This window comes from Triturus cristatus, chromosome 9, assembly GCF_964204655.1.
Source record: "Triturus cristatus chromosome 9, aTriCri1.1, whole genome shotgun sequence".
Taxonomy (NCBI): domain Eukaryota; kingdom Metazoa; phylum Chordata; class Amphibia; order Caudata; family Salamandridae; genus Triturus; species Triturus cristatus.
Genome location: NC_140592.1, coordinates 1095902710 through 1096191067, shown reverse-complemented (window position 1 = coordinate 1096191067; position 288358 = coordinate 1095902710). Strand labels below are relative to the sequence as shown.

The 288358-nt window shown below is 44.3% G+C and overlaps 1 protein-coding gene and 1 long non-coding RNA gene across 4 annotated transcripts; one reads left to right on the top strand and one right to left on the bottom strand.

Moving 5' to 3' along the window:
* Positions 1 to 36562: 36562 nt before the first annotated feature.
* LOC146799420 (uncharacterized) lies at positions 36563 to 37507 on the bottom strand. The gene is made up of 2 exons (XR_014969272.1): positions 37470 to 37507; positions 36563 to 36732 (listed from the first exon to the last, which is right to left on the bottom strand). It is a non-coding gene; the product is annotated as an uncharacterized LOC146799420 (long non-coding RNA).
* Positions 37508 to 50086: 12579 nt separating this feature from the next.
* On the top strand, positions 50087 to 261125 carry ATL1 (atlastin GTPase 1). 3 transcript variants are annotated; one of them, XM_085626990.1, is made up of 14 exons: positions 50088 to 50565; positions 121812 to 122059; positions 124122 to 124256; positions 130402 to 130506; positions 136424 to 136474; positions 168411 to 168467; positions 169630 to 169722; positions 179366 to 179504; positions 210898 to 211025; positions 211924 to 211980; positions 215692 to 215763; positions 226052 to 226483; positions 232952 to 232966; positions 256031 to 261125. In XM_085626990.1, the coding sequence occupies exons 1-14, from the start codon at positions 50289 to 50291 to the stop codon at positions 256139 to 256141; spliced, it is 1920 nt and encodes a 639-aa protein (XP_085483116.1). In that variant the 5' UTR covers positions 50088 to 50288; the 3' UTR covers positions 256142 to 261125. The 3 variants fall into 3 exon arrangements, with proteins under 3 accessions (XP_085483117.1, XP_085483116.1, XP_085483115.1); XM_085626991.1 differs by lacking the exon at positions 232952 to 232966 and having other exon boundaries at positions 50087 to 50565; positions 226052 to 226499; XM_085626989.1 differs by lacking the exon at positions 232952 to 232966 and having other exon boundaries at positions 50177 to 50565.
* Positions 261126 to 288358: the final 27233 nt, after the last annotated feature.

Genomic DNA, 288358 nt, shown 5'->3' with positions numbered 1-288358 from the left:
CAATGATTTCTAGGAAAACTTATTCTTCCCTTACTATATATGTATCCTCCATGGTTTAATAATTTTTTTCCTTTCCTCGATTTAATGTATTTAGCTGCTTCAAGACTAGACATTATCTGAAAAGAGAAGAGAAGAAAAACAAATTAGGATGTAAAAGTAAATACTATACCTCTAATGTTACCCCTACAACATCTAACACTTTCCCTACTGCTGCACCTTCCTGGAGTTAGAATAGTAAATTGTACCCCTACACCATCCAACACTTTCCCTACTGCTGCACCTACCAAGAGTTACAATAGTAAATTGCACCCCTACAACATCCAACACTTTCCCTACTGCTGCACCTTCCTGGAGTTAGAATAGTAAATTTCACCCCTACAACATCCAACACTTTCCCTACTGCTGCACCTTCCAGGAGTTAGAATAGTAAATTTCACCCCTACACCATCCAACACTTTCCCTACTGCTGCACCTTCCTGGAGTTAGAATAGTAAATTAAACCCCTACACCATCCAAAACTTTCCCAAATGCTGCACCTACCTGGAGTTAGAATAGTAAATTGCACCCCTACAACATCCAACACTTTCCCTACTGCTGCACCTTCCTAGAGTTAGAATAGTAAATTGCACCCTTACACCATCCAACACTTTCCCTACTGCTGCACCTACCTGGAGTTAGAATAGTAAATTGTACCCCTACACCATCCAACACTTTCCCTACTGCTGCACCTTCCTGGAGTTAGAATAGTAAATTGTACCCCTATACCATCCAACACTTTCCCTACTGCTGCACCTTCCTGGAGTTAGAATAGTAAATTGTACCCCTACACCATCCAACACTTTCCCTACTGCTGCACCTTCCTGGAGTTAGATAAATAAGTTCTTCCAACTACAACCCTTATTTTATGCATTTTGAAATATTAATACAATTAATAAGTAAATGGTTTGGCTAACATATTGATGGTTTTAAAACAATGTTGTTTAAAAATACCTTGTTTTTTTGGGATTCCTTTCCTTGGTGAGGCTTCTGCTGTGGTATTGGCCTGCTGGCTGGAGTTTTCAGTTATGTGTTGGACTGAATTTGACAACAAAGTTGAAAACAATTGTCTGGAAAAATGAAAAACAAAAAAAAATAAACTGAACGTTGGTGACAAATGCAAATTTTGAATACATTTTTGAAATTATGACATTGTATTTAACTATTACTACATAACACTTTCCCTACTGCTGCACCTTCCTGGAGTTAGAATAGTAAATTGTACCCCTACACCATCCAACACTTTCCCTACTGCTGCACCTTCCTAGAGTTAGAATAGTAAATTGCACCCTTACACCATCCAACACTTTACCTACTGCTGCACCTACCTGGAGTTAGAATAGTAAATTGTACCCCTACACCATCCAACACTTTCCCTACTGCTGCACCTTCCTGGAGTTAGAATAGTAAATTGTACCCCTATACCATCCAACACTTTCCCTACTGCTGCACCTACCTGGAGTTAGAATAGTAAATTGTACCCCTACACCATCCAAAACTTTCCCTACTGCTGCACCTTCCTGGAGTTAGATAAATAATTTCTTCCAACTACAACCCTTATTTTATGCATTTTGAAATATTAATAAAATTAATAAGTAAATGGTTTGGCTAACATATTGATGGTTTTAAAACAATGTTGTTTAAAAATACCTTGTTTTTTTGGGATTCCTTTCCTTGGTGAGGCTTCTGCTGTGGTATTGGCCTGCTGGCTGGAGTTTTCAGTTATGTGTTGGACTGAATTTGACTACAAAGTTGAAAACAATTGTCTGGAAAAATGAAAAAAAAAAAAAAAAACTGAACGTTGGTGACAAATGCAAATTTTGAATAAATTTTTGAAATTATGACATTGTATTTAACTATTACTACATAACACTTTCCCTACTGCTGCACCTTCCTGGAGTTAGAATAGTAAATTGTACCTCTACACCATCCAACACTTTCCCTACTGCTGCACCTTCCTGGAGTTAGAATAGTAAATTGTACCCCTATACCATCCAACACTTTCCCTACTGCTGCACCTTCCCGGAGTTAGAATAGTAAATTATACCCCTACACCATCCAACACTTTCTCTACTGCTACACCTTCCTGGAGTTAGAATAGTAAATTGTACCCCTACACCATCCAACACTTTCCCTACTGCTGGCTGCACCTTCCTGGAGTTAGAATAGTAAATTAAACCCCTACACCATCCAACACTTTCCCTACTGCTGCACCTTCATGGAGTTAGAATAGTAAATTGTACCCCTATACCATCCAACACTTTCCCTACTGCTGCACCTTCCTGGAGTTAGAATAGTAAATTATACCCCTATACCATCCAACACTTTCCCTACTGCTGCACCTTCCTGGAGTAACAATAGTAATAGGTATGACTATTATATTGTGGAATTTTTAAGAGTGTAAATTTAAAATACCTTTTTCTTTAGCTGATTGTTTTCTTAGTTTGGCTGCTGCTGTGGAATTGTACTGCAGGCTGCAGGTTTAAGTTATTTGTTTTAGTGATTTAATCCACAAAGTTGCAACAGATTGTCTGTGAAAATGAAAAAAAAAAATTAATAGATAAAGCAACTTTGACAACGTTGGTTAAAAAAAATAATGAGACCAATTGATTGTAAATCTGATATTTTATTTCACTGTAACTACATCACATATCATATTTTCCATGGTGCTGCATCTCACTTGAGTATAAATAATAATTGGTACAGCAAAACATACTACACTTTCAATACATTATGAACTTAGAGTAGTAATGGATACCCCTACACCATCACTCAATTTCCCTACTGCTGCACATTCTGGGACTTAGAATAGTAATAGTTACCCCAGTACCATGAAACGCTTTTTCAAATGCTGTACCTAAGTGCAGTCATATTAGTAATTATTACCCCTGCACCATCGCATAATTTCGTTTATGATGCAGCGTGAATGTTCAAAAAAAATAATATTAACCCCTATACCATACAACACTTTTGCTAATGCTAAAAATATATTTTTAAATTAAAAGAATTACAAACAAAGAAAAAAAATCATTTACCTTCACAATAGCAAAGGTGAGTCGATTACGTTGAGGTGAAGGAAAATTAGGGAAACGATATCTTGCTTTTGATAGAAAAACTACTTTCTGTTTTAGGAAAAACAAGTAGATGTTTTAAGTTGCTATATATTAAAGTTTCTTTAGTGATAACAAATTAGAAACAGTACATTTTATAAATTAATATAAATATTTTTAAAACATATTTTGTATGGAAATAAAACATGATTTAGGACAAAACAAGGTGTAAAAATATATTAGTGACTTACTAGTAGTTGGAAAGTAACAATGCTTCTCCAAAGGATTGCAGTGTTCTCTCAGTCGAGGTCACAGTCTAGGTGTCAGAGGGTCAGGTTTTTACGTCTGGTATCTCTGGTAGTTGATAATCAACTGATTGAAAAATGGTGTCTTCCTGGTATTTATAAGTTTTAGTCAGTGTCACTATTAATTTTTTTAAAAACAGCGTTCGTTGTGTTTTTTAGTATATTTCATTTTGCTGTGGAAAATGATAATTTAAAAAAGCATTAAAAGATGTATTGTTTTCATTTATTTGCTCCGTTTTGGCATCCATTTTGGAACATGTCTTTTGCTATTGTTTTCATAGAAAGTGTTGTAGGACAAGTTTTAGAAGTGAGATGGATAAAATGGCGACTATGTGTATGTGTCTTCTGTTTTACTCTGTTTACTTATTTTCAGATATATTCATGATTTAAATGTGTATGAACTGTTGTTAAATTTTTCGTTATTTGTGTAAAACTTTGAAATGTGTGAAAACGGTTTTTTTGGGGAAATGGGAGTATTAATTTTAATACTCGAGTATTAATTTTGTAATGCATTTCAGTTAATTTACGTACAGTTTTTCTCCACATTTTAATACACTTCCCCACCCTAAAACCCCTAATTTCCCTGCATCCCGTGCCAGATTTTAATGAACTTTTTATTAAAAAAAAAATATTTTCGCGTTGTAATGGTATGCGTTGTAATGGTTTTCGTTGTAACAGCACTTTTAAGTGTTTTAATAAGTTTGGCGTTGTAAAAGTATTCGTTGTAAAGTATAGCGTTGTAGTAGTGTTTGCGTTGTAAAAAATGCGTTGTAAAGGTAGGCGTTGTAATAGCATGCGTTGTAACGTCATACATCCATTTGGGAGGCATCCTTTGAATTTGGAATATTATCCGCTATATCCAGAATATTCCCGAAGCTTGTACTGTCCAAATTCCCAAATACACCAAGGGGACTGGAACCTGTTCTGAACTTAGTAAACAGTTACAATTGAAGCCTTGAGAAAGTCGTCTATATGACGAAACACGTGGCGGCTGTCTGCGTCTACGCTCTACCTACGTGTCAACTAATCAAGAATTCACCTCTTTACATGTGGACTATATTATTCTGTCCACTTTGCTTTCCTTGGTGTGTTATTGAAATTAGAATTAAACTGACAACAGAGTCAGTTTCAAACTACCTTGGTGCTGTGCTCTGAATTGTATTTTTTGATTATGTATATGTTCTTTATTTTCTCTTTCAGCATCTGGTGAACTATAGTCACTTCTGCTGCACTTTCCAGAACCACCATCGCCCAAGTCCTGTTCTTGAGAAGTATCCATAGTTTGCAGGGCATATTTTTTAGTCAGCCCAGATACTTTTTTTCTTTTTAAAGTGAGTCTGAAAGGTTCTCTTCTTTCCTTACACTAACTTCAGCTCCACACACTGATTCACTTTGCTGCTTGATTTGTATTTCCTGAGGTATTCAGTCCATCCAATCCGTTCTGCCATTATACTATTGGAGTCCTGAAAAGAACAAGAAGAATGGCTGTCAGGATGCTGATACCATTCCAGCTTTTTATATTTTATCACGGTCCCTCAAATTATCTCCACCCCGGCCAGACTCCTGCATTGAGGAAGACCCAGTTTTTGTCTTCTGCTTTACTTTCTGCTTCTTTTTAGGATCTGAGCAGCTTTTTCCTTGCCAGAATCCTCAGTCTCACCTATTGTTTGAGATGTGGCTTAATGGCTCATGCACCCGGGGCCGGCTCTAGGGCGGTGTGATCGTAGCCACCGCACCCGGAGCTGACTTGGGGTGGGGGCCTCATTTTTCCAATTATATCATTATTTTTAAAGCACCTGCTGCCGCGTTCCTGGCCTCCAGCAATTTTCAGGCATCAATTAAAATGGCAAGATAACCCCGATGATTAATCATCTCCCTGGAAAGAGATTTGTCTAGTGGAGGTTTTGACTTATCCTAAGGTAGCACAGCGGGTTAAAATGCCTGCTGCTAAGAACATGTACCATGCAGATAACAAAGTGGATATAATGTAAATAGGTCAGTGGGTTACTACTTTTGTAAGAGAGCTCTTTTTGTTAAGTCAAAATCCTAACTATAGAACATTGAGCTATTAACTGTCATCAAAGAGCTGCATGCAAACTGCAAGGTATATGTTAGAGCTATATGTTTTTTTTGCCCAGTCTTTCATTTTCCTAATCTTGCCAAAAGGGTTCATTTGGGTAGAAAACCATTCATATTATTAAAGAGAAACCCTAACAATGGTGTTATATTTTAAATACTGAATTTGTGCTTTTCCAGAATAAGGACTCATAGACTATATTGCCTTTGAGTATCGATGACATGTCACCCCTACGGGGAACATCCTTTACCCCGCATGCGTTACTACGCATGCCATTACCCTGTATTTTTTACTCCTCAAAATCTTTTACAACGCAGGGCTTATCACCGCAAACTATTATAACGCATTCCCCAAAGTAACGCCACCGTTGAGTTAGAATAGTAAATTGTGTTGTAATGGGGAATGCGTTGGAATGGATTGCGTTGTAAAGCCCTGCGTTGTAAAAGATTTTGCGGTGTAAAAACTGTGGGTTAATGGTATGCGGAGTGAAAGTGTGCGGGGTACAGTGTCCTATTCCACTCCTACACTACACTGTGTAGTCCTGTCTGATGTAACATTTCCTATACGCTGATTTACACACATATGATTGGCTCTGTGCAATGTGTGTTTGATGTAAAGTGCTCTGACTCCTTACACTAGTATGAGTGGTGCTACAAAACTAACTGAGTCTGAGAGACGGTGGTTATGGAGACTTGAGGGGCACTGTTAAAGGGTGCTTGTGAGGGAATCCGTGTCAGAGGTGGTCATGGGGGAGGGCGCCAACAGACATTGTCGCACAGTGCGCCACCAGTGTTAAAGCCGGCCCTGCATGCACCTATTGTATCATGGCTCACAGATGTGTAAACTTATGTAATACTTTTCGGCAGTTCCTGTTTACGATCCTGAGCAGGAAAGGTTGCCATTCTCTGGTGGTGTCGCCACAGCTGAATGTTACCTACAAATTATCGAGGGAACTGTTTAAAAATGTCCTATTCATTTCATACCTAAATCGAGACCAGGCTCATTTTGGAAGTGTCTTAAGACATCTGGTAGCTCCGCTAATGAGGGCGTGCCATGCATAGTGGTGTAGATACTCTCAAATACACTTCCCCAGGTGTTGCACTCCTCTATGGGTGTCCATAATAGCATTTATAGTCTGTGAACTAATTGACTGTATGGCAACATGGGGTTGTTGGGCAGGTCCAACAGGAACTGCTCTTGTAACATTTGTTTGTAATACATATTGTCTAAGTCACGTATAGACACTTACAATTTGATGTAATAGTTGTCCTACTTCTGTCATTGAAAGGTTTCCTGTGTCAGGGTATATCATGTGTACCCATCAATACTTAGGGAACCCATTCTAACATTCCGATGTACTTGGGGTAGCCATGCCTTGTGTAACTGGTAAGTCAAAGGGGCTTCCAGATCCCTGTTGGGTTGCTCATTTTCTGGCACGGGTCTGTATGTATGGAAGATAGTAAAACCGCAGCACGAGTGAGGATCAGGAATGTTAACAGATGGTAAAGACCTCACATGTTAAGAGGCCAACAATAGCCTCCATTTACATTTCTGCCAATCTGCTAGGAATATAAATCCTCACACCCATGCATGTCTGTCTTTGGGTCTACAATTGTAAGTGCACTCTTTGTTGAGTCAATGTTCACAGTTCATGGACAGGGTGATAACCGGACTGCCAATTGAAGGCTTTCACATAATATTGCAGCATGCAATCAATGGCAAATGTTAATCTGCATAACATAGTTAAATATTATGTATGAAAACAATGCAAAATCATCATAAGCCAAGAACAGCTTTACTTTCACATTGTGATTTTTTAGCACATACCCATTTCATGTTAATTCACCAGGGATGACTAGTCATGGGTAGGCAATGGAAACAATTCATGACACTCCCCCACTTGTCAGTGCACATGTGCCCCTGGCCTGGGGCTTCTTTAGATGGTTCTCTCTCAGTAGCTGTGTGTCAGTGTGCATGTGCTGCTCAGTGTGTGAGAGCAAATGTGCTCTTGTGCAAGGGCTGTTTCAGTGGCTCCATGTAGGTGACTGCACATCAGTAAATCTGTGCTCTTGGGTGTACAGATGCATGTCTGCTCCTGTTCTAGGGCTGTGTGTTAGTAGTAGAGGGCTTCTAAGCATATCAGTACACATTTGCTGCTGTGCAGGGGCTTGATTCAATGGTTCTTAGCAACTGTTTGAATGTGTCTGTGCTTCTGGGTGCCTCAGTGCACATGTGCTAATGTGCCATGGTGTATCTCTGAGATTCTGTGCATATAAGTGTGTCAGTGCACATGCGTGAATGCACACAGAGAGAGTTTGATAGGTTACCAATCCACGCCATGGTAGGTAAGTACCACCTGGTGGACTCTAGCGCTAGCCAGAAGTTCTGGATAAATAGTTCTTGATAAGAGTAGGAATCCAGATGTTTTTCCTAAACATCTCAGGGTATACTTATGAGCTTTTCAGTTTTATTAACTAGGACCCCTGAATATGGTTAGAAACAAGCTGTGTAGATTTTGGAAGAAGGCAAATCACCAATCCATCCAAACTAGCCTTCTGTATCGCCCAAAGGGTTGGGCACCTTCATCAGGACCGCTCTTATCCTTGCCTAATATATTGCATGTAATACAACCAATTGGCTCTGTTGGATGATTTTGCAATTAATCCTATGTAGAATTTACATAGAGAAAACATGGAGGTCAGACAACAAAATTATTGTAAATGATATATTTTTGATGAATATTGCAATATCATTTACATAAATTAAGCAATAAGGTGCACATAGGGGATAGGTGAGGTGAGGTGAAGTGCTCCTGCAGTGCATCAATAAGAAAAATGGTGCTCAAAATATAAATAAAGACAGTTAATAACTTCAATGAGCCTGTCCAAGCTGATCAAATCTATAATTGATCAATCGTGGGCCAGATCCGCAAGATCGCTTTCAGCGGCGGCTGTACTTTGGAACAAAGTCATACACATTTGCAATAAATCGACACTCAATCCTACCGGATTGGAGGTTCTCTTGTGCATATGCTGGATGAGCACTCAGTGCCGTCTGTGATGATAGCTTGAGGAATTACCCCTCATCGACATGGGGAATCTTTATTGAAAACAAGGTCAAACATAGCCCTTCTCCAACTCCAGGTCATTCCATGAATAGCCCTAATGAAGACGCCTATGATGTATAGAAAGCACACACTTCCCAGAAGGGTCAAAATGTAAACGGTTTTTACATTCAACCTGTGGCAAACTATTCCAGGTCTTTGGTAACTCATGAAGTGATAGATGTATCTGGCCCACGATTGAGAGATTATTGATTTGAGCAGCTTGTACAGCTCAGTGAAGTTATTAACTGTCTTTGGATATTTGTTTAAGCACCATTTTTATGCACTGCACGAGCACTTTACCTCACCTATCACCTATGGACCATCTTATGGCTTAATTTATGTCATTGATATTGCAATACTTATCAAAAATATATCATTTACGCACTAGCGTAGCTAGAACTTTGGCTGACCGCGGCGGCATGTAAGAGTGGGGGGTGGGGTGCTGACGGGATTCCCGCACAGCTACCTCCCCACGATGGCCACAGCTACGAGCGGAGAGGTGGTGGGGGTAGGGGTGGGTCGCTGCCCCCCAATCTTGTGTCACCCGCCCCCCCCCTTGCTACGCCACTGCATTTGCGTGATTTTGTTGTCTGACCTCCATATTTCCCTATGTAAATACTGCATGTGATTAATTGCAAAATTATATGACAAAACCAATTGTTTGTCTGTCTGTTATACAATACCCAGCTTCTGAGGAATAGCCGGCCTCTACTTTGATCTAGGCTTTTAAGAAACATTTCCTCAAGTGATTGGGCACTGGTGGGCTTTACGACAGTAGTACGTGCAGCGTTAATGTGTGCGCAGTTTGCTTCTGAGGCCGTGAAGGGCTTAGTTGAAGCCTTTGCGACTGTTTTAGTAGCCAATGGCATCAGTGTATATGAGAGAGTGCTAACCAGCAGCAAGGGGAAGGAGGTTGTTCACGGAAATTCCATTCTTAGCTGAACATAGTGGGTTAAAGTGTAATAAGGTAATTTCAACTAGACCCTTGGGTGTAGGACAAAGAGCAGGGGCCAGCAGGAGTTGTTGGAAACGGGGTGGCTTGTGAGAAACAATTGTGACTATTGTGATTTAAAATTACAAAGTCCATTTAGTGAGAATCGAGACTTATCCCACTACCTAGATGTGACAAAACATCCCCGTAAGGTTTGGAGGAATGAGGGCTCCAGCTGCCAGCGGTATGGTCCTTGGAAAGTGAAGAGTCCCTTTCCCAAAGTTATGCAGGGCTGTTACACTTCATCTTTGTAGGAGGCTGGCTTAGTATATGGGTCACACTAATCCAGGCAACCCTTATGCTGATTTTAGTGGTCTTTGATAACCATAGCAAACTCTCAAGGTGGTAACTGTGGAGAGCAGCCTTCAGGCTTATCTTGAAGGAGTGTAAAGCAGCTTGTTTAACCACATTTATTTTACAGTGTATAGTAGATGAAAAAGAACCACACAGTGTTTTATAAAAATAAGTCTATGTATTACACAACATAATCACTAACCCATTGGTTTATCTCCTACACAAAGATAACAACAATACACAGAAGAATACTTCAAAATAATTAGGTAATAGCACAAACATACACTGGTCTCCAGGGGGACACCAAACCATCTACTAAGAAAGTGGAATGCAAACTGCAAAGAAGAATGGGACTTGGACCAGAAGACCCAGAGGAGCTGGGGAAACAAGGAACCACACGGAGGCTGTGTACAGAGTGAAAACACCGCTGCGTGCCCAATGGAAGTCAATGGAGAAGTTGCAGTAGCAGTTTCAAAGAAGAAGGACCCTCCCCAGAGGGTCCTGATGAAACCCTTTGGTAGACAGAAGATTAGAGACCCAACCCACCTGTAGATGCCCCAGGAACGAGGTTACCTGCACCAGAGAAGCCAGGTGCATAGGGGTGAAGTGATGTCTGGCCACCCTGTCTTGGACCAATGCCCACTCCTAAGCAACAAATTTAAAGTCTCGGCATATGGCTTGACAGCTCCCTCTGTTTTAATCATCAGACTATGAGGCTTTCGGCCACATGTTTTGGACTGTTATGAATGCTCAGGAAAATCCTCCCCCTACTCCCTTTCCAAGCCAGGAGAATCATCGTCCAAGCCTTGATTCTGTCTCGTCTGGATTACGGGAATGCACTTTACCTGGGCGCTCCTCAGTCCACCTTAAATAGGCTGCAGGTGATCCAAAACTGCGCTGCGCGTCACCTGGCACAGATTCCCCGAAGACAGTCAGCTAAGCCTGCCTTAATAAACCTACACTGGCTGCCCATCCGTGCCAGGATCCAGTTCAAAGCAATGTGCTTAGCGCACAAAGCCATCTGGAAATACGGCTCCCATATTATTCAATCCTTGGTTGTGCCCTATCAACCTACCAGGACGCTTCGTTCCAGTGCCACTTTCCTTGCCACGCCTCCGAAAGTCCAAAGAGCTAGGTGGGGCGGACGCTCCTTCAATCTGAATGCCTCCAACCTCTGGAACACCCTCCCACTCACGCTCCGTAGTGAACCCAACATCTCACTCTTCCGTAAACACCTCAAGACCCACCTTTTTCTATCAGCATTTCAGTGATACTCCTTCTTTTTGCGCTCTCCGTGTCCACAAGCGCGAGGAGGCCTCTGGGTAGCTACGCGCTATACAAATACAATTTCATTCATTCATTCATGTCAGAACCTGCCGTAGATGACAATGGGGGACTTCGAAGAAGAGGATGCCTCTGGAGGAGACGGTGAAGGAGTCCGGTGGAATCCAAGAGTGGATTCTTGAAGTGAAGCACCTGCAAGCAGAGGGGACAGAGTATATGCCACTCAAAGATGAGGAGGAGGCATGGAAGCACAATACCCACCGATGTCAAGAGGTTCAGAAAAGAGGATGGTGACATTGTCATTGCAGCTGTGAGAACCATCAAATTCTGAGGAAGGCCAGGAGTTGTGCACAAGCTGTCCCATGTCAGATGTTGGTGTCTAGGTGGTCGGTGTCTGGCGGGAGCACCAACAACCCTTGGTAGCCGCAACTAGTGTGGAAAGCTAAAAGATGCTGACGTTGGGACCAGCAAGGTCAAAGGGACTCACCAAGTGTAGGAGAGTCAGAGCAGGCCCCAAGCAAGCAGGGGAGCCCACTAAAGCAAAGGAAGGCCCTTGAGAGAACCCATGGGCTGAAGGCAGAGGAGTCGCAAGAGGACCTCAGGCAACTCACCCATGATGGAGGCCCACGGTGTAGAGGATGCAGTGAGAATGCTGATCTTCAAGCGATGAGGTGCTAGAGGCCAGAGCTTCTTGTAGCCCAAAGATCTCTGGAGTGCAGTTCCAACACGCCTTGGCAACTGCAAGTCAAAGGAGTTTGGTTCCTGCATCTCTGACGAGGGATACTGTCCTCAAAATGGCTGGGAAGGCAGGTCAGGCCTCAAGGGAGCTGCAGAACCACAACCTGTGTTGCTGGGCCTAGGGAAGTCCATAGGATGACAGGCGTTACAACAAACAAATGATGGACGGAATGCTGACAATGCAGACATTCTCCCCCAGTCAAGAGATCTGGGTTAAATCCATCGTTCTTTTGCCCACTACGCCACCCCAGTTCAGACATGGCCATATGCAAATCAGTCTTGACCCTGTGCCTCATGGGAACAGTCCAGACCGAACTGCCAAGCCATGTCTTCCCTGGACCGGAATCAAGCATCCTAGGACCGGTTTCTGGCTATCAGCCGTCATCAGCCAGGATAGCTTGACTCCAGTGATGTAGTTAGCACGGGTCCCACGTCTGGGAATACCCATCCCACTTAGGGCGAAAAGCGTTACAACAAACAAATGATGGACGGAATGCTGACAATGCAGACATTCTCCCCCAGTCAAGAGATCTGGGTTAAATCCATCGTTCTTTTGCCCACTACGCCACCCCAGTTCAGACATGGCCATATGCAAATCAGTCTTGACACTGTGCCTCATGGGAACAGTCCAGCCCGAACAGCCAAGCCATGTCTTCCCTGGACCGGAATCAAGCATCCTAGGACCGGTTTCTGGCTATCAGCCGTCATCAGCCAGGATAGCTTGACTCCAGTGGCGTAGTGAGCACGGGTCCCACGTCTGGGAATACCCATCCCACTTAGGGCGAAAAGCGTTACAACAAACAAATGATGGACGGAATGCTGACAATGCAGACATTCTCCCCCAGTCAAGAGATCTGGGTTAAATCCATCGTTCTTTTGCCCACTACGCCACCCCAGTTCAGACATGGCCATATGCAAATCAGTCTTGACCCTGTGCCTCATGGGAACAGTCCAGCCCGAACAGCCAAGCCATGTCTTCCCTGGACCGGAATCAAGCATCCTAGGACCGGTTTCTGGCTATCAGCCGTCATCAGCCAGGATAGCTTGACTCCAGTGACGTAGTGAGCACGGGTCCCACGTCTGGGAATACCCATCCCACTTAGGGCGAAAAGCGTTACAACAAACAAATGATGGACGGAATGCTGACAATGCAGACATTCTCCCCCAGTCAAGAGATCTGGGTTAAATCCATCGTTCTTTTGCCCACTACGCCACCCCAGTTCAGACATGGCCATATGCAAATCAGTCTTGACCCTGTGCCTCATGGGAACAGTCCAGCCCGAACAGCCAAGCCATGTCTTCCCTGGACCGGAATCAAGCATCCTAGGACCGATTTCTGGCTATCAGCCGTCATCAGCCAGGATAGCTTGACTCCAGTGACGTAGTGAGCACGGGTCCCACGTCTGGGAATACCCATCCCACTTAGGGCGAAAAGCGTTACAACAAACAAATGATGGACGGAATGCTGACAATGCAGATATTCTCCCCCAGTCAAGAGATCTGGGTTAAATCCATTGTTCTTTTGCCCACTACGCCACCCCAGTTCAGACATGGCCATATGCAAATCAGTCTTGACCCTGTGCCTCATGGGAACAGTCCAGACCGAACTGCCAAGCCATGTCTTCCCTGGACCGGAATCAAGCATCCTAGGACCGGTTTCTGGCTATCAGCCGTCATCAGCCAGGATAGCTTGACTCCAGTGGCGTAGTGAGCACGGGTCCCACGTCTGGGAATACCCATCCCACTTAGGGCAAAAAGCGTTACAACAAACAAATGATGGACGTAATGCTGACAATGCAGACATTCTCCCCCAGTCAAGAGATCTGGGTTAAATCCATTGTTCTTTTGCCCACTACGCCACACCAGTTCAGACATGGCCATATGCAAATCAGTCTTGACCCTGTGCCTCATGGGAACAGTCCAGCCCGAACTGCCAAGCCATGTCTTCCCTGGACCGGAATCAAGCATCCTAGGACCGGTTTCTGGCTATCAGCCGTCATCAGCCAGGATAGCTTGACTCCAGTGGCGTAGTGAGCACGGGTCCCACGTCTGGGAATACCCATCCCACTTAGGGCGAAAAGCGTTACAACAAACAAATGATGGACGGAATGCTGACAATGCAGACATTCTCCCCCAGTCAAGAGATCTGGGTTAAATCCATCGTTCTTTTGCCCACTACGCCACCCCAGTTCAGACATGGCCATATGCAAATCAGTCTTGACCCTGTGCCTCATGGGAACAGTCCAGCCCGAACAGCCAAGCCATGTCTTCCCTGGACCGGAAACAAGCATCCTAGGACCGGTTTCTGGCTATCAGCCGTCATCAGCCAGGATAGCTTGACTCCAGTGATGTAGTGAGCACGGGTCCCACGTCTGGGAATACCCATCCCACTTAGGGCGAAAAACGTTACAACAAACAAATGATGGACGGAATGCTGACAATGCAGACATTCTCCCCCAGTCAAGAGATCTGGGTTAAATCCATCGTTCTTTTGCCCACTACGCCACCCCAGTTCAGACATGGCCATATGCAAATCAGTCTTGACCCTCTGCCTCATGGGAACAGTCCAGCCCGAACTGCCACGCCATGTCTTCCCTGGACCGGAATCAAGCATCCTAGGACCGGTTTCTGGCTATCAGCCGCCATCAGCCAGGATAGCTTGACTCCAGTGGCGTAGTGAGACTGATTTGCATATGGCCATGTCTGAACTGGGGTGGCGTAGTGGGCAAAAGAACGATGGATTTAACCCAGATCTCTTGACTGGGGGAGAATGTCTGCATTGTCAGCATTCCGTCCATCATTTGTTTGTTGTAACGCTTTTCGCCCTAAGTGGGATGGGTATTCCCAGACGTGGGACCCGTGCTCACTACGTCACTGGAGTCAAGCTATCCTGGCTGATGACGGCTGATAGCCAGAAACCGGTCCTAGGATGCTTGATTCCGGTCCAGGGACGACATGGCTTGGCTGTTCGGGCTGGACCCCAATTCGCTCACACTATTCTGCTCATCACATGTGGATTTAGTATATCCCATAAATAGATATTCAAAACATCCCTGAGCTCCTCCCTCTCAGAGAGGGGGTTGTAGCCCTCAAAGGAACTAGGTGCTTCCTTTGAGAGGAGAATCCCATATGATGAAGCCTGTCACCTCTGGTGAGTGAGAGATTTCGTCCTGAAAAGGGAATATTCCACAGCTAGGTCTGTGTGTTATAGTTTGTGGCTTACTTAGCTCGTATTTATCAATATTCTGCATAAAATAGACCCAAGGATTTAGTACGTGGTTCTTCTCCACTTTTTTAATGGAGCCACAGGATTGTAGTCTCGTCTATCGTAACGAGCACCACAGACCCTAGCTTTTACAAGTTTGACTCTCGTATTTGAGAGGGGAAACAACCTTTACAACGCAACTTTTACAACGTAATGCTATTACAACGCATTTTTTACAACGCAAAAACTTGTACAACGCATGCATTTACAACGCATGCTGTTATATGGTAAGTACTTTTATAACGCATATACCATTACAACGCATTTTTAAAAAATTTTATTTATGATGTTTGTAAAATAATTAATTAATATTTTATTATTTATATTAAATACTATAGTAGATACATATTAAAGATTAATTATTGAGTATTAATTATTTAATATTTAAGAAACATTTAAAAATATGAGTAGTACTTTAAAAGATTAATACTTGAGAACTTTAAAAAAAAAAGAGTATTTTAAAAAAGAATTTAAAAATGAGTAGTATTATGAATTTTTAATACTGGAGTATTTTTAAACAACAAAATTAAAATTAAAGTAATGAAAAAAAAAAAAAAAAAAACTTATGGAGTATTACAATAAGAAAACTGAGTAGTATTATAAAGAATTAATACTTGAGTATTTTTACACAAAAAAATTTACATTAAATATATGAAAAAAAGTATTTAAAAAAAGAAAAATTACTTTTGGAGTATTAAAATATGAAATATAAAAAAAGATAACAAAAAAAAAAAACTAAAATAATCAAAGAGTTATTAAAAATGATTTTAAAATAATATTATTACAAAAAGAATATAGAAATAAGGATATAGAACTTACTTTAAAAAAATTCCCACGCTTTTGCATTGAAGTCTCTGTGCTTATTTGTCCTTCATTTATTTTGGCAGCTTAAGAATATACAACCCGCGGAACAAGAAAAGAAGGAGCAGAAAGAGAAGAAAAAGCAAGTTTGAAAGGAAAAAGAAAATAGAGTCGAGGTAAGGAACACATTTAATAAATTTACAAAAAAAAATTAACATTTTACATGTTTAAATAACAATTTAAAAAATAATTACAGTAAACAAATAAGGTTTATTAAATATTTCTTTATTAGAACAAACATAGAAAAAACTTTTACGTTTTATTGGTTTTTTTTACATAATGTACATTTATTAGAAAACATATACATAATTTATTTACATTTATAAACATTTATTTACAGAAAAATTAAATAAAATAGTCCTTTTTAACATTGATGCGCGCGATGACGTCATGACGTGAACGTAGACGTAAGGCGCCATTTTGAAGAGCATCGGAGGAGGAAGCAGCAGGAAGCTGATCTGCGTCCAGGTAGGAAACAATTTCACTTTTATTTATAGATAAAATCTTTAATAAAGATACATAAATAGTAAGAAAAGAATAAGGAGAGGTTGCGGAATAACTAATTGATGTTGAAAATGTTTTAAAACATGTCCACATTTATGTCATTAATGTATGCCTATGTCGGGTCGCGAAAATGTATTGGTTCATTAAAAAATGTAAGTAACTGTAAAATTAATTTAAGTTACTGCTAACAAAGTTTATTTCATAACTTCGGAACCAATACTAATGATTTATATCTTCATTAAAAAAAAAAAAAAAAAGCGTATTCGTCATTTTTGAAAAAAAAGATTGTTATTAATATGGTGTTTATGCAGCAATGTGCATTTTGGTAAATGGATTGACTTCTGAAATTTTGAGTAGTTGGATTTTTTGTGGATTTAAAGGGTGTTAGTTACTTATGAAGTTATCTGATAAATATTTACTGGCGTTTGGTTTTTGAGAAATTGGTCGAATATTATGGGAAAGTACATTTGGTAACATTGGTTGTTTAGCAAAAAATGAACATTGGAAAAAAAAAAAAAATAGGAGACCCGACTTTTAAATTTGAAAAAAAAAATTGAAAAAAATTGTATGCCAATTGTAATTAAAGGATATTTAAATTGGTAGCAAAGCAAGAAAGTAAGTACAAAACTAGTTTTAGAAAGAAAGAATGTTAGAAAGATTTTCCAGGTAGTCTATAGCCACACACAACGTAAATTGTTGTAATATAGCCAATAGTCTCTCAGACATTTCCTTAGTTTTGACAGTTACTCGTGGGTTTAGACTACCTGCAAGTGTTTGGGCTAGTCTCATTTCTTGAAAACTTTGCTCCTTCTTCAAAGTTTCCAAGAAAGAGTAGAAGTTTGGATGAGGTTTGCCAATTGTATGGTTGAAGGAGTTATGCCATCCCTCAATGGCATTGTTTGTTTTTGCTTCTCCCTCTAAACAGCTCGTGTAGCAGTTCCACCACTCCACATGGAATCGTGGCTTCCTCCTGCGACCCGATCTGCTTAGGTGCCCAATCCATGTGTCCTCGAAATAATTTAGGATGGGTGCCAATTTCTCTTCATTACTTGTATAATAAACAGATTCTATAATAGCAGTGTAGTACTCGTCCACACTATCGGGAGGAACAAAACAAAGTGCTGTTAATTTTTTAAGTTCAAACTGTAGTTTGCTATCACGACAATATTCTGCAACTAGGGATGTTTTTTGTAATTTACGCCAAAAAGCCTGGGAAAAATGGAAAAAACATCCCTGAATTTGGGTATCTGTGTACGTTTTATTGATCACATTGATCATGCTCAATTCAAAATCAATTATTATTTTCCTAGGACTTTGAGATGTTTTACTTTTAATAACTGATAAAAGTTCAGAGTATGTTGCAGAAGTCTTATCAGGTAGCAAACTATATACTAAGGGAATTACATTATTGTTAATTTTTGCATGTATAGTGTAAATTTGAGTGAAAGGATGGGGTGTACTTTTAAACGTCCCATCCATCATCCAAATTTCACTATTTTCTAACTTTGCAAGGTTACGTGGGGTACTAAAAATGAGAATTCGTTTCTGAGGGTTTTGGTTGTCATGCAAAAGGAAAGGTTCATCAGAAAAAGAAATAGAAAGATCATGTGGAATTCTAATGTCAGAAAAAGAATGTGGTGTAGATAATTGGATGTTACTTGCCTGCTTTTGTCTTTGAATAATTTGTCTCAAATTAGGAATTATAGGCATGTTACTAGCAACATGACTGGGGACATGCTGTGCAACCTCTCTTAAAATGGATCCTGTAGAATCATTGGAGGTGCTTGCAATTGCTTTCATTTCATTAACAGTTTCTCTTATTTCTACCTCCATTGCCGAGGCAGAGTGGTTATGTTCTGTTGTTTTCACAACTAAATTATCAAGTGTAACCGCTCTGCCACTGCAATGGGTAGTGTAGTATTGCACACACCTCCAATGATTTCTAGGAAAACTTATTCTTTCCTTACTATATATGTATCCTCCATGGTTTAATAAATTTTTTCCTTTCCTCGATTTAATGTATTTAGCTGCTTCAAGACTAGACATTATCTGAAAAGAGAAGAGAAGAAAAACAAATTAGGATGTAAAAGTAAATACTATACCTCTAATGTTACCCCTACAACATCTAACACTTTCCCTACTGCTGCACCTTCCTGGAGTTAGAATAGTAAATTGTACCCCTACACCATCCAACACTTTCCCTACTGCTGCACCTACCAGGAGTTACAATAGTAAATTGCACCCCTACAACATCCAACACTTTCCCTACTGCTGCACCTTCCTGGAGTTAGAATAGTAAATTTCACCCCTACAACATCCAACACTTTCCCTACTGCTGCACCTTCCAGGAGTTAGAATAGTAAATTTCACCCCTACACCATCCAACACTTTCCCTACTGCTGCACCTTCCTGGAGTTAGAATAGTAAATTAAACCCCTACACCATCCAAACCTTTCCCAAATGCTGCACCTACCTGGAGTTAGAATAGTAAATTGCACCCCTACAACATCCAACACTTTCCCTACTGCTGCACCTTCCTAGAGTTAGAATAGTAAATTGCACCCTTACACCATCCAGCACTTTCCCTACTGCTGCACCTACCTGGAGTTAGAATAGTAAATTGTACCCCTACACCATCCAACACTTTCCCTACTGCTGCACCTTCCTGGAGTTAGAATAGTAAATTGTACCCCTATACCATCCAACACTTTCCCTACTGCTGCACCTTCCTAGAGTTAGAATAGTAAATTGTACCCCTACACCATCCAACACTTTCCCTACTGCTGCACCTTCCTGGAGTTAGATAAATAAGTTCTTCCAACTACAACCCTTATTTTATGCATTTTGAAATATTAATAAAATTAATAAGTAAATGGTTTGGCTAACATATTGATGGTTTTAAAACAATGTTGTTTAAAAATACCTTGTTTTTTTGGGATTCCTTTCCTTGGTGAGGCTTCTGCTGTGGTATTGGCCTGCTGGCTGGAGTTTTCAGGTATGTGTTGGACTGAATTTGACAACAAAGTTGAAAACAATTGTCTGGAAAAATGAAAAACAAAAAAAAAAAAACTGAACGTTGGTGACAAATGCAAATTTTGAATAAATTTTTGAAATTATGACATTGTATTTAACTATTACTACATAACACTTTCCCTACTGCTGCACCTTCCTGGAGTTAGAATAGTAAATTGTACCTCTACACCATCCAACACTTTCCCTACTGCTGCACCTTCCTGGAGTTAGAATAGTAAATTGTACCCCTATACCATCCAACACTTTCCCTACTGCTGCACCTTCCTGGAGTTAGAATAGTAAATTATACCCCTACACCATCCAACACTTTCTCTACTGCTACACCTTCCTGGAGTTAGAATAGTAAATTGTACCCCTACACCATCCAACACTTTCCCTACTGCTGGCTGCACCTTCCTGGAGTTAGAATAGTAAATTAAACCCCTACACCATCCAACACTTTCCCTACTGCTGCACCTTCATGGAGTTAGAATAGTAAATTGTACCCCTATACCATCCAACACTTTCCCTACTGCTGCACCTTCCTGGAGTTAGAATAGTAAATTATACCCCTATACCATCCAACACTTTCCCTACTGCTGCACCTTCCTGGAGTAACAATAGTAATAGGTATGACTATTATATTGTGGAATTTTTAAGAGTGTAAATTTAAAATACCTTTTTCTTTAGCTGATTGTTTTCTTGGTTTGGCTGCTGCTGTGGAATTGTACTGCAGGCTGCAGGTTTAAGTTATTTGTTTTAGTGATTTAATCCACAAAGTTGCAACAGATTGTCTGTGAAAATGAAAAAAAAATTTAATAGTTAAAGCAACTTTGACAACGTTGGTTAAAAAAAATAATGAGACCAATTGATTGTAAATCTGATATTTTATTTCACTGTAACTACATCACATATCATATTTTCCATGGTGCTGCATCTCACTTGAGTATAAATAATAATTGGTACAGCAAAACATACTACACTTTCAATACATTATGAACTTAGAGTAGTAATGGATACCCCTACACCATCACTCAATTTCCCTACTGCTGCACATTCTGGGACTTAGAATAGTAAGTTACCCCAGTACCATGAAACGCTTTTTCAAATGCTGTACCTAAGTGCAGTCATATTAGTAATTATTACCCCTGCACCATCGCATAATTTCGTTTATGATGCAGCGTGAATGTTCAAAAAAAATAATATTAACCCCTATACCATACAACACTTTTGCTAATGCTAAAAATATATTTTTAAATTAAAAGAATTACAAACAAAGAAAAAAAATCATTTACCTTCACAATAGCAAAGGTGAGTCGATTACGTTGAGGTGAAGGAAAATTAGGGAAACGATATCTTGCTTTTGATAGAAAAACTACTTTCTGTTTTAGGAAAAACAAGTAGATGTTTTAAGTTGCTATATATTAAAGTTTCTTTAGTGATAAAAAATTAGAAACAGTACATTTTATAAATTAATATAAATATTTTTAAAACATATTTTGTATGGAAATAAAACATGATTTAGGACAAAACAAGGTGTAAAAATATATTAGTGACTTACTAGTAGTTGGAAAGTAACAATGCTTCTCCAAATGATTGCAGTGTTCTCTCAGTCGAGGTCACAGTCTAGGTGTCAGAGGGTCAGGTTTTTACGTCTGGTATCTCTGGTAGTTGATAATCAACTGATTGCAAAATGGTGTCTTCCTGGTATTTATAAGTTTTAGTCAGTGTCACTATTAATTTTTTTAAAAACAGCGTTCGTTGTGTTTTTTAGTATATTTCATTTTGCTGTGGAAAATGATAATTTAAAAAAGCATTAAAAGATGTATTGTTTTCATTTATTTGCTCCGTTTTGGCATCCATTTTGGAACATGTCTTTTGCTATTGTTTTCATAGAAAGTGTTGTAGGACAAGTTTTAGAAGTGAGATGGATAAAATGGCGACTATGTGTATGTGTCTTCTGTTTTACTCTGTTTACTTATTTTCAGATATATTCATGATTTAAATGTGTATGAACTGTTGTTAAATTTTTCGTTATTTGTGTAAAACTTTGAAATGTGTGAAAACGTTTTTTTGGGGGAAATGGGAGTATTAATTTTAATACTCGGGTATTAATTTTAATACTCGAGTATTACTTTTGTAATGCATTTCAGTTAATTTACGTACAGTTTTTCTCCACATTTTAATACACTTCCCCACCCTAAAACCCCTAATTTCCCTCCATCCCGTGCCAGATTTTAATGAACTTTTTATTAAAAAAAAAATATTTTCGCGTTGTAATGGTATGCGTTGTAATGGTTTTCGTTGTAACAGCACTTTTAAGTGTTTTAATAAGTTTGGCGTTGTAAAAGTATTCGTTGTAAAGTATAGCGTTGTAGTAGTGTTTGCGTTGTAAAAAATGCGTTGTAAAGGTAGGCGTTGTAATAGCATGCGTTGTAACGTCATACATCCATTTGGGAGGCATCCTTTGAATTTGGAATATTATCCGCTATATCCAGAATATTCCCGAAGCTTGTACTGTCCAAATTCCCAAATACACCAAGGGGACTGGAACCTGTTCTGAACTTAGTAAACAGTTACAATTGAAGCCTTGAGAAAGTCGTCTATATGACGAAACACGTGGCGGCTGTCTGCGTCTACGCTCTACCTACGTGTCAACTAATCAAGAATTCACCTCTTTACATGTGGACTATATTATTCTGTCCACTTTGCTTTCCTTGGTGTGTTATTGAAATTAGAATTAAACTGACAACAGAGTCAGTTTCAAACTACCTTGGTGCTGTGCTCTGAATTGTATTTTTTGATTATGTATATGTTCTATATTTTCTCTTTCAGCATCTGGTGAACTATAGTCACTTCTGCTGCACTTTCCAGAACCACCATCGCCCAAGTCCTGTTCTTGAGAAGTATCCATAGTTTGCAGGGCATATTTTTTAGTCAGCCCAGATACTTTTTTTCTTTTTAAAGTGAGTCTGAAAGGTTCTCTTCTTTCCTTACACTAACTTCAGCTCCACACACTGATTCACTTTGCTGCTTGATTTGTATTTCCTGAGGTATTCAGTCCATCCAATCCATTCTGCCATTATACTATTGGAGTCCTGAAAAGAACAAGAAGAATGGCTGTCAGGATGCTGATACCATTCCAGCTTTTTATATTTTATCACGGTCCCTCAAATTATCTCCACCCCGGCCAGACTCCTGCATTGAGGAAGACCCAGTTTTTGTCTTCTGCTTTACTTTCTGCTTCTTTTTAGGATCTGAGCAGCTTTTTCCTTGCCAGAATCCTCAGTCTCACCTATTGTTTGAGATGTGGCTTAATGGCTCATGCACCCGGGGCCGGCTCTAGGGCGGTGTGATCGTAGCCACCGCACCCGGAGCTGACTTGGGGTGGGGGCCTCATTTTTCCAATTATATCATTATTTTTAAAGCACCTGCTGCCGCGTTCCTGGCCTCCAGCAATTTTCAGGCATCAATTAAAATGGCAAGATAACCCCGATGATTAATCATCTCCCTGGAAAGAGATTTGTCTAGTGGAGGTTTTGACTTATCCTAAGGTAGCACAGCGGGTTAAAATGCCTGCTGCTAAGAACATGTACCATGCAGATAACAAAGTGGATATAATGTAAATAGGTCAGTGGGTTACTACTTCTGTAAGAGAGCTCTTTTTGTTAAGTCAAAATCCTAACTATAGAACATTGAGCTATTAACTGTCATCAAAGAGCTGCATGCAAACTGCAAGGTATATGTTAGAGCTATATGTTTTTTTTGCCCAGTCTTTCATTTTCCTAATCTTGCCAAAAGGGTTCATTTGGGTAGAAAACCATTCATATTATTAAAGAGAAACCCTAACAATGGTGTTATATTTTAAATACTGAATTTGTGCTTTTCCAGAATAAGGACTCATAGACTATATTGCCTTTGAGTATCGATGACATGTCACCCCTACGGGGAACATCCTTTACCCCGCATGCGTTACTACGCATGCCATTACCCTGTATTTTTTACTCCTCAAAATCTTTTACAACGCAGGGCTTATCACCGCAAACTATTACAACGCATTCCCCAAAGTAACGCCACCGTTGAGTTAGAATAGTAAATTGTGTTGTAATGGGGAATGCGTTGGAATGGATTGCGTTGTAAAGCCCTGCGTTGTAAAAGATTTTGTGGTGTAAAAACTGTGGGTTAATGGTATGCGGAGTGAAAGTGTGCGGGGTACAGTGTCCTATTCCACTCCTACACTACACTGTGTAGTCCTGTCTGATGTAACATTTCCTATACGCTGATTTACACACATATGATTGGCTCTGTGCAATGTGTGTTTGATGTAAAGTGCTCTGACTCCTTACACTAGTATGAGTGGTGCTACAAAACTAACTGAGTCTGAGAGACGGTGGTTATGGAGACTTGAGGGGCACTGTTAAAGGGTGCTTGTGAGGGAATCCGTGTCAGAGGTGGTCATGGGGGAGGGCGCCAACAGACATTGTCGCACAGTGCGCCACCAGTGTTAAAGCCGGCCCTGCATGCACCTATTGTATCATGGCTCACAGATGTGTAAACTTATGTAATACTTTTCGGCAGTTCCTGTTTACGATCCTGAGCAGGAAAGGTTGCCATTCTCTGGTGGTGTCGCCACAGCTGAATGTTACCTACAAATTATCGAGGGAACTGTTTAAAAATGTCCTATTCATTTCATACCTAAATCGAGACCAGGCTCATTTTGGATGTGTCTTAAGACATCTGGTAGCTCCGCTAATGAGGGCGTGCCATGCATTGTGGTGTAGATACTCTCAAATACACTTCCCCAGGTGTTGCACTCCTCTATGGGTGTCCATAATAGCATTTATAGTCTGTGAACTAATTGACTGTATGGCAACTTGGGGTTGTTGGGCAGGTCCAACAGGAACTGCTCTTGTAACATTTGTTTGTAATACATATTGTCTAAGTCACGTATAGACACTTACAATTTGATGTAATAGTTGTCCTACTTCTGTCATTGAAAGGTTTCCTGTGTCAGGGTATATCATGTGTACCCATCAATACTTAGGGAACCCATTCTAACATTCCGATGTACTTGGGGTAGCCATGCCTTGTGTAACTGGTAAGTCAAAGGGGCTTCCAGATCCCTGTTGGGTTGCTCATTTTCTGGCACGGGTCTGTATGTATGGAAGATAGTAAAACCGCAGCACGAGTGAGGATCAGGAATGTTAACAGATGGTAAAGACCTCACATGTTAAGAGGCCAACAATAGCCTCCATTTACATTTCTGCCAATCTGCTAGGAATATAAATCCTCACACCCATGCATGTCTGTCTTTGGGTCTACAATTGTAAGTGCACTCTTTGTTGAGTCAATGTTCACAGTTCATGGACAGGGTGATAACCGGACTGCCAATTGAAGGCTTTCACATAATATTGCAGCATGCAATCAATGGCAAATGTTAATCTGCATAACATAGTTAAATATTATGTATGAAAACAATGCAAAATCATCATAAGCCAAGAACAGCTTTACTTTCACATTGTGATTTTTTAGCACATACCCATTTCATGTTAATTCACCAGGGATGACTAGTCATGGGTAGGCAATGGAAACAATTCATGACACTCCCCCACTTGTCAGTGCACATGTGCCCCTGGCCTGGGGCTTCTTTAGATGGTTCTCTCTCAGTAGCTGTGTGTCAGTGTGCATGTGCTGCTCAGTGTGTGAGAGCAAATGTGCTCTTGTGCAAGGGCTGTTTCAGTGGCTCCATGTAGGTGACTGCACATCAGTAAATCTGTGCTCTTGGGTGTACAGATGCATGTCTGCTCCTGTTCTAGGGCTGTGTGTTAGTAGTAGAGGGCTTCTAAGCATATCAGTACACATTTGCTGCTGTGCAGGGGCTTGATTCAATGGTTCTTAGCAACTGTTTGAATGTGTCTGTGCTTCTGGGTGCCTCAGTGCACATGTGCTAATGTGCCATGGTGTATCTCTGAGATTCTGTGCATATAAGTGTGTCAGTGCACATGCGTGAATGCACACAGAGAGAGTTTGATAGGTTACCAATCCATGCCATGGTAGGTAAGTACCACCTGGTGGACTCTAGCGCTAGCCAGAAGTTCTGGATAAATAGTTCTTGATAAGAGTAGGAATCCAGATGTTTTTCCTAAACATCTCAGGGTATACTTATGAGCTTTTCAGTTTTATTAACTAGGACCCCTGAATATGGTTAGAAACAAGCTGTGTAGATTTTGGAAGAAGGCAAATCACCAATCCATCCAAACTAGCCTTCTGTATCGCCCAAAGGGTTGGGCACCTTCATCAGGACCGCTCTTATCCTTGCCTAATATATTGCATGTAATACAACCAATTGGCTCTGTTGGATAATTTTGCAATTAATCCTATGTAGAATTTACATAGAGAAAACATGGAGGTCAGACAACAAAATTATTGTAAATGATATATTTTTGATGAATATTGCAATATCATTTACATAAATTAAGCAATAAGGTGCACATAGGGGATAGGTGAGGTGAGGTGAAGTGCTCCTGCAGTGCATCAATAAGAAAAATGGTGCTCAAAATATAAATAAAGACAGTTAATAACTTCAATGAGCCTGTCCAAGCTGATCAAATCTATAATTGATCAATCGTGGGCCAGATCCGCAAGATCGCTTTCAGCGGCGGCTGTACTTTGGAACAAAGTCATACACATTTGCAATAAATCGACACTCAATCCTACCGGATTGGAGGTTCTCTTGTGCATATGCTGGATGAGCACTCAGTGCCGTCTGTGATGATAGCTTGAGGAATTACCCCTCATCGACATGGGGAATCTTTACTGAAAACAAGGTCAAACATAGCCCTTCTCCAACTCCAGGTCATTCCATGAATAGCCCTAATGAAGACGCCTATGATGTATAGAAAGCACACACTTCCCAGAAGGGTCAAAATGTAAACGGTTTTTACATTCAACCTGTGGCAAACTATTCCAGGTCTTTGGTAACTCATGAAGTGATAGATGTATCTGGCCCACGATTGAGAGATTATTGATTTGAGCAGCTTGTACAGCTCAGTGAAGTTATTAACTGTCTTTGGATATTTGTTTAAGCACCATTTTTATGCACTGCACGAGCACTTTACCTCACCTATCACCTATGGACCATCTTATGGCTTAATTTATGTCATTGATATTGCAATACTTATCAAAAATATATCATTTACGCACTAGCGTAGCTAGAACTTTGGCTGACCGCGGCGGCATGTAAGAGTGGGGGGTGGGGTGCTGACGGGATTCCCGCACAGCTACCTCCCCACGATGGCCACAGCTACGAGCGGAGAGGTGGTGGGGGTAGGGGCGGGTCGCTGCCCCCCAATCTTGTGTCACCCGCCCCCCCCCCTTGCTACGCCACTGCATTTGCGTGATTTTGTTGTCTGACCTCCATATTTCCCTATGTAAATACTGCATGTGATTAATTGCAAAATTATATGACAAAACCAATTGTTTGTCTGTCTGTTATACAATACCCAGCTTCTGAGGAATAGCCGGCCTCTACATTGATCTAGGCTTTTAAGAAACATTTCCTCAAGTGATTGGGCACTGGTGGGCTTTACGACAGTAGTAGGTGCAGCGTTAATGTGTGTGCAGTTTGCTTCTGAGGCCGTGAAGGGCTTAGTTGAAGCCTTTGCGACTGTTTTAGTAGCCAATGGCATCAGTGTATATGAGAGAGTGCTAACCAGCAGCAAGGGGAAGGAGGTTGTTCACGGAAATTCCATTCTTAGCTGAACATAGTGGGTTAAAGTGTAATAAGGTAATTTCAACTAGACCCTTGGGTGTAGGACAAAGAGCAGGGGCCAGCAGGAGTTGTTGGAAACGGGGTGGCTTGTGAGAAACAATTGTGACTATTGTGATTTAAAATTACAAAGTCCATTTAGTGAGAATCGAGACTTATCCCACTACCTAGATGTGACAAAACATCCCCGTAAGGTTTGGAGGAATGAGGGCTCCAGCTGCCAGCGGTATGGTCCTTGGAAAGTGAAGAGTCCCTTTCCCAAAGTTATGCAGGGCTGTTACACTTCATCTTTGTAGGAGGCTGGCTTAGTATATGGGTCACACTAATCCAGGCAACCCTTATGCTGATTTTAGTGGTCTTTGATAACCATAGCAAACTCTCAAGGTGGTAACTGTGGAGAGCAGCCTTCAGGCTTATCTTGAAGGAGTGTAAAGCAGCTTGTTTAACCACATTTATTTTACAGTGTATAGTAGATGAAAAAGAACCACACAGTGTTTTATAAAAATAAGTCTATGTATTACACAACATAATCACTAGCCCATTGGTTTATCTCCTACACAAAGATAACAACAATACACAGAAGAATACTTCAAAATAATTAGGTAATAGCACAAACATACACTGGTCTCCAGGGGGACACCAAACCATCTACTAAGAAAGTGGAATGCAAACTGCAAAGAAGAATGGGACTTGGACCAGAAGACCCAGAGGAGCTGGGGAAACAAGGAACCACACGGAGGCTGTGTACAGAGTGAAAACACCGCTGCGTGCCCAATGGAAGTCAATGGAGAAGTTGCAGTAGCAGTTTCAAAGAAGAAGGACCCTCCCCAGAGGGTCCTGATGAAACCCTTTGGTAGACAGAAGATTAGAGACCCAACCCACCTGTAGATGCCCCAGGAACGAGGTTACCTGCACCAGAGAAGCCAGGTGCATAGGGGTGAAGTGATGTCTGGCCACCCTGTCTTGGACCAATGCCCACTCCTAAGCAACAAATTTAAAGTCTCGGCATATGGCTTGACAGCTCCCTCTGTTTTAATCATCAGACTATGAAGCTTTCGGCCACATGTTTTGGACTGTTACGAATGCTCAGGAAAATCCTCCCCCTACTCCCTTTCCAAGCCAGGAGAATCATCGTCCAAGCCTTGATTCTGTCTCGTCTGGATTACGGGAATGCACTTTACCTGGGCGCTCCTCAGTCCACCTTAAATAGGCTGCAGGTGATCCAAAACTGCGCTGCGCGTCACCTGGCACAGATTCCCCGAAGACAGTCAGCTAAGCCTGCCTTAATAAACCTACACTGGCTGCCCATCCGTGCCAGGATCCAGTTCAAAGCAATGTGCTTAGCGCACAAAGCCATCTGGAAATACGGCTCCCATATTATTCAATCCTTGGTTGTGCCCTATCAACCTACCAGGACGCTTCGTTCCAGTGCCACTTTCCTTGCCACGCCTCCGAAAGTCCAAAGAGCTAGGTGGGGCGGACGCTCCTTCAATCTGAATGCCTCCAACCTCTGGAACACCCTCCCACTCACGCTCCGTAGTGAACCCAACATCTCACTCTTCCGTAAACACCTCAAGACCCACCTTTTTCTATCAGCATTTCAGTGATACTCCTTCTTTTTGCGCTCTCCGTGTCCACAAGCGCGAGGAGGCCTCTGGGTAGCTACGCGCTATACAAATACAATTTCATTCATTCATTCATGTCAGAACCTGCCGTAGATGACAATGGGGGACTTCGAAGAAGAGGATGCCTCTGGAGGAGACGGTGAAGGAGTCCGGTGGAATCCAAGAGTGGATTCTTGAAGTGAAGCACCTGCAAGCAGAGGGGACAGAGTATATGCCACTCAAAGATGAGGAGGAGGCATGGAAGCACAATACCCACCGATGTCAAGAGGTTCAGAAAAGAGGATGGTGACATTGTCATTGCAGCTGTGAGAACCAGGAAATTCTGAGGAAGGCCAGGAGTTGTGCACAAGCTGTCCCATGTCAGATGTTGGTGTCTAGGTGGTCGGTGTCTGGCGGGAGCACCAACAACCCTTGGTAGCCGCAACTAGTGTGGAAAGCTAAAAGATGCTGACGTTGGGACCAGCAAGGTCAAAGGGACTCACCAAGTGTAGGAGAGTCAGAGCAGGCCCCAAGCAAGCAGGGGAGCCCACTAAAGCAAAGGAAGGCCCTTGAGAGAACCCATGGGCTGAAGGCAGAGGAGTCGCTAGAGGACCTCAGGCAACTCACACATGATGGAGGCCCACGGTGTAGAGGATGCAGTGAGAATGCTGATCTTCAAGCGATGAGGTGCTAGAGGCCAGAGCTTCTTGTAGCCCAAAGATCTGTGGAGTGCAGTTCCAACACGCCTTGGCAACTGCAAGTCAAAGGAGTTTGGTTCCTGCATCTCTGACGAGGGATACTGTCCTCAAAATGGCTGGGAAGGCAGGTCAGGCCTCAAGGGAGCTGCAGAACCACAACCTGTGTTGCTGGGCCTAGGGAAGTCCATAGGATGACAGGCGTTACAACAAACAAATGATGGACGGAATGCTGACAATGCAGACATTCTCCCCCAGTCAAGAGATCTGGGTTAAATCCATCGTTCTTTTGCCCACTACGCCACCCCAGTTCAGACATGGCCATATGCAAATCAGTCTTGACCCTGTGCCTCATGGGAACAGTCCAGACCGAACTGCCAAGCCATGTCTTCCCTGGACCGGAATCAAGCATCCTAGGACCGGTTTCTGGCTATCAGCCGTCATCAGCCAGGATAGCTTGACTCCAGTGGCGTAGTGAGCACGGGTCCCACGTCTGGGAATACCCATCCCACTTAGGGCGAAAAGCGTTACAACAAACAAATGATGGACGGAATGCTGACAATGCAGACATTCTCCCCCAGTCAAGAGATCTGGGTTAAATCCATTGTTCTTTTGCCCACTACGCCACACCAGTTCAGACATGGCCATATGCAAATCAGTCTTGACCCTGTGCCTCATGGGAACAGTCCAGCCCGAACTGCCAAGCCATGTCTTCCCTGGACCGGAATCAAGCATCCTAGGACCGGTTTCTGGCTATCAGCCGTCATCAGCCAGGATAGCTTGACTCCAGTGGCGTAGTGAGCACGGGTCCCATGTCTGGGAATACCCATCCCACTTAGGGCGAAAAGCGTTACAACAAACAAATGATGGACGGAATGCTGACAATGCAGACATTCTCCCCCAGTCAAGAGATCTGGGTTAAATCCATCGTTCTTTTGCCCACTACGCCACCCCAGTTCAGACTGGCTGATGACCACTCGATCACGATTAAACAGGCAGACAAAGGTGGTGCTACAGTCATCCAGTCCACCTCTGACTACGAGACAGAATGTCGACGGCAACTATGTGATCGGAAGTATTATACACCAATCACAATAGATCCTACGCCAAGATTGAAGAATGCCATCACTAGTCTAACTCTTGAGGCAGAGACTAATGGTTGGATCACCAAGAAAGAAGCAGATTACCTTAATGTTCGTGATCCTGTAACACCATATTTCTACACGTTGCCCAAGGTCCACAAAGGAACCTCACCGATCCCGGGCAGACCTATTGTGTCCGGGATAGGCTCTGTCCTTGAGCCTTTGTCCAGATTTGTAGACCACTTCCTACAACCCCTGGTCCAAAAAATACCGTCATACATCAAAGACACCAGTGACATCCTCAGAACTATTGAAGGGTTTGAACCGAATGGGGAGATTAGCCTCCTGGTTACTTTAGATGTGGAGGCGTTGTACACTAATATCCCACAACAGGCAACCCTCGCAGTGATTGAAGCAGCACTACGCAATGAGGAATGGACATCACCCACACCTGTGTCATTCATCATGGACTTAGCGTCCCTGGCATTGACGGAGAACTTTTTCGAATTCCGGAATGAGCTGTTCCACCAATGCCAGGGTACTTCAATGGGTAGTACATTTGCCCCTAGTCTGGCCTGCCTTTACATGGCCGCATTCGAAGAGGAGATCATCCAGAGCCCCACTAATCCGTTTGGTGATAACTTGATCATGTGGAGACGCTTTATAGATGATATCCTCATCTTGTGGAAAGGACCGTGTACACTATGTGAGGATTTCTGTCAATGGATTAATGTGCAGAACCCTTATTTGAAATTTACCAATCACATCTCCACTACCCACATAGCATTTCTGGACCTAGACATCAGATTGGCTTCTGGGGTTCTGTCAACCAGCCTTTACAAAAAAACAACCGACAGGAATAGCCTCTTGCTCTACAGCAGTCACCATCCCAAGGCATTGAGGGATAACTTACCTTTCGGTCAGTTTCTCCGTTTGAGGAGAAACTGTAGCTCAGTAGTGGACTACAAAAAAGAGGCGGATATCCTAGCAAACAATTTAAAAGAAAGAGGTTATCCAAGTAACACTATTACAAGAGCTATGAAACGCGCTAGGAATAATCCCAGAGAAGCACTGCTTGAGACCAGGACTAGGGAACAAACTGACGTCCTGACCTGCGTTACCTCATTTACCCCTTCTTCAAATAAAATGAAAAAGGTGATCAAAAAACATTGGGGTATCCTAGCTTCTGGTGAACTTTCTTTACCTCAACCCAGATTCGCCTTTAAGAGGACACAGAATCTGAAAGACATATTGATCCATACCAGACCTGCCAGAAAAGAAACACAGAACCCCCAGGGCACTCTATGGGGGCTTCCACCAGTTGTTGGACACTTCCCCTGTGGTAATTGTACGTCCTGTAAACAGACGATCACTACCAAGGAGGTTACCTTGTCCGACACCCTAACTTGGTCACTGACACGCCACACTAATTGTAACTCCACCAACTGCATTTACCTATTGCAATGCCCCTGTACACTGATCTACATAGGGATGACGACACGAGCTATTAAAACACGCATCACCGAGCATAAAAGTAATATAAGATGCTTGAAGGAGACCACAAAACTGTATACACACTGTAAGAGTCTACACCATACACCAGACTCCCTTAGATGGGTCGTTTTGGAGTCACATCCGAGAATCACAGCACAAGCACTGTTTAGACTCGAACAAAGATGGGTGTACAGACTTTCATCTGATACGAGAGGTTTGAATGACGATATACCGTGGGGTACACTTACACACTGATATATCAACACTCTTCCACAGTATTGTCAATAACCCTACAGCCCTGCACCGCCCCTGATAGACAATGGGTGGACTGAATTATTTACTGCCACGGTAGTGACCCTCGAATGTCCCGCACCAATATTTGGACTCGCCTGGCGCGTGAACAATATAACAGTAACTCCGGAGTTACCTTGGTTCAACTCGCATCACATGGTCCTTTCCACGATGCATACAACCCATATTACCTACTCTGTCGAGTTGACATTTACCCTATAAATTATATAATACAGGACCATAGTGAAGTGAGTATCATTACCCCTTCTGGGGTCCTTTTTAGCCCCTGAGAGTTACCAATTACGACCTGATACTGAAGTAGCACACCGTTCCAAGATGGCGCCCATAGTTACAATGCTTGGGTGGGTCTTCCGACACTAGTCATTTGACACTAGACGCCCAATCAGTGTACGCCTACACTTGACCGAACCAGTTCTTCTTGGAGCATTGGATAGTGAACACCACTTCCCGGTTTCGGCGGAGCGGGGTAGGTTTACAAACCACCCTTGGGCAACAGAACCGTAAGTAAACTACTACCTGGATCACGTAACAATGATCGAACGGTCTGGGATTCCCTAGACGCTGGTGGACGGGTGACCGCTGTTTTTGTGACTGACCGACCCTAACGCTGACATGGGCTGCCGACCTTTGTGGGCGGCACATTAGGCTCAGGGGTGATTCGTTCCTCTAGCGGTGGTTCCCGGTTACCGGGGATCCGGGGGATCGTGCCTACCTGTTCCCTTGACAGCACCTAGCACCCAGCAGGTGTATTGTATTTATACACCTACCTAGTTGAGTCTCTTGTTTTGATGCACATTACAGCAGGCTACTACGCCATCCCAAGAGGCCCGCCACGCACCGACTGGAGCGGCACTAGCTTAATCCTTAGGTGAGCGCTTTAGACCTCGTTACTATAATTCAGGGTGCCCTGGTTTGAAGTCTTTTAGATCACTTGACACGTTGTTTGACACTGCATCCACTTATGCATGATCACTCTATTCGAGCACAATTGCTTCATGTATAGGACATGCATACGAGGAGTCTCTGGCTCCATATTACCATGTATATAAACGACAAAGTGTATTTTAATGTTTCGTGTTGGCCTGTTATGCTTCTTTTCTCCCTTTCCTTTAGGCCACTCCTATGCGGAAGTGTTAGATTTTTCCACACTTTCATAGGGTAGATTTGTCCAGGCACAAACACAATAATTTGATATCCTGTTATACACCCTCACGTTTTGTAGATAGTTTACACCACATTGGTCCTGATGAATTGCCGTTGGATCCTCCTGACCATTAGGCGAGAAACATGTTGACCATCTGAGTTGAGCGGAGCGAGTCTTTGACCCACTGTGTCCAGACTACCGCCACTCATATCGTTTTTAATAGGGTGGTTTACTGACCCAATAAACTCATTATTCAGACTAACCAACCCTGTTTTAAAATACACTCACCAACGTCTACACTTACCTGGCCCTCACTTGCACTCAACTTTCGGCGAGGAACAAAAGATCTCCGTTAAAGAGCCCCATTTTTGGGTGCCCGTTGGGAATTGCAGCGCCGACCCGACGAGGAGCAAAACCCAGATGATGAAGCATGACACCTAGCTTGCTGGGTGTGTGAGGGTTTTAGTTCCACCAGTGTGGGTCCCCCCACCCACTACGTGCTTCATGTCCTCAGGCTGTCTAGACATTATCTTTCACTTTTTCTTCACTTTGGGGTAGAGTATACATTTCATACAACCTCCCCTGACCAGGAGGAACGGCATACTCTTTCTTTCTTAATAGATGTATCTGGCCCACGATTGAGAGATTATTGATTTGAGCAGCTTGTACAGCTCAGTGAAGTTATTAACTGTCTTTGGATATTTGTTTAAGCACCATTTTTATGCACTGCACGAGCACTTTACCTCACCTATCACCTATGGACCATCTTATGGCTTAATTTATGTCATTGATATTGCAATACTTATCAAAAATATATCATTTACGCACTAGCGTAGCTAGAACTTTGGCTGACCGCGGCGGCATGTAAGAGTGGGGGGTGGGGTGCTGACGGGATTCCCGCACAGCTACCTCCCCACGATGGCCACAGCTACGAGCGGAGAGGTGGTGGGGGTAGGGGCGGGTCGCTGCCCCCCAATCTTGTGTCACCCGCCCCCCCCCCTTGCTACGCCACTGCATTTGCGTGATTTTGTTGTCTGACCTCCATATTTCCCTATGTAAATACTGCATGTGATTAATTGCAAAATTATATGACAAAACCAATTGTTTGTCTGTCTGTTATACAATACCCAGCTTCTGAGGAATAGCCGGCCTCTACATTGATCTAGGCTTTTAAGAAACATTTCCTCAAGTGATTGGGCACTGGTGGGCTTTACGACAGTAGTAGGTGCAGCGTTAACGTGTGCGCAGTTTGCTTCTGAGGCCGTGAAGGGCTTAGTTGAAGCCTTTGCGACTGTTTTAGTAGCCAATGGCATCAGTGTATATGAGAGAGTGCTAACCAGCAGCAAGGGGAAGGAGGTTGTTCACGGAAATTCCATTCTTAGCTGAACATAGTGGGTTAAAGTGTAATAAGGTAATTTCAACTAGACCCTTGGGTGTAGGACAAAGAGCAGGGGCCAGCAGGAGTTGTTGGAAACGGGGTGGCTTGTGAGAAACAATTGTGACTATTGTGATTTAAAATTACAAAGTCCATTTAGTGAGAATCGAGACTTATCCCACTACCTAGATGTGACAAAACATCCCCGTAAGGTTTGGAGGAATGAGGGCTCCAGCTGCCAGCGGTATGGTCCTTGGAAAGTGAAGAGTCCCTTTCCCAAAGTTATGCAGGGCTGTTACACTTCATCTTTGTAGGAGGCTGGCTTAGTATATGGGTCACACTAATCCAGGCAACCCTTATGCTGATTTTAGTGGTCTTTGATAACCATAGCAAACTCTCAAGGTGGTAACTGTGGAGAGCAGCCTTCAGGCTTATCTTGAAGGAGTGTAAAGCAGCTTGTTTAACCACATTTATTTTACAGTGTATAGTAGATGAAAAAGAACCACACAGTGTTTTATAAAAATAAGTCTATGTATTACACAACATAATCACTAACCCATTGGTTTATCTCCTACACAAAGATAACAACAATACACAGAAGAATACTTCAAAATAATTAGGTAATAGCACAAACATACACTGGTCTCCAGGGGGACACCAAACCATCTACTAAGAAAGTGGAATGCAAACTGCAAAGAAGAATGGGACTTGGACCAGAAGACCCAGAGGAGCTGGGGAAACAAGGAACCACACGGAGGCTGTGTACAGAGTGAAAACACCGCTGCGTGCCCAATGGAAGTCAATGGAGAAGTTGCAGTAGCAGTTTCAAAGAAGAAGGACCCTCCCCAGAGGGTCCTGATGAAACCCTTTGGTAGACAGAATATTAGAGACCCAACCCACCTGTAGATGCCCCAGGAACGAGGTTACCTGCACCAGAGAAGCCAGGTGCATAGGGGTGAAGTGATGTCTGGCCACCCTGTCTTGGACCAATGCCCACTCCTAAGCAACAAATTTAAAGTCTCGGCATATGGCATGACAGCTCCCTCTGTTTTAATCATCAGACTATGAAGCTTTCGGCCACATGTTTTGGACTGTTACGAATGCTCAGGAAAATCCTCCCCCTACTCCCTTTCCAAGCCAGGAGAATCATCGTCCAAGCCTTGATTCTGTCTCGTCTGGATTACGGGAATGCACTTTACCTGGGCGCTCCTCAGTCCACCTTAAATAGGCTGCAGGTGATCCAAAACTGCGCTGCGCGTCACCTGGCACAGATTCCCCGAATATTCAAATGGGGGTTGTGGGGCGCACACCTCTTCTTCTCATTTTTATAGAAATTTCAATTGTGTATATAGTGGTCCTGGTTGGCGTGCTCATCGGTAAAATGCCTAACCCAACAGGCATCTGAATTTGAACAACATGTATAAGGAGGGGCACTGTCATGCCCCCATCCGACCGCACAACTGGATTGCGCCTCTTTGGCTAACAGTTCATGTTTTTTCATCCGTTTTTAATCCAATATTTAAACATGTAAACCATGCTTTATGTATTTTTCCTTTCATTTCACATTTTTAATCCACACGCGGGACGTTGTGCTATTTTCAAAACTTCTGATGTAAAAGCTGTGCCCATCCGGACCTCTTGCTCAAACACGACAAGTGCAGGAATTCATTCAAAGCAGCGTTTATTTTAAAAGACCAATGCATTTCGGGCCCCAAGTGCCCTTCATCAGGGTGCGCTAGAAATAACAATAAAACAAACATTCATTACCATCATCACAATGCTTAACATCTAACATCATTGCCATGAGTTAATGCACTTAACATTAATTGCGTATCTCTCATTTTTTGCTTTCATTTAACCCCTTGCAGGAAACGATTTAGATGTTACCCCTGTCTACATAAAAAGCTAATTTTCCTCCCTACTGAATTCCCAACAATCCCTTCCCTTCTGTACAAAAATTATTCACCCCTCTTCTGGATATGATGTGCATTAAAATGAACCATTTTACTCATTTCCTGCTTGGTGTACTTAAACTGTTCAACAAATATGTTCATCAAACCCTCACCCCCAACATGACCCCTGCTCTCTCCTCTAATAACCTTACGATCCTCATACTAATCACCCAACTAACTAACGAATACATTCTTCAAGCCCTCACCACCAACATAACCCCTGCTTTCTCCACGTGCATCCTTACACTCCTCATGCTAATCACCCAACCGCTCACAAATGCACTCACATACTAGCAGTCATACTTCCAGATTTGTTACGATGCCGTCTCTCCCCATTCTCTTGTAATTACCACACACAAACACTCCCTTTCATAAAGTGAACTCAACTCTAATTTACAACTCTCGTATTCACCCATGAACGCTAACAATCAACTTCCCCACATTCATTCGTCAGTTTAACTAAACGAAACTTTCTTCTCACAACCATCAACCCGGTTATCAAGCCGATAGATTCACATACCTGCTTCAAACACTCGCGCTAATGCGTCTCCATCTTGATTACAATAAGTGTTGATTCAACCTTTAGTCCAACCCTTATTTAAGCCCCAGCCTCTCACGACCACACCTCCTAATTAAGGCGTTAATTATCTTTTTCCCGCCGTGAAAACATTCGCAATAATGTCTACAGGTCAAATCGGACTGCATTACCCATAGTGCCTTATTCCCAAAAACGAAACATGGTTGCTATTGTTTTGAATTCATCGTTGTCACTATTAGTTATGTATTAAATCACATTGTGTCATCCTAAATATCAACACATGAGTGTCAGTTTTCAGTCCTTTGCTCCACGTAAAAACTCCGCTTCTTGCTTGAACGAACCCAGTTGTTACTCCGTTCGTGTGGATGATCGTAAACGTATCTATTTTCTCCGTTCCACTTAGTTGCTTGACGGGTGCTGCCCCATTTTGGGTTAAATCTTGTGAATATTCAAATGGGGGTTGTGGGGCGCACACCTCTTCTTCTCATTTTTATAGAAATTTCAATTGTGTATATAGTGGTCCTGGTTGGCGTGCTCATCGGTAAAATGCCTAACCCAACAGGCATCTGAATTTGAACAACATGTATAAGGAGGGGCACTGTCATGCCCCCATCCGACCGCACAACTGGATTGCGCCTCTTTGGCTAACAGTTCATGTTTTTTCATCCGTTTTTAATCCAATATTTAAACATGTAAACCATGCTTTATGTATTTTTCCTTTCATTTCACATTTTTAATCCACACGCGGGACGTTGTGCTATTTTCAAAACTTCTGATGTAAAAGCTGTGCCCATCCGGACCTCTTGCTCAAACACGACAAGTGCAGGAATTCATTCAAAGCAGCGTTTATTTTAAAAGACCAATGCATTTCGGGCCCCAAGTGCCCTTCATCAGGGTGCGCTAGAAATAACAATAAAACAAACATTCATTACCATCATCACAATGCTTAACATCTAACATCATTGCCATGAGTTAATGCACTTAACATTAATTGCGTATCTCTCATTTTTTGCTTTCATTTAACCCCTTGCAGGAAACGATTTAGATGTTACCCCTGTCTGAACTGGGGTGGCGTAGTGGGCAAAAGAACGATGGATTTAACCCAGATCTCTTGACTGGGGGAGAATGTCTGCATTGTCAGCATTCCGTCCATCATTTGTTTGTTGTAACGCTTTTCGCCCTAAGTGGGATGGGTATTCCCAGACGTGGGACCCATGCTCACTACGTCACTGGAGTCAAGCTATCCTGGCTGATGACGGCTGATAGCCAGAAATCGGTCCTAGGATGCTTGATTCCGGTCCAGGGAAGACATGGCTTGGCTGTTCGGGCTGGACTGTTCCCATGAGGCACAGGGTCAAGACTGATTTGCATATGGCCATGTCTGAACTGGGGTGGCGTAGTGGGCAAAAGAACGATGGATTTAACCCAGATCTCTTGACTGGGGGAGAATGTCTGCATTGTCAGCATTCCATCCATCATTTGTTTGTTGTAACGCTTTTCACCCTAAGTGGGATGGGTATTCCCAGACGTGGGACCCGTGCTCACTACGTCACTGGAGTCAAGCTATCCTGGCTGATGACGGCTGATAGCCAGAAACCGGTCCTAGGATGCTTGATTCCGGTCCAGGGAAGACATGGCTTGGCTGTTCGGGCTGGACTGTTCCCATGAGGCACAGTGTCAAGACTGATTTGCATATGGCCATGTCTGAACTGGGGTGGCGTAGTGGGCAAAAGAATGATGGATTTAACCCAGATCTCTTGACTGGGGGAGAATGTCTGCATTGTCAGCATTCCGTCCATCATTTGTTTGTTGTAACGCTTTTCGCCCTAAGTGGGATGGGTATTCCCAGACGTGGGACCCGTGCTCACTACATCACTGGAGTCAAGCTATCCTGGCTGATGACGGCTGATAGCCAGAAACCGGTCCTAGGATGCTTGATTCCGGTCCAGGGAAGACATGGCTTGGCTGTTCGGGCTGGACTGTTCCCATGAGGCACAGGGTCAAGACTGATTTGCATATGGCCATGTCTGAACTGGGGTGGCGTAGTGGGCAAAAGAACGATGGATTTAACCCAGATCTCTTGACTGGGGGAGAATGTCTGCATTGTCAGCATTCCGTCCATCATTTGTTTGTTGTAACGCTTTTCGCCCTAAGTGGGATGGGTATTCCCAGACGTGGGACCCGTGCTCACTACGTCACTGGAGTCAAGCTATCCTGGCTGATGACGGCTGATAGCCAGAAACCGGTCCTAGGATGCTTGATTCCGGTCCAGGGAAGACATGGCTTGGCTGTTCGGGCTGGACTGTTCACATGAGGCACAGGGTCAAGACTGATTTGCATATGGCCATGTCTGAACTGGGGTGGCGTAGTGGGCAAAAGAACGATGGATTTAACCCAGATCTCTTGACTGGGGGAGAATGTCTGCATTGTCAGCATTCCGTCCATCATTTGTTTGTTGTAACGCATAGGATGACAGGAGCAGCGGACCGGTCAGCTTCATTGCTGTGCCTGCTGATGCAGGTGAGTGACTCCTTCACTCCAAGGGAGATTACTTCAGATGTTCTTGATGTCCACAGGCCTTCTGGAGAACCTGGATGAAGGACAGACATGCAAAAGATTTGAAGAACAGCAAGACCAGGAGCAGCAGTTGTCGTCATTAATGCAGAATCGGTTCCATTGGAAGTGCAATGAAGTCCCAGTGTCCAGACGGTCAAAGAGTGTCTTGTTTTCAAAGGTGATTTTTGTTCCATGACAAATCTAAGGACCAACCCACAGGGGAGCCCTTAAGTACACTAGTGAAAGCGTTGGAACGACTCGGGGTCCCTCCCAGAGTAGGGGCTGGACAGTGGGAGGATACTCCTCTGCTCTTTGTCCAGTTGCACACCAGAGCGGGAACCAAGGGTTCTTGAACTGCTTCAAACTGCAGAATGCAAGGAGGGCACCAAATGTGCCCTTCAAAGCAGTCTAGTGGTGCTGGAAAGCACCCCACCCAAGCCCAATACACTAAGTCCTGGCTGGGAGGAGGCTACACCTCCCTGTGACAGAAAACGTATTGTTCTGCCTTCCCCTGCTCAAGCACAGCTCAGCAGCAGGAGGGCAAAATCGCGTCTGTGGTTGGCAGCCACACTAGCTTGCTGGCAGATCCTGAAAGGCTGTTACCGGGAGTAAAGGGGGTCCCCAGTACATTGGATCATACTTCCAGCACCGGAATCGGTGTTGCCGTATGATTCCAACATGTTTAATACCAAATATGACCAGGTTCGGTGCAGCCATTATATAGTTTTTCATCTTGTAGTGACTGATGTCCACTATATACCTTAAAACGGCTGGCCGCACTTTTTTAAAGCCTGTAGAATCGACTCTGGAGTTTGTAGGGGGTGTCCTGCTCATGCAGGGGCACCCTGAGGCACCCTCCTACTTGTAACCAAGCACCCTGCCCTCCGGACTGAAGAGCCTACCATAGGGTTGACATAGGTTTTAAGTGCAGTGACTTCACATATGAGGAAATGTATATCTGTCATGAGAGGTGCAAGCACCAACTCACACAGGCTGCAATGGCAGGCCTGTAGTTGCAGTTTAAGTGGACTCCCATGGGTGGCACAATATATGTTACCGCCCATGGGAGATCCCTGGTTTACTTATGCCCTTCGTACCACAGTACCATGTACTAGGGACTTATAAGGGTACACCAGTAGCCAATGTGGAGGTACCAAAGTACTTACCAGAGCCAATTTAGGGGAGGGGAGCACAGATGCTGGGGTCCTTATTAGCAGGAACCAAAGATACTGGCTCAAATTCCCCTCATTTCTACATGCGTCCTGAATTCCACTTCAGACCAGGCTGAAGTTTCCAAATCATTACCCAGCAGACAGTCCACAGGTAGGTTTGGAGATACCCCAACTCTCTTTGGGACAGTTACCCTTTCTCAGCTGAGATTATCAACTGCCATAGAATGATCTGTCCTGACATTGCTAGCACTGGTCACTTGGTAAAATCTGACCAAGTAGGATTTGCTCAGGAGACACAACTATAGTGACACTGGCATCTGTGTTCCTGTAAGCTACAGCTTCCTGGCCATTGATGAGATGCTGTTGTCTGCATGTGCCCAAGTTAGTGCCACTTACAAAGAGGGTGTCAAGCTCCATGCCACCATCATAGTCTAAAACGGCCTGAGTGGGTTGACTAGGCCAGAACCCACTACAGTACCCAAGGTTAATCCAACTAAACTCTTGGAGGCACTACTACTCCCAGTGCTATCTATTGCTAGGGGCATTAGGAGTTTTAGGGGTAGTAGTAGCAGTAGCAGCATTGATGCTAGACTTAGGGCAATTGGCAGCCTTTGCCCTATGGCCTTGTTCCTTACACAAATAACACCAAGGTTTCTTGTTAGAGGAATAGGATTGGAACCCACCCCCTGAGGAAGATATTTGGGGACCTTCAGTAGACTCTTTCATGAATTTAGCTTTCCCCCACTTTGCTCTTGGGCCTTAATCTTGCTTCTTCTGGTCACCACCCCCATGAGACTTCTATTTCACACTGGTTCGAACCCATTTGTCTACCTTCTTTCCCAATTCTTGGGGAGAGGTCAGATTCTAGTCCACCAGGTACTGACTAGCACAGTTGCTGATTTTGAAAGTTATTACGGATTTGCTCCCTAACTAGTAAATTGTAAAGTCCTTCATAATTATGCACATTACTTCCATGAAGCCAGCCTTCCAGAGCCTTAATAGCACTGTCTACAAAATCTAACAAGTCTTGGGTGTGTGCCTTCCGTGTGCCCCTAAAGTTAACCCTGCATTGCTCAGTGGTAACCCAAACCCATTTATGAGCACACTCCTAAAGACTTTGTAATTGCCTGCATCTTCTTCCTTTACAGTCAAGAGTTTGTCTCTACCTTTGTGCAAAGGAAAGCCACAGGATAGTTGTCCACTGCCCCTGAGGAGCCTTCTGAACTTGACACGCCCTCTCTAAAGCAGCAGTCCACTTATGATGTCATCACCCTCGTGATACATAGGGACTATTCTGCTCAAGTTCCTAGTATCAAAGGAGTGTTCCCTAACTCTAGGTTCACTAGTGCTGCCACCATGGGATTCTAATCCCAAATTCTTTCTAGCCCTCTGAACTTCTAGCGTTTCCATATGTAGGGCCAACTGTTCCTTCTTTTTTTCATTAAGGAAGAAAACAGACTAGTAACAATTGATAATAAAATAATACAGTGCATGTTGAATTTACAATCTTTTTGTTTTTGCTCCTTCTTGATTCTGAGTTTGGCTCTCTCCAGTTTCTGCAGATGGTATTTCCTTTCTAAGGAGTCCTCTCTCCTGCAAGAGATGGAGGTCCCTATTGATGTAGAAGAGGAGATTAAATTAACTGAGGAGGACTCTTTGAATCCTCCAAGGAGGAATAAAGGGGGACCTACCTCTAAGGCCTTCCTCTGTACCTTCAAGACTATTTCCGGGGGGAATAGAGATCACCAGTGAGGGATCTTCAGACTCCTCCTGGTCATGCACAGAAGTGGGGTCACTGGGGTGAGACACCCCTGACTCTTCTTGTGGAGCAACACCACCCATATCCAAATTATCCAGCCCCCATGAACTATCAGGATTTTGCAGGTTATCCTGCAGGAGCATCTCTAGGAGATGATCTTTGTTAGGGTTGCTACCTATCTTACGTTTCCTACATGCACACAGGGTCTTGAGTTCCTAGAACCTAAGACCACTGTATCTAGAGGGCTGAGACCCACTGGACTCAACAACCTGAGACATGGTACTAGGTGTAGTGTGGTGTAATTCACCTACCTACACTAGTAAACTAAACATCCAAAGAGTGAAGAAAGGGTTGTGCTAAGACCCTTGACAGCCAATCCAAAAAGTTCAGTAGAACCTACTTGATAGAAGTATTTTATATGTGTCTAGCTAGTGATGGTTCTTCATGTACCCTTCATTTAGATTAAGTGGTAAAACAGTGCAGGCTTTAATCCCAACAATGGCACACTATTGTAGGAGGCTGGCTTAGTATATGGTGCAAACTTATTTAAGTGATGAACCTTGCACTAATCCAGGCAACCCTTATGGTGATTTTAGTGGTCCTTGATAACCATAGAAAACTGTCAAAGTGGTAGCTGTGGAGAGCAGGCTTATTTTAAAGGAGTGTAAAGCAGCTTGTTTTACGACATTTATTCGAGAGTGTAGATTAGATGAAAAAGGACCACAGTGTTTTATAAAAATAGGTCTATTTATTACACAATACAATCACTAACACATTGGTATATCTCCTACATGAAGATATCAACAATACACACAAGAATACTTCAAAGTAATCAGGTAAGTAGCACATATATGCACTGGTCTCCAGGGGGGAGACCGAACCATATACTAAGAAAGTGGAATGTGAACTGCTAAGGAGGATGGGACTTGGACCAGAAGACCCAGAGGAGCTGGGGAAACAAGGAACCACCCAAGGTAAGCACCCAGGAACCCCACGGAGGCTGTGTGCTGAGTGGAAACACAGCTGCATGCCTAATGGAAGTCACAAGGAGAAGTCACGGTTGCAGTTTTGAAGAAGAGGAACCCTTGCCAGAGGATCTCGAAGAAACCCTTTGGAAGACAGAAGGTTGGAGAGCCATCTCACCTATGGATGCCCCACGAACGAGGTTTCCTGAATGAGGGAAGCCGGGTGCATAGGGGTGAAGTGACATCCTAACCTGCCTTAGACAACAATGGGGGACTTCGAAGAAGATGTCTTCTCCTTCAGTCAGAGAAAACTGTGAAGGAGTCCAGTGGAATCCAAGAGTGGATTCTTGAAGTGAAAAACCTGCGAGCGGGGGGTAGGGGGCAGTGGCCATGCCACTTGGAGGTGACAAGGAGGCATGGAAGCACAATGCCCACCAATGTCGAGAGGTTCAGAAGTGAAGATGGTGACCTTGTTGCTGCAGCTGTGAGGACCAGGCGATGCGGAGAAAGACCAGGACCTGTGCACGAGCTGTCCCACATCAGATGGCGGTGTCTAGGTGGTTGGTGACCGCGATAGCACCAACAAGCCTTGGTAGCTGCAACTGGTGTGGAATGTGCAAAGATGCTGATCTTGGGACCAGCAAGGTCCAAGGAACTCACCAAGTGCAGGAGAGTCAGAGCACACCCCGGGCTGAGAAGATAGGTCAGGCCTTTGGGGAGTTGCAGAACCCTCACCTGTGTTGCTGGGCCTCGGGAAGTCCGTAGGACGATATGAGCAGCAGACCATTCAGCTTCAATGGGGGGCCTGCAGATGCAGGGAAGTGACTCCTTCACTCCAAGGGAGGTTACTTCAGATGTCCTTGATGCCCACAGGCCTTCTGGAGAACCTGGATGAAGCAGAGACACAGGTGACGCAGAAGAATTGAAGAACAGTGAGACCAGGAGCAGCAGGAGTCTTCCTTGATGCAGTCTTTCAGTTCCAGTTGAAGTCCAACAAAGTCCCAGTGTCCAGATTGGTTGAAGAGTGTCTTGGTTTCAGAGGTGAGTCTTGTTCCACGGCACATCTAAGGACCAACCCACAAGATAGCCCTTAAGTACCCTAGGGAAATGGTTGGAACGACCAGGGGGTCCCTGCGGGACCCCCTGTTGGGCGCAGTAAAAGCTGGCAGAAACATGTTGGTATTGGCAGTGGGGATATAAGGGTCGTTACCTCCCCTGAATACCCCAGATTCTGTGTTTTAATCCTACCAGGGGTTAATAAAAATAAAAAATTGAGTGTTGACCACTAGGTAATTTTAATTATATGTATCTGCACTATTTTGGTCCCGTCTCTAAGGGGAATATATGTTTTTCCTTTCAGTTGTGTCACGCTTTTGCGTTTTGTTTTGTGTTTCTTCACATTTACTCTACCCTCACCACTATTCTTCATTTAAAAAATGTGCACTCCATCCAGTGTGTTGGTCTGCACCTGGAAGTATGCTGCGGCCCTATGATGAAGCATGACACTGCAAAGTGTGTGAGGGCAGTATTAAGACATTAATTGTCTTCCCTTTATTTGTTTTTGGTAGGGTTGGATATGAGATTTACCATCCCGATGTGGGTAGGTGTATGATTTGTAGTATCTCCCTGTCCCTCAGTCTGGAGAACAGAGTACCCTTTTTAGCTCTTCTCTGTTGAGTGAGATTTAGATTTTGGTAAGGGAGTCAGAGAAGGCTCAGTCCCTTGCCTCTTCCTATTTGTGATATATAAAGTGGGGGTAACCATGAAAGCAGATCCTACTTTTCTACAATCTTGGAATAATAGAGGAACTGAGGAGATTGACTTGTAGGAGGATGAGCATCTACTGCCAGGACGTGTCTTGGTTTCAAACATACATAGGTTTAAATCTTTTATGAAAGTGGAAAACTGTAGAGAGATCTTGAGTAATTATCCTGTAATGTTCCTCCAGGAAACTTGGCTCATAGAGTGCCCAGTAGTTGAGAGTTGTGTTCCCATTGTGCAAAATGCCAAAGCCTTGACCAGAGGAAGAGCTGTAGGTGGATTATTAATTTTGGTATCGGTATGCTGCGGGAGGAAAATATTGAAATTGATAATCGCTTGCGCATGGGTTCTTGCCTGCTAAATTGACCTGTTTAACAATGTTGCGGAATTGAAAAAAAATGGTTTGTCTAAACATAAATGTCCCGTTAACCTCCCCCATACCTGAGAGTAGGTTGTTGAATCTGGCGAATGGTGTGCAAAAAAATATTATTGGATTATCCTGATGCTCTCTTTGTTGTAGGGGAGTGGGGTTTTAATGAACAATTTGCGTTTGAAGTGTTTGACGATTTTTTGAAGGATTGGCTCTTGGCACAAAATATTCTCGACTGTACTTTTACGGAAAGTGCTATTGAAGGGGAAATGAAGGTTCTGTCCTGCTTAGTTCAGCAGAAGGTGATCAATGTCAGTGGTCGATTTAATGATGATATACCTGCCACCAGAACCTATAAATATGGTAACAGTTGTATGCCCATTGACTGTTTGTGCCACTACATCAGTTTCACTGGGTAAAACTTTTAGAGTTCTTGTTTTAGGGCCCAGTGATCACAATGCACTTAGTCTAGGGCTCAAAGATCCCTTTGGTCACAAGTAAATGCAACATTGTCCCCGGAGGTACTTTACCACGAAAGAATTCGAGCCTTGATCACAGAATACCCACTTCAGGCTCTATCATTAATTGATTTTGAGCATCTAGATATGGACGTAGGAGATGATGGGATTGGCTGGTATGGCAGAATAATGAAGCAACTATCATCTCATTTTAAATTGGCAAAGGTTAGACCAAAGTCAGTTTGTGTCTGTAGAGAATAGGGGAATGACGGGTCCGAAGGCGACTGTTGGAAGGGAAGGAAGGAGAACTGTGAATAAGTGTAGCTGACACTTTAATATAAATAAAAATAAGCAAGTATAAGAAAATTGATGGAGGCTTCGTAAATAGTATACCGTAACCTATGTGCCTACAAGAAAAGGTAATTTTATAAATCAAATTGTGAACTAACGTTAGCAACTATTATAGGGTAGAATAGTACGCATTTTTGGAGGCTGATGAATTTGGTTACTTTTATTTCACCATCTGCCCTTTTGGCACAGATGACCGAGGATGATTGGCATACTTTTATCAATTCCCTTTATAGTGGCAGAAAGTCAGAAAATGTTTCGGTGACCTTGGATGCGTCTCAATCGGATATAGAGGTTATCGCAAACTCCCACACAGCAGTGGTGTTATCTCAGATTATCTAATGTGAAATCATCCCAGACTGGTGGCCAGAAGGTCTTCCGTCTGTAATTTTTAAGATGGATCCCAGGAAGTGGGGCCCAATCCTGAGTGGGTTTTTCAAGTGGGTAACGTCTACAGGTATCCTTCCAGATTCGTGGACAGGAGCTATAGTGAAGCCTATGCTTAAAAAATGCAAAACTGATCAACCAGCTAATTATCGTCTGATCTCTTTATTGGATCTTACCTCCAAGCTTTTTGACCAGACTTTATTAAAAGCAATTGGCGGCCTGGGATTTTGATACTGGAGTGATCCCTGTGGAGCAGGGAGGATTTAGGCCAAAATGTTTTACATCGGACCACTATTTCATCTCTGTTGGGGGTCGCAAGGAAGTCAATACACTTGATAGGTGGTCTCTGCTGCTGCTTCATTGACTTTACGGCGGCATTCGACAGGGTGGACTGAGGCATGCTATGGAGCAAGCTCCATCAGTGGAATATATCTGAGACTCTGTTGAACCTCCTTTAAAACAACATAGTAATAACTATGTGCAGGTGGATCTCGAAGGGGCAGGAAGCCTGTTGAGGAAAATTCCAGTAGAGAATGGCCTCTGCCAGGGATAAGTCTTAGTTCCTTTCCGGTTTAGTTTATTAATGGCGTACCTCCCTCAGGTACTAAGTGATACCCATAGTTTCTCTCCTGTGATTGGGGGTAGACACACGAGTGAGGGGAACAACCTTTACAACGCAACTTTTACAACACACTACCATTACAACGCATTTTTTACAACGCATAATCCATTACAACGCATGATATTACAACGCATGACACTACAACGCATTTTTAAAAACTACCTTTACAACGCATTCCATTACAACGCATACTACCATTACAATGCATACCATTACAACGCATAATATTACACTATACTATCCAACACTTACCCTACTGATGCACCCCCTGGAGTTAGAATAGTAATTTTTACCCCTACACTATCCAGCACTTACCCTACTGATGCACCCCCTGGAGTTAGAATAGTAATTTTTACCCCTATACTATCCAACACTTACCCTACTGATGCACCCCCTGGAGTTAGAATAGTAATTTTTACCCCTATACTATCCAACACTTACCCTACTGATGCACCCCCTGGAGTTAGAATAGTAATTTTTACCCCTATACTATCCAACACTTACCCTACTGATGCACCCCCTGGAGTTAGAATAGTAATTTTTACCCCTATACTATCCAACACTTACCCTACTGATGCACCCCCTGGAGTTAGAATAGTAATTTTTACCCCTATACTATCCAACACTTACCCTACTGATGCACCCCCTGGAGTTAGAATAGTAATTTTTACCCCTATACTATCCAACACTTACCCTACTGATGCACCCCCTGGAGTTAGAATAGTAATTTTTACCCCTATACTATCCAACACTTACCCTACTGTTGCACCCCCTGGAGTTAGAATAGTAATTTTTACCCCTATACTATCCAACACTTTCCCTACTGTTGCACCCCCTGGAGTTAGAATAGTAATTTTTACCCCTACACTATCCAACACTTACCCTACTGTTGCACCCCCTGGAGTTAGAATAGTAATTTTTACCCCTACACTATCCAACACTTACCCTACTGTTGCACCCCCTGGAGTTAGAATAGTAATTTTTACCCCTATACTATCTAATACTTACCTTAAATGTAATTTAATATTATGCGTTGTAATGGTATGCGTTGTAAAGGTAGTATGCGTTGTAATGGTAGTGCGTTGTAAAGGTATTTTTTAAAAATGCGTTGTAGTGTCATGCGTTGAAACGTCATGCGTTGTAATGGATTATGCGTTGTAAAAAATGCGTTGTAAGTGCATGCGTTGTAATAGTGTGCGTTGTAACGTCATACATCCACGAGTGATCTTATGTATGCAGCCTACCTGGTGGTGTTTGACCTTACGTCCATTGGGATCCAATGCAAATTAAATGTATTAAGCGAATAATGAATCACTGTGGCAAGGTTATTGTCTGCGCAACCTAAAGTATTCCCAAATTAGTCTAAAAAATATATGGTGCTCCAAGGGGAAAAGGGTGACCAACAGCACCCCTAGCTTGAATGAGGAAAATCCTCAATTCAAATGAATTAATGTGACCCCTGAGCACCCCAATGTCCAGAGTAACAATACATGAGTACAGTAGCGTTTCTTTGTTCTTCGTCCTTTTATTTTTCTTCTGTTTTAGATGCAGATTAAAAGAGCAAGTTGCCCGGATGGAAATTGACCCTTAAGCTGGATAAATATGGCTCTTTATTATGGCCGGATAGTTTTAAGGCTTTTTCTATTCCTCCATGCACAACAGGACCAGGGTGGTGTTATGTTCTGACTGTATTGATGTGATTTAGTTTTATTCACTGGAGATTTTATGATATTTATAAATGTATTTGTATAATAAATTGGAAAATGACGCTGCATTTCTGTAAGAATGTACTTCTTTGAAATGAAGAATGTGATTATTCACACATGACTTGTTTTTATTCATATGTAGGGTAACCAGTTATTAAAACATGGAACACTTCTCTTGTCCAGAACTATTTATCAGGAGCTCACACGTAATGGTAGAGGTCTCCACCGTGATACGTCATGCTTAGGTCACCTCTGATGAAGCATGCCACAGACTGTGGACGGGGTAACTACTTCTCCAAATCTTGGCGGAGTCCTACATTTATATGAGGGCAAAAGAAACATTACTCCCAGCAGTAGAGACCTACGCACGTGTGTGTTATCAGTGCACATGTGCACTTGTGCAAGGGCCGAGAGCCCGTGGATCTGCGTCTATGCCTGCGAGTCAGCGGGTCTGTGCTAGGAGATGTGCTCCTGTGCAGGGCCTGTGAGTCAGGGCTGTGCCAGCAGCAGTGTGTCACTGTCTCTTGCTCCAGCACGCGCCAGTGCACATGTGCTAACGCGCCGAGGTCCTTCTCCGTGGCTCTGTGCTGCTGGGTGTATCAGTGCACATGTGCTCGTGTGCAAAGGCTGCGTGCCGGTGGCTCCGTGTCAGTACCCGCGCGTCAGTGGCTCGGTGCTCCTGGCTGTGTCAGTGCACATGTGCTCCTGTGCCGGGGATGTGTGTCAGTGGCTCTGTGTGACTGGCTGTGACGCCAAGGTTCGTTCTCGGGGTCGCGGTGCTGATGCTGTAGCTGATGCTGTGGGCGCTGAGCTGCAGCTAGCGGCTCCCTCCACCCTCGCAGCATCCCGGCCAGATCCCGCGCCCGAGGAGAAGGATCCGCGCAGGCCCGAGCCCGCCCGCCCCGTCCCCAGCAGAGACGAGCAGAGCGGGGCGGCAGACATGGCCCGAAGCCGCAAGGAGCGGAACAGCTGGGGTAGGTGCCGCGCCGCTGGTGCTCCAAGCGCATCCTTCCGGTACAGGATCGGCATCCCTTTCTCCCCGCCACAGCGGTACCTCCCTCCCGCCCTCCATCACAGGCAGGCGGCGGCCAGGGGTGGGAAGCGCAGGCAGCCACCCCTTCGGCTCAGGGCTGCCCTGGCCTAGACTGCGCCTCTGCTGACCTGGGGGTGCTTTGTGATGTGTGCGTTTGTGTGATGCCTACGTCTGTTTTACGATGTGTCTTTCACTGAGGCAGACAGACCCCAGTGCAAATGCCCCACTGTTGAAGGAGTCAATCCCTGGCTTTGCGACGTACCCTGGCCCAGCCCTTGCGGCCTGTGTGAGACTTTCACCTGAAACCTGCACATTTCCCCGCAGGAGCAAACACTTAGCGCGCTCTGGGTGTTTCCCGGCAGTGTGTGCAGCATGAACCCTCGCTAGAAGATGTCTTGGGGAGCTGGCGAGGCACGGGCCTCAGCAGGCGGACAGCTGCACCCTCCCGGACTCCTTGCCCCCCCCCCCCCTCTCCCCACCTGACCCTAGGGACGCCACAGCCCCTGCCCAGAGGGGCTCTGCCGCTCTAGGGGGACCCGAAGGGGAGCTCCAGTCTGCAGGTGCTATTGATAGACAGAGAGGAGGGACTTTGGCAGGGAGAGAGGGCGCGGTGGCGCTGTGCACCGGGCTGCTCCGGAGGGGTTATACTCTTCTGCATCATGTTGGACAAGGAGAGGGTGTGTGTGTCTGGGGGTGGCAGGGCGTGTGTAGGGTGGAGCGGAGGAAGGTGGTAAACACCTGAATGGGTACTCGCTGGGTTCAGCACCTTGATGGGGAGTGGGGCCTCTTTGCCTCTGGTGTGAAGGAGTCAGGTGAAGTTGGAGGGGTTAAGGGCGGGGTGGTTTCACCATTATGACAAGAGCAAGAAAAAGGCGCAGTCATTGAATATTCCTGCCATGACTGAGGGTGGAAGACGGGCAGTGGAGTATCAAAGGCACCATGGGTCATACATAATGCAAGCCAGGAAAACAGGCCACCGATCCCTGGTTTAGATAAAAACAGCTATATTTGGGGTTGCGATGGGCCCCTCCCACCCCTGGACCCCGGAGCCCTTGCACCTGCTGCACTATTGAGAGCTGCGCCCCTGATGAGGGCCAGGGATCGGGAACTGCTTGCTGCTGGGGTGGGGAGGTGTTTGGGTGGGATATTGTACAATCTTGGGACGGAGGGGATAGCACAGGGGGCGTGACGGTCTTAGGCCGTCAGGGTTTTGCGCCATGTGAAGGTTATATTCTGGCTGAAGCAGGAGTGAAGGTTACGTTTGTGGTTGGAGCAGAGGGTATATTTCCGGCTGGAGAAGACACCCTTTGGTGGCACATGTGATGCTTCTGTCTAGGGCAGGAGTTGTGTTATGCTATTTAATTGGCACTGTAGCGCGCATTCTACCGAAATTGTATGGCCTCGTAGCTAAGTCCGGGGTGGTATATTCCTTTGATGGTGGAGGGATGGGCAGGTGGCATTGTATATTCTTGAGGGGAAAGTGGGTGGAGCATTAGGCGTTGTCTACAGGTCGAAGACCTATTGTTTGAAATACAATACATGGAGTGGGGTTTGGTGAGCCACTTGTTCATGATTGGATGGCTTGCCTGTCTATCTCAGTTCCCTGCTCCTCATTCAATGGCTTTTCTCCGTATTCTGCGTTTCACCTGCCACTGGGACATTTCACCTTTTCATTGTCTGATTGGATGAGTTGTATCCTTCCGCTGCTGGTATGAGGAGATTATGTTTACCTGACTTTCACTGACTCCAGGAGAGCTCGTTACTTTCCTCACTCGTTTTCCATCGCTGCCTCTCTGCCCCCAGTTTTATGTTTTCACTCTCTCCCCAGCTGTCACCTACAGACAGCTTTTAGCTGTTTGTTGTCGAAGACCTATTGTGTACATACCATTTTAAAGTGTGGGCTTCGATTCAGCCCATTGCTCATAGTTGGTTGACTTTCCTGTTAATCTCACTTCCTTGCTTCTTATTCTGTGGCTGGCCTTCCTTTGCCACTGGTTGTCCCTCTCCTGGAGCATATGTTCCTTACCATCTTTTTGATTGAATGACTTGCATCTTTTATTGATTGGCAGGGAACTACTTGTTTTTGTTTCTTTAAGCACGCCATGGGAGTGCATGCGTTTTCTCCCCCACATGCCGCTTCTCCCATCACATCTATGACCCCCACATTCTTCATGTTGCTCCAATCGTCCCTTGCTGTACCAGCCCCTCCCTGTCCCGTTCTTTTTTTCCTAACACTCCTCATTACCTCCTCGTCAGCCCTCCCCGTCCCAGGCCTAACTACATGAGCATAGCTCTTCCCACCAGAAACTCCCAAGCCACTCAAAACCCATCCCTTCCCTCCTGGCCACACCTACACTCCGAGGGGCATATAGCCATGTGACCCACCTGCCCACAGCCTGTTTGTTTTTAGGTCTCGCCTGACCCAGCGCATGCGCTGGTCTGTCAAGACTCATTGAGAGGGCTCCAAAAAGTGCTACCAGGCCAGCCTAGAGCTACAGTGCATGTGCGCGGGCGCGTGCTTTACCGCGATTACTTTCACTTTTGCGGCCTCACGGCCGCTTTGATATTTGATCGTGATCACGATCGCCATCACTTTCACTTTCGCGGCCGCAGGGCCGCTTTGCATAGACCATAGGTCTCGCTTTTGGGACCTTATAAGTATTTAGTTATGCAACTGTTGCATGGCTAAACACTTATAAGGTCCCAAAGGCGAGACCTTTGGCTATGCCAATGCTTGTTTCTACTGGAAAGCTGTTTCCGTGCTTGTCTCCTCATGGGGGAGCCTTCCGCCTCCCGTAGGTAAGTGTGTGGCGGTCTGCCTGAGCAGCCATCGTTCTGCCCTACGTGCCTGCCTGGGTGCGTTTCTAAGTCCCTGCTGTAGCGGGACTCGGGTGTTGGGGACCGGGCTGCCTGTGGCGTGGTTTCGGTCCTGCTGCGGCTTCCCCTCTTCCGGTTGGTTCCCTGCTCTAGCGGGAACACCCAGGAGGTAGGGGAGGTGTGTGGGCGCGGCTGTGCCTTTCTCTGCACGCTGAAGGCGTGGGGGTAGGTCTCCTCCTTGGAGGTCTTCTGCTTGTGGGGCTCTCGTTTGCAAAACGGAGTTGCCCACTGTTTGGTCTGATTTACTAAGCATCGGGGGTTTTGAAAGGTCCGGCGGGGCGCTGTGGGCTTTTAGGTGCCGTGGCCTCTGGTTTGAAGTCCGGGGAGCGGCGGGTGCTGTGTTTTGCGCCTGTTTAACGCCCGCAGGGCAATTACCAGTGGTTCCCGGCAGTCTATGCACTTGGGTCCTCCAGAGTGGCTGAGTTTATTCATTAGGTGCGCTGGGTTCTGCGCCTGGTGTTTCGTTCTGTCCTACTTGGTTGGGGCTGTGTTCGTGTCTGGGGGGCCTTACCTGGAGTGTTCTCTCTCGGGGAGGCTTCTGAGGGCACCGTCCGCTTGTTTTATTTACGGCAGGGGCCTGCATGATTAGTAGTTTTATACTTTGCTCCGTTGTCTCTGATTGGCCTCCGGTACAGTTGGGGATTGGCTATAAGTGGTGGTGTTTCACTGATTGGACCTTGAGGCCTTGGTTGATTGGTCAGGGTATTTATGGTTGTGTGGTTTCTCTGATTTACTGTGTCCATCATGGAAGGTTGAGGTTCTGTTGTGCTCGACGGTGAGGAGGAGGTGGTGGTTGTTGGGCATTCCACTGCTCCTTCCCTGGCTGAGGTGCAGAAGATGATTGAGGCTGCAGTGGCTGCGGCTTTTCAGGCTTGTGGTCCCCCAGGGCCTAAAAAGCAAAGGTTGGATGCGTCGGCGGAGGTCGATCCGGACATTGATTCTGAAGATGAGGTGAAGGGTCGTTTTGTTCAGGGCGCAGACCTTCGCTGTGTTCTGCAGCATGTTCGGGACAATTTAGGGTTCCCTAGTCCCTTGGAGGGTGGAGAGTCTGAAGACTTTTTCGCCAATTACCTGAAGAAGGAGCCGGAGAGCCTCCCCATTCATAAATCTGTGAGGAATGTGCTGGTGGGGGAGTGGAATGATGTTGACAAACATACCTTTCCCCGGTTTCTGGCGAAGAGGTATCCTTTACAGGGGTTCGCAGAGGAATTCCCAGCTGTGGTGAAGGTGGATTCCCGGCTGGCTGGTATGGCATCTCAGAGCATGGTGGTGTTGGAGGATGCTGTTCCTTCGGATCCTGGGGACAAGCGGGTTGAGGGGGCCTTGAAGCGGTCCTTTGCTGCCTCTAATCTTGCTGTCTGGTCTGCTGCTTACACCAGCTATCTGGTTCAATCGCTTCTAAAAGACTGTCAGGGTATTTCTGAGCAGTTCTTGCAGGATGAGGATCCCTCAGAATCTTTTTCCTTGTTGGAACAACAGTTGCGTTTCCAGGCGGATTTGTCCTTCGATTCCCTGAGTGCAGCGGCGGCGGTGGCTGGGGCCTCTGTGGCTGCTCGGCGGCAGTTGTGGCTTAAGTCTTGGAAGGCGGAAGCTGCTCAGGAGGCTGCCGTGATGAAACTTCCCTTCACGGGCGCTAAACTGTTTGGGGAACCCCTGGAGGCGCTGATTAAAAAGACAGCTGAGGATAAGAAGTTGTTGTCTCCGGTTCGCTCTTCTCAGAAGGGGAAGTTTGCGAGTTATAAGCACGCTTTTGGGCAGGCTTTTCAATCTAAGATGGCGGCCCAGCCCTTTCGTGGTAGGGGACGTGGCCGGGGTGTCCCTTCCTTCCACAAATCCCGGGGTCAACAGGGGGCTTCCACTTCTGCAGGTTCCACCAAGTCGTGACTGTGGAGATTTCGGGGGGGCGGCCTGTTGGGGGTCGCCTCAAGTCTTTTTTTCCTGTTTGGGAGGAGTTTGTTCGAGATCAGTGGGTTCCGCAGGTGGTCCGGCTGGGCTACAGGATCGAATTTGGAGTTCCTACAGTGGATGGGCCCGATTCACAGAACTAACTTAAGACAAAATCCTAAATTTACTACCATTTTGGTATTCACAGAAGGCATTTACTCATTTTGGTATTCACAGAAGGCACTTACTCATTTCGGTATTCACAGAAGTTAGGAGTCCTAACTTTAGGCAGTTTTGTAGTAGTATAGTTAGGACTTCTAACTTTAGGACTCCTAAATGCCTTCTGTGAATACCGAAAGTCTTAAAATTAGGATTTTTCCCAATTTAGTAGTAGTAAAGTTAGGACTCCTAACTTTAGGACTCCTAAATGCCTTCTGTGAATACCGAAAGCCTTAAAATTAGGATTTTTCTCAGTTTAGTAGTAGTATAGTTAGGACTCCTAACTTTAGGACTCCTAAATGCCTTCTGTGAATACCGAAAGTCTTAAAATTAGGATTTTTCTCAATTTAGTAGTAGTAAAGTTAGGACTCCTATCTTTAGGACTCCTAAATGCCTTCTGTGAATACCGAAAGACTTAAAATTAGGATTTTTCTCAGTTTAGTAGTAGTAAAGTTAGGAGTCCTAACTTTAGGACTCCTAAACTGAGAAAAATCCTAATTTTCAGACTTTCGGTATTCAAAGAAGGCATTTAGGAGTCCTAAAGTTAGGACTCCTAACTTCTGTGAATACCGAAGTGAGAAAGTGTCTTCTGTGAATACCAAAATGAGTAAGTGCCTTCTGTGAATACGAAAAAGGTAGTAAGTTTAGGATTTTGTCTTAAATTAGTTCTGTGAATCGGGCCCGATGTGTTCAGGACTACCCATGTTCCCAGATCTCGCTTGAAGTGTCGTGCTCTGATGGACGGAGTCCGGGACTTGGTTGCCAAAGGGGCTGTGGTGAGGGTGCCTGTGAGTCAGCAAGGTCGGGGGTTTACTCGATCTTGTTTCTGATCCAGAAGCCGAATGGGGACTACCATCCTGTGCTAGATCTGAAGGCTGAGAATTTGTGTATCCCTCATCGGTCCTTCAAAATGGTGACTCTGCAGATGATTCTACCCTTCCTATCGGTGGGGGATTTCCTGGCTTCTCTGAATCTCCAGGACGCCTACTTTCATGTGCCGGTGCACGAGGCCTCACAACGGTTCCTTCGTTTCGGTTTGGGGGTGGATCATTACCAATTCCAGGTATTGCCGTTTGGCCTGTCTGCCTCGCATAGGGTGTTTACTAAGGTGTTGGCACCCTTGGTGGGTTTGTTGCATGCCCAGGGGATCCAGGTGTTCCCCTACTTGGGCGATTGGTTGATTTCTTCCTCTTCTTTTCTGCAGGCTCAGGCACATTCCCTGGAGGGTTGCAGGCTCCTTCAATGGTTCGGTGGATTCTGAACTTACGTGTTCAAGGGCTGATGTCCGCTACTGTGATGATTGTTCGCTGGGCCGGTTTGCACTTGTACTCCCTGGTGAATCATGTTCTGAGGCATTGGGATCCGGCCTCTCTGGATTACGAGCTGTTGATTCTGGGGGGTGTGACCATCACCCGGGAGTTGTCCTGGTGGCTGGTGGAACGGAATCTCTTACAGGGCTCGCCCTTTATGTCGCAGGAGAGGTTGGTCCTGACGACAGATGCCAGCGAACTCAGTTGGGGGCGGTTTTGGCTCAGGAGTCAGTGCAGGGGCTGTGGTCTGTGCTGGAGGCAGGCATGTCCTCGAATTGGAGGGAGTTGAAGGCGGTTCAGTTGGCGTTGGCTCATTTTTTCTCTTGGGTTCTCCAGAGGGATGTCTTGGTGCGGACAGACAACACTGTGGTAGTGTGTTATATCAACCGCCAGGGAAGTGCGAGAGTGGCCTCCCTCAACCTGTTGGCTCACCACATCTGCATGTGGGTGGAGTCACACTTGTTGTCTCTGAGGGCTTTGCATCTGCCGGGGGTTTTGAACTTGGAGGCGGATCCCTCCCTGTCCGACATGTGCCTGATGCAGGAGGTGTTTGGTTGCCTGATGACTCGGTTCGGGGTTCTGGTGGTGGACCTGTTTGCCGTTCTGGGGAACGCCTTGAGGGAGAGGTTTTGCTCTCTGGTTCGCTCGGAAGAGGTCCTTCCGGTGGGAGGGGGGCTTGCTGTATGCTTTTCCCCCGATTGCTCTTCTTCCACGGGTCCTGCTGAAGACCAAGCTGGATCGGGCCTCGGTGGTCCTGGTGGCTCCGGAGTGGTCCAGGAGGCCTTGGTTGCCTCTGTTGTTGAGGTTGTAAATGGGGCCTTGTTGGAGATTGCCAGTGGTCCCTTGTCCCCTGTTGTTTCCCCCTCTGTCTCTGGAGTGTCTGGTCCGCCTGCGTCTGGCGGTTTGGCTGTTGAGAGGATGAACCTGGTGGCTTTGGGGTGTTCTCCTTCTGTGGCTGAGTTTATTCAACGGTCCAGGCGCCCTTCCACTCTTCGGTCCTATGCCAGGCATTGGGGTCGTTTCAGTCTCGGTGTTCGGCTCGGGGGTGGTCTGCGCTGGAGGTGGATCCGGTGCGTGTCTTGGATTTTCTGAAGGATGGATTCGACCTGGGTCTGGCTGTGTCCTTGCTGCGGGCTCAGTGGGCGGCTGTTCAGGCCTTTCGGGGTTCGGACTGTGAGCCGGTGGTTCTCCTGGTGTCCAGGTTGTTGCGGAGTTGTTTCCTGCAGAAGCCTGTCTTTAAGTCCTTTGCGCCTAGTTGGGATCTGCCTCTGGTTTTGGGGGCTTTGCAGGGGGCGCCCTCTGAGCCTCTGCTTGAGGTATCTTTGTGGTTTTTGACAATCAAGGTGCTTTTCCTTGTCGCTATTACCTCGGCCCGGAGGATTGGTGAGTTGGGCTCCTTGCTTTGTTCTGCGCCCTTTTTGCGTTTTTTTCCTGATTGGGTGGTTCTGCGGCCTGATCCTTCCTTTGTTCCAAAAGTTCCTTCCTCGTTTCACTGCTCGGAGGATCTGGTGTTGCCTGTCTTCTGTCCGGATCCTCTTTCAGAAGTTGACGTGCGGCTGCACTGTTTGGACGTTCGGCGGGCTCTGGAGGTGTACTTGCTGCATACTAGGCCTTTTCGTAAGGTGGATTCCCTTTTTGTGACCTTTGGGCCGGCTGGTCAGGGTCTGAAGCCTTCTGGGGCTACTCTCAGTCGTTGGCTGCGCTGGACTGTGGGTGCTGCGTATGAAGGTTGTGGTGTGTTGGCGCCTGGCTCGGTTCAGTGGCGGTCAACTAGGGGGGTGGCTGCTTCCTGGGCCTGCTTTCAGGGGACTTCCATGGCAGAGATCTGCAGGGCTGCTACCTGGAGTTCTCCTCACACTTTTATGTCCCATTATCGTTTGATGGTGGGTGGGACTGAGTCTGCTGGGTTTGGGAACGCTGTGTTGCGTTCTGCTCCGGTGGTGTGACTTTTATCTGTGCTTTAATAATGTCTGTTTTTGCCACTGAGTGAAGCCGATTCGTGCTTTGGTATCTGCTCATGTAGTTAGGACTGGGACGGGGAGGGCTGACGAGGAGGTAATGTCCGGTTACTTACCGGTAATATTCATTACTCCGAGTCGTAGCCCTCCCCGTCCCAGTCCAGGTTCCCATCCCTCCCTCCCTGTTCCGCTTCTTGTGCTTGGTGGTACAGGATGTGGGTAGGTGGGTCACATGGCTATATGCCTCGGAGTGTGGGTGTGGCCAGGAGGGAAGGGATGGGTTTTGAGTGGCTTGGTAGTTTCTGGTGGGAGGAGCTATGCTCATGTAGTTAGGACTGGGACGGGGAGGGCTACGACTCGCAGTAATGAATATTACCGGTAAGTAATCCAGACATTGACAGCCCAGTGGTATTGACTTGTTTCCTCCCATAATTCTCCATCATTCTTCATCCCATTTTATTTACATCTTTTTTTCTTCATTTTTTTGAGGGTTCGGCAACTCTAATTTGCTAGATGGCTGCTCCTTTTGTGCATTTTTAAAACAAGCATTTGCAATGCAATAGGTCTCGCATTTACAAGGGTTTAAGCTATTGTCATTTACAATGGCAATAGCTCCAACTCTAGAATAGGCAAGACCTATCTCACTTCAAAGAAGTGGCCGTCATTGACCGGGGCTGCTTGAAAGTGAAAGCGAGCATGGCGCACTGAATGTAAGGAAAGCACGTCGTGCCTGCAGTGGGAGAAACTCATAAAAGAAAATAGTGCTTATAGACTACATAAGGCATACCATGTTGCAACAGAAGTAAAAGAGCCAGTCCTCACGGGCGGTTACAAATGCAGACAAGGCGGTACCAAGGAGGGACTAACAGGCCTAATAACAACTCGGAAGCCAACGTTTACACACGACAATGACACAAGCCAATAAAAAATATGGGCGGAGAGTGGGCAGGGCCTCAAAGCCATACTCCAGTACTGCATGCCTCGCAGCAGCGCATGCGCTGCCCAGACTCGACCTTAAAATGTTACCTCTTATAAATGGGCACCTGTAATCTTGTAACAATAAATTAAAATCAAATAGAAATGGCTGTCAAACGTAATTTTACCCTCATGAGTATGCATGGTAATGCATGCATGCATATATGTCATCATACTATTTTTTATTTCAGCTGATGTTGTTCAGCATTAACAATAAATAAATAAATAAAATGGACTTTGCTGTGTCAAGATGCACATGTATGTGTACATGTGTTGACACATGCTCACTTATACAGCTAGGGCCAGCTATTTTAACTTTTGTTTTGCCTATGCTGTTCAAAATCAGCAATAAACACTTATTTTTAATTTTGCTGATGCTGTTTAGCATTGGCAAAAAGGATCCGGGCTAGTCAAAAGTTTGGCTAATGCCTTTCAAAGGCGAGACCTATTTTTTTTGACAATGCTTGTGCTTATTGTTTTTGTGTGGGCCCAGCAGCCCTTACTAGGCTGCTCACTTATGGCTATTTGTGCTGCATCCTGCACATACTTTCTTTCTTTTCATTACTAATTAGCTGTCTGAAAAAGGCAAAAAAATAAATGCAAGATGGCTGCCATGCATGAGCACGCATTTGCACATACCAGTGGCCATCTTACAATGGTTTTGGTTATAGCTTGACAAAAATCATTCCAAGAAGGCTGCCTGTGCTGATTGAACTGAGATTGGTACGCCACCCCAGCAAAGTTTCTGGCAGTTTGGCATATCAATATGTATTTTTCATTTTAATTGAATTTGTCTGGATTTAGTTATCGCAATATTTTTTGACAAAGTCTCATGAGTGGCACTATGGGCAAAGTGGCCCATTGAGTAATCCCCACAAACCTCTTAAGAGCTATACAATTACTCTATATGGCTACTTGGATGCATGTCAAGCTTGGAGAGGGCCAGACAATTTCAGAAAAGAATACCCTGTGAATGGACTGAAGCAGAGATGCATCTTGGCGCCACATATATTCAACCTTTAGATTGCAGACTTACTGACATGACTGAATAACCCAAACATCCTCCCCTCCAAAGATGAGGGGGAAGCAACTATTTAGTCTATTAAACGCTGATGATGTAGTCTTGCTCAGTAAAACATTAATTGGTTAACAAAGGGTCCTTACTACTTTTTCACATTATACAACGATAAATACAATGGAAATGCACCTGAATAAAACAAAGGTAATATTAGGAAACAATTGAAAAAATCAAGCCCCTTGACTATGAACAAGAAACAGATTGCCACAGACGCAGAATACAAATACCTAGGCATAGTATTTGATAACAATTTCATTGTGTATTGCATGCCTATAAGAACTAGTCAAGTCAAACAACTTTATTCGGTGCAAAATGTACCACCATAAAAGCATTCTAAAAGAAGAGAACAACCATCACAATTTAGAGATATATAAAAAAAAAAAAAGGATATACAGATAAATTTAAAACAGCAAAAGATCATACTCAATTCGATAGATCAAGGTACACTACAAAATTGCATGGTATGAAGTGCAAATAAGCAAAATAGCATATAGTTTTTGTACACAAAAAGTGCTAATGCATATCCCAATATAGGGTACAGTACAAGCTAGTCAGAAAGTCCTGCATCATATAGGTACAGAAAGTGCATAGTGCTGATATATGTACCTGAAGACAGTACATGAGATGACTACATGGTCAATAACAGATAGATCAAGGCAATAAGAAATGATGTTGAATGCCCCGATGCGGGACATAATAAACAAGAGAACCTAAATCATGCAGAGGCATAAAGTGCATTGTACCATCATGAATCCTAATGAGCAAATCATGAAATAACTACATACACTCTTCTAACTCATGGGATGACAGTGCTTCTAGGTAGGAGTAGATCAATCTTCTTCTTATTGCAATTGCTAAAGGATTTGAAATTAAAAGATTTTAAAAATTAGATTTAATTAATCAATAAATAAGATTTCAGAGAGGAGTCATTCTAGAACTTTAAACACGAAACACAGCAATTGTAAAAGTTTAAAATTATTGGTTAAATTGCTCGATCTAGGAGCATTAATTGGATATTTTGATTTTCCTTTAATATTTTTTGGCGCTTGTTCCATGCACAACCTAAAAACTTGGCACACCGCAAACCAGTGATGGAGTGCCATCTGTTTTTAGAATTCGGAGCGCGGCTAAGTGCTTAGTTATCCCAAGGTTTCTGCAAACTGGTTTTAACCATCTTGCCCTTGCCGATTTATATGCAGGGCAGTCAAAAAGGAAATGGGCAATGGTTTCCTCCGGGGCAGGGCAGCATGGGCAAGATTGTAGGGGCGGTTTTGATGAATTCCATTTAGCTGTGAATGAATTTAGAGGTAAAGAACCTAATCTAAATTGGATGTACAGGGTTCTGTCTCTTGGGACTTGAATAAAGTCCATGTATGGTTCAAGACAGCTATGTTGTTTATGGGAAAAATATTCCTCAGTTAGTTTCCCCAAATGGGGCATTCTCATTTCCCGTTCTGCTACCCAGTTCCAATAGATCGATTTAAGATCTTCTTTTGAGGGAGGAATCTGGCTTGCCCATGCCTCAGACAGCCCTAAATCAATGAGCAGTTTCTTAAGATTCCCCAACCATTTGACTTTGTTACCCATATCCAGTGACATTACCTCTGAAAGTGCAGCTGCATACCTAGAGAGCTCCTGTGTCCGCCGGAGGCGTGCCCAAAAAAACAGGGGACGGGACCTGGTGATATCGCTAAAGGAGCGCCTACCCATGTCATGTAAAATTGGTCTCAAGGGAGTACTAGTAGGAAGTGAAACTAACTCTCTGTAAAATTTGTGTTCGGACTTAGAGATATCATCTGTGTTATCAAAGCCCCAGAGCTCCGCACCATATAGGGCCGAGCTCACTGCTTTGCTCTCATAGACTACCAAGGCAGGAGCGACCGGAGAACTTCATGGGGATTACATTTATAACCCTTTTATGAATCCAATAGGGTCGATCATTAGAGCCTATTCCCAGAGTCATAAGCGCCAAACTCCTTCCTACTATTACATATGGGGGCAAATCACCATTGTGAAGGAAAGCAGATCTGCTTGATCAAATCATCTGCAACGCGTAGAGACACCTCTTTTGCCTCCCAAAGAACGCATCACCTAATCAAATAAAATTGGAATTTGGGCCAGTAAAATGAAGTACAACACAACAAGAAATATATATAAAACATGACATAAACTCAGGTGATCACACAGACAAATAGTTGGTCATCTGGTTTGGATGGAAATAAAGAACTTGAGAGAAACAAATACCTCTGGAACCTACCTCGAAAAAGCGTTGCCCAACTTACACATCCAAGAGCTCTGGGCACCGCCTGTAAGTTTCGGCATATTGGAAAAAAATCATTGAACAAAAATTTTAAATCCATATCACGTTTTGAAAATAATACTTATGTTACTAATTACTTGGTAAGCCTACCTTTGTAAAACATTTTCAAAATACTTGAACCACAAATTAATGTCCTAAAGGTTTGGGAGGTTTCCAACAGGTGACTCAAATCCGCCCTGGATTAAACCACTGGATAACAATAACTGCAGGCTGCACAATTATAAATCAGAAACAATCCTGCACATCATGTGTGTCTGCCCTGCCTTAGCAGAAGAACACAGAAACTTCCTTCGCATCATTTTGCGTCATGTTCAACCAAATGGAAATCCGTACCTGCTGACAGGCACTAATTCTATGTTTAAACATCAGATTTACAAAATTCATCACACAAGCAGAAAAGACGTTTGGGCAAATAGGAGAGCAGCACAAACCACAAACTCGCTTCTTGGGTGTGAGAAAGGCTGCTTTATTGAAGACAGGGCACATCACAACAGAAAACCTAGGCCTTTGCCTTACAAAATCAGACCTCCCTATGCAACAAATCACCTACGGTCACTACTCCCCACCCCTAATAATCCTGCTCCCCCTTTGCATCTTTATTTTACAACTTAATAACTTCTAACTTGCTGTTGAATTGATGAACTTTATTCCCTCAACACTTTAGCCTACATCTATTAACATCTAAGGATCCTAAATCATAACTTTTAATTTCATGCTTCATCCAAGTGTAAGTTAATTGCCATCCCCCATTGTCCTGATTCACCTAAATCTTAATCTAGAACCATGGCATGCTTTCGTTCTTGGATCTTACTTTTTAAAATCGGATTTAAATAAAGGAAGAAGTTTTCTCAAAAAAATTGACTTGAAAAGTGGCGGATCTGTCTCTCTGTGGATGCACCGTTCAATTTTTTCTTTCCTAGAACCATGGCAACTTAAACTGCCAACTGCCTTGCACTTGCCCCAAGCGACAACCAAATACAACAAAATTTCCCATTGCGCACCTGTGATCAACAACAACAGCCTTTGATAACTGAAAACGATTAAAGATGAACCTCTAATTCTTGTGGAGGGAGAGTGGGAAAATTATTTGCTACGCACCGGCCACCATGTCACTTTACAAAAATGGTGGCCGGGGACGTGAAAATGGGCAGTTTTATTCTGGGCAACCAGCCTCAAAACCTGCCCAAAGATAGCCTTCATGAGGCCTGGGCGGTCTCATTTGCCAATTTCCCATGGGGGGTGGTGGGGCGACCCTCCCAAGGGTGGCTGCCCGCCAAGCCAATGGGCAAATAGCGGAGCAGCACAGACCACATACTCACTTCTTGGGAGACGAAGAAATGTATACGCACCAAATGGAGTCACGAATGTTGTTAAATCTTGTGAGTCTTTAGATAACGACACCTGGTGGTATGCTGACCTCAAATCAATCAATGAGAACCACTTGGCTCCCCCAAGGTTTGCCAGCAGTTCTTGGATTCTGGGCAGTGGGTGGCAAGGATAAGAACTGTTTGCTACTGCTGCCTTTAATTTCTTGCTATTTTTAAATTGTTGGAGTATCTGCTCCTTTTAAAAAATTGTACTTGCTTCGCCTCAATAATTTTGCTGTCACTGTCACTTTGTAATTCACGTTCCCCCGGAACTCCGCATTGCCTGCACTTTAATAAGAGTTAAGCACAACTCACCATTCGGGTGATTTCCACGCCGCCTCACGCCCGACCACCATCTTAGGTGTGGGCTAGAGACGCTGACAAGACGTCTCGGGGGTTAGCGCTATACTCTTTGTGAGTGCCTTTAGGCAAAGACTATATAGGTGACCAGTTGGCGAGAGCGCTGGTTAGGATAAGAACTGTTTGCTGCTGCTGCCTTTAATTTCTTGCTGCTATTTTTAAATTGTTGGAGTATCTGCTCCCTTTAAAAAATTGTACTTGCTTCGCCTCAATAATTTAAAAAAAATCTTTGCTGTCACTGTCACTTTGTAATTCACGTTCCCCCGGAACTCCGCATTGCCTGCACTTTAATAAGAGTTAAGCACAACTCACCATTCGGGTGATTTCCACGCCGCCTCACGCCCGACCACCATCTTAGGTGTGGGCTAGAGACGCTGACAAGACGTCTCCGGGGTTAGCGCTATAGTCTTTGCGAGTACCCTTAGCCACACACTACTAATAAGTCCAGCATGCAAGCGCGCAGCGGCGCGCCGGAGGAGCGCCAGAGGAAAGCCCGTTTGTGCCCGTCCGAGCCAGGACGGGCCCAGGGGCCACCCCCCCTGGCCGACCACGTATATACTCGCCCGATACTCTCAGGTCTCTCAACACAGGGAATACTGTGTTAGATGGGATAACCCTAGCCAAACTACGGTCAGAGGCTTTGTTGCAGGGAGAGGATGTACTCACCCATACCAGGACCCAAGGCCTTATAATTGCAACGTTAAATACACGCTCTCTGCAAAAGCATCACTTAGAGGTATTCTCGCTTCTGGCGGAGGGCGATTTAGACATCCTTGCTCTCTCAGAGACATGGCTGGGCACGTCATCGACATCTGACATGCTAGCAGCCCTGCCTCCTGATTTTGACGCGCTTTGGTACAATCGATCTAATGACAGCAGAGGGGGAGGTGTTGCCATCTTGTTTAAAAAGAGTCTTAAGGTGACACAGATTGTAGCAGAAAATTGTGCTTGCGCAGAGCTGCTAGGGATAAAAATCTCACTTAAATCCTCATGCATCCTGCCGCTGCTAGTATATCGCCCACCTCAGAGTTCACCTGAATTTAATGACACCTTTTTTGAACTGCTGACAGACTTGACCTCTAGATATAAGTCTCTTATAGTGGTAGGTGACTTCAACTACCATTGGGATAAGGTTCCCAGAGAGCCCATTGAGACAGAGTTTGAAACTATTCTCTCTGCTCTTAACTTACAACAACTAGTAATGGGTCCTACCCACGTGAAGGGCCACACACTTGACCTTGTTTGGTCCTCCCTGTCCCTTATGGAAATAACTGAAGTTAGCCCTTGCATTTGGTCAGATCATTTTCTGATCAAGTGCTGGGTTCCGGGAGATCCCTTGCCGGCTGCATCAAAGCAAATGCGGAGGAAAGTTCGGTCTTGGAAGAAGATTGAGGCCGACTCCTTAATCTCGACCCTGCTCTCTTCTCCCCCCCCCAAGACGACACAGACGAACCTGGACTCTGACACTACTGCCCTGATGACCTGGATCCGGGCCGCTTTAGATAAGCTTGCCCCGGAGCGAATGGAGAGGACCAGAACAAAAGGAAAGGGAGCCCCATGGTTTGACGCCTCACTCAAGGAAAAGAAGCAAGCCCTCCGCAAGGCGGAGAGAAGGTGGAGACTCAACTACTGTCCAGCAGAGTCACTAACCTTTAAATCACTTCTTGCTAGTTATAAGATGGACATCCTGGCGAGGAAATCCGCCTTTTATGAGAACAGAATTAGGGAGGCGACAAACAAACAAAAGGAGACCTTTTTGATTTTAAGGGAACTTACGCAGCTGGGCGAGAAAAGTCTTGCGGGTGATCAACCCGATTGCGATACCTTTCAAGGCTTCTTTCTTCAGAAGGTACAGGACATCTTGATGGATATTACTACGATCCCAGCTGGACTGCCTTTGCCATCCTGCTCAGATAGTCAGCTGCAAACTGGGACCATGAACAGCTTCCCATATATCGATGAAAAGCGACTGGCGGAGCTGGTTGGCCATGTCAAATCAGGCTCTAGCACAGATCCCTGCCCCCCGAAATTTTTTAAATTGGCCTTGCCTGGTATTCAGCCTCAGTTGCTGAGCTTACTGAATGCCTCACTAGAAGCGGGCTACCTTCCAGCCCAGCTGAAGGAAGCTAGAGTCTCCCCACTCCTCAAGAAAGCGGGAGCCGATGTTAAGGTACTGAAAAACTGTAGGCCTATCTCCCAGCTGCCACTCCTGAGTGAGATCTTAGAAAAACACGTCCTGAACACCTTAGCCAGCTATCTGGTGGAACACCATCTACTCCATGCCAGGCAGGCTGGTTTCCGGCCACAGCATAGTACAGAACTAGTTATGGTCACAGTCACCGATGAGCTGAGAGTCAGGGCAGACAAGAAACAGCCATGCGCCCTGATTCTATTAGACCTGTCGGCGGCATTTGATACGGTCAGCCATACCATCTTGCTGGACCGTATCGCTAAGCTGGGGATAACAGGACAGGCGCTCAAGTGGCTAGAATCCTTCCTGTCAGGACGCACTCAGAGGGTTCAGATGGGGGACCAGCTGTCAGGGATTAGTGAGGTGATATGGGGTGTGCCCCAGGGGTCCGCACTCTCCCCCTTACTTTTTAACATCTACCTACAACCACTGATGGAGGAGCTCATGCGTAGGAATTGTGAAATCTTTAATTACGCAGATGACACTCAGCTGCTGGTGCAGCTGGAAGAAACAAGGGAGGCTCAGGAATCAGTGAGGAACTTGCTCAGATTCACGGTCAATTGGATGACCACCAACCTCTTGAAGGTGAATGCTGAGAAAACGGATGTACTGGTACTCACCAACCAGGCTAATCCTTGGGGTGATCTGTACTGGCCCCCAGAATTAGGAAAAACTCCTACTCCTGGTACGGTGGTAAAAAGTCTAGGTCTAAAGATCGATGCAGATCTTACCATGGCCCCTCAAGTCTCGGCTGTGGTAGGCTCCTGCGCGGGTGTGTTGAGGCAATTACGCAAGCTGACTTCTATTCTTTCAGCCTCCACCCTACAAACCATCGTCTCTGCTACAGTCATCTCGAGGCTAGATTATGGCAACGCGCTGTATCTTGGTTTGCCACAGAAGTTGCTGAGGAAGCTGCAGGTCGTGCAGAACGACGCAGCTAGACTGATTTTTTCTCTACCGAGAAACTCACATGCAACCCCACTCCTTTGGAAGCTGCACTGGCTGCCTGTGAAGTTCAGGGTTCAGTTCAAATGTCTCTGTGTAGCCCATAAGGCACTCTTTGGTAAAGCCCCAGAGTACATTAAGCAGCGCCTGAGAAGGTATGTTCCCGGCAGAACTTTGCGCTCCGGTCAGGCCTCCAATCTGACTCAACCCAGATTTAAACTAAAAACTAAAGGAGGCAGAGCCTTTTCGGTGATTCTTCCGCAACTTTGGAAGGAGCTACCGGCCAGTCTGAAGGAAGATTCACAGCTACTTTCCTTCAGGAAGAAACTGAAGACGTATCTATTCAAAAAGGCAATACTTCCGGCCTAATCAGAGATGGCAGAGGGTTACGGGGTGACAGTATGTTATGTTCTCTCTGTTTAAGCGCTTAGAGACCGGCGGTGATAGGTGCTATACAAAAACTTTATAACATAACATAATAATCCACGATTATGTTCTTGTTGAGTGCATGCAAGTCGGCACACAGCCTGATCTCGCCGGATTTTTTTCGTGCAACCACAATGGGGGCCACCCACTGCGAAGAATCTGTGAGCATTATAATCCCTTGTCACATACATTTTGTACATTGAGTTTAAGATCCTCCCGGACGCTCATGGGGACTGAGCGCACTTTATGTGATACTGGTTGTGCTCCAGGCATCAACTTAATATGATGCTCCACACCTTTTACTTTTCCTACCTTTTTACTAAAAACAGGTTTAAATTCATCAATGATGTCATTCAAATAATCCATGTCCCCCCCTGTTTCTGGAAAATCAATGTTGCATACAGGTAATTCCCCCAACTTAATTGGGTTTTCATCTCCAGGGACTAAATACAAACCCATGCGTGCCAAATCCTTCCACCCAATTATATCTTTTCCTTTTTCAGCGACATACATTTTTGTCCTAGTTTCCCTCCTAAGACTTTGTACAACTCCTGAAAAATAGCCTAACATATCGATGTCTTTCTTGCCAAAAGCTTTGGGATATACATCAGATTTAAGTAATTCTTTACCCTTCCACCATTCAAAAAATGTTGTGTCTCTCAAAATGGTTATCGGCGATCCGGAATCCGCCAGGACCTGTAAAGTAATGTTATCAATTGAAGCTGAACATCAAGGACCCTTAATACAATAGTTTCCACAATCTAATGTTACAATCACATTGTTCAATGAATTTGAACATGTATCGACCTCTGTATCTATGCTTTGGACATTGACGGTTTTCCTAGAATTCCTGCAAACTCCTTGGAAATGACCTACTTTTTTGCATACAACACATCGTTTATTAATGGCTGGACATCCCGGAAAATTACCAATGTGATTCCTCGATCCACACCATTGACAGCTGCTAATGAACATTCATTTTCTGAATCGTTAGAAGTAATTGAATTGATCCCAGTCTTGGTATCGTCTTGCATAACTCTACTAGTAATAGTTGTTCGCTCAATACTCAGGGCCAACTCAATTACTTCTGACAACGGGGGATTTTTATAACTCAAAATTCTTTCTTTGATTTTACGGGATGCACAATTAAACACAAATTGATCCCTAATGTAGTTATCAGCTAGTGGACCAAAACCACAAGTGGTAGCTAAAACCCTGAGAACAGAAACGTACTCCTCCACTCTTTCATCCTCTTTTTGTTTGCGTTTGTAGAAGTTGTGATGTTCTAGCATAATGTTTGGTTCTTCTGCAAATTGTTTTTCTAGACGGGCGACAGCTTCCAGATAAACGTTCCATTGATTATCTCCTGAATGAGATGGTGGAGGTGGAATAGGAACTATGCTGTCGAAGATTCTTTGAGCCGCTTGAGCAAGACAACCAAACAGTAAAGCAAATTTTTGTGCCGGGGAATAATTAATAGTGTCTATAGCTACTAGATAGTTCACAAAAAGTCTGAACCATTCGATCCAGTTAATTGGTGGACTGCCCGGTTTACTAAGAAAAGCTGGCGGTTGAGTGATTTTTTGAGTATTTGCAGCCATGGTGGAATCTGTAATACTGGTGATCACGTAGAAAGAAAAAAAAAAGGAATAAATAAATGTGTGTTATTATAATCTTTACCAGTGTGATCACGTGCTTGTCACCGTGAATAAATGTATATAAAAATAATGACGCGTGTATCGTCGTGATATAATCCTGTGACACGCTGAAAATTGGCCAATAGCTTAATCTACTTTACTCTGTAAATAAATTATGCACAGAAATGATGTGTGTGTCATCGCAAGTAATCAGCAACACGCAGGTAAAATAATGGGCAATGATGAGCTTTGTTTCATGGATAAATTATGCCCAGGAATGACGTGCGTGTCGTCACGGGTAATCGGGTGACACGCGTAGTAATTAAAACATAGTCAGCCGCATTAGACGCGAGCTGAAATGCTCCAGTTGAGTTGCAGGCAAGAATGTCCCAATTCAAAATGGCATCACGTATGGTAGCATCGTGACGTCAGCAGGGACTGAACAGTTCAATCTGATTACGTGTGCTCCTTAACTCGAGGAGGCTCTCGAGAGGAATGCGCAAGTAGAGCAACGCTTCAAAGCAATTTCTCTGTAACGTACCTTTACTGATCTTCCGGGCTTATTACTGGACCTTACTCCACATCATCTGAAGTCCGACCATCGTTGAGAACAAATTTCGGTTACTTTTGCAGAGGTAAGAGGATGTGTCCGTCAGTCCCTTAGATGCAGCCTTCAGAGAAAAGTTGAAGAAACGTGGGGGCTGATGAGTGGAGCTGTTCCCAGTCGTCGCCAAATTAAATAAGTCAATTATTCTTCTTGAATGAAAGATCGAAGTTTATTTAATGAGTAAATTCATCCACCCATCACACGGAGCGTACACTTGTCAGATGATCGAACGGCAACTGACTAAAGCCATTCGAACACTCTCACAACAGTGCTCCATGCGAGAGCCACAATTCAAATGAACATAGCAACATAAACAATACATTAGGCATCACACGCCTAACATTCTTGCATGGCGCGTGATACCAACTAAAATAATAGAACTAGAACTAAGTAACCCATTACAGCCCTCCCGCTACGAATCCTGGGTTGACTCCGCCAGAGACCCTACCACCAATTCAAGCATCCTTTCTCACCTATGGTCCATATTCATGCCAGCATCAATGTCTTGAACTTGTCTGTTTCCGTGGCCAGCCCATGGAACGTCTCCCATTGTGAACAAATCAGAGAATCCGCAATGTCATTATCCACCACTGGCACATGCCGAGCCTTGAATACCACATCATGTCTCAAACACCCCATCACAAAGACTCTCAGCAGTTTGAGCACCTGCTCATCCATGTAGTCTACTGACTACATGCAGCACAGCCATGTTGTCAATTTGGAACAGTACCTTCATGTGCGCTAATTCTCGCCCCCAGAGGGTGACTGCTACCATCAATGGGAAAAATTCCAGGAAGTCGAGGTTCCTGCCCCCTCTCTTCCAGTCCACAAGCCACTTCTCCACACACCACCTTCCCTGCCAGTGTCGTACTTTAATATTCGGGACCGCGTAGGGGACAGGGCCCTACCCCTGTCTATCTTGGTATTAGCGAACCGCAAATGGTAAATGCGGCACGTACGAGTGCTTTATATATCGTTCTAGCTATGAATGCACTGTGTACACGTTATTCTGCTTCACTACGCGGGTTCCATTTTGGAAGCAGTGGCCATCTTGTCATTGCCCTCACATAGGCTATAATGGAGTAAATACGGGCCTCACAGTACATGGGCTTTCCCTCTGACTTCTCTGTGACCTGGGCAGCTGGCTCTGCTGCCGCGGGTCAAACCGGTCTCACGAGCTCCCCTTCCTCCGTCCACCTGTGATTAGCATCAGGGTTTGACCCGTCATAAAACCCTTTCATCCTACACAATCCTCCGGCTAATCTCTTCCACACCTGCTTGTTCCTGCTTTATGACTTGTTTCCCAAAACAGGAGATGCTCATGTTTATTGGGGGGTCTATTGACATACGATGTGGGATCTGAACCTTACTGTGTAAATCATTGTGGGCTGGCCGAACTGGAATGTGGGATGGTCATCATGACTCTGCTTTTTCGTTTGTAATGTATACCTTTAAATGGCCATATCGTAAACCAAGGAATGTGTGCCTGGAGCATGATATTTTGTACTTAAGGAGAAGTCCGTTCCTATGATTTTCAGCAGTCTCCTGAGAACATACACGCTGTTGTACTTCTAGGATACCTGTAATTGGTCTGCAGCCAATAAACGATTCTTTGACTTCACCCAGAAGACTCTGTGTTTCTGTAGGTCCGGAACAGGGTGAACCCAGAAGTCATAGGGTGTGTGCCCCTGCACCGCTGGGTCTAAAATACCCAGTACTTCACCAGTACACCCAGAAGCACTCTCCTCCTGTGGCATCGGAATATATCTGTGCTTCTCAGTCATATTCCTTTGGGGCCACCATCGGGACGCCATTGATATTCTCCAAGAATTTGCCCACATCCGCAAATCCGCCTCTGCTCTTGCCAACAATCTCATGTGGTGATGTAGCAGTGACAGCCCTGCCAAGGACAGGCTGAGTTGTCTGCAACACGTTCTCCCTGTCCTCACAACCCTAAAAGCGAAGTTGAGGTGGCCTTGCAATACCTGTACTTCCTTGATAGTCACTTTCTGTTTTTGTACTATAACATTAAGCAGCAGCTAAATGCATACTTTTTTGTCCACCAGGAGGTGCACTTTCATAGATACTGAATCCAGTTCAAAGCCCAGACAGGAGAGCACTGTGCTCGGTCCCACAGTTTTTTTCCGGGGGTCATCGACACCCCTAGGTCACCCATGATTTCTTGAAAACTTGCCAGCTGTTGTTGACAGTCCGCAGAACAGGGTTGTCCCACAAAAAAAGAAATCTTCCAGATAAAGCTTCACTGTAGCATTACCCATGTGCCACGTGAAAACCCTTTGTAAGAATGAACTGAATCACAGCTTTGAAGAAAGATGTAGATTGTGGTGCTATGGGTTGGAACAGGTGATATATCAGAGTCGGAGTTGCCCACGTAAAGGTGAAAATATATGGGGTGCTTGGGCTAAGTATAGAGGCCATTGGTAGACACCATAGGAATGTTTCACACTTGCTTGGGCGAGGTGATGGTATTGTATACTCCAAGAGAATGAGGTTGTCTAATAGCCTGTAACTGCGATGAGTTGCTCACCATGTACTGCAAAACCTGTGACACATGTCTCTCCTGCTATGTCAATTTGAAAATGATGTTGAGCTGAAGCCTGTATTATGTTCAATAAAAGGATGTTTTAAAAAAAAAAAAGAATGAACTTAATCGCTCAAACAGTGCACAAGAGATGGAGAAACCCATGTGAAATGCTTTGTCCACATACCAGGACCCTTCAAACTGTATCTCCAGCAACTGGAAATCCTCTGGGTGCACCGGTAGCAGCTGAAAAGCTGACTTGAGATCACATTTTGCCACTAGGGCCCCAGGGCCCAGTTGTTCCACCAACGTTAGTGCTACCTCTACTGACGAGTATGAGAGCTCCTCCCATGTGAAATCATTGACAGAACTACCCTCTGGATGGGACAAGTGCTGCATGAGCCTATATTGACCCTTTTATTTTTTAGGCACCACACCAATTGCTGAAACAATCAAGTCCAACGTCAGCCATCCATTCAATGGCCCCTCCATCCTGCCCTCTTGAAACTCCTTCCTGAGTTTGGCCCTCACCAGCTGTTTGTTTGACTGCTCTGACTTCACGTTCTCCACCCATCGTATCCCAGCCTAAACCCTCACAAAAGCATGTACTCAACAATTCTGCGTCTTTTCTGTTATGATAGTGATCTATCCAGTAGTCCAATTGCCCTACCTTAATTGGCGTATGAGCCTTGTGCCATATTCCCCTGCGCCCACACCCTCCTCTGTTCCCTGTGACCTGATTGCCCTGTGCACCAGCCACTGTATCATTTTCCCATAATAGTGGCAGAGGCAGCGAAAATGGCCAGTTTTATTCTGTGTTACCAGTCTAAAACCCAACCCAAATGTAACCCACATCAGGCCGGGGCTGTCCCATTTGCCAAGTTCCCTGGGGGGCAAAACTCTTAAGGTCGGTTTCCCCCCCACAGCCCATGATAGAGAAGTGATTCTTACAGAAATAGCAATTTACGCAAACTATGCTTTTGTAGCGTCCCCTGTTTTACATCATGGCTGACTCCCAAAAAAGTTGCCAAATATACCTCATGCTCACAAGTTTAGTATTAAAAGACGTGAAGAGGCACAAAATAAATCTAGAACCTGCCAGCAGTATATATCATTGAATAAACACATAGTGGTTCTACTCATAGAGGTACCCTATGAGTACATTGACTGGTGATATAAAGCCCACATTACTGTACCAATCCTTCCACCCAAGCACTCCCATTGGATCTGACAAAAAGTCAGCAATAAAGCTTTATTTTTTGTAAGCATCTCTAGAGATTCCATTTCCTAATCAAGGTTAAGTTAATTAATATGCACAACACTCAACCTTACATTGGATAGGAGAGAGGCGTTATATGAATGATATAATTCTTAGAAAGTGGCCAAGGTAGCTTTAGTTAAAGTATGAAGGGCCTGTCATAGTTCATCCATACCCAGGGTTAGGCATTAGACATAATATTAGTAAAGCAAAGGATTGAACAAACATTAGCCCAGATTTTTCTTGTAGCTGATTTCTAATTTATATTTCCATTCAACAAAGCTTTGCTCATTAAATCACAGGTGCTAGTGACACTCTCTATACTTCCCAGGTGCAGAAGGGTTCAGCCCTTGTTTTTTGAGAAGGCATTTTATATTAAAAAAATGTATTTCGATCATATGGAAAATCACTTTTCAAGAGATTTATTGAATATAGTTCTGATACCAGCTGCAGGGGACATTGATAGAAAGATGAAGATCTCGACAGGAAATAGACAAGTGGTGACCATGAGTTGGGCTGATACAACAAGCTTAAAGTGTACAACACAGAGATATGAGTAAATGGAGAAAAGGATGAATTCAGGATAACCCTGAATGTCTTTGGAGAGTTGGACAGTGCTTTGGATTTGAGGGCCATATGTGCAAAATTATTTTGCGGTCGCAAATGGGCCGATTCATAGAATCACTTTGTTTGGGACTGCAAAAAAAGCATTTTAGTATGTACAAATGTCTTACAGCATTTCAGTAACTTTTTAACGTATAGCAATCTGGTTTAGCGATTCAGTATTTGGAAGGGGCCGTGAATAGGGCATCCCTTTCAACTACCGAATCGCAGTCGTATGTACAAATGTTTTGTGATCACAAAACATAAATTTTTTACCGCCTACTATGAGATAGTGGTAACATTCGTAAGTGAGAAGGGGTCTCCAAGGGGGCCCTCCCTTTTGAGAATGGAAACACAAATATTTTTTAAGAGCAGGCAGTGGTACCACAGGCCACTGCCCACTTTAAAAAAAATGAAGCTTTAAAGTTAAATTTTTTATTTTTTAAACATATCCCGTTTTTCTTTAAGGAATATTGGCTGCGTTTAAAAAAAAGATTGCTTTATTAAAATCCATCATAGACATGGTGGTCTGCTGGCTCCAGCATGCTATCATCCCTGTAATGACCATCATTCCTGAAGAGTCTATTGACCTCTTGGGTGAGTGTACTGAAGGGATATGGCGCTCTAAAGACTTTACACATTTATTTATATATCTCATAGTATAATGCGGTGCTATGAGGTAGGGAGATCACCCCAATCAGTGACCGAGGTCAACAATACAAATGATTTTTACCCTCCAGCACACGCTAATATAATTATACAGTTAGTACAGAAATGTATCAGATTTCCACAGATTTTTTTGTTCTTGTGTTCTTTAATTATTTCTTAAGTCTTTAGCCAACACGTGTTTCGTCGCCACAGGGAATCAGTCCTGCGACTTCATCAGGGCTGAAATACGTAGAGAATATACACTGATGTAATATGTCCTGTTATTATTTTTTATATTCGTACTGCAACCTTAGTGCCATTTGTGTTTTGATATAACATTTTTCAGTTTCTCAGAGTGACTTTATGGTGGTAACCCATGCACAATTTTAAGAAATAAGTTCGAGCATTCAAATTACGTAAAATTGCGACTCTAATCTTACTCTTTTTATAGTTATTGTAAATGCTGCCATCAATGAGTGACCTTACAGTGACTTGTATATAAGTATACCTTATGTAGTATATATATATATATATATATATATATATTTCTCTTTAAAGTCCATTTAAATATTTAAGTTTAGGTGCCGTCATACATTGCCATTGCAAATTGTGCCACAAACCTATAGTGACCCTAGAAATTACAATATCATGTAGACAATACCCTCTCCGTGTATAAGTTCTGTGCATTTTGTCATGATGTTTTTAAACTAGAAGACCATGTACCTGTTAACTTGTTAGATACTGTGTGCCTGAAACATATTGGGGAAAAAAGGGATGGGACATTCTAAAAATCTATATAAAGACTTCCATTTCGGTTTGTTCTTTTTTGTTTATCTTAAACGATCAGTATCATAACCTCCCACCTTTCTGCCAGTTATACTTCCATCCCAGCCTGCATATCTACGAACGTTGGGTAAAATTCCCTGCTCTCCAAAATCAAACGTGTTACTGCTTCAATAGGTTTTCTTCCCTGTGTGCTTTAATTCTTGAAACAAAATCACATGTAGAATGTGAAATAACTTTTATCTTACACCGCATCCTTGGACTACCATCTATACAAATCTATACGATACGTGGAGATGGTATAATTCCTCTAGCTTACCAGTCCGAATCCGCGACTATGCTCAGGTCTTAGCATATGAACGGTCTGTGTAAATCTCATTATATTGAAACACTAAAGTAAAATGAGGAATTCTGTTTCTCTTGCGCTTGATCTGCCTGAGATGTGGGCGCCATCTTGAGATTTCCTGATATAATTGACAAATTGAATGGTAAACAGGGGTCACATCAGGTAAGATATGATAACCTCATGATGAAAGAACAGGAGGCTCTAAGACTATTGATAGTGGATGAGAACATTACCATCAGAGAGGCTGACAAAGGGGGAGATATAGTTATAATGAATAGTAGTGACTATGAACATAACATCTTATCACAACTCAATGACCCATTATGTTATGAAAGTTTGACTAACAACCCAATCTGGGGGTTGACCAATAGAATCAATCAATCTTTCAAACAATAGTATGAGGTATGCCTCTTGGTTAATAATGAATACACATATTTGAGAGTAGATTGCCCTAGATATTCATGCATACACACCCTTACAAAAACACACAACGATCTTCCCTTTCCAGCTGGGAGGCCAATGATATCAAATATTGGTGGCCCCACTAAAAGATTGTCAGAATATGTATACATCTTTCTACAACCTTTTGTATCCAATCTCCCTTCCTATATAAGGGATACAAAACAAGTCCTGAATTTACTAACGGTCGGATATCACATGGGAACCAAATATGACACTAGTAACACTAGTATAGCCCTATATACCAGTATCAAACATGGCCTGGGGATCCTGGCACTAGAGCACGCATTGGGCACAAGATCAGCATGCTTATGGGAGCATGCGACGATGCTGGTGGACATGACGAAACTTATCTTGGAGAATAATATTTTCCAATTTAAAAAAACTGGTACAGACAGATACGGGGTGTGGCCATAGGCTCCAGATTCTCTCCTTAGTATGCCAACCTGTTCATCCGTCGCTGGAGGAGGAGTGGATATGGTGCTCAAGAGGTACACCATGGAATAAATCTATCCTATATTGGGTCGATACTTTGACGATTCCTTTATGATTTGGACGGGCTCGACAGAATAATTACACAAGTTTTGCGATCATTTGAACCATAATGAGAGTAACATCAGATTTACCTATCAATACAGTAAAGAGAACGTGGTATTTTTAGATGTGGAACTATATATACACAATGACTTTATTCACAGTAGGTTATGCCGCAAACCTACAGCCTGCAATGCAGTTTTACATGCCACAAGTGCACATCCTAGGCACCAAATCAGGGCCATTCCTTATGGGGAACTAGTGCATGCCAGGCGAAATTGCAGTCATGACTTGGAGTTTCAAGAGTGCGTGAATGACTTGAACAGAAGATTTATCACGAGAGGATATGACACAGTTTTGCTGAAAGAGGATTAATAAAATGAAGAGGTTGGATACTCTAAAACAGACATAAAAAATACAAGATACATTGGAGAAAATGTGTTTGATCACAAACTACTCTATTAGTTCTAATATACTGGTAAAAAGCATGAAAAAACACTGGCATTTATAATATGCAGACAAGACTAGTGAGGAATACACCTCCCTTAAGCCTGACATCACATTTCGTAAATGAACATGCCTTATGAATATAATTAGCCCCAGTTACCCAGTATCAAGTTCTCAGAGACACTAGATGAAGGAATACACATGAGGGGCATATTGACAAGGTCTGGTGCATCTCTGCAAATCAGCAGGGATGCGCCAGAAACTTGCGGCAGGCAAAACCACCTGTGCGCTACCACTGATGCGCCGCATTTACAATGCGGCGCGCCATGGCGCACGGATGGGAAGATGTGTGTCGCATCCCCCGTCGTAAAGGCGGCACATTGCTGGAGTCACGTCGCAAGCGCGACGCGGCTCCAGCAAGGCTTGGGGCGCCCTATGCCTAACATGCTGCGTCACTCCTTGCGCCTGCTTCAAGCAGGCGCAGGGATTTGACGCAGCCTGGCCGTAAAAGTGACTCAGTGAAATCTTGTAGATTTCACTGCGTCACGTTTAGGTCTGGTGCATCTCTGCAAATCAGCAGGGATGCGCCAGAACACTTGCGGCAGGCAAAACCACCTGTGCGCTACCACTGATGCGCCGCATTTACAATGCGGCGCGCCATGGCGCACGGATGGGAAGATGTGTGTCGCATCCCCCGTCGTAAAGGCGGCACATTGCTGGAGTCACGTCGCAAGCGCGACGCGGCTCCAGCAAGGCTTGGGGCGCCCTATGCCTAACATGCTGCGTCACTCCTTGCGCCTGCTTCAAGCAGGCGCAGGGATTTGACGCAGCCTGGCCGTAAAAGTGACTCAGTGAAATCTTGTAGATTTCTCTGCGTCACGTTTACGAGGCGTGCCTGCGAGGGAATGCCCACCCTGCGCCGTAAAGCCCACATGAAACCTGTCACAGGTTTCATGTGGTGCAGGGCTTTAGAACGTGACGCATCTCCCGAGATGCGTCACATTGTAAATAGGGCGCAACGTGGCGCAAGGTTTACGCTGCCGCTGCGTCACAGAAGTGAGGCACAAGGGGCTTGTAAATCTGCCCCGAGGTTTCTACAAATGTGGCCATTGTGGGGTTTATAAATGGGCTCATGACAAGAAAAAAGAGTTTGAGGGTGATCACAATCAGATATTTGAAATCAGATCTAATATAAATTGCAAAACTAAATTTGTGATATATGCTATAGAATGCAAGTGAAAACGTAGATATTTGGGGAGTACTCACCATCAGAGCTCTCAAAGAGAGGTTTAGTGAACACTTGAGGGCAGTGAAACACAATGACTTGAGATATACAATTGCCACACACATGTGAGATGCAAGACAGGCACAGATCATTTGAATTTTATGGTATGGAGCAGGTGTCTAGGGACCCCATTGGGAGAAATAGAGAACTTACCCTCAGGAGAAAGAAGGCGATGTGGATTTTACACTTGATATGTGTTGAAAAGGGTCCCTATACAGATCACGAGTTTCAATACTTCCTAGGAGATTGCAAAATGTATATATCTACAGTATTATTCTCTCTTAATACAAATGTTTAATGGGACTTACTGATGTATTTCAAAAATATGATATTGACAGGTTTCTTTAAAACATGACAATGCCGTTCTGAGTAAAAATATTATGGGAATGTTACAATATCTTTAAGAACACCAAGTAGGCTCGCACTACTATGCTAGCTGTGCTTTGTTACTCTCACACCATGTCAGAAGTGTACACTAACCTAATATGAATTGGATATTCGAATTATAAGTAACTGAAAATATTTCAGGAGAGTAATTTCCAACTATGTATTCTTCCACTAATATGTATAACTTAAAGTAATGCCAAACAATAATTTACTGCATGAAAGACAGATTATATATAACGAGGCAGTATGTTCAATGTGCATACTTTACACATAGACATCAAAATGTTGATGGAATGATAGTTGAGACATACAGCCATGCAATCTTCCTATTAAGAGATGTAAACATTGATTCTAGAGACCTATGGGAAAAAGGGATTAATTATGATAAACTAATGAAGCTTAAGATTTCAATTGTATGAGGACATCTCAGGATGGCGCCCACATCAAGCACGAGAGAAACTGAAGTCCTCTTTTTACTTTAGTATTTCAACATAACGAGATTTACACCGACCGTTCATATGCTAAGACCTTAGCATAGTCGCGGATTCGTACTGATAAGCAAGAGGAATTATACCATCTCCACGTATCTAATAGAGTTGTATAGACGGTAGTACAAGCATGCGGTGTAATGCAATAGTTCACATCCTACATGTGATTTTGTTTCAAGAATTAGGGCACGCAGCGAAGAAAAACAATCAAAGCAGTAACACACTTGATTTTGGAGAGCGGGTAATTTTTACCCAACATTCGTAGATATGCAGGCCAGGATGGAAGTATAACCGGCAGAAAGGTAGGAGGTTTTGATACTGATAGTTTAAGATAAACAAATAATAACAAACGAAAATGGAAGTCTTTATATAGACTTATGGAATGTCCCATTCCTTTTTTCCCTGATATCTTTCAGACACACAGTACCTAACAAGTTAACAGGTACATGTTCTTTTAATTTTACATCATGACAACATGCACAGTACTTATACACGGAGAGGGTATTGTCTACACGATATTGTAATGTCTAAGGTCACCATACGTTTGTGGCACAATTTGGAATGGCAGTGTATAACAGCACCTAACCTTAAATATTTAAATGGATCGTAAAGAGAAAAATTAAAAAAATATAATATACTATACATGGTATACTTATATACAAGTCACTGTAAGGTCACTCATCAATGAGACTATATTGCATATGGCAGTGTTAACAATATCTAACAAAATAATAAGAGCAGAGTCGTAATATTACCTAATTTGAATGCTCAAACTTATTTCTTACAATTGTGAATGGGTTGCCAACATAAAGTCACTCTGACAAACAGTAAAATGTTATATCAAAAAACAAATGTCACTAAGGTTGGAGTACACATATAAAAAATAATAACAGGACATATTACATCAGTGTATATTCTCTATGTATTTTAGCCCTGATGAAGTCGCGGGATTGATTCCCTGAGGCGACGAAACACGTGTTGGCTAAAGAATTAAGAAACAATTAAAGAACACATTTAACAATAGAATATTTGGAAATGTGATACATTACTGTACTTACTGTATAATGATATTAGCATGTGCTCAAGGGTAAAAATAATTTCTGATGAGTCACAAACGGTGAACGACCTCAATATTATTCATGAGGTAGTTCGATTTGCGACCCACTGGGATTGACATCCTGAGTGCCACCCAGAAATGTGAAGTCCCACTGCGACCATCAGTGCCCATGTTCCTTATATCTTGCATAAAGCCCCTCCAGGCCACTGTGACAGTGGATGTGTCAGAATGACCAAAGTGGCGAGGACACCCAACAGTGGTCTAAGGACGGTGTTTGGCAATGCGCTGATAGAGAACATATGAACACCCTTTTTCCCTTCTGAACCCAGGCGGCTTCAGATGAGCTTGCGGTACTGTCCCCTGCACCCATGCCGCCATGAATGCGACATTATTCTGCCATCCTGCAGCTCCGGGTTTATCATTGTGCTGTTGAAAGAAACAGCAAACTAGTACAGGGGCATGAACAGGAGAAGCATCATCCCAAGTGTACTCAATTGGAGGGTAATCCTGGAATCACAAATTTCTTGAACGTTTTATGCAGGTTGTCCTTGTAGAATCGCTGGTACAGGTTCAGATGGAAGCTGATAAGAAGGATCAGGAATATATGGGTTTAGTTGAGATAAATAAAAACAGAACAAATCTTTCAAATAGAAGGTAAATTCAATTAGAAAGCCACAGGACTGATCTGGCAAGTTATCACAAGTGAACCAAAAATCATGGTACACTTTTTTGCCAGATTATGAACTTGGAGAAAAAGAGAAGCCAGCCAGACATTCTTTGCAAGTAAAACAGAAACCAAATTCATCTTGATTGATCAGCATATTTCTTCATCTTGATTTTAAAATAATGTAGAATTTCTGACACAAGTTGTCTATGCAGTTGCAACTGACTCAAGTACTCCTTAGCTACAGGTACCAAAGGATCAATGCGAGGAGAAGATGGAAATACTCACTGATAAACAAATTGAATTAAAAGAAAGGTGAAACTATGGTAGCACTATGAGTAGTGTTATCACAAGAGAATTCTGCCACTGGCAAATAATAAGTCTAATTGTATTGAGTTGCATTACAAGAGCATCACAAAATTGCTCAAGATATTGAGTACCTCTATCAGAGATAATAGTAAGAGGCACTCCATGAATGTGAACAATATCAGTAAGAAAATATTGGGCTATTTGTCTGGCCATTGGTAATGTTAACAGGGAAGGAGAGCTGTGCTGACACCCGGTGAGAGGTGTCTGGGGGGACTGCGGAGGGCCAGCCTGAGGTGATATGATGGCGTCCTCTCCCTGCTGGGATGCGATAGACACGACCAGTGCTCCGTGGAGCAGGAGGAGCCCACTAAAAGGAACAAGACCTACAGAACAGTGATGAGTGACAGAGGTAAAGAAGTCGGGGAGCTCTGAGACGCCTGGAGTGCCTTTGTGACGACGCCCTCCTGGTGGGCCTATATCCTAGCAGGTGACCATTGAGGGGAGCACACTTTCATACGTTGTCCCCCCAAGCAAAATATAAATAAATAAATAAATTCAGCACTGCAAAACTGGGACTTAAGGAGGGGAACTCGGCAGTGCACAAAGTCATAAATAGGCAACGGTGGGCTTCTGTATCCCGGGAGCGCTGGGCTGCCCTCCCCTGGCAACCTACCTTTGTGCCTTCCCGGAGCTTGAGGTATCTGGCTCCTCCACATGCCCCTTAGACAATTAGAGGGCAGAACTCAGCTGCAACAGAAGCTGGGTGGTGATGCCTGCTGCACATTGTCCTAATAAGGATCGCCTGCATCTGTGTTCTGGAGGCTGCACGCCCCACTCTGGGTACCACGTACAGCGTTGAATACCCCAACATTTGTAGCTCTGATGGGGAAGGTGTGGCTCAAGTCGGCGGGGGTTCCGCCTGACACCGGCACTTAACCACAAGACGTAGCAACTGACAAAGAAGAAGGGGCCCAGACGGATGACCCTATACGTCACTAACTTGACAGGATCTTGGCGGCTATCAAATACACCAGAGCCACCCTACAACAAGACATTGGTACAGTTTCTGTAGAGTTAGGCCTACTTCATACAGAGCACCACAAGTTGACAGATCCTGTTAAGGAGGTAGAGGCCACCCTTTCTGAATCTAAACCTGAATGCAATGCACTGGCTAACCAGATGAATGACCTCAAGGAAAGTATACAAGTCCTTTAGCCGAGAGGGTAGGATGCAGAAGGTCAAAAGAGGTGAACAACATTAGTGTGGTGAGCCTCCCAGAGAGAACTTAAAAAAAGGTGATATGCTCAGCTACCTGGAGACATGGCTATGCACAGAGGTGACCGCTGGGTTACTCACCCCCTTCTTCACCCTTGATAGAGCACATCGAGCACCATGGAGACCTCTAGCCCCCGGCCGACCCCCCTAAACCAGTTGTGGCCCGATTACTGCATTACTGAGATAGGGCCATTATATTGCAGAAGGCGCGCTCAGAAGGCCTTTATGTGATTGAGAACGGAAAGGTCTCTGTGTTCCCTGATTTTACGGCGGCAGTGCAAATTCCATCCTCTGAGAGGACAGTACTGATGTTTGTAGTGTGATTTCTCTACATTGTGACAGAAGACCATCAGTGTGTCTGTATGCTGTTTATTGTCCTAGGACACAGCACATTTCTTTTCTATACGGATTCAGGACTCAGAGAAACCACATTTTGTTAGTCTGTTTACCACCACTGTAATACCAGAATGCACATTGCTCACCTAGGTACTGCATCGCTAGCATAACTGAAATTACAATTCTTGGCTTATAAATTATCATTCTACTGAAAGATTTTTTATTGGCCTGATTTGTCCAGCACAATGAGCAACTATGCCAGGATCAACATTAAACTTGTAAACACAGATCCATTGTCCTGCCAGTATCAAATGTCATCCCTCCTGTTTCCTCCACTTCTCACCTGCCCTACTTTTAAGGGCCTGGGCTGCAATGTGTACCAGGAACTGGTATACTAGGGTTGTTCACACTTGATATTGCAGGGTCTGTTCAATAAGACCGGTCCGAGTGTCAGCTGCTTAGTACACTACTGGGGAGAGAGATGGAAGCCCTCCCTTTCTTTTTCCTGGAATACTTCAGTTTTCATTCCTTTGGGAATGTGCTGTGTTTTCACCTTCCTTCCACTCCTACTTCAGTCACCCTTACCTCTCTCAGTATCCTAGATTTCAAAACAGAAATTGTGTGCAGTGAGTGCCCATTGGTGGTTAAGTCCATTGAGCCCTGATCCAAAAATATTGTGCGCCACATTTAGAGTTTGGTGGAGTGGGAGTCCCACCGTATATTCGGCCAAACGTGTGGTTCATCCATCTCATTTAGAGGTTTGTGATGTGCAAGGGTTCTAGCAGTGGGACCTCAGTAACTTGTGAACTGAAGGCCCATCTAGAGGTGAGACGAGCTCTCATTGAGGAGCGAGCTTTGAACTCTTCAAGCAGCAATCTTTTAAAATTGGTTTTAGCCTCATTTTCTTTTAACATATTTACCGAGTTTGCGCTTCTGATTATTTTAAATATAACCAGCAACTTTGCATATTTTTGCCTTTAAATATTTTAAAGATAACCAACAACTTTGCACATTACTTTACTTTTACCTGTGTCTTTGACTATCGTGTAGTCTCCGCTTCCCAGGTCCGACGCGGCATTCACCGATTGATCGGAGGGAAGCGGACACACCCTCCTGCCTGGCCTGCCTGACTTCTGGTTGGGAACTCCGACCACAGCATTTTCCCAAGCCCGACCAGCTATTTAATACTATGCTGGGCCCGACGCGCAGCGGACGCGCGCAGCCAAAGGCGCGCCAAAGGCAAGCCCGTCTGAGCCAAGACTGCGACAAGGGCAGGAATCGCTGCCCAAAATGGTCCAGAAATTGTATATTCATCTACAGCACTTAACATTTTTAACACTGGGGGAGATCAGGCAAATGCCTGATAGCGCCTTAGAAACTAAAGGGGGCATGTTCATGACACCACTGCAAATCAGAAATTCCAAACACAATTAATAACCACAAATTTGCTGCACCTACTAACACTGCCCAACTAAAAGGGGGACCAATCAATACCCGCTCTCTGTGCAGACACTGCCAAGATATCAGAGATTTAATAACGGAGCAACAGTTAGACTTCCTATTTATCACAGAGACCTGGCAGAAAGATTGGTGCAAGCCGGATATCGCGGTAGCACTGTCACCATGGTATACGATCTGTAGGAATGACAGAGAAGACACCAGAGGAGGGGGTTTGGCCATTATCCTCAGGGATACACTCCACTGTACCAAGTATCCAGCGTAAGAGTCGGGGGAAATAGAAGGAGCACAACTATGCTCCCTGCGTCGCAGACCCGCCGTCAGACTCACTCATTCACACACGCATTCATTGGTGGGGCCCATAACACCAACACTCACACGTTCTCTTTCACAGGTCTGCACGCAGGAGGAGAAACGATGCGCTGGACATGTGGGTGGGGGACCTTATAACCTATAGGGAAAGAAAAGTTATTTTACAAAATATACATTAACATTCGCCACCTATAGATTCCTAATCGTAAACATCAAGGCACTCAGCCCACTTGGTCGATCGAACCAATTATTTGGATTGGTTGATGGTGATTTAGAACCAGCTAAAACACATTTAAGACTCAGAATCCTTTATTCTCTTTAACGAAGAACCACAAACTCATAATTTTTGTTAATCAATATTTGTTTATCTAAAATTTCATTGTAATTAATATTAGCATTAGTCTCTTCAAAAGTTTAGAATTTCTAGATCAAAATTATTTGAATCGCAGAACATCATATTTACCTATTCTGGCTATCTGGGTTTTCTCTAATTCATTGGCTCTGCATAACTGAATTTTGTCATTAAATTGTCCAAATAAGCAGGCCGGAGCTCGGAGTCCGAAAGTCCTTTGCTCAGCACGTTACAGTCCCAAAGATCGTCAAAGGACCAGAAGTCGTGCCAGCATCCGTCATCGCCTGTGGGGTCAAAGAGGGTGTGCAGTCATAGTAACCGCCGAATGTCATAGAGTAGCTGCTGCTCCCCCTCCCTATTCTACTGCTCTTTTTTATAATAAATTTCGGGATAACATGAAACATTTTTGGGCGGAGAAAGATTTCTATTGGTTGGGGCAAACGTCCGATTTTTGGTCAGTCCACGTTCACATGGATTTTGCTGATACTTTTCCGGTGATGAACCAATACTGATTGTTGCAAAGTTTCGACTTCTAGTTGTAAGAGTCCATTGTTCATTTATACCGGTTTCTGGAGCTTGGGGTCTTGGCAGTCCACCAATAACCTATCCTTGACAGGGACAGGGTGTATAGAGGTCGTTAGGAATTTCACGGAGCCAGCCGAGTCTGCACAGTAGACTTCGCGCTTCACAAGGCGGTGGCCACTTCTGAACTCGGTTTCTTCCGCCATGTTTAGATAGGCCCAAATGTCAACTTAAGCGAAACACACACAAAAGGATAATTAATACAAAGAAATGATGCTTCTAATGTTATACCCTTACTAATCCCTTTATGTATTAGTATTTTCCTAGCATATAGCGACATTTAAAGCAATATATTCACCTTTACGGTCCTCCACGAAGATGCAAACGTCACAAAAGCAACATAAATCATGCGATATCTAATTACCACATATTCTACTATTAATATGCGTAAATATTTTAGTTATTAGAGTTATTTGGCCATGCAAATAGCAAGTTCCCAAGTGTAATTTGTGTATGCAAAACGTTAGTTATAATAAATCACAGCACATCAATAATAAATTATTATTAGTAGGTTATTCAATTAATACTTTCATGCAAAATAGAGGAGGTATACAAAAGTTTGCACTACCTGCTCCATCAGGAGCAGAAAAGTATTGGATTCTGCTTCTCACTAAATGCCTCTGTGTCCTTTTCAGGAGGCCTGATCTATCGGCCACCTGGTCACAGTGCCACGCTCATTGACTCACTAGGGGACACCTTAAGTTATTTCCTACTGAGATATGCCAACTTAACCCTATTAGGTGATTTTAACCTGCATCTAGAAGACAAAAAAGAGCCAGGAGTAGACAATTTCCTCCAAATAACAGAAATGTTAGGGCTGATCCAGATGATGGATGCCCCCACACACCGAGCTGGCCACACACTGGATGGGGTCTGCTCTAACTTCACCCTCCTCTCTGCGGACCCACCTATCCCACAAATATGGTCAGACCATAACTTCGTCCCCCTCACACTGAAGATCCCATTGACGAGTCGCCTTGACAAACAATCAGCTAGCCTGCAGTCCAGGCGTAATTGGACACAACTAGCGCGCAATCCCAAGTTGGCTATTTCCGCCCAGGCTCAGGTGCCTACCGTGATAGGGAACACTGCAGCAGACTCATGTCTCTTCCATAGTTGGATAACCACAGTCAGCAATGAACTCATCCCGAAAGACAAACCCAACTAAAATGAAAAGAAAACAACCCAGAAAGCCCCTTGGTTCACGCCCACTCTTAAACAAGCACATATGCAATGCAAACAACAAGAGCGTAAATGGAGAAGATGCTATGATGCAGCAGAGAAACTAGCATATAAAATAAGCAAAAAACACTATCACCCACAGATCAAACTAGCCAAAAAAGAATACTACTCGAACAAAATACAGGAAGCTTAACTAGACCACGAAATCATTTTCTCGGTCGTAAAGTCCTTTACCAATCCCAAAGTACTACAAAAAGAATTACCCCCTTTCCAGAGGCTATGCGATCAAATATCAACCTTCTTTGAAGAAAAGATTATGAATATTCAAAAGGACTTCCTTACGGACCCTGTCCCTACTAAATATGCCGCCTCAGAGCTTGAACATGAGGCCACAAAATACTCCATTTGCTCATTTGAACCATTGTCACTGGATCAAACTCGCGAAGCAATTGTAGCATGCAAATCAAGCTCTCCCCTGGATGCCTGTCCTCCCACAATTCTCCACCAAATCGTTGACACAGTTAACCCAATTATAAACCAGATTGTCAACTCCTCCTTAAGCTCAGGGACAGTGCCAGATGACTGGAATTTAGCGATAGTGAAACCCTTAAAAAAGAAGCCAAATATTGATCAATCTGTCCTCTCTAACCTTTGCCCCATATCACTGCTTCCCTTATTAGGAAAAATCACAGAAAATGTGTTCATAAAGAACTAACCAAATTTATCGAGGCCGCAAACATCCTCCACCTCCAACAATCCGGTTTCCTCCCCAAGCATTCCACTGAGTCTGCACTCCTGGAAATTACGGACAGAGGCAGGAAGGCTGTGTTGATCCTACTCGACCTATCGGCCGCGTTTGATACTTTATCACACAGTATTCTCATATCAAGACTCAAAACCAGGGGTATCTTAAACACCGCTTTGGAATGGCTAAAATCCTTCCTTTCCCAACGCAGACAAGCCGTGTCCCTTGGAACTTTCCTATCTGTTGAACGCACCATCACAACCAGAGTGCCTCAAGGTTCCACGCTAAGCCCATTGTTATTTAACATTTACATGACTCCACTCATCTCGCTGATTACATCGTTTGGGATCGAAGTTACTTCTTACGCAGACGATACCCAAATGATCCTATACCTAGATCAAAACTCCAAGTACACAGAACTCAACTTCAAAAGATGTCTAACTAAGGTCCTTCAGTGGAAGAAGGATAACCACCTTAGGTGCAACACCGATAAAACAGAGATCCTACCAATAGGGAAAGAGATCTCATTCTTGCCTGGCGATTGGTGGCCGGAGGGTACATCACCCCCGCCTGATACGGTGAAGGTCGCAAGAAACCTAGGAGTGCAGTTTGATTCCGCCCTCACCTTCCAACCACAGGCAGTGACAGTAGCAGGGACGTGCTTCAGCCTCATAAAGTAATTGAGATTTTTTTTCGATCTACTTCCACTCGCTGCAAGGAAATCAGTAGCAGTCACCCTAATCCATTTGCAACTCGACTACTGCAACAGTCTCCTGGCAGGAGCCAGCAAACAAACATTAAAAAGACTCCAAGTAGTCCAACATGCAGCGGCGCGGCTGGTTTTAAAACTACCACGAAGGTCCTCTGCATCCGCAGCCCTTAAAACCCTTCATTGGCTCCCACTACATAAGAGAATACTTTTTAAGATCCTCCTAATCTCCTTTAGAGACTCACTCAAAATAGGGCCAAAATACCTCTCATCAAGATTCATCCCCTACATTACAACCAGAACCCTCAGGTCCGCATCAGCCAACCTGCTCAAACCTCCCAGTTTTAGATGCAAAACAAAGGGAGGTAAAACAATGGCTGTATTAGGTACCAGAGCCTGGAACCTACTGCCTTTGCAACTGAGAATGTTAAAATCTGAAACACAATACAGGAAGGCACTAAAAACTTGGATCATCGGATCTTCAGATGAACTCTGCCTCTCTCTCATTTAAGAACTTCAGAGCTTCCTCATACCCGTACCAGCGCCAGGATGCTTCTTTCGGAGTGGCAGTCAGCGCTTTATAAATACTGCTTTTCATTTCATTTCATCCACCAAAGAGCTTTAATGTCACTCCTCCCTATCCAGAGTGGGGCAACAGCCATTAGATTCCCATGCCGATGACTGCCATGCAAGACTTGATCGTGCCAGGCAGGGAAATCCATAAAAAGTCCTACAAACAGTGAGGAAACTCCCTGTGTGTCAGTCTTCTTTTGTTTTTAAGGGTAAATCCTGCTTTCGGAGTTTGTTTTTTAAAAACAAAAAAAGTAGTTCAAGCAGGCAAAAAAAAAACATGGCACCCTGTTGGCAAACTCTTCAGCCTTCAGAGCAACCACCCCAGCAGTGGTTGCTTCGAAGGTTTAGATATCTTGGCTGCACAAGCGCAGATCTTTAAGTGCAGCCTCTGCTGACCTGACAAGCTGCTAGTTACGGTTTAAATTACTCTCCTAGTGTTTTGCTCCAAGGCATTTCCGTACAATCATGTGACAAATAAGTTATCATTGATATTCACAGTTTGCAATATAATGTGTCTCTGCATAAGAGAGACCTATTCTCTCCTCACCATAAAAACCAGACTCTCGCTAGCTACATCTCTATGCACGGAGCCACAGCCATTCCCCACAATGCTAATGACACTTGTTTTTTAGTCGGTAGAAGGTGGGAGATTGTTTTCCCAAGAACAGAGAACAAAGGGTATATGGAGTGGAAGTGTCCCAGCAAGATCACCCCTGTCACACTGCTAGATTAGATCCTGTAGCCTATCGTATATTAGCCAGGGCGTTACCCCAGAAGTCTAATACTGGACATGCCCAGAATACATGTGTAATGGATGCTTTTTCGTTACATCCTTTCCAAAATGTGTCATGCCAAGATCTATCTGCGCATACGTACATACCTCAAACTCCAAATTGGTCCTAACCACATTTATCAGTGCAATTTGCAGATGGGAGCTCCTGATGAGCTGAATACACACTCCTGCACACCAATATAGAACAAGTCAAAGACTTTTTTATACCGCCAAAAAGCTGAATATTGGCGACAGTGGAACTGCTAGGATAGAGACATTTAATGATTTCATTGATGCACTAGAAGAAACAGATAACAAGCAGATTATCAAATACCATAAGAATCTAGCTGGTGAAAGTGTAAAAGAAGTCATAAGAAAATGCCTCGAGTTGACGAAATTACATACCGTCAAATCAAATCAAAGAAGCCTCGAATCTCAAGTTCAATCCATTGCAGAATGTAGATTACGAAAAGTACATTTTCATTCAAGAACGACAGAAAGATGGTAAACCATGGACAAATTTGTTGAGAGACTAGATACGCACATCAAACACTGTAAGTTCAGTGAATTCAATGATGAGGAGGCTATATGCCTCAGAGTTATGGACGGATTCAGATTCATTCAGATGATGAATGCTGAAAGAAACTCTTAGACTGGAGCCAGTTCTCATGGCTGCCAGAGCAGAAGAGCATGTTGATTGACAAGCTGCTAACATGGAGGCCGGAGATGCTCAGAGTGAGTCAGTCATGAACGTAAAAAGTAAGCAAAAGCACAAAGCAAGCTTTGTCAACTGCCAGTCCCCTACAACATGTTTCCATGTTACGTTCATTCCTTGAACTACTCTAGATATATACAAGTCTTGAGATACTTGACGAAAAAGAATGTTACATTTCATTGGTCACAACAAGCTATTGACAATGCTACTGAAAGGGCATGCTTTAACCCCTTGTGTGCCACGCCCTTTCCCCGCCCTGTGCCGGCCATTACATTAGCGGGCGGGGTTCATGACGAGCTGGACTCGTCATGGGCACAGCGCAACCGCGGCCCATGACGAGTCCAGCTCGTCATGGGCACATAAGGGGTTAATCTAAAACTTCATACAGAGGTTGTTGACACTAGGTTAGGCGCAATCCTTGTACAGCGCAGCGGACACCCATATGCTCGAAGGCATATTGTGGCATATGTAGATAGAAGTTTGTCTCAAACTGAACGTGCTTATTCACAATCTGAGAAAGAAAGTTTAGCAGTGGTGTAAGCTTGTGAACATTTTATATGGAAAGCTTTTCATGCTTTTGACGGATCATCAAGGGCTGTTGACCATCTTTGAAAATATAAAGGCAAAGATGCCTCCTTGCATTGAACGTTAGGGTCTACGATTACAAGAATACAACTACACAATTGTGCACCATCTAGGGTAAGATCGAAACCCTGCCGACTACCTCTCACAGTACCTCTACTGTGCCATGGTAACCATCTAAGACAGCTGAAGTCTACAAAAATCTCATTGTGAAATCCAGCACACCAGCTGTCATTTAGTTGGAACAAATTGTCACAGCCACGAGTCAAGATAGTGACATGTTAACACTGACAACCATTATTGCACATCAGTCTTGGAAGCAGCACACTCAACCTCTTAACAGTGACAGTGAATACCATAAGTTTAAACATGTAAAAGATGAACTGTCGGTTTCTCAAGAAGCCCTTATTCTGAGAAATTCGAGGAGTGTTATTCCAGAGAGTGTGGAATTGCTGCTACAAAATGAGCTATCCGAGACCGAGTCTGGTTTCCCTATCTCGATGTGAGAGATGAAAGAGAATTGAAGGCCTGTCATCTATGCAGTTGTCTTTCATTGAAAACCACTCAACACACTTTGAACATGTCAGAGTTTCCAAAGCATGAATGGGAAAGAATTGCCGTTGATTTTGTTGGTCCTATTGACAATGAACATCACCTGATGGTGATTGCCGATGAATATTCCTGTTTTCCATTGATAGAAGATCTTGCATCTGTCACTCCAGAAAGTGTTATCGAGAGATTAGACGGCTTCATTGCGACATGGGGTGTTCCTGGATCCTAAAATCTGACAACGGCACAACTTTCAACAGTCGATAATTCAAAGACTTTCTCAGTCATCTTAATGTGAAGCATCAGAAGAGCACACCTCTTTGGCTACAGGCCAATGGCTTTGTTGAACTTTTCATGAGTACTGTCAAGAAAGCTGTTTAGCGTGCTGTATTAAAAAAGCTCAACCTTAAAACGGTCTTGAATGCTACTCTTTGAGCTTACCATTTGACCCCTCACTCGACCACAGGGGAAAGCCCTGCCACCTTGATGTTCGTGAGAGCCATGACGACCAAGTTATCTCAATAAACCAACAGAAGATCAAATCCTGAGAAAGAAACCCATAAAAGAGACTTGGATCGTAACAGAAATATGAAGGCCTCTGCAGATAAGTGCTGACATGCAAAGTCATTACATTCACTATAGGAGATTGAGTTCTTGTCCATTATCCTAGAAAACAGAAATCTGATGCTCCATGCGATGCAGAGCCATTTCATGTTGTGGCCAGCAAATAACACAGTGACTGCCCAACATCCTGGGAAATCTATCACACGAGCTTCCTCGCATTTCCGACATGTGGCTCATTGCTAGTCAGGCGCAGATGTCAATGTAGAAACTGTGTCTGAAAGCACAATCAGAGACTCCCTGACTGCTGTTGTTCCTACATCACCAATGTAGTTCATGGACACTTTGCCTGCCTGTCCCGTTTTTTAAGACATGGTCGAGACGTGTGATCAGAGCACCATGAAGACTAATTGAGGAGTTATGATTGCATATATTTGTACAGAATTTTAATTATTTTCCAGAGGGGGAGATGTTGTATTGTGTGAGTTAGCAATGACAAAACCTTTTTGCTCCTGATGGACTCTAGAACTGTGATGTAAGCGTTAAGTAGTGAAGTGAATGCAGGTTTAGAATATTGAGAAGAATAAAGACGTATTTTACTAAGTTCTGTGTGTGGCATAGTCATTACTGAGTACCCACCCTTAGGAAGATGCTACACCACCTTAAACCTTGTTTAGCAGCCATTTAGTCACCACTATGCCATAAACATCCAGCAAAAAGAAGAAGTATGAAGGCGTTTTCTAATTTCTTATATGCTGGTCTAGAATGTTTAAATGCTCTAAGTTTCCTTCAATGCAAGTTTTTGCTGCTTTGACTAGTAATTAAAGTAGTTGCATGCATTATGGTGGTCTCCTTGCCTTCCTATAAAATGGCAAGTAGCTGACTATACTCCAATGATGGAAGGGGCTTGGACAGCATTCATTGCAAAGTTTTGTGGTAGAAAGCAATGAGCATGATTGGTTGTGTTTTTCATCTTGGTGTAGAGCTGGGCAGGGAAGCGGTGACTGTTACTTAGTGACTGGAGAACACAGTTGCCGAAGGGAATTGGAGAGGGTTATTGTATATTCATGAAACAGCAAAGATTGCAAATATATATTTATGCAGACAAGGATTAGTATAGGAAATATAGTTACAAGATGGCTGCGATGTTGGTTCAACACACAACTTGGTGGCTATCTTGGAAGAACAAAAATAACGCCCAAAGATGGAGGAGTGTTATTTCTATATCTCTAAGATGACACCACATAACACCTATCTAGGAAGTATAGAAAATGCACTGCCAAGATGGCAAGCCAATTTACTTTGCAAGTATCGACACAATTTCACAACAATTGATAAAAACACAATTGAGGTGAGCAGAGAGCAGCCGGAGAGCGGTAGGGGAGTGGACAAAGACATGAAGCAGCAGAAGTGCCCTGTGTCAGTAGAAGGGAGAAGTAAGAAATACAAGGCTCGGGGAGGAGGAGGTGAGGGGCAACAGAGGAGAGTTTGGGAGAGAGACATGGGAGAAGAGCCATTAATGTGGAGTGTCAGAGGAACAAGTGAGGAGCATAAGAAAGAAAGAGCAAGAGAGAAGAGAGGGGAAAGAGTAGCAGGGCATGCACTCTCATGGAGTGCTGGATCACAAATGGCTCTTCAAAAAAGGAAAGCTAATTCCCTGACATCAGAAGTGGGTGGATACAAATCATCCAATTAATAACCATGGTAAAGTTGAAATGTTCTGCAGAACAAAAACAAGAATAGGGAGGAAGGCTATCAAATCAGGAGAAGGGATTGGAATGGAGAAGCTAGCCATGCATTCATGGGGTAGGGGGTGACCCAAAGCCCACTCTATACTAGTATTGTATATAGAGCTGTCTGTGACAGCTGTCTGAAGATAGATCACAAAGAGGTTTTTCCAGCTTCAGGTGCCTTTGAGGGAGCGTGGAGGGCTATGGAGTCCATTGAATGCACCTGGTTTACATAGTCTACCTGCTAGAACCGTCCCAAAGACAACATCCCCTCCCCAGTGTGATTGCAAACCTGTCGTTCTTCTCTTTATGATCTGCAGGAGATTGTTCGATCCCACACAAAGAGCGTGACGCCCCTACCACACGGTACCAAATGGCAGATAAAGGATGTGACCCTTTTACCACATTCTATCAAATGGTGGACAAAGGATATGACCCTTGACCACACTCTACCAAATGGCGGATCCCCTTTTTCTCCCCTGCATACCAAAATAACAACTGCAATTCCTGTTTTCTGCAGGAAAGGCTAGAACAGTGACTGCCGTAGTACACATATTCTCTGTTTCAACTTTTGCTATACTATCCTAGTGGCAGCAATACCTTCTACAATAGTAACTCTCATTGCAGGCTAAGTGTGCAATTGTGGCATCAGAAAAGGAAAACAAACAGCCCTTTCTTCTGCAGGTACAGGCACAAATCAAAAACGTGGAAAACTCAAAATACAATACAGTAAAATGTAAATGCTTGTCTTGTAGATCATAAAACAAACGCAACTGCTGTCGCATCTAGCTGTAATATGCCTGTTACGGATGAGATGGGCAGATCTGGTCCCTCCACTATAAATGGATTAATCCACTTTATGCTCAGAGATGGCAAGGGGGCGGAGCAGCTGCATGTTAAACAAGCATTTGCAATCCAATAGGTCTCGTATTTATGAGAGTTTGAGCTATTGCCATTGTAAATGACAATGCCTTTTTTATGTGTTGTTTTTAAAACAGATAAATAAAAGGCATTGTCATTTACAATGCCAATAGCTTAAACTCTTGCGAATGCGAGACCTATTGCATTGCAAATGCATTTGTGCTATAAAATTTTAAAAAAGAGTTAGGAGAGAGCATGTCCTGCCTGCAACAGTAGGCAGGACAAAGCTATGTGAGAAAATAGTGCTCGGAAGCTGTAATTAAAGCCTACCGAGTAACAACACGCTAACAGGGGGTGTAGCCATGGGAGGTTACAAAATGAGACAAGGCAGTACTAAGGAGGGACTACTAAGCCTATTGACAAATAAACAGCCACAGTATACAGTGGACAATGACACAAGCCAATGAAAAATATGGGCGGAGCTTTAAGTCCCTACCTGAACGCAGCATGCCTTGCAGAGCAGCGCCTGCGCTACCCAGGCTGGACCTAAAAACATGAGCAGAAAGGCCTGCTCAATAGCCTTCATTCTACTAATTACCCAACCAAGTCTGCTCCTGGGCAACTGAGCATGGCGCATCTCAAAAAGAAGCAGTGGCTTCACAGAACAAGGATCCTACATTTGGAACATGTTGCCTTTCACCATCCGCAGTGACAGCACTGCATTTCAGAAAACGCTTTCAAGTTTTTGCTGAATTACATGTACTTTACTTCTCAGACCAGTAATTAGAAGTTGAAGTGATTAATTTCAAAGAGTTATGCAAAACGCATAATTGAATTATTTCATTGATTCATTTATTACTTCATTCATTCATGTGTTTGTCTGTTCATTTGAAATGAAACCAATAAGCAAAACACATCTCAGTATTGTGCCTGGCGGCCATATGAGCTGCAACTTTGTCAAGCACTACTTCCTGGATTCTTCTTTCGTCTTCCTGGATGCTGCTTCTTCCAGTCAGGAGGATGTAGAAAGCATATTTGCTTGATTTCATCTCATAGATAGGCCTCTTGCTAGCGTGTTCATATTGTGGGAAGGACTTAGGGGGTGGAAAAATTCCAAATTTGTTTCATGGTGCTTAGGGTTCTCTGAGCTTTAGAGTTCCGTTTCGGCCTCACCTATTCGGATTGCATGTCAAAATACAGAGGCCTTAAATATCAAGAACCCAAAATATTCTGAAGGTAAGAACATATTTATTACGCTTAACTCCATATCTATGTACTTTGACGATAATAGACAGTTACGTACAGTAAACTTATACTTACCTATATATATTTACTTTGGCCATATTTTGGTCCTCAATATGTTGGCCACAACACTTTGCCCCCGCAATATTCTTGAATATTCTGGTGGAAAACCTCTAATAGTCTCAGCATGAATGCAACTTTTCATCATCTCCAAAGATAGAAGGCTGCAGGCTGGGTCTCAGAGCAGCGTATACTTTTTGAGGCGCATGCCAAATGGCTGATTGCATTGAAGCCTGGTACATGTGTGACTATGTGAACCTGAGGTGGGGGAGGGTGGGACTGGGCAATTGTATAATCTTGCGATTGAGTGGGGTGGGTTGGGGTTGTTTTTAGGTCGCGGCCTATCTGTGTCTATCTATATGTTTTTAGTGCTGCGGTCTGATTTGCTAAAGACATCCTGGGGACTTTCAGAAAGTTGACCCAAGAATAGCCACCCGTTGATTACCATTGGCTTTGTGGTTCGTAACTCACATTTTCTGGCTTTCAATTTGCTGGCTTTATTTGCTTTAGGCTCTCCAGGTTCCGTTCGTCCCTCCCGTTATCTAAATCGTTTTGACTGTATTCTTCCACAAACTCCCTTTCTGTAAACAGACCTTTGAATCTTGTTCTTATCTTGTCACATTTTCTGGGCATTCAAAGACCGAGGTCAAATGTCAGGCGCTGTCTTCCAAGGGCGCTTGTTTACTTTTCTTTCTCTGACTTCAAAATGAGAGGATTTCTGTGACAATCTTGCTGGATGCTGGGAGTAGGAAGGAGCTTTTTCTAGCACGCAACAACATTTAAAGGAGTTGTGTAAGTATTTTAGAATATATCAGAATTAGGAACACAAATGAAGCACATTTTTTATTATTTCTGAAGTGTGTTGGAAACAAATACTTTAATGTGATCAAACAAATCATTAGACTAGGTGATGCAATTTCCACACATTTTCATTTGTGCACTGTATAGATTTAATAGTAAAACTGTATGTCTGTGCAAATGTAATGGTCATTTCAATTGAAAACATGTTGTCTGTAATGGCAGTGCGCTACCGTACCATGCATACTCCGCTCTATGCCACTCCACTCTACTCTGCACCACCCCACTCCACTGTACTCCTCTCTACACCACTCCACTTTACACCACTCCATGCCACTGCACTCTGTACCACCCCATTCTATGCCACTGCACTTTATGCCACTTCAAGCTATGCCTCTCTACTCTATCTGGTACCACGCTACTCTATTCCAATGCACTCTTTGTCACTCTACTCTACACCACTGCACTCTTTGTTACTGCACTCTCCCCTACTCCAGTCTCGGCCACACCAATCAGCTTTGCACAACTCCACTCTACACCACTGCACTCTATGCCACTGCCCTCCATGCCAACACACTCTACAACAATGCACTTTACACTTTAGCATTCAACTCTATGCCCTTGCACTCCAATCCACTGTATGGCACTGTAATCTACTCTGCACTGCTGCACTCTATGCCACTGTACGCTACAACACTTTTCTCTACACCTTTAGACTCTATGCCACTCTACACAACTGCAATCTACCCTGCACCTCTCCACTCAATGACACTTCACTCTACATTGAAACAATCTACTCTTAACCACTGCACTCTATGCCAGTGCAATTTAAACAACTGCACTCTATGTCACTGCACGCTATGCCACTGTACTCTACTCTGCATCACTGTACTCTACGCCACTGCTCTCTGTGCCACTCTACATCACTGCAATCTGACACACTACTCTGCAACACTACACTCTCTGCCACAGCACTCTCTGCCACTCTCTGCCACTCTACTCTACACTACTCCACTCCACTCTGCCCCACTCTACACCACTGCACTGTATTGCACTCAACTCTACTCTACACTCTACAGTACTTCTTTTTATGCCACTTGACTCAATTCTTTGCCACTGCTCTCTGCATCACTGCTCGCTGCATCAGTGGACTCTACACCACTCCCCTCTACGCCACTTTACTCTACGCCACTCTACTCTGTGCCACTCTACTCTGCGCCACTCTACTCTGCGCCACTCTACTCTGAGCCACTCTACTCTGAGCCACTCTACTCTGAGCCACTCCCCTCGCGCCACTCCACTCTGCACTACTCCACTCTACTATGCACCTGCGCGACTGCATTCTATGATGCTGCATTGAAAGCCACTGCACTCAATGACACTGTACTCTATACCAACTGCACTCTGCAACACTATACGCCAATGCACTCTACACCAGTCCACTTTACACCACTCCAGTGTATGCCACTCTACGCAACTCCACTATGCCACTCTAATACACAACACTCTTTGCCATCCTACTATACGACACTCCACGCTACTCTCCTCTACACTACTAACCTTTAGCCATGCTGAACAGCAGCCATACAGGTATACAACAAGTGGAAACACACATGGGAAAAGCAAATAGCTTTTGCATAGGCGAGACCTATTGGCATGCTTGTTTAATGTTGTGGTGGTGTAGAGAGCAACAGACCTGATTGTGTATCGTTGGGGTTTTAGGTACGTGTGGCACGGTTAATAGAAGTCCATGGATAAAAAGGTGTTGGGTGGAGAAGTTACACCTTCCTTTAAGACTGGACTGCGGGGCAGGGAATAAAGATGTAATACTGCGTTTGAGTGGTCCTGTGCAGTAGACCGGGCGTGCTCAGGGTGGTGATGTCATGAAGGTTTAGAGTGATTAAGTGGCCTTGTGGTTGTGTGATGGTAACCAAGCTATTGTTGCATGTAGACAGTGTTCCAAACATTTCCACAGGGTCCTGACAATTTGTCAGCGGACACGATAGGGATGTTTTGTACACTGCTGAATCAGCGGGTGCTGGTTGAGGCCGAGTTCGTATTCCTGGTGAGGATAAGGTTTGGGTGAATACTCTTCCCTGCAGAAGGCCTCTCTGGTAGATGTCTTTTGGGCTGGATATAAGAGATTGTTTTCACATCAGAGTAGGGATCAGAACCATAGAGTTCACACCTATGGTACAGGAGACTTGGGAGCTGGCAGTACAGTGCATTCACTGGGCGAGGAGAGCTTTTCACGGGTAGATTAGGTAGGGACGCTAACATCTTCAATGAATGATGGTTGCTACAATGGAATATGCCCCTTTTCACAGCTCCAGAGGTTAGAATGACGCATACTATGGTACACATTATGCTTCTGTGATGTAGTCTCCACAATAGGCTGGCTCCTGCCCCTCTCTATTCATCAAACACACGGCAGTCGACCTAGCTCCTCGCGGGAAGAGGATGAAAGGTCTGGCTGGGTTTGAGGAACCCTTTGTACCAATACATCTTCCCTTCTGTTTGGAATAATGGTGTGCATCCGGAAAGACGGGCTATGAATTATACAGTGAATGGAGCTGCCCACATCCTCTTCTTCCCATGGCCATGCGCTGCATCCAATCCATCGAATAAAAAACACATCACAGCGGGTGATTCCACCACGCCTCAGCACACCTGCCCCTGCCCCTCAAGCCTGTGTCTAGAGCGGGCGAGGAAAGATGGGATGATTGTGCAGCAGAACACAGCAGCAGTTGGGGAATTCTATTTTTAACGGGATGAAAGTTTAATGACTATCTTCAAAGCCAGCTGACGCTGAGCACCATCTCTGTTGGGGAATGTGTACAGCTGGCTCCCCTGCTTTCAGTGCAATGAGGTCTGCCATCCCCCCCACGGCAGCCTCCCTGTCAGGATCAGCGGCGCAGCCCATTCAGGGAGGGGTGGGCGGCATCGTGTGCGGAAGATGCGTGAGGAGAGTCAGCCATTCTCCGTGTTGTTTCCAGTTATGGACATCTCTACAGTATTATATTTCTGTGCCTGCAGGTTTTCTCATGGCCGTGCCTCACAGCAGGCACGCGGGGTCTTCCTATTAAGGGGCTGATGGGGCGTGACATTAAAATCACTCCTTTGTGGCCGTGTTCTGATATTATTAATGTATGAACAGCAGTGCTTTGCAGTTCAGACGAATCCGTTTCGATGCTCGCGTGCGTGACGCTGCCGCCCGCTGCAGACGGGGAGGCGGAAATGGTGGACAGGGGCGTAGCTTCAGGGGGGTGTTTGGGGTATTACAACTACCTAATACATGTATTTTCAGGTAAATAGTTGGGTACGGTGCTATCAGTCAGTATGGTGAGGTGTTTGTCGGATTTCACCAGGGATTTACAAACACTCAGACAAACACACACACGCACTTACTTCCCTCCTCACGGTTTTCAAAGTCTTAAAAAATGTTTGTTATTTTACAAAATTGATGTTTTCTCTCACTTAGCAGCACCCATATCAATCCGCATTTCTTTCACTTTCCACTTCCCCTTAAGCCCCTCCCATGCGTTCTGCTTGTTGTATAATGTATTTTAACATTTTATGATGCATTATTGTTGGAAAATCTGACGCACCCCTTCCCCTCTCCACCCCAAATTTTTCTGACCAAGCTACGCCCCTGAATTGTTAGAGGCAGGACAGACCTAGAAAGGGAAGATTAGGGAGGTCAGGGAATACTAGGCCAACAAGCTTTGACAAAGTCATTATGTCATAAATACAAATCATTTACATCTCTACATACATAGAGTCAGCCCTTTCGATCCCTTGCTCTAGTCAACTTCCATTCACATTTTGGTTCTGTCCACCACAGCATGTAGGGTAAAGTAGTGAGTGAGTCCACTTCTATCATTGCATGCCTTAGAATTTGATTTACACATTTCTCCTGACACAATGTACACATCCTCCTATGAAAAAGTGCACTTCAGTGCCAAGGCGGGTGGGTCAATGCTTGAATTCACCAATGCTTTCTTCTTTCCCATTCTTTACCTTGTTTTAGGTCATCCTTCTGCTTGTAACTCATTCTTTGACTTACGATTAGACATAGTAACGTTGCTTTGAGCCACTAAAAATCATACTGTGATGTACATTAAGCTAAAAAGTGGTTTCTTTACCTTTCCTAAGTACAGCTGCCTGGCAAGAAACTCTTGGGTTTTTCTATTAAAATGATATAAAATGTATTTTTAAATGTGACATTTTTGTTGGCTGTATACCGCCGTCATGTTTGAGTGACAGAGTGTGTGCATGTCCGTGTGTGTGCGCGCACACAGAGGCCTGAGAGAGGAGTCAGGGCCTTTAAGTCTCAGATTGTCATTGTTAGAACAAGACTGACACTTTCTTTGAATCTGCAGTGACATTATTCAGAGCTCACCAGCTACATCTCCCACAAGCTATTGAGGAAGTTGGAGTGGTTACAGATATGGGCTGATATCTCCTCCCTCCTCATTACCAAGGTGCCATCATTTCTAGGAAGACAGAGGTGCCAGGTTTGTGATGACTGCTGAACGTCATTCCTTGCCACTTATCTAGCCTGTGGTGGTCTAGATAGCTCACAGGCCAGGGAAGCGCAGCCCTACTGCTGAGGAGCCCAACCCCTTACTGAGGGGTGGAACCTGGGAGCTGGAAAGAGCGAAGCCCGAGAGAATGCAGGGCTCCGATTAGTCAGCATGGTTCAAAGTGACCAATCGGCTGGGCCCCCCTGGAAATCCACCCAGGGTCGGTCGCCGCCTACTTAAAGTGGTAGGGCGGCAGCGGGTGGAAAGGGCTGCGGGTTAGTAAGGGGGGGGAGAAATAAAATCTAAGTAAAAAACATAAAGGTGACTTACGCTTCACCTGCCTCGCGGATCCTTTCGTCAGCCGGAAGGGGATGAGCCATCAGGGCACAGGCTCCAGAGCCAATCCAGACGCTGCTCTAAGAGCAGCAGCACCGGGATTGGTGTGAGCGGCCTCGTTTGCTGCTCAGAGGGTGAATTGAAGCCTGTGGCTTTTCTCCAACCTGATTGTGTAACACAGCCAGGTTGGAGAAACATAAGTGTGCATATGTGTTTGGCTGGCCTAGGACGGACAGCCAAACTCACATGCATACTTATTGTATTGTGGGGCTCAGACAGCATAAATAAAATGATAATACCATTGTGTTATTAGCATTTTATTTATCATCTGCTGGCATGGGTTGTGGGGCGATGCTCCTTTGCCATTACGGAGCAGCCGCCCCTGAGTCACCACCGGGTTATAAGTGCGAGGGGCCCCGGAGAAAGCATGTGCCTTTGCCATTGGCCCACCCACCTGTAGAGAGCCACTCGGTCTCTACGACACAATGTATACACATACACATGCATCCCCCACCCCTCGAGGCGGGCTCGCCTCGAGGGTATAAATAAAGTAGCGGCAGTAGCGGAAGACCGCTCGTGGTCTTTCCGGTTAACCATCACCAGACTCACCGTCTCTGTGTTGTGTCACCTCGCTGTCCGTGGAACACGTGGCCTGCACAGGGTCACCACATTGGCGATGAGGCCGGAGGTCCCGTTGCGTGCTGCCGGCAAGTACTGCTGCCCCGCGGCGTCATCGGTGCCCACCCGAGACGCTCCATCGCTGCCGGCGCTCTCTGCCGGTCGCGCTCCTGCTCGGAGAACCCCCAGCTATCCCGGCCATCTGCGCGGCCTGGAGAGGCGCTGCCTCGACGCGCGCTGAACGCTGCTTCCTCACCCGGGGTTCGGCCTTCTCCCACGAGGCCCTCAGAGTGCTCCGCCCCCGCTGACATCGGAGCAGAGGCTCCGCATCGCTGCAGGCTGTGACTCCCCAGGTTTCCAGGCAACTGGGCCAGGCCACGTGGTGGGTGATTCCAGTAACCCATCAAGCATTGGCGAGCACACCGACCTGCCAGCAACAAGCACTGGCGCCTGCAAGTGGATTTTCAACAAGCACTGGCAGCAACAAGGCCCATTTCTGATACCAGAAGGTCCCTGCAGATGCGGAACGTCGCTGCCAGGTTGACAGGAGCCACAAGGGGAAACTGCGAAACGTCCAGGGACTGAGTGAGTACGCCTGCCACGCGCCCCGCGTCTCCTCTGCCGCTATCCTGCCAGCCAGCTGTTTCACGTGTGCGACGCCGGGAGTGGTGTGACTGCTGATCGCCATGAGCTCCCCGCCAGTTGCCGGGGGTAGCGCCACGCCGGCCCAGCCAGCGGCACCGGTTGGAGGGGGAGGACAGGCGATTGATCCGCGCTGTCACCACGCAACGACTAACCCGCTCCCGCCTTTCAGTGAGATGGCGGACCCGGCCACGGCTGCACCCCGATGGAGGGCATGGGTCGGTCAGCTTAACAACTATTTCACGGGGACCCGTGAGACGGATGGAACTGTGAAGCGCTCCCTGCAGATCTTCTATGGGGGATCCGAAATCTATGATCTCTTCGAAACGCTGCCGAACACCGGCAATGCGGACAACTACGACGCCGCAGTGACGGCCCTCAACCGCCACTTCGATCCACAGCTAAATCTAGACTTTGAAAAATTCAAATTCCGACGGTCACTCCAATTAGAAGATGAGTCCATTGATATTTTCCACGCGCGTCTGAGGAAATTGGCAGCCACTTGCGAGTTTGCCGATCAAAGAGAAGAGATAAGGAGCCAGATCATACTTGGATGTAAGTCGAAACTGCTCCGGAAACTGATACTGCGCCAGCCGGGCATCACGCTGGATCAGATCCTGGTGCTAGCCCGGTCACACGAACTCTCGGATGTCAGGGCAGAGGAGATGGCTGCGGCCCTACACAAACCTGCCCCGGTGCAGACCGCCGCCAAGGCTCCCCAGATCAAGGAGGAGCGCGTAGATGTAATCCGGAGGCAGCCAACGCCCGCGCCTGGGAGAGCAGGACCGCCGCCTGGTGGGCCATGCGGGAACTGCGGGGAAGAGCATCTCCCCACGGCCACGTGCGGAGCAAAAGGGCGCGAATGCTCCCGCTGCGGGAGATTGAACCACTACGCAAAGGTCTGCCGCAGTGGCCAGCCACGACCTGCCCCGAGGAGACCGAGAGGCTTCACGCAAAGGGTCAGACAACTGTCGATTGCGGAGCCCGAGGGGACAGAAAAGGAAGTGTCGCACCAACACAACCTTGACCTGGAAGAAGAGGATGACGAGGTCTACTACGTGTCGTTTGTGGGCCAGTCAGGGAGCCGACGGAGGCCGCCGCCCATGTGCTCGGTCAGAATACTGGACACCAATCTTCAGGCGCTCATTGACACTGGGGCAACAGTGAATGTCATGGACTCCCAGCAATTCGAGGCCCTGGAACACAGACCTTCTCTATTACCGACCAAGGCAAGAATATATGCGTACGGAGGAGCTGACCCCCTTCCCCTGAGGGGCACTTTTGAGGCAACAGTCGCCAGCGGCTCCCTCACCACCGTAGCCCGGTTTCACGTGACAGAGGGGAAAAAGGGCACCCTCCTAAGCTGCCACATGGCCGAAGACCTGGGTCTCGTGTTCTTCGCGAACGAAGTGCACGAAGCACACGCAGAGGACATGTTGAGAGAGTTTCCTGAACTGTTCAAGGGTCTGGGGAAGCTAAAGGGAAAGCAATTCAGGCTTCTCATAGACCCCACAGTCAAACCAGTGGCCCTGCGACACCGAAGAGTACCCTACAACCTGAGGCCCCAGGTTGAAGCAGAGCTGGCAAAGCTTGAAGCATTAGACGTCATCGAGAAAGTCACAGGTCCCACACCCTGGATATCCCCACTGGTAGTCACCCCAAAGCCGAAACAGCCCGGAGCAATCAGACTGTGTGTTGACATGAGGTTACCCAACGTAGCGGTCAAGAGAGAACGTCATGTCACACCTACCATGGATGATATTGTTGCGGATCTTAATAGCGCCAAATGGTTTTCGAAACTAGACCTTAACGCGGGATACCACCAGTTGGAGCTGGAACCGAGCAGCAGGTACATCACGATGTTTGCGACGCATGTGGGCCTGAGAAGGTATAAACGCCTCCGTTTCGGGGTATCTTCGGCCGCAGAGGTATTTCAGAATGCCATCAGGGAAACCCTGTCTGGCCTGACAGGAGTGATTAATCTAAGCGACGATATCCTCGTGTTCTCATGCACCCTAGAGGACCACCATGCCCAGTTGAGAGCCACACTCCAACGGCTCAGAGACCATGGCCTCACACTGCACAAAGAGAAGTGTGTGTTTTATCAGGAATCCATCGACTTCTTTGGCTACACATTCACACGGGACGGCCTAAAGGTGGACCCAAAGAAGGCAATCGCCCTGCGGTCGGCGAGCATACCCAAATCACCTACCGAGGTGAGGAGCTTCCTCGGGATGGCGACATATTGTGGCAGATTCATCCCAAACCTATCTGCGTTGTCGGAATCCCTCTGTGTCCTCACGAGAAGCGACCAGCCCTGGCGATGGACAGTAGAGGCTAATGCAGCGTTCATGAAGATCAAGGCGGCCCTGCAAGACAAGACGGTCATGGCATACTTCCGCCCGGGGAGGCCGACAGAACTTGTCGTGGACGCCAGTCCGGTGGGTCTCGGAGCGGTGTTGCTCCAGGAGCACGAGAAAGGCACGTGGAAACCAGTTGCATACGCCAGTCGGGCGCTGTCAGATACAGAAACGCGGTATGCACAGATCGAAAGAGAGGCTCTTGCGATCAAGTGGGCCTGCCAGCACTTTCATCTGTATTTGTTCGGACAGGATTTTAACGTAGTCACGGACCACAAACCGCTGGTCCGCTATTTGGGGGCACCACACGGCTAGCTCCGCACCGGATTGAATGGTGGGCGGTGCAACTGCAGCAATACCGGCTCACGGTAGTCTTCCGCCCAGGAGCACACAACCCTGCCGACTACCTGTCCCGGCACTCTGAAGATCTTCCCCCAGCATGCGTCCCTGCAGATGTCCAATACTCGGAAGCCTACGTGAAGATGGTCGGCAGAGATGCGTGCCCAGATGCAATGTCCCTGGAGGAAGTTGGCCAGGCAACAGACCAGGACGAAACGCTGACCAAAGTCAAAGAGGCCCTGGCGTCCCACAACTGGAAGAGGTTCCTGGAAGGTAATCAGGTGCTCACGGAGGAAGAGAAGCACGCCCAGCAGCAGATGTGGCAAGTCCGCCACGAGCTGAGCATTGGAGAATGCGGCACGGTGCTACGAGGCCATCTGCTGGTCGTCCCAAGAGTACTTCAGGAGCGGTGTTTACGCTTGGCACACGAGGGCCATCAGGGGATGGCAAAGACCAAAGCCCCCCTCAGGAACAAGGTTTGGTTCCCAACCATGGATGCAAAGGTTGAGGAACTGGTACGGAGGTGCCGAGCATGCACAATCACAGGAGGGGATCCACCGTCTACGCCGGTCATCACGGAGGAGCCGTGTCATCGCCCGTGGTGCAACGTGAGCGTAGACTTCGGCAGCTTCCCAGATGGAAGACAGATGCTGGTCTTGGTGGACGCATACACGAAGTTCCCGGTGGTAGAAGTGGTGGAGTCCACGTCGTTTCAACACATCCGGATGGCTCTGGAGAAAACCTTCGCCATGTTGGGGAACCTGAAGGTGATTCGATCGGACAATGGGCCACCCTTCCAAGGCAAGGAATTCAGAGAATACATGGCACAACGGGCGATCCGGCACAGGCGGATAACCCCTCTGTGGCCGCAGGCAAATGGAGATGTCGAGAGACTGATGCGCACGCTGAACAGAGCCCTTCGCGTTGCCATCGAGCAGGGACAGGATGCGGAAGCGGCACTGACCAAATTCCTTGACGCGTATCGACACACTCCGCACTGCACTACGAAGTGCGCCCCAGCCCATCTCCTGTTTAAGGAAGCCCCGCGAGATGGAATACCGACGGATCCGTCCTGGAGCCCACCGGCACGGGATGATGACACGGTGCAGGAGAGAAGGGAGCGAACAAACAACAAAGCCAGTGAGCACCGAAGGGCCCGCGAACATCGCATAGTGGTCGGAGACAAGGTCATAGTAAAAGACCGACACACGGGAGGGAAGTTCCGGACACCTTTTGAACCAGAAGTGTGGACGGTGTTATCAACAAAAGGAACGATGATAACGGCCAGAAGAGGCGATGTGAGGGTGACAAGAAACGCATCGTACTTCAAGAGAGTCGAAGGAGAACTGGCTGCAGAACAATCGAGTGAAGAAGCAGGGGAGGAACTGGATGGCTTCCCAGAGCGAGCGGACACCCCGGAGAGAGCGAGAGCGTCCCCAAGGCGGAGTGGAGACATTCCACCAGGAGTCTCAGGACAAACCACGACTAACCGTCAGGAGAGTCAAGCTCGAGGGGAAGAGCCTGGTCCCCGGGGCCGGGACGAGAGAGGTGTGTCCAGCAGGGGTGTGGGCTCCAGGTTACGAAGTAACCCAGCTCCCAGCCAGAGACTCAGAGACTGTGTATGCCCCTCGCCTTGAGGGAGACTCTCAAATGAATGGCACTGTCTAAAATGTTGGAGGGATGTAGAGAGCCACTCGGCCTCTACGACACAATGTATACACATACACATGCATCCCCCACCCCTCGAGGCGGGCTCGTCTCGAGGGTATAAATAAAGTAGCGGAAGACTGCTCATGGTCTTTCCGGTTAACCATCACCAGACTCACCGTCTCTGTGTTGTCACCTCGCTGTCCGTGGAACACGTGGCCTGCACAGGGTCACCACACCACCAACACCAGTAACATGGGCATCGCAGACGCGGATTTCTAAGTGGTCTCAGGCAGAGGGCGGAGACAGCGGGGCAGCAACAGCATAAAGATCTGTTGGGTGGGGCACGAGAGTAGGATCTGTGAGGTCATCTGAGAGCGCTGGTTCCGAGAAATTATGTAGGTGTTCTAGGATTCTTTACATAAGCTATCCTTATGCACCTAACCCAACATTTAAGGAAGAGGTGTGGCTCCGCAGCCAGGGCGACTGACTCCGGAATCTGCAGATCACGGTTCGATTCCCGGCACCGGCGGCAGATTAGCCCAGCACCATGTGACTCTGGGCAATAATCTTCCCGACGGCCCCCAGCGCCTAGAGACCCTTTACGGGTGATTGTTCGCGCTTTACAAATGTGGATTATTATTATGCACAGTATCTTCAGAACATAGAATTGCTGCTTATTAACAGGGGCAGGAGGTGAAAGCTGTGTACTTGTGAGAGGAACACTGACTGTAGTGCATGCAGCAGTGCAATAAGTGGGTGACTATTCAGTACCTGTGGAGGGCAGTGTGCCATCAATCGATATGACAGTAGCGCCTCTAATCAGGAGTAGCAGTCCAATGAGCTAGATGTGAGTAAGCCAGTGAGTGACGGGTGAAGTCGGTAGGAAGGGTCATTCAATTATTCACTTGCTGGAAAGTGCGCTCATCTGCAGGCCACAAGTTTGAGTCATGGCCGGGTGACTCACCTTTTCATCCATTTGATGTCAGTGAACTGAGTACCATTAAATTGGCTGATAGTGACAAGTGTTATTTACAGCACCTAGAGACTTCGGGAGTGTGGTGCATGAAAGGCCACATAAAAAAAATCACATAATGGCTGGCGAAAGCGGCGCTGTCAAGTCAGACCTAGCAGGGTATTATTTAGTAACTCGTGTCATTTGTTGTAGCTTATTTATGGACAATTACAGGACAATTATGCACGAGTATGTGGAATTATGCGAGGAGCATAACCCAACATTTAGTGCAATTTTCTTAGCGCAAAATTCACCCCACGTCCAAAATAGACCCGAGGATGCATTTTGTGCTAACAAAATAGAGCAAAATGCAACAGACCATGAGCAGTAGCAGCCAGCAGCAGCTGGCGCCTGCTAAATTAATTGTTAATGTGCTCTTGCGATAGGATTTTTATGCTAAATTTCTCATAATTATGAGCACAAGCGCGATTGCATACATTTTTGGTAATTTCACATCAAAAGAATAAGGCACCATTCCTCTGATTACTCCAGCATTATTTAAATTCTGCTCAAGCCTAGTATTATTGAGTGAAAGTATGAGCCCCCAATATATGCCGGAGAGCTGTGAATCAAGGAACAGTATGGCAGCAGCACCTGTAGGAGGAAGCAAAGATTGAGGCCCCGATTCACAAAGGTAAACTGAGAGGAAAGTCGAAATTTACGACTTTCGGTATTCAAAACGGGTATTTGCTACTCGTAAATGACCTTTGTGAATACCGAAAGTCAAACTTTACGACTTTTGGTATTCACAAAGGGCATTTATGAGTAGTAAATGCCCTTTGTGAATACCGAAAGTCAGAAAGTTCGACTTTCCCCTCAGTTTACCTTTGTGAATTAGGGCCTAGGTTTTTAAAGAGGGATCAAGTGAGTAAGCAAAGGAGTGAAACAAAGAGCAATTGTATTGCAGATGCATTTCTACAGAGGTTCATAGCTCTGAAAAAGCACAGAATCACAGTGGGATACAAGCAGCATGCTACCTTATAGGGTGACTTGGATTGTGCCCTGTGTGGGAAGTATTTTTCTTCCATGTGATGAATGTCCCATACCATAGCATCAGTAGCTGCACTTAACCCTGGACTGGAGAGAAGAAGATTGAAGGAAAGAATGCATGAACTTTATATTTATTTGTATTTCTGGTTGGAAGGGTATGGGGTATGAGTGTGGCCTGTCTGGAACGAGTTTTGGTCATGAGCGATGAGTAGTGGATTGCACTTCCAGGGTCACTGTGATTGCTTATGCCTCTGGTGGCATGAAGCAGAGAGACAGTGCTAATACGGTGATTCCTACACTCCAAGTGGGCAAATAGGTTCTAGTTCTTGGGTGGGCATGGTCCTGAGCCATCTGAGGACTTCCATGTATTGATCTTTGAATCTGTTTACTGATCAGCAGATCTTAAAGCATCTGCTTGGGAAGAGCCATGTATTTACATCCAGAATTCCAGATTTTCTTGGATGTTTCTGGTCTTGAAATGACAGAATTCCATACTTTTGTTGCTTCTATGGAGAAGCAGTTGCCTTTTATGCAGTTCTTCATCTGGGGAGATTGGTCTTTCTCTAAAAGGGGGCATAGAGAAGAATTTTAAAGAAAAGAAAATTACCCATGTGCTGCACCCAGTCTAAACAATTGCAGAGCAGGTGCAGGTTTGCTCCCCTACCTATGCTTCTTTTCATCCTGATAGCTCAGTGACATTGAATTTGGGTGCAAATTTACAGGCCTCAGATCATAGAATATTTAAAGAGCAGCTTCTCCTCTAAATAGAACTTTTGTGTATATCTGAGCTGTGCATTTCACTACACTTAACATGGCATCTGCGGACACAAACGTCGACTTCATTCCTGGAGGCAATGCTGCAGCTATTGTGGTAGACAAGACTTGACAATGAAAGAAAGAAGATATATCCTGAGCATATTCCACATCAATCAATTAGAGTCCTTATTGAATCAACAACAAAGGTTCTTCTTAGTCTTCTTTTATTTCTTTATTCTCCAAGAGCAGTCCTAGCCGCCAACACGTGTTTCGTCTTTTTGTGGTATAAACCACAGACTTCCTCAGGGTTATCAGAGTCCCGATCCATGAGACAAAATTGTAGTCTCGCCAGTTTCCCTTGTGCTCCAGAACTCGCTACTGACCACGCTGCTCTTTACGGGTCCCTGATGGTTTCTTGATACACAAGGGAAACTGGAGAGACTATCAATCAATCAATCAATCAAGCATTTATATAGCGCACTACTCACCCAGAGGGTCTCAAGGCGCTGGGGGAGGGGGGTCCGCTACTGCTCGAACAGCCAGGTCTTGAGTTGCTTCCTGAAGGCGAGGTGGTCGTGGGTCAGGCAGAGGTGGGTCGGGAGGGAGTTCCACGTCCTGGCGGTGAGGAAGGAGAAGGACCGTCCCCCTGTGGTGGCTCTTCGGATGCGGGGGACGGTGGCGAGGGCGTGGCCGGTCGATCGAAGCTGGCGTTTGGGTGCGTAGAAGTTGAGGCGGCTGTTGAGGTATCCTGGGCCTTGGTTGTGTAGGGCTTTGTGTGCGTGGGTGAGGAGACGGAAGGTGATTCTCTTGGTGACCGGGAGCCAGTGCAGGTCTCTCAGGTGTCCGGAGATGTGGCTGCGACGGGGGATGTCCAGGATGAGTCGTGCTGAGGCGTTCTGGATCCGCTGAAGTCTTTTCTGGAGTTTGGCGGTGGTTCCGGCGTAGAGGGAGTTGCCGTAGTCCAGACGGCTGGTGACGAGGGCCTGGGTGACCGTCTTCCTGGTCTCGGTGGGGATCCACCGGAAGATCTTTCGTAGCATGCGCAGGATGTTGAAGCACGACGAGGAGACGGCGTTGACTTGTCTGGTCATGGAGAGGGTGGAGTCCAGGATGAAGCCCAGGTTGCGTGCGTGGTCTGTTGGTTTGGGTGCGCTGCCTAGGGCGGGGGGCCACCAGGAGTCGTCCCAGGCGGAGGGTGAGGATCCCAGGATGAGGACTTCCGTCTTGTCCGAGTTCAGTTTCAGGCGGCTGTTCTTCATCCATTCGGCTACCTCTTTCATCCCTTCGTGGAGGTTGGCTCTGGCGGTGGCGGGGTCGTTGGTGAGGGAGAGAATCAGCTGGGTGTCGTCGGCGTAGGAGATGATGTTGAGGTTGTGCTGGCGTGCGATGTCTGCGAGGGGGCTCATGTACACGTTGAAGAGGGTTGGACTGAGCGAGGAGCCGTGAGGAACGCCGCAGATGACTTCGGTGGCTTCAGACCTGAACGGGGGGAGGCGGACTCTCTGTGTCCTTCCGGCGAGGAAGGAGATGATCCACTCCAGTGCCTTCTCCTGGATTCCGACGTTGCTGAGTCGCTGCACTAGTGTACGGTGGCAGACAGTGTCGAAGGCCGCAGAGAGGTCTAGGAGGATGAGGGCCGCTGTTTCTCCGTTGTCAAGCAGAGCTCGGATGTCATCGGTGGCTGCGATCAGGGCGGTCTCGGTGCTGTGGTTGGCCCGGAAGCGAGACTGCGAGAGGTCGAGGGATCCGTTCGTCTCGAGGAAGGCGGCCAGCTGCTTGTTGACGGTCTTCTTGATGACTTTTGCAGGAAACGGGAGCAGCGAGATGGGGCGGTAGTTCTTGAGGTCGGTGGGGTCGGCTGATGGCTTCTTTAGTAGAGCGCTGAGTTCGGCGTGCTTCCAGCTCTCCGGGAAGGTAGCGGTGTCGAAGGAGGTGTTGATGATGTCCCGCAGGTGGGGTGCGAGGACAGCGTCGGCCTTGTTGAAGACGTGGTGAGGGAAGGGGTCGGTAGGAGATCCGGAGTGGATGGAGTTCATCTGCGGATGGTGTCTTCGGTGCTGATCGGGGTCCAGGCGCGGAGGGTGGTGGTGGGGGGCGGTGGTTTGGTCGTGGCGTGCGTCGGTTGAGTGCTGAAGCTGTTGTGTATGTCCGCGATCTTGTTGTGGAAGTAGGAGGCGAGGGAGTTGCAGAGGTCTTGCGAAGGGGTGATGTCGTTGTTCCCGGCGTTGGGGTTGGAGAGCTCTTTGACGATGTTGAAGAGTTCCTTGCTGTTGTGTGCGTTGTTGTCCAGTCGTTCCTTGAATGCGGTTTTCTTGGTGGCGTGGATGAGTTGGTGGTGTTTTCGGGTGGCGAGCTTGAGGGCAGTCATGTTGTCCGGTGTTGGGTCTCTGCGCCAGGTTCTCTCGAGGGCTCGGCAGTTCTTCTTGGAGCTCTTGAGTTCGTCGGTGAACCATGGGGCTTTCTTGCTAGCGGGTCTGCTAGGCGGGATCTTCAGAGGGGCGAGGTCGTCTGCGCAGTCGCTGATCCACTTCGTGAGGCTGGTGGCCGCTTGGCTTGGGTTCGTTGCGCTGGTGGGTGGGTTCTTGCTCAGGGCGGTCGCGAGCTGGTCGGCTGTGATCTTGTTCCAGCTTCTGCGTGCAACCTGTTGCTGGTGGTGGTGGATCGTGGTCCTTCTGAAGCTGAAGTGGACGCAGCTGTGGTCCGTCCAGTGGAGTCCGGTGGCGTGGCTGAAGGCGATGTCCTTGCTGGATGAGAAGACGGGGTCGAGTGTGTGTCCGGCGTAGTGGGTGGGGGTGGTGACCAGCTGCTTGAGTCCGAGGTTGGCGAGGTTGTCCAGCAGGGTGGTGGTGTTGCGGTCGTTGTTGTTCTCCAGGTGGAAGTTGAGGTCCCCGAGGAGGATGTAGTCAGCGGAGGGGAGGGCGTGCGGGCTGATGAAGTCGGCGATGTCTTCGCTGAATTGTGTGCGTGGTCCCGGGGGTCTGTAGATGAGGGTGCCTCTGAGGGTGGTCTTGGGGTTGATGTGGACCTGGAAGTGCAGGTGCTCGGCGGGTGCGAGGGTGTCGTCGGTGTTGGTCGTGATGCGGATGGTGTTCCTGTGGATGATGGCGATGCCTCCTCCGGTGTGGTTGGTGCGGTCCCTTCGGATGATCTTGTAGCCGTCTGGGATGGCGATGGCAATGTCGGGCGTTGAGGAGGCGTTCATCCAGGTTTCCGTGAGGAAGGCGACGTCTGGGGCTGTGGTGTCGAGCAGGTTCCAGAGCTCGACGGCGTGTCTGTGGACGGAGCGGGTGTTGAGCAGGATGCATTTCAGGTGGCTGCTGCTGTTGCTCGTCTTGGTCTTGGTTGGTGCTGGAGTAGTGCAGGTCCGGATGCAGGTGAACTTGCAGGAGTTGCAGCAGAAGGGTCCGTGGGTGCGTCTCGGGGTGGCTTGATAGCATCCTGGGATTCGGCCGGCGTTGAGTGCGTTGAGGGTGGTGGCGTTGTACGTCCGGCGGGTGGGCTGGGGTCTGCGGGGGCCAGGGGTCCTGGCGCGGGGCGCGGTCCAGGCGCGGACGGGCGCAGACGGGCTTACCTTTGGCGCACCTTCGGCGCTCAATCGGTGCTCCCGCTGCGCGCGTCCGCTGCGCGGTCGCTCTGGGGGCGTCATAAGAAGGGGGACGGGAGGGCGGGTCAGCTGGGCTGGGCGAGCGGGGCGGCCAATGGGCCGCTGGTGGGCGGGGCCGCAGGGGGCCCGCGGCGGGAAAAAGTGGCTAGCGGACGGCTCAGCAGTGGCTGGGCCGCTCGGGGGGCTGGGGTGGCGACGGTGGCGGCGGCAAGGAGGCTGGCAAGGAGGCTGGCTGGCGTATGCAGGAGGCGGAGGGAGCAAGGGGGTGACCCGGCCTTGTGAGAGGCACAGCGGTCACTCCCGAGTGCACCTGGCTGTCCCCTTAAGAAGGGGGACGGGAGGGCGGGTCAGCTGGGCTGGGCGAGCGGGGCGACCAATGGGCCGCTGGTGGGCGGGGCCGCAGGGGGCCCGCGGCGGGAAAAAGTGGCTACCGGGCGGCTCAGCAGTGGCTGGGCTGCTCGGGGGGCTGGGGTGGCAACGGTGGCGGCGGCAAGGAGGCTGGCAAGGAGGCTGGCTGGCGTATGCAGGAGCAGGAGGCGGTGGGAGCAAGGGGGTGACCCGGCCTTGTGAGAGGCACAGCGGTCACTTTTGTCTCATGGATCGGGACTCTGATAACCCTGAGGAAGTCTGTGGTTTATACCACAAAAAGACGAAACACGTGTTGGCGGCTAGGACTGCTCTTGGAGAATAAAGAAATAAAAGAAGACTAAGAAGAACCTTTGTTGTTGATTCATTAAGGACTCTAATTGATTAATGTGGAATATGCTCAGGATATATCTTCTTTCTTTTGTTTGAAGGGTGTAGAGCTTGTCTAGACCCTCTGGTATATGGTGGGTGGCCGTTACCATATCCTTGGAGCTATCATACTTTCGAATTCTGATTGTATTACAACTCTTCGCAATTGATACCCAGCCACCTTCCTTTTAGTATTAAGACTTGACAATGGCTACCTACTAGACAGTTTTTCTTTGACCTCAAGCATTCACTGAGCCTTAAAGACACATATATATTTACTCTAATCAGACACATGCCTTGTTTGTTAACTTCCAAGGGGCATATCAGCAAGGCGAGGCGATAGAATTATCGCCGCTTTTGCGGCCGTTTTCGGCCGAAAAGCGGCGATAATTTTATCGCCTAATTAGCAAGCTCACGTGTGAAAACTTGCGTTAGCGTAGGAATTCCTAATGCCCAGCTTTGCATCTCTAATGAGATGCAAAGTGGGCGTTCCTGACCTGACATGACAGGAGAAATGTCGCTAAGCGACATTTCTCCTTTCATCAAGCCCCACGCTATGAAGCATAGCGGCAAGAAAAGTATCGATAACCCCTGTTATCGCTACTTTCCTTACGCCTGCTTCAGGACTGACTTAGCTATGATATCCTATGGAAGGTGGATATCATGGCTAAGTTTGTGGGGTCCTATCAACAAGCTCACGCCACATTGCGTGAGATTATCCCTGGGTTTCCAGCGATAATCTCACGTTAGGCAGTTAGCGCGAGGATTTTTATCGCTTTTGAGATAAACGTTGCTAATAGCACGCTATCTCAGCGATAAAAATCCACTCTAGCCGGCGATAATTATCCTAGCGCTAAGTGCGCTTAGCGATAATTATCGCTGGTTGTTGCCGATATGCCCCCAAATGTGTTATAATCCCATAGTTTTAGCATTTAGCCACTTTAAGAATTAACTTTTCATTGCAGTAATTTCTTTTCTGATTCATTTCTTTGCGGCAGAAGGTATAACGCTGCCCAAGGTACTATACAAAAACAGTGGCACATAATTCATACCTTCTATGAGTAAAGTTCTCAAATGTTCTTAGATTTGGCCGGAGCCTATGTCATGTCTCAGAAGCATTGTTTCCGAATCCCAATTTAAAAATGGCGATCTTACTGTTATCACGCAAGTAAAACCCTACAGGCCTTGCCTTCTGATGGTCTAGGACCACAAATGGTGCCCACCTTCCTCCATGGTCAGAGTGAGCTCATTGGCTAGAATATCACTAATGGAATGTGTTGTATCTTGAGGGTTATTACTGCATAGGTTCATCTAAGGTCTGACAATGGGGGGTGTTGCTCCTAATGCTATACTGCTGCTGATGTTAATGTGAGTCTAGCCGAGCTGGGTGGTGCAGATCACCCTGGAATAACCCACTTTTTTCAACCCTGTTTGTGACTAATGATGAATATCCCTCCACCCCTGGTTGGACCACCTTACACGGATACCCTTCATCTCCACTGTGTCCAGTCTTACCTTTCCAAACCTTTGCAGCGAGAAAGGGAATTCAATGGATGCACCTCCAATTACTATAGTCATTGTATCCTTCTGAGTCCCATGTCTAGCCTCTGTTATGTAATATATATATATGACATCCGCATGATATGGGGACTGTATTTATCATTCCAGCCCAGCTCGATTTATGGGCAAAGGTATGTGTATCAAGCGCTCGTGGGGGCTTTACCAAGGAGTAAGAGTACCTACAGAGGGCTCGCAGATGAATGGGAGTCCCCACTCTGAATGGTATCAAGAATGACCCTGGGTTACTGACTTCTCAACTCATGTCTTCCCCACCTCTTCCCCACCAAGAGACTTCCCCGTCATTAGTTGGCTCTGAAGTTAGTTCTGAAGTGAAGGCCAGCTACAAAACCTTTCTTTGGTCTGAAGATCTGATCATGAACCTCAAAACTTTTCCAAGTATTGAGAAAACCTTTTCTTTATACAATAATTTTTATGGTGCAGACCTCGCTAGTGGCAGTGCAGCTCTTGCAATGTCTAAAGTTAGAATAACATCAGAAACAACACTGTGGCTAAGCAAAGTGGTTGACGAGGGAAGAGACCAATCTTCCTGAAATTAGGCGAGTTCCTTTAGAGGCTATTTTCTACACCAATATGTTATTGGATGCCTACATAAATTGAGTTGTGCCTTCATTATGCTTCACAAAGTTGTGTACATTCTCCCATTTGTCGATAAAGGCTGTTTTAATCTCCCACCTTGTTTGTAAGTACACCTGTATTGGCTTACTTTCCATGTTAATTGTTCCAACGGTATGTTCCGTCCTCTCTGTATTGTTGGGACAACGGTTCACTTTTCGAACCCCAGGGAATGTGCGTTAGAATGTTGGGTGAGAGGCTGAGGGAAGTTGGGTGTGGCGGTTCGGAACTCTCTGAATGAATAAAACCCATGTTGGAACTTCGTGAGTCTTCTCAGGTTTTATTTTCTTCAAAGGCCATACGACCTTTGTTCATCACATCAGAAGTGGAGTAAATTTCAATTGTGGCAATTCTTTCCTGATCAGTGGCATAAAACATATTCAAAAACTGCATGTCATTCAAAATGCTGCAGCAAGAGCAGTAGTGAATGTCCCCGGAGAACATTCTTCCCTTCAGTTTTTAGGAGACTTCACTGACTTCTGATCCAGGCCAGAATCTCCATGAAACTTCTCAATGTGATCCATAAAGCTATTTATTGAGCTTCTATGATCTATTTATAGAAATCCTTTCACCTGTCCCCACAGTTTGGAGGTCAAGAGCTTATTGATAATTCCCCAGTTTGAAATATCACCCATGGAGGTTGCCCTTTTACTCTGTGTGCTCCTCCTTACAGAACTTCCTCCCTCATATCAGCTCTACAATTTCTTCCTAAGTCAAGGCAAATTATGAAACTTCTCAGTTTCATCTCCTTTATGTTCCAGGCTTTTGTTTAGTACTAAGATGCTTCTTTGAGGGATTTGTGTACTATGCAGAAACCCTGATTTGAGTATCACAGAGAAGCCAAAGAAGTGACATTAGAAGATGAGTGATGTGGTGAAACATCTTGGATCCTGTGACAAATTGAGGGGCAGAGTGTACAATTGTTCTTAATGCTGCTAAAAATGCCTTAGGTTGGGCAACAGCAGAGTTGTGTCTTTACTGCCCACCCGAGCTCCCCTGAAATTAGAGGTTTAAACTTCTCTAAAAGATGACATTGATATGAGACCTCCTTGTTTAAGTTGACATGTGGATTTGCAGTATATGATGAGACTCTAGCATAATTTGGCAATTACAGGAGTGAGTGAGATGCTCAAAGGGGGGAGTTGCTCTGACCATCATTGTACAGGTAGCAATCACCTGGCAGGGCAAAGTAGAAGAAATTCAGCTTTATACTGATTTAGCTTGAGTGCCAAGGAAACTTCCAGTTTATTGGTCACTCAAATTATTATAGCCAAAGATTGTGCGAATATAGTTCATTTGGGTATCTAATCAATCCAGTTACTTCTGGGACTTCCCAATGTTGCTTCAAGATTGATAAGGTTTAGTTGTCTGTCTGGGTTAGTTGTGGTTGAAATCTAAACAGGTAAAACATCTCAGTCAATATTTACTTCCACTGATTCAACTAAGACAACATGAAGCAGCTAATTCAAGTTACATGTATTGACCTGAAGTCTTAGTCATCTTATTGTTTATGCACTTATTTTAAGTGTAAGCATCTCCATTTATTCTTGGGAGCTACATTTGTACGTCATTTGTAGGTCCCAAATGATTATCGTCCTTTGCTGGAAGGACAAAAACCATTTGCAGCTGAGCAAGAGATTATTTATTTCTAGACATTGGTTTGGCTTGAGGCTTGGTGGTGATAGCATCAAGATATTTCATTTGAAAGGACTATGGCAATAATGCAATACTGTAGGGGTGAGAGCAAGGAGCCACTATTCCCTCGTCTCTAGGAGGCCCCACTGTCTCTGTGGTGGATACGGGAGGATTTAAAGTGACATCTCTTGTCTACACATTGGGAGATGCCACTATTTAGAAACCCATCTCTTTACCTTAGATGTTCGTATGCCACCTGGAGAAACACATCTTTTCAGATCTGCTGTTATTGCTACTGTACCACTCTTTATTCACTTGAAAATACTTGGTGGAACAGAAGAAAATAACCTGTCATGTGAAAATGAAATCTAGGTGGAAAGATCAAAATGTATGATTATAAAAGCCAGTACTTTGAATTCAATAGCAAGAAACTTGTAGTTCAAAATTATAATTGCGAGGTACAATTTTGGTATAATCTGTGTAAAACAAATTACAATAAGTAGCGAGGTCAGGAAGGGGTACTTGGCTAATTGCGAGCATACAACTTTTCAGCAGAAACTGTTATTTTGGCAATCATGCCAATTAGAAGGAAAGTGTATGGCTTGAAGGCTTAGAGACAAGGGCATGGTGATGTCTAGAATTAACAGATTTTTAAAAATATTATTTAAAAATATATTTTACTCAGGATATCACTTTCACTTCTGTAGATCTGGATTATTTATTTTCCAGGGCATGTTTCTGTAAACTACACTTAACAGAGTCGTGTGCGTGAGGGTTAACTAAACTGAATAGGACATAGAGGATGCAGTATAAGGATGAAGAAGGGAAATCACCAGGTTTGGATGATTGCGGTATGACTTTTTTCCTACAGTTCCCCCATTTATATACACCTCAATAGCACAAGTACATTGAAGAGTGTTAGATAGATGAGAGAATGCTTGGCTTCCTTCGACTAGCATTAATAAATTACCATCCTCAAAGGGAAATAACCAATGAGCAGTGCCTTCTAAAATATAAGGTTACTCCAAATGTCTTAAGAGGAGGATACCCACTCTTGCCTATGTCATGAGCTGCGTTGCTTGGGCATGGGTATGTAGCAGTCCTGTATGCAACTGATTAGAGATAACAAATCCAGTTACAAAAGCACCCCATGACATAACTGATACATTTTGGACAATTTACTGTAAATAAGTTTAACCCCATGATGTTGAACTTATCCAAAACAAGATTAATCAGGCATTGCTCTAGATGTGTGAGTAAGCTGTTTCCCATCAGCTTCAGATAGCTTACCCTTCCATTCCATAGATAATTTAACAAATTAGTGTAGTCAAACATTGCTGCTCTCATTTATAATGTCAGTTTAGGTCTGGAGAGATGACGTTTTCAAATGTAGTTTTATGGGATAACTACAGTTGTTAAAATAATCTTATTGCAATACAATATATTTAGAAAGAGATCGCCCTCTTTATGATACATAGATATATGGAGGAAACATTGATATCTAACTGCAAATCCCTCTCTGAACGGCAAAGCATAAAACGACTTAAGTCAAAAACAAAGTAGCTTCTAATGTTCTCACAACATGAATATTGCATAGCAAGTGGACAGATAGAAAAAGGAGAATGAAACAGAAGCTTTATTATATGTTGTGTTTGTATTGGGTCCTATGAAAAATGTGTTCTGCACTCAGTACATACCTGAATACTAACAAAGCAAGGGTCACCAAACCTTTCTTGCTGGCTTGTAAGCCTTTCTTGTGCATATATGGGCAGTCATTTTTTCATCAATATATATACATCAGTAGCTCAGTCTAAGGCAACCCAAATATTAAAATACATTAAAAAAATGGCCATTGGTTATTAATTAAATGTTTCTATCTACTGATTATTTGTCTATTTTCAAAAAGATCAATTTCTTCGCAATCCCTCCATTCTAGCCAATTCATATTAGAACATATTTTATTCCATGTTTGTTGTACTGGAATTTTGGTTGACTTCAATGCTGTCTTGTTCACTGTCTCCTAACATACAATGAATGCATGGCAGCACTCAGAAGGTGCACACAGTATAACACTTATCACCATCATTTGTTAACACCTGGGACAAACTCAGCATTGCTATTGACACAATATCTGTTATCTCACTTAGTGCTGGCTCAGTCGCTAGTCGATAATTCAGTGTAAATAGTAGATGTCACAAGTTGCTCCAAGCTCTTACTGTGGTCTTGCAAAAGAGCATTCGGTGTGGCATTTTGATAGCTTCCAAAGGAGACATAGAATAGATATGGCACGGACCACTTATATATTTTACTAATGTGCAACGTGGTTTAGGAAATGCTGTCTTTCTGGAAGCCCTATAGGCTGGAGTACATCAATTAATAAAATGGTATTATCACACATCCAGGGGACTAATTATAGTTCTTTGCTGTTTTTAGGTGGATTTTCAGACAGGAATTATGACTGGAGCTCAGAAGAGGAGGAAACTGAGCGACACGCTAGACCGGTCCAAGTTCTGGTTGTTAACGATGACCACTCCTTTGAATTGGATGAGTCGGCATTAAATCGGATTCTTCTGTCAGAGCCTGTTAGAGATAATGAAGTGGTGGCAGTGTCGGTGGCCGGGGCATTTCGGAAAGGGAAATCATTCCTGATGGACTTCATGCTGAGATACATGTACAAAACGGTAAGTCTCCAAGTGCACTGCTCCCTACTTGTGCTATTACTGGTTGTGCTTGATCCAGTCATGTCCCTCATTGCTAAACAACGACAGAATTTACAGGTCATGTGCGACTGGTGTACTTCGTTTGAGCACCCACCCTGAGATGCAGTTCTTGGTCAAATAATTCACCCAATTCGCAGTTGGGTCATAAAATCAAACTTCCTAGAACATCCATCTCAAGTTTGTGTACTGCTGGCTGTTATTGTTAAATTTAGAAATATTGGGTGCCAGATTACTTCTACTGAGTGCTCTACACACTGATACAAACCTTTAACCTTCCTCCTTGTACGGTGAATCACTCAATCAAGGAAACAGGAAGTCTACCTTGTTTGGATCTAGAAAAGGGGCAATTAACCTCTTAGTGGCCAACTTAGGCACTGAGGAGTGAGTTCAAGCCATTACCTCCTTCTCACTGACCAGTTCATATGGTGTTTACTTCTGCACAATTAGATCTATCAACAGTACAGAAAGTACCATCGTTGGCAGTCTCAGAGGGGGGGGGGGCAGGATTAGTCCCTATCGAGTGAGCTCTGCCTCTGCATGCACTCTACCTGTTTTGTGGGTATGTGAATTAATTCAGTTGAGTTGCCTCGCCAGGCTCCCTGACATAGTGAGACAAAATACTTGACATGGACCTGTGACTGCAGCCCAGTGCATTAGCTGGACTGTTAGTGTTTACAGCTGGTAGGCCTATGGTACTTGCAGAGGAATATTTACAAGGGAGGAATGATTGTTTTCCTCTCCAAGAACCCTATTCATAAAGATATTATGAGTATGTGTCATGTCCTTCAGAACCACTCCTGAATTTCTTGGAGTAAGTCATACCTACTCATGGAAGAAAACTTTGTAAGACGTGTGAATGTGTGAAAGGGTTTTTATACAAAACCAGCATGCATCAGCTGCCCATTTAAACATGTGGCTCCCATATTTTGTTTAAAGTGGTAGGATTTGAAACAAGTTCAAAAGTAGGGTAGGGTCATGTTTTCCTTTCTCAGAAAGATGGAGGAATGCATATTTCAAGACACCCCTCGTTCAGGTTTTCTGCGATAACCAGGTTAAATTAAGTGGCATTGGTAAATGGATGAGAGATACTCTCATTGACGGATGTTGAAAGTAAGAATTGCACAATTTTAAATTCAAAGCGTACAAATTTCAAGTTGCAATGCCACTTTGGTTTATTGTTTCAAACTTAATGTATTAAAAAAAACTGTTAACATGGAGCTGAAAAATGTGGCTAAAAGACTTTATTTTGAAATCTGGATTGTAAAGTTGGATTGAGGACTCTTTCAAGGAAAGCTTGTTTACAAAGTAGCATGAATGCTGTGTATTTCCAAAAACAATCTGGCACTATACTCTTCATCACCCACTAAGGGCTGATTTCATTTCAGCTTTTTTAGAATAGGTTCTATGTGGATTGATTTTAGATACAACATCACATTACTCCTAAACTTTTTTCTTTTTATTTATTCCTGTTGCTCCTTCAAGGATGCTTAAAAATGGTTACGGAATATATTCATTTTAGCCCCTGTCAATTTTTTCTTGCACAGCTCTCTTACTTACTGGCTTTGTGCCACCATACATCTTGCTTGACAAGGTTGATTTCAATTATGTCAGCCTAGATCCAGTTAAAATGATTCCCACCCTCATACCTGCTGCTTCTCTATTCTTTGTAAAACTTTCATTCATTCGTCTTCACTTACACTAGAGGTTCCCTGGGCCATAACGCTAGCATTAGAAGCAACAGCCACTGCATGGCCTTTGCTTTGCTTAAGGAAATCCTTTATCCTTGTATAAAACACTTGAATAATCAAGCTACATCCAGGGACAGAAAGTAACTCACATCAATATTAGGAGGTAGATTTGCTGTGACAAAGGGCAATTTGAGGAGAATGATTTTGTTTTGGAAGGCCTGGTTAGTCAATGTCCTAGTAAAAATGGTCATTAAAGTTGGCAGCTTACCTATTGTGGCAGATTATTGAATACATTTGAGAGATAAAGTAATGCTGAGCTGTGTTTACATTTTTAGGAACCAGTCGATTGGCTGGGCGACTACAACGAGCCACTGACTGGCTTCTCGTGGAGGGGAGGCTCAGAAAGAGAGACCACGGGCATTCAGATCTGGAGTGAAGTCTTCTTAGTGGACAAACCTGACGGCAAAAAGGTATTTTAACAAACAAATTTCCATTATATTGACCTACTTATATTGCTCTTTTGAACTGGCTGTGATTTATATAGCTGCTTATTTCCTTCAATAAAAATGAGGAACAAAAGACAATGATAAAAAGAACACTGTGTGGTGGGATTGTAGAGGGTAGGACTGGGATCTTTCTCATTGGGCAAGCAGGTAGGGTAAGAGGTGGGTAGAAAACCAACAATTAACGCTCCAAGATCATAATTTTACGAAGACAGATGACAAGCAACAAAGTCAGGTATGAAGTATTTATACACTGTTTCGGCAGAATGGGTGTACAGCACATTGCATCTAATGAGAACGAATCTGTCGTAAAATTAATTAAAATAAATAAATAAACAAAAACTAAAAACAATGTGCAGTCAGATCTGATAACCTAAGATTCATGAGATGTCCAAGTAAATGCCTTTTGCTCTAGATGAATGGACATACCTCACAGCATTTGCTATCTGTGTTTGTAGTTATTGTATAGGTATTTTTTCTTCTCTGGGGATGGCACATGAAGTTTCATCCTACTCCTCTCTACACCTCTGCTGTTGATGACCAAGTTCAAGAAATGGGGTCTTACCTGGATGGATCCTTAGCAACTGACCCACATTGCTTGTATCTTTATGACCTTGGACTCTAGGTTCTACTTTAGAAATCCTGACAAGCAGCTCAATATCTTTGGGTTTTCTACACTGCAGAAACTACAAGAATTCATGCGCAGGTGTGAATGAGGCTCCAGAGGTCTGAGGTGAGTTTTTCTTCTTTATTACAGACCCCTAATAGGAAATCTCTGCAAACACTTTCCCCCCACCCATCAGGAAATAAGAAAAGGGAGCAACAAATATTCAGGTACTGCTTAAAATGAGGAAACAATGAGGTTCTAATGCAAGAATGGCCCTAGCTGCAGCAAGCATTAGATCTTAGATGGCCCTAATGTACAGCAAGCTCCTCTTGAGAATTTTATATTAACATCTGCTCCTGGAACATACATGGATTTGGCCCCTGGATGAAGATACAATGGACTAACTACATAAATGTGAGAATATTTCATTTCAGAAGACCTGGAGTCTTCAACCTACTCCAATATTTAGGTATACGGAACATCATATTCCTGGGGTGAGGGCCTTACGCTATAGTTGCCCAAGAGGGGACCTCTCCACCTTTATTTCAATAAAATATAAATGATCACAGTAAAATATTGACCTGTGGTTGAGTGGCTGCAGGCCACAAAGCTAGAGGTCAAAGGTCAGCAAAGACAGACTAAGTCCCCCACTCTCTTAAATGTATAAATTCATCCACGCAAATAAGACCAGGATGAGAGGATCTCAACCGTGTTGACTTTATTCAAGACTCTCCAAAATTTATATCAAAACTCACACCTGATAGTTTCAGGTGATTTCAATATCAGACTTTTCTGAAATTCCATTAATCCAAGCCTCTCCAGCTCGTAGCAAGGTAAAAGACCAAACAGTAATGGCCAATCATCAAATTTCATGACAAATCACAAGATGAGTCAAAAGTTCGAAAATCAAGGTTTAAAAATACTGAACCGTAACTTCAAAGAAGATAAGCCAGGAGCAATAACTTTTCTCAGCAGTCGGTCTCGCTCAATTACTGATTTCACCCTAATGGACATCGAATGATTTCCCCTGGTCAGGTCATTTCAATTTGACCTCGACCTAAAAGCGACCATTTCCCTCAAGCTCTTCAAATAGAATTTACATCCCGTCAACTGATGGCAGCGACTGCGACTACGAAAAGTTATGGAGAGTCATTTTAATAAGCAACTCTCAGAACATCTAGAGGCTCACAACATTCTCCACCTTACCGAGACTGGGTTTAGACAGAAACACGATAAAGAGACTGCACTCCTGGCAGCTGTCAATGAGGCTCAAATGCTGCTGGATGAAGGAGGATCAGTTGCCATCGTCCTCCTCGATCTTAGTGCAGCATTTGATACTGTAAGTCATGATGATCTTATCGAGAAAATTCGTAACATGAGAGTTATGGGCAGTGCCCTCAACTGGCTTCAATCCTTTTTAGTAACAGGACCTTTCAGGTCTTTGAAGGATGTTGTATCACAGATATCTTCTCCTTTAACAGTGGAGTTTCCCAGGGTCCATTTATTAAGTCCTATGCTGTTCAATGTCTATGTGCATCCTTTGACTGACATCATTCTGCCATTTGGGATTTCTATAAACTCATATGCAGACGATACACAACTGCTTTTTGCCCTCCCTCATAAACAGGATCCCTGCTCCCCGGCTTTAGGCCCCTGTTTAGAGGCTGATATTTTGTTTCCAAATTAGTAGCATTCTTCATCCATGAGAGATGCCTTTTTGCATGATAAGAATTATGATACGTGTTAAAGCCATGGCATCTACTTTACGCTTTACCCAATAAATTATTAAACAATACAATGGTCTATACGATTGCTTTCTGGCCTGAAATATTGACCATGGAATCTTTTAGGTGTTTGGTTGTACTTGGAAAGCTTGACAATATTTGCAAATGCTTTAGGACATATCTAGATTGTGAAGAAGTAGAGGGCATAAATGTGATGGAAGGGGTTCAGAAGGTTTTAAAGGGTATGACGGGGTAGAAGGAAGGAGAGCATATCTGAGTTGTGTAAATGATAAGCCGTTGGGGCTGTGGTATACAGAAAGGTGCTAGGTTAACAGTAAGGAAGAAGGAAAGAAGCTGCAAGCCACAGGGAAAATTACTTGCGTTGAGCATTCTTTGGATTTTTAAAAGGATGGCCTGTGTGAACTATGGAGGTTTTGAACAATCCACCTTGACTGGAGAACACTGTCAATATGTGTACATTTGGATTTATACTTAGGGGCCGATTACGATGCTTACAATGCAGCTCGTAAAAGCTCTGACCTACGATTGGAGCCTTTACGCCCGCATCGTAATGGGCCGCTCAGTTTCTTTTCCAATCACCTCATTACGATGGAAGCGGTCGGAAACAAAACCAAGCGGTCATTACGGCTAGCTTCCGCCGGGCTCAGGGAGCCCGTCCTCCAGTCGGAAGCCGGGTAGTAATCTCAAGGGCTGGCCTTTCCGCCCTTGAGATTACGATGACGGTTTCTGTCATGGTTTCCATGCCGGTCTGTCCAAGATGAAAACCTTGTCAGAAATCGTGTTTGGGGGCCCCCAGCAGGGCCCCCTTGAGTGCAATGCCTCAGTTTGGAGGCCGAGGCGGCACCTATGGTGCTCCTCTGTTGATCCCTGCACCTTGTGGCAGGCCCATTGAGGTGCGTGCCACGGGTGCCGGGCTGAACCGCACCCCCCATTTCACTATGGGAGCATGCATTGTGGCCATAATGCATGCTCTCACAGTGAAATATAGGAATGCGACCGAACAGTGTTCGGTCTCATCCTAATGGGGCGGTCAGGACCGCCAACCGGATGTCGGTCAGTCCCATGATCGAGTCGATGTCAGGTGGAAGTGATTTTGCCTGACATCGTAATGACCCACTTAATGTTCATTCTTTGTTCAACATCCCCAATAATAGGAGTATGGCTTCCTATTACATGTCCTCTTTACGTACCTAGGATCTCTATCTGAAAGGAAATTAAATTCCCAAAGTTTTCTGAAAATATAAAACTTCTAACTGTATCTCAGTACTTCACAACAGGGTCTGTAAATAAGATTCACACTGCCCCACACAGTGTAACACATTGTAATCTTGTGACTGTCAACGTAGAAGGACAATTAATTTCCCAGGAAAGAATCTGCTGCTTCAAGTAGCCTTCAGCATTACACGACAAACATCCCATAATTCCTTTACTATTAGTCTTTTTTTTTTGTGGAGTCAGATTGGGGCTTTTTTTACCTATTTTTTGCTGTTGCTGTTTTTGTGTTTGTGTCTCTGAGAGGAATTACCATTGACCACTGTTGGTCCCGTCGTCTGCATCCGCTCTCATATGTGGTTTTAGCCTTTAGCACAGGTCTAAGAATTTCAGGAATTGAGGGAGAAAAATGAGGCAGGCGTAGGCAGGGCTAAAGGAGCAAGACTACATATGGAAAAGCATTAAAAGAGATATACAACGCGCTTTTTGTATATTTTGGAGAATACCCCGTTTCGAGTGCCACTGAGCTATTTTAAAACAATCGCTTCGGAAGTTTCCGGTCTGATTTGGGGAAATAAACTGGCGCGCATTGGGCAGGATAAGTTGGCCAGGAGTTGGTACGACGGTGGTATAGCCCTCCCTAATATACAATTATACTACTGGGCGGCCCAATTGAAAGTGATTAATAGTTGGTTGCACACTCCCCATGACAACCCAGCGTTTCAGGCGGATAGGCAGGGCCTAGGAGAAGATGGAATCCTGTCGGTACTGTATAATAGAGCTAAATCCAGACTACTGATTGGGCCAACAGCACACACTGTTCACGTATGGTACGAGGCGCATGCCAGGCTGGGATGGAGAGGGGTTATCACACAAATGACACCACTCTGGACGTCTCAACGGCTTGGACGATTAAAGAACAGTAAAGGCTTTGACAAATGGGATGCTACAGGCATATCAACGGTGGGTGATCTCTGGAGAAAGGGCACGGTAGTCTTGTTTGAACACCTGCAGGCCCAATATGAACTTGCCCCGTCGGAAATTTACAGATATATGCAGGTGAAGCATGCACTACAGGCAGCTCTACCTGCAGGTACCATCTTGGCAGAGGCTACTCCCTTAGAGGATAGATTGCTGACTGAATATATGCATAAAAGGGCCACTTCCTTCATCTATCGTAAGTTGATAAATAACTTGCCTGACCCCATGTTGGCACTTAGACAGAAATGGGCTGTAGACTTGGGAGAATTGGATGACGAAGAGTGGCAGGAGGCACTGTCGTCTCCTCGGGAGGTTGCCTTACCGGCGCGCTTGCGGTTGATACAACTGAAAGTACTTCATCGTACGTACTACACCAGAGTGACCCTCTTCAAAATAGGGATGGCTACACACCAATTTTGTCTGCGGGATTGGGGGGAAGAGGGTACTTTCCACCATACGATATGGGAATGTCCGAAGATTAGGGCATATTTGGTCAAGATAATGAGGACCATGTCTCAAACTGTGGGAGAATCGTTGCTTCCAGAACCGAAACGATGTTTATTAAATATGTGGGAACCTACTGATCTAACCCACCCAGCGCAGGACTGGGTAACACTGGGAACCATGGTTGCTAAAAGGAATATTGCAAGGAGGTGAGGGTCGGGCGAGTCTCCTACGCTGCAGGAATGGTGTAGGGACATGGATGAAGCTATGGTAGCGGAAAGGGCGGTATATGTGCATCGGGGATGTCCCCAAAAATGGGCAAGAGTATGGGGAGACTGGAACAAATTCAGGGGGTATATCTGTGAACCACCAAGATCGGAAGCAGTCCAAATGTCAGATTAAGGGTGATGGATGGAATGTAAAGGGACTGATATGTTATAATGGTATTGTGAGGATTCCTGAAGTCATGTATCAGTTTTAATGTAACAAGTTTAAAAAGTACTGGTGCTACTAGAGACTAACTTTTGTATAGATCGTGTGAATTGGTGATGCCCAATGTTATTAATAAAAATATTTTTAATACAAATACAAGTGGCCACAGAAATACTGACAAAAGGCAGGGCAGAGACGGCATTGAGATTTATAATGGAAAAAAGGCTTTGGCTTTTAAATAGTCACCATTAACTTCGCTGCAGCTTGCTGTTCGAAAGTTGGAAATCCAGGAAGGCTTAGTTTGTCTTCCATCTTTTTGAGGTTGGTAAATTGGGTGTCAAAGATATTTTTTTGTGTGTTTATGAAGGCTTTTTCAACTCTTTTTATAGGATGTATATATGGTCTCGGTGGTTCACAGTGAAAATATTTCATGCGTATTTAGGACTATGTTGCTGTCACAACCTCTTACCTACAAGGAAATCTCCTATAACACACTGCATACATCTGGTCTTCACTTTTGGGCAGTTCAAAGAAAATGTGAATTGCTATATTTTGTATTGTATGATACTTTTCAATTTCAGACACATTCGTCAATTAAATGTATCACATATCCAGGTTGATGTCCATTGTACACCTCAGCGATGATCCCATTGAATGGCGTACATGCTTATAGATTGCTTCTCTTCTGCAGGTGGCAGTGTTGCTGATGGATACCCAAGGGACATTTGACAGCCAGTCAACATTGAGAGATTCCGCCACAGTGTTTGCGCTTAGCACCATGATTAGTTCAATACAGGTAACAACTCATAACATAATTTATAACTTGTGCACCGGCCTCCGAAATTATCATAGAACCACAGAAATTAAACCATGGTGTTTTGAAAATCAAATCACGTTCTCCGGTACAACATTGATCAAAGAAAATATCCCTAATTTATTACATACAAAATAAACAAGTGTGCTTCCACCAATTAACGCCCATCAAACCTGGCACTTACTGGCACATACTTAGATGTTTCCCTGATGTAACAACCAGTTTCAAAGAACGCTATGTAAAGTGGGTTGTGGGATACTTATATAGTATGCCACCTGGCATGAACCAAACAAAGCATTCTGCATAAGTATAAACAGGTAATGTAGAACATAATAAATTGTATTTAAAATGTTATAAGGATGGGGTAATTAAGCCTTGTCCTAAAACATGTCAATTTTCATAACTTTACCATTAGTGCAAACCAGTAGACATAAAACAAAGGGAGTTGAGAGTACCATACTAAGGTGCAATTACAACTAAAGGAAAGACAGAGAGTAAATATAGTTCTTATAGGACTTCCCTACTCTTGTACAATTGTAATCAAGAGTGCAGTTCCTTTTCAATGTCAGTGTACCCTAACTCAGAGTCCAAGACAGATGTGGTTAAATTGAGTGCTCACTCTCTTTTAGGAGTAAAAGCCCTCACCCACCCAAGGAAGGCATGCTTCAACATCGGGCTTAGCTCCTCGTTGGACATGCACTGCAATATCCAATGGGCTAGAGATATTGTTCGATTCTTCCCTGCACAAGTTCTTGTGAACTGAAAATCATTCTATCGATGTATGGGGAGGGTATTAAACTGAGAAGGGTAGACTGGTAAATCAGAAGTTTAAAATGAACTTAATATTAACTAGAGGTCTACTAACTAAATGATTTATTAGAGGGTCCCTGATAAAGGCTAAAATCATAAGGGAATATCTAAGGATGTAATATTCCTGATATTCTAGTAATAGGTCAACACGTTTCTTCAGAGCCATGGAACTCACTGCCATTATTTAGAACCACATCCACGCAGAGAGGAACAAGCAGCAATTTTGTATTCAGACCTGAAAGGAAGGCCTCATCTGCAGTCACCATTCTCAGGTTCAATTGCATATGATGGCATCTAGTGTGATTGCTCCTAGGAATTCCTCATTGCTGAGCTCTGTGGGTACAAGTAGTTAGATAAGTTGGTTTGTACAATGTCTTGCAATTTTCTGTAAAGCATGTCGAAGATTGCCTGGTGCAATTAAGAGACTCTGAGATTCAAAACTAATTTTTGTAAATAATTTGCGCCTTTCTCTTTTCATGATTTAGACATTTTCCAGAGGCTTGATGCTCCTGGGTGTAAATGAGGGGTCTTGCAGCCTGATGATGTGTCATGGTCCATAGTTAGGGAGAATGTAACACTTTCATAGAACCTTTCTGTTGGATCTAGACACTGCCGGTTAAAAGGTTGTTGATCTGTGCTATACTCTATATCACCCGCAAGCCAAATCCATATTTACCAGGGAAAATGGGCCCTAATCAGACAAGTGGATTGATGTGAATGCACTGCATTCACAAACGGAATTCCAAACTAATTTACAAGTTTATGATGTCCATATGATCTGGACATAAGGCATCAGCAAAGAAACTAATCTAGAAGGGTTGGAGAGAATGTGGGGCAAGGAGGAGATGACCAGATCAGCATGGACCGTAATTGGCTGCACCACCATTTTGACCCACAAATAAGACCACAGGCCCCCTTCTAACTCATCAAAGGTACTGAGAAACTTGGTACAAATGGACGTATTTTTCTGCTTGGGATTGTTGCTCACTGTGGAGGTGTTACAAGCATCAGCATGGCTAATTCACATCACTCAGAAGTACCATTGCTTCTAATCAATAACCTTGCATGGGGATATGAACACAACTATGAATGAAAGAAACATGAAAAAGAAACCAAATGAGAATTTAGATGACAAGGACATACAGTAGCCTTGCATGTTTCTAAACTCTGTGCGGGAAATACACCAAACAGGCCAAATAGAATGGATAGGTTGGAGGCTACTAAAGCCAGTAGAGAGAATGGAGCTTTATTTTCTTCAGGGTTAAGTTAAGAGAGGTTGTGTACAAGTGAATGAGCTCAAGTATAAGAGCATTTTCTCAGTAGGAACCAGATCAGAGTTAAGGAGAAAGTGTAGTTGCCTATTTCATCCTCAAAGTATAAATTACTGTGTGGAGTAAGGGGAATTTGGTGGCAATGGGCTTGTAGTGGATGTGTACCAGTTATCGATCTAATAAAATATGGTACCTCTGTTTGTGAGCCAGCTGTAGATGGCTCGATGATCAGTATTTCTGGCACTCTTGTCAGCCCCAGATCTAATATTTGTCTATTGGGTGTCTTGCTTGTTGCTATTGCATATAAGACATACAACATAGGTTCTGTGTGATGAAAGATTTAACAAATTTAACCAGAGAGTAAGTAAATCAATAAATGGAAAATTTTCAAATGCAGTTAAAATACTTCAATTAATGAAAAAAGAGACATGTGTCCAGCAAGTATCCAACATTTTACTGCTGTATAAAAATTGCTCAGTGCTCGTTAGTGTTCACACAGTGATGAATGACAAACAAATGATATGTGTACAAGAAGTAAATCAAGCCAGAGGAATAGATAATGTATATGTATGTATGTATAGGTAATCTGGCATGGACTAATTACATTGTACAATGTTGAACTGTACAGTATATATTGATCAAAGTGCCTCCAGTTGTACATTATAAGTAATTTATGAGTTTCCATGATGGTATAACAGCACATGGCCAAAGGTCCTTTGATAAGGGTATGGAACTCCGAGGTCACTTACAATATCCTTACAATGTACCCATTTTGGGGTATGGTATCCCCTATCATCAGTGGCACTCTTCTGAGGGCATTTGGGAGTCAGCTAGGCTATAAGGCCTTTCCTCTGCTGCTCTCTGAGAGACTGTGGCAGGCGTCTTGACTACTGCTCCCATGCACGTACTCTCCACTTTCACAGGCTGTGACCTACATGTCCACATCCTGCTCTCCCCGGAAAGGCTGCAGTAGGCATCTGACCCAACACCACTGAGCGCAGCCAATCTGCACATTTTCTTATTCTGCAACTGAAACCACAGAGGAAGGAGGAGGGGCCTGTCAGACCAGCAGTGGCACACACACAAAGACATCATTACTCACTTGTAATACGTTGGTGAAGTAAAGAGTGGCACCATTTTCTTATTAGCAGCGTGTTCTGATATCAGAATATGCCCATTGTGAAAGTAGTAATGAACACAAGGTTACAGGGTGATTAATGTCTAACACTAATTATAGTCTTACTATGTTTATCCTGAATCATATTGTTACTGGATTAAAACCATTCTGATAAGGAATCATAAATGCCTGATAATTAATTTAGATCAAAATTACAATTGTGAACTAGGAAGTATTTTTCTTCAAAATTATTCATATTAATTGTTTACTACATTTAATGAGTGCAATGATAGTAAATGAATGAGTTGAGAAATTCCATTTAACTAGATAATGGCCTGAGATGTACAAGATTCTAATAATACGATCAATAGCTCCATAAATTTATAAGGCATTAGTTATCTCAGTCCACCATTTACCTTGTTACTCCAAACAATTTACAAAAGCAGCTAGGCAAAGGAATACACCCAAGTCGGTCCCCACCATATATATTGGTGCAACCCTTAACAGTGCCAGCTGCCGCAAGATACTACTGCTTAAATCGAAAGAGTCAAAAATGATCACTCAGGGAGCACTCAGTTAAAGAGTTCAACATATATTGAATTCATTGACTTGAATTGATGAAAGGAGAGACATCTGATTATTAGATAACAATCTTCTTTATTGAGTTCCAACCATAAAAATGCAATACAGCCAACGCGTTTTGGTCAAGAGAACTTTTTCAAGGCTTTAGTCTTGTGACTGAGTCTTACTTTGGTTGAATCCAATAAAGTATTTATTTGCAAATATACAATCCTCCCATTTCATACACAGTAGTCAGAGCACAGTAATCCAAGCAAATGCCAACGTCCGTGTCGGCATGCTGCATGTCGGTATCAACATCTTAAAAAAACAATTTACTTTGTTATTCCTGAACTCGCAAGTTCTTATACTTAAAGTTATTTTCAAAGCAGTAGTAGTAGTAGCATAGTTTATCCTTCATTCTTACCAACTGATGACGTTTTACCATGAGAGACATGTACAACAATAACAACCCATGACATCCCTTTCTGTGCTAAGAGAAGACTCTCATGACAATTGTGAATTGTAACACTGTTTTTTCTTTCATAACAATTAGAATTTTAATTTTAATTGCATTTAAATAGGGCTTACCTGCCCTGATGAGGCGTCAAATCGCTTTTTTTCGGCTAGTAGCACGCTACTCTGGAACCCATAAAGGATTAGTGGTGAATTAGTGTTGTGAAATATGAAAGTAATTTCAGTGGTGTATGTTAGTCAGTTATTTGGATTGAGACGGAGAGTGTAGGGATAGAAGAAGGAAAAAAGTTTGCATTTATATAGCGCTTGCTACCCCTGATGGGGTGTTGAGGCACTTTTTCGGCGAGTAGCACGCTACTCTGGAACCCATAAATGCTTAGTGGTGAATTAGTATAGTGAAATATGAAAGTTATTTGAGTGGTGGGTATGTTAGTCAGTTATTTGTATTGAGAAGGATAGTGGAGGGATAGAAGAGGGAACAAAGGTTTCCATTTATATAGCGCTTGCTATCCCTGTGATTTAGTCTCCAGATAACTTACCACTGAGCTCTGGTCAGTGGTCCTCTCAAGTTAGGCGTACTGATAAGATACTGCATGGTTTACCTCTGAGCCTTTCAATCCCAAGTGAGGGCAAAAAAGAGGGTGATTCAAGACTTTGAAGCGGAGCTAGCCACAGAGGAGGCAGCAACATAGGATCCAGGTGGGAGCGCAATAATGCTAAAGTGTACCGTCCGAACAGGCTCTCTACTGGCAAGTTGGTAGTCACAGAGAGAAGTGGCAGGCATGGAGAATATAGGAAATGTGATGGCACTGGAACCATTGGGAGGGCAAAGCAGTAAAAAAAGATTAGGCTAGGGTACATAACCAGGGGATCAGAATGGCTGGCGATGGGAGAAGAGATTAGCCTAGGGGTGATGGAAAAGGATTAATCAGTATAGAGCTTATGTTCTGAGGGATCACAGCTGGGACTCGCTGATGGCTCTGTAGCTGTATGTTTTCACCAAGTGCACTAGGGAGAAGGTTGTTTAATGGGGGTAAACTCAACATGTGCATCTGAAGGTCCACTGTACTTTTGCACATGTGCCCGGTATGGCGTCCTGCCTCTGAGCATCTGCGAGCGATGATTCGCTGATTACTTGTGTGAGTGCCCAAGGAAAAATTGACCTCAATCGTCTGTTGTGCCCACCAGAGTCCAGGTGGTAGGTTGTCTCCATCTGCTCCCTGTGTATGCTCCACACAGACCACCACTGGAAGCCCGCGCAGGCTGTGTCAATGTCCAGCGGGCCAGTCTGCCCACCGAAGGCCCTGTTGATGCCTCCTGCAGACATCAAGGTGAGCGGCCATCTGCCCCTCATGCCTCTGACTCTTGACCCCCTTACAGGTCCTCACACTGAGGAGTTACTTCCTTATTATCATCCAAGTGACCTTGCAGTTCATCTTCTTCCCTTCATGATAAAATGTTGCCATGGATAGTTTTTTTTAGTTATTGATCCATTAAAATCAATCGATCCAATCCATATTGTAGCTCAGCTGGCCATTGATACATGTAAGGTAAATTCAGTTCGAAAAAAGAACAATGAAGACTTAGCTGAAAGAGTCTATAAGAGAGCAAAAGATAAATGAAAATAATTTTATCTAACACTGGACTCTATTTTTTCCCAATTAAGGTGTATAATTTATCACAGAATGTTCAAGAAGACGATCTCCAGCACTTGCAGGTAATTCTCTTTGCGTTTCCTGATGTTTGCTCACTGGTACATAAAAGGTGCTTTGAATTCCCAATGTAGAGTGTGATTGTTCCCATTCAGTCATTTTATTTTAACATCTGCAAAATAATTGCCTCTTTGGAATTCATAATATAAAATCTACGGCCAAAAATACTATTGTATTTCTGTTAGTGATATTTAGAACACTGCAATATTTTGTATAAAGTATTTGCCATACAGGGCGACCGAGAACAGCCCCATCAGTAAGTCAGAGACTTAACTACCTCACCTATCACATGCCCATCTCTGGATTATTAACTAACTAGGACCATTCCATCCGTCAGTGAATTTCAAAAGTATCTGTAAGTGTTTCAACTCAGCATTAGTTCAGTAATTTTAATTGTAAATGTATTTATGTAGCGCTTACTACCCCTGATGAGGCGTTGAAGTGCTTTACGGCGAGTAGCACGTAACTCCTGAACCCAAGGTTAGCAGTTAATCTAGTGGTTATTGCGATTAGTCACATGTTCTCAAGAAAAGGATTGAGAGTGTTTAATCAGGTTACTTAGTTATAGATTATATTTATACAAGTTAGGTGTGATCATTAGGGGGGCTGAGTGGTTTCAGTGAAGGGTTGGTGAGATAGATAGACTGGTGGAGATTAGGTAATATTAGGATACAGGGAAAGGCACTGGCGTGACGAAACTTGAGGAGGCCCCCTGCAAAGCCCATAGAGGGGCCCTCCCTCTGTACTCTGGAGCTCTCAAGCCAGGGTCCTGTGCTGAGAGGGGCCCCATGAAGCTCAGACCCCTAGCGCTGTGGAAGTTGCGGGGGTCTTTGATCGCACTGGGGATAGAGTTTTGAGGAGGAGAGATTGCGATAGATGACATGCGGTAAGGGCCAATTGCAGAATTACAATAGGAAGGATTAAGGCAGACAGGCATGAGACTGAGATGAGGCTATACTCAGAAATAGAAGGCATTCAGAGGATAGAAGGTAAGAAGAGGGTCACTATGGAAAAAGAAAGGAAGGAAATCAAGCGGAAGTAGGTCAAGAGCGATTTTTCAGGCATGGTACAAAGTGTACACATCATTCAATCTTTAAGAGCCCAAACCTGCTGTGTGCCGAGCCTAGTGCAACCCTTTTAAACATAGTCTGAAGTATCCCAAACTTGAAACAGGGTCTCTATGCTGTACAAGGGTAGTTGGCACAAAAAAAGAGGAGTTTTCATTTAAAGGACATTTGGCAGCGGAATGATATACTGTAGGGGAGTGGTGTGGGGTGGAATTCTATATTTAATAAAAAAAAAGAGAGAACTCGTAATTCCCCAAAGGAATGTTGCCCTTGAGCTTTTTTATTCCTGGTGGTAGGGGGAAGAAAACCTATTTTTTAAAGGACCCTCACCCTCCATACACATTGGTGGCATGCTTTATCCTTGGTCCCTAATGTACCAGGATGGGTTGTAATACTTCTTATCAGAAGAGATCTTTGATTGTGGGGGTTCTACTTTAAAATTGCATGAAGTTACCTGAGTTCTTTATGTCTTTTTGTTCCTTACGGGAACCTGTGACAAGATTAAAAATGCAGTAAGGCATTATTGGGGGTATGTAATGTGTTTCAACACCAATGGGTCTACATGTATCAGCCAATAGAAAATGCCAACACTTAGGAGTCCATTGGCTTTCTTCAGCACCATAACTATAGATCCTAACCAACTATATATAATTCTAATTTGTTCAAACACTCTTTGTGCAGTAATTGTCAATATTAGTATACATAATACATACTTTCATTTGTTTTCATGCCTTTCAAACCGCAATTTGGACCCTGCCTCATTGGGTAACTAATTTACAGAAGTTATAGTGCCCCATAAGGCCTTAGAAGTGGGTGGACCCTGTAGTCACGCTTTCATAAAGGGCATGCGCCCTCCAACGACCTAGTTGTGTTCTTTAAACCCTGCATTTTGAGTTCTAAGCAATTGCCCTGATGAACTACAGCTAAAATCATATGCCAGTGTGTGGCTGTCTAACTGTGAAATTATAAAATGTTTAAAGGTTTTACCACATGCATAATTACAAAAATGTTATTTCAAAGGTTAATGTACCATACTGATGCAATAGGTGGTGAGCAAAACCATTGTTATTGCTTATTTACTAATTGGCTTTGGAATACAAAAATAGTGGATTGATTCAATTTACATATATGATCAAACAGGCAATGTCATTTGTTAGCAAATATTCCCAGACTGGTATTTACAATTTTTTTTTTGCTTGGTTGATAAGATTATTTGACCATTTAATTATAGTACACAGTTTTCACCAATAGATATGCTAACTTCATAGTCAAAATGTTATACTTTGGGAAAACAAAATAATATGCTGAGAGGCCTTGAACGGGAGGTCCTTTGGATGTTTGGACTTGAGCACAAATGTAGGGTTAGGTCTTGAGCCAAATTTAGTTGCTAACTCGAAGATGAAGCTTATGGCACTCCGTGTTGAAATGCACTAATGTCCAATATTGCATAGTCCGTGGCTAGGTATTTCAAGTTAGTAGAAGGATGACATCAGAGCAAGAAAAATGCTTAGAAATTTAGGCTTGGTCATCTTGGGCTTATAATGTAAAAGAGGACAGCGGATGGAGAATTAGAAACCAAGGTTTGAAGACAACAGACCCTGTTATGCTTCACTGTATAAGGTGAGCTTGATTACTGAGGGGTTGATCTGGCAGAAACATTAGACCCAGAAGCCAAGGTCACAGCGGCATATGCACTGTATAGTTTAGGGTTGGGCGTTCACCTGTGAGTTTTCCTGCCAGGATCCGCCAAGCAGGAAAATAGAAAAAATGTCCTGACATGGAAGGAAAATATTCCCTGCATGGAAGGGAGAATGATTTTTGTCCATTTGAGAAATAAATCCCACTGTGGGGACTTGGTTCTGGAAAAAGAAAAAGAATGGTGAGCTGGCCGCAATGACATGGCAGCCTGCTGAGCTTTCAGGTTTGTGCATAGTATCCTACTCCATATTCATACTCGACTCCTCTCTCGCCATTACCCGCCATCGCCTCCCCCTGCTTCAACACCCTCCGCATCCGTCGCAAGACCTTCAAATGGATGCCCCAAAATCAAGAAAAACCGTCACCCATGCACTCATAACCAGCAGATTGGACTACGGAAATGCCCTCCATGCCGGAATCAACAAGCTCCAGACCATACAGAACACCGCAGCCAGACTTGTCCTCGGCATCCCCTGAAACGAACACATCACCCAACACCTGCGAGACCTCCACTGGCTCACCGTCGAGAAGAGAGTAACCTTCAAGATACTCACCCACGCCTACAAATGCCTCCACAACACAGGACCCCAATATCTCAACGACACACTCTCCTTCGACATACGAAAGGGAAACCTCTGTTCCACCAACTTCGCCGAAACCCCGTGCATCCACAGAGCCAGAAAGGGTAGAAGAGCATCTCCTAGATCGCGGCAAAGACCTGGAACGAGCTTCCAGTCAACATCAGATGCCCCCCAACTCTGCACACCTTCAGGAAGAGCCTCAAAACGTGGCTCTTCGGCTGACTCGGAGCTGCACCCCCCACCACCTCCCAGCATCGTTAGACCCTTACGATTGATTGATAGATTGGCTGTAGGAAGCTGGCTCCTTATATAGTGGCCGTTAGTCAAAAAGAGAAAGATCTCCCTTGGATCTATATATGCCAACAATCATTCAAACACACACTGTTTAAACGCATAGCAGGGTATGAATCGGTATCAACAAAGCAGATAAGCTCCAAATTGGTGAATTTATTAAAATTAGTCACAATGGTATCACAAAAAGCGAGCGGTTGTACATATTGATTAAAAAACAGATAAAGACAATTTATCAAACATGTAAGCAAATAAAATCATACGAATTTACATATGAATAACAAATAATATAAAAAAGAACACATCAACAATAATGGTCAGTATCAATACACAATTACAAAATTCATAAAAACAACCAAATTGGGAAAAAGGGAACAAAGAGGGAAGAATTTCCTACTCCAGAAAGAAAGTCGCTAAATCAAAGACAAATCGGTTGTGATCCCAATGGAAATTCAATCACATTACATATACAGTACAACCCATATTATCCTAGACTTTGTCCGACTTCCTTTTTGTTAGAGCATCGACGCGTTTCGGTAGGCCACAGATTAAGGCCAACACCTTCCTCAGGATATTTTGTTGATCCCAATTTAATTATGTTTAAAATCTGAAAAACATGTACAACAAACTAGCATGAGTGACTACCCATATTACACATCTAGGACAATGTTAAATATGCTTCAGTGACTACGACTCAACCCATGCTATAAACTATTAGGATAAACATACATACAATCTTTCACACAGCACTCCGAAAGTATAATGTATTTGTTAGCCAAAAATGACATATATACGGTCAAGAGAATTCTTGTACTTCCAAAGAATATATTCATTCAGCTACTCATAAATTTAATCTGGACGAGTTAGCTTATAGGAGGATATATTCTCTCTCTAATTACGCCTCTCATTTGAGACAAGAAATGACTTTCCAAGATTTAATTCTGCCATTCCGTAATCACTGTAAGGCAATTTATTTTCATCCAATCATATGGAAACGCTCAACACAAAAGGTGCTTAAGCTCCCTATGTATACATATTCAAGTCAGGTGGTAGTTATATGTCATTTCTTTGAATAGACAAAGTTCCTAGAGGTTACCTTATTGGTTTCTTTCTTTATTCATTTCATTAGGCTAGTATCATCGGATAAGTGATCCAGCGGTAGATACATGAACAATATCTTCTAGACAGTGTGTTACCTATTGGGAATACCAATGACAGACAGATGTTTTAAATATTACCCACCCACAGACTAGGCACCATATCTAATTAGTCTAATTACGATTGCTATAGTCACTAAATTCTATATTTACCGATTATATCCTTAGAAACAGCCAGGTTGTATATATACACTTCCTTGACTGAGGTATTTTAGTTTAGAAGGAATCATAGGTCGTTATTCCGTGAATTATCTGAAACAGAAAAAGGTACAGAGAACCAAAACTTTCATGTTTTATATTGCTAAGCCTCTGTTTTGATATACTGAAAGTTATCATTTCTTTTTGAAATTTTTATTAAGTAGATAAAGCTATACTTTCGTAACAATAGGTACCATAGGCAACCACATAAATACTCTTCCATATGTGATTGTTTAAAAAACCCTGAATACTATTTTGCTGCTCTTTTTTAGAGACTATAATGCCGCAATGCGGACATATCAGGCATGCACACTGATGTTCTAACTATAAAAGTTAACCCGATATCCTGCCTCTATACACTAGACAATGTCTTCCGTACCTATAGGTACCTGTGCCAATTCGAACACCCTTCCAGTAAGGTGGGGATAGATCATCTGATACAGTCCGTCCCTAAAGACAAAATATACACGGGGTATAGAGACTGTTATACACAAAGCATTCCTCTCTATGTTATTAGCTATCAGCCATGTTAATGAGTACCTTTGATTGTTGGAGGACCTTTGCGGCGTGGTAAGAATATAAAAACTACGATCCAATTAACCCTGCAAAGGGGAGACACAGAGCAGGAAAGCCGTTAAAGACCCCGTTATGCGCGTGAATACGAAAAGTTATCTAAATCTCTCTATTCACGTACCTCAATAGGGATCAGTGTTGTCCGTACAGGTACCTTTAATTATTCGAAAGCCTTTGCGGCGGGGTAAAAATATAAAAAAAAACTACGATCCAATTAGACCCTGCAGAGGGGAGACACAGATCAGGGCAAACGTTAGAAAACCCCGTTCTACGCGTGAATCCAAAAAGTTGTCTAACCCTCTCTATTCACATACCTCAATAGGGCTCAGTGCTGTCCGCACGGTGGATTCCTTCAAGTATGTCGAACACGGAACCCATTATCCCTCCGGTTTAAGTATCATCTAAGAGATGCCGGCACCGGAACTAGAAAAATCTACTTCCGGGGCAGATAGATGAAAATAAAAATAGAAATAAAAAATGCCTGCTCGTGTGTAAGACGACCATGGCCGCCATCTTAGCACTGTATCAATACCAGTGCAATCCTATAATAAAGCCTATTTTTTCTCGTATACTGGAGATAATGCTGTCTCAATTCATCCTCTAACAAAGATAAGTATCGGTCTTCTACTTTATACTCAGAGGAGTCGGTTAAGTATCCCGGCAACTCACGCGTGAATATATATTTATTGCGACCCAAAAGCGAGGGGTGGCTAAATTAAAGATCACCATAAAAATTATGACGAATCACTAGTTTAATTATTAGGTATCTCATTGTGACCCTTGAATATTTAGTTTTTCATATAGTCTTATAAGTTTTGATACCATAAATTCGGGGAGTAAGGACCCGACAGATAGTAAACACAGCAAAAAATGTCTCCATCTATTAAAGTTTTGATGTATCACAGATGTGACAAAACTGAAAAAGGGATTGACTGTCAATAAAGAGTACTCTGTTTATAATTATTGGCATCACTCAAGACATCCTAACAAATCATTTCATAAAAAACAAAGTAAGAATAAAATAAATACTAAGTGAGCCTAAGACACAGGAAATCAATGAGAGATCAGTATCACAGAACGCAGGGAGGTATCCTAATACGCAAATAATTGCCAGGCTGGAATTTATGACATCACCTTGTTAGTAGAGAATCCCATTCTTCTCGTGAATTGAGGCCTTTCCGTATGGTGTTAAAGTGAGAAATAAACCATTGTTCACGAGCCTTACGTTTGCAAGCAATGTTGCCACCTCTTCTGTCAAGCTTAACTTTCTCTAGGATAAACCAGGAGAAATCATTCTCTCCATGTCCTGCTTCAAGAAAATGAGGTACAAGAGGAGCTGTCACTTTTTTCATTTTTATAGCTGATCTATGTTCTTGCATTCTGACTCGGATCTCCCTACCCGTTTCGCCTACGTATCCAAGGTTGCAGGGGCAGCGTAGGAAATAGATCACGTTTTTACTCCTACAATTGTTGAGCGTTGTGGATCGAACATTAAAGCCGTTATGGGAAATTTCTTTTGCTTGTATGCACAATGGGCACACATTACATGTGCCACATCTCACATTCCCAACTGCTGGAGTATTAGTAATCGTCCTTTGTGTACAATCCTTTTCCTCCCGATAGGTATGAACCAGCATGTCTCTTAGATTGCTATTTCTCTTAAATGCAAATAGCGGTTTATCTAATTTAGTTTCTTCATCGTGATTGATAATGTGCCAATGTTTGTTGACTACGTTTTTAATCTGATTGCTCAGATGGGAAAATTTGCTGACAAAGACAACTTTGTTAGGGGGTTCTTTTATAGTTGCAGGTTTATTGACCAATGCTTCGCGGTCATAGAACCTGGCACGTTTGAGGGAGTGAGACAAAAGTTTATTCGGATAACCTCTATCCTTGAACTTACGCTTTAAGTCACCCGCGTGTTTGTAAAAGTCCTGTAGATCAGAACAATTCCTTCGAAGACGAAGGAATTGGCTGAACGGAATGCTTTCTCTTTGGGATTTGGGATGGAAACTAGAAAAATGAAGGAGAGTGTTCTTTGCCATGGGTTTAGTAAACAAATCAACATCAAGACTACCTTTTGATTCTTTGATTGTTATGTCTAGAAAGTCCACCCTACTGTTACTGTGATGTGATGTAAACCTCAAATTAGGGTCCCCTAAATTCGGCCAGTCAAGAAATTCATTTAGTGTCTCAGTGTCACCCTCCCAAATGAAAAAAATGTCGTCAATGTAGCGGTACCAGCCCGCTACATTTTCGAAAAAGGGTGCTGCCTCGTTGTAAATATGTTTGGCCTCAAACTGGCCAACGTACAGACAGGCCAAGCTGGGAGCACAGGTAGCCCCCATGCTGGTCTCTTTAAGCTGTTTAAAGTAACAGTCCTTAAACAGAAAGATATTATTTTTCAAAATTATATTGACACAGCTGACAATAAAGTCAGCGTTAGCTCCGCCTAAGTCTTGATCTCTCAGGATATCACGAATGACTTTAACCGTGTCATCTTGTGGAATGTTTGTGTAGAGAGACTCAATGTCCAGAGTGACCAGACACTGAGTCTCTCTACAGAAAGGAAGTCCCTCAACAAGCGAGATGATATGGGCAGAATCTCTCACATATGATCTTAAATTACAAACAAAGGGGCGTAAAAAGTGATCGACATACTTGCTAATAGGTTCTAAAAGAGAGTTGATACTACTCACAATAGGTCTCATTGGAGGATCAGTGGCATTCTTATGTATTTTGGGTAGGCCATATATGGCAGGAATCTTAGGTTCCATATTATTTAAGAACTTGAATTCATCCTCACAGATCCAAGATTTGTCTCTAGCCTCTTTCAGAAGCTCCAGGCATTCTCTCGTCACCACATCTAAATTCTGTACATTTGTACGCTTATAATGTTCTTCAACATTTAACAATTTCAGCATACGATGTTCATAGTCTGTGGTGTTGAAGACAACGACACCCCCACCCTTATCTGCGGGTTTGATGGTAATGTATCTGTCTGCTTTTAAGGAATTGAGGGCCTGTCTTTCATTCCTGTTCAAATTCTGTTCATGACCTATCTTATTCTGTCTGCCAAGGATATTAGTAATGCCGCTCTCAACTGCTTTTTCAAATGCTTCAATATTTTTCCCTACCATGGCTAGAGTTGGAGTAAATGATGACTTTGGTTTAAGGCCCGAAACATTTACACGTTCTTGGTTTTCCCGATTCTCAAAAAATCTCCTCAGTCGTATTTTACGAAAGAAAGACCGCAGATCTTTCTCTAACTGGAATTTGTCAATGGTAGTGGATGGGACAAAGCTAAAGCCCTTACTGAGGATCTCAATTTCCATATTATTAAGTAATTTATCAGATAGGTTAATTACTGGTGCTCGGTCTGTCGCCAGTAACGTTGACTCCTTGTCCGCATATATTCCTGCTGTTGTGGAGGGCCCCTGTTCATTTGACCCCTCCCCGAGTTCCCATTGTAGCGCTGCCCTCTCCTCGGGCGCGAATCTAAAAAAGGAACATACTCTCTCATATTACCTCTATTTGTAGGATCATCTCTCATTTCGTTTTCCTCTTCACTACTAGATCCAGAGGTATCTGAAAAGGTGACTTGTTTCCTGCCCCCTCTGTTATATATTTGTTTCTGTAGTGGTCTTTCCCAGTTGCTCTCATTTTTTTGTTGAAAGTAATTCTCCCTCAGATAGGGATAGATTTTTTCTTGGGAAAAACGATCCATGTCTTTTCTCAGTTTATTGGTTTTTTTATTTAGCAAGTAATCCCTATAACCATCTACATCTCTGTTAATGTCATCTAATTTCTTTTTAGCATCCTCTAGTGCAGGACAATTTTTCAGTTCTATCTCTAGTTTGTCAATTGCCTCTTTTTCTATAATAATGAGCTCTTGGGCAGTCTCGATGATGAGGAGCATCCAATCACGGCTACATCTATTCGAAATCATAGCCCATGTTTCAAGAAATTTCTTATTTTCTATAAATAAGCCTGGTTCATTGCAGACTTGAAGTCCAATGGGAATTGTACCCGATTTAACATATTCTATTAGAAACTCAGCATGAGCCTCTGTGCGTATAAGCTTCTTTTTAAGATTAAGTAATTTACCCCAATTTTCTCCTTTATTTTAGAGTACCGTAATCTTATTTCCATTTTTAGTATTAATTATCCTATTTAGTTGGTCTTCACTGAAGCCAAAAGTTCTAAATTGGTCCATGAACAAACCAAAAGATCTTGTTCAAACTATGTGGGATAATTGAGTAAGCTCTCCAGCCACAAGGGCTGTTCTCAAAGTTTCAAACAGAGAGAGAGGGACCCCTAAACCAAGGGAGAGGGGTACCAAGCAAGACCGTTAGTCAAAAAGAGAAAGATCTCCCTTGGATCTATATATGCCAACAATCATTCAAACACACACTGTTTAAACGCATAGCAGGGTATGAATCGGTATCAACAAAGCAGATAAGCTCCAAATTGGTGAATTTATTAAAATTAGTCACAATGGTATCACAAAAAGCGAGCGGTTGTACATATTGATTAAAAAACAGATAAAGACAATTTATCAAACATGTAAGCAAATAAAATCATACGAATTTACATATGAATAACAAATAATATAAAAAAGAACACATCAACAATAATGGTCAGTATCAATACACAATTACAAAATTCATAAAAACAACCAAATTGGGAAAAAGGGAACAAACAGGGAAGAATTTCCTACTCCAGAAAGAAAGTCGCTAAATCAAAGACAAATCGGTTGTGATCCCAATGGAAATTCAATCACATTACATATACAGTACAACCCATATTATCCTAGACTTTGTCCGACTTCCTTTTTGTTAGAGCATCGACGCGTTTCGGTAGGCCACAGATTAAGGCCAACACCTTCCTCAGGATATTTTGTTGATCCCAATTTAATTATGTTTAAAATCTGAAAAACATGTACAACAAACTAGCATGAGTGACTACCCATATTACATATCTAGGACAATTTTAAATATGCTTCAGTGACTACGACTCAACTCATGCTATAAACTATTAGGATAAACATACATACAATCTTTCACACAGCACTCCGAAAGTATAATGTATTTGTTAGCCAAAAATGACATATATACGGTCAAGAGAATTCTTGTACTTCCAAAGAATATATTCATTCAGCTACTCATAAATTTAATCTGGACGAGTTAGCTTATAGGAGGATATATTCTCTCTCTAATTACGCCTCTCATTTGAGACAAGAAATGACTTTCCAAGATTTAATTCTGCCATTCCGTAATCACTGTAAGGCAATTTATTTTCATACAATCATATGGAAACGCTCAACACAAAAGGTGCTTAAGCTCCCTATGTATACATATTCAAGTCAGGTGGTAGTTATATGTCATTTCTTTGAATAGACAAAGTTCCTAGAGGTTACCTTATTGGTTTATTTCATTAGGCTAGTATCATCGGATAAGTGATCCAGCGGTAGATACATGAACAATATCTTCTAGACAGTGTGTTACCTATTGGGAATACCAATGACAGACAGATGTTTTAAATATTACCCACCCACAGACTAGGCACCATATCTAATTAGTCTAATTACGATTGCTATAGTCACTAAATTCTATATTTACCGATTATATCCTTAGAAACAGCCAGGTTGTATATATACACTTCCTTGACTGAGGTATTTTAGTTTAGAAGGAATCATAGGTCGTTATTCCGTGAATTATCTGAAACAGAAAAAGGTACAGAGAACCAAAACTTTCATGTTTTATATTGCTAAGCCTCTGTTTTGATATACTGAAAGTTATCATTTCTTTTTGAAATTTGTATTAAGTAGATAAAGCTATACTTTCGTAACAATAGGTACCATAGGCAACCACATAAATACTCTTCCATATGTGATTGTTTAAAAAACCCTGAATACTATTTTGCTGCTCTTTTTTAGAGACTATAATGCCGCAATGCGGACATATCAGGCATGCACACTGATGTTCTAACTATAAAAGTTAACCCGATATCCTGCCTCTATACACTAGACAATGTCTTCCGTACCTATAGGTACCTGTGCCAATTCGAACACCCTTCCAGTAAGGTGGGGATAGATCATCTGATACAGTCCGTCCCTAAAGACAAAATATACACGGGGTATAGAGACTGTTATACACAAAGCATTCCTCTCTATGTTATTAGCTATCAGCCATGTTAATGAGTACCTTTGATTGTTGGAGGACCTTTGCGGCGTGGTAAGAATATAAAAACTACGATCCAATTAACCCTGCAAAGGGGAGACACAGAGCAGGAAAGCCGTTAAAGACCCCGTTATGCGCGTGAATACGAAAAGTTATCTAAATCTCTCTATTCACGTACCTCAATAGGGATCAGTGTTGTCCGTACAGGTACCTTTAATTATTCGAAAGCCTTTGCGGCGGGGTAAAAATATAAAAAAAAACTACGATCCAATTAGACCCTGCAGAGGGGAGACACAGATCAGGGCAAACGTTAGAAAACCCCGTTCTACGCGTGAATCCAAAAAGTTGTCTAACCCTCTCTATTCACATACCTCAATAGGGCTCAGTGCTGTCCGCACGGTGGATTCCTTCAAGTATGTCGAACACGGAACCCATTATCCCTCCGGTTTAAGTATCATCTAAGAGATGCCGGCACCGGAACTAGAAAAATCTACTTCCGGGGCAGATAGATGAAAATAAAAATAGAAATAAAAAATGCCTGCTCGTGTGTAAGACGACCATGGCCGCCATCTTAGCACTGTATCAATACCAGTGCAATCCTATAATAAAGCCTATTTTTTCTCGTATACTGGAGATAATGCTGTCTCAATTCATCCTCTAACAAAGATAAGTATCGGTCTTCTACTTTATACTCAGAGGAGTCGGTTAAGTATCCCGGCAACTCACGCGTGAATATATATTTATTGCGACCCAAAAGCGAGGGGTGGCTAAATTAAAGATCACCATAAAAATTATGACGAATCACTAGTTTAATTATTAGGTATCTCATTGTGACCCTTGAATATTTCGTTTTTCATATAGTCTTATAAGTTTTGATACCATAAATTCGGGGAGTAAGGACCCGACAGATAGTAAACACAGCAAAAAATGTCTCCATCTATTAAAGTTTTGATGTATCACAGATGTGACAAAACTAAAAAAGGGATTGACTGTCAATAAAGAGTACTCTGTTTATAATTATTGGCATCACTCAAGACATCCTAACAAATCATTTCATAAAAAACAAAGTAAGAATAAAATAAATACTAAGTGAGCCTAAGACACAGGAAATCAATGAGAGATCAGTATCACAGAACGCAGGGAGGTATCCTAATACGCAAATAATTGCCAGGCTGGAATTTATGACATCACCTTGTTAGTAGAGAATCCCATTCTTCTCGTGAATTGAGGCCTTTCCGTATGGTGTTAAAGTGAGAAATACTCTTCAACACCCTCCTCATCCGTCGCAAGACCTTCAAATGGATGCCCCAAAATCAAGAAAAACCGTCACCCATGCACTCATAACCAGCAGATTGGACTACGGAAACGCCCTCCATGCCGGAATCAACAAGCTCCAGACCATACAGAACACCGCAGCCAGACTTGTCCTCGGCATCCCCTGAAACGAACACATCACCCAACACCTGCGAGACCTCCACTGGCTCACCGTCGAGAAGAGAGTAACCTTCAAGATACTCACACACGCCTACAAATGCCTCCACAACACAGGACCCCAATATCTCAACGACACACTCTCCTTCGACATACGAAAGGGAAACCTCTGTTCCACCAACTTCGCCGAAACCCCGTGCATCCACAGAGCCAGAAAGGGTAGAAGAGCATCTCCTAGATCGCGGCAAAGACCTGGAACGAGCTTCCAGTCAACATCAGATGCCCCCCAACTCTGCACATCTTCAGGAAGAGCCTCAAAACGTGGCTCTTCGGCTGACTCGGAGCTGCACCCCCCACCACCTCCCAGCATCGTTAGACCCTTACGATTGATTGATAGATTGGCTGTAGGAAGCTGGCTCCTTATATAGTGGACCAAAAAGAGGTACACTGTGTAAGGAGTCCAGGCAAACCTCAAAGGAATTAGAGAGGCAGAAATTACACCCCGATTGCTCTCTTTTGTGGTAGTGTGGGCGAGCAGTTAGGCATATCAAAAGGTAGTGCTAAGCATTTATTGCACACACAAAGGCTATGAGCAAGACATTTATTTATTTATTTATTTAGTTAAGAGTTTTATATAGCGCTGGCCAGACCCGAAGGTATTGGATCGCATTACAACATTAGTAGCGAGGAAATCACACAATATAACAGTAGTATACATATTGACTTGTGATGAATCGGAGGTCTCAGAGCGCTGTACAACATTAATTGCAAGGAAATCACATAATACAGCAGTAATATACACAATGACTCCTGACGAGACCTGTTTAGGGAGGGGGGAACAAAAGAACGAGTCGGGAGGTAGAAGTCTTAATGTCAAAGTGGCTGTGTGCTGCAATGGGCAAGATTCTGCGATTGGTCGGCAGCTATCCATTCGGAAGAGATCTGTCAAGGAAGAGGTCTTTGAGCTGCCTTTTGAATTTTAAAAAGGAGGGAGTAGTCCTGATATGAACTGGGATGGAGATCCAGATTTTGGGCGCATTTCCTGAGAAGGATCGAGATAAGGTTTTTTGTTTGCGAGTTTTCGGAGGGATGAGAAGTAGAGTGTTGGTACTCCTGAGGCTCCTTGTCCGACTGGCCTTCTTGAGTTTGGAGGCCAGGTAGGTGGGGTTCCCAGTGTGCAGAGCTTTGTGCGTGAGACAGGCAGTTCTGAAGTTGGCACGCATTTCGATTGGGAGCCATTTTAGCTCTGTGCGTGCGGGAGAGATGTGTTCATATTTCTGTACACCGGTGACCATTCTGGCTGCTGCATTAAGGGTTGATCTGAGGGGGGCTAAGTGAGACTTTGCTGTTCCTGTGAGGGTTGCATTCCCGTAGTCCAGTCTGGACAATACCAGGGATTGAGTAGCTTGTTTGAGGTCATTGGGAGGGATGAAGGGTTTTATTTTGTTGAGTAGTTTTAGGTTGAGGAAGGCGCTCTTTGCGGTGTTCATGATGTGTTTGGCCATGTCTAGTTTTGGATCCAGAGTGATTCCCAGCGATTTTACAGAATCGGCCAGGGTGAGATTGCAGTTGAGAGCATCAATAGCTTTTAGCCATTCTGTGATTTGGGAACTCTGCTCCTTGTTGGAAATTAGGAGGATTTTTGTCTTGTCTTGGTTGAATTTCAGGTGGTTGAGTGATAGCCAGTGTTGGAATTCTTTTAGAGTGTCGTTTAGTCTCTGAATGTCATCAGTGGAGGAGGTTTCGAGATAGGTCTGGGTATCATCCGCATAAAAGTGGAAGGGGATGTTGTTGTGTTTTTTAGTATGGTGGTGAGGGGTTCCATGTAGATGTTGAAAAGTTGCAGGGAGAGAACTGATCCTTGGGGGACACCCCTGCTGATGGGGAGTAGGTCAGACGTGAAGTTTTTGATTTTTATTCTTTGGGTGCGGTTCTGTAGAAAGGAGGTGAACCACTGTAAGGCCACCTCTTCTGCTCCTACCCTTTCTTAAGTACCTTAATGAGTAGTTTGTGGAAGGCTGCCGATAGGCCCAGGAGTATGAGTAGACAGCATTGATCCGTATCGAGTGATTTCTGGATGTCATCTTTGACATTCGGGATTGCTGTCTCTCGGCTGCAACCTTCTCTGAAACCCAATTGGTGAGGGTCTAGAAGGTTAATGCTGTCCATGTGTTGAGTAAGTTGGAGGAGAGCCCATCTGTCCAGGAATTTAGCTAGGAGAGGGAGATTGGAGACGGGTCTGAAGTTATTAAGATTGTTTGTGTCAGAGCCCGTTTTTTTAGAAATGGCATGACTTGGCCGATTTTGAGACAATCAGGCATGACTCTGGTTCTCAGGGAGCTATTTATAATCTTGGTCCAGAGCGGGCTAGGTTGAGTTTGAGCTTTTTGGCCAGTTGGTCAGGAATGGGGTCCGAGACGTGTGATGAGTGTTTGGAGCTGGAACTCATTTTTTTTATTTTTTTTTTTTAAACCGTTTATTACAGAATCCAAAAAATATACAAAGATGGGCCTACAACCTTCAGGCCGGCCGCTAGCAAACAGAAGGAGCATGTAATACAGACAATAGAACGCACGCTGCGGCAAAAGGGAATTCACAGGAGTTGAAAGAGGCGTTGGCAGCCACACCTTCCGGACCCCACATGACGGTTTCATTTTTATATAAATAACAACAAAAAAAGGAAGTCCACAAGGCAACCCACAGTCGGAAACAACAGCATGTGCTCCCCTGGGGGGGGACCCCACTGATTCATAGGAATATCGAGGGGGGGAATAGGTCAGGACGGGGACTAAGTAAACTCATTGCCCAGAACCGGGAAGACAAACAGGCTAAGGAGACGGGGCCGGTGACGGATCAGGCAGTAGCGGCGGGGTACAGATTCCCCCACGGTAAGCGTTCCGCTGGAACTCATTTTGACGGTCTCTACTTCGGAAATAGGGTTGAAGGAATTCCAGATGTTTGGGGGGTGCTTGGGTGTGATATCTTCAGTCCCTGGGGGCGCGCTTCTGTAGGGGGGACTGCGGTGATCATCCAGGGAGAGCTCAATGTTGGTGATTTTATCATTAAAGAAATTGGCAAAGTTATCACACAGGTCTTTGGAGGCCTGAAATGAGGATGAAGGGGGTTTGGAAGTTTGTTGCCTAATGAGATTGAAGAGTTCTTTGGGCCTGTTTTTTGTTTTGTCTAGAGCATTACAAAAGAAGGACGTTTTTTCATTCTTGATGTGTTTTTTATATTTCCTGCATACTGGTTTGAGTCGATCAGGGAGGATTGTGGATAGGTTGTTTCGCTAGAGTCTTTCTGCAGCTCTTAGTTGTCTTCTTTCGGAGTTTATGTCTGTGTTGAACCAAGAGCTAGAAGGAATGTTCCTGACTCTTTTGTGTTTCAAGGGGGCTATTTGGAAGTCATAGTTGTATTGTTGTGTGAGGTGAGTCCTGTTGTGGAGAGGTCACCTGTGGTGATGGGGAGGAGTGAGCTTACCCTTTCCTCCAGGTCCACAAGTGGAATCTGGCTTAGATTTCTCGCCCAGTGGGGGCGGGGGGTCCTGCTTACGCGGCAGGCATTGGATCGTTTAGTTGATGTGGAATAGAATGACATGGTGGTCGGACCAGTGAACCGGCAAGATGTGGTCAATGGTGACTGTATCAACTTGAGCAATAATGGCATCCAGGATTGAGCCTCTTTTATGGGTTTGCTCTTTGCAGTGTTGGGTAAGGTTGTTGTTGTGTAGAAGTTTGTTCAAGGTTTGGATCAGTGAGTTGTTTTCCTCATTGCAGTGTAGTTTGAGGTCGCCTAGAATTATGTTGTTGGAGTCCCGGAGTGAGCAGTGAGCTATCAAGTCGGAAAGGTGTTCTCCGAATGAGGTGGTGTTGCCCGGTGGATGGTAAAGGAGATGGCATAATAATGTTTTGTTGTCACTCGTCTTAATCGTGGCAGTTAAACATTCGAATGTGTTGTATTTGAAGGAGTCAGTTTCCATTATGGAGATGTTGTTCTTGTGTATGATTGCAATACCCCCTCCTCGCTGTTTTTTTCTGTCTTTATTGATGATTGAGAAGCCCGGGGGCATGAGCATGTCAAAGGTTGGGGAAGAGAACTCATTTAGCCAAGTTTCGGTGATGAACTTGATGTCTATGTCGTGGGTAAGGATGGTTTCTGCCAGTTCAGTTGCATGTTTGGTGGCCGATCTGCAGTTTATGAGCATGCAGTTGGTAGAGGTCCCCTCGTTTTTGAGTTTCTTCTTTAGGGGGGCCCTGGGAATATTAGTGAGGAAGGCTGGAGGTCTTGATAACCTGGATCTTGGAGCTTGGGGTGATAGGAGAGGATGTGTCATACGAGGTGGCAAGATCCATCGCGTCTCTCTTGGACATTGCGGCTCTTGTTCTTTTGGGTCTCTGTGTCTGGTTCAAGAGGGAGGTTGTGTTCCAGCTGTGCCATTGAGCCTTGGGAGGCCTTGAGTGTATAGTGTTGGTAATTGTGGGTGTAGGGTGAGGGTGTTGGCTAGACTCCCGGGGTGTGGTGAGGTTCAGTAAGATTTCATTGAGGCCCAGTATTTCAGTTTGAAGCTGGCTTTCCAGCAGAGCAAGTCTCTGAGTCGTCTCCAAAGAGGAGGGGGAGGTGGGGCTCGGTTCTGGCTGTCCTGGGCGAGGTCGTCCAGGGAAGGAGAGAGTTTGTCATTGAGAGATTGGCTTTTTTTGTTAATGTTTCCTATGTTGTCCCTATGGGTAGCCATGGACACGGGCTGTGGACAATCACGTCGTGATTCAAGTGGCCACCTCTTGTGTGCCGGTAGAGGGAGAGAGTTAGGAGTCATTGACTGAGGATTAGGTTTGCTAGTTGTTTGTTGGGAATAGTAGTTTGGGGCGGGAGGGGGTAGGTGTCGGTTGCCAAGGGGTTGGAGAGTCTCAACTGAGACGTATCTCCGATTTGTTATGGAAGGGAGGTAATGTATTGTGTGCGTCAGGGGAGGGGTAGTAGGAGGAAAGGTTGGTGACCGGGGCGGAAAGGTTGGCGTTGTTGGCATAGGTCTTGTGATTATTTTGTGAGATCTCCAGGAGGGTCAGTCTGGCGGGGATCGGGAGTTGCTCAGGTGTGAGTGGTGTGGGTGAGTAAGGGTGTTGCGCAGCTAGGGGAAGAGGGAGTCAAATGCATCTAGGTTGTCATTGGCTTGGATCATGACTGTGCCGTTGATGTAGATGGTCACAGAGGTGTTGCCACTACGCGTAGGGTGGTTTGGGATTGAGAGCGTCAGTTTGCAGCTGTAGGGAGTGCTAATTGTTTTGGTTATGTGAAGATGTGTTCTGAGAATGGTGTTCCACTTCGCAGGGCTTTCGGTGTGGAAAATGAGATCCACTTTCAACTGGCCTTTACATACACTCAATAAAAAATCTCGCACCAATTTATAAAAATAACGCAAGCTTTCAGATGAATTTAGATGTCAAGATCATCAGAATCAGATGAGTACTTTTCGAGTTATGAATTTTTACAGTTTTCAAAATTGACACTGCAATTTTTGGGAACGGTAATGTTATCCTATGGGAGAAAAACATGTGCTGCATTCAGGCACTTGACAGTGATTTACAAGACTGTTCTTCTGAACTTAAGGTGAGTACGGGGCAAGTTCCAAGGCCAGAACAACAGGTTTCCTTAGGAGGCTCTGGGGCATGTGGGTGCAGAGGTGTGTTATGGTGTTGGTGTCTCATTCACTTCAACAGGAGAACGGTCCGGTCAGAAAGAGGCTGCAAGCTGGGACTGGGGGTCCAGTCTGGGGGATCCCACAGGAGGACTTGACCCTTGAGATACTCAAGCATGTAGGGACACCGTTGGTCCGCTTCTCCTCGGGCTGTGTCCTCCGGGTGCATTGGTGTCTTTTGGCATTGGGTACTGTGCTGGAAGGGGCCTACAGAAAGAAGCTGTAGACTGCGACTGGAAGTCCAGTCTTGGCAAACCCAAGGGAGGGCTTAGCCTTTGAGGGTCTCAGGACCCTGTTGGCACTGTCACCTCCCTCAGACTCGGGTTTTGGGGTGGGTGCAGGAGCACTTTGAGGTGTTGGGTGGTGGCAGTCAGAGGCTCTCTCTTAGTCTTGGTTTCTGCTGCAGAGGGGCAAACATGACAGCTGGGCAACTCACAATGTGGATCTCCTGTCCCTGAAGACCCTTGATGTGCGAGTCGGTTTTCCTTGGCATTGGTGTCCGGTCTGGACACAACAAGCCTTGGTTGCTGTAGGGTGTACCTTGAACCATTACTAAAAACTATGTAAAGCTCAGCACACCGCTCTGTGGATTTTGTGTGAGCTGGGGATGAAATGTCCATAAAGACCAGCGTGCTGTGCCCATGGTGAGCTGTGCATGATTCATGGCTCCTGCCCTGCAGCCCTTCCCTCCCCTCTCCTCGTCTCCTAGCGACATGGCACTGTCTGTAGGAGTAAGGCAGAGCCAGTCCATGTCACTCTGCCTGCAGTTTCTTGTAGAGACGGCAGCCAGGCCCAGGCTGTGTGGTGCTGTGGAGTCACATGGCCTGTTCGGTGGTGAAACCATGCAGCAGACCAATGAGACGGAGCAGGAGAAATTGTGACCGGGATTTGACCAGTACCGGACGGTGCTGTTGCAGTTCTTCTGCCAGCATCTGCTGCGACAAGAACCCCAGCATCCGCTGCTCTGCCTGGGGCAGGACACAGTACCAGTGGTCACCGCCCTCTGGCAAGCCTGCAGCTGCCTCCAGCCCCTTGTATTTTGGGACAAACAGCAGGTCCAGTTGCCCCCCGCCCCCACCAGCAGGCCCTGCTCCTGCATCCGCCTCACGAGTAGGGCTCGGTGGCTTGTGGCAATAAGAATGGGCGAGGTCATCCGGCACATTTTAAACGCTGGATGATGTAAGATGGTATGGAGGGAGGGGATGGGCTAACCACATAACAAAGTCTAATTATTATTGTATCCATGATGTTAAATTAAATCTGCATTGGGTAGTGAAATTATAAAAAAAATTGACAGGTGGACCATCTCACAAGTGATTTTATTTTCAGTCAGAATTCAAGTGGTTTCATATCCAGTAGGAATAAGTAACTGAGAACAATGTTTGCTCTGTGATATTTGGTATTTTATGTTTTGATTTGAATAACAAAGATAAAACTACATACACCAGCCTGTAACGAAACACCAACTCTGCTCACACCCCACATGGAACACATAGAGAGTTGCCCTGCTCCTCGTCTTCTTTGATACTATCCACTTAAGAGAGGTAATGCCTGTCCATTCCCCAGTACAAGTACATTTATTCCTGACTCTGAGCTTCAAGGAGCAGTAATGAAATTAACTTTTTACCTTTCCTAGTATCGGTTCTCAAACCCAGGCCCATGGTAGCACAGACACCTTGCTTCCCTCGGTAACTGAGCAGGAATGTGGTCAGGTCAGGGCATGGCTCACCGGTCGCTTGGGGATGTGGAGCACCTCAGGAGCACTTCATCCGGTGCCCGCTCACAAGAGGCACTCCGAGGAAGCAGCAGCACTTCAAGCATGCGATGTCTCGCGGGATATTCAGAGCTGTGCACTCCTTACCTGTGGTCAGCAGCGACTGTATGTCCGGTGTCTGCATCAAAATACTGTGGAGCCTGGGCGCCCTGTGTGTCCGCAAGGGCTGGGAGGCCGCCCTGCACAGGATTAGAAAACTGCTAGGCTGTGTGGATCAAGCAAGGAGGATGGTGCCGCTTCTGGGCAGCTTTTTTTCAAATTTCCTGTATGTAAGGGGAAAAAACAGAAAAGGAAACATCAACTAGCAATGCCAGCTTTGCTGCAATCAATAATTAGGGGTGGGCACGTGCCGGCAAACTCTTCTGTGCCGGCGGTTGGCAGACTTTACTGAAATCCCCGCTCTGAGTGTCAAAACTCTGCCGGCGGAGCAAAGTTCCCAGCCCACCCCTAGAGGTGTCCAGTACCCCAGGTACTGGTGTTGTGTGGCTCCGATCAGTCCTGGCATCCTCACACTTGGAGGGAAGATGGATTTGACCTGTAGGAACACAACTACCTCTTCCTGGGTGGCTGTTGCGTTGGTAGTTCCCATAGGCGGCAGGTCGGTGTACCGGGTGTTGCTTCTTTGGTGCCTGAGGCTGCAGGGAAAAAGTAGCTCCTCTACATAAAGGGAGTTTCTTTGGCGATTGGCGAAGCACTGGCAGCCCTCTGGGTTACTTGGAATCAGCACTGCGACAGGACGAGTCTGAGGGTCGGGTGCAACAGACAGGCTGAAAGGGTTGGCGCCAAGTCTGTCATGCTTCTCGGGTCAACAATCTACTTTTTCCACTCCTTCTTTTATGTTCATAGAAATCTGAAGTCCTGGTATCAGGGGGTCTCCTAATTACTGAATTTAGGGGCATTAAGGGGGTTGAGGGGTAGTAGCCAATTGGCTACTTACCCCTGTAGTCACTATACCCCCTAGATGGCCACTTCCTTTGGGGAGTGGGCATCACCCTGTCCCAGAGTTCCTAATTCCACCACACACAATATGTTGGAATTTCTAAATTTGTGTTCACTTCAGGCTTGTTCACTCTAAAGGTGTGTCCAGCCTGGCAGTGCAACATGTTGGAATTTCTAAATTTGTGTTCACAACTGGCTTGTTCACTCTAGAGGTGTGTCCAGCATGGCAGTACAACACGCCTACTGCATAGCTAATTTTACTGCCTGTCCTGTTGCCTGATGGGCCCAGGGTAGAGAGTGGCATCTCCCATGTCTGAGGAAGCCTTGGGTCACATAGCAAAGGTGGCAGAGGCCTTTGAAGTCTCCTGCCTTGATATGCTGATTTACCAGCCTTCCTGGGGAGGATGTGATAACACTTCTCCAGAGAACAGGTATTTTTTTCTGTCCTTTGAAAGCAGAGCTCTCACATCCTACAGGATCAGAAACTCATCTGTGGTGGCAGGCTGGACTGGACCAGTCAGCCAGCGCATTAGAGGGCTAGTGGGGTTCAGGGGGTACCTCTAAGGTACCCTCTGAGGGCTTGTACTAATAGCTCCATCACTGTCTTAGGGCTGCAAGGGCTGCTGTAGGGGTGACTCGCAAATATTATATGAAATGTTAGAGGACATGGCACACAAATGTGTGCCGTGTCGTGTTTTCACTTTTTAGAGCACCTTGTCACACAGCCTGCAGTGGAAGTGTATGTGAGTTTGGTGCTGGGTCCCTTAGAGTGGCACAAGATATGCTGCAGCTCTTAGGGACCCTTTTAGTACCTATGCCCTAGGTAACAGATGTCCCACTTACCAGGGGCTTACAGAGGTGCTAAAGGCCTGGTCGCTTGGGGATCAAGTGACTAGTTGTCTTGTTTTGGAGAAAGAACACTGGCACTGGGGGACCTGGTTAGCAGGAACCCAGTGCACTTCAGTCAAAGTTGCATAAAATACCAGGCAGAAAATGGGGGGACAACTGCTCATGGTTTGTGAATCAGCAAATTTTGCTCCTGTTTTTGAATACTAAGCACTTTACTTAAGATACAAAGAAACGTATAATGAAACTTGTTGTTTCTTAGATTTGACACTACTAAATTTTCAGGAAAATGACACTTAAGTAAGAAAAAAAGCTGCAACCAATAATTTTACTACCTGAGCACCTTTACAGTCTGGATACAAATGTATTGATACCATTGGTATTAGCAGTCATGACAACCTTATTGTGTTCACTTCTGTACATGCCTTAAAGTGGTCAGGCACCACAAACCCTCAAGGGCCTCATTTATGAGGAACTGGGGTAGTGCAGGATGCAAATCTTCTGCTGCGCTGCCTTACGCTAATGTGAAGGAGCACGAATGCACCTTATTTATGAAATACGGTGCATTCCTGTCCTTCCCGTCTGTGCTGGTTCACAATTTGCTGCCTAGCGCCAACGTAGGCACCCTTGCACCATGCTATCTCTGTTGCAGTCAGGATTGTTTTTGTGCACAAAAACAAGCATGAGAGGCGTTTTTCTCTTTCTTCAGAATGCAGCACACATGGAAAGAGTTACAAACGAGGAGAAATAAAAAGATTTCTCCACATTACGCCTGCTCTGGGGAGGCATAAGGTTTTGGCGCTGCCCCAGGTTTACCTGATAAAGTAAATCTGAGGCAGTTTCAAAATCCATGGGTGCTGCGTGGGAAAACCCACTGCAAAACTCATAGAACGCCTCCTTGACGCAGAGTATGGCACGGCAGGGACTTGTGCTGCCTTGCCATACTCCATTACTATGAGGCCATGCAAAGCCACACAGGGTGGCTTTGCGTTGCCTCATAGATATGATTGATAGGTCTACACCACTGTAGTGTCAAAAAAAGTGACGCTACGGCAGCGCAAGCCTCTCATAAATAAACCCCCAAGATTTTTACTTAATCCAAACGATTTTTAAATAATGTTTACATCCCTAAGGATCTTATCAAATCTAAGAATAAATTAATTGTCCCAACATCAAGTCACAAGATTATTACAGGTAGACTTTATAAAAGTAAATGTTTCATATTCTGTGCTGATCTTGTATTACACTGGAACTAAAAATAATCTCTCCATTGCACCAGACGTCTGCATGCAATATAGACTGTAAGTCTCCGGCACACAGATGACACACTATGTAGCCAGCGGAGAGGTTACGCCGGTGCAATTTAAATAATATATACACATTCTAACTTATGTGTGTAGCTCTAGTACTCTTGTGAATGGCATGGAGTTAGCGTAGCGCACTCTATGATTGTTTGGCAGACACAGATCTATTTGCTCGCATAAAAAGACTGCAAATTTGGCTCTTGGTGCCTCGAAATGAGACTGGGAAAGTGCAGACCAGACAAGACCACCACGCACCAAAGAGCACATGGTGGATCTGAAAGTAGCTACCAAGAGGCCTTTGTTGTCCTGTCCTATCCTGACCACAAACAGTAGATGAGGCAGATGTTGTCTGTGATGGATAAGGCTCCGTGTTACAAAGCTGGAAGTGAGTTGTTGAAAAGTCTCACTGTGGTCCACAGGCCCCTACAGCATCTCTTTCAGTCCACAGGGTGCAAGCCCTTTATTGGAAGGGGGCGCAGTCTGTTTACGAGGCCCGTTGCTGTGCTTTCCATCTCCTAGAGCCTTATTTTTCTCAATATCTAAAGGTGCCAAATGATCTTACATTCAGAGCAAAGAGACAGACAATCATTTTCACAACCAATCAGGGCAAGTGTGGTACAAGGAAACTTGGAAATGTGTTTACACATTACTAGTTAGAAGAAGGAAACAGCAGTGTCTCGAGATGTGAGGTCAAGTGTTCTACAGTCAGTCCTGAATGATCCTCAGAACAGTGGGCGCTTGAAAGAAACTGCCTATTGCTCTCGGTCATGCCAGTCTGAGAGGTAGATATCATTTCTCCCTGCAAAAAAAGAGTAGCAAGAGCCCAGGCACATGAACTCAGAAAACCTCGTGATATCAAGGCCACGGCTTGCTGCACTGCACTGGGTCTCTGGGTCACACATGCGCTGAGCCATGCAGGCAGGGCAAAGGAGACTGGCTTCAAGCAGAGAGCTGTTGGTGGGCTGAAGTCAGACTTTTTCTCACCTTGAGTTGTGGCAAAATAGCTGCTTTTGGAAGTGGGTCTGTGTGCTCAACGTTACTCACAGAGGCTCAACGATTGAGAGGCGGAGCCATGGACATGTGGGTTGAGGGGACTTCTGTCAGAGCTCAGGGAAGCCCTTGTATCAAGCGGAGTAATAACACATTTTCTGGTTTTGGCAGCGGGCCCTTTACTCATCGGTGCCTCAAACACACACTTTATATTTGCAAATGTGTGCAAAACTGAAGGTGTCCCAGACAAACCTGCACAGGGTGCATATGTAATGCTTTGCCAAGCTCCTACTACCAGGCTCAGCAGTAGAGCACACTAGGGCAGTCTTTTGGCACTCTACCCTTCTCCCCATCCTTTGCAGTTAAGAGCTCCATTGCCTCAGTGCTGCACACTTTTGTGAATCTTGGTGGATCACCTGATATACAAATTACAACAGAGTCCCCTCATCCTCAACTCTGCTAACGATTAAGAGAGGTTTGTTCACTGAAGCGCACATAGGTGTAAGGAACCAGAGGCCTCTCTCACAACAAGTCTCAGGAGGCCCTGGATAGCTCAGGCTTACAAGTCTGAAGGAAGGTTTCTATCAGCTGTATGTATTGTACTGTGGCATTCTGGCCTCTGCCCCTCCCTGCTTCTCAACCTGAACTCCTCCCTCATGAAGCTGCTACTCTTAACTTCCAACAGCTGGACCTTATCATCAATATTCTGTTGATATCACAGGAACCCAGCGCTGGGACGCCTAGAATCATCTGGATCGCGGCACTCATATAGGGTACTTGTCATACCAACAACATGCAACAGAAAAACAGGAAAAAAACTGATGTATAACTTTGATTTGGGAAACAATCCAGTGATACTAAAAATTGTGAACAAACTGAAAAACAATGACACACTCTGTGGCCCAGCATTACCCCTGCTATGCCAGTTACCTTCTTGTGCGCTCTAAAACTGTTACCCTTGCATGGGTTACTTTTGTATTTTAGAGCTATTTTTGAGGGTGTCTATTGCTGATGTTATTTCCTTGGATTCAGAGGGTCCCATAGCTACTGCTGTGATTTCATGGCTCATGTGGAGATTGTCCATCTTGATAGCGTGTTTTCACATCATCAAAACCGCTGTCTGGGACACGAGGCAGTTATATTTGGCGATACCTGAGGGATCTATCCACTCTTTGAGCCTGTAAGGTCTCTGTAACCTGAGCAGTAGCACTGCTGTCTGACGGAGAGGGTTTTGTCTGACCTCAGGTACAGCATGAGACTGTGAAGCCTGTGTAATGTTTTGTTTTCCCAACCTAGTGCTTTCAAGTAAATACTTAGGCACCTTGGAGCATATTTACACTAGAATGGAGAAGCGTGGTGTTAAGCAAACATTGCTAACGCCACGCTTCTTCCTTCCGAAAACGCAGGGATGCGCCATATTCACAAGAAAGCTGCTCACCCCTGCGTTTCCCCCAGCACTGGCGCTGAGTTTAGCTGCCTACCGCCAATGCAGGCACCCTTGCACCATAGGGTAAGGGTGTCTGCGTTGGAAGAAATGATTGTTTATGTGCAGGTAGGACTCCCTTCCTGCACATAAACAATAACTCATGACGTTTTGAAATTTCTATGTGTGCTGCTTAATGCAGCACACATAGAAGTTATTGTTTATGTGCAGAAAGGGTCACCTTCCTGTACATACACAATCAATGGCAATTTGCTGTCTCTATGTGTGCTGCACAAGGCAGCACACATGGAAACAGCAAAAACGAGGCGAAATAACACATTTGTTCGTCGTTGCACCGGGGTAAGACCAGGCTTTCCCTGGTCTTAATTTTGACGCTGCCTCCTATTTACGCCACCCTTGTAAATAGGGGGCAGCGTTAAATGGGTGTTGCGGTGGAACGCCCACCGCAACGCCCATTGTCTCCCCCTTTTCACTCTGAGTACAGCATGAAAGGGTGTCTTATTTACAAGGCAGCTTTAAACCACGTTAAGTGACTTAACTCTGCCTAATAAATAAGGTGAAGTGAAAGTGATTTTGTGGTGGCGATAGGGGCTTGTAAATATGCCCTTATGAATTTGTGCCAGCTGCCTCTCATTCATGTCTGAGACCAGCTACGACACAAAAGTATAAAGAATGATAATGTCCTTGGATGAGGTAAGATGGAAATGTAAAAGAAAGTATAAGGAAAGAAGACAATATATATTTTGGCAATTATAGACAATGCCAAACTTTGTACATGAATATTTGTGCTGCCTATAAAACCACTGCCAGTTTTGGTAATATTTTAGAGAAATTCCTGTAATATGCATTTGTTTTCAACTGCTTGCTCGGTACCCCCTGAAAATGTTTGAATGTTTCATGTTCTCTTCAGAACAGCCTTTGAAATACATGACTATAGGGTTCAGGTGTTCCTGTTTCATTGACTCGCTGACTGCAATTCATGGAGGTGATTTGTGGCCCATCGCTTTAATCCCTTGCAGCTAGATGTCCTTACCTGGCAACTTTGTCGTTTTTTCATAAGTTGGTAAATGTTCAATCAAAACCTAAACACAGGCTTCAGTTCAGACGAGTGTAATAATCAACCACGGCCGGCTTCAGGGCGGTCCGACTGGTGCGACCACACTGGGCGCTGACCTGGAAGGGGGCACTGACTTCAGGGGGGTGCTGTGTTTAGCAATAACTTAGGATTTAAAAGCACCTGCTGCAGAGTTCCTTGTGCGTCCAGCTTTCAGGCAGCAGCGATAATGCCTGATAGCTCTTGTCATCCATGTTCCTGCTAGAAAGAAAGATCAGAGTTTTATCATGTGGCAGTTTTGGCTACCAGAAAGTAGCGCAGAGGGTTAATATGCCTGCTGCAAAGAGTAGTAGTAGTAGTATTAGCTTTATTCGATATATAAAAACATCATAAAAGCTGTATAAATTCCAGAAAAGAAGAAAAAAAAAATTCAAATTTATAAAATACGATTAAGTCATGATCTACTACAGTTAGTACAGTACAAATTTTCTGCTGCAAAGAACAGATCTGTATTTTATCTGGTTAGCTGAGTGGCATAGTAAAACCAGCCTTTACCGGCGCTTTAAAACAAATGAAATGTATTTCGGAGAGGAGCTATGGAGATATGAGGGACACTTTTGCCCAGGTGGTATTGAGGGAACCTGAGGATGAGGTCGTGTGGGGGGGGGGGGGGTGAGATGGTCGCACCGGTGCCACCAGTGCTAAAGCCGGAAGTGTAATCAACACTTCACACAGCCCCGATTGTTGAGTCCTGTTTTGGCAAATGCAAGCATTCAGAACCTCATTCCACAGTTGCTCGCAAAGGATCATGGTCTGGTTTTCTGTGCTATCATCAACTTCTTATTTACATTACTGTAGCTCTCAGTGTGTGGGCTCTGCTCCCCTTCATTGAAATGGTAGCCTAGCCACAGTCTTTCCTCCCACTCACTTGGCTCTGGCCAGGAATCCCCCATATGAGATGTAAATGTCTGATTCTCCTCAAAAGAGCCATACATACATAGTAACTTGAGGTACTTCATGGGGTGCTGGGAATTCACTTGGTGGAAAAGCCGGAAGAGTCTTGACAGTGATACAATAAAGTGCATTAAAACAGACTTGGGCGGCCAAGGAAGTGATGTATTGACTACAAGTAGGAATGTTTCCAACTCTGCTAGGAAGCTTGAGATTGAGAGCTGGTATTGCCTTGGAGCTGAGCTGCACATAAAGGTGCACGACTCTTGAATACACAGGAAGCCAGAACTCATTAGACACTGATGGTACCCCCCTCATGTCAGATGAGAGTGAGAAAAGAAAACATTGAATGCAAACTGTGGGGTAAACTTCTTCAAGGCACTTGTTCTTGGCGATGCATTGCATGGACCGAAACTCAGCTAAAAGACCAGTGGTACTGTGGGCCTGTAATGGACTATGATGCGTTACAGGCAGGGCACAAGTCCTAAAAAAAAGAAATGGGGGGACTAACCTAGTTAATCAGAATGCAAGTGGCATCACGGCACGTGACATCACGGCGTGTAACACTGCGGCACGTGACATCACGGCCCGTGACATCACAGCACGTGACATCACAGGAAGTGGCATCATAAGTAGTGACATCAGATCTTAATCCCTTACATATATGTTTAACATGTCTATCATGAGTACATTGGAGCATATTTCGAGTATATAGGGAAACCATCCTGATTTAGGCAGAAGATTCACACTTTTGTAAGCTACTCAAAAAACAATGTTGCCTTTTGTCTGCGTAATCGTCCTCTACCCATAGTGCTTTAAAAGAAAAAATAGTGGTACTTACATTATTTCAACGCCTCCGCAGGTGTAGTAAGCTCTGTATAAATGCTATTTATTTTGTGTAAATACAGGGAAAGACCAATGCATCTGACATTCTTACAGTGAATGGATATCGTATAAACAGGGACTGAAGAAAGTGAAAAGCTGCCTCTGAAGTATGTGTGAAGTGCTAACAAGGTGTGAGCCTTTGTTTTCCCTTTCCTGCATTTGCGTCTAGGTGTGAGGCTCCTGACTGCTACCAGCCAGGAGACTCGAACACATGGAGGCCTGAAGACCCCTCGGATTCGGCCTTTGTCATGGGCCCAGCAGGAGTCTGAACTAAGAAAACCCCCTGCCCTCCTGCACGTTGTTGCCGATCGAAAGCAGACAACAACGTGCAGGCGCTACTGAAAGGGCCCCGGTGTTTGCAAATTACACCGGGACGAATTCAGCATATTTTTTAGTGGGGGCCCAACTTCTTGACAGGGTGGACGGTGTGTGAAAATAGTGGGTGGACGCCGTCCACCCGCGTGTACCCCCGACTCGTGCCCTGGTTACAGGGGAGTGACTGGTAGGGACCAATGGGCCTCTTACTTGTGTGTCTACACCCACTATTATGCTACCCTCCTGTGGGAGGGGGCATAGCCCTAGCCCTGTTTGAATAAATTCCACCATTTTCAAGATGGTGGGCACTGAGAAATGTGCTTCACTTCGCCTTCAGCACTTGAGGGGTGGAGTTGGCGAAGGGGGTGCACCTTTTATTCTTCTGTAGAGAAGGGCGCTGTCTTCACCTCTGGTCCGACCCTCCTTTACATCCACTCCACAAGAACCATGCTGTGCAGAGGCTGCATTGGTTCCTTCACGTTTGTTAATACACTGATTGATTAGGGCTTTTACTGAATTGGTGTAATACATCTGATTGCTCCTAATTCATGGTGTTATGTTCAGCTCTATCCAGGAAAGCACAGAAAATGCTGATTGGCTGTGACTTCAGCTAACGCTCTGGTGTTCCTCTAGCGTTTTCTCAAGTGTTGTGTCTTATTCAAAATGAGGGACTAGGGAAGTAACCACACTTTTTTCTATGTTAGCTTGTATACCAGATTTAAGAAAGACATTTATTAAAATGGCGGTAATATAATGTAAGTAAGAAGCCAAAGGATTATTCAGGTCTCATTTCATGGTGTTGTGCTGGGTCACAGAATCAACTGGGTCATATCAATCACCTGTCATTGTTTCAATAACAGCCAGATAAAGTGGGTGGTGTAGTCTGCACCGCTTATACCTAATCCCTGCTTTTTCACTCACTGCCCCCGCCTACTAGCGGATCTCTCTTCCCTTTTGAAAGTGCAGGCGGGTTGCTGATTGCATAGTGAAACACAGAGCGCCTGCTTCAAAGCCTCTCAGTTTTTCACTTGAATGTGCTGCCCCCAGGGCAGCATGATTTTGCGGCTGTCCAGGGGGCAGTGCATTGGATGTAATAGGGCGTACTTTCCATGTTTCCAGCACACCTGTTATAACAGGAAAAGTGTGCCCTTATGTGTAATAGGGCCCCAGGGGATGTATTATGGAAAGTACCCCGGGTGCACAACGGGCAGGCTCACCTCCTTTGCGGGCCCCGGGTCACTTTGGTATAACAGAAAGAGCCGCAGATGCTTTTGCGGACCTTTCTGTAATACAGATAGCGCTAGTGCACATATAGCGCCAGCGCTATCACCAGAGGGTGTCACCTCATTTGAATGGGAGCATGGCCCCATGCAAATGAGGGAATCCCTTTGTCTCTACGCCCTAAGTGCGCCATATGTGCCGTATTATAGATGCGGATGCAGAGGCAAAGAAGCTGTCAGGAGGCTCACTGACAGAGCGCCACCTAATGGTGGCAGTCTGTCGGTGCGTCCCCTGATGGCAGCCCTCTGGAGGGTGTGAAGGGGGTCCAATGGACCCTCCAGACATCCCATTTCAGGCCGGTGCAGTCACTCACTGCACCCGCCTGCCAGGTGATCTCTCTCCCCTCTTAAAAGTGCAGGCGGATTGTCGCCTGCACAGTGAAACATGAAACGGCTGCTTCAAAGCTGCTCCGTTTTTCACTTGAATGCGCTGCCCCGAGGGCAGCACGACTTCATGGCTACCCTGGGAACAGCGCATTCAATGTAGTAGGGTGCACTTTCCATGATTGCGCCCGGCACACCTGTTTTAATGTGCGCCATGGCGCAAACAGAGAAAGTGCACCCTATACATAATAGGGCCCCAGAAGAGCAAAATGCCCGACAATTCATGAGCTTTATGAAAATATAGGTAAACAGCCACACCAGCACTAGCAGAGAAGCAGAGAGGTTCATGAATTTTGGACAGGATGGGAAAAGTGAGAAATACATATATGAAAGGAAAGGGTGGATTCTGAACTGTGGAGTTGTGATAATGGTTGGGTTAGACTACAGATATTTTGGCAACATAGTTTTGTATGCTCTGGACAGGTGTAGAAGCTTCAGAAACAAGTTAAATTACTTGTTCTTGCTATTCAATATCTGCCTCTTCAGAATGAACATGGCCTAAGTTTGGGTGGGGCTGGGGGAACAAAGATGCTTTTCCTATGATTGATCACTCTCCACAGTGGCACATACAACCTAAAAATGATGGAATTGAATGCAATAATTACTAATGGTAATACTGAGTCGAGTATTTTCATCACACCTTTTTGCTCTCTAGATACACAATATTTGTAAATGGTACTGCTCTGACACTTCACGAACGTGTGATTGTGAACATTTATTGACAAAAACACTTTCTGCGGCCCCGCTTTTCGACTCAGTAACATTGAGAATAGTACTATCTCGATAATATGTTGCTTTATAAAACATGAAACCTCTTCCTTATTGAATATGAAAACAATAACACGTCCTGCTTTCAAAAACTGCAGTACCTGTGTGTTGCTTTCTTCCCCTCTATCACTCTTTAGCTCTTCACAGAGTATGGAAGATTGGCCATGGAGGAAACCTTCCTGAAACCCTTCCAGGTAAGGAAAACACCCATTGATTCGTTTATACCATATCTTGCCTTCAGATGTTGAATTCTCAGCCGTGGACGATGCAGCAGAACATGACTGGTCCTCTTTAGTTAATGGAGTCACCTGTCTTTAAAACCAAGCTGACAATGTGTTTGTAAAATATTTGGGTTTTTATGGGGCGGTTTTATTTGTTTCCTGAACGTGTCCGCTACATTACTTAACAATATTCAAGCAGAATGGAAAACATCTGGGGGCTTATTTACAAGACTCTTGCGCCGCCCGTACGTCACTTTTTCCCATATTAAAAGTGACACACCGGTGCCACAAGGGGCTTGTAAATAAACCACTAGGTTTTTGAAAGTCTCCAGCATGTGTCAGAAGAAACACAAGTTGCTAAATGTAAAATTATAAATAGAAGGATGTGATCTTTTTGCAAGCCATTGGAGTGTTTTGTGAAAACTAGATTTTCAGGTATGCAAATTTTGCAACATTACCTCTGGCATAGTTTAAAGTTTGGCGGATGGAGTATTCCATCACAAACGTGACAGATAACCTGTCTGCCTTATTACAAGGACATTATATCCTACAACACTTGTCATATGACGGAGGGAATGTCCTACACTTTTGTGAGGGAGTCTCATCCACCAAACTCTAACTCAGGCCCATGGTTGAGTCGGAAATGATTGCATTGACCACGTATGTTTCTGAAAATCAGGTGCCAGGAAGCAGCATATCAAAGGTCTGTGTTGGTAAGGTCTGAGTGACTGAGGATGCTTGCCCTATGATACACTCAGGGAGAGGAAGGAGGGAGCGTGTGCCTTGCCACTGTATGTGTGAAGGAGTGAGCAGGAGAGTAGGTATGTGCTGCACTCCCACCCAAGCGTGGAAGCTTGCCTGTGCAGGTATTATTGTCCAGGGGTGTTTCTATGGTTCTACAATCTGAGTGATAAGGAGTCCTGGCACAGCGTTACCATCTGAATGAGCGGGGATGCTCGCATGGCGTGATCATATGAGTGAGAAGAGGTGGTTGTACCATGCAGACAAGTGGGGATGCTTACCCAGTGCCATTGACATAGAGGATGAGGGTGCTTGTAGGATGCTGCCATCTGAGAGGACAGAAAGGACATTTGTGAGAATTAATTACATTTGTGTCTTTATTTTTCATTTCTAGTCACTGATATTTCTTGTTCGTGATTGGAGTTTTCCATACGAATTTCCCTATGGATCTGACGGAGGCACTGAATTTTTGGAAAAACGTCTGAAGGTTGGTCAAAACATTCTTCACAGTTTGATAGCTTTCGCCACTAGTACTCTGCATTCATCAAGCCACTGGTCCCTGTGCATGTTTTATTCAGCTATATTTACTTATGGGAGAACTTTGGGCCCCTGTTTTACGCAGACATCCTGCTTCTGAATGAGAGGCTCCTGTCTGACTTGCAACCAAGCCTAAAGTTTCATGAAGGTTAGGCTGACATATAAGTTTAGAGTTTACTTGGAGAAAACAAAGGACCTTTGCTTTTGGCACACACCAGTTATCAGTAGCCGGTACTCAGACCCCAGGGTGTTAGAGCTTCTTACTGCCTGTAAATATCTTCACCTGAGGCTAAACCAGAGCATTAACTGGAACCGGTGTTTGATGCTCAGAGACGATCAGTGATTGCCATTCCTGGGGGTCCTCAAACTTTAATCAGAAGCGTAGAGATAATTCGGTTTTAGCTTAGTAGATGGCACAGTTTCTGTGATACAGGTTTTCATGCACTTGAAGCTCCAGTGTGGAGACCTGGGCTTGGTCCACATCAGGTTGTTTACTATAGGGAAACAGGCTGGAATCTAGGGGCGGCTCCTTCGTAATGGCTGAGAAGCGTCACCCCACTAGTCAGTCAGTCAGCAGTCTAGAAAATGATCGCTGACTGACTGAGCCGATGCCTGCAGTGTAGGGCGGGGCCTGGCCAATGGTCAGGAACTTAGGGCCTCATTTATGAAAAGTGACGCATCGCTGCGAGAAAACAGCGATACGTCACTTTTCATGGCGCCCTCCTTGCGACATCAATGACGCAGTATGACGCATCATGTCGCAGGGAGTTGCAGATACGTCAGTATTTCTGACGTATCTGTAGGCGCAAAAATGATGCATTGCTGGAGTGTGTCACAAAAGTGACGCAACTCCAGCAATGTGTCCTTTCACATGGGGCAAGCCTTGATCCTTTCTTGCGTCGGAACGCCCACCCTGCATATATTATACCTGGTGCAGGTATAATGTGGCACATGGGTTTACAAAGTGACACATCTAGGTAGATGCGTCACTTTGTAAATATGGTGCAACAAGGATCATTTTTTACGCCGCTGGTGTGTCACAAAAAGTCACGCAGGGGCTCATAAATAGGCCCCGATATTCTTAGAACCCAATGAAAGCCTTGTAAGGCTTACTTGCCTGACCTCTGAATCTTGGAGGCTCAGATCAAGCCAATTTGAACTGTTGTTGCTCCTCAACTAAGAAAGGCAGCAGAGCTCTGACTAGAGTGGTAGGCAAGGCTATCCATTAGAGGAAAACCTGGAGAGAAGAGTTCATATACCTAGACAGTGACAAACAGAGGTCCACAGCAACCAGATTGATCAGCTTGTCAACTGGAAAGAGGCTAGTAAGCCAAGATTTGAACTTATTTTGTCACTTGAAGGTCAAGTATTTGCTGGATTTCTGTACTCAACTTGGTGGTAATCTGTGGGCGGCCATTGCTTGAAATGAGTTCTAGCCAGTGCAGACTCTTCAGAACTTGATGCCTTTCTTGTCACTGTAAATCTACAAAGAAACAGATGAAGATGGATTTTGTACAATGACATCCTGGCCTACAATGAACAATACTGAAAACTCTGTTTGTGTTACTGTACACAGATTTTACAAGCAAATACCTTCAAGCAAGAATTCAATGTTTCAAACTAAAGCTAACAAGTGCATTAATTGCTCAAGGATTTGATTCACATTATTTGCCTGCTCTTGTGATAGGGGTAAAAGGTTGTGTCCACAACCACTTGCAAGCCCAAAGGTTTCCTCACAGAAACTTCAACCAGTCTATTCTCCTTAAATTGTATATTTTCCTCTGGAATTAAAATGATTTTAATTTACTACCCAACTCATAATCAGACCCATTGGCTTCATACTCTGAAGGCCCCTTTTATCACAAACAACTTTTTGTTGGATATGGTGTAATTGACCTCTTTGGGGTCACATTTTCTTAAGACTAACAAACTGACTTGTGGATTAGATTACCCACCCACCGGTGTGGAGGAGAAAACATCTCTGATACAGTGACAAAGAACAACGCACTGCATTTAGAGATCCCTGCCATTGTGGCAGCATGGCAGGAGACTCCTCTGGGGAAAAATATGTAGCACCATATTTTCACCATCATACGGTGGAACTGTTGTCACAAATATGAGTAATGGAAATGCACCTAAAATCTGGCAGTATGTTTCCAGTACTTCCATTACAAGATCCATGACCTGCTGGTTGTTGTCTGTCTGCACATTCGGAACATTTAGATGGATTAAAGAGTGAGCGTAGCACGGAGAAAGAAAGAGAGCAAACACCACTCCTTCAGACCCTCAGTTGTAGAATGTCAGCAGTTGCAGGCACCAGCAAGATGGAATATGCTTTTCCAACACCGAGGAATAATCTTGAAATAACAAAACACACATTTCAATAACGGACCAATAAGAATCAACAACCATAAGCTCTACATAAGGCAGCAGATTGACCCTAGGCTCCAGGTTATGGGACTTGACTAACCTCAACCAGGACACCCTCTCTGAGTCGGGAAGCCAGGATTCAGCAGAGTGACATACTGTTGGTCAATGCACGATGGAACACATGTCAAACAGAGGAATATCTTCAGAGAGGAAATGTGAAGGGAAGAGCAAACAAAACAAAGGTGCGTCAACGCTAACGGTGCATAAACCAAGCAAAATGGGAACCTTGCAACAAAGCATGGAAGACATCTGGCAAATCGTGCTGCCACTACTGAGAGTCACTTGGAAGCAACTATGCCAACCTGTGCATCTTCTGCTCTGTCAGTCTTTCCTTCTCAGGCCCAGCCGCCACAGGCCCATCTTCCATCTTCTCTACACTAGCCCTATTCTGTGTTGCTTCGATTTTGAATCACTTTGTGCACCAGTTCTTGATTCTGACTCCTTGATTCCTGACAGTACCCTTGCTGGCAAAAATCCCCCACAACTAGCAGGGGCTGGTTTCTGAAGGAAAGTGGTATGCAACTAACTCTTTGGCAAGACAAGGGCCATGCACAAATGAGACTGGTTCCCAAGATCTTTCCGGTGCATTATAACCCTTCCAAGCTATCAAATATTCCAGTGTTCCTCACTTGTACGTAGACTGAAATGCAGCTTCTACCTTTTACACTAGATGTCCTTCTTGTATCATGGGGTGAGGTTGTGACTTCTTTCTGCTGCCGTATAACACTCAAGACATGAACAATTGGATGTATCTTCCATTAAGCAGGCAACTCTAATTGGCCTGCTGCCTGACCTCTTTGCGCTACCTGATAAGGGCCTACAAAACGTGGTGTGAACTTCAAATGTGTACCAGGAATCACAAACTGCATGGTTGACAGCCAAACATTTCCCCCCTCTTCATAATCTGGTGCTGGAGATCTATGTCTATTTGCACTGTTCTTATAATCTTTTGCTTTCTGATGTGTCTAATGGCTGATGAATGGACGTGAGATAATCTACTTCGCAGGCTCTTTATTGAAAGTAACGCCACTGTTCCAAATGAATCTTGGTAATGGGTAGATGACTTGAAATAGATGGTGAACCTCTGTCTGATATGCTAACTTCTGGCAACCCATGTAACCTGGCTATCTCAAGAAATAGCTGGCTAATTAGAGTGCTGTTGGTAACTTGGAAAGTGGAATGATGTGTGCTACCATCAGTGGCATAACACAGGCCCCCGCAGCCCCCATGGCGCGGGGCCCCCAAGCTCCAGGGGGCCCTCAGCAGAATACTCTGGCTGGAAAGCTCCTGTTTGAGTCCGGAGGGGCCCCTCTACGAAACTTGCAGGTGGTCCCCTCAAGTTTCGTTACGCCAGTGGCTACCATCCATAGCATGGTCCAGTCCTGTGATTTAGGTAGCTTTACAATACAAGCCATAGATATTTGTGGCCAAGGTGCTTTAGATGTATGCAATGATGTAACAGCTCTACCCGCATATGGTGATCATTCTTAGCCTGAGAGCAGGTAATGCATATTTTAATATTATCCTTGACAGACTGATTCATGTCTTCCCACTGAAACAGTCTCTTAATCAGAACTTACGTGTTATTGGTTCCTGGGTACCCAGCTAATGGTGCGTCATGAAACTAATACAAGATCTTCCTTGAAATAGATGATAAACTTGATTCAATTGCATGTGAGGTTTTGCTTCAATTCAAATCATGGCTATGAATCTTCCCCTGGTCTTCCTTTATTCTTTACAAAACCTGACTAACCGCATCTTTTAGAACAGTTTGCAGGGCCAAAATAAGTTGAGGAGACTCCTTTTCAAACTCAATTTCATCACCTTGTCGAAACATTCAGTCAGCCTCCATGGAGATTACGTGAGGTCGCATGAAAATTGGAAGCAAAACAAAGACTGAAGGCTTGTCTGGCATTCATGTACTTCATTCATTTTAGAAATGTAGATTCTTGTGATCTGTCCACACAGTAATCTTGTGTTCAGATTGCTCCAAGTAATGTCTTCAGTGCATGAATGCCCTTAAGTTACAAACAATACCCTGGCATTACTAGTGTAGTTCTTCTTAGTTGCTGGAAGTGTTTGAGAGAACAATGCCACAAGGTGTAATTCATCAGTTTCTGAGATAATATAGCCCCAATGGAGGATGTAGATGCATCTGTCTCTGCTACAAAACATGGAGTATCATCAGGACATTGAAACACAGGAGCTGTAGGGAAGATGTCAAATGTTCTTCCATGCTCTGCTCCCCACCATAAGGGTACTGCTTTCATGGTGAGCTCTGTAATTGGTAGCACAGTCTAAGGAAAATCCTTGGCAAAATGCCTGTACATATTGGCGAATCCCAAGAACTTGTGGATATCTTTCACACTCTTAAGTTGTGGCCAAACATGCACCAATCTAACCATTTCTAGATCTATTTGCACACTCTTATCTGAGATAATGAATTCTAAGACATACAGGCAAGATGTTTCAAAGACACGCTTTGGGGGCCTGGTTCACGAAGGCAAACTGCCACTTTTGTGTTTAATATTTATTTTGTTATTCACAAACTATGAGTTTCATTTTACTAATAGTAATTTCACAACCATGGAGACTTCACATTCTATCTGTGACAGGCCTATGGTATGTGCAGAGTCCATGCATGGAGGCCATGCAGTCTTAAATATTTATAAACACCTCACCTCCAAATCTTCTAAGGTAAATACATAAACTAAGATAACATGGAAAAACGTATCTTCACAAAAACTGAGGTGGTTATTTACTAAGATGCTGTGTATGGCGCAAAGCAGCAAAAACGGATGCAAAGCACTGTGCTGATTTACTATTTCCTGGGACAGGAATTTCCAGTGCATGTTGTATTTTCATGTCCACCTGTTTTGAGTGCCCGACTGCGTGTATCTGGTATCCTGGTTTTTGGTTTTGGCCTGAGTCCCATACCAACCTATGATCTGTCTGCGCGCGCAGGCTAAGGCATGTCCCTTGATATGAGTGTAATCTTGGACCCGTCCTAGTACTTGGAGGGGCACAGCAAGCATGCCTTCATTGAACTGACAGTGGACTACTGTTCCTCACATGGGTTTAGCACACAAGGCAGAAGTGGCAGCTAGTTTTGTGAATCCATAGTTGTGACGAGACCTTTTTATGTGTCACTACAGTGGAGGCCTACTGACACACTAATGTAAAGTTCTGCTCACCCAGATCTTAGCGCTAACATCCTAAGTTATGTGGGCTGTATGGTACATGCGTAGTGCCTGTAAGTGAGCCAGCGTAATGGAAGCTTGTTGTGTCCATTTTGACTGCCCCAAGCCTGACTTTCTGCAAAAGATAGAGGTGAAGTTGTTTTCCCAGACAGTGAAAGTGTATTGCTGAAATTCATGAAGCTGGAGGGAGAAGCCGTAGACACAGAGGTGAAGGAAGAGGAGACAAGGCTTCTCCTTCACATCTTCTTTCTGCTTTTACTGTATAAAAGTGAGGCTCACTGACCCATTTGTTCTACTTCCAAGTTCTCTATGACTAAGGAAGGGGGTGCTCCACAGAGTACTCATAGGACTGTTGTGCAACCAGAGCTGGTATCTGCCTGACAGCAAGCTTCCAAGAGGTGAAGGGACATCATCTGAGTCTAACCCTTGCTGTTCTCCTATCCAAAAGCAAGTATCCCTGCAGAGACAGGGTAGGAGCCTGCTCACCCACCCTGCAGGAGGAATGACTGTCCAGGAGGAGTGAGGTGTACTGTAACCTAGCGTGGTGGTGATCTACCAGGAAGAGAAAGACTGCAGAGAGCGATTTGATTGCCAAGGTATCAGCTGCAAGCAGTACTCTCCTGCAGGTGCTGGTGGAAGTTGCAACTTTTGAGCCATATGTGGGCTACTCTATACGAATTAGCAAGTGAGTAGCCTTGGAGTAAGTGTGACTACAGGTGTCCCTTCCCCCCCGTTTGGACTCATGATGCCAGATTTAGGCATCTTACATATCATCAAGATATAACACCAAAACGGTGCTGTATGTATATTTTCCTTCTTAAGCATGCAGTTGCTTTGCAATTAGAGTGTTGACAGGAGTGGTATCAGGGAGTAGTGATCCTTGGTCCTGATAAAAAGCCTTGGGGTAGGGCTTGAAACATGTAGAACTCTGAAACTCAGGAACATATTCTATTGAGTTTTATTTCCTTTCCCATTTTTTAACCATACCGACTAGAGGTGAAAATAAAATTATTTTCCTAATAGACAGGTTTTTTAATTTCCACAGAAACAACCCCCAACTCCTATTCATTACATCTTTATTCATCTATTATAAAACACCCAAAAGTGCTCCCACATAATTCCCAGGTCGCAGCACGCCCCGTTCTACAGCGGAACAGGAAGGACCCAATGATGAAGCATGCCACTAAGGGGAAACCCTGATGGGTGAGTCTTATCTAAAGAAAACATTCTGTTTTCCAAACCAAAAGTGGATGTCAAGTCCATGAATGACGGAAACCCTTTCTTTGTTTTTTTATAAGATTTGTAGGAGGACGAGTCCCTTTGTCTTTCTCCTCTACCTTCCCCCTCTTTGTTCATATTCATGTGCATGCACAGACTGTCATCTTTGAATGCTTTTTGTTATACTTTACAAGAAACCACTGAAAAAAGCAGTGACAACGACACTAGCTCAGCAGCCAAAGCTAGAACTATTGACTTGCCAATGAGTCTTTTATAAGCAGGCAATAGTAAAGCCTCTCTCATTGTCTTGGAAAGTTCATTGCGTTACATTGCAAACTGAAAAAAATGAATATTTTAAAGCACCTGAAGGGATCAGATTTACAGATATTAGTAGTCCAACCATCTAAACCAACCGTCACAGACATTTTGCGTTTTAGCTGTTTACACATTTCCATTGATAGTAATCTCAGGTCTTGGTTCCACATGGATGTGGTCAACAGTGTTTAAAGTGCTGAACTGAGTTAGAACTTAGAAAATAAGTGTACAAACCTTAAATAAGTTGAAAAAAGAATGCAGTGTGGATTCTTCCTGGAACAAACTGTTTTTGATTAATGCTGCCCATAGTAGGCAAAGCTTTTGGCACATCATCTAGAAAGCTCAATAATCAGTGAGATTTGGGATGGTATGCCTCCAAATGTGCATAGTAATTGCAAAAGTAATTGGAAGACATTTGTTATAGCTGTCCCTGTCCATCAAAGGGACAGGCTCGCCGTTAAAAAATGATTCATGCTAGAAAGACCACAGGGGTGCATGCAGTCATCTTCTGAGTCACTGCATGCTCCCCTGAGGGCACCAAATATGATTTCCAAAGGGAAAGTTATTCTACAGGGACAAAAGGGAATCAGATACAACTTTATCTCGGGTGTGGGTATCTGACCAATGGTCTGCGACTACAATTGCATTCGGAATATACTGAACCATGTCATTGCAAATCGCAAATCTCAATCCGGAATGAATTTTCAAAGACATGTTACAAGTTTCAACCTCGCAATATGCCTTTGTTGGTTTTTGTGGTTGGAAAACCTGGGATTTTGTGATTTGCAGGCTTTGGGACTGCAAAATGCAATGGTACCTCAGGCCTTTTGTTCGCCCTCTTACATTTCCATACTTCGCTAAGTACATCAAGCTGTCGATGTACATAACACTCGATCCTAGGAAGATGGCGGGGCAGAGGATCCTGTACACCCCTCATTGTGCATGAACACTTAGGGCGTCATTTATGAAAAGTGGCACATCGCTGGGCAAAAACAGCGATGCATCACTTTTCATAATGCCATCCTTGCAACACCATGGATGCGCCATATTTACAATACCGCGCTCCATGGCGCAAGGATTTACAGATACGTTAGGAATCCTGACGTATCTGGTGGCGCAAAAATGACGCATTGCTGGAGTGTGTCGGATAACTGACGCGACTGCAGCAATGTGTCATTACACATGGGTGAGTCCCATGTGAAAAGCCCTGCGTCACTAATTAGGCCTGCTTGAAGCAGGCGTAAGGATTGTAACGATGTCAAGTTATATAACTCAGAGATTTCACTGCGCCACTTCTACAAGGCTTTTTCACGGGGGAACGCCCACCCTGCATACATTATACCTGACACCGATATATTGCAGCTACAAGCAAACGAACCAAACCCAACTGTCTGAAAACTATTTATTTAATAAAGTGTAAAGTCGCAATTTAGAACGAAGGGAAATAGGTCCCCTCAAACAAACAGGGCTACAACAGTGTGCAGTAAAGGACGTTTATGTATACCATGGTGAATATTAACTTTCATATTGTCAAGATGTATAGCCTTAGTTTATTGTACATATCTATAATACACAGTTATATCACTATTCATAAATTAGTCATAAATAATCAATAAAATTTATACCAAAGTCAAATATTTATGTAAAATTACAGAAACCCCTACAGACCAAAAACATGTATCATAAATGTTGTACAAAATAGGCCCCACATTATCATGAATTATTTCAGCACGCTCATTTACTCATTCAAACACATAGACAAAACAAAGACAGGACTGATCAGCAGTTACAATTGTTATGTATTTTTAATTATTTTATACATTTTTTAACATTTTTCTTAAAAGCAAAAACATGTGTTAGCATCCAGTCTTGTTGAAAATTTTCCAACAAGACTGGATGCTAACACATGTTTTTGCTTTTAAGAATTTTTTTAAAAAATGTATAAAATAATTCAAAATAAATAGTTTTCAGGCAGTTGGGTTTGGTTCGTTTGCTTGTAGTTTTATTCCCCTGTGCCCCTGCCTAGGTCTCAGTCCAGGGGCCCCCTTCTGTGTGACTCTTTACAGGTATATTGTAGCACAGGCCTTTATATAGAGACGCATATGCCTAGATGCGTCACTTTTTAAATGAGGGGCATTTTTTATGCCGCCGCAGCGTCACAAAAAAGTCATGCAACAGCGTCGCAAGCGCTTCGATAAATAAAGACCTTAGTTTATTTTTCACAATCCTGCAAAAGACAATGGATACAGATGCAAGCTGTATGGGCTGAAATCCTTCTTCAGCATGACAGCTATTTGTGTACTACTAATAATAAAGCAGCAGAAAGAAGCACATTTGCCTTTCCGTAGATGCTTGTAACTGCTAATGGAATGCTGCTGATACTTCATTCCTTTCCTGTGCATTCACAAGAGCCTCGGTTGATGTCTTTAGGTCTCTGAAAACCAGCACGAGGAGCTGCAGAATGTCCGGAAGCACATCCATTCCTGTTTCACGAACATTTCCTGTTTCCTGCTGCCTCACCCTGGACTCAAAGTAGCGACGAATCCAAATTTCGATGGGAAATTAAGAGGTTTGTAATTCTGATCTCTCAGTCGTCGACCAGCAAGCGAATGTTTGAAGTGAAGTAAAAAAAGATCTGTGCACTCTAATCTGCGTTTAAGTTTTCAGACCTGTAAATGTTGAGGTGAATTTAGAATTGTTTAGGAATCTACCCTCGTCTTTAGCAAGGAGCTTGATGCGAAGCCTCATCAGCCCTCTTGTATTCGGCCTGTTTTTGTTTTTTGTTGAATTCAGCCTATACATTTGCATCTCATGAATTAATCAGCGTTCTAAGAAGAGGGGTAAATTATTGCACACTGTCTTAATGCTACCGAAAATAGTAGGAACAACATATGTATTTATGCAAATGTGCACATTTATGCTTGCAATACTTAGGGACGGACGGAGTTTAAACGCCACTTGTGCAATGAGAAACCTTCGCCCTTAGCAAAAGTGAGCAAAGTTTTCTGAATTTGCCTCACTTCGTCTGTGAGGAAGATTTACACAGCTGCGGCCCGTGGAGGGAGTTCCGTGGGGCGAAAGGCGAATTTCGTTGCGCGCCCAGCATCGCTGCAGCTCGCGCTACGAAATTTGTTTTATTTATTTAATTGTTTACTTACCTCCAATTATCCATATTCCGGTTTTTAGTACCCCCCACCCTGCCCCTCCCCCGCCCCGCCTTTCCACCCCACGGAACTCCCTCCACGGGCCGCAGCTGGATTTACAAACGTTTGACGCTGGGGCTGTGTAACAAAAAAAATGCAAAACGGTGCAAAATGTTTATTTTGAATTTACGTTTTAGCACAAAACATATTTTGCACTGGAAAGTTGCCTGAAAGTAACACAAAGTTTGCATTACTTTGCGTCAAGAGAGGGTTCCATGGGTGGTACGTGTGCGTTCTCACCACACATCGTTTTTGATGCAAAACCCTATTTACTAAAATAGTAGACAGGGTTTTGCAAAAAAGTGAAAAAAAATGCCTCTTTGAGGCAGGTGTAAAAAGGAGAACTGCTTTTATTTCTCCGGCTGTGCACGGTGCAGCACACTTCCAAAGTGGAAAAATGTAAAAGTTAGCTTAAGGATAGCAGGACAGTGCAACATCTTAGTAGATTTTTTGCTTTTGTGCTCTCTGCCTCTCATGCAACGCAGCGCAACGCAGCGCAACGCAGCGCAGCAACTCTTGTTTCTGTGTTGCATTCCGTAACATCTTTGTGATTCTGGCTGAAAGTTTAGAGTCCGATGGGCTCGCAGACATTGATGATTCTGCCGCTGATTTGACATCCAAGTAAGTTATTTTTTGCTGAGACTGGATATCCGTCCCAGATAAGTGATCCCTGATCTCCAAGCAGAAGCAAGAGCCCTGCTGTTCTTCATGCCAGCAGGAATGCTTACCTGCCATGCTAAAGAACTACTGCAAATTCCACACGTATGTCCTTTTTTCACAAACTGCGCACATTCTAAATTTTGCAAAATTTAAAAATAAGTCAGTCTACTTCTCAGCTACTGCTATGGCTAAGGATGTTACTGAGGTGTTTTTAAAACTAAATTCTCACACAAAGCAGCGCAGCAGCCAAAAATTCTGTGCTGCGTTGCTTGAGAAGGAGAGAACAAGACAGTGCTATATCTACAGAGATATGGTCCTCTCCTCTCTCTCTAGCACTGGCGCACAATCAGGCTGCTGAGTGCCACGCACACACCTGTGCACCATAGTGTTTATGTGAGTCTAGTACAGGTTTTTTACTGAAAGGGTAGCCTTCCGGTACAAAATGCTATGCTTAGTCATTTTAAAACGTGTCTTACCTTGTATGTGTGATGTACAATGCAGCACACATGCGAAGTCAGAAAAGAAAGGGGAAATAAAAGCATTTCTTCTTGATATCGCCTATTTCAAAAGGGTGTTATATTTTGATGCTCTTTTTTGTAAACAGAGTTTTGCATCAAATAACCAAGGATGGTTTAAAGTGGAACACCCATGCACCACCCATGTAACAACCCCTTGCTGCTAAGTAATGTAAAGCTGCACTAAACGCTGCTTTGTGCTACTTTCAAGTGAATTTCCAACCAAAACAAGTTATCACTGGAAAGTAAATTGGAAAAAAAGATTTTGCGTTGATTTATAAACCCGGCACAAAATCTTAGCAAATAAATCACTCAGTCTTTAACATATATAGGGTTCCCAGTGGAGGTGCCATTAAAAGGGGAAAACTGCAGTTGCAAAATAGGAGTTGCAAGGTAGTGTCAAAGGAGTGGCCAAGGAAGGCAATGCAAAAGACTTCCAATTGCTATCCACCTACACAAATATTGACTCTTGTTTCTTACACCTATACAGCACATGTCAAAGTCCCAGATCTACAATAGCCCAGACTGGGGGAATGGCAACAAAGGCAAACCAAACAGCAATAAACCACAACATATTCTGTCCTCAACAATGACAATGGTGCATGCTAAAAGATCATTCTGCATTGTAATTAACTAAAGCCTTAGAAGGAACATTTGATGGGAAAATAGAGATGTCATCAAGTAAACATTAATCCTGAGTCACTCGGTATGCAGTGTGTCATAAAAATTCAGCCCAGGTTAAAAAATAAGACAAGAAGAAACACAATATCCAGGAGAAGAGTCAAAATGTCTTGAATGGTAGAAAACTATGGCTTTTTGTAAATGGTTAAGGATTGGGTGGACGAGCTACATCAGCAACATCCCACTCATGCAATATCTGCCAAGGTGAGCATACTAGCTGCACTGCTCATGCTGGCCACCCATTCATTTTATAGGATGATTGACATCATAGCAGGAACCTCTCAGTCTGAATCAGTGGCTGCTTTGTTTCATCAACCACATGCTGCAGTGTGTTCTCTTACTGCAGTCAGTGCAGGACAGTCACCGGATGGCACACCAGTTTTAAGTTGCGGAACAGTTCCCATATGTGTTGATTGCACAAGACTCAACACATTTAAATAAAGGCACCAAAATCTATTTAAAATTTGTTTGCAAGGACCACCTTGTAGCGCGGCGGGGCCACGAGGAGGCAGGCCACAGCAGCGCTAGAATTAAGGCAAACCACACTGTTAGCTATATGTTGGCTGGAAGACCCCGAGCGGTCTCCGGCCGTTTATTTATCCCCTCTGGTCGAGCCCACCCCGTGGGGTGTATGGATGCATGGGCAAAATGCAACAAAGTAAAGGAGAGCCCGGATGGCTCTCTACACACCTTTATCACTTCTTTAAAGTGCAAGGCATCTGTGACTCAAGGGGACACAACGTGCGTGTCTGTGCCAATTTCCGTGGTCCAACAGGACATTGACCTGATCGACTCCTGAGGCGGAAGCCGGGAGGTTTTTAACAACTTTAACTTTATTTGAGTACTTGTATTGTATATTCCTTTCATTTTTGCACCCACCTGGGCTCACCTCACGCAGCACACGCTGCTCTTCCTGCTAGTCGGAACCCGCATCGCTCGTTACCGCGGTGTTGGGAGACGGAGGCAGACGCTTACTTTGGCAGCCATATTGGGTGGGGGACTGGACAGCGTTCTAGACGCCCAGAGGCCGGGGGGATAAATAGAAGCTGTCATTGCGCTGTGCGCAGAGACCTGATCAACTCCTGAGGCGGAAGCCAGGAGGTTTTTAACAACTTTAACTTTATTTGAGTACTTGTATTGTATATATCTTTCATTTTTGCACCCACCTGGGCTCACCTCACGCAGCACACGCTGCTCTTCCTGCTAGTCGGAACCCGCATCGCTCGTTACCGCGGTGTTGGAAGACGGAGGCAGACGCTTACTTTGGCAGCCATATTGGGTGGGGGACTGGACAGCGTTCTAGACGCCCAGAGGCCGGGGGGATAAATAGAAGCTGTCATTGCGCTGTGCGCAGAGACCTGATCGGCTCCTGAGGCGGAAGCCGGGAGGTTTTTAACAACTTTAACTTTATTTGAGTACTTGTATTGTATATTCCTTTCATTTTTGCACCCACCTGGGCTCACCTCACGCAGCACACGCTGCTCTTCCTGCTAGTCGGAACCCGCATCGCTCGTTACCGCGGTGTTGGGAGAGGGAGGCAGACGCTTACTTTGGCAGCCATATTGGGTGGGGGACTGGACAGCGTTCTAGACACCCAGAGGCCGGGGGGATAAATAGAAACTGTCATTGCGCTGTGCGCAGAGACCTGATCGACTCCTGAGGCGGAAGCCAGGAGGTTTTTAACAACTTTAACTTTATTTGAGTACTTGTATTGTATATTCCTTTCATTTTTGCACCCACCTGGGCTCACCTCATGCAGCACACGCTGCTCTTCCTGCTAGTCGGAACCCGCATCGCTCGTTACCACGGTGTTGGGAGACGGAGGCAGACGCTTACTTTGGCAGCCATATTGGGTGGGGGACTGGACAGCGTTCTAGACGCCCAGAGGCCGGGGGGATAAATAGCAGATGTCATCACGTGCGCGCAGTGGGCGCGCCGACAGCGCGCTAAAGGCAAGCCCGTCTGCGCCCGTCCGCGCCACTCCGGGACCAGGGGCCAGCCAGTATGGTCAGATTATTACCTATTCATCCAAGTCACTGAAGGCGATGCACAACATTTATGGCCAACTTCCTAGTAAGGCCTCATGTATTCTAAATGCTAATAATATACTCATTGCACGTAACAGTTTCCCGGAGCTTCAGCCTATCATGGCCTATAATCAGTACCCTCTTATTCAGACTATGCATAGAGCAGCCCCCCTGTCAATTTACTATCTTAATACTCGATCCTTGGTTAAACATCAGTTGGAGATTTTTTTACTTTTGACTACTGACAAACCTGATGTTTTGTTAATGACCGAGACCTGGCTTACTGATGACTCTTCTCCTGATATACTCGCAGCACTTCCCCTTGACTATTACATCATATCGGCTAACAGAGGTTCGGGCAAGTCAGGTGGTGGTGTGGCTGCTATCATTCATACTGACCTCAATTTCTGTTCTCTCACATGCCTTTCTCTTACTGCCACGGATAACATCATGATTAAACTGGAGTCAGCTAATGACTCTTTGGTCTGTGTCTTATTATACAGACCACCCAAGTCGATGCCTTTCTTCCCACTGGCTCTTAGTGAACAGGTAGCCACGTTAGTGATGGAACACGCTAGGGTTCTTCTGGTAGGAGACTTCAATTACTGGTATGACGACCCTAATGAAGGGCCTCAATCTGCAGAAATGTCTGATTTACTCAGAAACCTAAATCTATCTCAGCTTGTCCCTTCCTCAACCCACGCTAAGGGTCGGATCCTGGACCAAATCTGGGTTACCGATCTGAATACTACTATTCCTACCGTGTCACCTTGTATCTGGTCCGATCACCACTTACTGAAATTTCAAATTACGAGATCTGTCCCTCCGAAAATTAAAGCACAGGAAGGAGGCCTGGCCAAGAAATGGAATCTTATCAACAAAGAAGACTTTTTTAACACATTAGCTGTCACCACTCCAGCATTACATCATGATGTTAACATCCTGGAAAATAAAGTTTCCAGGTGGCTTCTCGAGGCCAGTGATAAACACGCTCCTTCAAAAAGAGCAAAATTACTGCGTCGAACTGAGACGAACAGATGGTTTTCAGATGATCTTAAGGCACAGAAATTGATTGTACGTCAACTGGAGAGACAATGGCGTCAACAATACTCTCCAGAAAAAAGATCTTTGTACATCACTGCGCACAAAGGTTATAAGAAAAACATTTTGTCAGCTAAAACAGCTTTTTTCTCTGATCGTATCCTGAATTCCAATCACAGTTCCAAAGTAATATTTTCGGTAATAGATGAACTTTCCAACCCTGAGCGCACCCTACGTAAGGCCGTTCCTTCCCAGGAATTATGTGACTCCCTGAACGACTATTTAATTGATAAGATCTCTCTTATAAAAACCAGTATACCGTCCCATCCCTCTCAGCAGGTTTCTCCGGCCCATCACTGTAACAACAGTACCCTTAGCAGTTTCCCTCCTATTAGTGAAGAGACCTTTCAGTCTCTTTTAGTGGAAATTAAATCAGGTGCACCCTCGGATTGTTGCCCCCCCCCATATTCTTAAAGAGTGCCTTGCTATACATCCTGGCCCGGCCCTTGCCCTATTGAACAAATCTATTATATCTGGCATAGTCCCTCTAGCTTTTAAAAAAGCCACAGTGGTCCCCCTCCTGAAGAAGTTGGGAGCAGATCCGGCACTTCTCGCCAATTACCGTCCCATATCCCTGTTGCCTTTCCTGGCCAAAGTTTTGGAGAGCTATGTAGCTAAATGCCTTTCCAACTTCTTGGAGTTGTACAAACATCTGGACTCCCACCAGGCCGGTTTTCGCCCTGCACATTCCACTGAAGCCGTAATTCTGTCAGCAATGGACAGCTTACGTGATTTCGCTGATATAGGTTGTCCCCGAGTTCTGGTTTTGCTGGATATGTCTGCGGCCTTCGACACGGTCGACCATAGCATCTTGGTCGACCGTGTTAGGGGGGCCGGAGTCTTAGGAACTGCGGCATGCTGGATTTCCTCTTTTTTGGAGGACCGTTCTCAAACGGTGCGCCTTGGCCAATTTACATCTATCCCTCACACTACCACCTGTGGGGTGCCTCAGGGCTCGGCCCTTTCCCCGCACCTATTTAACATCTATATGGCCCCCCTGATTAAATCACTCAAAAAGAGAAATGTATTGGTCCTTAACTATGCTGACGATCTGCAGCTTCTTCTCAGGGTTGACAGTTCCAATAACTCCATCATGGAATTCCAGGATACTATGCTATTTATCCAAACTTGGATGGATCTTAACCACCTCAAACTAAATCCTGGGAAAACGGAAATAGTCCTTACTGGGGACAGCCACAAGCATTGGGGCCCCCTGCACTCGGTCCACCTCCCACTCCCTCTAGCTCTGCTAAGACTCTGGGGGTCCTTCTGGATAGTGGGCTATCCTTAAAAACCCAGGTTGGAGCCGTGGTGTCCAAATGCTTTTACCAACTGCGAAAAATTAGGAAAATTCACCATTTTCTTACTCACGAAGCGCTGGTCCAGGCCATGATTTCTACAGTATTATCTCATCTAGACTACTCCAACTCGGTCTACTTGGGAATGCCCCATTATCTGTTTAAACGACTTCAGCTGGTTCAAAACCAGGCAGCCCGACTTATTTACCATCAACCTAAATGGCAACCTGCCTCTACTTTGCTGAGGAAACTACACTGGCTCCCGGTGTCACAACATTGTGTTTTCAAGACCGGATGCCTTATTTATAAGGCTTTACACGGTACCAGCCCGGAATTCATCAATAACCTCATACTTAGGTATTCCCCCACTCGCGACCTAAGATCCGCCCACCTTTCTCTTCTAACTATTCTGAACTTCAAGAGAGTTCGTCTTGGAGGTCGCAGGTTTGCCACTCTTGCTCCCAAGCTGTGAAACTCCTTCCCTCTTGAGATCCGAACTTGCACCGACCTCCTTCCATTCAGGAAATTACTGAAAACCTGGTTGTTCACTCGGGATTAGGTTTCCGCTTCCATGTCAATCTGTTCTCAAGCGCCATGAAGCCAACTCGGCGTACGTGCGCTCTATAAATCCCCATTAACATTAACATTAACATTTACATCTCCTAGGAGTCAGTAATAAATCATACCCTTTCCAGTAAGGTGGCAGTACCTTCCATCTCTATCCTACTTCCAGACATACTTTCAGCAGACCGCTACTCTATAGCAACAGAGGAATAACATGACTCAGGTAAATATCGAGGCCATCACCGAACAGACATTTGGGCTCTTAAAGGCAAGTTTCCTGTAGGTGGATCCCTCTGGTGGAGTGGCCCTGTACTCCAGGCTGTACTGGGTAACATCATTTAGGATTGTGATGTGCTGCACAGTATTGCATTGTGTTGGGCCATACACATTGACCTCAGTCTGGGATGCGTACATTTTCATGGGCTGAACATGTGTAACATCTATGTGTCTGCGTGCCTTATTCTGATTGCATGTGGGCCCAGAGTCCACGACATTGCAAGTTACATGATTATTCTCATAAACATCCCCAACTGAGAGGTTTGACTACAACAACTGGCAGTTGTGAGAAGATACTAACATATGACTTATGTTACTTGGTCCGCCAAGGCATTCATAGACATCACAACACTTTCAAGTGCCCTTCTCAATGCCTTGCGTGTTCCAGGTGTGGCAAGACAAGAATGTGCCACAGTGTTTAACCCCTTCTGTGCCTATGACGAGCTGGACTCGTCATGGAGCACAGTCGCGCTGTGCCCATGACGAGTCCAGCTCGTCATGAGGCATTCCCTAGGGAATCCCTCTGGTGCGGGCACCAGAGGGATTCCCTTTCAACCAAAATAGCCTCGGGAGCTGGGGAAGAGCTTCCCCAGCTCCCGAGGCCCCACCCCCCCGCTTTCACTGTAATGACGATCAGCGCGTACGTCGCGCCGACGTCATTACAGTGAAAGTGAAACTGAAATGAGCCAAGAGGCTCATTTCAGGTTCACTCTCTACGTGCTCAGGGGGCTATCTCAGCCCCCTGAGCACGTACAAAGACGTGAGAGGTATCGTTGGAAAGGAGAGATTCTCCCCTTGCCAATGGTACCCCTCCCCAGTGGATCCCTGCTTGGGGATCGCCACAGGAGGGCGATCCCCAAGCAGGGATCCACCCACTAGACACCAGGGAGGGGGGAGCGGCCCCTTGGGCAAGGGCCTTTACTCCCCCCATGTAAGTTTGGCCAAATTTAGTCTTTTTGCCCCCCCCTGGGGAGCAGATGGGGGCATTAGCCCCCAATCTGCCCCCCCGGCGGGGCAAAAAGCCCACTAGACCCCAGGGAAGTTTTTATAGCAATGAAAATAGGGGTGGGGGCTCCCCAAAACGGGCAGGCCCATGCCCCACCCCACCCCCCCAATTACTACAGTCTTTCTGCCCCCCCGGGGGGCAGATGGGGCATTGGCCCCTAATCTGCCCCTTCGGGGGGCAGAAAGCCCACTAACAACCAGGGATTTATTTCTACTTTTTTTTTTAGGGTGGGGGCTGCCCGCAAGGGGCACGCCAATGCCCCCACCCACCCGCCACCATTACAGCCGATAAAAACGGTGCCTCACTCGTGTGGGAGGCCCAAGTACCCGCGACAGGCAAGGGCCCAAAACGTAGTGATGACGAGGTGATGTTTTCAGCTAAATTTGAGGTTTGCAGGGCATTCTGGGTAAGGAAACGTGGGGGGATCCACGCAAGCCATAGCTCCCTGGAATCCCCCGGGTGTCTAGTTTTCAGAAATGTGTGGGTTTGGTACGTTTCCCTAGGTGGCCGCTGAGCACCGGGCCAAAAACCCAGGTGACCCCCTTTGCAAAACCAGGTCGTTTTGAGGTAGGCAATTTTCATGTCGCCTCAATACGTTTTGGGGCCTTGCCTGTCGCGGGTACTTGGGCCTCCCACACGAGTGAGGCACCGTTTTTATCGGGAGACCCGGGGGAACGCTGGGTGGTAGGAAATTTGTGTCAGCCCAGTGATGCCTCAACTTTCCCACACAAAAATGTGTGAAAAATGTGATTTTTTTCAGCTAAAATTGAGGTTTGCAGGGGATTCTGGGTAAGGAAACGTTGGGGGATCCACGCAAGCCATGCCTCCCTGGAAGCACACGGGTGTCTCGTTTTCGAAAATGTATAGGTGTGCTAGGTTTCCCAAGGTGCCCGCAGAGCTAGGGTTCAAAAACTACAGCTAGACATTTTGCCAAAAAAGGGTCATTTTTCACTGCGAAATTGAGGTGTGACTACGTTGCGTTTTGCACCGTTTCCTGTCGCGGGCACTAGGCCGACCCACACAAGTGAGGTACCGTTTTTCTCGTAAGACTTTGGGGAACGCGGGGTGGGTGGAAATTTGTGGATCCACGCAGATTCCGGAACTTTCCACCACAGAAATGTGTGGAAAATGTGTTTTTTTTGTCAATTTTTTAGGTTTGCAAGGGATTCTGGGTAACAGACCCTGGTGGGAGGCAGTCAAGTCACCCCATCCTGGATTCCCATGGGTGTCTAGTTTTCAAAAATGTATAGGTTTGCTAGGTTTCCCAAGGTGCCCGCAGAGCTAGGGTTCAAAAACTACAGCTAGACATTTTGCCAAAAAAGGGTCATTTTTCACTGCGAAATTGAGGTGTGACCACATTGCGTTTTGCGTCGTTTCCTGTCGCGGGCACTAGGCCGACCCACACAAGTGAGGTAACGTTTTTCTCGTAAGACTTTGGGGAACGCGGGGTGGGTGGAAATTTGTGGATCCGTGCAGATTCCGGAACTTTCCACCACAGAAATGTGGGGAAAATGTGTTTTTTTTGACAATTTTTTAGGTTTGCAAGGGATTCTGGGTAACAGACCCTGGTGGGGGGCAGTCAAGTCACCCCATCTTGGATTCCCCTGGGTGTCTAGTTTTAAAAAATGTATAGGTTTGCTAGGTTTCCCAAGGTGCCCGCAGAGCTAGGGTTCAAAAACTACAGCTAGACATTTTGCCAAAAAAGGGTCATTTTTCACTGCGAAATTGAGGTGTGACCACGTTGCGTTTTACGCCGTTTCCTGTCGTGGGCACTAGGCCGACCCACACTAGTGAGGTACCGTTTTTCTCGTAAGACTTTGGGGAACGCGGGGTGGGTGGAAATTTGTGGATCCACGCAGATTCCGGAACTTTCCACCACTGAAATGTGGGGAAAATGTGTTTTTTTTTACAATGTTTTAGGTTTGCAAGAGATTCTGGGTAACAGACCCTGGTGGGAGGCAGTCAAGTCACCCCATCCTGGATTCCCCTGGGTGTCTAGTTTTCAAATATGTATAGGTTTGCTAAGTTTCCCAAGGTGCCCGCAGAGCTAGGGTTCAAAAACTAGAGCTAGGCACTTTGCCAAAAAAGGGTAAATTTTCACTGCGATATTGAGTTGTGACCACGTTGCGTTTTGCGCCGTTTCCTGTCGCGGGCACTATGCCTACCCACACAAGTGAGGTACCATTTTTATCGGGAGACTTAGGGTAATTCAGATTTGTAAAGGAACTGTTATTATCTATTGACTTTCGATGCATTTCTGCCTTCCAAATGAAAGATATGGTGTAAAAAATAAGTCATTCTAAAAAATGACTGATAATTCTCATGCTAGTATTAGTATTCCCAATTTCAGAAATGTGCAAATATCTACTGTTTCTAAACTTTATATTTTGTTCCCATTTCAGAAATACATAGGTGTCTTTCATACCGATTTTTCCATGTACACATTTTTACAGAATAATTACTATATACCCGGTATATAATAAAAAACCATTGCAAGTTGCTGCTCAGTTTTTGGCTCTGGGTTCGTCGGGTTCTTGGTGAACCTACAAGTCCTATATATCCCCACAACCAGTAATGTCCAGCGGATGTAATGGTATATTGCTTTCAAAGAGCTGTCATAATTAGACGAAGTTACAGGTGAAAACGTTGACACAAAATGCTGTTTTTTTCAACTAATTTTCAATTTATCCTATATTTAACTGTTAGTTTCTATAAGAAAACCTTGTTGGATCTACACAAATGACCCCTTGCTGAATTCAGAATTTTATCTTCGTTTTGGAAATGTATAGCTCTCCAGGATCCATTATTGCTTTTGTACCCATTTCAGCCATTAACTGGAAGGAGGTCAAAAGCACAAAAAATAGCAAAAATAGGCTATGTCCCAGAAAAATGCCAAAACTGTGTAAAAAATGTTGGGTTTCTGACAAAAGTCTGGTATCCCCGAAAAGCTGGGAAAATGGTGATTTCAACCCCACAAACCCTTTTTTGATAACATTTGCAGGGAAAAACCCAGATGCTTTCATTTGCAGCCCGTTTTTCCCATTTTTCCGAAAACCCCCCAAATTTTGCTGTATTTTGGCTCATTTCTGTAACCCCTCTAGGAGAATCCACAAACCCTGAGTACCTTTAGAATCCCCATGATGTTGGAAGAAAAGGACGCAAATTTGGCGTGGATACCTTATGTGGTCAAAAAGTTACAGGGGCCTCAGCGCGCACTACCCCAAATAGCCAAAAAAGGGCGTGGCACAGGAGGGGAAAAGGCCTGGCAGCGAAAGGGTTAACAAGCACCTTGCATAATCGCTGTGCTGTGAGCATCGCTGCCATCTACTCATTCACATATCATTAATTTCCAAAAGAACACTTGTCCAAGGAGTTCAGCAAAGTCAGTGCTGTCTTTGTAAAGAGTCTGCAGTGTAAATGTATAAATGAATACACAACTTTGTAATGTACGTGCTTACTGAGCTGCCTGTGCTGGGTGCCCTCACACATCAGCTCATCACACTCTAGAAAGACACGATGCAGGTCACGCTCATTTGCATAATGTACAGTTTTCATTACTTCATGATCCACTGTGCCTTTGTTATGGAAGAAATGCAGCTGGAGTGTAATTCTAGCTTCATACTCGAGTTAAACCCTGTGATACATAATTACATGTTTATGTAGTAGTTGCATGGCTAGACGTATTGCTTTCATTTAGGGTACTTCTACTTCTGTTATGTAACAGAAGTGCAACGTCCCACAACTTACAGGGCTCACATTGAGAGCTCTCTCTTTTTCATAATGTTCCATCTTGCTGTCAGATACTGGTCTTTATTAGCAAAGTATGTCCAGGAGAGGAGTGGGAGGGTCCCCAAATTCAAATCCGAGGAGAGACCATCAATTGGGAAATTGTTCTAAAGAAATATCCCTAGGTATATAGCTCGGCAGGGGAGCAGCTGGAGCTAGGCTTGAATTTATATTTGGGGGGACATTGGCCAGTAGTATTCCCACCTGAGGGCTCATGACATGAACAACCAGACATAATTCCTTCATCAAAGTAGAGGTCCTTGTGGGGACTACACCTTAGCACTACGCCTCAGCACTAAGGCTCTTCCAAAGTTGTATCCTGGTGGTGGTACCTGGCCTCGCTTAACCAGTTGTTGCTGCTAGAATAGCAGTGAGCCTCACATGAGTATCTACATTACTTCATCAACTCACCATCTGGGAGGCTTCAACCTCTTTAAAGCCATAGTCATCCTCCAGACCAATATAATCCATTCATGTCCTTCAATGAGATGACCCTCCATGTTAACTTCCTCACTTTCCCAACAATGTAACACATCCATATGCATCGAGCTATACTCACCTTGTAACGGTAACAGGTTGACTACTGTGGGTTCATTTCACAAACTGCATTTTGTAGTATGTAAAGTAGTACTATTACTTACTGCAAAGTGCAATTCATAAACCTACAGATGGAAATCTCCAACTCCCCTATATTTTATATAAGGAGACCTCTGCACATATAGGTTTACTACTCAGGGCCCGATTACGATGTGGTTTGGAAATCATTCCGACCGAATCGATTTGGGAATGGTTTCCGATTGACTCGGATCGGGAGAGTCCGACCGACCGATTACGATGCATCCGAATGCTTCCAGATATGATTCGGTCGGACTCCCATTGACTTCAATGGGAGCCTATGTTCCAACCGAATGCATAGGCTTCCATTGAAGAAAGGGGTTGCTGGGGAAAATCGGGCACCCTGTAGCGGGCACCCCCTGGTGCCTGCCACACTGTGCATGGCTGGTAAGGGTGGACCCATGTGTACCCCCACGGGCCTGATTGGGAGGGCTCCGGGTGCAGGGGGGCCCACTACGGGCCCCCAAAGTCAGATTCCGACTGCCGATTCGAATCGGATGGCTCGATTCGGAAAGGCTGTCCGAATCCAGCATCGTAATCGGTTGTTCAGAAACGCAGCCCGTAAAGACGTACGAGTCTGCTCCGTACCGCTCGGTCATTCCGAATACCGTCGGGTTCGGATTAGGATATTCCTAACACCTAACTCACATCGTAATGGGTCGGTCAGAAACCTTTCCGATTCGATCGAAAAGACACATTCCTGAACCGATTCGGATGGAGCAAATGCCATTAGGAGGCCTTCCAAACCACATCTTAGTCGGCCCCTAAGTAGTAAATGCAGGATGGACAGTGGGGAGTGGTAGGGAAATGGCGAATATCTACTACTAACTGGAAGGGGTTTAGGGTGGGGTAAAGAGGGGTGTAGGGAGGGGTAAGGAGAAGTTTAGATAGGGCATCTAATGCAAACACCTACTCACAAAAGTGTAAGACCAGTGGTAGTCACAAACTACCCATCTAAAGCTACTACTGCCCTAAAAGGGACAAAACAGTAGAAAATTCACAGATTCTGAAATATACACCCATAGTAAATAATGGTGGCAGGGACTTAATAAATTAAGTAATTAAAATATTTTGACTTTTAAATATCTCTCCCTCCCCTATTCCTCTTTATCTATCTATCTATCTATCTATCTATCTATCTATCTATCTATCTATCTATCTATCTATCTATCTATCTATGTGCATGTATATATAGATATATAGATAGATATATATATAGTCTTACAATTATGAAAAATTAATACTTAAATATTTTGTTCTTTTAAAAATTAATAGTCGACTTATTTAAAATACATTCTTTAAAAAAAACTTTTTTTAAAGTCGGAAATGTAATTTACATTAATTAAACACAACTTGTAAATAAATTTACTAAATATTAATTACAAATAAAATTCCTAGGTAAAGTGTTATTTTATTTTCATTAATCATTAAAAATTATAATTTATAAAATAAATTGCTATATTTAAATAATTTAGTAAACATTTATTCTGAAGAGGTAATGTGCTGTAACATTGTATTTACTATTTCTAGGGTGAAAATAATACATTTAATATATTATATATTTTACAATAAAATAAATAAAATATTGTTTTCTCTATTCTATCTGACAGGGAGGTCTCCACCGCAGTGGAGATTTCCCCCTAAGTGTGAAAAGTTACAAGCATTGGCTTTACACTCATAATTTTGGCTCCACTCCAAAGTTTCACAGGTGGGGAGACATGTAGAAGTCTACACTTTGGCGTTAATTATAAATAGCCAAAAGTGGTAAATTTACTTCAAAGCATAAGAGTAAATTTACACGTGTATATTTACACGTGTAAATTTAGCTCTGTAAGTAGGCCCCTATGTATGTATATTCAACTCAATTACATATCAAAATGGTGTGACCATAGTGTCTCCGATACGTGACCTGGAGAAAAACCTGTGTGAATTTGTGGTATGTGATAGTTTGTGGTACTGTAACTGTTTGCTGTTGGACAGCACACATACTGTCAGACCAAATTGGGGCTGTTGTAGCTGAATGGATATAGCTATCTGACAAGCATGCCTTTGGTATCAAGTGTGCACCATGGTCGGTGTCCTCTGGGTGGATTCCCAGCTCAGAGTTGGCCTAACGGTTAGGACGCTCGACCTCGGACCTGGGGGAACTGGGTTTGAGTCTCGGTAACAACGCTAGACATCCTGTGATTCTGAGCAAATCACTTAATCTCCCCGTGCATAACAAAAAAAAAAAAAAAAGAACGTGTGTCCTCATGTAACGTAACTGGTGCTATGTAAAGCGCTCTGATACCTGGTTGGATTCGGGTCAAGTTCGCGCTATATAAAACTCTGCAAAAAAAAAAACTCACATGCAGGTGTTGTCTTCAGACAGGACCTCTCTCAGTTCATGTAAAATGCCTGCATATAGCGGCATTCAAGGTTCAAAAAGCAACACACGTACATTGACATTGAAACTTCCAGATTTGGCAATCTTAATTCCACTTTAGCAACAGTAGCGATTCCCATCCGGGCATGTCTACACCAGTGATCTCAACAACAGAATGATAAAATGTGACTGCACACATGCCACTGAGACCCAGACACCAGTTCAACATGCTTTCAAAAGCCTAGGTACAGAGATAACACATTGCATCACAAGTGTGTTTTTCTGATGCTCAACTGAAATGGGAATGTGACCAAAGTGCTGCAAATTATTTGCTAGGTGAGGTGTATTACTGCAGTTTGGCGGCAATGTCCCTGAACAACCACATAGTTTCCTCACAGCGGCTGCTGCAGGTGGTGTTCCACATTCTTTTTAAGCCCAGCTAGCTCCAATCTTCTCTTCAGACTTCAGGTTTCCACCTAGAAAGGGTCACAGTCAGGGCTGGATTGGGAACGCGAACCGGTCCTGTCAATTGAGTCAGACCAGGTGTGTGAAAAATACTGCAGCTGGTTTTAATACAGGGGGCCAATATTGCAAAACCGCCCCCTTAACAAAAACAGCCCCACAGTGGTCCAAAACTGGCCCCCACCCTGGTGGCCCACCGGGGAAACACCCTGTGCTTGCTATGGACAGACCGGCCCAGGTCACGGTTCAGTAAGATGCACATGGAGTCTGGAGTGAAAGCATAGGAAAGGCAGGATTAAATGCACTGTTCCTGGATTCATCATCATATTTCCTTTATTTTGGTTCTATAAAACCATAAAAGGTACCATGTAAAAACATTTTGAAAGAAATACAATACAAACATACACATTTATTCCCTGATTCATTTATTTTTGATTGGGAACGGATCAATTAATTTAGGTTACAATTTTCCTTTGTCCCCGCAAGTGGAGGTGTCAAGTGGACAGATTGACTATAACTCCTTCTTTGTAACTCAAAGGGACAGCCGTTTGCTGACACTGCATTTCATATGTAAGCCTTATGGGCTTAGTAAAGCTCTAAATGCAAATAGATAAAGCCAGGATAGACAGCCATACAACATTCTACCTGCAAAATTTACATGGTAACAAGCCGTCCAAAGTAATGGAAAATTCTGGCTGTGTTATGTACTTATTATAATCCTATTTACCTGACTGGTATGAATGTACATGGCAACAGGAAGGAAACAAAGAAACAACAGACTTATAGATTTAAAAATAAAAAAGATTTTAAGAAAGGTTGTGGTGATTAACTCACAGGAGCAACAGTAAAAGGATCTTTGTCAGTAATTTAGACTGTCCACCTGTGTTTCTTATCATTGGTGTTCACACAGGTAGAGACAGGAAGAGATACAGAAAAGAGATACCATTTTAAGTTCCTGACTTACATATAGTGTTGTTACGCTTGCCATCTTTACTACGTCTTGGCGCTGTCCCTGCCTATCCAGTGTTGGGTGGTTTTGCAGCCTTTGACTATGGCCCCTGTACTGTGCTCATCACTTATATTAGTCAGGTGCGCTGTAGCTGCTTCTACTCTAAAGGACCATCCTTAAGACCATTAAAAAGATGCCAGACCAGTACACCTGTGAAGTGTATTATTGCTGTCTGTACTCCCAGGCATATCAAGTTTAGCCTATGTAAATCAAACACCAAATTAATAAAATGTCAACACGTTATCTGTGTATAATTTGCAGGTTCATGGGTACATTTGGGGCGAGCAGACTCTAGTTCCTTAGGTACAAAATCCGGCATATATCCCACAAGACTGTTTGACATAGGAGTATACCAGCTCCCGGCACCCCATGGAGCCCTGACCAACAGCTACAGTTAGGATCATACTAAGAAAAGAACTCCAGTAAGTTCCAAAGCGAACTTTATATGCTCATATCTGTATGCATGCACTTCACTGCTGATTGTGAGGCCGAATTAAAATAATGTTTCCTTATGACAGGGCTTACTTGCTTCGGATTTCTGCTATAAGGACCTGATGAATGCCACAGGTGCTGTTGGGCTATTCGGCAAGAAACATGTCAACGATATTTTATTGGACTAATGGGATGATTGTGCATACTCGTCCTCCCCCTTTTCTTATGATTTTATCATGGATTCAACAATTAAGAATAAAAAGCATTTTACTAAAGGATGATCAGAACCCACCATTCATCATAGCAGATATGTAAGCATTATAAATTACTCTAATTTACATACTGCACAGACTCCATCAGAGTTTTTCTCAAAAGGGTTCCTTCTTATCCATTTAAAAACTTTTCGTCTATGTAGCCAATGTGTTTCATCCCTTAGCAGAGACTTCTTCAGGGCTCTATAATTTGTTGGTAGCTGTGTCAGCCAAATAAATTGAGAAACTCATAACATAGCCGTGTGGTGGCTGAAGTTCACTGGGATGTTTTATAACCATTCAATGATGTTGGGTCTCCTATTTTGGTTATGTATAATACCGATAACGTTAGGCTACCCACGCTGCCTGCGAGGGTGTGGCCAGAAGCAAAGTTAAAGAAAAGCATACCTCTTATCCATTGGCAATTTTAACTGTAACAGCCAAAATAAAACCCAACACGCCTACCACCTTTCTTTGAAGTGATTATGCTTCATTGCTCTCTCGGATCATTGAACGTATTGAAGAAATCTCCAAAGTTGAGCTCCAGATGGAGTCCATTGGAAATTGCACACCCCACTCAATGTGAAGCATGGATTAAAAATGCCATCTAGATAAGGAACACCTAAGAGTGTAGTATGGAGAATCACCAGAACGTGACTTTTAGCCTCACTAGGTGATGTGTTTTCCAGAATGTCATACATTGTTATTTAGACTCATGATTTGGGAGGAAGTGTGGTGGACAGATTTAATCTTCTTGTTCCCTTGATATTTATAATCAATTGTGCTAATGGAAGAGAATATTTTCCCCAATAATAATAACACTTCTTACTTTATATTAACCTTGAATCATGAAATGTCAACAATGCTCTATGTACAATACATAATGTAGAATCATATGTTGTGGTGAAAATATTAAGAACTAAAATTCTTGATTGTTGATTCTGTCCATCATTCTTATGTTTTTATTTGTATGATTTTCAAAGGAATCACTCAGATAGAAGTTACATAGCTCTTTAAGATGTTAATTGCCCTAATGCACAACAGAGACCGCCCTGGAGTGGAGGGACCCCTGACACCCACGGACAGTGTGTGAAACACCACAGAAACCAATAAAGACGGCAGTCTGTGTGCCTTCAACCCAGCTGCCCCTCCCCAGGCTGTGAATAATTGTGAAAACACGCTTGCACTTTGGCGAAGTAGGCCTGAACTCAGTGGAAGTAATATACTGTATGCCACCGAACTGGGGTGCCAACAGGATCATAAACATGCCTGGTGCGAAGGGTGTGAAACCAACCCAGCAGAGCAGACTGGACCGGTACACCTGCCCAAAAACGGACTTACCTGAGTGGAGAGGGGCTGTTGACAAACAGCAGGGAGGAACAGAACAAGACACTCCGGACCCCACACTAAAGGATTTAATGGAAGCCATTACTGGAGTGCGCACCTTCATGGAACAGCGAATGGACACTCTCTCTTCGGAAATGACGCTGATCAGGGCTGACCTCACCAAATACAGGGAAAAAGCAAAACAACTGGAACTCACCTCACCCAGCCTTGTGGAAGATACCTCGCATCTGCAGACTGAAATCCAGGAGCTCCAGGCGTTCCGTAAGATTGCAGAAGATAAGTTGGACGCCTATGTGGGGCGCACGAGGCGCAACAACATACGTATTCTTGGTGTGCCAGAAAAATCGGAAGGTCCCGCCACTGACCTGTTCATTGAAAACCTGATCACGACGAAACTGCGACCAAAGGGCCTGTCCAATTTGTTTGTGATTGAAAGAGCTCACAGGGTGCCTGGGGGTCGCCCGAAGCCACGGCCCCCCCCGCCCGATACTGGCCCGATTATTAAACTATAGGAACAGAGACATGATCCTGCAAGCCGCCAGGGTTGCTCCGCCATTCCAAATAGACAACTCAGACATCACTTTTTTCCCGATTTTACTCAAGCCGTGCAGACACGTCGACTCTCATTCCTGGGTGTCAAACGAAGGATGCGTGAAAAGGGTCTCAAATACGCCATGCTCTTCCCGGCTCATCTGAAAGTCGAGGCCGATGGAAAGACTCGCTTCTTCGACCTACCTGAGGCGGCATCCAATTGGTTGGACGAATGGAAGACGTCAACAGAGAGGGGCTTCAGAGATCACTGAAACGGACAGTCATACTTCACCAGTAAGACTCTACTTAATTCCCCGCCGCCTGTTCATCCCAAAGAGTAACTATCACTAACGGACTTGTGACACCTGGGACGTCGACATGTAAGCTTACGCACTGCAGCAACTGATAGACCGTACTTTGATTCAATTAGATTTGAATCACCTGAAGTTTGCAACAATGGGTAAGGGGGTTGATGAGGCTCTTAGGCCTCCCCCTAGTATCTTCTTTTAGTAACTTATTGGGCGACAGGCACTCTGCATTTGATATTAATGGGCAGTTCAGAGCCCAGAGTGCAGGGGAGCAGGGTGGGGGTTGTTGGGAGGGGTTGTTTTTAGGTCTCGCCTAGCAACGCAGCGCAAGCGCTGCGTGCCTTGGCGAGATCTATTGTTGGCGATTTGTTGGCCCGAAGGGGGACAAGACGTGCACGCTTGTGAAGACAGAACATGTGCACGCGTACGTCTAACGGCTTAGCAGAAAACTTGGGGGCGGGACATCTAAGAGACAGCTGTATTGATCTGAGCTCCGGTCGGAGCTGCGGAGGTGGGACGGCCCCTGCGCCGCTCTGTATGGGGCATCTCTGCTCTGTCTTTCGAGGGGCTCTGTGTGAGTGTTTCTGACACAATGCGCGGCACTCAGTGCTTTAAATGGACCGGCACTTTTTAAATTTTGAGAGGGAGAGTGCCCGCACTTCGTAAGAGGGGCACTTGCTTCCTAAGGCCCATATAAACAACCCGTTACAATTAATATTCACCACAAAAGCCCAATAGCCCTGGTAAAGATGCACACCACAGAGGTACTCCAGGCACCTATTTTAAGATTTCACCCACAGTCGAAGTAAGAATAGAGGCGGTGGGTGCACGTGTCCCAAGGAATGCCTCCTATAAACCCAATGATCGCAACGAAACTGCAGAATCGCGCAATAGCTGCCCAGGCGGTGCCACTATAAATGCAACTTTATCAAGCAAACGCAGATCTCCCTCCAAAATGTTTATCAATCACAGACACGCTTTGCCCTGTCCGTCTGCGAGAGAACTGCAACCTGCACAGAAGCTCAATGACGTCAGCCTATTCTATCGATTAGTGCCCCAGGTGTTTCCACGTGTCCTCTGAGCGCTTTGTTTACAAACATTGGCGAAGATGTCTCACGCACACCCTCAAACGTGAGATTTCCCTGAGTCTGCTGTTAGTTGCGCTGTCTTAAGCAGACGCAGAACAGGGGTTATTTAGCTAAGTGTGCATCATTTCTGTGGCGAGGTGACCCCTGTTTACAGCGCTGCACTGCCACTCCCTAATGTGGTTACTAAGTGTGGCATAACGGAAAATGAAGGGCCTGCCCGTGCAATGTGAAGAGGGCCCCCGAATGTTTCCCATAGCTCACAGGAATTCAGTGGTCTACGTCTGAATGGGGACCCCTTGACTGTTTGCAGGACCTGCCCCTGAACCCCCGCGGACTACCAGGGCCTGCGTGACGCCCCAAGCATATACTACATAGAACTTTGGGCTTAGTGCCCGCACTTTTAAAGTGCTGTAGAAAAGGTTAGCATTATAGAGAATCTTTATTTTTCTGTAACGGTTCAAAAATAAACAATGTTTTGCTGTTTCCGGGATACGATGTCTGCCAGGTCTTCTATGCGCAGCATACCACTGAGCACTATGAGTTCAAGGCGCGCTTCGCAGGAATGAGTTATTTGTTCTTCATAGCAGGAAGTGTACACAGTAGCAGCATGGCTTGATGAACTTTAATAGTATGAATTGTGCACCATGTGCACGGCGTTTTATAAACACACGATACTCTTAACAACAGATAGCACTGCTTTGTGAATCTTATGCCCTGTGGGACTCCCTGCGCAGCGCTGAGCACTTCTTTGGTGCTCCATTTCCCAGCGCTTCACGGCCAACTTGTGGCATTCGTAAGCAGTTAGCACCAAATTCACAAAATGATTTTATCATCATGATGAAGGCTCCGTTGCTCTGACTGTGCAGCGCCGAGCACGGCCGGAGAGTTGCATTATTACATATGTGAGCGGTGGTAAAACTGCACGCACGAGCAGGATGTCCAAACAACCGTCTCGTGTCCTGTGGGAGAGCGCCGAGCGACATTCCACAGACTGGCGAAAGCCGAGCCCAAATAAGTCTGTATTTCATGATTACATGTTAAAATCAGCACATACTTCGTTTTACATTTCGCCTGTCACTTTTTTTCTACAATGTATTTCTAAGTGGATTGGGTTTGTAGCGCCAAGCAAGTCTCTCAACACAAACAATGTAGTACAGGGCAGGGCACGAGCAGGGCCGGACTGGCCGTAGCGGGCACCAGGCAATCCCCTAGTGCGCCGCACGGGTGGGGGCCGGTTTTGGGCCCCTGGAGGCCGTTTTTGTTACAGGGCCGTTTTTGCAGCACAGCTGCAAAATCGTCCCTGTAACAAAATCGGCCGAAAACCGGCCCTGGCAAAGAGCTCGGCGGCACCCCCAAACCCCCGGGGGCCTGCCGAGCACTTTGCCAGGGCCGGTTTTGGTTCCCAGTCCGTCCCTGGGCACGAGTCGGGGTAGACTCGGGTGGACAGAGTCGGCCCACTCTTATAACAGGGTTAATGCCATCCACCCTGCCAAGAAGTTGGGCCCCACTGAAAAACATGCTGAATTCGTCCCGGTGTTATTTGCAAACACCGGGACACACTCAGCAGTGCCTGCACGTTGTTGTCTGCTTTCGATCAGCAACAACGTGCAGGCAGAAGGGGGCTTTTTAGGTCTCGCCTTGCTATCGCGTAAGCGATCGCAAAGCGAGACTATTGTAAGGGGCTCCCAAAAGTGCTCCGAAAAGCGGATTGCATGGCCAGCACGCGCACAATCACGCGCATCGTGCCGCCATGCAATCCGTTTGGCATCGCACTTCAAAGGGTCTGCTCCCCCGCCTGTAATGCGCTCCCCCGCCCCCGCCAAGCGCGCGCGCCACGCTCCGCCGGGCTTGTCCTACTTGGCTGCACACGACTGGAATTCCATACCCTCTGCTTTCAACCCTGTCTCTGACTTTCCGTAAACAGCCCAGAACTTGGCTCTTCTCGCTGCCGGTTTAACGAGGCTCTATGTTGATTTCCTCTTTAGGCTTCCGAGGGCAGAACAACCATGTTGGGTAACAATTGAACTAAAAAACATAATTTTGTTCACCATCGCATTCAGTTCAAATACTCCTCATTCCTAGTCGGCTGCTGTTGTTTTCCACTCTCTGCATTCCACCCAAGCGCCATCCTCCTCATCCTGCAGTGACGCCCTCTTTTCCCAATGTTTGGACAAGAGAGCAGTGGCCGGGCCTGCACATAGCCCCGTGCACTGACAGGACTACACGTTAACAGCAGTGTGTGTGCGCACCATTTTACACACGCACTAAAGAAAGGTTGTCACATTAACAGATGTATGCCCTGCATAAAGAGCTTACGTCCATCCCTGCACACAGGCATCTTCGACACAGGATGCCCTGTGAGTGGGTGCCGTGTGCACTTCAAGCCCTGTGCAATGGCAGCCTTACAAATAAAGATGTCCTCTGAGAACGCTCTGTTGGCAGTCCTACACACAGAGAAAGAACCCTGTGCATTGGCAGCCCTAGGGAGGGCAGCTCTTGCGCAGTCAGCCCTCCTAGTACACGTGCGCTCTGACAGGTACGTGCACAGGTAAACTGGGCACCAACCGCCAAGCTGATTCGCTGCGCATACAGTCCTAGTGAGCAGCCGTGCCTTTTTTTTTTTTTAAGGCAGATTTATATAGCGCTAACTCGACCCAAAGGTATTGGAGCGCTTTACATGAGCACCGGTTGCGTTACACATTCAGGCACGGGGAGATTAAGTGATTTGCCCAGAAACACAGGATGTGGACGCGACCTCGAGGCTCGAACCCTGGTTTCCAGCATCAAAGTCGGCAATCTAGCCGATGGACCACACCCTCTTCTGTAGCCATGCAGAACTTCATTATACAGCAGAGAAGCCACATGCTGTCCACCAAGGCCTGAATCCGCTCTGTTCTGTAGGTGTGAACACTGCCAGTTCGGTCTACTGCCAACCCTGAACACTGGCAACCCCAAAGTAGCCCATTTCTCAGCCCGGTATGCAGTGCTCTGCCGCCTACCTGACACTCCTCACTTTTGCATACTACCAGGCTTTTTTTTTTTTTTGTGCATATTTATTTAGCGCGAACTCGACCCGAAGGTATTGGAGCGCTTTACATAGCACCGTATTTACATTACACATTCAGGCACGGGGAGATTAAGTGATTTGCCCAGAATCACAGGATATGGACGCGACCTGGAGGCTTGAACCCTGGTTTCCTGCACCAGAGGCGGCCAGCCCTGTGCTCTGCATGTTATCTATATATGGTACCAGTCCCACAGAGTGTCAGACCAGAATTCAGCCCAGTGCCTGCTTCCGATGTGCACTGCCAGCCCTGTGTTTCCCCTCACCATGCACTGCCACCTTGCCCTCTGCCAGCTCAACGTCTAGACTCTAGAGTGGCTGTATCAGGCACCCGCAGAAAGGTTTCAAAATACATGAACAAAAGGCCTTGTCATTTACAATGCCAATAGCTCAAACTCTCACAAATGCGAGACCTATTGCATTGAGAATGCTTGTTATGTGTTTGTTATCCTTTGATTAGTCTCGACAGTACAATCCACATTTATTGCAAAAGTTATCGCACTCCACTTAGATACCAATGGGTATACAGCGGAACAAAGAAATCAAAATCTTGAGTTGGAATGTTAACGGGCTGGGGGACAAAATCAAACGAAGTGTGGTACTGCAATATGTCAAGAGATTGGCGCCAGACATCGTGTTGCTTCAGGAAACTCACTTAGTCGGTAACACATGCAAGGCAATGCATAGATGGGGTTACTCAATGGTCACACACGCTGGTTTCATGTCCAATTCAAGAGGTGTAGGCGTCATGCAAAAAAGATAATTTCCCTTGTCACTCACGTCCACCTGGACGGATGACCGAGGCAGATATGTCGGGATCACTGGCACTTGGGAGGGTCAAACCATTACCTTTATGTCGGTATATGCACCACCAGGCTTACAAACCACGACTTTTACCGACCTCAGCAGTATACTGCTAGCGCTACCTGATGGGCACCTGGTACTTGGCGGAGACTTTACCTCAATACTCTCTGGCACGATGGACAGACACCCTCCTCGCACATTACCTCACACTCCACACTACTTCTCCAGTTTCCTGGAGGCAATGGGACTAGTGGATGGATGGAAAACATATAACACGGACAAAATACAGCTCACCTTTCACTCAGGGGCACATAATAGCCTTTCCCGTCTTGACTACATAATAGTCCCTGCTCTGCAAGTCGCGAATATCCATGAGATTCGACATCTAGCTAGGGGTATTTCTGACCATTCCCCATTGTGGATCCACATAGTCATAGACCAAACACAAGTAGGACGAGTTGCCTCTAACAATCCATGGTACCTTAAAAACCCAAAATACGCAAAGATGTAATCAAGTCCATAGACAACTACTTCTCGGAGAACGAACACACTGTTGACTATCCACAGATACTGAGGGAAGCCTTTAAAACAGTTCTCCGGGGTCAGGCCCTCTCCCTAATAGCGGGATCCAAAAAAGACAAAATAAAAGACATCTCTGACTCAGAACAAGAGCTGTATCATCTCGAACAAGACATAGGCTCTGACATCACTCCTGATTTTCTCCATACACTCCGCCTACGCCAAGACGAATACCGCGCATTAGTCACTGACCGTGCTAAAACCCTAGGTCAAGACACAATGGGTCGTATCTACGACTGGGGAGATAAGGCAGGAAAACGAATCGCCTGGCTTGATAAAAAGGAGCACGCTAGTAGGCTCGTCCCGGAACTTAGGGACACTGACATGTCGCCCGTAACAGACCCCCAAGACATAGTTAACCAATTCGCAGAACACTTCCGTAATGTCTACCGCTCGGAGGCACCATACACTGAGGACGACTCCTCGGATCATCTGAGGGACATTTCCCTTCCTGCGCTCTCTGACGCTGACCAAGCATACATGGACAGTGACCTCACCACTGATGAGATAGCTCTTGCGATACGAGCGTTGCACCCGGGCAAGGCCCTCGGCCAAAAACGGTATCCCAATCGAACTCTACAAGCTCCGGCCAGATAAACTGGCCCCGTATCTAAAAGCTATGTACGAGGACAGCCTTAAACAGGGATCGCTACCCCTTGACCAAAGAATTGCAACCATTGTCACAATCTATAAGGAAGGGAAAACCAAAACAGACTGCGCTTCCTACCGCCCTATCTCGCTGTTAAACGCAGAACCTAAAATCCTTGCAAAAGTACTCGCTAATAGTCTGATTAAAGTAATAGGGGACTTAATACACCCTGATCAATCAGGATTTATGCCACGGAGAAACACGGCTCTAAATCTACGCAGAGTACACAGGGTTCTGGGTAGGGCACCGACCATACGGGAGGAAGCAATCATAGTTTCTCTGGATGCCACCATGGCATTTGATATGATTGAGTGGCCTTATCTATTTGACGTGCTCACAAAACTGGGATTTGGGCTTGGATTTCGCCGATGAGTGCGTCTGTTATATAGTGAACCTATGGCTCAAGTAGTCGTTAACAACAAAAAATCGGAGGCCTTCCCACTCTGCCGAGGGACCCATCAGGGATGTCCCCTCTCTCCCTTATTATTCGCATTAGCCCTTGAACCGCTTGCAGCATGGATCCGGAGAGACCCAGTAATCCATGGAATTAGATGGTCTCCGGACTGGGAGGACCGTATTTCCCTATACGCAGATGATGTCCTTCTGTACCTCACATCCCCCAAGAGATCCCTGGTCGCTGTCTTCGATATCCTAGCCATTTTTGGCAGATACTCCGGGTTCAGTATCAATTGGCAAAAATCCCTCATATATGTACTCCATGGAAGCCCTCCTCCGCTCCCCCAAAATTTCCCGATACCGATAGTTACGGAAGGCTTCAAATACCTGGGTATATTCATCTCCCTTGACCACTCCCTTCGATATGCCCGTAACCTTGTTCCACTACAAAGGCTCAGATGAGATATTGCGAATTGGAAGTCACTCCTGCTCTCATTGCTGGGAAAGGCGGCCCTATTTAAAATGATGTCCCTACCCCGCTTCATATACGCATTACAAAACACGGCTGACCCGGTCCCAAACTCGTATTTTAAAGAAATAGAGGGGCTCCAACGGGACCTTTTATGGGATGGGAAACCACGTATCACTTTACAAAAACTCACGCTCAATTGGTACGACGGAGGGATAGGGTTGCCCGACATCAAGAAATATTACTGGGCTGCGCACCTAGCAGGCATAAACCACGGAACATACGGCCGCCCTGACGATCCAGGGTTTGACATGGATCGATGGCTTCTCCCACACGGGACTTATAATCGAGCTCTGTGCTCAATACCGGGCCGGTATTCACTTACTGGTCCTACCAATCATGCAGTTAAAATCTGGCATTCAGCGACTAAATCACTCGGGTGGAATCATAAACTAACTCTCGCTACACCCCTGTGGGACTCACAGGCCTTAGGAGATCTGGGGAACTCAAAGGGCTTTGACAAGTGGGAATTGATAAGAATTTCACATATTAAAGACCTCTGGGACACAGGAGGCGTGAAGACCTTCGACGCCCTTCAGCGTTAATACGAATTGGCAGACTCGGAGCGTTTTCGATATCTGCAAATCCGACATGCACTACAATCAGTATTGCCCGAGGCTCCTCTCCTCCAGACTCATCCCCACTGGAAGACAGAATACTTGATGGCCAATTACCCGAAAAAGCCATCTCCCTCACTTATCGAAAACTTATTAATAATATGTAAGATCCTCTTCGTTCACTACGAGACAAGTGGATTGGGGATGGTATTGAGCTGGACGATGAAGACTGGCAAATAGAACTCTCCTCCCCGAAGACTGTTGCGATAACAGCTCGTCTCCGCTTAGTGCAACTGAAGATCCTACACAGAGTTTACATAACAGGTCCCCAATTGTAACACATGGGTGGGTCAGCGGATGGGTCTTGCAGGCGGGGATGCACCCAAATGGGCACCTTCATGCACATAATATGGCACTGTGAGCCAGTCCAGGAATACTGGAGTACGATACACGAAGTGATGGGTGAAGCATTGGGGGTTGAGATTAGGCCAGAGGCGCGCAGATGCCTCCTTAACATATGGGAGCCCACTGACCTCACCACTCATACTACACAGTGGGTCACTCTCGGCTACATGGTCGCCAAGAGGAACATAGCCCAGCTCTGGGGGGCCTCGCACGCACCTATCATCACAGACTGGAAGAAGGACCTTGATTGGTGTATGCTGCGGGAAAAGACGGTATTCATAGCCCGCGGCTGCCCCTGAAAATGGTCCAAGGTATGGGAGCCCTGGAATGAGTATTGTGGCAATGTGTATGTGTGTTCCACCCCGTAGTTTCAACTGTGGAGAAGTGGAGAAGTGTGGCTCAATGATTAGAGCGGCAGACCCTGATACAGAGGTCTAGCCCGGGACCAGGGTTCAATTCCCCGCCTCGGCGGGTCTTGGGCTCAAAAATTCCACGGACCTGATAATTATCGCCTCGGTGCCATTCCAATCATGGAGTCCCACTCTGCAACTCTGGGCAATAGCTTGCTTAATCTCCACAACGGCCCCCACAACGCTAAGGATGCCTGGCCTCCACCTTGGGGGTGCCCAGGAGTGGACGCCTCACAGGGAAAGCCAGGATGGGTTCCACAGCGGTATTCGTACAAGCGCCTTGAGACCCTTGCGGGTGAGTAGTGCGCTATACAAGTATCAATTTACTGTGATGATGCCCCCTCCCCGTGATTTCCAATGAATTATCCTACTGTATGTGTATAATGCAACTGGCTCCACTGTGGTCCCATCCATTGTTTTTGCTGAACTGTACTTATATGTCGAACTTGTTAATAATAAGATTTATAAAAAAATAAAAAAAGATGTTAATTGCATAAATCCTTACACAGTTATTCATTTTGCATGATTTCAGAGGAGTTGTCTTCACAAAGATGGCACAGTTCTTTATGACGTTAGTTACATAAATCCATAAACAGTCAACATATGTTTCACCCCTTGCAGCTTGCAAGCCTATGGCTTTTTTAACGCTTTTTTCCTCGAATCCTTAGTATTTTATATTGTCTTCTACGGTCCATTGGTAGTTTTAGTAAAATGTATGTTCTGTTTTGTAGTTTGTAATTAGGCACTCGTTCGGTTGATATCTGGAGTAACGCACAGTATTCAAATTTCTGCCTCTGCCTGTCTTTGTGGTTTTCCTGCTTAAAATGGTCTAGAGACAGACTGTACAAGGCAATGTATGTACCGGGCATCATAAAGAACTATGCTTCCTCTATCAAGGCGATTTCTCTGAAAATCATGCAAAATTAATGGCTGAAAAGATCTATGCATTTAACATCTTAAAGAACTGTGGACTCCTATCAATAAATAAACAGAATTATATTCACCTATCTGAGGTCTTAAGCCTTAATTTAATTCACTGACCTACTGTGCAAGTGGAGAGCCATTGACTCTCTCATGTGTGTGAATGCCTTTGTAGCTGACTGGGATGACTAGTGTGAAGAATGGCGTGCTCCACTGCCTTAGCTGCAACTGACTACTAGGTATTGCTACAAAGAAAATGTGTGGTTGAAGGGAACCAGCTAACTGCTTCAGTGGATTAAGTCAGTTCCGCCTGTAAGATACACACATATTGGCCATCAAAAGCAAAGTGTAGATGTTAGGTGTCACAGAGCTCTCAGTTTCACCCACACATTTTCAGTCCCTACAGGCATCTGGTAGCTAAAATCATGAAATAGCTTGATTTATATTTTGAAATATGAGTGGATGACAGTCAGCTTTAGCCAGCTTGAAAGGAGCAAGAACATTATAATAAATTCACTATATGTTAATTGGTGAAAAAGGAGGCATTGATAAATTGTCCTATTGTTGCAGAGAGGTTGAAAGGAGGGAAATAGACCCACAATTTAACTTAACTGTTCTGGTATGTAAAAAGTTTAGGATCTGTGAACCTTTCCATAGGTGGAAATGTAGGAGAGAAAGACAATCAATCTATCCTGTTGGTTAGAGAGGCTAGGGTACAATGCAGGTACCATCAACCATTTCTCACAGAGCTTGCAGGAGGCAAACTCAATACACAGCTAAGACATTTGGAGAAATACTGCTAGTAAGCTCTTATCGGAAGAAGAACTGATTTCGGACCTAAGACATTGTTTCCACAGTTAATACGTGTATAGTGAAATCCAACAATCTCAATAGAGTTATAGCCACCAAAGTATAGAATCAGACGATGCCTAAAACATCAACAAAGAGTAATTGCTATCTACTCACCAGTAAAACTTTCATTGCATGCTACAGCTCCGAAAAGCAACTCTAAGTTCTGCACAAGGAACACCACATACAAAATGGAGGAGATTTCTGTCTTGCCAGCAGTCGTTGACACAGTTGAGCATGCCACACTTATTTGCAATTTGTACTCAAATGTTTCTAATCTTTTGTCACCAATTGTCACCAGCTGGTGAAACTAGGAGTCTACACCTCCCTGGATGTTCGGACGCCCTGCGGTATACTTTAACACACCACACAACAGTTTCACTACAACGTTTTAAGTTCTGTGAAATCCCTCGGCTTTTTCCTGGACACTTATTGCACTACAACTTTACAACAACAGTGGGGCTAATGCTACCAACTTCTTCTTTCACTCCTCAAAAAAGTGAAACATCTAATTCCTAAGGAACAAGAGAAAAGTGTGGTCCACATCCTGGTGATTCTCAGACATGAGCTTGGCAACTTCATCCAGGCCGCAGCTCCTCAGTTACACCTGGCTCATCTTAAAACTCAAAATTTTAAAAATGTTTCATGTTCCCCCCTTGTCTGAGAGTTTCAATGGTTACCACTTGATGTAAGGATCACATTTAAACAATACATTTGAACAGTCCTCCCTCCCGCTCTACTCTCCTTCAGATCTCTAGGGACATCTCCGCTGGAATGCTCTGCAGATTTAAGCATTTAGATTTAGAACAATTTATGCTCTGATTTAAACCTTCCCCCAAGTGGAGAGTTTAACCAGAAAGTCATGTTCTCTGAACATCAGAATTTATCTTTTACCATCTAATCTTGAACTAATCTGATACCTTCTCCCAGCTCCCAATCTTCACCTTGTCTATCCTTCCTTTCCCACCTTCTTCTTCTTTTTTCTCTAAGCCTCCCCTTACACTTATTAGTCAAATGCAAACCTTACTTTTCTTTTCTTAGAGTTATGATCTTCTAGCTGGTTGTAGGTAATTGTACTCATTAACAATGTAAAACTCCTAACTACCCCTCAGTGGTAGAACGCTATTATGCCAGAATATTAAATTACATAAAATAAACCATCCATATTTCCATAGCCTGTAGTAAGCTACACATTTCTTGCAGCTTGTCTGAACTGAAGCCTGACATTGCTTAAGGTTTTCTTATTGACATATTTATTTTGGTTTGACTTGTAGAGATAGACGAAGAGTTCATTAGAAACTTGAAGATATTAATTCCTTGGCTACTTAGTCCTGAGAACCTGGATATCAAGGAGATCAATGGAAATAAAATCACCTGTCGTGGACTTGTGGAGTATTTTAAGGTACTGTTATCCTAAAGAAATTCTTTAATACATTTTTTAAATTTTTCATCTTTTTACAAAGCTTTTGAATATGTTCTACAAAAATGTGACTATAAAATGGGTATCAAGCCTCTGATAGAAAAACTCTTAGTTTACATTGTAGGACTCCTGACAAGGTCATAAACTATAAATTGGTTATTTCTTCTCCAGAGATGCTCATATTCTTGCCTCATTGGTTTAAATAATGATCCTTCCAAACCCTGAACTAATTCTAGCAAATTGACATAATAACTGTGTGCATGGAACCTATTAACACACAATTTGCTGTGCACAAAGTGCATTTTGTTGTTCCTAAGGAAATTAGCCATCATTTGTGAAGTAGCTACCTGTAGCTGTTCCATACGTTTACTATGTGCATGAGAACATACCAACATTATGGCTAAAGGGCTTTTCAGAGTGAACATAGAAAGAAAAGTTTCAATATGCCTAGAATGTTGGAGTTGTGAGTAATAATGGCCTAATTTACAAGGAGTTTTCTTGGAGTAGGTACTGTTATTGAAATCCCAGATTGTTGATTTACATTTTAGCAATTTTTAAGTTGCCAAATTGGCACCAAGAGCTCATGCTTGTGAAAAGGTTGGGTTTTCTAGTATTTCGTGTACCAAATTGTGGGCAACATTTGTATTATGTAACAGTAGAGCATGAATAGTGTTTATCAATATACTGTGTAACAGTTGTTTTACATTGAAAGGTACAGTTCAAAAGCACCGTCTGATGACATTAACCATCAGTGCATATTAAATCCTCATTCACTACAGTAGTAGTTTAAAGTAAAACACATACTACCATATGGGAATATAGATTTACAACACAAATACGATATGTAAATATTGGTCTTTGCTTTTGTTCGATCTTTCAGGCTTACATAAAGATTTACCAAGGAGAAGAATTACCTCATCCTAAATCAATGCTTCAGGTAAGTGATTTTTTTATTCATGTATGTTTTGATTTTGTAGGGCCTTCATTCAACCAGAGGATGCTAAGAGCGCTGGTGACAAGGGTGAAGGGTGGAAGATGCAGCTTACGTGCCGCATTCACAGAACTGCTTGTGTGTGGTTATGCTTAACACATGAAAATAGTCTTTTTTTACAAGCGCAAAACTAGTTTTGGGCTTCAGATAAGTTGGTTCTGTACAAACACTATAGTGAGATTAAACACTTCAGGAGCAGGGAGAGGGTGTTCCAGAGACAGAATGCCCTGTCCCTTTGTGCACAGTACAAACCTGACTGGTGGCCTATCACAGACTTCTCCACAAACCCTAGAAAAGGTAAAAAATGTCCCATTGGAGAATGGGAAGGGAAAGGAAACAAACTCAAAATGCTACCAATATGTGGTAAAAATTTTCTCCATGGAAGAATTGCACATATAGGCATGTATATTTGTTCGTGCAAAAATTGAATGATTCACAAGGGTTTTTTAAGAAGGAAACCTATGAGTGCAGCAGGTTTCCAGATGTAGCCTGGCAAACCTATGTTAATTAAAAAAAGCAGTAAACCAACACTTGCGAGGTTGTAAACCTTTGTGTGAAACTTTGTTCATTTTTTGAAAACTGGACTCTGCACTCACGTTCCATTGTTTTCATCAAGTGACAACGCTCACCAGATGGAGAAAGGGGTGTTACTCTCTACTTATCAATCCCTCATCTTTGTGGCAAAAAATAAATGAAGAGGGGAGTCAATAAATGGAGATAGCTCTGACACATATTTCATCCTAGACCACTTTGATTCAACCCAGGCTTACTGAGAACCTCCCAACGTTGTTGTTATAAGTAGCCTTTATTTATGAATAATGGAGACACAGTCTGATGTAAAAGAACTGTGTTGTTATCCTGATGATGGGTCACCACATTACTACATTTGAGCTGAAATGTAGATATCATTTATACTGCCATGCAGTGTATAGACAGATGTTCCTTACCACACTCCTGATCAATACTTCTATGTAGGCTTAATCATGAAGTGAATTGTAGTGTGTAGTGAATTGGCTGTTTTATTATCGCCTTATGCGTTCTGATAATACTGTTCTGGCACTTGGCTTGGTGGCGTGCATGGAACTTTATGGTGACGATAACAGCAGTTTTTGCAAATTATTTGCATATTTAGAGACATGATGAGCAAAACATGGACACATTTTATTTTTTCTGAAAACAGACCCTTAAACTTTTGTTGATTTATTGGACACGAGAAAACGCCTCAGGTACTGTCTTTTACAGGATGAAAAGCTTTCACCCACCCATGTGTTGCATGCTTCATCATTGGGCCCCTCCTGGCACTGGTCTTAGTGTTCCTGGTGCAAGGTACGACCCTTATGGAGGAGAGCACATGAGATTTCCGTGATAAATGCTATCTGGTGACAACTTTTGTGTATGAGGTGAGAAAATGTAGTGCAGAGGGGAATTGTTAAAACTACCAATTGGTGATTCCCAATGGAAGGGTTAGAAATGGGTTGGGATTAGTTCGGCTCACAGAAAAAGATCAACGTGTTTCTGCTCAGCAGGCACCTTTGAGCAAGGTGTATGGGCATTTGTAAGGACCATATTGCTCTCTCTGCTCTTAAAGTTCTAAAAATATTGATTAGAAATAGTGAAGCTCATAAATACAAAGAATTTACAACCAGAAGTCAAAGGACGCACTTGTAAATCACCATGTTTGGGAACCCCTCTTGTTCCAAGAGTGTTTGAGGGTTTATCATCATATAACTGACAATACCTGAGCTGTTCTTCCAGAGTTACTGCAACCTCCATACCAAGTTTCAAATCTTGAATAAGGACTATATTTTTTGTGGTTAGTTAGGATGGAGGACAAATGTCTTTGGTTTCTCCCTTCTCCACAAAGAGTCATAAAGAGTCTGATTTTATGTTTGGCAGCTAAATGTAGAATTTCCTACCAGTGCAGTTGAATTTCTGTGGAGGAAGGTTCACTGTACCACTAGGGTGTGATGGAACTACTTAAACAACTTCGGGTCCTGGAAATGGACCATCTAAGTGGGGGCCAATTGACAAGACCCCCATAGAAAAGGTCCAAGTACTCTGAAAATGTGCCTTTAGCTAGTTAAAAATATTGTTCCAGATTTCTGTGCCAGACTGGCATGATTTCAAAGGCAGCAGAAAGGGCATTGGGTGGGATTGGTAATCCGTTCTGGCCACGTTTCTGCTGGCCTTCTGTCTAGTAAATGGTGTTCCCGATTGCAGAGCGGACAGGGAGATTCCATTTTCAGGGACACAGCTTTCCATCTCTACATGGTACACCAGAAAACAGAAGGAGGGTGGATTGAATATCTGCTTTTTTGGGGGATGTCCTGTTACCACCTCTCTCAAAATCAGCCCAAAGTGACCTCCGAAAACAAAACACCCACATGGCATATTGTGGTCTTATGCACTTTGCTGGTGTCATTTTCGGGCAGGTTTTTGTTTGTGATAAAATATTATGTATGGGGTGAAGTACCCCATAACATACATGGTTAGGTTATTGCAAGTCACTGACGTGTTCCTAGACCACAGGGAGGAATGAAGCCAAAGGCCAAGTTCCTTTAAAAGGTCATGGAACTTGAAGGTGACTTGCAATATCCTTTTAATGCACTAAAGAGGGCATTTTATTCCTTATAATACATGGTCACACCATTGCTGTTCCCACAAACCACTTAAATGTTTGGTGTCTTGCTCCTTCATATGGTGCATTAGTATGTTTGCTCACATGAAGAATATAATTGGAGTCTGTAACATGAAATTAAACACAACAAAAAGCAGCTTGCATTTTGCTTCAAATAGACATTGGAATCAGTGTCATGTAAGTGAGGCTAGGAAGATGATGTAGCTCATAATGCATAGAAACATGCAGAAATGATATCCTTCTTGCAACGACTAAGGAGTGCAAAAAATAACCATGTTGCCATAAATATCTTCTCTTTGCTTGGCACTGTACAGCTAGAAAAACAGAGTAGAAGAAGGAAAAGCCACGTTTCCTTTTTGTTTTGAAATGTGCATCTTTAATTATGCCCTGGGTCATGCCTTTCCCCTCAGCTGCTGGCTCTGGCAGCAGGCATTGTGGGTTCGGGACTCAACTGTAACAAGTTATTACAATTGTTGCCTACGTAATTTTTTATAATCGGCCACTGGGTGTGTCACAAGTCGCCTTCTATAAAGAAATTAGAGATGGTTTTTATTCAGGAATTACAAAATCTCATGTATTATAATCATAAAAATCATTTAATTAACTTCAAAAATATTTGGTCAATAAAAGTGGATGTGTCCTTTCACCATTATAATGCTGTCCTGTAGCTATTAGTAGATGCTGGCATTTTCATTTTCACTACGTCTGGGAACAGGTCTGTTCCCCACAAGAATGCTGTTTACACATCTGACCCCTAGACTAGTTATCGTTTGCTATCAATCTGTGGGAGAGAAATCACATTGATCTGGTTCCAATTAACCTTCTCACGCTTACATCTTGGTTTAAAGAGGTCGCTTGGGTTTACCAAATCTAAGTCCAGTAAACATTTGTCAACTTTTTCAATGCAGTCATAAGGAATTCTATCAATTTCTTGTTTAGTAGATGGGACTACCAGTAACATTATGTGCAATAATGTTAAAGGTTGTTGTATCTTTGACTTTGCTCTTACTTTGTTACAGGCCACAGCTGAAGCTAACAATTTGGCTGCTGTAGCAACTGCTAAAGACCTATTCAATAAGAAAATGGAAGAGGTAAGTCAACAAAACCAACAACTTATTTCTATGTTAGCGCATTCCACGGCGTGCAACCTCTTCAAGTTTTGACTCCTTTCATTGGATTAACTGACACTGTCATTTCACTGCATCACACACATTGACCCCTGTTCCAGTCATTATTTGTATAGGCTACTTACTTGTGTTGATGGGCGCTCGCCTGCAAACACACACACCACGCACACACACATACATACTTACATACACACATTCGCACACACTCTCTCACCCCTGTATTTATTTTATTGATTTCTGTAGTGCTGGCATGTAGCCAAAGGTATCCCCTGTAGAGCTGGGTCATTAACAGTCTTAGTACATTCTACTACCAAGACAGGAATAACAAAGATACAAACAGTGTAATGGAGTTCCTCCAATGTATAACCACTGCAGAGCTGGCAGCCATGGTATCTCAAACATTCTGGGGCCCTGACCTCTATAGCGAGCGAGCAGTGGTTCCTGTGGCATGTCGAAAGGCAAAAAATTCAACCTCACAATATTTATAACAAGAAAAAACAAGACTTATCTGAACACATGCAAAGAACTTATAATGTATTCATACTAAATTCATAGAAAATGTCAATGGTAAGATGATATATAACGTCACCAGTGATGTCACTTATGATGGTATTTGCCATATCAAGTATGAGGCCTGATCAGTAGTCCAAGTTTGTGGGGCAGGAGAGCACTAGATATAGTTTTTATTATCAAGCCACAAGTTCGGGTTTGTTTAGTGGACCATAACTGGTGAATTTCAGTGGGGTTTAGGTTTTACTTTGTAACCACAGCTTCTTTTTAACTGTGGGTTTATGGAAATGTCTGAGATTTGTTTGTAAATTTTAATTAATGTATTATGAGCAAAAGTTTAAATGTTTTGAAAATGAAACTAATTACTACCAAAGTGGAAGACACAATCCAAACGCACACCACAATGAGGAGACAGGTATAAAAGCCGACTAAAATAGCATTTCATTATTCAGAAAAATATACTACCTTTACGATATAGAAAAACGTTTTAGAAGCTGAACATTTATTCAACAGATGTGACAGAGATCATAAACATTATAAAACAAGCATTAGCCAAACCAATGGTCTAACATTTTGTGAGGTGGGGTGAACGATAATAGTTAGGGCTTTGCATGTGTTGCCACCAGTTATTCTGGAAATATATTACTACAATGAAGCCACATCCTGGCTACAACAATATGGCAGCTGGGAGTAGGAGCACTTTGCTAAACATACTGCATTAGTAGATGTGCATTTTATCTTCAGAGAAGAGTGATATGAAAAGAAGTTAGACAACTATGTTGTAAGTGGTGAACTCACAAGGCATACACACCAGAATATTGCATATTAGATACTTACGACAAAAGGATAGTATTTTCATAACAGCTTTAAGAAAGTGTATTTGCTGTGTACATCTCTACTTTATGAACAAAAAAAAGCTGTAAAAACAGAAACTTGTGCAATGACAATTAGTGATTGGTACTGTTATCATTGACTAAGGCATTCACATTACAGATGTGTTAAAACATAAATCAGCAATATAATAATCAAATACATTGCTGTTGTATCTGAACAGTAAATATACAAAAGAACATACATTTACTTTCAACTACAAGGTACACATCATGTTGCATTTGCAATCTTGCAAAAGGACTTCTTGATGCCCCACACTAGAATCTAAGCGGAAGACAAATGGGACTATAAACCATCCAGTAAATGACATGACCCTGATGGAGCCCATCCGAGCAATGGCAAACCATGAAAGAAAGATGGAAGCCAATGGTGGAAAATGGCTGCTCAAAATTCCACTCTGTCTCCTTACTTCATATTGTGCTATTTTGAGGAAGTGATGTTATGAGGCCTCCTAGGCAGCTGAAAAATAACATTCCAGCAATATTCTTCCTACTATTTGCTAAGTTGCTGCTCTTTAGTAAATGAAAGCCTCCCTCCATTGCTCAAGGCATTCGGGCAGTCATTAAACCACCTCTCCCTCCCTAACCATGCAGAAGGTTAAGACGAGTTGACAAAATTGGAATATCATTAAACACACCTGCGTTCCATGATTAATGACAATTTCAAAAATAATGCCTACCTTCGCAGGTATGTTTTGTAAACACCTTTCTTGATGTATGTGACCTTTGCACTTAGACAAGGGAGGGATGGTGTGGGATTATAAAACACCACCCCATGTCCAAGGATTGGAGGGATAAACATGATCCCCTGCCTTGACCAAGGCGAGGGTGGTGCAAAAAAGACACTCGATTTGGGGGAGGCATGGTGGTCAGAAAACAAATGCCCGCTGCGATTGTGCAAGGTAGGAGGATTTAAAATGCACCCCACTCCATAAATCATATTTTATTTACTCCTTGCAGACATTTGTCAAAATGAATCATATCATCTTGGCACTTTCGCAGTTGTTTAGGTCCTTTGGCCTAGGACAAGGCGGGGGGAACAAATTCATGCCCCTGACCTTAGGGGGAATAAAGCAAACACAAGGAGACAGAAGGGGTTGACGAATGACTAAAGGATGGCCAGTGACTTTGAAAAATGCCAGCTACCTCCGTCTTCCTTGGCCCATGCCATTCCGTCGGCCAAGTAGGATCGGGGCAGGTGACTACTGATTGGGTGCTTTGTTCGTACTAATGAAGAAGTCGCCAAGGTTACTACGGCTTATGGTGCGTTCTTCTTTAAGTAGCTACACCATAGAATGAGGCTATTAATGGGAGCATATTTGTTCAGAAGACTCTTAATTCATTTGTGGATTGCCTGATGACATACCAACCCACAGGCTGTAAACCCAGTTAAGGCAGGAGAGGGGCATAATCCAGGGTGGTGCTGGGAAGTTTGAGAATACTGTTTATATGTGTTTCAAATTTCATGGTACATCACGAAACATGTTATGTTTTGTGACACACTATGCGTATTGAAGACTTAAAAGATGGTAGGTTTATGCCTATTAATTTGTCTTTCCAACTTTATTGTATATGTAATAAGATCAACACTTTTGTTGAGAGCAATGCATTTAACAATTGTATAATATCATTCAGCTTTAAAGGAACACACTTTACCCAGAAAAAGGGTACCATAATGTAGTACGTTAAGCCTCAGCGATTGTCTGAAACCTTAATTTAGCAATTTCATCTGCTAGGTACACAATTTTCCTAGTGATACAGTGTTACAACGAAAACAGCCCAAGCACAAAATATTGTAGCTATCTTGAATGCAATCTCTTTGGAATCTTGAGAATGGCTTGGGCAATCAGGATGCTTAGGATGGTGACACTGTCTATTGTTCTTTGTTGAATGCAGACTTCAAACTGTATCAAAAAAGGTGTGCTTTAATTGACATTTATTGTAACCAGATGGAGCAGCCTCATAATGTGTGTCTACAGGATACAGTATAGTTTTTGCTTCCTAATATTTCTTATGAATACCGCAGGCTCCGCACATATAGACTGGATCAGGAGAATTCTCCAGCCATGCAGCAGCATTCAGGTAGGTGGCTCCGTGTGTCTCCGTGGTGACACCAAACTGCCTCAAAATGATGCAGTGGAGCTGCGTATAAGTGCCACCCTTTCACGGTGACATCAGTTCCTTTCTTTCTGTAACCCTTGATCGGAATCCAGTGTTATGCTCCCAACTTCATCGGTTTTTCAGATGACTAGATAACATTTTGCAGTGTGCTATGGAGCATTGCCCCTGGCAAAAACAACAGGATTCAAACCAATCTAAGACTGCAGGAATCTGATGTCAGTCATCGACATGCACTAGGTTTGTCTCTGATTCTTGGGCTCTGGGCATGACTCAAAGTATGCAACAGATTTGACCTCATGCACACCAAGATCATTCAGGACCGAGCGGCAAAACTCTACATTGCTGAGCACAAGAAGAGGTCGCACTCGAAGCATAGGTCCTGCTTCAAGTTCCTGGCCCAGGCAAGGTTCCGGTCTTGAGGCAGCACCTACGAGAAATGCACTTGTAGAGCTAAGTCTTTTGGTGAATCAAAATCGAAGTCTAGACACAAGAGGACAAAGTTCAAGGGGACTCAACCCCATCCCACCGGTCCTCAAAGTGCAATGAGAATGCGCAAGGGAATCATGATATAGATCGCACTCCCCAAAATGTCCGGTTCTTTCTCGCACTTGGTTCCAACGTGCCCTAAATTTCCAGGGCCATTGTTGATTCTGAAACAAATAGCAGACTTCAGTGAGGGCATACTGCAGATATATGGTGTAATTTTGGTTCCCTCTGCTGCACATTCGGGCCCCACAGAGCCGCAAGGCTCTTCAGACAAACCTGCACTCGTGGGTCTGTCCCCAACACCGTCTGTCCCGTGGGGCAGAAAACTAATGTCCGTGACGACTCTAGTACTGATTTCCACTCCAATGTTAAGGTCTACACCAGTTCCTTCCTCTCCAGTACCGGTACAAATTCCACCCACGCCAATAGGTGAACTGATCCCAATTTCTGACACTGAACCAATGTTGGCCTGATCCAGGCCTATATCACATTATGAAATTATGAAAGCGCAACCAATGGATATAGAGCCAATTTCCAAATCAGTAGTTCTGCCCCAAGACCAGTATCAACAGAGGATTTAGGCCATTTTGGTTCTGATTTAGACCAAATGTAGAGGACAACCAATGTCCCGCAAGACATTAACATTAATGAAGAACAGGGCAGGTTGCGTCCCCTCATTATACTGAGAATTCATTATTTGTCGACTTACAAAACACCATTTGACTAGCTACATCTCCTGAAATAGAGATAACTTTTCCACCTGGCCACCAATGTAAGAAAGCACCTCGTTTGCAGTGGTGATTTGTGAGGCAGCAGAAGTACTAGAATTTTAGTTGCCCACTTTGGAGAAATGTATTGATTGGCATTCTTCAACTAGGGCCAGCTTCATGTGAGCTAATAATGCCATTCGAATGAAGCTCTTACTGATGCCCTTCTTGTTGTATTGTCTAAGCCTTGCTCATGCCTGCCAATAATTCGACCTGTGGCTAGACGACATAGACTGCTCCCCGATGACCCATACATCTTAACTAAGCACCCTACATGAAGAGCCTTATTGTTCAACTTCAACAAGTACATTTAATACCAAGTCCTTTAAAACCAACCATCTGGATAGGGAATTGAAAAATAATTGATGCTTTCTGAAAGAAAATGTTCCCCGCCAATACAGAAAAAAAGGGCATGCTTACAGATAATTCTAGTCTTCCCAATTTGTACTGCAGCAAACAACCCTGTCATTTCAAGGCCACGGTCGTGGCACCAACAAAAACTGTTCAAGCCAGCAGGGACATCTTCCACTTCTTCCTCTTCTGCTGATGTAGCTATCAAGCCACTTTAATTTGCCCTCTCAGGCTCATGCCTGACCAGTTGGAAGCTGAGTATATCAATTCCTCACTGGTTGGAGATCCATCACATCAGACCAGTGAGTCATATTGTTCAAAAGGCCTATGTTCAGTCCTTCATTTCTTCCCCAACCCACCATTTTCCCACACCAAAGCAGCTCTATAATTCTAATGCACTATATCTACCTTTTGTTGTCCAATGATCCCATTTAATGGGTGCCAGACTCAGAGAGGGAGTAGGATGTTACACATGTTAACTCTCTCATTCCAAAGAAGTGCTTAGGACTCAGACCTATTTTTGACTTTTGGACCACTGCCAACTAAAGGACTTTATGAGGGCGGAAAGATTCAAAATGTTCACTTTAGCCAGATCCTGCAAGCTCTGGCTCTGGTGTTCTTGGACCTGCATGGTGCATATTTCCATAGCTCAAAAAATGGGCTTCTGTTCCTGTGAGAAGAGGTTGTGTGTGACCAAAGCGAGGTAATGGACACAGTCAACAAGACTGTTTTATGTTGCCCTCACACATCCCCAATGCCAGTAGTCCTTCTACAAAGTCAATCTACACTGGGTGGTGAAATGCTGACATCTTAGAGGCCAATCATTCAGATGTTCTTTTGTTCTTTCCTTGCAAGGCTCTGTGGAAAACACAGTAAAAGATTGTTTGCCAGCGCTTTTGGCCTTTCTGTGTTTACCTGACAAAGCGTCTTTGTTTAAGTCACCAGTTGGTATTAGTTTTATTAAAGGTTTAACTCACATGTCTCCTTCAAACCATTTGTTATGCCCCAATAGAATCTGAACTTAGTCTTGATAGTTCTCATGTGCAAGCCCTTTGTGTCTATGCACAACTGTTCTCCAAAGCTCTAAACTTTGAAGATAGTCTTGCATATTACCATTACATCAGCATGCCGCGTGAGTGAACTGCAGGCGTTTTGCTTGTATTGCCCTATACCACCTTCTTTCCCGACAAACTGAGGAACAGGGTTGCGATCCTGCTGAATGTTGCGACACCCTTCCATGTTGGCCAACCGATTAGTCTGTGAGCATTTTTAGCGCAGTCTTACCCCTGAAAGGAAGAGGAGAGGGCCCATTCTTCACTATAAGAGGACCATGAGCTTTTCTGTTGACCACGCAAAAGGTAATTGTGCGAATCATCTGCCCTTTGTGGATTTTTCTGAGACAAAGAAAGGGAAGGCGGTGCAAAAGACAATCCTCTAGATAGTCCTCTGTATCTCTAATGCGCTTGCCAAGAAGCATTCCCCTGAGAGACTGTTGGGTCTTTCCACCAGGGCCAAATCCGCTACAATGGCTTTGATGCAAAGGGTGCCTGTTATAGACATCCATCAGGCTGCAACATAGGCGTCAGTACTTACGTTCTTGAAACACTACTTCCTTGTCAACCAGGTTCACAGAGAGGCCACTTTCCGTGCTTGGTCCTGGAAGACTTCCTAATCTAACTCCACTCCTCAGACCTTCCACCTTTGTTACCAAGCAAGATTATGGCAAGTAAACATAGCTGAAATTTACTTTTAAAATGATCAATTAAAAATCCTATTGCAACAATAGGGAGTATGATTGAAATTTGACATCTGTACTATTTGTTTTCTGTTTGAAAATCTGCTCCAGCTGGGCTTAATGCAGTAGTAGTGAGAACCTTAAATCAATGAAAAATTATAAAACAACATAGGAGGGATCAAATGAAAGAACAGTTCTACACAGATGCATTTTATTTTATTAAGCTTTGAGATCATCATGGGTAACCAATGATTTCCAGAAGGTGTAACATACCCCACGATTGCCAGTTTTGAAGGAATATAGTACTATAGTGGAGAAGTGTGGCTCAATGATTGGAGTGGCAGACCCTGATGCAGAGGTTTAGCCCGGGACCAGGGTTCAATTCCCCGCCTCAGCGGGTCTTGGGCTCAAAAATTCCATGGACCTGATAATTCTCGCCTCGGTGCCTATTCCAATCATGGAGTCCCACTCTGCAACTCTGGGCAATAGCTTGCTTAATCTCCACAACGGCCCCCACAACGCTAAGGATGCCTGGCCTCCACCTTGGGGGTGCCCAGGAGTGGACGCCTCACAGGGAAAGCCAGGATGGGTTCCACAGCGGTATTCGTACAAGCGCCTTGAGACCCTTGCGGGTGAGTAGTGCGCTATACAAGTATCAAATTTTACATTTTACTAAGAAAGCAACATCTGTTTTGCTGTTACTGAAATTCCATGCCGCTGGATTGTTTTGGTGCCAATGGAATGCTGTTTTTTTATTTGCTTCAATGTGTGTAAATACTGTGTATCATATTAAAGCACACCTGATCTTGGGTGAAACCATGGATACATCATTTGTTGAGTGTAGTGCATATGAAAACTAGTACCGATGAAGTCACTTTTGAATGCAATAGATATATGTGTCAGTGAAATAAATTGAATATTGGTTCACTTCTCTACCAGCATCAGAGGCTCGTTCAGAAAAACCAACGTGCCATGGTCTCTTAGAAGCACTAGATACCAACTTAGTAGTTGACTTTTCACCATTCGTAGATCATGAATTGGCATTTTACCGTATCTACAATTGGGAATTCGCAATATAAACAGGTGCACTCACTAAAGAAAATGGACAATATAAAACCAATTGATGAAAATCTTAATACATGATCAATTAAGAAACTGCTGCTATAAAATATTTGAATAAAACATTTCATTTTTGTATATGAGTTAAGTTAAGAAATATACCTCACCAAAAAGATTCAAATGTAGAAAAAGTCCTTGAACATCAATCACACAACACTAATGAATGCTCTCTGCTGGGAAGACAATTAGATGTGGACATTGAAGAAAACTTTCACAAGTGCAAACACCTTCAAATACTGACAAACAATACCAAAATGTCCTCCTACAATATATAAAATTGTCGTCGTTCTTAAATTGTTGCTTTCTGAAAGTGATAATAAATCCCATAGCACTTGACTATTATACCAAATACAGCATAGCATTTGAGGCCCTTTTGAAGCTAAATCTATTGAGTACTTAACTTAAACTTAAATCTTTCCAAAATTACGTACAAACCTTTCACAGCAAGTGTGTTTTTCTCTCTGTTATGTTTTATTTCACACCTATTTGTTGATTATCCAGCATTTTCAGTAAAATGCACACACGTTATAGATATGATGTTTGTAAAGGTGATACACTGCACAGTCTTACCATAAGTTAATTTGTTTAGCAGTGTTAGATTTTGGTGTTTGTTTTCTTTTATATGAGACTAGTTTAGATAAAATACATTTGTGATATGTGCAAATGGATGATTGAACTGCGTTTAATTTGTACATCATTAAACTCTCAACACCCTTAAAGAAGTACACCCCTGTTAGGCAGTGATTGGTCAATTTTAGCTGGATGTATGACGTTACAACGCACACTATTACAACGCATGCACTTACAACGCATTTTTTACAACGCATAATCCATTACAACGCATGACATTACAACGCATGACACTACAACGCATTTTAAAAAAATACCTTTACAACGCACTACCATTACAACGCATACTACCTTTACAACGCATACCATTACAACGCATAGTATTAAATTACATTTAAGGTAAGTATTAGATAGTATAGGGGTAAAAATTACTATTCTAACTCCAGGGGGTGCAACAGTAGGGTAAGTGTTGGATAGTGTAGGGGTAAAAATTACTATTCTAACTCCAGGGGGTACAACAGTAGGGTAAGTGTTGGATAGTGTAGGGGTAAAAATTACTATTCTAACTCCAGGGGGTGCAACAGTAGGGTAAGTGTTGGATAGTGTAGGGGTAAAAATTACTATTCTAACTCCAGGGGGTGCAACAGTAGGGAAAGTGTTGGATAGTATAGGGGTAAAAATTACTATTCTAACTCCAGGGGGTGCATCAGTAGGGTAAGTGTTGGATAGTATAGGGGTAAAAATTACTATTCTAACTCCAGGGGGTGCATCAGTAGGGTAAGTGTTGGATAGTATAGGGGTAAAAATTACTATTCTAACTCCAGGGGGTGCATCAGTAGGGAAAGTGTTGGATAGTATAGGGGTAAAAATTACTATTCTAACTCCAGGGGGTGCATCAGTAGGGTAAGTGTTGGATAGTATAGGGGTAAAAATTACTATTCTAACTCCAGGAGGTGCATCAGTAGGGTAAGTGTTGGATAGTATAGGGGTAAAAATTACTATTCTAACTCCAGGGGGTGCATCAGTAGGGTAAGTGTTGGATAGTATAGGGGTACAAATTACTATTCTAACTCCAGGGGGTGCATCAGTAGGGTAAGTGTTGGATAGTATAGGGGTAAAAATTACTATTCTAACTCCAGGGGGTGCATCAGTAGGGTAAGTGTTGGATAGTATAGGGGTAAAAATTACTATTCTAACTCCAGGGGGTGCATCAGTAGGGTAAGTGTTGGATAGTATAGTGTAATATTATGCGTTGTAATGGTATGCGTTGTAATGGTAGTATGCGTTGTAATGGAATGCGTTGTAATGGTAGTTTTTAAAAATGCGTTGTAGTGTCATGCGTTGTAATATCATGCGTTGTAATGGATTATGCGTTGTAAAAAATGCGTTGTAATGGTAGTGCGTTGTAAAAGTTGCGTTGTAAAGGTTGTTCCCCATTTTAGCTTACCATTCCCATGTAATACTATAGATGTCCCAATCAATATATGTTTTATCAATGTAATAAGAATTGCTTGTATCTGAATATTAGAAAACCTTCAATGCTAGCATGTGATTGGGAAATAGCTGGGATCAGACAGGGAAAATCCAAAAATAATTTGCATTGTTGGGGTATATGCAGATACTAACCATTGAAAGTTATGCCCTTAAGTCATTATGATCATCTTTCATATGCCTTGTTAATTTCTTATTGTTTATAAATGCAGGTTTGTGGGGGTGATCGGCCATTTCTTGCACCCAGTGATCTTCAAAATAAGCACCTGGAGCTCAAAGAAGAAGCAGTTAAGCTGTTTCGCGGGGTGAAGAAAATGGGCGGGGAAGAGTTCAGTCGGCGGTACCTGCAGCAACTGGAGAATGAAATTGATGAGCTGTACGTGCAGTATATCAAGCACAATGACAGCAAGAACATATTCCACGCAGCACGCACTCCTGCCACTCTTTTTGTGGTCATTTTCATTACCTATGTGATTGCTGGTGTGACTGGATTCATTGGCTTGGACATCATAGCAAGTCTATGCAACATGATCATGGGATTGACCCTTATCACTCTATGCACCTGGGCATACATAAGATACTCTGGGGAATACAGAGAGCTCGGCGCAGTGATAGACCAAGTGGCGGCTGCTTTATGGGACCAGGTAGGATTTTTGGTTTGTAATTAAAGCAAAATAAGCTTATTTTAAAATGTTTTTATAGCATATTCATATGATTAGCCAAATACAGCTACTTTCCACTAATCAGAAGGCAGGGAACTATTTAGCTGTTTATAGTTACACAGAACACACCATTTTCCATTGATACAGTTTCATAAACATGATTGTAAAGGGAAGACAATTTCAGCCATTTTATTTAGGGGCAAAAAAACACAAATATTTTTTAACCTGAGTCAGGTGTACAGTACTTCTATGTAGTGGTGTTCCTCTTCAGACACGTGCTGGGTAATGCGCCCTGGTTTGTGTGCATCCAAATGGTGGCGCACATTCTAGAATATAAGTGTAACTACATGATTCCACTGTCTGGTGAATGTGACCAGCCACATATGTATAAAATAAATCTAATTTTAACAAAAGTTTTGGTGTAACATGACCCTCATCCAACTAACCACTAAGTCACAAATAGGACAGGTGTGCCCCACCCTCCCATGTAATTTGCACAACCATTGCTCCTATTTGCATTGATGGAAACAGAGGTATCTGTGGCTTTGCTAACGAATTTAGGGAGCATTTATTTAATCAACTTGGAAGCAGCCCATAAGCCAGATGTGTGCTACATATATCTGCATATTTAGGATTGGGTTTTGAGTTGGATGGTGTTTGAATATCCCCAATTTATGAAAGAAATGGAACAGCTGAAGGAGAGCCCATCCCATCACCAGAATTCCTTCATCCTGATAACCCTAGAGTGGAGAAGTTTCAGCAAAGGACTCGCTCTCCTGGAATCTGAAGTTTTTCAGTTACTACTCTACTCTAAATGAGAGTCTTTGCCCTCTGCGGCCAGCAATGTGAATGAGAACAGTGCACTACTCTAATTAAAAAGCAAAACTTCCATCTGCACAGCCTGCAGGCGCGCATAAGTGATTTGGCTAAGTACAGTCATTTTAATATTTTGACTCATCTGATATATTCCCTAAACTTCAAAAGAAACTGAAGGTGAATATATAAGGAAGGAAAAAAGACTATTCCGTCAAACATAAAAGTGGCAGAGTAGCAGGTGGTGACCCACTTCAGGGCTAGGCCTCGCATGACCCTGCCCATATTGGACTGTGCTATGCCCACTAAAAGGGCCCTTTTAAACCAAGCCCCACCCTCGGTCCACGCTTGTCTGAGCCATCTGCTTCCCACCCCCATTCTGAAGTATGCTCCTGCCGTCATTGAGAACTCCGCTTTGTTCTGCAAACATCACATCCTTATGCCGTCATTTTAGGGGGTCTGCATCCCTGACTAAAGATGCCACTTGAGGCCTTCTTCAGTTATAAGAGTTTGCATTCAGGTTCAGCTTGGCTTTGTTGGGAAGTTCATTACATTTTTGCAGAAAAGCCCATAATTGGTAGTTTGTGTCGTGTTCTTAAAAAAAAAAAAACTTTTTATTAAACCATGCTCGTCAAAAGATACTCACAATCAAAAAATCTTTGGTATCATAATTTATGCATGGCGGTTACAAAGCGCTGATCTCAGATTACCATGTCATAAATACAATTAACAAGGACGCTTTTATGGCACATCTGCAACGCATCCGTTAGTCCACACTCATCTCAGGAGTAGTCCAGCGGCTAGTCCCCTGGTGTACGGACAATGTTTCCTAATATACCCTATATGTCTGCCAGGCACCCCACTCCCTGTCCTACGTATTCAGGCAACCCCTACTCTGATATACCACTTGTTTATGTAGTGGTCAACCATGATGTTTAGAGGAACATGTACATACTATAACTTTTTGTGGCATCAGAGCAACCATAGAGATCAGACCATGAGATGTGAGCATCCATATGGTGCTTACCACTTCCCTGCGGTACATTAGTTCATAGACTTATTTGAATATTTATTTATTTTAGGAGTTTTATACAGTGCGAAAATGACCCTTCTGTGTATCAGAACGCTGTACAAATAGCTGAAACAAGTTAAAAAACAAGACATAAACAGGCATAGATATAGACAGCAAATGTTGTACAAATAGCAAACATTTAAACATATAAAGCAAAAAGGAGCAAGCAGAGAAAAGAATGTATATACAATGTAGGAAATGACTTAGTAGATTCTTATTAGATTAAGGATCCAGAAATGTATACAGGAAAAAGTCCCGCTGAATGATTTCAGGTCTACTGTTGACAGTATCTATTCCGCAATAGCAGTTTAACTTTTTTTAGGTCGAGCCTGGGCTGCACATGCGCTGCTCTGAAAGGCATGCTGCATTCGGTATATGGGTTATCAGGGACTTTGGACATGCCCACCACTTTTGGTTGGTTAGTTTGGCTATTTTCAAAATTCCTTTTCTCTGGTTGGTTAATACTGTGCATCTGTCCCACCTTTTGGTGGTTTGTTCCCTCCTAGCGGTCATCACCAATTGATTATTTGGTTGGCCAGCTCTGGCCATCTCTTCACTCCTCGCTCGTACACCCTCCTGTCACGCTCAAGTGCAGTGTCCATCTATGCGGTTATCTGGAGGGGGAACATTTAGGCTCATTTATACAGATGCTTGGCCTGCTGAAGAAGTCATGGGATCCCGGAACTTTGATCAAGATCAAACAAGCATTTGCAATGCAATAGGTTTCACATTACTAAAAGTTTGACCCATTGGTGTCGCAAATAATAATGCAACACCAATAGCTCAAACTTTCAATAATGCGAGACCTATTCCATTGCAAATGCTAGATAGAAGAAAGTAGTCGAGCGCTTAGATCTGGTTTCTGGAGGTATTGCGTTCCATATTCTTGGGGCAAGACCCAAAAAGGAGCGGCTATAAGTTTTCTTTTTGTTGAACTTCTGTAGCTCCTACAATAGTTAGAAATTCTGTTGCTGTTTTGACAGCAGATAAAATTAATGATCCTCACATTTCTCCAGGTATAGTAATGCTAGCCAAAGCCTGGTGACATGAATAAATGTAGGACCCACTATGATCCTAAATCAAACAATTCAACTCCACATTTGTAGGAGCGGAGTACAGGCATGTCCTGCCACTCCTATCTATGATCACGTTACACTACTAAGCCCATTGTAAACACCAGCTGACTTGTATGTCTGTAAGGGTTTATCAAAATGACATCCTATAGAAATAGTTGGATCCGAGCTTCACTAAATAACCATAAGACTCAAGATGTCATGAACGTCATCTGACATTTATGATTACCTTTGAACAGATAAATTGCTCAGAAAATCCCTGAATAATGAATTATTCAATACAGCCCACCACAAGGTCCATCAAGCAAGATCCCTTGCAGCCATCCAGGAATGTGTTCCACACACCCCACATTTCAGATATCCTTTTTACAAGAAAAATTTCTCAGAGAAATCCTTGCCCTAAACTGTGTGTACAATGATGAGCCGTTGATGCCTTTGAGATGTATTGGGCAGTTTAAGCGAGTGTCACAACGTAAATTCCTACAGTTTACATTAAACAAAAGCCTACAGCTGTCGTGGTTATAAACATATGCCATCTGCATAACATACAGCAGAACCAAGCAAAAATCCTTGATTCACCTCACATGTGCACTGTCTGAGCAAATGCCCATATAACTTTATTATGTTATGTGAAAGACCTTAATAGCAAATTTCCATTTCCAACGTAATTGTGAGGCTCAGGTCTTCATGTATAAATGCTTAACAGGAATGTTAACATTTAACCACACTCTGCAGAGCTATGCTGTAGTAGCAGTTAAGCTCAAATATGTTCATGCAAAAATTGAACGATGACAAGTATTTCTGTATGTCTAATTTGTATATTTAACAAACCTATTTCATAACTGACCTGACCATGGAGTAGGTACTTAGGGGGTTCTGGGGCAACAAGAAGGGAACTCCCTCCCTACAGTACTTTCCACAGGGGGGGGGTATTATCTAATTTTTTTGAGTTAACATGTCACCTTCTGAGCTGGCGAATTCATGTCCTTCTATAAACGTTCCTGTTGTGAGCACTGACTAAGAGGACAACCGGTGCCAGAGCCATCTGGGAAAACACTGGCTCCAGTGTGTTCCGTTTTATAATTTATTTGTTTCACTATATCACAACATATTTTTGCAAGATATCAGTGCAGTAAATGCAGTACATTTTGAATAATGGAAGCACTGGCGTTGCATATCACATGGTCATTACAATAACACATTGCAAATATAATATTGTTCATACATTGCCACTGGGCTCTGGTGAGGGGAGAATTAATGCATCCAGAGAAAGGCTAGAGGCTGGTAGGTGTGGGTGGATAATGGTGCTAGAGGTAGGCTGTCTAAGCAGTGTGCTGGAGTAACTTCATGAAGAAGTGACTTAATTTATTGACTTGTGCATAGGTCAGACTGAAAGGAAGGACTCTAGTTGGACTTGTATTATGCACCAGATTGGTGAGTTGTTTTTTGCTGGCCTGATGATGGTAATGTGTACCAAGAGAATGGACTGCTTGTCATGGTGTACAGTGGGCCACATAATTGCATTTCAAATCTAAGGAGACGTTTATGATTTTGTAGGGAGCTTCTGCAACTCTGGAAGCAATGTGACCAAACCCATTGACCATAATGATCACCGGCTGTATTTAGTAATCCTTCAGAGGTGTTAGTGAGAATATGCGTAGGCTGAAGAGATTAAATGTGTAATATGGCTAGAATAGAATCTGATTGTACTTCAGAAAATACATCTTTGATCCATAACTTGAATAACTAGGATGTGAGGTAATTATAATTGTGAACACATGTAGGATGGAGCCTACAAATTTTGTTTCTCTGACTATTGGCGCATGGTATGTATGTGTAGGTAGGGAGGTTTGCAGTTCTGCTACAGAGTTGTTGTTGCTCCGTCAATGATGATTTCTTTCGTATTGTATGTGCTATGTTTTAAGTAGGTGCTCAGTATTGTTAAGGCAAGAACGGATATAAATCAATGAATTCAATAAAGGTTTACAGTTATGTGCTCTCTATTAATTCATGCATCATAGAGCATGATTTGTCACAGATTTTTAAATGTTTTCTGATCTAAAATTACAATGCCGGAGCATGCCAAGGGAAGAAGCAAATGGTTTGGCGAGCCTAGACTTACACAACCAATTTAAGAGATGACCATTCAAGAATATTATGAGCAGGAGAAATTTGCTGGGCAGGTGATCTCCAGATAGGCTGTCACGTTCTAGATTTTAATAGAGAGTTTCTGTAATCAAAATGGGAAGATATAAGATGACTGCGAGCAAAGTGTCATAATGCAGCAGGAGGCAATTCCATTCACCTAAGGGGCCTACATCAAGTCAGTGTCTAGACTACACACTTTTCTAACAGAACTGGCACATTCTCCCATTGTACTAGGGTAGAAGCCCTAAAATCATGATCTCTTGCACACGAGCTGCTCATAAAGCCAATAATGGTAGCACATGGGGACAAACTTAGCTGCTTTGACATCAGAATCCTAGGTAGAAGCTGGATGTCCTAAACAGAAGTATGAAGCCATAGGTGTAAATAAGCAGGAGTTGGATGCTCCAGATGTGGTCATCTAGATCGACCTGTAGCAACAGAATGAACTAGATTTGATGGAAAGTCTTTTCTCCTTTTTAATATCAGAAAAAAGGAAATTTGATGACGTTGTTAAAGCAAGCTGAAAATGTGCCTGGGAAGGACTGAGAATGGGGAAGTGCAGCCATGGGTGGCGGGTTTAGTGACGAGGTGGTTCAGTCTGAAGTGGTAGAGGATCACTTGTTGAAATTCAATAAGACACAAAACATGAATTGCTAAAGTGAATAGGTTTGGCTCTTGCATAGTACATACATAGAGGCACACGCCTTTTCAGCACGACGTGCGCCACACAAGAGATGTACACAGACAAGCACATCCAGATATACTTATTTTCACAAGCCTAACCGCTGAACAGACATCGGTGCACACAGGCCAACGGACACATAGACCAACAGACAAACCATGTGAGGGTGGAGGAACAATGTGATGTTTTTCAGGGGCACAGGGTGATGTACAACATGGTAAAGCTAATGCATGGCCCCCTTTTGCACAGGACCATGCACTCACAACCATTAATATTGGAAAAATGTATTTCCCTAAAACTTGTTGGGCACACGGTCACTAAATGTGAAGGTTTGGGGATACAAAAATGGATAAGCAGTTGCAATCTCAGAGGCTCATCAGTGTTTTCTGCAGAGTACTGTTGATCAAGTTTAGTCCACGCTTGTCAGAAGTCAGTGTTTCGGTCATTTCAGGTTCAAGTTTATGCCATTTGAGACAGATACATTTAACCACACTACAAAATTCAAATTCATTCATTTATTCGTCTGTTCCTTGAAACAAAGTTTTTTATTTTTTTCTAAATTGCCTACTGAATGAACGCATATATATTTTTGTCTAACATTGCCTACAAGGAGTAACGCATAGATGCCATTTGTTTTCTTCTTTTAACTGGCCTTACCATAGGGAAGCACTAATGAGGTAAGTTAGTTTATTTTCATGCAGAAACACCTTTTGAAAAATGTGCACAGTTTGTGTTACCAGTTTATCAGAAAAGCTTTTAAATGAGAAATATCTGTTGTACTATTGAGGACCATTGCATTCATAATTCCATTACACAGAGTATACGATGAACATTGAGTCTCCTTCTGGTTGGCCAGTCATAACCATGACTTTGTTTTGATTTGTGACGCACAGCTTTAATAACTCCATGCAAACATTTCCACCTTTTATATTTTCTCAGTTCATCAAGAGCTTCAAAATACCTAATAATGTTTATAATTTTGCGTAAAACCTTTCTAAAAACATATTTTGACAATTACACCATTGTCTTTACATCTGTTGATAAAGGTTTTAATAAAATAATCTGTTAGAGAGCATTAAACAACTGGTTAGTTATTTTCTTTTTTTTATAGAAAAGATATAAAAACATTTGATTGACGCAATCACAACGCAGCAATATGAATATCTAGGAAACATCTGAAGATAAATATCACAAATATTGCACAGTGAATCATACCTAGGTTATAATCTTCAAGTGAAATTCATTGACCATAAAAGAAGAAAGAAAACTATGTAAAATATTAATAACACTTGACAACAATATCCCTTCAAATCTCCAATGTGTATCCAAGTGTGAGGTTAAAAAATCCCTTCTTAACAGTCTCCCAGATTTTCTCAGTTTGATGGCCTAAGGTCGTTTGTATGACCACCAATTCCCTCCCACCTTGAAATACAAATTCCTGCCACCAGGATAAGGGATCTGGGGCCGCCTTTTGAAGCCAAGCCCAAGCAATCGAAATCTTACTGTTGATATAGCAAAAAAAAGACACACCCCTACATCGGATGCAACACTAGGTGAGCAGCCCAATATAATGTAGGATCAGGCCGGGGATATGTTTTCAAAAATTGATTAATTTGATCAAAATCTTTATGCCAGTATGGGATAATAATTTCACAGGTCGCATAAATATGTTCTGTGCTGCTTGCAACAGGAAAAATAATTTGATATTTCCCCTAAACCCCATTTATGTAGTTTATATGGTGTATAGTATAGATCATAGAAGATTAAAAACATGGGTCTAGAGCCAGGAGATATTAAAGACACTCTGAGCAACCACCACTGGGGATTGTTATAGAGATGGTGAGTGGCTCCCACTACAGGAATTCCTGGAATACCATGACCTCCCGGCGGGACAGTTCCTGAATTACCATAGGCTCAGACAGGCCATGGTTGAGTTATGGGAACCCCACACCGCGGAACCGGATCCACATTCGGCACTGGAAGCGGTGGCAACTTTGGGCTCGGCGGGACACCTGATCCGATGGCTGTACTTGGCAATACGGGATTTGACGCCAGACGACTTGGGAGACCTTAGGGAGAGATGGGAGGCTTCTATAAGCAGGCCCTTCACGGATCGAGAGTAGCAGAAAGTTAAACGAAGCCCTAAGAAGGTGTCTAGAAACACAGCATTTAAGGTGTTACAGTTTAATGTGCTCCACAGGACATACCTGACCCCGCATAAGCTGAATACCATCTACCAGCGGACGGATATCTCATGCGCTAGATGTGCAGTACTGGACGCAGATTTTGACCATATGATGTGGTCTTGCCCCCAGCTTGTTGGGTATTGGGGTGAGGTCCTGGCACAGGTAAATAAAGTGCTGGATGGTACTCTGGCTTGTACCCCAGAGGTCTGCTTATTGGGTCTTTATCCTAGGCCGAAGTCTCGTAAGCTAGGGCACCGGTTTGTAGATTTAGCGCTTTTCTTGGCGAAGAGGCAGATAGCGCGTAAGTGGAAGGCTACAGCTACCCAGTCTATAATGCACTGGGGAACGGAGGTCACACGGTGGGCAAGGGCGGAGGAGAAGGCACTTATCACATCAGACAGAATCACCAAGAGGCGCAAACCGCTTGCGGAGCGCTGGGGAGCCATTGTCCAGGCATGGGAGTCTAGGGAGGAGCTAGAGAGGAGTGATACAGCGGAACTAGGGACACTGGAGGACCGAGAGGAGGTCGGGTGAAGTAGCGGAGGCGGAATGTTGCTTAGGCGGACCCCGAGCTTGAGACGGGGTGCGACGGGGATTTCCCTGCCTCTCTCTCTCGGGCTGGGTTAGTTACCCCTCCCCACTTTGATTTTCTTTTCCTGTCTTTGTTTTGTCTTGTTTTATGCCCCTCCCTGCACTACCCCGCCCTTGGTGGAGGGGATCCACATTGAGAGTAATGCATGTCTCTAGAGGACTATAGGATAGGGGTAGGCCCCTGGCGGGATTTAGTTTTTGTTTGACGGTTTGGTTACCCTATAAGGGGATTGAGTTACACAAGGAACGATTTGAACATATACGGAGGGTTTGGCCTTATTGAACTTGTTTTGTGGAGAAGTGAGTTAGGGAAGCACTTGGACCTCGTCGACTCCCCTTGAAAGTATGAATGGGGGTATTTCTGACGCAGTTCTCTACACAAAAAATATGAGGCAAAGGAATACTGGGGTTTTTTGGTTTTTTTTCCTTTTGAAATTGGACTTAAGGTTATGGGGATTCCCTGTGTTTCCCTCTCCTTCCTAACCCCGGGTACACTGCAGAATGTACTGTATTATGAAAATCCCCTCTTTTTGGTGTTGTCTGATAACATGTGTAAATGCCAATAAAAAGAAGTTTAAAAATAAAAAAAGACACTCTGAGCAAGCTGATTGGTACATTATTTCTGTGACAGAGATTCAAGAGTGAACATTATGCGACTAACTAGCAGACAGAGCCTCAAATGTATTTCTTGTAACCCTCTGGCTCACCAGAATAGGATAAAAAGTGTCTATGTATCCACATTGCAATACTTTATTAAAACTCTGTAGAAACGCATTGCGGCCAAGTTGATGTCACTGGGTGAGTGACGGAAGAGAAATTTTCTTAGCTGCAAATAGCAACAAATTCAATTTTGAGGATCCCATATTCATCACTTATCTCCATTACTTATCTCCTAAAATGACACTGACACAAAAATTCCATTCCTGTGAAGCCAACTGAAATATGAGTTGCCTGGAAATGAAATTTCTCACAAAGATTAGGATGGCATGGGGATACTGAGCTTCCCTTTCCGTGGCTTGCGGAATAGACATCTATGCACCACGCTGTATCTGCCTGTCTATCTCTCAGTTACTGAGTTGAGGGAATATTCTCTTAAATAGGAGAAAGATATACCTTCTAGGATCATCCACCACATTCTCTTATGGAATCCCCTACATGCGAAAATTGTTTCACCTCATGCAATCTTCGATGTCTTACATCTTTTGGGACATGTTCCACTATTTATCTTCTTACCTTTATGTTGACCAATTTGACTTTTAATGGCTTGTGTTGACTCCACAAGACTATCAGATTGAGACTCAATATCATTCAGGTGGCCATAATGCATGTCCAAGTTCTTAGACATGTTCTGCAGTACCACCTGTGTTTTTAGGTGGGAAGCCTTTAAAGCCAATGAGTCCTTTTTATACTCCTCCCTGTGAATTTGAAGCAGATTGTAAATTGAAAAATGGGAGGGAGAAACTGTTGCTCCAGACACAGACTGCCCAGGCTTAACTGCCAAGTGGGAATCTAAAGACCATTCCACAAGGGGGTTAGTCATACTTTCGGCCAGGCTTGGCTGAGATATCATTGATCGTACCTCCAGCTGGATTTCTTTGGGAGGGGTTAACCGAACTCCCTCTGAATCCTATTATAGTTCATCTTCGCAGATCTCACCAAAAGCGCCCATATTATCAAGTTGATTTTCAGTTATTCCCCTGCCAGAATTCACCATTTTATAGCTCATCTGGCGTAGTCCTCTACCCTCTTCTAATGACTGTGAACTTCATGCTTCAATTACCTCTTACAGATCGTGCTCAAAGTCTGACTCTGAAGTAACTAGACTGCCAGTCTCAGAGAAGTCAGATAATGAGACAAAAGCTTCCAGGGATTCTTGATTCTCAGGAGTCCAATTTTATTCTGATAGTGTTTCCTGGGTCTCGATCTGAGATATCTTTTTCCTTATGGAGACTTCCTCTATGGTAACCAAAGGGGGAAGTCTGCTATTACGATTCGCAATTGTAGATACAAAAAAGCCAAGCCAGGGGCTAATAGAAGCATATAAGCTTGTGCTCTTGAAGCCAGAAAAGTGCACCATAGTTTTCTGCACGAGTTTCTGTGGGGGGTCATTATAAGAAATTGCAGCTGAAGGATTTACTTGGTGCCTACATCACTGGTAAGAACACCATCCCCGAAGATCCAACTCCAGGGCCTCCATCTGCAGTAGTGCCTCCTTGCTAATCACTGTCTCCCCCGTTTGGCTACCCTTGCAAGCATTGGATGTCTCGAAGAGTTTGGTTGCCTCGTTGGGCGCCTTGTGCTCCTTTCTGTGCTCCTTTAGGGTTTTTTTTTTTTTTTGGGTACTTGTATTGAAGACATGGCTGCTGCAATATCCAGCCACTCGTCTGCTATCACAGCTGCTCTTGCTACCTGAAGATGACGTGTGTGCCGATGGATGCCCTTTCCTGCGACATGGCCCCTGCAGGCCCCCAGTATCTTTGTCCTTGCACTCACCGGTATTTGAAACTGAACTGGTACACCACTGGCGGCGGCCGGAGCTGGGGCAAGCATCAGTCTAATGAACAGTGAGTGAGGCAGAAAGCACCCCCACACAACTGATGCTGAGCAACTAGATAATGCGTGCTGAACTGACCTGCTAGTTAAACAGTACATACAGCACACAAAACTGTAGGACGTTCTTCAAGTTGCTCACATTCATGGACCCCACCAGCTAATTAGGCAGGCAGTATCCACAAACTTCATCAATCCTCTTGTAGAAGGCAAAAGCATGTGTCAGCCCAGACCCAACATAACACCTCTCTCAACAATGGTTCAATTTGTTACTTAATTTCGACAATTTGTCTCAGATTAGGGACTAAATTCCTGTTTTCTTTGTCAATTTAGTAGTTGTTGCATCGAAGAAACACAGCAGGTCAGCTCCTTTAATGTATTTGGAAATCTATACATGGTTAAATTCCATATTTATTACAGGTTGTAGAATGTTCTTCCTTAGACTACATTTTTTTTCTGAACATGTTTACCTGGAATATGTCCAATTGCGTATTATTTTTATCCAGTAGACTAGAGCTCCTTATCTCTTTGTGGAGCAAATTTTGACATTTTGAGCCTTCTGAAAAAAGGGAAACTACTGCAACTTCAAACCATGCATCAAACTTTCTTATATCCCCAACAGTGCATCTGCACTTTAGTTTTACTGCTTCCACATTGGAATTGAAATAACACTAATGCTCAGTAATCATAACAGCGCACAGGTTTCATCAGTAATCATTAAAGTACATGGGTTTAATTTTCAATTTTGTTTTTAATTTATCTGCCTGGCATATTCTTATTACTTCTGTTAAAAGATATACGAAATAATCAAGGTAGGCAATCAGAGAAAATAATTTGCCTCCTAACTTTGTCAGAAAGTAATTTGTGGCTTTTAACACTAAAGGTGAATGAGATACATAAAAGTTAAATTGGCATGGAAGCAAAATACGTCCCTGTTGAAGGCGGTTAAGAGTTACTATTCTTACAGACAAGATGCCAACTCCATGCAGCTGAATTATGACCCAAGTCTCCTCATGCATCCTTTTTATATGTAATAATAGACTGGAGTTTATTCCAGAACTATAAAGTTTATTTCACAATATTTCCGTATCAATGTGGTTGAAAGCTCTGCTACAATCGATATATAAATAGCAGCAAAATGGTGTATCTTATTTTAGCTTCATCTCAGTTGTAATTAACGCCATGATACTGATATTAATCCTGTGCTCCTCTCCAAATCCCATTTGTGACCAATGAATATTGTCATGTTCCTCAACTAGTTGTGAGGTGTTTTTTTAGCGTCACAAGTGATCTAATCCAAATACCAAATGGGAAATATTTCATCACTAGCTTAATTTGTTGTTTGTTATTGCCCCCTCTCCTTATTTTTTATTTAATTTTGTCCAGTGTTTGACATCTTATCTTTTAAAGGTTATGACCATTATCATACCAATGCCTTGCTACTGCTTACATCATATATTTTTAAGCTTAGTCCATCAAATGTTTGCTTGTCTTGTTGTTTGCCTGCTATAATTAATGCCAACAATGGAGTTTGATACTATTAAACACACATCAGCTTTCCCACATGATAAATGAGTATATTTTAATTTTCTCTCCTGTATAGTGTGGTTCATAAATAGTTGTTTACAATGTTGTAACAATGTTGGTATCCAAAACATGGATAAGTGTGTTTTCAAAAACATTTGATCTTCCTCAACTCTTTTGGCTTTGATTATAGCAGCTTTAAAATTTTGCGACATTTTTGTATGAGGGTGGTCCCATGACTAAAGTATTTAATTTCATTTTCTTTTGGAACAGTCTCCAATGTTTCATGATCATTAGTTTTCAGTTGATGATGTAGAGTATGTATTTCTATCTTGGACTCAATTCTTTTGAACTTCTTTGAGTAATTATTTCCTGGTTACATTTTGTGCTTGACTTTTGGCCTTTATAAAACTGTTCAGGTTGTACTGTCTTGCTTTCCATCACTGAATCAATATTTCTTTTGAATGTTCAAAAATATCAACTTTCAAGTGTATTCTCTTATGGTTCAGGATATGACTCGGAAGAGGCCCACTTTCAAGTTTCTTGGGTGAAAACTAGAAAGTTTTCAGAATTGTGTTTCTAGCCATACTTTTTGTGCAAATGTTGTACTTTAAGGAGTAACTAATATCATTTATGGTGAATCTATAGAGCTCAGTGAAATGTATTTGAGCATTCTTATGATTTAACTTGCCAGCCAAATTGACCAGATCATAACCTTAACCCTTCTTAATGCCTATAATATCATCAGTGTATTATTTCCACTGAAAAAGCTCACCTTGAGATTTCAGCGGAACTAATGTTTGTTTCACTTCTCAAAGTGTACATACCAATGTTAGCATAGCTTGGTGGCATGTTAAACTCTGTTGATGACCCAGATTATTGTATATAAAAAAAAAAGTTTGAACTCAAAAAGTTTTTTTTATATAAAATAACATATATTAGTTGCATCAAAATATTTTGCTAACTCCCAAATTTTCCTGTCAAAGCAAAATCCATTCCATCAACTCTATGTCTTCTTTTTGTGGCATGGAGAAGTATAAGGATGGAATATTCAGTTTAAATAGAGTCATCATTGTATTTTGAAGGAATTGAATACCTTTTAATTTCAAGTACATTTTTATTGGCAAACAGTACAACAAAAGCCAATTTATGCTTCCATAAAAAGTATTAAAACTGTACACTAATATACTATGTAAAATTAAATTGTATATCTAACACGTATAAACAACACATAAGATCCTGATCTATCGCTGAAAATTAGACTATAAATTACAGTAATAAATCATCATTATCATATAAACAGTGGTTTCAATGTAAGAGGAAGAAGGTAAAATGTAATTTATTCACAAGCATGGTTATATGTCACTGCAATTTACATAGTTCAGGTATTCTAAGAGCCTTTGCAACTAATTGTATCACTGTGTGGACAACTTTATTGGAGCGGCCCTCCAAGCACAGATTCAAAGCTTTCAAACAAGTGTGTTTTCTAAATTCTTTACACATTGAAAATATTTCATGCTTTCAAAGTGCAGGACAGTACAGAAGATAAACGGTCCCAGTGGGACAATTTAAAAGAACTCAAATATTTATGCAGCAGCATCCATTAAATTACTTGTACTATGAACTTCTCCTCAATATTATTTATTCATATTGAACATCGATGCAGTGAACGGATGCACTTTACTTTGAGAAACTTGGTACTTCAGAGGCCTTTTGGAATTTCTACCATCGCGTAATGATGTCTGCTCTATTTCACAAGTAATTCAGAATCCTCAGATTCAATCTCGGCCCCTTTGTTTGAAAGGAACATATTTGAAAGGAACATAATTGAAATTGGAAATTACTTAACAAGAAGTTGCCATCTGTCCGTTCTCTGACCTAGGAGCCCACGGGCCTACTATTATAATTTCAACCACCCAGCCAATGGTGGTTCACGGTGCCCCTTTAGAGTCCTGAGGAAGACCCCATTGGAAGGATCAAGGTCACCTATGTATGGCTGAGGTCGAAACGTCGCAATTTTGTTGTTCATATGCCAGTGTGGGGAACAGTGCTTTTTCATTGTGCCTATTTAGCGACATAAGGGCTACTAATTTGTTTGTATATAAGTGTCATGTAGGACAAACCTTTTCTTTGTGAATAATATTGTTGATGTATATAGTGTCACTCCCTTTCCGCCCTCATTTAACCCTCACTTTTCACACGAGTCCTTCCTTTCTCTCTTCTACACATTCGGGACACTTTTGTGTACATATGTTCTAGATGTTTGCTGGATTGTGAGCATTCAGATTGAGAACTATGAGGATTCAGAAAGGAATAGTGAATATTCATGGGAATCAGATTTAATGGCTCTGATTTCAAGTGTAATTCCTCATTCCTGCAGGATTTACACCCCTCAATTGCGGCTGCTTTACCATGTTGAAGTCACTGAGGACCCAGTGAATGAATGAATGAAATGCAACTTGTACAGCGTGCAGCTACTCCAGGGAGTATCCCGGAACTTTGCTTAAAGTCACAGTGAAGGGTCTGGTTGTGTCTATTCCGGCATGAAAAGCCAGATTTTCACCCTTGTTTTGAACACTGAGATAGCGTCCACTGTGCGTAGCTCCCAGGGGAGATTGTTCCATGCCATTGGTCCTAGCAAGGAGAACAAACGTCCCTGAACACTAGAGTGGCAATTTCTGGGGTTCTTAACTTGAAGGGTATTGGCAGACCGCAGATTTCTTGAAGGAATGTAGAAGCTGAATCTTGCTTTGAGGTAACCCGCACCTGTGTGGTAAAGTGCTCTGTTAACCAACACTAATGCTATGAACATGATTCTTTTCCTTATTGGGAGCCAGTAGAAAGTGCGTAGGAGCGGGAACACATGCATTCTTTAAAGGTAGATTCAAGAGAATGCAAGCTGCCTTGTTCTGGATTAACTGAAGTTTGTTTAGCAAGTATTTGGGAAGTCCAAGATAGAGGGCTTTTCCATAGTCCAGTCTTGAGATTATCAGTGCCTGGACGACCATTTTTCTGCAGTTAATGAGAGAAACTACAAAAACCTTTTTAGTGAGCGCAGTAGTCCTAGACATGTGCCTAACACCGATTTGATTTGTGGGTGAAAGGAAAGACAGTTATCAAATTTGACCCCCAAGATCTTAACTGTACCCCCCCTGTGGGCTGGGAGGGCATCTTCAGGGCAAGAATTCTGCAGTGTTTTTAAAGGGCGTGTTACTGAAGAATAGAATTTCGGTTTTGTCTGCATTGCACTATAGTTGGTGTAAGGTCAACCACTGAAATACCACTGTCAGGTAGACTTAAATAAATTCGCCTAGGATCTCTTCTCCCTTGCCACACGAGAACAGCTGAGTATCATTAGCATATGATATAACTTTAGCCAGGGTGGTTCCGCTATCTGGGCAAGTGGAGTGAGATACGCAGTAAATAGGGTTGGACTTCGGGCCAAGCCCTGGGGAGCCCCCACTGTCAGCTCACAAGACTTTGAGGAGAAAGGAGGAATCCAAACCTCCTGACCTCTGCCTTCCAGAAAGGAGGCAAGCCAGTCCAAGAATTGACCACTATCCCAATGGATTGGAGACGCACTAAAAGTCTGGAGTGGGGAACCATGTCAAAAGCCGCTGACAAATATAACATGATCACCACTTCCTTCCAACTGGCATCCAGGATGCCTGTGATGTATTCTGTCACCTCCATTAGTGCTGTCTCAGGATGCAAGTTGGGTCTAAAGCCAGATTGGCTAGGATGGAGCCAAGCCAATCAAAGATTACAAGTAACTCATAATGTGGGCTTATGTGTGGTGACTGGAGAGACATCATAGATAGCCAAGTTGTACCCCACTGATGAGATGTCACCTTTCTGCACACTGGGCATTATCTCAATTTACAAACTGAAGAGGAGAGCTTGTATCATTTCATTGTAACAGAATTGTTAACAGCAAAAAGTATGATAATGATAAACCAAAAAGCAGAAGTGGCAATCTATTTCAAAGACCAGGAAAGGGCAAGGGTTGAGCAAGACTTCAGGATGATAGACTGTTGGAGAAGCAAAGATGAATAGTTGATACAGTTTGTGGCACATTACAATATTCTGTACGCCACCTTTTGGATGATTTACCACACTGCAGTATTTGAGTCATATTCATTCATGTGGATTGATAGTAAAAAGCAGAATAATGATGACTGTATTTGGTTTTCAGCACAGCTTGCATTGAATGAGTGTGTGGCATGTTTTCATGTTTTTTATGAGAAAACAAATTAAGAGACTACCGATTATTATTTATTTTTTTACATTTTCTTGCATTGGCACCCAGTGAGATTGATACTTTACATCAATACAAATAACAGGCACGAGGGAACAGGAGACTAGAAGAACATATGAAAAGTTTTCCGTGGTTAGCCCACATACCATGATAAATTTGTGTTGCCAGTGTCACAGCTTGGGTCACACAACCCACTGCCACTCCGTGGTAGGTAGGCTTCTATTAAGGCCACTGAAAGTTATTTAGAAGACGGTCTACAGTTGTGTGCAGTTGCCTTCATATTGAGATTAGAATGGGCCCATCATCTTGAAAATGTATAGGGTTTTAACAGGGGTACCTGTTAAAATTCAAAAGCAAGAAGGCAAGACGAGGTAAGTAGATGAGTTTTTTATTCTGGTCATCCACTCTCCACACTGAGAGAGTGCCAACATTCTATTGCAAACTCTAAGCGGAACATATCATTGTACACAGGGAGGGAGGGGAGTACATGGGAAGAAAGAACCATGGGGATGAGGAGGAAAAAGGTGCAGCATATAAATACAAGAAAGGTTACAACACATCTCCCTATATAGGGGTTCACAAATCTGTCACCACTCCATGTCTGTCCATTCTCCAGGCGATGATCTCTTTCTTCAGCACGTCCACCATTTTGCTGTGCTTCTCTTCCCACATTAATGTTTTGTGTTTTTCTAACAATTCGCGTAACCCATCAATCACACTTTTCAGAAAAACTATTTACAAATTTTGCCACATATTCGATAAGGCCTAAGAAGGATTTAAATTCCTCTTTGTAAGTAGAGTATGGAGCATCACTAACATTTTTTGTCTAAAAACCTTCTTGAGAAATGGTGTGCCCAAGGTAGTCCACTGAACTTACTTTAATCTTACATTTGTCGAGTTTCACCGTCAACCCTGCTTCTGAAAGTCTCTTACAAACTGTTTTAAAAATTATGTCATGCTCTTCAGCAGATGACCCACAAATAAATATATCATCTTGCAAACACAGGGTGTTTGTGATGCCCATGAGGACTAGCTGCATCATTTTTTGGAAAACTGCCACAGCAGAGGCAAGTCCAAAGGGGATCCTGACAAACATATATATTCCAAAAGGAGAGGTGAACGCCGTTAATGGTCTAGAGTCCAGGTGTAGTTCCACTTGGTGGTACGCCATTGATAGGTCAATGACCAAAAAAGACTTGGCCTTTCCCATGGTGTTCAGCATCTTGTTTATATTGGGGAGGGGAAACCTCTCTACCCATATATTGTCATTGAGACTATGCAGATCAACACAGAGGCGAATGCCTTCCCCATTAGCCTTGGATGCTATAACTATGGGTGCCAACCACTCCAAGCATTCTATGGGTTGGATGACACCCATCTCACACAACTTGTCTCGCTCCTTCTTGAGAGGCTGTCTCATAAGGAGAGGAACCGGGCAGGATTTGTGAACCACTTGTTTGGATCTTTGTTTAACCTTTATCCTGTGCTGGAAGTCTTTCAATAATCCAAGTTCATCCACGAATAGTTCAGGAAATGCATCACATAGCGTACAATTACTATTGGAACTTTCCACAAGGATGACTTGATCTTTATTGTTAGGGTTAAGTATGATGCCCAATTCCTTCTGTTGTTGCCAGTCAAGGAGACTAGACCCTTTCTCTACATAGTACACTTTACCCACAGTGGATCGTCCCTTAAAGTCTATGTGTATCTTTATCATTCCCACAAGGGGAATGGGGTCTTTGGTATAACCTTCTGGAGAAATATCTGGCGGCTCATTTCTACACTCAAATCTCCCAATGATTTTTTGTAATCAGCAAGATTGAGTGGAGTAAATGGGGAACCAGAGTCTGCGAACATTTCTACTGGCTTATTATTGAGTGGAACCATGCATTTGGGATATTCAGGTATGGAAACACCATCTTCACCTTTCACTTGGAACACAAACTTCTGACATTGTTCACCCTCCACATTAACTATCTTTACTTGGTTGTTGTCCCCATCCCTACATACTCTCGCAAAGAGCCCTCTTCTGCTGCATCTCTTAAATGTGACACTACAGGCAGAGCAATGTGGACTGTTAGCTAGGTGATTACTACTGCCGCATCTAAAACATTTCAAACCATGACTTTCCCTTATGGGTTTGCTAACAGGTACGTCTTTTGTTTTTCACTTTGAGTACTTCACTGTGTGCTTCCTCTACTTGGACGGAAGCAACTACTTCTTCAGTAACCTTCATTTCTTTCATGCACTTGGCTGTGTGCTCAATGGATTGTGCTAGAGAGATCGCTTCTCTAAGTGTGAGGTTTTTAGCAAGCAATTTTTCTTGTATTCTGCTAATATTTGTACATCTGACTAACTGATCCCTTATAAGGGAGTCATTGAGTTCCACAAAATCACAGAGTTGGGCGAGTCCCCTCAATGCTGCTATGTAGTTGTTTTGAGAGACTCATTTTTGCCCTACACACGGCTAAAGAACTTGTGGCGTTCAAGGACTACATTGACTTTATCCCCGAAATGTATTTCTAACTGCATTAGTGTAACATCATACACCTCTAGTTCATCCTCATCTTCAACTTCCGGTTCTGGCAATGTTTCATATACCTTGCAACCATGCACTCCCAGGTTATGCAATAGAATATGTTGTTTGCGTACTGCAGAAAACTTCTCTCCCACCCCCATGGCAATTAAATATGATTCAAATAATTTTGTCCAATCTTTCCAGTGAATTTCTGGTTCCCCACTATCATTTAAAAAGGATGGCGATTGGCTAATACCTGGGGTTCCCACAATGCACTAATATAAGTACAATAAGCTGAATTTTAAAACATTTTTACACCACAAGGTATGTTACAAGAGGGGAACAATTAGCTAAAAATGAAGGTCAACAATGCTTGGAAAACAAAGGCAATGAATTTCTTAAAGAATGAAGTATGTAATGAAAAGACCATCTAGGAGTCATCGAGGAAATAACATGCCAAAAGTGTTGTGGATTTCACCGAGGAGATTGACACACAGTCATGGTGAGTGTGTCAAGGATGGCGCAGGACAAAATAAGTTGATGATACCACAAGTGCACCTGGATACAACTGTATACTAGTACAAAGGTGATAATTGGTGTGTGTGTCACCGTAGATGAATAATAGAAATAATTTACCTCAGAATGCTGTATGCTGGAGCACGAAGAGGTACAGAGGCTCCAAGAAATGGAAATGCAGGGAAGACGCTCACCACAGGATCCGAAAAGCAAGCGCTAAACACGGAAGCTCTTCATGGCACGCACACCATGCTTGAGGAGACTGGAAACTGAGGAGACGTACACGTTGACGAGCAGAACTCCTGGGGTACCTCAGTATGAGTCGTCTGATGAAGAACTGTGTCGAAGGCTCTCCTGTCAACCGGCACTAAGCCGCAAAGATACGCCGACAGGTCTTGCGCTGGTCCGTGGAAGCAGCTTACAGGAACCAGTCAGCTGTGGGCGAAGCAGGACATCGCTAGGTAGAGAGGTCGACAAATCGGAACAGCTGACAGAACCAGTGCTGCAGGAAATCTTGATGGAGACGCGGGGTGCTCCACAATCTGCAGGGGTGAACAGCCCAGGAAAAGCGGACACACAAATATTGAAGAGCACGCCACAGGAACACCTCAGGGCTGGATCGTGTAGAGACGCTGGCAATCTGAAGCTCCAAAGAGTTCACGGAGATGAAGGGCTCCAAAATCGGCAGGGCTGGTCACTGAGGAAAGGAAGATGCTCAGTGGCAGAGCACTCCTCAGGACAAACACAGGAGCCGCTGCAGAGTCTACACGGCGCAAGACTCCATATAAATCAACAGCGTGACATCTGAAGCGATGATGTGAAAGTACAGCACAGATTGCACGTCAGTCCCAAGATGCAGGCAAAAGGACATAGTCATAGAGAGAGCACGGAAAGGGGAGATGACCAGCTGCCCCCTGCACAGGATCGTTGCCAGTGTTAAAATTCAAAAGCAAGGAAGGCAAGACGAGGTAAGTAGATGAGTTATTTATTCTGGTCATCCACTTTCCACACTGAGAGAGTGCCAACATTCTATTGCAAACTCTAAGCTGAACATTCCATTGTACACAGGGAGGGAGGGGAGTACATGGGAGGAAAGAATCGTGGGGATGAGGAGGAAAAAGGTGCAGCATATAAATACAAGAAAGGTTACAACAGTACCTTTTTTCACAATAGGTGTAATTTATTTCTATTCATTAACCACACCCGTTGGAAGGTAATCATACAGATAAACTACAAAGACACATCTGCATTATGAAGTGTTCCAGATATGCTTTTCGGTATAGTACCAGAATACTGAGTTTGAAATAGCATGCTACAAAAATAAGGTAGCCAGAATATCAACAACAAAAATAGTGGGAAGATCAGTATATTCACTGAAGAAAACACAGTTAAAAAGTGAGTTATGTTTAAGGTTCAAATTAAGAAAACCACTGAAATTCACCAGTTATGTTCAGGAACACACAGCATAACTCATGGTCAACGGCCATGTTGTTCCCAAACTGTTTTTTGTGTCTGTGCCTTTGCCAAGTATGAGCTTTGTTCATGGCAGTCAACCATGAGTTGTCATATTTGGCGAATTCCTAAACATAACGGATGAATGTCAGTTGTAATGCAAGTTTGAGCCTCAAACAGAAGTCCCTTTATAACTGTGTTTTGTCGGTGAATGTTATTGTTTATTTGATGATTTACTTAGTGCTTTATCCTCCATAGTACACAGCTTAAGGTCAGGCCTTGCACCCAACTCTCCGTGTCCATCCAAAACGTGCTACACACAGCCTTTGGCTATGTGCAGGGGGGTTGGCCACATGACCTACTGTGCAGTCAGCCATGCCCCCAACCACCAGTGGCTACCCAGCCCATGTAGAGCACAACCTTTGTCCATGCTCATTATGGGTTAGCCAAAGGGCCTGCACCCAATCTGCCTAGGCCGCCCACTGCACATAGCAAAGCATCGGCAAAGCTTGGGTGATAGGCCTGGGCACTGTGCCCTACCTCTTGCCTTCTAAGCCAAGCCAGACACTGAAAACCCACAAATCGGGTACAAAATGGCCATCAAATTCAGCACCTAAATTGCTGAAAGCAGAGTTTTTGGGGGCTTGCTGTGTATTTTCCACAGCTCTAGGTACTCATGACTAATGCCCTGGACCGCTTGCTGAATTACTTTTTCCAGCCCTAACCCAGTCAAACACATGGTCTTCAAATCTGAACCTTTTTAAAGCCTGCACTGCACCTTTTTGTAAACACTAATACCTCAAAAATTAATTGACTGAGTTATACCAAACCAAAAAAGCAAGTTTTTAAGTAGATCTCTCCTTTAATGACAAGTTTGGTGTAAAGCAGTTCAGAATGTAGATGAGAGTAATATTTCCTATGTAAGCTAAATAAGAATCAAGCATTTCTTCACCCATTAGCTTTTTCCCCATGGATAGATCTTCACAGCACTTAGCTGATGGAGCTCATAGACAGCCAAATTACAGGCTCAAACACTATATAGGCAACACAAACAAATGCCTTTTCATTTGAAAATGTACTCAAACTTAACTACACAGTGTCTTTCGACACTGTGTAATATAATCAGTCAGTCAAAAAACTTTTAATATCGGTAAAAAACCATTAAAAGACAAATACAAATTTGCAATAAAAAGGAGAACAATTAGAGCTAAAAACATATGTATTTAAAAGAATCCTACTTTGTAGTCCTAACACATGAGAGATTCATATCGAAGATGGAGGAGGATCATAGGATTTCATTAGATACATTAAATAAGCACAGCGCTCCTAAAGGGTAATCCCAAACTATGAAATATATAGACAACATGAGTTACAGTGTTTGAGCTACTGCAGAAACAGTAGTTTGAGGACTTTCAGATTTTAATTTTTTGCACCTCGAGTACCACATAGACAAAAGAAATCTAGCAGTCGCAAACACTATTAGGTGGGGTGGTATCATATTTGAGAAATCTAAATTCCTCCCTATAGTCCTTAAGTCCCCTGGACTTGCAAAGTCGAATGATCCATTTGGCTCTTGCCTTACCATAGAAGGGGCAAAAGAGCAGGACATGCAAATCTGTCTCTCTACTACACGCACAACCTGGGCAGGAACTCGTGGGATGTAATGCATTTGACCACTTATATGTTACGTCCCTAAGAGGCAATGAACCATATCTAAACTGTATATATAATTTCTTGGCCAAGGGAGGCTGGATATCATCCAAGAATTTCTCAAAAAAAGGATGGGCTTTGATATTCAAAAAGGTATCAGTCAGCCAACCCGTGGAAGAATTTGTTATTATATATTCCATGCGGTAGCGCTTAAGGGCCGTGCTCAGAGATTTTTTGGAGTACAGGGCACAGGTCTCCTCAGGGGATGACCACAAATCCCCCCTACCTAAAACCTGACAAAGTTGCTTGATGTGATTTAGCCATTGAATTTTCCCCTTGCTCCCCCCGGACATAAGATCCCCTAAATCCTCCCTGTAGCTGGAGAGCTCAGGGGTCGACCACAAGCGTCTCCAATACAGGAGGGGGCGATTTGCAACCAACTCCTGAATAAGAGCCAAGCCCAAATCCAACCGAAGGGGTGTCAGGGGCGTACTCATAGGGAGTCTCAGTAGGCGCCTGGTAAAACTATTCTCAGTGCGAGATAAAGGGGCAACACTGACGTGACCCCATAACTCTGCACCGTAGAGTGCTCCCCCTCTCGCCTGGGTTTTATAGATTTCCATAGGCGGACTCAACAACTTAGATGAGGTATCAATAAATACCTTTAGGATACCACCAGTTGATTGTGCCAACTTCAAGTTAGCGTTAACCATATGGGATCCCCAATCCATTCAATCATTTAATGTAATCCCCAGGTAATCGAAGGTGGTTACTCGGTCCAGAGCAGTTCCATCCAGGTGAAGGAGGGGACAATTGGCTAAGTTGGTGTTATAAGCCATGAACTTAGTTTTAGAGAGTTTAATCTCCAAGTTCCTCAGTCTACAAAAGGAGCAAAAAGCCTCTAATGTGCGCTGAATACCTGTGGATGATTTTGACAATAGAAGGGTATCATCAGCGAACATTAGGGCGGGTATCTTCCGCCCCGCTAAACTTGGAGAATCCAAATCTCTTGCTCCATATAGATGGTCTATCAGCCCGTTTAGGAAGAGCGAGAAGAGCGTGGGGGCCAGAACGCACCCCTGCCTTACTCCCTTTTCCACCGGGAACGGAGCTGACAGTTCCCCACACCTCCCAAATCTCCCCTTGCATATGTACCTTGGTGCATACGTTTAAATAGATGGCACAGGTAGGCCGGAACACCCATCTCCAACAGGATTGCCCAGAGTTTATCCCGTTCGACCAGGTCAAATGCGGACCGAAGGTCCACAAAAGTCAAATACAAACTACCTGCCCCAATAGTGACCGTCTTCCAGTAGACCAACTGTAGTCTGAATAGTTGGTCTATGGTGGATTCTTTTGCACGGAAGCCCGCTTGAAGGGAGGTTAGGATGTGATGTTCATCCATCCAGGTCTGCAACCTAGACAAAAGAAAGCGGGCAAATAATTTCTGGAGGACGTCAATCAAACTAATGGGGCGGTAGTTGGCCGGGTCGAGAGGGAAAGCTTTTTTGTGGATTGGGATAATTTCAGCTCCCAACCAAGTAGTAGGGATCTCCAAGCCCTGAAGAATGGCGTTAAAATAAACCCAAATGTAGGGAGCCCAGACCATTTGTTCACTAAGATATAGGTCGCCCGGGATCCTATCGAGGCCTGGGGCTTTCCCTAAAGACAAACTTTTAAGGGCCGCCTGGACTTCAAGGAGAGAGCAGGGAGGGCAGGCAAGGTACGGGGCCTCCAGGTGTGCTGGTACACATGTGCTTGTTGGAATCACTGGAACTACTCGGGATGCAGGGTTACTAAGAGAATAAAGAGGTTTGAAGTGGTTCAGCCAGACCTCTTCACTAACGTTAGGTGTAATGGCCGACATCCCTTCAGCCGACCCCACTTGGACAAGGTTCCAAAAGGACCTAAAATCACGAGCTTCCAGAGCTGCCTTGATACTTTCCCACCTTGAGGCCTCCCACTCTAGCCTAGCCTCCTTTATCAAGGTTTTGTAGGTTTCCCTGGCATTTCTAATACTTAACTGGGACCCCGATTTTACCTCCTTGAGCAAGATATTTTTAGCCAGCCTACAGTTTTTATTAAACCAGTGATCACGCTTATTCACCCTTTGCCTTTTAATATTGGTAGTATAAAAATAACCGATCAGGGAGCCAAAAAGCTTCTTGTGAGTGCACTGCAATCCCTGTAGATAGAGATGGGAGGGATCGCCATTAGAACTCAAGAGGTGAAGAACTTCTGTTAGGGACTGTAAGAATATAACTCCGCTAACTTGTTGGGTGCTAATGCGATCTTCGCCCACCTGATTCGTCTACCCCCTGCCGCTCTAACCAAGTTTGAGTTACTGCTAATCTCAACACCCCCAGTTTCTTTACGATGGCCCAGAGTATTAGATAATTCTAGTGACAATAAGTTATGGTCACTGTCATCCCTTTGTAAGACATAAAAGGTTCTCAATCTGGCCCAGAACTCTACATTTACCAGGATGTAATCTATGGTCGTAGTTTTCCCTGGTCTGTTAAAGGTGCATAAACCCGGAACGTCTGGGGGGAGTCTGCCATTTTAAGCCCTTAAAGAATGTGAAACTACCAACTTATTGATTGCAAGGGACAAAGGCAGTAAGCGCTTTTCAGGATACATAGTGCAGTCCGGGATCAGCCAATTTTCATCCTCGTCCGAGGTTACCGAAGGGATCCCCATAAGCGGTTCAAAGTGGCAATTGAGATTGGCACCAATGATTTTATGATATGACGAGGGAAAGGAATGGAGAAGAACCTCTTAGGCTTCCAAGATTGATAGACCCAACTGAAGCGGTTGGGGATGTAAATTAACGTTAATCACTGCCAATGATAAGCCATACTGGAAGTTAAGTATAATACATAGGATGTCCGGGCAATGAGAGTTTATTTTCTTAACTGAGCAACCTAAGTGGGAAGCCACCCATATGCATAACCCCCCGAGGGTCTTCCCCTGGGTCCTGCACTGCTGGAGAATAGAAAGACGCATATCCTACCCTCACTGGGGCAGATAATAACCAAGTCTCTTGGAACAGACATAAGTCATAGCGATCCATCAGCTCACCCCATTCTGGATTATGCAGCTTAGTCACTAGCCCTGCTATGTTCCAAGACCCGATTAGTGGTCTACATGACACCACGTGGGCAGGGGAACCCTCAAGGGGTTGGGACGCGCTGAGAGGTGGAGAAGCTGTATGTATGCGGGTAACCAGCTCCTGTTTACCACCTGTAAGGCCAAAGTTTTGGGAACATGGGGGTATAGTTCCCCTACCCACCTTGGTACCGATGACCTCCTCTATACTCAAACCCTCCACTGCGTGACTCCGAGGCCACTGCGGAACCATTCCGGCTGGGCGCGATGGTGATAGTGGTCAATCTATATTGCTCAGTGCACTGTATCTATTGCTCACTGAGATGTTATAGTCAGGTTCAATTGCACCATAATGGGGGAGAAATGGTTGTACCATTCCCGGTATAAGAAATCGAGAATAAAAATACCCCAGGTGACAAGTATTGATAGTGCCCCTCTTCGAAAACCCTCCATTTGATACTGTGTGTCCAGCTACTCTAGGATCCCTAAAGTTGACAATTACACAGTTGCCACAAATATCTTTGGGTCTAGTCCCCAACCAACTGTCTCTTCGCACAAATAGGATCTCCCCCAGTCCGGCACCCCTTAAAGGTCTATGTCTACTTAACCAAAAGGTGGTTTTATTCTTTAACTCCTGGAAGGTTTCCCCTCGGTCACTATCCAGTGGAGGTACTCACGTTAGCACCACCACATACGGTGATGCTTCTGGGGGTATCTGGGGGCGGGGAGGAGATTTGGGTGTACCGTTTACATCAGATTTCCGGGGAAGATTGTGTAAAGGCCTACCCGATTCTAGGCTCTGAGTATCGGGAATTTTTGAAATAAGAGATGGACCAAACTGATTCTCCGCCGATATGGCTGAAGACAGTTTGGAGCCAGTAGATTGACCAAAACCAGTCGGGACTACCAAGGGGTTCGGCATATTTTGAGAAGCCGAGACATGCGTACAGATGTCAGGGCAAATACTCACACCTTGAGTTGGACCTTTGATGGCAGAATTGGTTACTCCTTCAGCCCCTACAATAACAGGATTCCCCGTCGGAGGGCTAGACTGAGATCTCCCTGGGCCTTTATTGTTTATCAATGAGGCTAATCTATCAATCCTGGAAGTCAAAGATTTAAAATGGGTGGTGATAAGGTGTTCTAAATGTGACTGGAGATCAATTATCAGATGGGTAGCCCAAACAGGAGGACCTATAATAGAAGATGGAGGGCCCGGGTCGGACTGCACATAAACAGATATCGATGCTGTTCTCTTAGCCGATTTTTTTAACCCGTTTTACATTTTTAGTTCTAGCATGGGGTTTAAAGGGCTTTGTACATGCCGACGGAGAAGAAGATGGAGCAACATCTATTAAAAGATTTTCGTCAGGCTCAGTCTGAGCACAAGGAAGATCAGAAAAGGAGGGCATGTGAAAAGACAAATTCAGCGGGGTTGGCTGTGGCTACAGAGCTATCGCCCACAGATGTAAAAAGAGGCATAGTGGGGGTAATTGAAAGACGCCTTTCAGTATTTTCTATGGCTGTTGCCACTACCCCTATTGTTTTTTGTAGCATTTTGTCAATGGCTGTGAGGGTCGGGAGCGGTTGCGTCGTTGCTGCTAATTGTCTAGTCATTGGGCGGGCAGCAGAGGGCTTACTATTTTTGCCCTTGCTGCTCATTGTAAAGGGTTAAACAAAACTATCTACGAATGATGATAAAATCTCATACACAGATTGAACTGATCGATTGAGATAAACAGAATAAACAATAATAACAAAATATGGCCCCACAGGGGCACTTCTCATAATAATAAACAAGTATCAGGGCAAGAATTCACTGGTTACAATGTATTATGGAAATTACCACAAATGTCGGGGGTCCATAGCTCGTTTAGTCTCTACCATTAAGTCCAAGAGGGGTTCCCCAGCCCAGCCTCCTGCAGCCCCTGACGGCCACAGACGGACCCGCCCTTGTCCCGGGCTTCTCCCGGCACGTCGCGCGGGACGAGGATCCAAACAGTCCTTTATGCGCCTCCTGGCGCTTACGGATGGCGTTGGCGGCGTCCTCGCTGCAGTCAGGGTTGATGGGAGATGTAGTCCCAGTGTGGCGGAGCCAAGCCCAGCCAAGAAAAGCGGCGGAGCAAAGCCCGGCCCGGAATTCAGCCCCAAGCAGGAAGCGGCTGCAAGTAAGCCAGGGATCACATGTGGAGACTCGGCGGAGTCAAACCCGGCCAAGCAGAGCGGCGGAGCAGAGCCCGGCCAGCGGTTCAGCCCCCAGCAAGATAGAAGGATCACAAGGTCCTCGGCACCAAACAGTCCTTTATGCACCTCCTGGCGCTTACGGGTGGCGTTTGCGGCGTCCTCGCCGCAGTCAGGGTTGATGGGAGATGTAGTCCCAGTGTGGCGGAGCCAAGCCCGGCCAAGGAAAGCGGCGGAGCAAAGCCCGGCCCGGAATTCAGCCCCAAGCAGGAAGCGGCTGCAAGTACGCCAGGGATCACAGGTGGAGACTTGGCGGAGTCAAACCCGGCCAAGCAGAGCGGCGGAGCAGAGCCCGGCCAGCGGTTTAGCCCCCAGCAAGATAGAAGGATCACAAGGAACTTGGCCCCAAACAGTCCTTTATGCGCCTCCTGGCGCTTACGGATGGCGTTTGCAGCGTCCTCGCCGCAGTCAGGGTTGATGGGAGATGTAGTCCCAGAGTGGCGAAGCTAAGCCCGGCCAAGTAAAGCGGCGGAGCAAAGCCCGGCCTGGAATTCAGCCCCAAGCAGGAAGCGGCTGCAAGTAAGCCAGGGATCACAGGTGGAGACTCGGCGGAGTCAAACCGGCCAAGCAGAGCGGCGGAGCAGAGCCCGGCCAGCGGTTCAGCCCCCAGCAAAATAGAAGGATCAGAGTTAGCAACTGTTCAACACTTTCACGTGACTATAAAGTGTGAAGGATAAAAAAAACGGTAAAATCTTTGGCATGGACAATCAGGCTAACTATGCTAAAAAGGCTTCCATTCCAGATGAAGGGCTGCTAAGAACCCAGTGGGCCGCACCACCACTCTATAACCCACTCAACTCTGCTCTGAAGACGCGGAGGGAGCGGTGGGCAGCAGGAGGCTGCGGCGTGCGGCACCAAACGAGAAGCAGTGTGGTAATATAGTAAGAATACACTTTTTACACTTAACTCAACATCTATGCACCAAGACAATATATATATCATCGAGGTACGTAGATGTGGAGTTAAGAATAGCAAATCTATACTTACCTCTACAATATTTTAGTAGTTATTTTTGTACCACAGTAGTTTGTGGCTGGTTTTCTGATATGTAATTGTTTGTGTTTTGCAGAATGAATGTGTGCTTCATGGCTGTCTTTATCACACCACTCCCTCTTTTTTACAAAATGATGTTTTTATGTTGCAGGCCCTGTACAAGCTTTACAGTGCAGCAGCAACCCACAGACATTTGTACCACCATGCCTTTCCTGCACCTCAGCCTGAAGCAACCGAAGAGTCGGATAGAAAGAAAATATAAATCAGGATCCCTAATTTTCAAATGTAGATGCATGAATGAAATCCGTCCTTTGTTTTTGATCGATCACTAGCAATGCTTCTTCGTATGTACATGCAGCAGACATTTCCCAAGTGTTACAGAAAGAACGAAAATCGCCAAGCACTTGAAGTCCAAATATATTTGTTTTCCCTGTGTCATTGCAGCCGCCAGTTTGCGCATGATAATCTACCCTGTGTGTGTGCAAAAGATCCTAGATTTTGTGCAAATACAGTATTTACCCGCTCTGCAGAATCATGGATCGCCAGTGTTTTGACTTTATTTATAAACTGCTTGTATCTCACCACTGTCAATTAGCAGTGACAGTTTGGCGTAATCGCAAAACAGCAAAAGGCTATATTCTCTCAAAATGAAATGTTTTAAATTCTTATGCAGAAAGATCCGCACTTCAATCTATCTGCTCATACAACAATGGGTTGAACAAATGTTAGGCATTACACGACCAACAATTCTGAGATGCTGCCTTTTCAGATATTTACTAAATATGTTTTTAATACTGCAAATATACCTGGTTGATTTATCAAAAATCTAGATTGTACTTCAATCATACAAAGTTGTTGAGCATCCTAATTTACTATATTTTTGTTTTTTGTACACACGTTATGTAGAATGGTGTTGTTGTGGTACCTCACAAGGGAGAATGTTACCAACCTGATATATCCTTTCTACATGTGCCTGTATAGATAGTAGGAGTGCAATGAGATGGTTTTATATATTGTCTTCTCTTGACCACAAAGACACACTAGACAAGACAGCACTGTTCTTTCACAAACAATATGCCAAAAGTTAATGTTCGCTCTGCTTATGTTGGTTTTGATCCGTGAGTGTAAATGGGATGTCAAAGCCCACTGTTACTTTTGAATGTTTGCAAAATGGACACCAGTATCTTTAGTGTTTCATATTTAGCATGCCGTTTAAAGAAAAGTAGATCTTTACAGTAGATGGTGGGGCTATGCTCACATTCAAGTGTACCAACTCTCTGCTGCTGAAAATTCAGCAGTAGGGTAGCAGTAGGTTGTGGTCTGCCAGAGGTATGCAATAGATGCACTAAATTCCAGAACAGTTTTCAGGTAAATATTATTGATCTTAAGATCCAGTCTTTTGTGAATATACATTGGTTTTATTTGTGACAGTCTTTGGGATATCTTCAGAAGATGTCTATCTGTGTACGGATGGGCATCCATATCAGGGACAGTACAGTCACGACAGAGGTCACACCTAGTAAATTCTAAGCATCCATCTTGTTTTGGGAAGAGGACAAAATTAATCAATTTCCTAGTAACTTTATGAATGGCAATCTGTAGAAAATGGGCATTAATTACACAGTTATTTCAAGGATATACCTCTGAGCTCCTATGCAGAAGAAATGCAAAAATTCTGTGCTCGAGTTCCTGTTCAAAGTATGGTAACCGAGCTGTGTTCATACAGGTGGCTGCAACATTTTAGTACACACATGGAAGAGTCAAACACAACTTCTAAAATACTCTTTATAAAATAAGATAAAAATAACCAAAATGATGAGAAGATTATATCAAATCAGTCCATCATTTCTTGAAATAGCTTTCCAACTGCCTGCATGCCATGGATTGAGGACAAACAGAAATGTAAGTGCCTGGGTCTCATATACAAGAAAGTACCCATTTACCTATATGATTTTACCCATACGAAATCAACACAGTTCACTTTTACTGTTCTAATGCCATAAATGATGGTGAAGATGTACTGGGCACATTCCTGTTATCTTACATGGACAAGGCCACCTGAACATGTGGTGTGGAACATAGCATTTGTAAACTTACACAACATTATAACCACTCCCTTGATGGACGTGAGGTAAACACATTTCCAAAGAATAATAAATAATATGCTGGAAAACTAGTGCTGCAGGTGTGTAACATTTTTGTTCAGCATTCTATCTCCAATAAATGAACATCATTGAACTTTTTTTAATGTTTTTATGCTAAATACCATTTCTGGAGACAGGACAGAGACATGGTGGATATGTTTATGTTTGCAAAAGTGGTTTATGACATTTTTTGAGTACCTTTGACATGGTATATGTCCTGATGAAACCAAGGCATTGGTAAAAATTGAGTCAGTCAAATAAACATTGTTAGATGGCGGTATTTGAATTATACAGCAGTTTATTGTGCTTCAGATATATTTTTGCACAAAGTCATGGATTATAAATTGTTGACAACCTTGTTTCATTAAATAAAGTTTGAAACAATTGTAATTTGCAAATATTATAGCTATTTAGTGAAATATATACTCCCTCCCAACAACTAGAAAACTGGTATGAAATAAAGAAGCCTACATTGTGAGCAGATCTATTCAGCAATATTTTTTTTAATCCTTAAAGGGAACAGTGCTTTATATGTGTCAATTAAGAAGCAACTATGATAGATCTCATTTGTATAACACCGGTGCTACACAAACTAAGAAAATCAAGGACAAATGGGAGTAATAAAATAAACAAAAACAAAAGAGATTTCACAAGTTCAAGATATCTGGCATTTTACAATGATACATCCTGAGTACAATTAAAGTAGCAGTTTTGTACTTTGGCAAGCAATTTGCAAACTATTAATGTGCAATGCAGCACAATATAGGATCAGATGTTTAGGGAGAAGGGGATGAGGTGAGCAGCAAACAGATACTCTTGAGTGTATAATTCTGAAAAGATGGACTTCAAATTAACTAAGGCAGCAGAATAATCACAAGCCAATGTTTCCAAGTGAAAAATATATTTTAAAATGCAAGCGATTAATCTATGCCTGAAACAGAGAGCTGACATGCTGCAACTGCAATGATACCATTACGCTACATGACACTAACAAAATCAAAGCAAAATGTCCTAAACTATTGGCAACTGAAAATAATACTTTGCATTTGTGTGATTAATACTACAACAGTGGTTTCTGCATAAAGTAAATAGACCAAATTCACATAATGGGGTCTGGGCCCTTCAGTACATACCCTTTGGCTTTTAAGTGTATGCTGCACTTCTCAGATTTGTCATTCACCTGAGGGTTGTAATAGATATTTTGTCAAATAATTCTACTTCAATTGTTACCTGGATGGAGTTTTTAATCTAGCACTAGCAAATTTAGAGTTTAAATAGTGTCCTGTGTTTGGACGTTTTGTTTACATGTATGCTACTAGCTCTGTCCACCAGATTTAAACAGAAATTCTGGAGACTGAATTTGCAGGGTAAGACTTGTAAATCTCACAAATTGACTTAATCCCTGTTCTCTTTTTTGTATGCTGAGCCTTGGGACAATAGTCAAAAGCATTTCCTGCCATTTGATCAAAAGAAAGATGTACTAGAGCACCCGCCGAAAAAAGTGGTCAGCTTAGACAATTTTGTTTCTCTTAACAGAAATGAAGTTCAAACAACTTTGTTGCCGCCTGATGCCCAGCTGTTACAAATCTATAATTTGGGGTCCCAGGTTTTAATTGTAACTCCGGTTGTTCAGCTGATTCTTGGCAGCTCACAGGTTATACGAAGTTGCTTTCCTTGTGCTAGTTGGATAGTAAAGTTTGACTATGAGTGAGATGCCTGTAGCCCTACATTGACTTTCACATGATCCCAGGGAGAAAAATATTCTGCCTTGGAAATCCCTTTCCCTTGATTGAAACAGAAAGACTCCCATTTATCAGTATACAGAGCCTTGCAAATAAAAGAGAAGGCTTAAAAAACAAAGTAATTGGTACATTTATCTTTAAAATGAACCATTGTCGCACCCAAGAGCATCCCAGTCTCCCCTTCCCCTCCCCCCCCTACTCGACACCCGACTACACAGGACACTCAGTCATTCAACTGATAGGGCGCTTTGCCTTAAAGTCAGAATCTCACAAGTATAAGCCAGAGTACACAAATGTCTACACTGATAATGTGATCAACAAAAGCCACGGAATGCCATTTTTTCTTCTCCTGGTAGAGTAGCATTTTCCAGGAATATGATTTGTATCCAGCTGCAATAAGACACTGTAATAATTAAGTCCGGCTCCAACACAGTCAAGTTGAAGAAGATGTCTTTATTCTTCATAGAAAGATCCTATCCAACAGCATCCCATCAGCTCCAACCGCTAACTACGAACCAACCACCCACCTACATTCTACAGAACCGCGGTATGTCATACATAGCAACAACACCAGTATGTCATACACAGTCACTACGATAGAAATAGAAGATGCCACAGACACTCATTCAAATCTTGAAGTGCATAAGTATAGTTTCTTCAGGACTGTTCAGAGACTGACAACAAACTAGAGTCACAGGTGCGTATGGAACAATTCCCTTAATCTTGACAGAGGAATAATGATAATCAGCTTGCACCCGCATGTGGCTCCCACTTCCTGACTGTAAACAAACTACCTATTTAATTCTAGAGTAAGAGATCCCACTTTCTGCATTAAAGAATATGTTCATGATCTTCAACTACTGTACAATGCACTGATTTGAACACAAAGTACGTAACCACTATACATGTCTAGATGTTTTGCAATTATTTTCAAGAAAGCTGTAATATTGTTCTCACCATATTAAGTTGGCTAGAATTTGTATATGCTAAGATATCTAAAAAAAAAACAGAACATGTTACAAATTAAATGACTACTTATAACTTCTTCCTAAACTATTTTAAGGTGAGGTCAAGAGTGAAGCCTTGGAGGAGGAGCCAAGATGGCGGACGGACAGGACGTCTGAGCTCCCGGCTCCGCAGCCCGTCTGCTGTTTGCATGATATCCTGATCTTTAATCCTGCCTACGGCGCGAGCAATTGTCACCACGGATGCGCTGATACTTTCCGCATTCCTCCGAGGTTCCCGCCGGCTTTTTTGGTCGAGGAATCATAGAGTTTGCCGACTTTGGACTTTGCCCACGCAATCTGGCCCGACCACCGCCACCGGACGCCGCTTATCACGTACGGTGAGACGACCTGGGGCTGGACCGGCGACTGGGGAAATGTGACTGGACGTGGAGTGGGCGGCCCGGCGGAGCCTTCTTCGCGACGGAGAAGAATTCCGGTACGATTGGGTCCTGGCCGGTGTATTTTCCTTTGTCCTCCCGCCAGCGGTCAGAGCGGTGTCCGTTCGAGGGCGCCCACCACCCGCATTGCAACACAGCCTAGGGCTCTCCCATCGTGGGAGCCCCGTCTAGCAAGCAGTAACCCCTCTTGCCGTAACTACTGTCCCTCCATCCCGTGGTGTCGCCCTCACCCCTCCGAGGTGGGCTAACGGCAAAACTGGTACCGGTGCCGGTCTACCTCGCCGGATAGGCGGAAGCCGCCATATCCCTGACGCAAGCTTCCCTGCCCACTGTCGAGCTGGAGGGTGTCCCGGTGGCGCCTCTACATACTGTCGGCATGCTGAAGCAGGGGGCAGACCTAACCTATGGTGATATCCTTCTAGCCCTGGGGGACTTGCGGGCGACATGGTGCCAACGCACTCGAGAACTGGAGCGGAAGTTCGATACCGCTATGCCACCCAGGGAGCTGCAGCGGTTGTCTGACCCCCCAAGGCCTCTCATTCCCTTCGAGGCGGATACAAATCGGCGACAGGGGGATACTGTGGAACGTCCTCTCCCTGGTAACAGTGTCGAGGGTTCTTTTAAGGACAAAGTTGCAGATACAAAGCTCCCTTCCACTTTCCAAGCCGAGACTCTGCATCTGCAAGTGTTGCCATGTCTGCCTCAACATCGCCGAAGTGTGAGCCGTTCTGTGGGGAAAACTGTGTTTGTCACTATCGATGTGGTGATGGTCTCTGACTGGGAACTCTCGCTTCTTCCCCCTCTGTGTCATCGTTGCCGGGAGCGGCCATCTTGCTCCTTTGTTCTGCCTGAGGTACACTCCCAGCGGCGGCCATGTTTGGTGGGGTCTCCGCGTTCAGGCCAGGGTTGAAGTTGCCACCCTTGATGATCCTGCCTGACCGCCTGGCATGACCCGGACTAGAATATCTGTTTATGTATCGGTTGTGCCGCATGTGTGTAATTTGCTACTGTTTCTTGCGGGGGTGGATCTGTGGGGCCGCTTAGGATCGGGCCGGGTCTGGGCGGTTCCCTTTAGTTTACTGTACGTATTGGCGGGCGGGGACTAGGACGGGACTGCTAATTGTTTGCTTTACTCACACATTTGGAATGGAGTCTCCCCACCTGCCGTCTTGCTTGCTATTTCAGTAGTGCTGACGATATACAGGGTGGGGGACGCTTAAGGGGCTGTGGTGACCGGGAGTATGTGAAAATTCCTCCTCCTGCTTTCTCTGGGAGTCGGCGGCTGGGAGGTTCTTTCCCACTCTCCAGACTCCCTTTCCTACTTGGGGTTCATCTGGGGCGACAGGCATGCCTATTGGGGGGGGGTGGGCCGTGGCCTTCCGCTGGTATGCAGGGTGGGGGGACGGGATGTGTTCTATGTCTTCTTTGTCTCTATGGCCCTCTTTCTCTTCTGATCTCTCTGCCTCTTTGGTTTCTTTCTTTTTTTTATGTTTCTTTGTTTCTTCGGAGTCGGGGCTCAGTGTTAGTAGGGAGTTTCTTGAGTTCTATCATTCTGTGATATAGTGTATGCTCTTAGTTCCTGGATGGTGGCCACCTGCTCTTTTACTAATGCCTTCCTATATAACGCCACCTTCTGGGTGCTCCTTGAACAGTGATGTCTCTCCTGGTCAGTGATTAGCTTCGACTCCTTTCGATGTTCACTACATCGTACTCGACTACACCATAAAATTAAACCTTTTCTTATCCTGACATTATTGTTCTATGTTTACGAATGTCATTGCAGCCGGCCCCGAGGGGTTGTAGGCAGACGCTGTGTATTTTGCATCTACCGAAATAAAGGTTTTTAAAAAAAAAAAAAAAAAAAAAAAAAAAGAGTGAAGCCTTTGTCAGCTGATGAATGACAGAATTGCAAAATTATTTGTGAATGCCGGATGTATTTCTTACCATTAAAAAGGAACCACTTGCATCCTTTGCCATATTTGCTGGTATCAGCATTAGAGTTTATCTTCCACTAATTAAAACCTTAATCAGGCTGGCCTGCCAACACTCTATAAGAAGAAGATTACAACAAACGTACAAAACATTCAACTAAGCTTTGAGCTTGGGCTGTGAATAGCCTTTTTGGTTTAGAGTACAAAAAAATCAATATGAGGAATCAAAAATGCAATTGTTTTCCAAAATGTTGCATCCACAGCCAGAAGAGAGCTGTAACAAAGAGGGTTACTTTGTAATATTTAAAGCTAATCCTATTCATTACAATATGATGTTGATTTCAATGTTAATGATCAATATGTAAATAATGTATTTAATAAACTTCAGTTTTTCATTTCACTGCACGAACAGAATGTGTATTTTACTGTGAACAGCACTTGCTCATAAATAAATTGGCCTTTGGATTGAGGAAGATCAGTTTCGGAACCTGAACAAATGCATGGCCATCTTTTGTTTCACGAGTACGCAGTACCTCTGCCACCTAGAACCCAGCAACTGACTGTCATTGTGACTATAACATGACCTCACGGGCTTTATGTGGTGGAACTTATGATAACTCACATGTTTGGAAATGTCTGTTTCTTATCTGGGTATGCGAATGACCTGATTTAAATTGTAAGCTATTGCTCATGGACTGAATGCTTACTATGCGACTCAAATATTCCTCACATCCGAGATAATCTCCCATACCTTAATCTCAGTTGATAATTTCAGATGAAGGTCCTACAATATGAGGAAATAACAGTAGCAATACAGTTTTCCAAACTATTGATAACTGCTGTTAAATAGAAGGAGGCATTCTCAACAACCATGTGACAGCATCGGGTACAAGAGCCAATACCTGCAGGACAGTAAAGTGCAACAAAACTTTCTAACTAAAGCAGAAGAAACGCAGAATTTACAAAGGGAAAACAAAAACATTTAGGAGGGAAAGGTCTTATGTTAGCAGTAGTAGAAAGTCACCACAAAAAGCAGTTTCTAGGTAGTAAGCAATTGAACTACACACCATCGTGTGTAGTTGGACCAGCGCTGTATCTGGAAACAGGAGCCACAATGACATGAACTCCTACAAAGGTATTGAAACACTAGACCACTAATTTATCTACCCATCTGCCATCTACCTAATCTCAATATTCTCCAGATTCTCAGACCCTTTATATTCTTCACATTCCTGGCTTTACCTCTACCTCCCCTCTCCCAACGATCATTGATACAAAATTCCTCCCCTCAATCTGGAGGCTAGACATGGTTTATTCAGACAGGAGCAATGGAACTTGGACATGATTCTAGGAGTAAGCACACACACTGCTGGTTCCCATGACCTCAGAGAAATCACATCTCTTCCACTCTACCAGTTACTGCAACATCCCTCGAGAAATCTTGGTAGTTTAAAATGGCTCTCACGTCAAATGCAAGTATTCCTTCTGCAGAGGAGGATAGGTTAAAGGCCTTGCAAAGTTGCAGGTAGGTTTAACTCTAGAGGTATTTTCCATTTGCGTTTATAGAGCAGTTTGATGGGAGTTGAAGATGCAGTGAACATGAAAAACCTTGAAAAAAAGACCAGCGATCCTTTTTTGGTATGTGTACCTCTGACGTTAGAGCCATAAATTAGTGTATTGTATGAGGAATCCAGGGGGGTCCCGACATTGCGTGGACACAATGCGGCCAGTGGATAATGTGTCCAGATGTCATGGGGAGCATGTGATTACTGATTGCACTGTGTGTGCTGTGTCTTGGTTGGCTAAGTGTTCCTAACTTCATGTGGCATCTCATTTTATGGCGTTTGGTAACGTTCACACTCCTCCGGCCATGTGTGCTTTATTGGGGCGAATCTCCCTGGACCATTGTGGTGTCACTGTACCTATCTGTGGAATCGATCTAGAATTTCCTGTTCGCGTGATTGCATGCTGACTACGTGCTACCCTACCTGTAATCTGTCAATCAGTCAACTCAGGCCTGGGTCTCAGGTCTTGCCTAACCACATATTTCTGAGTCGGATCGATGTGGAGTTCACAAAGGGCGAATTCATCAATAAAGATGCGATTTCGTTTGTATACATGAATGCATTGTTATTCATATTGACATAGACTTTCTCTTTTTTTTTTGTGTTGAAATTTTTTATTAGCATTTCAGAATCATTAAACAAAAACAAGAAAACTCAAATACAAGTAATAAGGGTAAGGATCATATGATAGAAATTAAAAAGTAAATCCATATATAGAACAATATTTAATATTATGCTATCTAGGACAATAAATATATATAACAATATATAAAGGTAAAAATGAAAAAGCATATACAATCAAGTATTAAAAACTAAATGATAACCAATACAAACATGTTAAGAAACTAAAAAAGGTTTCCATATCTGTGAAAATAACTCTAGTTGATCTTGAATATTATATATAATCCTTTCATGCGAAGCATTTTGAATCATAGCAGATAACCAGGACTCTTGAGATGGTGAAGTGGAAGATTTCCATTGTCTCAATATACAGATTTTAGCAGTTGCAAGCGCGGTATGTAGGAAACGAGATTGTGGTTTAGAAAGAGTGGGAACATTTCTGAAATCATGTAATATAATACTAGCTGTGGAGAAGGGGTAAATGCAGTGAGATAGACTTATGTAAGGTCTGACCTATGTAAGTCCAATAATGTTTAACCAATGGACATGTGCAAAGAATATGAACAATATCACATCCAGAAGCATTACATCTCCAACAATTGGAATGCGGTAACAAGCCTGCCTTATATAATCTAACCGGAGACCAATGCCAGTCATGTAGAATTTTAAATAAGCAAAACTTTAAACAAGCTTCTTGAGCTCCCTTATCCAAACCATATAGTATATTCATCCATTCCATATCTAAAAATGAAGTCTGTAAACGTGTTTGCCATTTATGTCGGAGATCGCATGATAATGGGTGTGAAAATAATTGAGATGTAATTGTTTTGTAGAGACCTGAAATTACACCTATCTGTTTGCCCCAAATTTGTAAATAAAACATTATTGGTGATATAGATAATGACCAAGGTGTGGAACTAAGAGCTTTGAGAAGAGATTTATTTTCTAAATTAATCGTATTTGGCATGCTGCAGCGGGGGTAAGTTGAATTCATCCATTAACTGTGATAGAGGTTTAAGATCCCCGTCATGGAGAATTTGGTCTAGTGTGAGAATGCCTGCCGATTTCCATTGAGGCCATAGAAAGCTTCTACCTTTAATGCATATTCTGGAGTTGTTCCATATAGGAGCCTTTACATGTAATCGAGAGTTAATGCCCAAGATACGATGCGCTCTTTGCCATATCTTACGCATTGCAGACAATAGGGGGTTACGTGGATCTATTCGGCTTGAACCAGATCCATATAAAACTGCAAGACCATTTGTTGCAGAGAGAAGATGACGCTCAACATGGACCCAATGTGGTGTATTTAAATTATCTTGGAGCATGTATGAGAGCTGAGATAAATGTATGGCAATGGTATAATGTTCAATGGGGGGAAGACTGAGACCACCATAGGAATGATAAGCATTTAATGTATGTATAGACAGATGAGGTTTAATAGAACCCCATATGAAAGATTTAATTTTGGAATCTATAAGGCGCAATGTGGATAAGGGAACATGAAGAGGAAGCATACCAAGAATATAAAGAAAGCGCGGTAACGTAACCATCTTCACTGTTTGAACTCTACCCCATAAAGACGGACCCAGCGCTTTTCATTTATCAAAATCTCGTTGCATCTGAATGATTAACGCCCCTAAATTATCCGATACCATGGCGTCCAATCCCTTATTTACCAAGATACCTAAATATTTTAACCGAGAAGGTTGCCAATGAAATGGATATCCCTGTATCACATCCCATGAGGTGCCATCTGAAATGGGAAGTGCTTCACTGTTATCCCAATTTATTTTATACCCAGAAAAAGAAGAAAATTCCTCTTTAATTTGAAGTAATGATGGTAAAAATCTGTTTAAATCAATAATAGTGAGCAGTATATCATCCGCATATAGATAAAGTTTAGATTCACCCACCGGTAAGGAAACACCAACCACATTGGAAGATTGCCTAATAGCGTCCGCTAAAGGTTCAATGGCTAATAAAAATAAAAGCAGGGCGAGGGGGCATCCCTGGCGGGTGCCTCGCTGTATAGTAAAAGTATCGGAAGTAAATCCACCACAATTGACCAGTGCAGTGGGTTGTTCATATAACAATTTAATATTTCTTATAAATTGTTTTCCCAAACCAAATTTTTCTAAGATTAGGAATACATAATCCCACTCCACTCTATCAAATGCCTTTTCGGCGTCTAATGACAATGCCAAAGCATCATCCTGTAAAGATTTAGCAGTATGCAGAGTGTGAGCTAGGGAGCGTAAATGATTTCTGGAAAATCGAACAGGTACAAAGCACACCTGAGTATTATGAATGAGAGAGGGAATAACTCTGCGCAGACGGGAAGCAAGAATACTAGCTAAAATTTTAATGTCACAGTTAAGAAGTGAAATGAGACGATAACTGCTACAAAGAAGTGGATCTTTTCCTGGTTTTGGTAAAACTGCTATTACTGCTTTATTAGATATATAATCTAAGGTGGAAGTACGTTCGGCTTCTTGAAATGCCGCATGCAAACAGTCTATAATTTTATCTCCAGACCAGCGATAAAATTCTGCTGGAAAACCATCCTCTCCTGGTGCTTTGTGATAAGGAAGTTGAAGGATAGCGTGAGAAATCTCTTCTTTACTAATGTCTTCATCCAGAATGGATCGATCTTCATCAGAAAGAGATGGTAATTCTAATCCATTTATTTTACCCTGATCTATATGGGCGTCTGGAGTGTATAAAGATTTATAATATGTGGCAAATTCATTAGCAATATCCCAAGGACATGTTAACATGGAACCCTTAGAGGATTGTAAAGCAGGGATAGCCATAGCAACCTCTCTTTGCTTCAATTGTGCTGCTAGAAGTCTACCCGCTTTTCCACCCTGTTCATAATGCCTCCCTTTCATTTTTTGTAAGGCATATTCCGTCTTAGAGGTGAAAAGAGAATTTAATGCCATGCGTGATTGTTCCAGTAATTTTCGATTTTGTAAAGTAGGGCTTTTAGTATATAAACGTGTGAAATTGGTAATGTCTTGTTCCAATTGATTTTGTTTAGCAATATTTTGTTTGTTGAACTGGACTGCATCTCGCATAAGTCTACCACGAATATCAGCTTTAGCAGCAGCCCATATGACCCTGTGAGAATCCACTGAATTTTGATTAAATGTGAGATAATCATGAAGATGTTCTTGCAATTGTTTTTTACCAAGGGGTGTTTTATGACGTTGGATGTTCATTCTCCAGGGTTTACGACCTGGTTTGGGTGTCTCAGTCTGTAGACACAAGAGGACCGGAGAATGATCAGAGATGGATGCCTCCAAAATACAAGAATCTTGGTTCGATTGGACCGTTCTCTGAGAAATTAAAAAGTAATCCAATCTCGATAAGGTGCCATGGGAGGGAGATGTGAATGTATATTCAACATCAGTTGGGTGTGATAAGCGCCAGTGATCTATAAGGCCGTTGTCTGCAATGATATCATTCATAAGGGCTCTGTCCGCTGCATTATTCTTATCAAGAGGTCCAGTTTTGTCCAAAACTGGATCTCTCACCAGGTTCCAATCGCCTCCGATGATGTATTGTGAGGCATCAATCTCCGACAGCAAACGATTCAAACGTAGAAAGAAATCTTTTTTAGCACCAGTAGGAGCATAAACTGAAGCCACACATATTTGAATATTACCAATGCACATTTTTGCAAAACATCTTCCCATGTTGTTGGAAGGCGTTCCCCGGGGAGGCTGCGGAATGAGTTCCCGACCACCCTGAGGCCCACCTTTCCGAGAATTAGGCCGAGCACGAGCAGGGAGGCCCTTCCTGGAAGGGTCTCGCACCTAGGATCGCACGCGCTGCGCTTACTCTCTCTTCGGATAGAGGGACACCACACAGTAGGCCGTTATAAGGCAATAAGCTTTTATCGGTAGTTGTCAGGGATCTTTATGATCCGGCAGGCAGGTGCAGAATTAATGCCACAAGCGGCAGCGATCTTGTGATGATGGGAAAAGGGGTAGCGGGACAGTCTTTCAATCAGTGTCTCTGCGAGGTATCCGGCGCACAGCTCTCAATCCTCGAGCTGAGGGGATGTTGCTTCTCTCGGAAATCTCTGCCGATTCTCTTGGAGGAGCGGGCCGCGAGTCACTCAGCAGGCACCGGAGAGTCGTAGTTCAGGGAGCCGCGACGGCGTCAGCAGGGCTCAGATGGTTCAGAATTCGAGGATCCTCGACGGCGTCAGCAGGGCTCAGATGGTTCAGAGTTCGGGGAGCCGCGACGGCGTCAGCAGGGCTCAGATGGTTCAGCGTTCGGGGAGCCGCGACGGCGTCAGCAGGGCTCAGATGGTTCAGAGTTCGGGGAGCCGCAACGGCGTCAGCAGGGCTCAGATGGTTCAGAGTTCGGGGAGCCGCGACAGCGTCAGCAGGGCTCAGGTGGTTTCAGAGTTCGGATAGCGTTCTTCTGTTCGGTGAGCGATCGAGCCGCGACCAGGTCAGCAGGCTCTCGTCAGTCCAGGTCTTCTCTGCCTCTCGTCCCTTCAGCACCCCTTGTTATACTCCCCCTCCTCTTTGAAGTCCGGGGTCCTCGCGGAGAGGGGTCTGGTGCCTGGGGGGCGGTGTGGCGGGGTTTCCTGTCGCTCGGCCCTTTGATCTGTTCAGGTGGGTCTGGGAGGGACTCCAGACAACCAGCAGGCGAGGCGCCCGCTCACCGGGGGCCTGGTGGTCGATCGAAACCTCCTTCGGGGGAGAGACCAGAGGTGTGACAGGGTCGGCGCCTCTCGGTCTGGTTTGGGGTGGGGGTTTCGTTCTCCCTCGGCGGGGCATGCGTGTTGGGGATCTGGTCGGCCCTCGGGATGTTGGTCCACGGAAGCCGGGAGGCCGTGCCCACGAGGTTCGGCGTGTTTGTAGTGTGACTTGCTGGTCGGGAGGGCCCACGCCATGAGGCCGGTCTCACACGTGCCCCCCCCAGCTGAAAGGCGGGGAGAACTACCCATCCACTTGGGAGTTCTCCTCGCTGAAGCGGAAGAATCGGGACAGGCCGTCCGCGTTGGCGTGGTCAGTCCCGGGGCGATGTTCCACAGTGAAATCCATCCCCTGGAGAGAGATGGACCAGCGTAGCAGCTTGGGGTTTTCCCCTCGCATCTGCATCAACCACCGCAGGGGTCGATGATCTGTTTGCACTCGGAAGTGTGTTCCGAACAGGTAGGGCCGTAGCTTTTTGAGGGCCCAGACTACGGCGAACGTCTCTTGTTCAATTGTGCTCCACCGCTGTTCCCGGGGCAGTAACCTTCGGCTGATGAAGGCTATGGGCTGATCTATGCCTTTGTCGTCGTATTGTGAGAGGACTGCCCCGATGCCGTGTTCCGAGGCGTCCGTCTGGACCACAAACTCCTGGGCGTAGTCGGGTGCTTTGAGTACTGGAGTCGCGCACATTGCGGCCTTTAGGGTGTCGAACGCCTTCTGGCAGGCGGGAGTCCAGTGTATTTTCTTGGGGTGTTTTTTGGAGGTTAGTTCTGTGAGAGGGCCTGCGATGCTGCCATAGTTTTTAATAAACCTTCGGTAGTAGCCGGTGAGGCCCAGGAAGGCTAGGACTTCCGTTTGGGTTGCAGGGGGTTCCCAGGACAAGATGGCGTCGATCTTCGGCTGGAGGGGGGCGACCTGCCCACTCCCCACCTGGTGCCCCAGATAAGTTACGGAGCCGTGCCCAATTTGACATTTGCTAGCTTTGATGGTGAGGCCGGCCCGGCGTAGAGCCAGCAGGACTTGATGGAGGTGCTGGAGGTGCTCGGTCCATTGGGAGCTGAAGACTATGTCGTCAAGGTATGCTGCGCTGAACCCCTCTAGTCCGGCCAGGACCCTGTTCACCAGCCGCTGGAAGGTGGCCGGGGCATTTTTCATTCCGAACGGCATCACTCTAAAGCGGTAGTGCCCATCCGGGGTGGAGAAGGCGGAGCGCTCCTTGGCTCCCTCGGTGAGGGCAATCTGCCAGTACCCACTGGTCAGGTCGAAGGTGCTGAGGTAGCAGGCGGCCCCAAGGCGGTCAATGAGTTAGTCGGCACGGGGGATAGGGTGAGCGTCTGCTCGGGTGACCGCATTGAGGCCTCGGTAGTCCACGCAGAATCTCAGCTCGGGGGCAACACTCGGGGTACTCGCTTTCGGAACCAGGACTACCGGGCTGGCCCAGGGGCTGTCGGAGGGTTCAATCACCCCAAGGTCTAACATCTTTGCCACCTCGGTCTGGATGCAGGTCCGGACCCGATCAGGGACCCGGTAGGCCCGATGTCTCACTGGCGGGCTGTCTCCGGTGTCCACGTCGTGGACACACCAGCTGGTGATCCCGGGGGTCAGGGAGAAGAGATCCGCGAACTGCCCTAGTAGCTGGCGGCAGTCGTCGGTCTGTTGGGCTGTGAGGGCGGTCGACAGTCTCACTCCTTCCACGGATCCATCGGTTTCCTTTGCCCCCAGGGGGTCTGGGAGGGGCTCGGTGTCTTCTTCGGCCCCATCGTCGGTGGCTAGGAGTAGACTTAATTCGGTCCGTACAAAGTGGGGCTTGAGGCGGTTCACGTGGAGAACCCGGAGGGGGTTCCGCGGGGACTGCACATCGATGAGATAGGTGACTTGGCTCTTCCGCTCGATCACCTTGTAGGGCCCAGTCCATTTATCTTGGAGAGCGCAGGGTCTCACCGGGGCCATGACCCAGACTTGTTGGCCTGGCTGAAACTCGACCAGCGTAGCATTCTGGTCATACCAGCGCTTCATCTCTTCTTGACTGGCCTCGAGGTTTGCTTCTGCAAGTTCCCTGAATTTTCGGGTCTGGTTGCGGAGCGCCAAGATGTATCGGAACACGTCCGGAGGGGTCCCCCGGGGGGTTGCTTCCCACCCCTCCTTGACCAGGCTCAGGGGTCCTCGGACGGGGTGTCCATATAACAGTTCGAATGGGCTGAATCCCAGGGATTTTTGGGGAACCTCCCGGTAGGCGAACAGGAAACATGGGAGGAGGACGTCCCACCTCCGGCGTAGGGGTTCCTCGAGGCCCATGATCATCCCTTTCAGTGTCTTGTTAAAGCGCTCGACTAGGCCGTTTCCTTGGGGGTGGTACGGGGTGGTGAATTTGTACGATACTCCGCACTGCTGCCAGAGGGACTTCATATATCGGGAGATAAAGTTCGTACCCCGGTCACTCACGACTTCGCGGGGGAACCCCATGCGGGAGAAGATCCCCATCAAGGCCCGGCCCACCACGGGGGCCGTCGCGGTGCGGAGAGGGATGGCTTCGGGGTAACGGGTGGCATGGTCCACCAGGACGAGGATGAACCGGTGGCCCTGGGCGGTCTTGGGGTCCAGTGGTCCGACAATGTCGATTCCTACCCGCTCAAAAGGGGTACTGACGACGGGGAAGGGTTGGAGCGGAGCCTTGCGCTTGCCCCCACTCTTTCCGCTGGCCTGGCACGTGGGGCAGGACTTGCAGTGGGCCTCTACATTTGCTTGCATCTTGGGCCAATAGAAGTGGGTGACGAGTCGCTGGTAGGTCTTATCCTGGCCTAAGTGTCCGGCCAGGGGTACATCATGGGCCAGGCCCAGGAGAAGACTTCGGAAGCGTAGGGGTACTACTAGTACTCGGGCCGATCCCAACTCGGCCGACTTCTGTTCGCTGTACAGCAGTCCGTTCTCCCAGTATACCCAGTGGGTGCCAGTCCGGTCGCCTGCTGCTTGGGCCTCGGCCTGTTGTCGGGGTCCAATGAGGGACGGGCAGGTGGATTGTTCTTGGCAGAACTCTTCACGGGAGGGGCCCCCTTTGCAGGGCCACGGGGCCAGTTCTGGCAAGTCCCCGAGTTTGGTCAGGGTTTCGGGGTCGGAAGGCCCGGATTCTTCGCCGGGAGCGGTTGGTTCGTCCAGAAGGGGGTCGTTGGCTTCTGGTGGTGTATTCTGGCTCTCGGGGATGGTGGCGGTGCTCAGGGGCATGGCCTCTCCCCCCTCGGAGGAAGGCGCCCGGAGAGTCATCGAGCGCGTGGTGGCGCATACCCACTCGGGTAGGCCCATCATCACGAGGTGGGCCCTTCGTTCCACTTGTCCCCTCGGGGAGTTCTCCAGGTCGTTGCCCAGGAGGCAGTCCACGGGCTGGGAGGTTCGGACCGCTACTTTTAACTTACCGGTGACTCCCCCCCATTCGAAGGGGACTAGGGCCATCCGGCAAAGGCTCTCGGAATTGTCTGATGATATGACGGGGCAAAAGGCGTCAGACAGGATCTGATCCTCGGAAATCAGGTGACAATGGACCGCCGTGACACTCGCCCCGTGTCCCGGAGCCCCTCGATGCGGTGACCGTTGACCGTTACCTGCTGTCGGTACTTCTTCGTGTTGGCGGGCAGGGGCGTTCCGGGGACCATCTCCCGGTCCCCTAGGGAGACCAAGGCCATGGCGGCTGGTTCCCATTCTTGGGAGTCTTCCATCTCTTCCCCCAGGGCGACAGAGGCCATCTGTCGAGCCGGCGGGGTTGTGGTGGCGGTCCGCTGGTACAGGGGACACTGAGGGTCACTGGCATAGTGTCCGGTCTGCTGGCAGCGGAAACAGGTGATCCTCACTCGGGGCCCCGGCCTCCCTGGTGGCCCGGTGCTGGCCGGAGGTGGAGCTGGAAAGGGTGGAGATTGTCCTCTGGGAGGGCTGAGCGGGGATCCCCCCGGGAGCTCCCTTGGCCGGCCTTGGTTCCCTCCGCCCCTCTGGCGGGGGGGTCCCTGACTGTGGCGACCGTAGTCTCCCACGGGGCCCCGGGAGGTCCGGGTGTTCACCCACCGGTCAGCCTCGACGGCCAGTTTCCGAGGGTCTGTGAGTTTGCTGTCCAGGAGGTGCTGGCGCAGCTCTACGAAGCAATTAGCGGCCAAGTGTTCCCATGCGATTAGGTCGAACAGCTCCTCAAAGGTGGAGACCTTGCTGCCCTTGATCCATCCGTCCAAGGCCCGGCTGTAAAAGTTCACGTACTCCACCCAGGTGGTACCGGGTATCTTTTTGCAGTCTCTAAACCGTTGCCGGTACATTTCAGGGGTGAGCCCATATCTGGCTACCAGGGCCTCTTTCATGTGACTGTAGGAGTTCATCACCGTGGATGGCAGGTCCAGCAGGGTATCTCTCCCCTCACCGTCCCCACAGCCCAGCCCCCCAGTCTTTCTGCGGGACTCGGTGGGAGGTCATGGCGACTTCGTAGGCCTTGAACCATTGCTGAATATCGTCGTTCTTATAATATTCTTTCACCACATCTTTGGGGATGTGGACCTTCGGTTCCACGCTGGAGGAGATGGTTTGGGTTTCCGAGGGTCGGGCCTCCGCCCTCTTGGCCTTGAGCTCGATTTCTTTTAGGCTACGTTCGTGCTCTAGTTGGAGTTTCTTTTCTTCGTGTTCTCTCTGTCGTTTCTTTTCCTCTAGTTCTCCTTGTAGGCGTAACTGTTCCACCGCCAGTTTTTTCTCAGCCAGTTTTATCTCTCCTTCGATTTTTAATTTTGCTAGTTCCAGTTCATGGTTGCGACCTCTTTCTCGGTCCGCTAGTTCCTCTGGAGATAGGCCCCCCTCGGGGTCGCCGTTCCTCCCCGGGCTGCTTCGTGGTTCGTTGGGATGCTCTCCTTCTGTTTGTGTCCGGGGAGCTTCTGCCTCGACCCAGGTTTTTAATGCCCCCTGGAAGTCCTCTTTCGTGCTTAGTCCGGTGGTAGCGATTCCAAAGTCTTTGCAAAATTGTTTCAGTTCTCGGTGCGTATAAGATTCCAACTGGTCTTTTTGAAATGCCGTGCTCGGGTTGGTGCCTGCGGCACCTAGGGAAGTTTCTCCTTCCATTTCTTCTTGGTAGTGCGTAAGCCGTCTACTGCACGATCTCTAGGTGTTGGCTCGGATCCCGTCACCTGCCACCAAATGTTGGAAGGCGTTCCCCGGGGAGGCTGCGGAATGAGTTCCCGACCACCCTGAGGCACACCTTTCCCAGAATTAGGCCGAGCACGAGCAGGGAGGCCCTTCCTGGAAGGGTCTCGCACCTAGGATCGCACGCGCTGCGCTTACTCTCTCTTCGGATAGAGGGACACCACACAGTAGGTCGTTATAAGGCAATAAGCTTTTATCGGTAGTTGTCAGGGATCTTTATGATCCGGCAGGCAGGTGCAGAATTAATGCCACAAGCGGCAGCGATCTTGTGATGATGGGAAAAGGGGTAGCGGGACAGTCTTTCAATCAGTGTCTCTGCGAGGTATCCGGCGCACAGATCTCAATCCTCGAGCTGAGGGGATGTTGCTTCTCTCGGCAATCTCTGCCGATTCTCTTGGAGGAGCGGGCCGCGAGTCACTCAGCAGGCACCGGAGAGTCGTAGTTCAGGGAGCCGCGACGGCGTCAGCAGGGCTCAGATGGTTCAGAATTCGAGGAGCCTCGACGGCGTCAGCAGGGCTCAGATGGTTCAGAGTTCGGGGAGCCGCAACGGCGTCAGCAGGGCTCAGATGGTTCAGAGTTCAGGGAGCCGCGACGGCGTCAGCAGGGCTCAGATGGTTCAGAGATCGGGGAGCCGCAACGGCGTCAGCAGGGCTCAGATGGTTCAGAGTTCGGGGAGCCGCGACAGCGTCAGCAGGGCTCAGGTGGTTTCAGAGTTCGGATAGCGTTCTTCTGTCCGGTGAGCGATCGAGCCGCGACCAGGTCAGCAGGCTCTCGTCAGTCCAGGTCTTCTCTGCCTCTCGTCCCTTCAGCACCCCTTGTTATACTCCCCCCCCCCCTCTTTGAAGTCCGGGGTCCTCGCGGAGAGGGGTCTGGTGCCTGGGGGGGCGGTGTGGCGGGGTTTCCTGTCGCTCGGCCCTTTGATCGTTCAGGTGGGTCTGGGAGGGACTCCAGACAACCAGCAGGCGAGGCGCCCGCTCACCGGGGGCCTGGTGGTCGATCGAAACCTCCTTCGGGGGAGAGACCAGAGGTGTGACAGGGTCGGCGCCTCTCGGTCTGGTTTGGGGTGGGGGTTTCGTTCTCCCTCGGCGGGGCATGCGTGTTGGGGATCTGGTCGGCCCTCGGGATGTTGGTCCACGGAAGCCGGAAGGCCGTGCCCACGAGGTTCGGCGTGTTTTAGTGTGACTTGCTGGTCGGGAGGGCCCACGCCACGAGGCCGGTCTCACACATGTTTTAAGTACACAAACTGGTAATGTTTTTCTGCTAAGGATTGCTAAGGATTGCTACCCCACATTTTCGAGTAGGGCCTGCTTCTGAAGAAGTCCCATTGCTGATACTACTGTGGATAACTTTACCCACCCAATCTCTACGAAGTTTTTCAGACTCGAGTGAGTCTCTTGAAGAAGAGCCACATCCACCTTTTTAGATTGTAAATAGGAAAGAACCTTCTTCCGTTTGATATAGTGTGTTAATCCATTGACATTCCAGGATATAGCACATAAATCATGAGCAAGGACCATGTTAGAAATAAAAAAAAAAAAAAAAAAGACTTGCAAAAAGATGTGATCGAAATGGGTATAGAAGAGGAAAGGAAAAAAACCACCAATAAGAAATATAAACAAAGATAAAGTATAGAAAGCAAATAAAGAAAGATTTATAGACTACAAAAGAATAATAGAAAGAGTATAATAGAATAACAATAGACTTTTAACCGGAGGTCTGGGCGCACTAGAGCACCGCTCTGGGCCGGGACTCCATTAATAAGGAAAATCCAGGGCTAGAACATTTGAAGAGAGAAAAAAGAAGGGAAAAAAAGCAATTTAAAGTGGCCAAAAACATTGATATGAGAAACTAGAAAAGAAAAACCCTGAAAGAATAAAATAAAGTAAAAATAGAAAATATGAACTAAGCTGGTAAGGAATATAAAGGGATATAAAATCTGCCCTTTAAAGGATAGCATATTAAGAGAGCATAACATTTATAATATAACATTTTGGAAATATATTAGAAGATTTAAGTCATAGTAAACTAAATATTGATATAGATATAGGGTTTGAAAAATATAAATATCTAGGAATAGGTCAAATAGTCAACATCATAGATAAAATAACTATATTGCATGTGATAGACAAATCATGCACTAATAACCTATAAAGGACATCATCAAGAAATAGAATAGTAGTGAATAATCAAAATCCATAACCTAAATAATAGCCCTAATAAAAGATAAGCATGAAAAGTTAATACTGAGACATGTTGATGACTAATATATGTAAAATGCTACAGAGTTGTGACTATCTATTCATGAACACAGGAAAATAAATAGAACATTCCAAAAGGACAAGAGAATTTAACCAGTAAAACAGCACAGAGTTCACCTATATCTGTCAATTAGAGAGACATAAGCAAATGTAGCTGCAACCTATGGCTTAATACGTTATATAGGAGGCATGACATCAACATTATTTCTCATTAGAGGCAGACTTTAGAGGAGAACGGGACTTTGTTCCTGAGTTAAGGTAGAGACAGTATTTAAGGCGGAAGATGTATTATTTTTATAGTAGGGTTTTTAAAAGCATCTTTGAAATCTAGGCACTTTAAGGACATGTAGAATTTTCTCTTTTAGACATGTCTTTAGATTATTTACAGTGAGGTAACGGAGTCTGTTTTTTAAAAACGAATAGTGTTAATATTTTATTGTCTTTATGTATTGTATTTGTGTAACTTTTATGGTTTTGCAAACAAAAACCGAATAAAGTATATTGAGTGTGACTGCGAATAGACCGTTCAAATTCTCTGCCTCTTTGACGGGATTCATGTAGATTGCGACGCATGTCATCCACAGATGTGGGAATAGCTTGAGGATTCCGAGAAGGAGCAGGGGTGGGAGCAGACTGCGTGTCCATGTCTTGAGATGTCATGTCAACCAAAAAACGTTGTAAGTCATCTGGATTGTAGAAGTCTCTGGTGTCTCCATTCTTAGAGACTTGAAAACGTGCTGGCTCAAACAAACCATACTTAATGTCCAATTTCCTCAATAGAGGTCTCATGGAGAGAAACGCTTTCCTTCTTTCATTGGTGTCACGGGAAAAATCAGCTGCCAATCGTATTTCATAACCGTCATAAGAGTAGGAACCCTGAGTACGTGCTGCTATCAGTATTTATCGAACTTGCTTATGCCTTAGGAAACAAGCAATAAGGGATCTTGGACGTGTGTCTTTACTGTGCCGTGGAGGACCTAATCGATGTGCTCTCTGGATCTCAAGCGGTGGATCGAACTGAATGACAACTAATTTAGGGAGTACATCACACCAAAAGGCTCTGGTATTCTGGCCTTCAATTTTTTCTGGAAATCCAAAAAAACGAATATTGTATCTTCTGCTGCGGTCTTCTAAATCCACTAACTTACTACGCAGAAAAAGAAGTTCTTCATCTCTAGACTGCGTTGAAGCAATTTTATTTTCAACAATTGTCAAATGTTGATCAAGACCCTCCGTTTTAGCATGGAATAGTGCTATGTCAGCTCATATTGATTTAGTTTCTGAGGTAAGAGATGAAATGTTTATATCCATGTTAGCCGACAGCTGATTGTTGAAATTTCTTGGAAAAGACGATCCATGGCAGCATTGGATACCGCTGAGGAAGTATTATGTGCCTTATTAGAAGTTGATGCAGTGGAGTTTTTCCCAGACATCTTGCGTGGTTGTTTTACTACATCAGCAAATAAAAGTGAATGAGAAGGTTTGTTTCCACTCTTGTTATTAGACATTCACTTCTAACTTCAAATGTCGGGGAATATTTAAAACTGCAGACAAACAACCCTTCAAGTAGAGCGAATGTAAGGCACCAAGATGAGTAATCTTCAGTTGTGAATAAATAAATAATTATCAGAATATTAAATGAATTAACACTTAAATGACATATGAGCCAGATTTCACAAAGCAAGATATAATCAAGTGCTACTGGAGTCAAAAAGCATTGAGGAAAATATCGCAGCAGTTTTATGTAGATTAGTAGAGTAAGCAACCAGTAAACCTGTGGCTGAAAAAAATCTCATTTTAATGAAAATTATCATGAGAGAACTAGGTTGCGTATAAATATTGATGATATCATTTGAATATTGTGGTAGAGCATGAAAAGCATGACCAACAAAAATGAACTCTTAAGCTGATAGACATATGTCTAAATGGAATATTGTAAAGACTTAAGTTCTGAGTAGAAAAAGAAATGAGGAGTTTGCGCTATATGAATAGCATTGATGCATATTGATGTACATGCAGACAGCATTAAACCTTTCAGGGAATGCTGGAAAAATCACTGCAACAATGATTTCCCTCACTTTCTTTCAGTAACAATCCTCATGTGAGAGAAAAAATGCAGATTGCGCAGCTCTGCACTTTGATTATGTTAACCCTCAAGTGGAGTCGTTATTCATCATATATAAAATATGAGACCGGGAATATTACATCCGGACTGACGCATGCAACACTTGTAGCCCAATTAGCAGGTAAGCAGTGAATATAATGTGCTATCAACTCACTTCCTTTTTTAACACGTCTGTACACCGATTACTTTTAGCAAACAGTAAAGCTGCCTTTTTTCATAAATAAAGATTGTTTCTTATATCCAGGTTCACATTCTTAGTCCATTTAGCAGAGGAGTCAGCAGGAATACAAGTCACACATGCTCCAGGGAACATAAATTATTACTGGGCCCGGCCGTGTGTTGAAGCAATGTTTCTTATTTCACTGAAGCAGTTGAAAAAAGCTTAACCTTAACCCAGAGAACATAAATTACTGCTGGGCCTGGCAGAAGTGTATTGAAACAATGTTTCTTGCTTGAAAAGGAACTGTGGAAAAATGCATAAAAAGGCAACTTAATAAAATGAGAGGAGCAGTATTGCTTAAAAATGTTGTATTAGCAGTCTTGTATAATGAAAGGGAATTGTGATGTGGTTTTTTCCTCAGAATACAACACTTCAGTTAGAGATGATTATAAAAAAGGGCCGGTTTACCTCAAAGAAAAAATGTTTTTGACCGGGAATGTTTCCTCCAGCCGGTGTCTTTGGAGTCACAGCCCAATTAGCAGGTCATCGGGAGTTCAGGTTACGCAAGCACCGGGGATCCTAGGATTCTGCTAGGCCCGGCAAGCCACAATGTATCCACACCTCAGAAAAGCCAGTTAGAGATGGTCTAGCAGGACGGAATTTTCACAGCTGACAGCTTGAATGTTCAGATTACGCAGAAATGCCAAAATAACATCCTTAGACACCTGCACATAGATGTTCAATCCATTTGAGTGCCGACCCAGAGCAGAGACTCACAGTTAGGTGGCCATCTTCCTACGTGGCCAGACCACGCCCCCCGACATCGACTTTCTCAATATTAACACTGCTAAGCCTATTAATTGAGTATGCTTAAAAGGGCCTACGAAAAGAGGTGGGATGTGATAAAGGAATAGTTCGGTGTTTGGAAGATAGCCACACTTGCTCTCCTATTCAATACTGAAGGCCATAAGATCTACATTGTCTTGACAGCAAAAATTGAATGTAGAATGGCAGATTTGAAGGAACAATAACAACGGAGATAAAGAAAACTTTCTGATGTACACCATACAAGCAGAAGAAAGAGAATAGCCTAAAGCCCTGTGTAATGAGTTGTTATAGTGGAACGCAGTCTGATATAGTAGTCATTCCAGCTGCTTTGACATCAACAAACAACTCAAATATTGTTTGAAATTCTGAGTCAACCTCTTAGTCTGCCCATCCATCTGTGGATGATATCTCACAGGCAGAACGTCACTTCAGAGGCTTCAAAAATTAAAATTTAGAATAAAGTCAAAGCTTTCTTAGACATTGTATTACTTTGGAGAAATGTTTCTGATTTTACTGGCTTTCTGATATTATTGAGGTTTATCATGACAAATATCTCATATATCTCTAAAAATGTTATTTGCAAGATAGTGGGTAGCCTCCGAAGCATTACAGTACCCAAATGGCATCGCTAGATACTCAAATTACCCACAATCAATATTAATTGTGGTGGTCTTCACCTTTGATGTGCACTAAATTACATGCACCACTGAGATTCAATTTGGTCAGCACTTTAGCCTTCTTGATCTGTTCTATCAAAACAGGTATTAATGGTAAAGTATAACAGTTGTGTTGCAGGGATTCTGCTTATGCGCAGAACTATGCGCAGGAACCCAGGCCCTCAGTGAATTGCGGTGTACCAAAAACTCACCTCAGAACCCAGAACCCCTTATCCGGCCAGCATCAGTGTCCCATTCGTTATCCGAGGTTTAGCTCGGCGGTCCCAATGTATAGACAACCCAGAACAAGCGACTTAGTATATTTCTCAGGAATGGTGGGAATCAGAAATACCTTTTCGTAATTATTCTCACAACAGAATAAACAGAGACACGGTAAAAGTTTAAAGAGTTTATTTTATAAACCTTGTGTCCTAAGATGCAGCAGTTTGGCTAACATTAGCAGACAAACGATTAAAATCAAAACCATCAGCATAGTTACAATACCATAGAAAATGAAAGGAGTGATCATACTAAAATGATAGTGCCTCTAAGCCACCTTCCTTTCTCTAACACACTAATAGTATTATTAAACTAATAGAAGGTCTCTAGGCTTGAATGGGGAACCCCATACCGTAAAGATCTGCTCGGAGAGTTCACATCACAGGATCAGCTATGCTCTGCTCCTAGGAACGCTCTTCTTCCGAATGTAATGAAAACATGTAACACTGCAATATTAAAAGCACTCGACTTTCAGGTATTTGCAGCTGCGTGCGTGTTATCGCTAAACTAGTGGGCGGATCAACCTGAACTCAACAACATGCACCGTCTAGCGACCCAGACTATTTCTTTTACACTGTGTACAGACCAAGGTCGCTGCTCACTGTTTGGGATGTTAACAACAGACAGTTCTCATGTGAAGCAAAGTCGAGTAAGCATTTCTCAATTTAATAACATGTGACTACAGTGTCGTGTGCAAAAGCAGCAAAAGCGGCAAGATGGCTTTCTAACATCTAACGCGGTTATGCTAACTTAGCATTGTACATATGTAGATAACGATCTTCACTACACCCCCCCTTGATCGGACCACTAACCAGTAGGGGCGCACTTGGAAGAACGCAGAGTTCAAGTTTGATAGAACAGAACCAAGGGCATGAACCAGAAGTCCATATAAGGGAAGTGAAAAAGTTCGAAGAAAAAGAAAAAAAACAAAGAAAAAAGTTAAAACGGAGTAAAAAAACCATGTAGAGGGTAAAAAAAAAAAACCATCATTGAAGGGCGTAGGACGAATTGAAAGTACAAAAGTCAATCCATCAATATATAGGCACAATAAGTTGCAACAGCTTCCAAGAGGAAATCATTGGAACGTTCCGCAAAATTATCTGCCATCCAGTTCAGGACGGGGAAGGAACATACATTCTCCTCAACCACCGGAGCTTCCATCACCAGATGAGGACAACTGGCGTGCTCTTCAAGATAACTTCTCTCTAAGAATTCAATCGCAGCCTTTCCGATGTCCCAATTCCCAAGGACTCCATGTGCCGCACCACAAGCCATAATCGCAACTCCCGAACAGTCTAACTCATGAGCCACTAAGGGGCTCATTAACCGATCAAAATCCGGGGCCGGAAACGCAGAGTTTGACAGACACAAATCCAGAGCCCATTGGAATGGACAATCTAGGCAATGAAAGACGGGCTGTACACAGGTAAAGTACGGAAACCGGAATGACAATCCATAGGCTATGCTGAACGTCGCCAGTGGTAAAGTGCCATAGTACTCAAGCATCCGGTCGCGAAGCTGTACCAGCCGGGACCTGCTGTCATGAGACGCAATTTGCGCATCCATTGCGTAGTGCACAGATCAACAAAAGTATTCCAGCTATGAGGGCGAGAAGTAAAGGGAGACCTCCGAAGACGCTGGAAAAAATAGAATGAAAAAAGGCCGGGATCACACCAAAAATATTTTGAAAAGAGGTCACGAGGCCGGAGCCCACAATTTTAAAAAAATGAGCTATGCCACTTGTGGACGAGGCATTAAAGATAGTCTGAATCAGAGTCCCAAAATGAAGTGGGAGATCAGTATTCAAAAGCGCCTGCACCTCTGTGCGCGTGTTTGCTACGTGAAGGACAAATGTTTCCCGGGATGAAGTCAACGCGACTTATTTTTGAGACAATAGAGCCCTTATTCTGCTCATCTTGTTGAACTCTGCTTTCAAGGTTGGAATGGAAGGCCAGATGGATACATCGAGCCGGCCATGCGGGAGTGGGAAAAGGACGTTATTACAGCAAACCACTCGCTGTGATACGGTCACTATGTATGGAATTCCCACTAACATCCCACAGCAAGCTTCATTATTTAACAGCAAATAACTACCGTTAGCAAGCAGCGTAAAAGATGGAGTAATAACTGGCACAGGAATCCCTTTCAGGACGCAAGCTAAATTAGGGGCGTGCATATTACATGCACCATGCAATTGAATGTGCCTACACACAACAGAATGATCCGGAGTGGAAGTGCACTCTTCACCTTTCAAGTAAACCTCCTTGCCGTCCCTCACACATCTGTATGTGAAAGGGAGTGACCAAACTTCATGCAGGAAGGCAGTACCCAGTTGTTCATATCTGCCTAGAGCATAATCTTTTATGCATGAACTAAACTTGAACAGGGGAAACGGTAATGTGATCAACCCATGTACAAGCCACACAGCAGAATTCAATTCAGCAACAGAGAAAGGCAAAGGTTCTAACTTTTCAATGTGTAGTAATGAATATGTAGCATCTTTCATGGACATGAATTGCTGTTTTGCAGTTAAATTAAAAGGAAGGAACAAAGATGAAGTATTCATGTAATCCCAAGGGACTTTCCCTGCCTTTAAAGTTTGCAACGTTCATGCAAACTGCATAACAAGAGCGCAATTGATTTTGACCATGATACAATACAGACAAATCATCCTGCACAATGTCTACCACAGATGATACAATATTATCTAAGGTATAAATTCTAGAAGAGAGGGTGTTAATACTATTATCTATTACAGCCAATACCTTTTCCATATTGGCTTGATCAATAGCACGTAATCTGGAAGCAGCCTCAACTTGTGATAACTTCCAAACTTCGTTATAAACAGCTTACACCCATCGTTTGGGCCTGCCAACAGCAGGACCCTTAACAAAATCATTCAAATATATTTTGTCATTCAAACGTGCTAAATGAAGTTTAACAGACGTTAAAGTGGAATGTTGCAGCCAAGATTGGCATAACTTCCCTACTGAGTAGGTAGTTACAGTGTGAGAAGATTCAAAACGGGGGTCTACACGAACTTGTGTATACCCCTGCTTTAAATCCAGAAACCGATGTTGACAGGAGTCCGAACTAGTTTGCCACACCAACCACCCTTCCGGATTCAATTCAGAAATATTGAAGGACGTGTTGGAAACCTGTGTCTGCAACATAGCAAGGGATAGATCCGTGTGATTACCCCAATTGTGATAAGCACCCAGAACCGGAACGGAGGGAGAGTTTAATTCTTTAGAAGTAGCCAATCCAAAACAGGTCGTCTGATAAATGGATGAATTTAAAAATAACATGTGATTCGGGATAAGACAGGCACGATGCAAAGCTTCTGTTCCCTGTACTTGCCATCGTTTGGAGCCCCAAACCGATTTAAGATCGACTGTAGCTTTCCACAGATCATACCCGCCGATTGCCAACTCGTCCATAAAGGACTTGGAATACAACAATTTGGTATGTGTCAGTCTAACTTTAGAAGCAGACTCAGGCGCAACCTTAAAATAAAAGGAGGCCGGATTGGACACACTAAAATCAGAAAAATAAGTGAACTTTTCCACTAACGTGGCAGAGCTGCCCATCCTAGGGGCGGGACAGTGTTCCCATTGTGTATAATTTACAAAATTTCTAAACGTATTTGCATTGTGTAGGAAATGCGTGCCATAATGTTGATAACAAAATTGCTCATCATAATTAGCAGTGTCTAAATACAAATCCTCAGCATCAAATGCAGCATAATATTTCAAATCAGAAAACAGTGCTTCTATGGCTTGAACATCCCAATCATCTGAGTGAATGTTCTGCTTAACGACATCTCCCATAGAAACACGAAATACATTTGGCACATTAATCACTTCAGTGGGGCCATGAATTTGAAATTTAACGGCATCCCAAGCGATCCCATCACGTACAGGCCAGGCAGTAATGTTCACAAAAGTCTGGTCCCTCTTCATAATGTGTGATGAGGAGTGGGGGGCCAAAGTTCCATTAATTAGTCGAATCATAGACCGTTCATTCAGGTAGTGTCCATTGATAAGTCTAAAAAACACTACCACAAAGCCAATGGACAAACAAAAAAACACATATGAGCACTAGCCAAATGTACGTCCAAGGGGGTATTAAAAAATGTCTTTTGAACCAAGCCATAAACATCGAAACCTTGGACGGGGCCATGGAAGTCATTCAACGAGAATAAAAAGAGTCTTGTGAGAGGGCAACTGTGGTGGATTGTAAAACAGGCAAGGTAACATCCGCAGGATAAGCATACTCAACTTCTTCAAGCACACCACTAGGTGTTTGTGGCAACAAGGGACCAGTAACGGCATGCATCTCGATGGCAACATCAGGCACTGTGTCAGAAGCTCGGGCCACAACAGAATTTCTCAGCATCGAAGGGCAGGAAACCGCCGGAGTCATACTAAGAAGAATCGGCCACTCGCTGTAGTTTGACATTGTCAATCGAAATGTACCTGTTATCCTTTCGACCAGGAAGTGGAGGTAAAATGACTGTTCTAGTACCCTGCACTCCAAGCACTGGAACCGGTGCACGATAAGAGGGGCCAAACTCCTTCTTGTTCTCCACCTTCTGACGGACCAGATCACCAACTCGAGGTAGCCAGCCGACTACCGGAATCTGAAGTTCAGCATCAGATGAGGAGGGTACGTGTTCCTTTGCTAGACTGTTTCTGGCTTCTTGAAGATTCTGCAATATAGCACAGTGTTCATCTACGTCAAAGGGTGCGGCTGACGCCGCCATGTCTAGACCATCAAGGTCTGGAACAAACATTCGAACACCAAAGAGCATCATGTATGGGGTCCGCCCACCCAGAGACCTTCTAGGGAGATTATTAAGTGCACGTTATACAAGTGGGCTAGCCAGTTCCGGCCAGTACCCAAAACTCTGGCTGTCAAAGATTGCTTTAAGTCACGGTTCATTCGCTCCACTACACTATTACCCTCAGGCTGGTATGGAGACGAAAATTTGACTTGGACCCCCAAATTTCTAATGGCCTCTTTGTACGCCTTAGAGGCGAACGCCGGGCCTTGATCAGAATGAAAGGTACCACACGCAAAACTCCCAACAAAGACACGCAAATCTTTTATGACAGTGCGAGAATCAGCACTCCTTTGTGGCCACACCCACAGAAAACGTGTGCACGAATCTACTGCAACCAAGATGTATTTGTATGCAGTATCAGAGGTAAAAGGACCACAATGATGTAAATAAACACAACCATTGGTTTATTAGATATGTACAACTGAGTTTGTGGTGGGCGCGCCGCAGTTGAAGGTTTAATCTGCTGGCAAATGTCGCAATTAAGAACATAAGCTCTGGCCGGTTTGTACAAACCGCACCACCAGTAACATTGTTGTAGCAGAGATACAGTAGCTGCAACGCCGGCATGCGCGGACGCCATGCCCTCGTGAGCCGCTAATATCAAAGAAGGTCTGCAGTCTGCGTTGGGAATCAATCTGTCACTAACGTCATTAATCCTCACTAATGGGACTTTATCAGGACTTAAGCGATAATGGTAACGAGCCGGGAAACCTCTCGGTGGCTTCGTTCCCTGCTCTGTAGCAGCAATAGCTGCCAAGATGTCATCATCGATCTTACTTTTGGATCTTGTAACTGCTGCTACTAAATATGTCGCCACTGCTGTTTTTGATGCCTCGTCAGCTAGGCTGTTGCCGACAGCATGGACACCAACTCGTTGGTGACCAATAGTGTGAATTACATTCACAAGAGGCAGACGTTCTTTAAGATCTGCCACTCGAACCCAAAGCAGTTTATGCTTAATAGTGCTACCTTTGGAATCATGGTAGTCATTCTGAGATCAAAAATGTAGATTGTCGTAAGATTGAACACAATAAAACGAGTCACTCACTAGAAGTGTAGTGACTCGGGGATCAGCAAACTCCAGTGCAAGCACCAGAGCACGAAGCTCCGCCAACTGAGCGGTACAATCACCCAATGACTGCGTATGCACGACATCGGACTGGAATTCACCATTTACGAAAGTACTGACTACAATTGCGCAAGCCGCTGAATAGGCGTGCTTTGATCCAGTTGCGGGTTGCGCAGAACCGTCAGTGTATATGACACAATGGTAATCCTCGAGCGGCCGCAAGGACAGAGGAGCCGGATGAACGAATTCATACTGCAAAAACTCCTGAGTCTGAAGTGCCGCGTCAAAGATAAAAGTGACGTCCGGCGAGGTCAAGGAAGTGGCCCATTGTATCCACCTTGAATGCAAAGCTTTAGAATTTGGTACACTCGCTTTTGTCACCGCCTCAAGGGCAGGATAGGGTGTTACCACCAACATGCGTTTTCCTTGTGACAGCGCTCGTTCTTTCAGAATCGCCATCTGCACCGCCGTCAGAACCTTCTCGACAGCGGAAAAACGCAGTTCAGCCGAAGTGTACAAGTGAGATTTGTAAGCAATGGGGACGGTGTCGCCCTCATTGAACGTTAAGTATGTGAAACCAACTGCGCCGGGCACTATTCTTATGATCAGGTTAGTGTGGTTATCACGCGTCAGTAAGTATTTAGAAGCAAGAAGATCAGCTTGCAATAACTGCAATATAGCTGAATGCTCTGGCAGCCAACAAGATTTAGAAAAAATAGGTTGTACCAAGGCATAAAGCGGCTTGATACGCTGGACATAATCCGGGATGTAAGTTCGACCGAAATTCAGAAAAAACCCAGCAGGGATTGTAATTTCTTCAGTGAAGTAGGAGCACGGAGGCATGCGCACTTCTCTAGAAAGTGCGGAGCCAATCCTCGACCTTCATTGTTGAGTTTGTACCCCAAAAACAACACTGTATATTCCGCAATGTGTGACTTCGCAAAGTTGAATTTGTAACCGAAGTCTGCAAACAAA

Bases quoted from the DNA above. Each gene is read 5' to 3' on its own strand.
- ATL1 (XM_085626990.1), top strand. From the start codon at position 50,289: ATGTGCTCCTGTGCCGGGGATGTGTGTCAGTGGCTCTGTGTGACTGGC. The intron at 136,475-168,410 runs GTAATTCTCTTT...ATCACTCTTTAG, and splicing joins ACGATCTCCAGCACTTGCAG to CTCTTCACAGAGTATGGAAG. The intron at 211,026-211,923 runs GTACTGTTATCC...TCGATCTTTCAG, and splicing joins GACTTGTGGAGTATTTTAAG to GCTTACATAAAGATTTACCA.